A 258,533-nucleotide genomic window follows, 5' to 3' on the forward strand; every position below is an offset into this window, starting at 1 on the left:
AGTGAGAACGAGGGGGATTCTGTCCTTGTTTCGAATTGGGGGAGGGGGAGCAAGAGCGGAGCTGCGGGATATAGAAGAGGCCCTAGTGAGAGCACTGAAAAGTTCAGTGTCAAAGCTCAGTTGCGGAGATTATCTTAAAACGCAGGATATCACTGCAAGAGGTCCTTGGGGAGATTCTACTTCCAGTTATCTTCACTTACTTCAGTGGTCCTCTTCATTTCAGAAATGAAGATCAGGAAGCATATAAGCTTCTGCTGGCCAAACCCAAGGCCCAGTGATGATACCTGGACTCTAGATATCCCTGTACTCCCCTGGTAGTTGATGGGAAGAAGTTGTTCTTGAAGGAGGAGGTAACGGTTCTCAAGGTCCTGAACTTCCTTCCCGATGGTAGCAGCACAATGAAAGTGTGACCAGGGTGCTGTGGGTCAATGATCACATTAACTGCCTTCTTGAGATAGTGCTTTCTTTGGGTATGCTGGGTATGCCAATAATCGTGATGGACAAGACAGTATCTACCATTTTCTGCAGAAACATTCGTTTATGGGTGTTCGAATTCCCAAAATAGGCCATGTTGCATTAATCAGAATATTCTTCATTTTTCATCTGTAGATATTTGATACCGTATTTGGTGAAATGCCAAACCTCTTCAAGCAACTGAGGAAGTTGTGGTATTGGGGGGCTTTCTTTATAAATGCATCAATGTGCTAGGCCCAGGACTGGTTATTATTACTCTTATTCTTCCAAATAGAGCTCTGCCGATTAAATTACATCACCTAGGCAATTCACAAACCACATCAACTTCATCTCCAGAACTATTTACTTCAAACTTTAATTTCTGGAAATCTATATCTGGATTGGAGTGTATAGCTGAGAAAGGCGATTAAAAAACTTGGATTGTTTTCTCTGGAGCATGGAAAGCTGAGGTGTGACATGCTAGAAACATATAAATTGATGAGAGTCATAGATAGGGTAGATAGATCCCCCCCCCCCCCCCCCCCCCCCGAGTTGGACTGTCAAATTCTAGTGGGCGTAGGATTAAATTGAGAGGAGGGACGTTTAATGGAGACTTGCAAGGCATGTTTTGTTTTACACAGAGTGGTAAGGGCTTGGAGCACACTGCTGGGGGAGGGTGCTGGTGCAGCAGATGCTATAACGACACGAGGCTCTTAAACGCACTTGAACTGATAAGGAAAAGAGGGATACGGAACACATGCAGGCAGAAGGGATTCGTTTCATTTGGCATCTTGATCCGTAGAGACATCACGGACCGAATGGGCAGTACCTGTTCTGGAATCAGCATCCACTGACACAATCACCTTCAACATTTGGAGTTTAAAGAATTTAACGAAATGAGATAATTAATCCTTTACAAATTCATGCTAGTGCATGGATCTGGCACCACTTAACCCCTAATCTCTTTTACACTCTTTTTATATGAACTCTCATGTCATCTGATATGCTGTTCTTTTCCGTCTTGCTATTTGTACACTTTTTCGTAATATCTTCAAATTTATAGATCACATCTCCAATACCTAAACTTAAATAACAAAGGAAAAGAGTAACTGGCAATGACTCTAACACCATTTCTGTACACACATTAATAACAGACAGCAATTGGATTTATCTGAGCTGTTGGAAATGCAAGTACATTTTAGTTTAGCAAGTCACATAAATAGCAAGTGCCAATGTTACTTATTTTAGAATTCTGTTCTTCATTAAAAGTCAGCCAAAACACATCTTTAAACACCTGTAAATTATGCAAATGTGGTACCAAATGACACTTCACTCTTCAGCACTGGGCAAAAAATATCTGTCAGATATTTCAACATAAATAAACTCATATAAGCATTTTATTTCAGAAATTTAAATATTTTTATTTTATGAGTAGAACAATTTTACAATGTTATAAACTTGCTGTGTTTCTCACCACATCATAGATTCTCCTCTGACTGGCTTTGCTGTGCGGCAATAAACTATTTTCTCCCGTTCCTAGTTCACATTATCAAGGGTTTCAGATTCGAGTACAAGTGAGCTCTGAAATAAAAACCTCACAAATCAACTTGATACATATTTTCAGTACAGTTTCGCTTAACACCCTAATATTGACTGAATGTAATACTAGTACATCTTATCTCTGCTTCTGGGCGAGAGGAAAGTTATTCTGGTGCTGTGGTCATTATTAATATTGAAGTAATCAGCATTTGGTAAGGAAAGTATTTTTATATTGAACTTCAATGTTACAGGTTCGATGCAAAATTGTAGTTTATTGTTCGTGTCTGAAAACAGCAACAAGAACCAGAAGGGCCAAAGACATTATTCATATCCACCTAGACCTGCAAGAAATACAATCCAAAAAGAAATTAAATGGGAGAAAGATGGTAGCCCTATTTAATTCTAAGCACTGGCTTGATGTGGTTGAATACTCCATTGAAATTGGAGTTGATCACAAATCTAAATGCATGAATACTTTACAAATATTCACAGAACACAATAACATCTGGACAGTTTAAAAAAAAATAATAGTGGGAATTACCTCACATTTTAGTACAACAACTTTTATTTTTTTCATTTTACAAGGATCCAACAATACCTGAGTTAACACTACTATATTTTTTCAAATGTAGCATCATGACAATGTTGCAATCCAAGAAAGTTATTCTGGTGCTGTGGTCATTATTAATATTGAAGTAATCAGCATTTGGCAAGGAAAGTATTTTTATATTGAATTTCAATGTTACAGGTGCGGTGCACAATTATTGTTTATTGTTCGTGTCTGAAAACAGCAACAAGAACCAGAAGGGCCAAAGACATTATTCATATCCACCTAGACCTGCAAGAAATACAATCCAAAAAGAAATTAAATGGGAGAAAGATGGTAGCCCTATTTAATTCTAAGCACTGGCTTGATGTGGTTGAATACTCCATTGAAATTGGAGTTGATCACAAATCTAAATGCATGAATACTTTACAAATATTCACAGAACACAATAACATCTGGACAGCTTTTTTTATAATAGTGGGAATTACCTCACATTTCAGTACAACAACTTTTATTTTTTTCGTTTTACAAGGATCCAACAATACCTGAGTTAACACTACTATTTTTTTTCAAATGTACAGTGCCCTCCATAATGTTTGGGACAAAGACCCATCATTTATTTATTTTCCTCTGTACTCCATAATTTGAGATTTGTAATAGAAAAAAATCACACGTGGTTAAAGTGCATTGTCAGATTTTATTAAAGGCCATTTTTATACATTTTGGTTTCACCATGTAGAAATTACAGCTGTATTTATACATAGTCCCCCCCATTTCAGGGCACCATAATGTTTGGGACACAGGGCTTCATCGGTATTTGTAATTGCTCTGGTGTGTTTAATTGCCTCCTTAATGCAGGTATAAGAGAGCTCTCAGCACCTAGTCTTTCCTCCAGTCTTTCCATCACCTTTGGAAACTTTTATTGCTGTTTATCAGCATGAGGACCAAAGTTGTGCCAATGAAAGTCACAGAAGCCATTATGAGACTGAGAAACAAGAATAAAACTGTTAGAGACATCAGCCAAACCTTAGGCTTACCAAAATCAACTGTTTGGAACATCATTAAGCTTACTAATCGCATAGGGACTGGCAGGCCAAGGAAGGCCTCCACAGCTGATGACAGAAGAATTCTCTCTATTATAAAGAAAAATCCCCAAACACCTGTCCGACAGATCAGAAACACTCTTCAGGAGTGGATTTGTCAATGACCACTGTCCACAGAAGACATCATGAACAGAAATACAGAGGCTACACTGCAAGATGCAAACCACTGGTTAGCCGCAAATATAGGATGGCCAGGTTACAGTTTGCCAAGAAGTACTTAAAAGAGTAACCACAGTTCTGGAAAAAGGTCTTGTGGACAGATGAGACGGAAATTTACTTATATCAGTGATGGCAAGATGGCAAGTATGGAGGAGAGAACGAACTGCCCAAGATCCAAAGCATACCACCTCATCTGTGAAACACGGTGGTGGGGGTGTTATGGCCTGGGCATGTATGGCTGCTGAAGGTACTGGCTCACTTATCTTCAATGATGATACAACTGCTGATTGTAGAAGCATAATGAATTCTGAAGTGTATCGACACATCCTATCTGCTCAGGTTCAAACAAATGCCTCAAAACTCATTGGCCGGCGGTTCATTCTACAGCAAGGCAATGATCCCAAACATACTGCTAAAGCAACAAAGGAGTTTTTCATAGCTAAAAAATGGTCAATTCTTGAGTGGCCAAGTCACTCACCCGATATGAACCCAATTGAGCATGCCTTTTATATGCTGAAGAGAAAACTGAAGGGAACTAGCCCCCAAAACAAGCATAAGCTAAAGATGGCTGCAATATAGGCCTGGCAGAGCATCACCAGAGAAGACACCCAGCAACTGGTGATGTCCATGAATCGCAGACTTCAAGCAGTCTTTGCATGCAAAGGATATGCAACAAAATACTAAACATGACTACTTTCATTTACATGACATTGCTGTGTCCCAAACATTATGGTGCCCTGAAATGGGGGAGGACTATGTATAAACACTGCTGTAATTTCTACATGGTGAAAACAAAATGTATAAAAATGGCCTTTATTAAAATCTGTCAATGTGCACTTTAACCACATGTGATTTTTTTCTATTACAAATCTCAAATTGAGGAGTACAGAGGCAAATAAATAATTGATGGGTCTTTGTCCCAAACATTATGGAGGGCACTTGTAGCATTATGACAATGTTGCAATCCAAGAAATGCTGAGTACAAGACATGCAACAACTGAGCTTCGTCAAAACAGATTGAAAAATAAACTTTATACAAATGTGCAGTGTTGATTTTCTCAGAGTCCCACACCTTTGCCCACCCAGATGACGTCCATACTTGAATGGTACAAGTCACATCTCTGCTTTTGAACATGCACAGAATTGGTAATTTGAGCAACTGTCCCATTGAAAATGGCCTTTATCAATGAATCAATGTGATTTTTCTGATCAAGCCATAAGGTGGCATATTGGGGCCTGGAGATGATTGATGCTATCACTCTGTAGCTTAGATTCGTTCTCACATCTTGCTTGATAGAGCAAGATTTGGATGCATTCAATCACACTAACTACATTTCTGGTGGGAAGTTCTATACATCGTTAAAGAAGAAGGTTTTTTTTAAGCAGCCCCAGCGTTAGATTGCTGAAATCCAGTCAAAAACGTGAATATCAGAACACAAACAAGCCTGGCGTAAAGACATTTTGTAAAAAAAGCTCTCAGGCAGATGCTCTTCTACGCAGAAGATTATCTATCCTATTCTGATGAACTATCCCACCTGACCTGGCTGAAGCAAGGAGTACAAAGGTAGGGTTCACCAAAGGCAAAGCAGAGAGACTCAGAAAGAACATTGTAAAGACTGATCATGTGAATTTTCACCACTCATTTTCTGATCCACTTTGCCTTTATTCGTGGCAGCATACTTAGACCAAAGAATCAGTTATAGAGAATTAAAGTTTAATGAATTAATTAATTAATTATGGATTCCTTAGCCAGGCTTTGACTTGATGCAATGACTTTCTTTCACAGATTAATTATGGAATAACTTGTTGTAAGTTATTAATAACAGCTTTTTTGAACAATTAAATTATCAAAATGTGCAGTACTGTAGAACATATTTTAACAAACAACATCTTTGAATAAATAAAGGTGCAATGGTATTCTAATTTTGTTTCTGGTGAATAAGTGTCACTGCAGTCCTCTGGAATAGATTACCACAATCCCCATTTCTAAAATATTCCACAATGACAACGGTTTATTCAGATTTGCTGAACATGCACGCTGATACCAAAGTGTGGAATTAGACCATCCCGAGAACCTGGGGCAAAATCTGCAGGTAGTTTATTCACTCTCCAAGCTAAAGGTTGAGCTACAATGGGATTGGCATTTCGGACCACCCACTCTCTTGAATGGACTGAAACAAACTCAAATTATTTTTTTTTGGAAGACTGTCTTTCTCCTGATCTTTCAATGGCGGGGAGAGCCAGACAGAGCAGCAGCAGAACCTGAAAAATCTTGGGACTGGTTCACCCAACTTCCTATTTGAATCACCATGTTGCTAAATAGGAACCTAGTAAACTGACTGGTTCTGAAGGTTTCGTAACAGCAAATAATGATCCAAAATAACAGTGCAGAATAAAAATCAACCCACAATATCTTCCTTTTTACTTTGGTACTGCTACCAAATTTAAACTTTGGGTAAATTTGATAACACTCTGTTACTGTAATATTAGAGAGTGTGCCAAAACAGCTTTTGCTCGTAATGCTGATTGTAATCTGAATCCCAAGGAAATATATATTTTTAATTTAATCAGGGGCAGACACCTAACAGAGCAAATGAACCCTTTGAAAGACAGCTATAATGGAGCACAGGGATGATGGGTGTGGAGGATGCAATACTACCAGCAAAGTTTGAAATTCGACATTGTTTACGGAAAATAGGATGAATGGGCATTGAATGCCATGTCTAGAAATGGCAACTGTGTTTGGGAAGATTCAGCAACCGATGGTTAGGGCAGGAAGTCCCAAAGATGGAATCAAAAAGGCTTTAAGTGAGGTAATGGACAAGGGGCTCAGCTCAATTAAATTTGTCTTATTTTGGGGCCTGAAGTAACCTCACAAGGATAGTGTGTCCAGGAAGAGTACAGGTGACTATATGATCTTGAGGTGGCTTTCTCCCCTAACCTGGTCATTGTCTGTTTAAATATCACCAATAATTTTTTTTAAAATTTGCAACTTAGATACAACTTTTTACCCCTAAGCTTAATTGACACTTGCCAGTGTTCTCCATTTTATTTTTGCTATGTCATCTAATCCGAGTGGGGAATCCAGTTAATTACAGTGGTGATGTACAGTCATGAGAGTTTTCAATTTGCAAGACATTGTTTAGGAAGAGGCTTCATTGCTGCAGATAGACACAAAAAGCTGGAGTAAATTCTATCCATTCTTTCTTTGACTCATTAGTCGTTCTGCTGGTGGCAAGAACTAGTTCACATTGTGAACTAATAGAGCTCATCAGAACTTCATGAGAATATGTACGTGCATCAATGTAACGGGTTTTAAATTGCAATTTTAGCGATCTTAGGCCTTCTGCTCCTGCTGATGAGGACTATGCCCAATCCCAAAACACCAGTAATTTGTGGCCTAATATCTATTATTCCATTTTATAATTTTGTTGAGAACTGCAGCACACTTAAGTGCACCGTATTACAGAAATGGAAAACCACTTTGACAGATTTAGCATGACTAGCTTAATACCAAGTCTCAAATCAGTAATGGTCACACTAATATCTTTCAAAAATCGACATCCTTGAAGAAATCTAAAATGGATAAACTTCACCTGGATAGAAAACTCAGAATGTTAAACTCATTCAACTGTCTTTTAGGAAAACAAATTAAATAATTATTAGAACATCCAACGTGACAAATTCAATGCAAAATATAAACACAACTGCAATCTACCATCAACTTGTCAAATAAAATTTATATTATATATATTTTATATTTATATACAAAAGGCTGTTGGGATTACCGGATGCCACAAAATTACAAATCTTTTCACCAAGAACAAAACAACCTGTTGCTTTTGAAGAATACTGTTATTGAGAAGCGGATTCCCATCTACAGCAGGACCGCAGTGCACAAATCGTGCGAGAGTTAGTTAGTTCCAGTCATTTGATATCTTTTGTCTCACAAAAAGAAATGTTTGGAAAATTCTGTCCAGAGGACTCCTGGTGTTCCACAATCCTGAAGTCACTGGAGCAGTTATCCAATTTGTATCAAGTTATTTTCCTTTACAATGAAGCTTGTCATCGCCTGCAGTCAACAGAAACAAAATGGTTAGGTCATCTCCCTGTGTATCATATCATATCATATATATACAGCCGGAAACAGGCCTTTTCGGCCCTCCAAGTCCGTGCCGCCCAGCGATCCCCGCACATTAACACTATCCTACACCCACTAGGGACAATTTTCACATTTGCCCAGCCAATTAACCTACATACCTGTACGTCTTTGGAGTGTGGGAGGAAAGTGGTATAGTTTACTACTTCCTAGTGATGTAGGCAGAACACACATCAAACGGCTGCTCCATTTAAAGATGCTGACCCACCCTTTTATTATAAGCAGAAAATGCAGATAAATGGGTACATAATCTATATAATAGCAGTTTTGGGATGGCAGCATAGTGTGGAGAATAGCCTTGGGAAGTTCAGCAGGTACATTTGCTCACTACCATATCCCATCTTTCCCCAGAAATGACACTACTGGCAAAGAACCTTTGACTACTGCATCAAAATTATGTAAATATGTGCTAATGTAGAAACAAAGAACTAGCAGATGCTGGTTTACAAAAAAAGACAAAGTGCTGGAGTAACTCAGCAGATCAGGCAGCATTCCTGGAGAACACAGATAGGCAACGTTTCGGATCGGACCATTCTTTAATTTGTCGCCTATTCATGTTCTCCAGAGATGCTGCCCAAGAAGGGTCCTAACCCAAAACGTCACTGATCTATGTTCTCCAGGGATGCTGCCTGACCTGCTGAGTTACTCCAGCATGGTGTGTCTAAATCTGTGCTTGTGTTGATGAAGAACATGTTGAACATACAGAGTTGAAATATCTTTGAAATGACTGCAACAGGATGGCAAAGGATCTGGTACAAAGTGGGGATAATAAGAGAAAACAGCTTCCTTTTCCCACCTAAATGCAGGTTAAAGTCTTGTTTCTTATCTCTTCGTTTCAATAACCACACCAAGAGATGGCCAGGAATGCAATGGATCACATACCTATGTCGAGCTGCACTGTAAGTGTCTAGCAGGTGGCAACTGGCTAATTCCAGATTCCAGTCAAACATTTCTAGAATCTTCTGACATTCACTTCTCGTCTTCAACCCGAGACAGAATAGCTGCTCAACCTAACAAGGGAATAATGCGAGATGGAGCAGTTAGACCTTGCGTGGTCAGGATACAGATTACTTTGTATCCTGTGGGCTCAGAGCTACAGGTGAACATGACCGTGCGCAACATGCTTTCTTGTTCTTTCAATGCACACACAAGGCAAAATCCACCCAGATTACGACATGCATTCACAGGTCTGTCACTGTGGCAATGCTATGGCTAGAATCAACTTAACACTAACACTGAGCCAAATGAGAGAGAAAGTAGTTCATGATGTGAACACAAATCCAAGCTGGACAGTTGGAAAGAATTACTCAATCCTTTCAATAGGGGCTGAATACTCCAGTACTTGAATGGCAGCTTTGGTTTCACTGCATCTGCAGTTATCTGTTATCAAAGATATGTCAGGTTTTAACAGCTCTTTGTTAAAATAAGATTACCTGTATAAATAAATGAGATAGACACAAATTGCGGGACAGACAGCATTTATGGATAGAAGGAATGGGTGATGTTTTGGGTCGAGACCCTTCTTCAGACTGAGAGTCAGGGGAGAGGGGGACATAGAGATATGGAAGGGTAAGGCGTGGATATGAGACATCAAAGGGGACGAAGCTCAAGGAAAATGTAGAATAGATCATTGCTACCTAGGGGGTAGAAATGCAGCATAAAGGAGAGACCACAGAAGCGGCTGAGAATCTTGATTTTCACACTGATTTACTCATGCATAACTAAGCATAACTTAGTCTCATACAGCATGAAAACAGGCCCTTCAGCCTAACTTGTCCATGCCAACCAAGATGACCTTTTTGAACTAGTCCCATTTGCCCGCATTTGGCCCATATCCCTCTTGTACATTGTGCCCAGTAGCATCCCATCAGTGGACTCTCAAGAGCACCATTTTCTCATATATTACAACATGGCACGTTGAAAATGATTTATAACTGCAGTGGCCAATACCATTGAAGCATTTGTAATACCAAATTTTAATCCAATGCAGTAAGGTCAAATACATTTTTAAAACCATAGTTAGCACAACTCAGCACATTTTTGGCAGAACAAGTTAAATAAAAGATTTACACTTGAAGTTTCATGAAAACCCTTTGCTGAATAACTTGACAATGGTTTTGAAGCACAGGGATGCTTATAATTTTTAAAGAAGTGCTTGCAAAATATGTTGGATCCTTATCTCTGCTCTTCACATAAGTCACCACAGAAGGCTGTGGAGGCCAAGTCAATGGACATTTTAAGGCAGCGATTAACAGATTCTTGATTGGTACATATGACAGGGGTTATGGGGAGAGGGCAGGAGAATGGGGTTGCGATAGATCAGCCATGATTGAATAGTGGAGTAGACTTGATGGGCCCACTGACCTAATTCTGCTCCTATGACTTATGAATTTGTGAACCACATTTCCATGAACAAGTTACTATTCAAACATAGCGGACTGAAAATATTGCAGCCACTTTAACAACTCTCAAATCATGATCAGCAGATTAAATAAAGCACACACAACACTCAATTCTGTACAAATCGATACGTGGCAACACAATTGCAACTGAATGCACAGATTAAGCTGGATTTAAAGGGAGTTAACATTCTGAAGTAAATTCAGTTCCTATTCTCCAGAGTATCTCTAATGTGGAAGGTCCATTAGTTACAATCCCAAGGTTAACAGCACTGCAAGTGTTGGAAGAAAATCTTTTTATGAGCCCTTAGATCAAATCCAGTAGCAACATCCAGAAAATAAATGCGCGCATAGTCTAGATTATTGAGCAACCAGAAACACAAACTGGTTCTTCAAGGAATATCATTCCTAATGCGGCGTTGGAAGCTAGTAGTTATAGACTTACAATGTTTCTCATTAACTACACTGTGGAATTGTATTTACAATTTTCCAAAAGTATCAAATCTAACTCCCTTGCTAAGAAAGTAATCCGTTAGAAACCTTCATTTCTACATCAACCAAACCATAACTAACTGGATTAAGGAAGTAACAACATTCCACTTGAGGTGCAATGTGTGAACATCTAGTTGGTATCCCAGTAAGTTATTGATTAGATATCAGTACAAGTACAAGACTGATATGCAGGAAGGTGCTCAATAAGGTGCAGGAAGGTGAACCAAAGAGACCGGCACAAGGATGGAAGGATACATGCATTACCCAAGGCTGCCCTTTCTGTCCAAAGCCATCAACTGATGAGATTTCAGTGCAGCACTTTCTAATGGTTGAAGCTAGAACTGTCTTCCCTTGGGGCCTCCACAGCACTGCTATCAGTTATGATTGGTGAGACTGAGGTAAAGGATGATTGTGAGCTCACGGTTACCTTGAGGTACTGTATGGCTTTTTGAACGTTCCAGGTGTGGTTCTGAAGCGCAGTCTGACATTCTTCCATCGTAACGCCATGAACATTCTCCTGAACCTGAACATAGAAACATTTCTAAACGTCTGATTTATTACCACTCCACCTCTCTGGTGTATGGTGTGATGATCTCCCTGAAAAGCATGGCTTCTTGTGAAACATTCCAACAGAAAGTGTTCATTTTACAGCATAAATGGACTGGAAGATATAGTGTAGGCATTTAAAAAATTGGTCATAATATTGAAAACTGTCCCACCTTTCCCAAAATTAATGTTAGCCCTCTCAATTGAGTTGCATTTTAATATACGCTTCCATAAACATTTAATGGTTAATCAATATATACAAACTCCCAATGGTTTATTAAACATCTCTACATATCGGTTGTAGTGTGAATAGCATTAAAAGGGTTAATAATGGAAATCATGCCCCCTCAACAAAACCTAGTGCACAGTAAACTGGGCACAATTACATCATCTATGTTCTGAACACCTGCAAATTGGATATTCAATTTCAGGTGGGTTTATTGTAATGTCAGATGCACATACAACTACGATCGTGCAAATTATGCAAAGAATGAATCAAAATTAACCGGCTGTGTACTACTTTTTAATTTATACAAATGCAACACCTGCTAATATGTGAATAATTAGTTTGAGTTTCCAAATAAGTTTCAACAATCTGAATCAGAAATGCCCTATACTTCTAAAACATGCATTGCAGTTCTAGGTATCCATCATAAAAGCTGGGAATGTAGCTGGGGATAGGCACAAAAAGCCCTTCTTTAGAAGAAAGGGTCTCCACCCAAAACGTTTTCTATTCCTTTTCTCCAGAGATGCTGCCTGCCCCGCTGAGTTACTCCAGCTTTTTGTGTCTATCTTCGGTTTAAACCAGCATCTGCAATTCCTTCCTACACAATATAGCTGGGGAACTAGATACTGTGCTCAAATTTGCAAAATTAATTGGTGAAGGTGCGGGCGGACTGAGGAAATGGTATGATGGACAGTTTCTTCTGTTTAAGTAGCTCACACTTTACATAGTATAATACTGCATGTTAAATTTCAGCCACTAGAGAGCACCAAATAACCACTCCATCTCGTGGCCAAAGACAGGCTGCTTAATGCATAAGTCATTTACCATATGTTTCAACTTCAGATCACCATAAACAAAAATCAGGGCTATAACGAATTTCTCATGTGTGAAGATTTTCATTGAGACACTGACTAAGCCAATTACAAGGTTTTTTTTCCTCCTCCAGCACACAAAAGGCCATGTGGGCAGACAGACCAAGCTGTATTATATTCATTTTACGCATCAATGTTAAGTAATATTAAATATCAATCCAGCCTAAAAGTATGTGGATTAGGTAAAATGCAAAGGAATTGTACAGGAAAGAAAATTCAAATTACACTTACAGTAAAGTCTTAAAATTAATTATCTGAAATTTTTTAAATTGCTTGATCTACATAATTAACAGTAAATGACTTGGGCAGGATAGAATTACAGGACCAGTGAGCATTTATGAATTAGCGGGAATGCAAGTTGGCTTAATTTGATATCATTTGCTGGGTCTGTCAGTGATCCCCTATGACTCTCCTCTGAAATCCGTGGTATGTTGCAGCAGGCCATTCAACACAGCCCGAGCGAGGAAGGCATCAAGCTGTTCGTTTGTAGAATCCTGGAGCATCCTTCATTATGAGGTAAGAACAAAAACCATTATGAGGAAGAACTCAGCTGGTCAATCATCATTCATATTTGGATGGGCAAGGGGTGTTTAGGGATAGTCAGCATGGTTTTGTACGTGGGAGTTCGTGTCTCATGAATCTGATTGAGTTTTTTGAAGAAGTGACCAAAAAGGTTGTGACCAAAAAGAGCTGTAGATATTGTATATATCGATTTAAGCAAAGCATTCAAAAAGGTTCCATATGCTAGGCTGCTCTGGAAGGTTAGATCGCACGGGATCCAAGGAGAGATAGCTGAATGGATAGAAAATTGGCTTTGTGGGAGGAAGCAGAGGGTGATGGTGGAATTTTGCTTCTCGGACTGGAGGCCTGTGACTACTGGTGTGCCTCAAGGTTCGGTGCTGGGTCCCTTACTGTTTGTCATCTATATCAATGATTTGAATGAAAATGTACATGGCAAGTTTGCAAATGATACAAAAGTGGGTGGTATTGCAGTGAAGATGGTTGTCGAAAATTGCAGCAGGATCTTGATCGGTTCGGCAGGTGGGCTGAGGAATGGTTGATGGAATTTAATATAGAGAAATGTGAGGTGTTGCATTTTCGAAAGTCTACCATGGACAGGATCTACACAGTAGGGGTCTGGTGTTGTAGAGCAGAGGAATCAAGGAGTGCAGGTACATAGTTCCTTGAAGGTGGGGGTCATAGGTAGATAGGGGAGTCAAAGAGGCTTTTGGAACATTGGCCTTCATCGGTCAGAGCTCCCATTGAGGCAGCGGAGGGGCAAGTGGGGGTGGGGTAGGGGGATGGAGTGGGTCAGTGGGGGGAGGAGGGGGGGATAAGGGGGATTGAATGGGGGGGGGGGGGGGGGTTGAGGGTGCTACACCAATACAGGAGAGGCTTTGGGTCCAGGGCTCACTCAGTGACACCCTCTCCCCTTCCTTGTCCCCCCTCTATGAGGAATGTGCCCAACGGGTCTACTTGGTCTAGTCTATATACTAAAACTCTCGTTTGTTTGTTTGTTTGTTTGTTCCTGAACTACAGCCAAAACAGTACACGATAGCGCAACAATTTTAGGCCCACTTTACTCACCGTCGTCCCTTTGGTGCTAATGGAAGCGGTTTAATTGAAATCGGTGTTATATTTTTAAAGTTATTCACATTTTAAAGTTTAAATCTATCTCCTGGGGAGGAAGGGGGGAGGGGGTGGAGTTGAGGGAGGAATGGGGAAGGGGGGGAGGGGGAGGGGGGGGTGATGGGGTGAGGGGAGGGGGGAGGAGAGGGTGCTGCGCCAATGCAGGAGAGGTTTGGGCCCAACGGGTCCACTTGGTCTAGTATGACAATAAAACACTCTTGACTCTGTCTCGACATTTATCATTGAAAGCCTGCATCAGGACTGGGAGAGAACAGGCCGGGTTTCCAGTATTGTAGTTGTGTCAAGGGGGTGGGATATACACCAGTGGGTAATGGAGGGAAACCGATTGTGGGCAGATGGAACCACATGTGGGGAGGGGGTGAACAAATGAAGCAGAAAACTAGCACACGGGTGAGTATGTGTGGGAGGAGAGCACTGGGGGGTATAAATTACCTGAAATTTGAACATTCAATATTTATATAAGTTACCCAAGTGGAAGACAAGATGTTGTTCTTCCCATTGGCGTTTGACCTATCCATTGTAATGGAGGATGTCATGGTTCGACAAGTCAGTGTGGGGATGGGAAAGAATGCTGAAATGATACGTAACCAGAAGCTGGAGTTGACGGTAGCAGACGGGGCACAGAGATGGTGTCAGATATACTCTCACTCCAGGAAAGTGATACAACTTGAGTTGATGCCTGCGCATGACCTATTTTAACGTGAAATGGCAGTTGCACACTGGTACCACGCTGATTTGAAAAGCAATGTCTTGGTCGGATAGCAAGGAGGTTCAAGATGAATGGACACAATGCTTCATTGTAAGGACATTAATACCTAGGCAGAAATGGAAATAAGTATGTGCACCACACGGTGGCGCAGCAGTAGAGTCGCTGCCTTACAGCATCAGAGACCCAGGTTTGATCCTGACTACGGGTACTCTCTGTACAGTGTTTGTATGTTCTCCCCATGACCTGCATGGGTTTTCTCCGAGATCTTCGGTTAACTCCCACACTCCAAAGAAGTATTGGCTTGGTATAAATGTAAAAATTGTCCCTAGTGTAGGATGGTGTTAATGTGCGGGGATCGCTGATCGGCTCGGACTTGGTGGGCCAAAGGGCCTGTTCCCGCGCTGTATCTCTAAACTAAACAAACACCACAACCCCCCTTCCCAATCCCCATGAGAACATAAGCATTCACACATTCATAAGGATGTCAACAATACGTGTGTCACAATGAGTAGTGACAATGGTTGGACTGATCATTGTCCAATCTGCTGTAGGTTCCATCAGCCTAATGATGGCCACAGAAACAATTCTACAGCTCTCTCAGAACCTGCAAAAAAAGAGTTTCTCAGACAATGCTTTGCTGACAAGCAGATGCTTCCATCTATTAGGAACCACAGAAAGCCCAGCGTTTCAGGAGTGTACCTTCTGGAGCACAGCTATAAATATCATTCACAAAGTTGACGTTTGTACTGAAAAACACCACCACAGATTTAATAATCTACAGGCTAATTAACTACAAACTCAAGGTGCTCTTAGATTTGAAATTTGAAAAATAAACAGCTTTACAGGAATTCAAAGGCTAAGATCCAATAGAAAATTTGAAACCTGAAGAACAGATCATATGTAGAAAGAGTACAGGAGATCAACCAATGTTAATAAACCTGGCACGTCTAAATTCTTCAGCGTTATTATGATGATTGGATGAGTATTAATAGCTTGTACGAGGGGAACACTTTGAGAAAAGCCTCCTTTGCAGGTTTCGAAATACTCTCAACGTTGATTTTCTTGCAGAATTGTTCCTGTGGCCACCTTTGTTTTGGGGCCATGCTGATGGAAATAACAGCAGATTAGGCAGTGACTTGTGCAACAGTTTTCACCACCTGCTCAGAACCAAGAACAGAGCGTATCAAGTCATCCTCACTGCTACAAGAAGCAATTTGACAAACTCCTCAACCTTGACTTGGTCTTTGACATGACTACCTTTGACTTTAAACCAAAGGAAATTATCTTCTCCAAATGCCATTCCAGTTCAACAAGAAATAAGGGTCTCCACCCGAAACGTCATCCATTCTTTCTCTCCAGAGGTGCTGCCTGTCCCGCTGAATTACTCTATCATTTTGTGTCTACCATCAATTTAAACCAGTATCTGTAGTTCCTTCCGACTCAAAAAGAAATAAAACAGGCTGAATATCAACCAGGCTGAGAACAGAGTATAGTCATTAAATTCACGTGTGGCGGCGCCTAACGGCTGCGGCTCGCTGGCAGTCTGTTCGTCTTTTTTTTCCTTTTTTTTGTTGTGTGTCGGTGTTGGGATGGTTTTTGTTTTTGTTTTTTGGCTGTGTATGGGTTGGGGGGTGGGGGGAAACCTTTCCTTTTTAGGTCTCTTCCTCACGGCGCGGGGCGCGGCTCGGCCGCGGGCCTTCCATCGCCCGCGGGGCCTTCCATCGCCCGCGGGGCCTTCCATCGCCCGGTGCGGCTCGGCCGCTGGACTTTACACCGCTGGTGCGGCTCGGCCACGGGACTTTGCATCGCTGGTGCGGCTCGGCCGCGGGACCTAACATCGCCTGGCGCGGCCGCGGGACGGTTCAGCGGCAGGTGCGGCTCGGCCGCGGGGCCTTCCATCGCCCGGCGCGGCTCAGCCGCGGGACTTTACATCGCTGGTGCGGCTCGGCCGCGGGACCTAACATCGCCCGGTGCGGCTTGGCCGCGGGGCCTTCCATCGCCCGGTGCGGCTCGGCCGCGGGACTTTACATCGCTGGTGCGGCTCGGCCGCGGGACCTAACATCGCCCGGTGCGGCATGGCCGCGGGGCCTTCCATCGCCCGGTGCGGCTCGGCCGCGGGACTTTACATCGCTGGTGCGGCTCGGCCGCGGGACCTAACATCGCCCGGTGCGGCTCGGCCGCGGGACTTAGCAGCGCACGGTACGGCCGCGGGGCCTTCCATCGCCCGGCTCGGTCACGGGACGTTTCAGCATCTCTGTTCTATATGGCCTACCCCTTATTCTTAAACTGTGGCCCCTGGTTCTGGACTCCCCCAACATTGGGAACATGTTTCCTGCCTCTAACGTGTCCAATCCCTTAATAATCTTATATGTTTCAATAAGATCCCCTCTCATTTTTCTAAATTCCAGTGTATACAAGCCTGGTCGCTCCAGTCTTTCAACATACGACAGTCCCGCCATTCCGGGAATTAACCTAGTAAACCTACGCTGCATGCCCTCAATAGCAATAATATCCTTCCTCAAATTTGGAGACCATAACTGCACACAGTACTCTAGGTGCAGTCTCACTAGGGCCCTGTACAACTGCAGAAGGACCTCTGCTCCTATACTCAACTTCTCTTCTTATGAAGGCCAACATTCCATTGGCTTTCTTCACTTCCTGCTGTACCTGCATGCTTCCTTTCAGTGACTGATGCACTAGGACACCCAGATCTTGTTGTACGTCCCCTTTTCCTAACTTGACACCATTCAGATAATAATCTGCCTTCCTATTCTTACCACCAAAGTGGATAATCTCACATTTATCCACATTAAACTGCATCTGCCATGCATCCGCCCACTCACACAACCTGTCCAAGTCCCCCTGCAACCTCATAGCATCTTCCTCACAGTTCACACTGCCACCCAGCTTTGTGTCATCTGCAAATTTGCTAATGTTACTTCATCCAAGTCATTAATGTATATTGTAAATATACAAACTACGTGAAGTAAAACTACGTGACGGTAAAGATTTTAAAAAACAGGGAGCAATGACAAACCCAAGGTGTGGCAATTCCTGAGCTCCAAAAACATTCCAGTGCATCTAAAATGTTGACTATCCATCTCAAATGTGTCTGCCCTCAGAAATCCGTTTTCATCCCATGCTTGTTAAATAATTTCCTACAATCCATGACCTTAACAGATGGGCACACAACAAATCCACTTTTAGTGCAGAGTAGTCAAATAAGGTTGAGTCTTGCCCCTACTGACAGTTTGCTGGTTATATTTTTACATCATCAGCCTGCACCAAACCTACACAAATAAAATAGATGCAAGTCGTCCTTGACCCTTGCCGGCCTCGGACATACTGTGCAACAGGAAAGAAAATTACAAGGGGGTTACAGCGATTGACAAGAAAGGAGAGGAAGAGAGACAATGTCACAGGCAAGTATTCTTTCTACAAGGGCCTTGCGTGGAATTACTATAATTGATTGTATAAAAAAAAACATTAAATGCAAACTTAGGTTCATGGGAGACTGATCACTTCAGCACAACAGTTCGTAGCAGCACCTGGATGGATAGTAAATTTGCCCTGCGCTGCTTTTAATCAGACACAATGAATGATATTTGCTGGCAATGATGTTGCCCCAATCTGTGTAAGGTTGGACTGCAGAATTTGTATTAAACCTGGATGCGAAACCATCAATTTGAAAAACAAATTCTGCTTCAATATTCTCCAACTACTCTAGTCCCACCTGCCTGCATTTGGCCCATATCCCTCTAAATTTATCCTATCCACAGTGCCTCCATAATGTTTGGGGCAAAGAGCCATCATTTATTTATTTGCCTCTGTACTTGATTTGTAATAGAAAAAAAATCACTTGTGGTTAAAGTGCATTGTCAGATTTTATTAAAGGCCATTTTTATACATTTTGGATTCACCATGTAGAAATTACAGCTGTGTTTAAACATAGTCCCCCCATTTCAGGGCACCATAATGTTTGGGACACATGGCTTCACAGGCGTTTGTAATTGCTCAGGTGTGTTTAATTACCTCCTTAATGCAGGTATAAGAGAGCTCTCGGCACCTACTCTTTCCTCCCGTCTTTCCATCACCTTTGGAAAATTTTATTGCTGTTTATCAACATGAGGACCAAAGTTGTGCCAATGAAAGTCAAAGAAGCCATTATGAGACTGAGAAACAAGAATAAAACTGTTAGGGACATCAGCCAAACATTAGGCCTACCAAAATCAACTGTTTGGAACATCATTAAGAAAGAGAGCACTGGTGAGCTTACAAATCGCAAAGGGGTTGGTAGGTCAAGGAAGACCTGATGACAGAAGAGTTCTCTCTATAATAAAGAAAAATCTCCAAACACTTGTCCGACAGATCAGAAACACTCTTCAGAAATCAGGTGTGGATTTGTCAATGATCACTGTCCGCATGAACAGAAATACAGAGGCTACACTGCAAGATGCAAACCACTGGTTAGCCGCAAAAATAGGATGGCCAGGTTACAGTTTGCCAAGAAGTACTTAAAAGAGCAACCACAGTTCTGGAAAATGGTCTTGTGGACAGATGAGACAAAGATTAACTTATATCAGAGTGATGGCAAGAGCAAAGTATGGAGGAGAGAAGGAACTGCCCAAGATCCAAAGCATACCACCTCATCTGTGAAACACGGTGGTGGGGGTGTTATGGCCTGGGCATGTATGGCTGCTGAAGGTACTGGCTCACTTATCATCATTGATGATACAACTGCTGAAGGTAGTAGCATAATGAATTCTGAAGTGTATGGACACATCCTATTTGCTTAAGTTCAAACAAATGCCTCAAAACACATTGGCCGGCGGTTCATTCTACAGCAGGACAATGATCCCAAACATACTGCTAAAGCAACAAAGGAGTTTTTCAAAGCTAAAAAATGGTCAATTCTTGAGTGGCCAAGTCAATCACCCGATGCAAACCCAATTGAGCATGCCTTTTATATGCTGAAGAGAAAACTGAAAGGGACTAGCCCTCAAAGCAAGCATAAGCTAAAGATGGCTGCAATACAGGCCTGGCAGAGCATCACCAGAGAAGACACCCAGCAACTGGTGATGTCCATGAATCGCAGACTTCAAGTGGTCATTGCATTCAAAGAATATGCAACAAAATATTAAACATGACTACTTTAATTTACATGACATTGCTGTGCCCCAAACATTATGGTGCCCTGAAATGGGGGAACTATGTATAAACACTGCTGTAATTTCTACATGGTGAAGCCAAAATGCATAAAAATGGCCTTTATTAAAATCTGACAAAGTGCACTTTGACCACGTGATTCTATTACAAATTTCAAATTGTGGAGTACAGAGGCAAATAAATAAATGATGGGTCTTTGTCCCAAACATTATGGAGGACACTGTACGTACCTGTCCAAATGTTTCCTAAATGTTGGGACAGTACCTGCCTGAACTACCACCTCTGGCAGCTCGTTCCAGACACCTACCACCTATCATGTAAAAAAGTTGCTTTTAATTTCAAATTTCCAGGAGAGTTGGTTATGGATGCCAACAGTTTCAGCTCTCGTAACTTTGGAAATATATTCATTCTGGATCACCTTCTCACAAATAAAAAAGCTGCCATTGAACAGTTCCTATGTTTATCCTTTATCATAAAACAATATAATACGCAATGGAGCTCAACTTATTGTTCAATAATACTGTATGTAATAACAGAAAAAAAGTCCAATTGCAACACTGCCTTGCAAATCCAATCGATCAATTAAACTCTAACAAAACTTAAGGAACACCAATTTGTTTGCTTTAATGCGCTGTTTTTCCAAGATTCTCAGAAATGTGATCTAATGCTGGAAGAATTTCCAATTGCTGAAAGAGCAACCACAGAAATAAGTCTCTACATATGCGTACCATTTGCTCGACATAACGAACACGAAATCTTAGAAAAGTGCAGAACACTCGGTCGTTTACCATGCTGTCTTAAGGTGGCATCTTTTTATCAAAATCACCAAAGCATCACATCCATACTAATTTTAGATTTTCCCACATGAGGAAATGTATTTTCCACATCCACCCCATCAAGTTTCTTCCCAGCTATAGAACCACAACCAGGGAGCAGTGCTGGACTACTATCTACCCCTTTGGTGACGCTCGGACTGCTCTTGATCGGACTTTGCTGGCTTTATCTTGTACTAAATGTTATTCCCTTATCATGTATCTATCCATGCACTGTAAATGGCTCGATTGTAATCATGTATTGTCTTTCTGCTGACTGGTTAGCACGTAACAAAAGCTTTTCACTGTACCTCAGTACACATGACAATAAACTAAACTGAAAGACCACTCAGGATCTTGTTTCAGTCAAGTCCCCAATATACCCAATATCTGCTGAGACAGCAGCCCATTCCAAATATAAGACTGGTAAACCTTCTCTAAATTGCTTCCAATGCAGCAATATCTTTCCTTAAATAAGACGACTTATACAGTACTTCAGATATGGCCTAACGAATCCCCTATATAACTGAAACATAACCTCCCTACTTCCACAGCCAATTCCCCAGACAAAACATAACATTCTGTTAGTTTTACTTGTGGCATTTGCATACTGTACTAGCTTTTGCAAATCCTGTCAGACCATTTGGATAATGTTTCAAAAGTCTAACAAAGTGCATATTATGTGTTTTGAAGTTAACACGATGTTTTAATTGGTCCTGGGAATGGAAATGGTAACTGCACAAAGTGAGTTGATTGTCAACCATCTTTCACAATCTCAGAAATAACTTGTATTTACAGAGCTCTACCATGACTTCTGGATGTCCAAACCTTTAATAACTAACAAAGTCATTTTGGAGGGGTAGCCATTTGTTACAATGCAGAAACAGCAAGGTTCCAAAACCACTATGATGTTGTTGGAGAAATAAATATTGACCAAAGTACCAGCAATAACTCTTTTGCTCCTTTTCATCTACATGGAAGGTGAAATGAGGCCCGGGTTTGAAAGAAGGAAACTTTGAAGGAAATCCACATTAGGCAGGAAATGGTTTTGGGTAGACTGATGGGACTGAAGGCTGATAAATCCTCAGGGCCTGATGGTCTGCATCCCAGGGTACTTAAGGAGGTGGCTCTAGAAATAGTGGAAGCATTGGAGATCATTTTTCAATGTTCTATAGATTCAGGATCAGTTCCTGTGGATTGGAGGATAGCAAATGTTATCCCACTTTTTAAGAAAGGAGGGAGAGAGAAAACGGGTAATTATAGACCAGTTAGTCTGACATCAGTGGTGGGGAAGATGCTGGAGTCAATTATAAAAGACGAAATTGCTGAGCATTTGGATAGCAGTAACAGGATCATTCCGAGTCAGCATGGATTTACGAAGGGGAAATCATGCTTGACAAATCTACTGGAATTTTTTGAGGATGTAACTAGGAAAATTGACAGGGGAGAGTCAGTGGATGTGGTGTACCTCGACTTTCAGAAAGCCTTCGACAAGGTCCCACATAGGAGATTAGTGGGCAAAATTAGAGCACATGGTATTGGGGGTAGGGTACCGACATGGATAGAAAATTGGTTGACAGACAGAAAGCAAAGAGTGAGGATAAATGGGTCCCTTTCGGAATGGCAGGCAGTGACCAGTGGGGTACCGCAAGGTTCGGTGCTGGGACCCCAGCTATTTACGATATACATTAATGACTTACATGAAGGGATTAAAAGTACCATTAGCAAATTTGCAGATGATACTAAGCTGGGGGGTAGTGTGAATTGTGTGGAAGATGCAATAAGGCTGCAGGGTGACTTGGACAGGTTGTGTGAGTGGGCGGATACATGGCAGATGCAGTTTAATGTAGATAAGTGTGAGGTTATTCACTTTGGAAGTAAGAATAGAAAGGCAGATTATTATCTGAATGGTGTCAAGTTAGGAAGAGGGGATGTTCAACGAGATCTGGGTGTCCTAGTGCATCAGTCACTGAAAGGAAGCATGCAGGTACAGCAGGCAGTGAAGAAAGCCAATGGAATGTTGGCCTTCGTAACAAGAGGAGTTGAGTATAGGAGCAAAGAGGTCCTTCTACAGTTGTACCGGGCCCTGGTGAGACCGCACCTGGAGTACTGTGTGCAGTTTTGGTCTCCAAATTTGAGGAAGGATATTCTTGCTATTGAGGGCGTGCAGCGTTGGTTCACTAGGTTAATTCCCGGAATGGCGGGACTGTCGTATGTTGAAAGGCTGGAGCAATTAGGCTTGTATACACTGGAATTTAGAAGGAAGAGGGGGAATCTTATTGAAACATATAAGATAATTAGGGGATTGGACACATTAGAGGCAGGAAACATGTTCCCAATGTTGGGGGAGTCCAGAACAAGGGGCCACAGTTTAAGAATAAGGGGTAGGCCATTTAGAACGGAGATGAGGAAGAACTTTTTCAGTCAGAGAGTGGTGAAGGTGTGGAATTCTCTGCCTCAGAAGGCAGTGGAGGCCAGTTCGTTGGATGCTTTCAAGAGAGAGCTGGATAGAGCTCTTAAGGATAGCGGAGTGAGGGGGTATGGGGAGAAGGCAGGAACGGGGTACTGATTGAGAGTGATCAGCCATGATCGCATTGAATGGCGGTGCTGGCTCGAAGGGCTGAATGGCCTACTCCTGCACCTATTGTCTATTGTCTATTGTCTTTGAGCATAACATTCCTTCAGCAATACATTGTCACATTAATCTAGACTGCACGCTCATGAGCCTCCAACCTTCTGACTCATAATTAAGGGTCCATCACTGGACCATGGCCAATAGTTTGCTACATGAAGAAAACATTTTGGAATTTGAAAATTCTAGTTGTTGGATAGATATTTACATAAACATAGTTTGATAAAGCAATTTGAAAATTTGTTATGGAATTTCAGTCAATGAAAAATGAGTTGAAATGTGAATGGAAGAGGATGTTGTTGGTGCATTGGGTGGGTGAAACCAAGATGTTCAAATCTGCACTGCATTAAAATAAAATCCATCAGTGCTACATTGTGATTGAAATTTAATGCAGGGCATTCCATGCTTTATGAACCTTTGATTTCTGAACTATTGTTCTAATGTCATTGACTCCATGGGTACACTTATTTGATTCATTTTTTAAAATGTTGCGATACCAAAAATGTGTCACACTGTATTTTCACAACCCTTTCAATTACTAGGATTCGTTTAATACCAGGAATGCACCCAATTTATAAATCAAGGAATGGTGGATATAGACAAAAGTGGCATATTAGGCTACATGGATGTACGAAAATAGGAACGAAATTGAAAGATTCACTAGATACGTCAATGTTATGCACAATCACTTTGAAGAAGCGGTCAACAAACCAACTAGATTGCTGCAGGGGAAGGTTGGAGTAGACAAACTCGTCAAATCAGTTGGGGGAGTTACTGGTAACAAACTACTCAAGTAATTATTTTGCTTACTAAAGGAAAGATATCCATTGGAATTGTATCAAAAGCCTCAACACTCAGGTTTCAAGGGATTACATTTCAAGAAAAGGCTAGAGCAACAGTAACTATAGACCTTTAAAAGAAAATGAATGAGAGGGGTTTTTTGCTTGTTTACACACACGCACACGCTAATGTTGCCACGACAACTCGACCTGTTATTTCTCATGTACATCACCTTCAACCACTAGGAAGTGAACTTCCTCCTTCAATCGCCAACTTAAGAGAAGACGGACTTCCACCATCCTGATTCACTCCACTCACTATCAAAAAATAACTGACCACCAAAATTGATTGCAACAAAATTCTGGAATCAGACAAGATCCCAGTTATAATAGGTTTCTCTAACTTCAAGTAACCCTTGTATTCCCCCCTCTCTATACCCCTCCCCCATCCGCCATACTAGCTTCAAAGTCGTCTTGTTGGGTCTCATTGTCTGTAACTTGTTTTCACCTAACACACAGCTAACAATGGCCTGTTCCATTTATCAGTTACTTTTTTGCACATCTTTCATTCATTTGTTCCATATCTCTCTATGTCACCCTCTCTATCTCTTGTTTCCCTTTTCCCTGACTCTCAGTCTGAAGAAGGGTCTCAATCCGAAACGCCACTTATTCCTTTTCTCCAGAGATGCTGCCTGACCCGCTGAGTTACTCCAGCATTTGGTGTCCATCTTCTATTGCTAATGATGTCAGGGGCCAGTATGTTATTGCGAAAGACTGAAGCATTTCATCCATGTTCCGCCAGAAATGGCAGATGATTCATTTCAACTTCCTTCTTCAATTGCCAACATAACAGAAGGTGGACTTCAACCATCTTGATTCAGTCCATTCACTATCAAAAAATAACTGACTACCCGGATTGCAACAAAATTCTGGAATCAGGGAAGAGCCCAGTTATAATAGTGGACTCTTGCACATATGCATCTCGGCATTTACCCCTGAAAATGTGGACAATTGCTGGGATTCCCCAGTCAATCTGATGCCAGCCAGCAGCAAAGTGGTGGGTGGTGCTGCTGATGGTGATGCCAAGCAGCACAAGCTTTACAATAATATAGGCACTGGGTTTTATCACAACCACTTTACTCCAGCACTGAATCAAAGAGCTGCATTTTGGGGTGAAGTGAGTGAGATAGTCCTTGATATCAAAGTATCATTTGATAGCCTGGCATCAAAAAATTGTCGTCAATGGGTATCAAGGGGAAAACATTCCAATCATTGGTCAGAGGCAGCAATGGCTGCCTCGCCAACAGTCTGTCTGTCCCTTTCTTCTTGGTTGTTTCTTTAGTATGTGTTAAATGTATGTTTTTAGTGTTCTTTAGCTTATTTTACGTGGGGGGTGGGGGAGGGAGTTGGGGGAAACTTTTTCTAATCTCTTACCTCGACGGAGATGCGATTTTTTCCCGTATCGTATCTCCGTCTGCACTGCGGCCTAACATCGAGGAATTGGCGGCCTTTGCTGGAGACCAATTTCGAGAGCTCCACCGCAGGAACCTGCGGGACTTACCATCGTGGAACCCGCGATCCCTTTGCCAGGGATCAACCTCTGAGCTCTACCGCAGGAGCCAGCGGACTTTAACATCATGGAGCCCGCGGTCTCTGGTCATAGACCGACTTTGGGAACTCCAAGCCGCAGGAGCTTCGACCGCCCCGACGCAGGGGCTTCGACCGCTGGCTGCGGGAGCTTTGATCACCTCGACGGATGGTTCGACTGCCCGGACCGCGGGAGAAGAATGAGGGAAGAAGATTGGACTTTATTGCCTTCCATCACAGTGAGGAATGGGGAGAGTCCACTGTGGTGGATGTTTATGTTAACCTTTATGTAGTTGTGTGCCTTGTTGTTTTTTTTGGTATGGCTGTATGGTAATTCACATATCACTGTACCTTAATTGGTAATAAAAGACCTTTGAAACCTTTGAAAACCATTAATGGCTGGCTGTTGGACATTAATCATCAGGCCACCAGGTCCCTGATACAGGAATTCCTAAGGGCCCAACATTTGCCTAATACCTCATCGATGGATTTCCTGCTATTACACGGTCAGAGGTGTTGATGCTCCCTGAAGATTGTACAATGTTCAATTCATTTACAAAATAGTCAGCAAATTAAGCCACATATTCCTGCATGCGGCAGGTCAAAACAACATCAGTTAATAATTTGCAAGCTAGAGTAAAGAAAATTGCCAGACAATGGTCATCTCCTACAGGTATCTAATCATTTACCCTTGAGTTCAACATCATTAGCATTGTCAAATTCTGCACTAACATCTTGGGAGCAAGGAAATCACCTGTGACTAGGAACTCAACTGGAAAAGCTGTATACTCTTGCTGCAAAAGCAGATCAGAAGATATGTATCTGGTCTCAAGTGATATCCAAAAGTTTTTCACAGCAGTGCAAAGAAATGCAGTCCACATGCTTGGTTGAGTGTAGCCAATGACTCATCAATTTCTAGAAAGCATCCTACCCGCACATATTGCAGCTTAGGAAAAGGAACTATTCTTTCAAGACCACAAGAAAGTGCAGTGAGTAGTGGACGCAGCCCAGTCCATCACACAAAACTATCAATTCCATCCACACTTCAAGCTGCCTCACGAGAGCTGCCAACATAATCAAGGACCACTGGCAGTCTTTCCAGACGATACAAAAGTTTGAAAGCATGCACCATAAGATTCAGGAACAGCTGCTTCCCTGCTTTTGAGCAGATCTTTCATAATCCAATGATGTAGTCCCAATTTCCCTATCTACCTTGCACTTTTTAAATCTGCACCCTCTCTCAACACTATATTCTGCACTCTATTTTCTTTCTCTTTGCACTACGTGTTGTACTTGTGTATGGTTTGATTGTGCTCATGTACAGTATGACTTGCCTGGATAGCACACGAAACAGTTTTTCACTGTAATTGGGTACACGTGACAACAATAAACCAACACCTTAATATGTGTTATTGCATGTCCATAAGCTTCAAGTAGCAATGACTCTTTTTAGCCTCAAAACCCACTAAATCATGTGTGTCCTGTAACTCGTCAGCTGTGGAATGACCTCACCTCTAGTTATCTCTTTCAATCCTTCCACCAGCAATTCCCCTCGAGCGTTGGCTCAACATCTATCTCTTTGATGTTCACATTCTTGACTCCATACGGTTGCCATGTGTGCAGGACCAAAATAATTCCTGCTCATTAAAATTTTTAGACCAGTCCCACTTTATTGTTTTAAATTAATTAATTATCACTTTGAAATCACTATCGCCATGGCAATGAAATGGATGTAATTAAATATATACATCATCCTTTGACATTGTGAAAAATAAATTCCATCTTTTCTTGTCCTGAAGCTTTATCTAGTCTGTGGCATGTTTGACCATAGCATCCTCTACAAACACTGGGTGGCGCCACCAGCTGTGGCTATCTCGCCAACAGTCTGACTGTCCTTTCTTCTTTTTGCTATTTTTAGTACGTGTTAAAAAGTATGTTTTAGTGTTCCTTGGTTTGTTTTATGTGAGGGGTGGGTGGGGGGGGGGTTTGGGGGAAACTTTTTTCAATCTCTTACCTCGACAGAGATGTGATTTTTTCCCATATCTTAACTCCATTCCCACTGTGGCCTAGCATCGTGGAGTTGGCGGCCTTTTCTGGAGACCGACCCGGCGCTTCAAGCCGCGGGAGTCTGCAGGACTTTAACATCGCAGAGCTTGCGATCCCTTTGCCGGGGATCGAAGCTCCAACCGTGGGGCCTGTGGACTTTAACATCGTGAAGCCTGCGGTCTCTGGTAAGAAGAGGCCGATTCAGGAGCTCCATGCCGCGGAGAGAGTTTCAACCACCCCGACGGGGGCTTCGATCGTCGGCTGCGGGGGCTTTGATCACCCCCACTGCGGATGGTCTGACTGCTCTGACCGCGGGAGAACAAAGAGGAAGAAGCTTGCACTTTGTTGCCTTCCATCAGTGAGGAATGTGGAATCCACTGTAATGGATGTTTATGTTAACTTTTATGTGGTTGTGTGGCTTGTTGCTTTTCACTTGGTATGGCTGTATGGTAACTCAAATTTCACCGTACCTTAATTGGTACATGTGACAATAAACTGACCGTGAAACCTTGAAATGGTTCTCCACTGCAGGAATTATTTTGGTCCTGCACACATGGCAACCGTATGGAGTCAATAATGTGAACATCAAAGAGATAGATGTTGATAGATGATTCTATATTCACCTGGTTGAATTCTCATCTCTCCAGTCTCAGTAGAGGATCACCAACAATAGCTTCTCTTCCCCTCCTCCAAATTACTGCTGGCAGATCCCTGGAGTCCATTTTGGCACAGCGCCACTTTTCCAAAAACAGGTTGTCCTCAGCAACATAATTCCGAAACATAGTTTCAGTGTCTTTGTGTGTTAGCTAGTAACATTTAGTTGTCCTGATACCACTTCCTACCTTAACCCTTAATTTGCTTTTAAATTTGGCAGATCGATAGCACGACATCCTGGACTGTACAAACAGAAATTTTCTCCAACTATATACGTCAGGTAAACTGAAGCAGTTGGATTCAATCCTTTTCACAAATACCAAACCTTACCAAAGATTCAACCCCTTCCCTGGTAGACGACTACTTCCATACAGTTCTGGCAACCCCTCTGTTTTTAATCTGAGTAATCCCGAGGTCATTTGAATCTAAATTCGTGTAGAGGCACAGGCAGCAATCTTTATAATTATCAATATTCAATCATTGTCTTTATAATTTGACTTGTCATTGAGTGATACAGCGTGGAAACAACCCTTTCGGCCCAACTTTCCCACACTGGCCAACATGTCCCAGCTACACTAGTCCCTGTGGGCCTGTGTTTGGCCCATATCCCCCTAAACCTGTCCTATCCATGTACCTGTCTATATATGTTTCATAAACATTGCGATAGTCCCTGCCTCAACTATCTTTTCTGGCAGCTTGTTCCATTCCATGGCTTCTGATTAAGCAATACTTTATTTTAATATTTTGATCCTCGTTTTCCAATCCCCACTTAATTTCCTCTTGCCCTATAACTCTGAGATATATGCTTCATCAATGTGGCCTCTTTTGTACTGCTGAATTCAGAAAGTCCAACAATGTCAAACATTCCTTCATCTGACAAGGTTCTAAGCTTGGGAATTCTCCCTCTAAACATCTCTGCCTCTCTTTCCTGAAAGTCTACTACTTTGGCCAATTCTTTGGCCATCTGCTTATTGGCCTGGCATTGATTTTTGATTTCATAGCATTCCTGGCATGTCCCGGCATAAAATGGTAGAAGACGGTGTTAATTCCCCTGCAACTGCTGCACATATTTAGTATGTGCAGGCTGCAAAATGCGTACGCTATAAACCCCATAGCTCTCACTTAATTGATCAAAAGGTTTTGTCGTGAATAGTTCAACAAGTCACTGTGTTAAATAAATAGGGGTTAGCTAATGATAGATGAGAGGTAAAAGGGACACCATTATTTACAGATTCGGAATGTCAGACATTGGTACGAGTCAAGCAGCTAAAGCAGAAATATTGGGTTATATTTCAGGTCAATGACATTTTGCTAGATCTGACAAACGATTTAGTAACCTGAGACACTATTCTGTTATTGATGATTCAATAAATGCTATCTGATCTGATGCAATGTTTCCTGCTCCAAATTGACGGGATCTTACCCAGGAAGCACGACATATAGTTGTGTTGGATATTTGTCAACTCTGGGTGCAAGCATTAAGGTTATGTCCTTAACTGTAAACAAGACAATAACTTAGCATTGCAGCAATACTGTCAACATTTATGCAGAAGTTGATTAGTACAGGGGTCAGCGGTTATGGGGAGAAGGCAGGAGAATGGGGTTAGGAGGGAGAGATAGATCAGGCATGATTGAATGGTGGAGTAGACTAGATGGGCCAAATGGCCTAATTCTGCTCCTTATGAACTTATGAACATATGCACATAATTTTTAATGGAATTAATGAAATTCGCTGACATGAACACATGCCTGTTGCTTAGGGAAGTTTGGTCTTCAGGACCCGGTCCCATACATTTGAAATTACCAATCTCAATTTGCAAAGGGTTTTTACCCGTGTATGGTACTATCAATCAACAATACGCCTGCCATTCAAGCAGAGAAATTCAGCAGACTAAAGGGCATGGTTTTGCCCAGGTTTATACATTCCAACCATTGTGAACAATCTTGAACCAAAACCAATACTATTATACGGCACATGCTGAATTCAATTAGCAAATCGGTATTATACTACTTACTATTTTAATTTTTTCTGTTGGAGTAAAACAGTCCATTTTTCCAGTGGAACTGTCAAAAGAGATTCTTTGCAGACTCTGAGAAGTTTTAATTGCTGTAATCCCAGAGTTTGCATTGCTATTGTTGGATGAAAAGTTAGTTTTGTGTTCAGGGTGTTGGACCATTGGCCTCACCGTCGCTGTGGTCACAGATCTTTTGGACCAGAGTTCATCCACACACTCGGCCTCCTTGAAAAATTTGTCATATTTGTCCAAGTAAGGAGGTCTCTCTGGAAGCAAATAGTAATGGGTGCTGCTCACCTTCTTGCCATCCTTTACTATTGGCAAGATGCAGGGTCCCTTGGAAACATCCTTTCCTTGTGCCTGAATAACTTTGGGTGAAGCATATTTTGGATCGGAGGCAAAACTCTGAGTGGTGGGCATTAACTTGCTGGGAGATGTTGAGAGGTATGCACCGACAGTCAATGTTGCCATTGAAGCTGCACTTGTCCTTTGTTGTGGAGAACTAACTTGAATTGCCATTGGACTTGGAGTTCTTGAGGATGGCTGGGACAATGGATCCCTGGGAGGAATCTGTGGAGGCTTATCCTCTTCGCCTCCAGATGCAGGTGATAACTCACCATACCAATGGCCCAGCTCATTTCTCCTCAAAGGCCGTGGAGGAATGGGAATCCGTGGTGGGATCTGAGGTTTATCATCAGAAGTGGTTGGAGATGCACTTGCTGACATGGGACTGGGTGAGGAGGCTGGAGTTGAAATAATAGGGACATTAAGTCTTTTCATGCATTCTTGTTGCAGTTCCTCAAATATTTCAGCTGACTGAGAAAAGGTGGTCTGCTTCATCTGCCTTGGTGGAAGGAACAAATTATCCTCCACTTTGGGCTTTCCTTTGCCATCTGTGTCATGTACAAATGCATAATTAGTTTCTCCTGATTCTTGATTTCTTACCAACTGAGGAGTTCCGTACTTTGATTGCTCCTCAATTAATCCAGTATCTAGACTATTAATTGATGAGACTTCAAAATCATCTTCATCTTGAGCAACATCATCATAGGCTGGAGGTGGAGGCAAGGGTTTGGAATCCCAGTCAACGATTGGAACTGGGTGTAGAGGTCTTGGCAAAGTTCTGGTTGGACTCTGCGGTGGTGTCCTGTCCAGCAGAGAGTATGACTCCAACACTAATTTGGCCAGTGTAGGAATCGTGTTCTCCAGTACAGGGGATGGAGTGTGACTTGTTTGATCATCTCCAAAGTCAATCAGAGCCACTTCATTATGACCCGAATACCTGCTCCAGTCCGATGGCTTGTCACCCAACTTTGTGGCAGAAACACGAGCAGCAGGTTTGTTTAGTTTCAAAGACTTTGCTGGGCTGTGTTTCTTCAGGCTGAGTTTCTTTAGTGGTAGAGAGCCTGCAGATTCATCCTCAATCACAGGGTCATAGACAGGCTCTGAAACATATGCACAAAGAAGATTAGTCATCACAAAATGTGAAAAAAATGTTAAAATATTTACTCCATTGCTTACGGCACTAATCGAGCTATTATTTGAATTAGTTACTTCTGTTAAAAATTAATACAGGCAAATTAATCATAATGTGTTATAGACAACAATGGTTCACTGTCACAAGCAAAATAATTGCATGTAAAGATCCACCTAGCCCGAGTCATCTGTGAACCGAGTCTGCTAGTCCTGACAAAACTATTTCATTCCCCTGCTCCCTTTCCACAGCCTTGCATCTTCCTTTAAATATTAATGATTCATTTTTAATCATTGCATTGGTTTCTGCCCTCACATTTTAAAAAGTACTGCATGTCGGAATTTGTCAACTATTTTAAAATCATTTTCATCAAGAATTCACATATAAATGCATTTCCCTATCCTGCACAACCCTTCCTAATTTTATAAAACTATGAAATAATTTGTTTCAAGGAAAGGAGCTTCAATATCTCAACTCAACGATCACTGGAGTTGCCTGTCTTTTGTGATTTTTCTGCATTCGCTAAAGATGCAGTTGCTCTCTCTCCCTTTAGTGCTCTATCCTTTAATATCTTTCCGTTACATTTGTACTTCTATCATTTCTCGGGCCAACTCACAAATTTGTCCATGTCCTCCTAAAATTAAATCATGAAATCCATTCTCTATTAACACCTTTTTTGGTATGCTGCTTTTGTTTGTAGATGAACAGAATTCTGAGACACATTACTGTGCGAAATGACAAATATTATTTCTGGCAAATGAAATAGTCTTTACTTTAAATGCATTTTCTGCACTGGTGGTTTTGGGATGTTCTACAGGTAACCAAAAACTTTTAAAATCTTTTAGTAACATCACTGAATGACAAAATAAAAACAAATACCCTTGAAGCAGTGAAAAATATCTTTGGTTCCAGAATAGATTCTGTTATTCACTTTGCCACATTGGATTTTGATTTGATGGATGTGCAACTTTGAGGTTATGACTGATCTCAGCATAGGTGAACAACTATGCTATCAGTCATGTGATACCTCAGCACAGTTACATTCTGCCTTCCAGCCAGAAGACAATCTACCAGCTAGCAAATTAAAGATCAATATTACTTTACCTCCTGCAGCAGTGAAAGTTATTGTCTGCAGGATTGAATAAACAACAACTATTAAATTTAGCATGCCTGTATGGAAAAATAAAAGAATAATGTACTACTCGAAGGCCTTGTTCCATAAAGTTGAGGAGCTGAAATAGAAAGTAGCAGTATCTCGAAAATAACAAGAATGACAAGAAATGTACCTCTTGGAAGTGAACATTTTACATTTATTTGGTCTAACGGATTCAAAAATAGTTATTATTAAAACAAATGTTAATGTATCCTTTCAAATACATAGTGCATTAATAAAATTGTGGAAATACAGTAAACCCTCGTTATAACGGACCGTGGGGTGCGGGGGGGTTGGTGCTAGTTATTGCCAATTGTCTGCTTTCACCGAGTTGGGGCTTTTTCCCCATTTACATCACTGCCCGGGGTGGCAGGTCAGAATCCTGGAGCCTCGTCACTGAGGGTCATGTGGGACCTCCCTCACCACACGGAGCGCCGCGGCACAAGATGCTCCCCCGGCACCACCTTGTCCAGCGCGGCTGGGAAACGGCAATAACCGCTGCCCCTAAGGCTGACTCCCGCATTCAGAGATTGAGAGCAAAATGGGAGGTCTGAGATCTTAGGTGAGGAAACCCTGTCATGCTCTAAGTGAGATTCCCTTGACCAACTGCCCACCTGGTTCAGGGTGAAAGGACATCCATCTTTAATTTTAATTCCGTTTCTCCTTCCAAAGACATTAACCTGTACAAAGTTATTTTTAACAGCTAAAAATTTATTTTTGCACTGCAAGCTGAAAATACTAAAGGCTGCGTGTTACATTGTTTAATAAGTCCATCTAAGGGAATGCTTGTTCATTTCAATGCCTGGTCTATTTCAATAGCCTCCATAGTGCAACATGCAGCTTCTGTTCTTCAAGGAACATTGCGCTGTAACCAAAATCCATTATAAAGTCTGTAATAGTAAGGGTTTACTGTACATGAAAATCTTGCATTTGCTGTTCCATAAAGTCAAGCCACTGATGAGCAAATGTCTTTATTCCCATTTGTCCTGGTCTGTGTCATAACACAAATGACCAAATACTGCCTGAAAGTTGGTGTACAGTAGAATGCAAAAAGAATAGACTACTCTGGTTATTGTTACAATAAGAAGTGACAGGTGAATGGCATGTTGTCAATTACTAGTGACTGCCAAATAAATCATCAGTTTTATTTTGTTTTTCTTTAATGATCACATTCACACACACACACACACACACACACACACACACACACACACACACACACACACACACACAATACTCAAACCATGCAGGAAATAGCAGAGGAATCGGTGTAAACAAAATCAGTGAGACACATAGGTTCTTGTACTACATGGGATTACAAATCCACAACAGAAACACAGAAATGGATCAAAACTAAAACTTTTTAATGCTGGAGGTGACAGCACAAGCATCATTTATGTAGAAATATTGTTCTTGTTTTTAAGAAATAAAACCCTGAAAATCTGAAATAAAAACCGTAAATGCTGGGAACACATTGCCTTTCTTGGAAGGCGAAACAGTTAACACTCTTTGGCAGAACCTTTCTTCAACCTGAAACATTTACTTTGTTTCTCTTTCACAGATGCTGCCTGACCTGCTGCGTGTTCCCAGCATTTTCTACAGCAGGTGTATTAGTTTGTTCCTCTACTTGAAATAGTTACTGTTTTGCACTGCAACCTACCTACTGCTCAAGAACATGTAAAGACTCTATTCATTTTTGTGAAAACTGCTGTAACTGATTATTGGAAACTCAATTCCAGCAATCATGCATTTTGTCACGGTTCCACCAGAGCGTTATGTCATAATGTTGCAAATGGTTCCATTTTTGGAGCTGTAGCACATTTTATATGAACCTATAAAGATTATGACCTGGATATTTGTGACAGTAACATCTTTAACTATTGAAGATGTGGAAAAAGAAATGCACCCCTCACTTCATCAAATGCAGATGAATTTGTCACTTTAGAGTAGAACTGCCAAATTAAGAGCAATTTTATATTGTTATTGTCCTCACACTCAATTCATATCCCTTGCAGGTAACAAATAAATGAGACTTGGTTCTCAGCAGATCAGGCCAAACATCAGTGTTGAGTGCCAAGATATCTAACCATGACCTACAGAAAAATAAACTTTAGATTTTAGCTGCCTGATCAACGTAGTTCAACTTTACTTCAATGGAATCTGCTTGTCGCATTGGATGCTCTCTTCATCCATCTCTATTAAGGCAATTATAATGAAGAGATTACTTTTCAGATCCTCAAGATTTCATTGTCAATAAATTCTTTATGAAATGTAAACAGGGCAGGGAATTTGTAGATGAGGTCACACAAATAAGAAATGGGATAAATGGCCAGTTAATAATTTGGTATCCATAGTTAAGAATGTTAGAAATAAAAGCCGGAGTGAGAGATACATCTTGTCAAGCCCACTCATTAAATCAAAAGATCAAGGTGATCACCACCTCATATTCACTTTGCTACCCTGTGTATTTTTCCCGTGACATCCAAAAATCTTACTGGTCTCTCAGCTTTACATGTCTTCAACAAATAGCATAGATCTGGACGTCAGAATTGCAATAGTCCTTTTTTAAACAGTGTGCAATTCCACTATAGTTGGGTAGGATTTCTGCCAGGTTCAGCTTTGACAATTTACAATTCCTTGCGGAAGTGTACCATTCTATATTACGTGAATCTTAAAGGGAGGTACAAAGTCATAGCTCCCTGGTGTTCCTGAAGAAAGAGCACCATTATTGGGCAGAGCTGGTTCAAGTAATATTCAATAACAAAACCGCAATGCTACTCTATGGCTATGTTGTATCTGTGATTCAGAACTTCATACTGCTTGCAACACTTCCAGTGGCAGAACTACAACTAATTGTACTACACCCAATTGTTGAACAGTTCGAGGCTTCCCCCTCCAGAAACAAACCAAGTATAGGAAATCAAAATCCCAAATATTTCTGGTTTCTCAGATTTGTGTGACAAACAAAAAACACTTAAAACAAAAAATGTGTCAACCAAGTGACAGTAAACAACCATGAGGGCAAAACAGAAACGAGAACGGAGTTACGAATAAAGTATGCCAGGTCTTCGCAGCATTGTTTAATCTCAACAAGGCCCTAACATGTTCCTCAAAATGATGGGCAAATACTGTTCAAAGCCCTTTGGAAGTTTAAAATGAATTATAGCAGAATGTGCATGAAAGTGACACATTCTATTTTAGTAATCTGTCCAATTAAAATTTATAAGGTAAAGCAATGTTCAGATTGTGTTCAAGTTTGATGTGATGATAAATGGGCACAGCAGTATTTAGACCAGAGTCCTCCGATCTCAGTTCTGTGCCAAACCCCGTCACACAACAAACCCCATGCCTCCAGACTGATGGTACATCAGAAAATACCTTTGAAGAGAGGGGCTAACATGGAACAGAGAGGGCAGGAACATCTTTTAAACTGGAGAAAATGCCGCAACTTACTCTTGCCGAAGATTGTTGGCTGAGGAGGACGTGGAGGAGGCTCCTCTGCAAGTGTTAAGAGAGAGCACGGAAAGAAAAGGCCATGGTCATTAGCACAATCACACCAAATTGCACCAGTAGACAACTTGCAAAACACATATCTCTGAACCTGTACAGAACCACCTGGCAGGCATTTTTAGAGAAGGAATTAACAGTTATCTGCAGTGTATTCCATCTTCCTAGCTTAGAAGCTGAATGTTCAGATTTATGCTCAGTATACTTTCATCTATATAAAATTTGCTTGCTCCAACTGTTTGGAGCTGATACTGTTCCAAGTACTGATTATTCATATGTGGAACATGAAAACATTTCTTAGAAATCACAGATACGTGAATGACTGATTCTGCAGCTTCCAGTCAGAAACTGGAATAAAGGAATGTGGAGCACAAGGACACAAATTACTTTCTAGGAATGCAACAGAATCAAATTGTTTTAACACGGCATAATTAAACTAAAAACTGGTTAAGTGCCACTGAAATGCTGATGAATTCCCAGAATAATCTGCATCCTTGAGTACTAACAGAGGTAGCCATGGATATAATGGGTGCATTGGTGGACAGATTCCAAAATTATATAGATTTTGAAATAGTCCGTGCAGGTGGGAGAATGTGAAATCTAATCCAATTTTTTTTTTAAACGAGGGAGAATGAACAAGAATTGTCAGAGTGTATAGTCTTATGTCATGAGGAGAGAAAACATTGAACTGTATTATAAAGGAAGTAATAACAGGATATGTAGAAAATATCAAAAGGATTAAGACACTGTCAACATTACTTTATGAAAGAGAAATAGATTTTTTTAAGGATGAATAGATAATGGAGAACCAATAGGAAGTTATACATTTGGATTTTCAGCCAGCCTCCCAGTCCCATGGGAGATCAGTGTGAAAGTAAATGGTGATTGAGCCAATTAAAATTGGTTGACTGACAGTAAGCAGAGATTAGAAATAAATGGGATTTCCTCAGTGTGGCAGACAGTGACGATAGGAGCTTAGTTTAGTTTCATTTAGAGATACAGTACGGAAACAGGCCCATCAGCCCACCGAGTCCGCACCGACCAGCGACCCCCGCACACTAACACGATCCTACATGCACTGGGGACAATTTACAATTATACCAAGCCAATTAACCTACAAACCTGTATGTCTTTGGAGTGTGCGAGGAAACCGGAGATCCCGGAGAAAATCCACACAGGTCACGGGGAGAACGTACAAACTCCGTACAGGCAGCACCTGTAGTAGTCAGGATCGAACCCGGGTCCCTGGTGCTGTAAGGCAGCAACTCTACCACTGCACTACTGTGCTGTCCCCTGGAACGACATTGATCAGTGTTTGGATCCCAGGTATTCACCATATAGATGGATGATATGGGCCAGGGAACCAAATGTAATATTTCTGAGGTTGAGAATGAAGGAAATCTTAGGATTATGCGTTATAATTGAAAACAAATAGGTTTTATGCCAATTTAGATACTGTGAGTAGGCAAATTCTTGGCAAATGCTGTGCAACTTGAGTAGATGTGAATTTATTTAGATTTGTAGGGAAAAAAAGCAAAGCCAATATTATTTAAATAGGAAGTGTTGACATACAAAGCGATCTTGATGCCCTTCTACAGTATTTACTAAAAGTAAACAAGCAGGAGACGCAAGCAGTTAAGGTGGCTAAATGGTATGTCAGCTTTGATTCTGACAGGTTTGGAGTAGAGAAGCAAAAATGTTTTGCTACAGGTTTACAGGCATCTGGAGTATTGTATGCAACTTTGGTCCCTCTAATATAAAAATCTGATTTCCTGCTGTAAAGGGGATGTAACGAAGGATCACCAAATGGATTCCGGGAATGACAGGCTTGTGGTACAAGGAGAGATTGGGTGATTAGATCTACATTCGCTCTCATTTAAAGAATAAAAAAGGGAATTAATTTAAACTTACAAACTTCTGACAGGGCGAGACACGCTGGATGAGATCTTGCTCCTGCTGAGAGGGTCTAAAATAAGAGGGGCACAATTTCAGAATCTGGTGAAAGGCACATAGGACTGAGACTTTCTACACTCATGGGATGGTGAACCTATGGAATTCTCTCCCTCAGAAGGCAGTCAATGCCAAGTTGCTGAATAGATTTAAGGAGATAGCTAGATTTCTAGACACAAGGTGTGTGCAGTGATATGGGGCGAGCACAGGAATATGGTATGAAGATAAAACATTACAATAGACAATAGGTGCAGGAGTAGGCCATTTGGCCCTTCGAGCCTGCACCGCCATACAATGTGATAATTGTGGAGCCGGCTATAAGGACTGAATGGTGTCACCTGCTTCTAAAAACCATGCCCATACGCAATACACAAAGAGAGAGGGAAAATAATCGTTTTGAAAAACATCTACTAAACCCCGTGTATAGCACGAGTACGGGATATACGAGTATGGTGGCACAGCAGTAGAATTGCTGCCCTACACAGCCAGAGACCCGGGTTCGATCCTGACTATGGGTACTGTCTGTATGGAGTACTGTCTGCCTCGGTAGGGGTCGAGTTGTCTGTCCGTGGGTGCGGGGGGAGGAGAGGGGAAGTTTTGTTGCCTCCATCACAGTGAGGGGGTGTTTGGTGACACTGTGGTGGATGTTTGTGTTGGGGTCGTGTGTCCTGTGTTCTTTTCTTTTTTTGCTGTGACTGCTGAAATTTCGTTCGGTGTTGTGCCGCGTGACAATAAAGTGTTGTTATGTTATGTTATATTATGTTTCTACGTTCTCCCCGTGACCGTGTGGGTTTTTCTGAGATCTTCCGTTTCCTCCCACATTCCAAAGACGTACAGGTTTGTAGGTTAATTGGCTTGATATAAATGTAAATTGTCCCTAGTGTGTGTAGGATAGTGTTAATGTGCAGGGATCGGTCAGTGCGGACTCGGTGGGCCGAAGGGCCTGGTACCACACTGTATCTCTAACCTAAATTATAAAAGGGAACAAAGTTGTAGCCTCCAATGCTGTCTCACCAAGGGGCAGTAAAACTAGGAAAACATTTATGTTTCTCTAGTTCAGACTTCTCAGAATCAAGGTTAACATAGCATTTTTGCCACCTTAACTGTTTGTTGCATTTGCTTGTTAGCTTTTAATGAATAATGATCAAGATGGCTTTGTACATCAACATTTCCTATTTAAATAATACTAGACCACTTGGACCCGTTGGGCCCAAACCTCTCCTACATTGGTGCAGCACCCTCTCCTTCCCCCCCCCTCCCCTCATCCCCCTCAAGCCCCCTTATCCCTCCTCCCCCCTCCCTCCCTAGGAGATAGATTTAAACTTTAAAATGTGAATAACAAAAAATATAACACCGATTTCAATGAAACTTCTTCCATTAGCATCAAAATGAGTAAGGTGGGCCTAAAATTGTTGCGTTATCGTTACCTGTTTTGGCTGTAGTTCAGGAACAAACAAACAAACAAATGAAAGTTTTAGTATATAGATTTCACCTTTCCTACGAAAATAACCAAATTCACATTTATCCAAGTTACACAGCATTTGCCTAGAATTTGCCTGCTCACGGAATTTGTCAAAATGGCCTGGAAACCTCTTTGTAACAAAGTATTTACTAGTGAATGCCACAACAATTCAAAAAGCTTAATCATCATCTAGGCAGATGAGAGAGAGACATTGTATGTAAACACACTGGCTTCATGGAATGGGAACCTGATTCCATCCTCAACTTACATCAAATTTCCAAGCAACAATGCCGATATTTCTATTTTTCTTCAAAGTACAAGAAAGTAAATACCTCTGAAATATTTTTTTATGTATCAAGAGTCAGCAAAATCCCAAATGTGCAGAATAGCTTCCATTTATGTCATGAAAATGAAATGTGAGGTCAGTGGAAGTTGAAACAATCAAACATTTCAGGCAGAAATAAACAATGATCTGTTGACCTGAAACTTGGCCTAAACCTAGCCACGGTCCAACATGACTTACTATCTCCATTAAGCATGCTCATTACAAACATGATGCGGTTCTGACGCCCATCCAGGGCACAGGGCATATGACCACCTGACAACATGGTGTCTACATTTTAATACAGCAACCCTTGCAAAAATCTAAGGTGTCTGTGTTTCTTTAATCAAACTCATTGCCTCTCCATCCCAGAGATTTCCTAATTTCACCTCATCTCCTCAGGTTTATGTCCTTTTCACACATCTGAGCTGGATTCACCAACTCAAGAGTGCTGCCTGCCCTGAAGAAAGTGCCTGTACAGCACCATGATACTGCAAGGCCTGGATCAGGCCTGGCCTGAGCCTACCCAAGGATTCAATGCTGTTCATTCCTGACCCGAAGCTGATACACAGTCGATCCTGCCAAACTCCAAATGGGTTGTCAGGCTTTGACCGAATTGGCACGAAAAAATAAACTTACAGGTCTAAAAGGACAGAGCAGGAGAATAGACTGATTGGATTGCTCTATTCAGGATTTATATGGAATCAATAGGGCAACTGGCCATTTCTATGACTCTACAGGGGACCTTCGATAACCTTATGTTGTGTCCTTTTCACTTCCTAGGTGTAACCATTTGGATAAATCTTTTAGATCTTTGTAAATTTCTGGAATACAAGCCTGAGGTCTTCATTCCAGAGGTGTCAGCAATAGATAAAACAAACTCTGATCCTGTAGAATATAAAAGCAGAAACATCTTTGGTTCCATTTCAACACAGAGCAAGAACCATCATTTCAAACTACATCCTGAAGAGCTTCTAATATTAAATACTGTATGTTGTAAAACTGTACAGACCTAAAGATCACAGCTATAAATGTTTATTATGCATAATGGCGTAGATGACAATCACATTTGAGTTTTGTGGTATTCTTAATAAGTGTAACAAAGAAATCAAAATTTACAAGAAAGCAAAACATTAACTTATTTTTCCCTTTATTTCTTACTCTTTGATCTTCCTGGCAGCTGTGTTGGCCTGGTCAGTTTCATATCCAGTCCAAGTACATCTGGTGGATCCATGGGATTGCCCAGGTACAATCTATGAGAAGTTAAAAAAGATTCCATACAATATTGAGCTAATCAAAATAACCTATCAATAAGTTACAGTGCAACAAGTTCCCAACCAAGAATTGGGCATCTGCATTGGTCCAGATATTAGGTGAAAACGTGATCCAGTTATAATTGCACAGAGAGGTTATTGACATGAACACCACGTATCCACATAATAGGGGAAGTCAGCAACCTGTGATTGCAGTATTAAAACAATTACCCTAATATGTTTTGCAGTATTTAGAAAGGTCAGAATGGGAATGGGAAGGGGAATTAAAATAATTAGCAACCAGGAGATCCAGGAGGTCCTGGCAGACCGTGCTCAAGTGTTCGGTGGAATGGTGGTCAAGTCTACGCTTGGTCTCGCCGATATATAGGAGGCCACATCGGGTACACCAGATATTGCAGATGAAGTTAGCGGATGCTGCCTGAGCTGCTGAGTTACTGCAGTAATTTATGTCCCTTTGTGTATTAGCCAGCATCTGCAGTTCCTTGTTTCTAAAACACAACATGGAGCTGTTCTGTCGGCACCATCAGTCAGTTTCATTTCATCTGTATTTGCAAGTTTCACCTGCAGGAAACTAAAGTACAGTTTGCCCTCACCCACCCCCTACCTACCTCGAGTAACAGGGTGAGGGGCAAGTGGGGTTGCATTCCCAGAAAGCAGCTCTTAGTCTCATTTTCACAAGGCGTGTCATCTGTGCACGCATCAAGAATGTGAGTTGAAATTAAAAAAAATAGTTATTTACTTATTTTTCCATCTAAGTTTTGCAAGAGAAAATTTTACTCTGTATCTCAAATATTTGGATAGTGGATTAATTTCCAAAACTGCACTTAACAAGAAAAACAAAAAGATCAAAAATGCATAGATGTACTGGTTTGGTTTAGTTTAGAGATACAGCACGGAAGCGAGCCCTTCGGCCCACCGTGTCCTTACCGACCATCGAATATCTGTTCACACTACTTTTATGTTATCCCACTTTCTCATCCCACTCTAAACATTAGGCGCGGCTTTACAATGGCCAATTACCCTACAAACCTGCACGCCTTTGGGATGTGAGAGGAAACTGGAGCACCTGGAGGAAACCATCACGATCACAGAAAAAACATGCAAACTCCACACAGACAGCACCCGAGTCAGGATCGAACTCGGGTCTCTGGCACTGTGAGAGAGCCACTCCAACAGCTGCGCCACTGTGCGTTGACCAACAATGACCAATCTCGAGTATGGAAGTCTAATTTCTGGGCGTAAATTTAATCTTTTGATTATCTAATATGCAATCCAGTCTAACTGGATGGTGGAAATGTTTATGCTGTGCACAATTAGCCTCAGATCAGAAGTGATATTATTGCATTTCTCAGTCCCACAAACAAAATAAAGCACAAGACTGATGTAATATTTTACAATTCAATTTTGAAGTATATTAATGTTTGGTATAATGTTAGTTAATGACTGTGGAAACAGGTTCAAGATATTTTGATGAATTTAGTTTCTGCCTGCATTTCAGCGAGTTTGTGGGTGATGTGAACATGGAGGCGGCAGAGAATTCAAAAAGGATAATTTCTTTAAATTATTAATAGAATCGGAAGTTCACGCATCAGTGATGATAGGATGATTAAAATTCACTGCATGAGCTCACACATGAAAAAACATGGGCAAAGCAGTAGATTACACCAGCATCGTGAATTGGGATTATTCACAGTTATAGAGAGAAAATCCTGTTATAAGGGACAGAATAATGGAAAATGGAAGGCATGCAATAACTTAAGTGCAAGTTGTTGTCATTAAGGCAAGGAGAGGGCAACATAATGTTTCATTATGGATAACATGTGTGCACTGAAAAAACAACATAAATAAATGCCCAAACAGGTATAAATTAAAGAAAAGTAAAACGGGCTTTTGTACACATACACTTGAACTATTCAGTGGGATATGCCATGGTCTGGCTTGTATGCAAAGTCCTACGTACTCATCTATTTTGTCAGGAAATCCCCAGCAACGGTCAAGTTTGGTATCTCCGTGCCCCGTGTGAATAAAGCTGTTCTTGAGCGGGTGGCTGATATCATGGGCTGAAAGGCCTGCGACGGATGTCACTGTATTTCGTGGGAACTGCCCCACCTTCAGTGTGCGCTTATTCTGTCCTCTCCACCAATGGTTTTCAGCCCTGCAAAAAGGGGGGTAAATATACGCTCATTAAAATCCTGGACTCTCAAAAGATGAATGTTTTTGCAGAAAGCCCTTTTCATAAATAGGCTCGTTTCTGAAATGTGTTATCTAATTAGCAGATAAATTGAGATGCCCTTGTTAGTGGAATTAGTAATTATGCTCTGCTTGTGGAAGTGCATATTAGTGCCAAATTAATTAATGTTATCCCATGTAAGGAAATAAATTCTCCAAATGTGGCATATAGTGGTTTTGAGGTCTTGAAAAATGTTTGTATTACAAGTCTGTTCTTCATATACCGACAGAAAGTATGTGAAAATTAAATGTGGATCACAAATTCTTCTAATATAAACAAAAATGCCATTAAAATTCTGCTCTCGTCAGAATAAGCGGTCCCGTGCTTGCATTTCAGTCCATGTAATCATTCAATAGGTAGGAACTGGATGCTGAAATGGATTGAAACTCTTGCTTGTGATGGCTTCCCAAGGTATTTTTAATAGATTCAGATCCATCAGATCAGACGCACTGTGCCAGAGAGTTGTATTTGAGTGCAATAGATGCTTGTAGGAACAGCCTTTACAATACTTAAAGCAAAGATGGAGCAAACAGGGAAAAGCAACTGGAAATGAGACATAAGATTATGCAAAAGTGCAAGGGTAGGGGAGAAAGCGAGCATGCACTACACAAAAGTGATTGTACGACAAAATAATGTTAGGAAGCAAAAGGAATTACAAAATATAACTCTCCATTCTACAAATGATAGAACACGCTAGAAAAGGTCATTTATCGTCACAGGGGAAAATTGGAAATTTCAGAAACACAAAGGCCCTGTCAAACTGAGCAACAGCACCTCAAGAACTGTTTTTAGAAATTAAATTTGGTTTCCCCTCTGGCAGTGGATGAAGTTAAGTGTCCAGCTGCTTGGGAATGCCAGCTGATTCAGAAAGGCAATGACAGACAGTCCTGCAAGATGGCCTCCAACGATCAATGATTATTGAAAGTTGGGGAGAGGAGTTAAAATTGCATTTTATAGATGGGCATCAGAAGAGTGAGACTGGGCTTAATTTAGAGACAGTAAATTTAACTGAACTGCTCCTCCTAAATCACAAGCAATGTTATTAGTCATCGAGCAATGCAGCACGGAAACAGGTCCTACGACCCAACCTGCCCAGGCCGACCAAGATGAACCATCTATGCTCGTCCCACCTGCCCGCAAATGTCTTTTAAATGCTGATATCGTACCTGCCTCAGCTACCTCCACTTTCAGCTCCTTTAGCACCCCGTTACCCTTCAGGTTCCCATTAAATCTGTCCCCTCTTTCCTTAAGGTTCATCCTCTGATTCTTGATTCTCTTATTCTGAGAAAAAGACTGTGCACTCACACAATCTATTCCGCTCATGAACTTCTACACCTCCATCATATCACCCCTCAGCTTCCTACGCTCCAAGAAATAAAGTTGTAGACTGCCCAACCTCTCCTTAGACTTTAGAGTTACAATGTGGAAACAAGCCCTGCTCCGACCAACAATCGCCTCATAACACTAACACTATCCTACACACACTACACTTTTACCAGTCAATTAACCTACAAACTTGGAGTGTGGGAAGAACCCGGAGCACCCGGAGAAAACCCACGCGGGGCCAGGGAGAACGTACAAACTCCATACATAAAACAGCACCCGTAGTCAGGATCGAACATGGGTCTCCGTTGCTGTAAGGAAAGAACTCTACCGCTGCACCACTATAGCTGTCCATGTCTCCTATCCATGCTCACCAGATGCTGCCTGACCTGCTCAGTTAGTCCAGCACTTTGTGTCCACTTGTGTCAAACTGCACAGTTTGTTTGACCTGTGGCTGGTGAGGGGTCTCAGGCCCTCAAGTCCTGGCAAATCTTTCCTTCACTCTTTCCAGCTTAACAACATCTTCCCTATAGAAGGGTAGCCAAAACTGAGCACAATATTCCAAATGTGGCCTGACCAACATCCCAACTTATATACTCAACATGTTATAGAAAGGAACTGCAGATGCTGTTTTATACCAAAGGTAGACACAAAGTGCTGGAGTAACTCATCGGGTTAGGCAGCATCTATGGAGAAAAAGGATGGGTGATGCTTCGGGTCAGGAACCTTCTTCCCCTCCGCCCGCCTCCCCTTACTTTCAGTCTTACGAGCATTTGATTAATGCCTTTATTTACTACATCACAATGTATGCACCTCCATTCAAATGCCAACCTCTAAGAAACCTGACCTGTAGTTCTTGATTTCTAATGACTACCATGTATGATGAAGGGAACCTCCTTAATATACAATCACAGATCACCCTCTCCAAAACAACTGACTCGAACATAGCAATCCTGTATTGATTCAACCGAAAGTAGTTAGCTTTGCACCAAGGTTGATATTGGGACCTGTACTACTTTGGGAGGGGAAAGGAGGTGCAGGGCAGAGAGGCTTAAAATGCCCTCCCCAACCATAGGTCCAGCTAACAGTGCAGTCTGACACACAAGTGCTGGAGTAAATGAGTGGGTCAGGCAGCATCTCTGGCGAGCACGGATAGGTTATGCTTTGGGCCGAGACCCCATTCAAATCATTGTAGACAGATGTCTCTGTACAAAGCATTGTTGACATTGTTAACATTGGTTGACAGCCATACATAAAATATTGATTGAAGAGAACCTTTGTATAGGAAATCCTACATGTTCATACTGTTTTATTTTATAGGATTTATAGTTACTTCTCTGTCAGAATTTGTGTCTGACCTGTACGTTAATTGTTTTCAAATGGTTATTAAGGCAATAGTAATCCCAAACTAAATGCATGCATTACCTGAAGAAAGAAAATCTTCTATCTTACTCTACTTTTTAAATCCATGACTAAATAATGTAGCTTTATCCTCCATCACATGCACTTCCTCTTAAGGAATATTGAATGGACACCACCAGCATGACATGGCTTCTGAAAGGTTTGTCACCTTGTTCACAATCAAAGTGGGAAAGTTAAAATGGCTGGTTTGATCAAATAGCCCATCAGTCCCGGAGAAGACCAGGTTGACCTTTTACACTACCCCTGCCCAGCAATTATACAAAAAAATTGAACTTTGTCCTAGAAGGCAAAGGTAACTGCTTGCTGTTGTAATTTGATTTTTTAAAAATTAATTCAGAGGATAAGAGCCGACAGTTCACGGCACGGTGGCAGTGATGTGGCCAAGATCTCCTAATACTTGGGCGGCATAGTGGTAGAGTTGCTGCCTTACAGCTCTTGCTGCGCCGGAGACCTGCGTTCAATCCCGATTACGAGTGCTGTCTTTACGGAGTTTGCACGTTCTCCCCATGACCGCGTGGGTTTTCTCCGAGATCTTCGGCTTCCTCCCACACTCCAAAGATGTACAGGTTTGTAGGTTAATTGGCTTGGTGTATGTGTAAATATTCCCTATTGTGTGTAGGATAGTGTTAATGTGTGGGGATCGCTGGTCGGTGCGGACTCGGTGGGCAGAAGGCCCAGTTTCCCTGCGGTATCTCTAAACTAAACTAAGTTAACTGCCTACTTGGTGCCTCTACATTATTTCTGGGCAAGCAGTACCAGGATTTAAACCCAGCAACAATAAAGGAAAGGCAATACATTTCCAAGCAAAATGGAAACACAAGAAATTGAAGATGTTGGAATCTTGAGCAAAAAATAAGGAGCTGGAGGAACTCAGTGTGTCTGGCAGCATCTGTGGATGGAATGGAAAGCTGGCGTTTGAGATCCTTCTTCAGCCTGACTTGACAAGAAATCTGCAGGTGTGGTTACCATTGTCCTGGTAGTAATGGAAGTCACACATTTAAGAGTTGCTTTGAAGCCAGTCTTGTCAAGTAACTGTGGTGCATTTTGCAAATGACTGACATTGCGGGTATAATGTGGCGAAGGAAGTAAATACTTAAGCTCACACCGGTCTATCATCAATACTTTGTCTTGGATGGTGGCAAGTCTCAAGAATGCTGCTGGAGCTCCATACATCGAGGCACCTGGTGAGCATTCAATCATATTCTTGGTTTGTACCTTGTAGAAAATGGAAATGCTCTGGAGCCAGATGGCAAGTTCCTTGCCCCAGGAGAGCGAGCCTCCGACCTACTCTCATTATCACAGTACTTGAGGCCAGTTCAGTCGTTTCTTGTTCATGGTGATTTCCAAGAACATTTCAAGGGAGCACAGGAAATGGGGCCGTGCTGAGTTTCTATGAAGCAAAGCAAATATTACCTGGTGAGCCCGATGTCATGCCATAGATATTGCCTAATAGCCACCTGGTTGATTAACAGTATTCTACCATAGTTAGGTTAGACAAAGTCAACATGAACTTATGAAAGAGAAATCATATTTGACAAATTTCTGAATTATCTGAGCTCCCAATTAGCAGAATTAGTAACAGCAACCAGTTGATGTGGTGTATCTGAACTTTTAGAAAACCATCAACAAGTTATCAAACAAAATTAGAGCACGTGGCATGGGGTAATATACCGGCATGGTTAGAGAGTTGGTTAATAGATAGAAACAAGAGTTGGGAATAAATGGGTTACTTTTCAGGCTGGGAACCAATGACCAGCGAGGTGATTAGGTTGGATATTGGCCAATGACACTGCCAATTAGCTCGTATGGAATATGGTCTGGATACTGAGGGGGCTTTAAAGAAACACAGACAAACTAAGCGAATAAGAAAGGACATGCCAGATAAAATACACTGTGGAAATATGTGAGGTCATCCACATTGCTGCAAAAATAGAAAGGGAAAGATTTTTTTTAATGCATGCGTCCCTCTCTTGCCCCTCTCCCTTCCCAGTTCTCCCACTACTCTTCCTGTCTCCTACTACATCCTATCTTTGTCCTGCCCCCTCCCCTGACATCTGTCTGAAGAAGGGTCTCAACCCGAAACGTCACCCATTCATTCCCTCCCGAGATGCTGCCTGACCAGCTGAGTTACTCCAGCATTTTGTGTCTACCTTCGATTTAAACCAGCATCTGCAGTTTTTTTCCTACTGAAGTGTAGATGGAGTCAATTGAAGGGAGGTCGGTTTGCGTGATGGTTTGGGATGCGTCCACAACACTCTGCAATTTCTTGTGGTCTTCAATGGAGCTGTTTCTAAACCATGCTTTCTGCAGCACATCTGGGGAAGGTACTTCAATTTGAGGTTGGTTGCAAATACTTCACTTACATCTTTGAGGCTGACGGTTTGGGCTCCATCCTTATTGAGTGTGGAGTGTCCTCCTCAGAAAGCTGTTCAACTGGTAACATTCGGGATTAGATAAGAAAATAACTGCAGATGCTGGTACAAATCGATTTATTCACAAAATGCTGGAGTAACTCAGCAGGTCAGGCAGCATCTCGGGAGAGAAGGAATGGGCGACGTTTCGGGTCGAGACCCTTCTTCAGTCTCGACCCGAAACGTCGCCCATTCCTTCTCTCCCGAGATGCTGCCTGACCTGCTGAGTTACTCCAGCATTTTGTGAATAAATACCTTCGGGATTAGATGTAGCTGGAGTGCAGACCTGTGATACGATTCATTGGCTGGAGGATTATTTTGGTGCATCTATGCTGTTAAGATAGGTAACTTTGCTGTTCAATAATTATTTACTTAATTCTGTATCGCCGCTTCACCAGTTTTTCTCCTCATTTTGAGGTAATATCCTCCTGGCAAGTTCTGCTACAATGTTCACTGAATGTGGTTTGTTGGCAGAGGCAAGATAAGAGAAACCTTACACCACGATGTCACCAATGGCGGTGAAACACAGCCGTGATAGAGATGGCCCAAGTTCCTAATACATACCCAGTTTTGAGCTCCCAGGTATGTTCTGAATATATCCATGTAGAAAATAACAGTGCCACATAACATCCTAATTTAGATACCAGCTCTCAGATGTCTGCAAGGAGGACTTTGCAGCGTAGATTGGCCTGGCGTGAACTTGCTCTGTCTAAATTTGGTGATATACAGGGATTTACAAACAGAGAGATAAATGCATTTTTCCAGTTCATTCATCTTCTTTACATGGTCTATTGAGAGCCTTCATACAAAAAAAAAACTATCTTTGTCGATTTTAGTTTTTAAGTTAGTTTAGAGAGACAGCGAGGAAACATGCCCTTCGGCCCACCGAGTCCTGTGTGTGGGATTGTTGAAGTGGCCTTTGTCATTGTGCACCAGTGCTAGCATTAACCAGCCTACTTCAAGGTAAGAGTTTTCTATGTCATGAATTAAAGAAAACCTTGAAAAATTAAAAGGTTATGACAGACTTTTAGACTTTCAAGATGAAGGCCAGGTTATGGCTGTCACCAAGAAAGACTGCGTAAACATGGTTCAAACATTAATAATATCACTTGACGAATAATTTCACAAAATTGCAGATAACATTATAACTTCACGATAAATATGGAATATTATTTGAAGGAAATCCTTTAGGTTTAAGGGAAGGGCAGAGCCATGAAGAAATCCAAGTAGGGGTGCACAACACAATATTTCCCAACGCACCATAAATCAAAAATTTCCAATTTTCACATCAATGTACAAGACTAAGACCACACACTTAGGATGCACACTAATGATCTTTATTTCTTGAGGTTGAGGAAACACCTCCAACAGATATCCACTGATAAAATATTGGCACCACTATGTGCAAGCCCAGCATTCAATTTCAATCTTCCAGTTATTCAATTTAATTTTCAGTAACAACTACAAGACTAACAACCCTACACCAAAGGAGGCAGAGGTGAAATTAACAATTTCTTTTCATAGGAGGATTTTTGCTAATTGTTCTGTTAACCATGCTCCTCCATTTAACAATGACTCGAGAAGAAAGAGTTTTCAAACTAACAACAGAACTGAATACAGGTCAATATGCAACAGTCTATAACTCCCCTATAGAAAAAGATTCAACCAAGAACTTATTTCAGGCCACAAAAGCAAAACACAGTAAATCTCTGTTAATCAGTGATGCCATACCGCCCGATTTTTCAGGACTGTTGGATGTTATTCCCAGTTAATACTACAAAACACTTTGTTAAAAAAACTATGTAACATGTAAAAGATGTCACAAAGTATATCAAATTTTCCAGTGAACCCAGCAAAATTCAAAGGAGCACAGGAAGCGGAAACCTCAGTGAGTTAGACAGAGTGTGGAAGCCCAGTGTGTTAGAATCAGTCGAAATGTGTGAGAAGGAACTGCAGATGCTGGTTTAAACCGAAGATAGATCCCAAATGCTAGAGTAACTCAGCGGGACGGGCAGCATCTCTGGAGAGAAGGAATAGGTGACATTTTGGGTTGAGCCCCTTTTTCAAAGTCGGAACAGTTTATAACTCCCGCTGAGTTACGCCAGCTTTTTGTGTCTATCTTTGTGTTAGAATCAGCGCAGGATAGACTGGATGCCACACCATTGGTTTAGCTGAATAATTAGAAAGCAAATTATCGCAGTTGTGAATACTGCAGGCGAGGGAAATGTGATACTGCATTGTATTTTAAAACCAGTTTATTTCTAACAAGAACCAGCTTACAAGAATTGATGAGAAATGCTTAATCTTTGTTTCTCCGTATATGGTGTCCATCCATGGTGTCTTTAAACAACGATTAAGCATTTCTCATCAATATATGGAGAAACAAAGGTGCATTTTCTGACATGTATTTTATTTTTACATTTTCCTCCAGATATATTTCCAATAAGTTGGTTCATAAAACCCCATGCCAATAATGAACATTGATTTGTTTTGTGTGATACAGTTGGCTTTTTTTTTTTTTTTTCCTAATCAGATGTGCAGCACTTTGGTCAACGTGGGTTGTTTTTAAATGTGCTATACAAATAAAATTGACTTGACTTGACTTGACTTGACACTAAATTAATACAGACACAAAGTGCTGGAGGAACTCAACAAGTCAGACAAAATCTCTCGTCAGAAACAGCAGTTGGAATGGAACGGAGATTTAAAATGGTTAGCAACCAGGAGATCCAGCAGGTGATGGTGGACCAAGTACAATTGTTTGGTGAAACAGTTGCTTCGTCTACGCTCGGTCTCGCCGATGTAAAGGAGGCCACATCAGGAGTATGGAATCCAGTACATGCTGGATCTCCGGGTTGCTAACCATTTTAACGTTACTTCCCATTCCCATACGTTTTTGTCCTGTGCCTCCTCCTTTGCCAGAGTGAGGCAATGTGTAAACCGGAGGAACAACATCCCATATTCCACTCGGGTAGTTTACAACTCAATGATATGAACACTGAATTCTCCAATTTTAGATACCTAACATACAAACAACCTCCTCACACCCCCCGCCCTCCCCTTTATAGCCCTCTCTCCTCTGTGCCCCACCCAGATGTACACCCATTCTCCCTTTCCTCTCCCCTGTCATTCCTTCAGGCTTCACATTTCATGCCTTTTCTCTTCTTGTCTCACTATTTTTTGTCTTTTCATCTCTGGCCTATGTCCAATCATCTGCCAATCAAAGCCCCCTTCACCTGTATCCACTCATCACTTGGCAGGCTTTGACCCACTCGCACCTCTCTTCCAGCTTTCTCCTCCCCTACTACAATCAGTCCGAAGAAGTGTCTCCTCCTAAAATGTCATCTACCCATGTTCTCTAGAGGCGATGCCTGACTTGCTGAGTTAGTCTAGCACTGTCTCTTTTTTTTTCGTATACAAGCATCTATAGTTCCTTGTGTCTAGTAAATAAATGTGGCTTTGCTCATTTTTTTTGTATTTGTCTGCATTGCAATGTTACCTGAAAGTACGCTGAACATAGAATCCATTTTGATCTTATTTCAGATGATGACGGATATCATGCATTGCAATAATCAACTACGAAGTAACTGATCACCTTCCATAATACGATTTTCCTATCAGATAACATCTTAATGACTAAAAACCTCCTTAATGACACAGCCCAGTCATGGCTGTCTGCAATTATCAGGGACTGGCTTTCATCTCCTATCTAAATAATATTTACTGCATGTGGGTTTGTGCACCATTCATGTTTGTGGCTTGATCCACTGGCCAAGGTATGCTGCATACACAGCGGACCATGAGTGATAGGCAATGCATTGAATGGTTAATGGAAACTCTCGCAGGGATCAGCTAACAGAAGGAACAGCACACTATTCAGAAACTCTACACCTCAACCTGTTTCCAGAATCACTTTGCAACATGCCAGAGTTACACAAGTGGAAAATTACTCATGGGTGGGTGGACAGAGATCGAGGCCAAGTTTAAATGAACAACCTCAGTGAAAAAACCCAATTCTACTTGCATCTGGAGCTGCATCGAGCGTTCTATATTGTTTTTTGGAGCTCTCAAATTTAATTAGAATAGAAAAAGTTATTTTTTATCCCAGATTCTCACTGATTTCACCCATATCTAACAATGAATACATTTTCAGTCTGCTCTCATCTCAGATTCTTGATGGGCAAAGCTCCTTTCCCTCATCACTACTAATTGACTACTCTCTTTTTTTGAAACTCCTGATTTTTACTGCCCATCATTTTCAGAAGTTTAGCTTAGAGATGCAGCATGGAAACAGGCCCTTCGGGCCACCGAGTCTGCACCGACCAACGATCCCCACACACTAACATTATCCTACACACACTAGGGACCATTTACATTTATACCAAGCCAATCAATCTACAAACCAGCACGTTTTTGGAGTGGGGGAGGAAACCGAAGATATCTGAGAAAACCAACGTGATCACAACGTGGTACATACTCCGTAAAGACAGCACCCGTAGTCGGGATTGAACACGGGTCTCTGGCACTGCAAGAACTGTAAGGCAGCAACTCTACTGCTGCGCCACCGTGCTGCCCAAGTGTTCAGAAATCTTTCACATCACTGCACACCTGTGTGCCTGAGTAATGAATTTTTGCATCAGAGCAGAATCAAATCCTTCCCACATCAGATTTCCAAGCTACTTTACAGGAGTTATGAAGTCCAATCGTGCACAGTAAAGCTGAATGATTAAACATCAATTAGCAAAAATCTAAATTTATCTCAGAACTAAATCAGCTGTTCCAGCAGACCAAGATTCAAATATCTGACTGGCAGGTCAGTGTTGCTCAGTCCCAAATTAATTTTGAATATTAACAAAATAAAAATTGTTGGGAGGTTTGTTTGTCATTGGGCCAAATCAAGCTGCCAGCAATTAGTGGTTCACTAATTGATAAGAACTATCGATGGTTCGGGTCAGGAACCTGTATCAGGACTTTTGACCTGAAATGTCAACAACTTATTTCTGCCAGATGCTGCTCGACCCACTGAGTTCCACCAGCAAATTGTTTCTTGATCTAGATTTGAACATCTGCAGTCTCCTGCCCACTAATATCTGTAGAAACAATCTGTCAATGCAAACATGTACGATACTCAGATCAAAACAATTTCGTTTAGTTTTGAGATACAGCATGGAAACAGGCCCTTTGGCCCACCGAGTCCATGTCGATAATCGATCACCCGTTCACACTAGATCTATGTCATGGAACTGTCGGATCCACTCCCAAAGTACTTGGGGCAATTTTTTATAGAGGCCAATTAACCTCTAAATCTGCACATCTTTGGGGTGTGGGAGGTAACCAGAGTACTCTGAGACCCATGTGATCACAGAGAGAACGTGCAAACTCCACACAGACAGCACCCAAAGTCAGGATTGAACCAGATCTCTGGCGCTGTGAGGCAGCAGTTCAACCAGCTGCGTCACTGCTATTAACATTTCTTTTGACAGACATCTATCGGTCTTCATTTTTGTCAAAGTTCATTTAAATTGCTATATGTAATATATTTTGCACAATGTTCGTAATATTATTTATTTGATTTCTTATTTTGTTGCCAAAGGACAAATCAAAGATCAAACTGGCCGTCAAGCTTTTATTTCTTGTCATCAGGTCAGAAGGAATAAGAACAAAATTAGGCCATTCGGCCCATCAAGTCTACTCCATGACCTAGCCTCCACAGCTTTCTGTAGCAAAGAATTTTTAAGAAAAAAATATTTTCTACTTTCACTAGCTGTGGCAAGTCATGTAAGAAAATAACTGCAGATGCTGGTACAAATCGAAGGTATTTATTCACAAAATGCTGGAGTAACTCAGCAGGTCAGGCAGCATCTCAGGAGAGTAATTGGCAGGATAATTCCTACTCGTATCAAGATGAATGTTCTCTGCTGCTTATTATTGCCATTTGACTTTAGCAGCATCACAGATAAACTCAACGCCTGGACGTGAATTTCTTTCACGAGACCTTGGATGTTGAGCAGAGCAACTTGATTATTTTCCTTTCTCATGCCAAGATTCACAGGTCAGTTGCTGAGCCCTTAATACTGTGCTAGTAAAGATTAAAAGTTTGCCATTGTTTTACTGACAATACAATCACATTGCAGTTGCAATTTACAGAAAAACACAAACCTGCCCTCAATGACTGTGATCACATCATTCATCTGAATTTGCAGTTTGTCAAGATCACTGAAGTCCTGCAGGGCTCGCATGTCTGTCGGCTGGGCCTGTGTAATCAATGCATTGTATTAGGATTGAAGACTCCACGCTCAGTCTTTGAATCAAGTTACTAACTTCAGAACATTAAATTGGAGAAGGACAGACTAATTTTAAATGACAAGACCCATTTCAATCCATACAAAGAGAGTGCACCCAAATACCACCCAGTGGAAACTTAGAAAATGTGCTCTTCGTCCAGAGGAAGGGTGAGAGAAAAGACTCCTCATAGTTTCAACTGTAACCATGTGCATGAGACCACTAGATGAGACCAGTGCCTTTCCAGGTTAAGAATCAGTGAACTGAAAATCAGAGAGCATTCATGATTCTAAGTTTAAAGCAGCATGTAGAAAATTGTATCTAAATTGAAAGCTTTGCAATGGATTCTGAATGGCAGTACTCAATTCCACATATAACTTGACCGCCTGCATTCTCTCAGCAGCTTCACATTGTGACAAAGTGACTCTACTTTCTTTCACCAACAGAATGTTCTGCACTGAGGAAGAAAAACTATTTTTAATTAAACTTTTTTGCCTTATGCTATTCTTTTTGGCTTTCACCTCCCCACACTTTCCTGACTGCGTGGGGGACCGACCGCCGTGAGGGGGGCCGAAAAAGACAATGGAGGACGTGGCGTGGGGGGCTGCAGGGGGGGGTGAACAATGGAGGACCTGGCGTGGGGGGGCTGCAGGGGGGTGAACAATGGAGGACCTGGCGTGGGGGGGCTGCAGGGGGGGTGAACAATGGAGGACCTGGTGTGGGGGGGGGGGCTGCAGGGGGGGGGTGAACAATGGAGGACCTGGCGTGGGGGGGCTGTAGGGGGGGGAGGGAGGTGAACGATGGAGGACCTGGCGTGGGGGCGCTGCAGGGGGTGAACAATGGAGGACCTGGCGTGGGGGGACTGCCATGAGGGGGGCCGAAAAGCACAATGGAGGACCCGGCGTGGGGAACTGCCGGTAGAGAGGGGGAAGAACAATGGAGGACCTGGCGTGGGATACTTTGTAACTTTGTAAGCGCCCTTTATGTGGCGACTATTTGCATACCTTGGGTATGCAAGCAAAGAATTTTACCGTGACTTGTCACATGTGACAATAGAACATTCATTCAACTTGTTGAAAAAGATACAAGATCATTCAGAATGATAAGTGCTAGATTAGAATCAGCTCAGATCCCCATGCATCAGTATGTTGACACACCTCAATCAGAAAATCACGGAGTGCCACAAACGTTGGTCTGTCGTCAGGTTTGTGCGCCCAGCATTGCAGCATCACATTGTAAATGTCCTGTGGACAGTCTTCAGGCCTTTGCAGCCTCTCTCCTTCCTTATCGATCTTATGCAAAATCTGGAAGAAAGGGAAAATAAATTGTAATGTTGTAACCTACAAAACAAGGTGGTCTGGAAAAATGAATAAATCATCATAATCTCACATAGAATCTACAAATAACAGAGCCAAATGCACATGCTCCTGCAGATACAAACCCATAATTACCGAATAATGAAAGGCTTGGCTAGAGTGAATGTGCAGAGGAGTTTCCACTAATGGGAGAGTCATAGTCATAGAGTGATACAGTGCGGAAAAAGGCCCTTTAGCCCAACTTGCCCAAACCGACCAACATGTCCCAGCCACACTAGTCCCACCTGCCTGCATTTGTTCCATATCCTTCCGAACCTGTCCTATCCATAAACCAGATGTCACAGCTTCAGAATAAAAGGACGTTCCTTTAGCAAGGAGATGAAGAGGAATTTCTTCAGTCAGAGGGTGGTGAATCTGTGGAATTCACTGCTACAGAAGGCTGTGGAGGCCGTCAATGGATATTTTTAAGGCAGAGATAGATAGATTTTTGATTAGTACGGGTGTCAGTGGTTATGGGGAGAAGGCAGGAAAATGGGGTTGAGGGGGAGAGATAAGAATGAATGGCGGAGCAGACTTGATGGGCCGAATGGCCTAATTATGCTCTGAACACTTATGAACTTTTGACTTTTAACAAACCTTAATAAGAATGTTGCTCACTAAGTAAACGTGAACTTTAAAAAAAATAATATCATGATGTCTTGCATATATAATGAAAGTCCAACATGAATATTTTGAGGCAGTGATAAAAACATACAGGGTAGAAACATAGAAAATAGGTGCAGGAGTAGGCCATTCAGCCCTTCGAGCCTGCACTGCCTTTCAATATGATCATGGCTGATCATCCAACTCAGTATCCTGTACCTGCCTTCTCTCCATACCCCCTGATCCCTTTAGCCACAAGGGCCACATCTAACTCCCTCTTAAATATAGCCAATGAACTGGCCTCAACTACCCTCTGTGGCAGAGAATTCCACAGATTCACCACTCTCTGTGTGAAAAAAAACTTTCTCATCTCGGTCCTAAAAGACTTCCACCTTATCCTTAAACTGTGATCCCTTGTTCTGGACTTCCCCAACATCGGGAACAATCTTCCTGCATCTAGCCTGTCCAACCCCTTAAGAATTGTGTAAGTTTCTATAAGATCCCCCCTCAATCTTCTAAATTCCAGCGAGTACAAGCCGAGTCTATCCAGTCTTTCTTCATATGAAAGTCCTGACATCCCAGGAATCAATCTGGTGAACCTTCTCTGTACTCCCTCTATGGCAAGAATGTCTTTCCTCAGATTAGGAGACCAAAACTATACGCAATACTCCAGGTGTGGTCTCACCAATGCCCTGTACAACTGCAGCAGAACCTCCCTGCTCCTATACTCAAATCCCCTCGCTATGAATGCCAACATACCATTCGCTTTCTTCACTGCGATAATTTACATCTATTTCTGGAGACACAGATGTGGTAACTATCCTTTCATTTGCTGATACAGACCAAAACAGAGATATAAACTCACTCTAAGGCACATGCAGAGGGCAAACTAGATATATTGCTATAATCTACAACACATGCAAACACCTTTGATCCAGTTACAGGATTGACATTGACAAATATACCATTCAACAGAGCATTATATATAAACACATAGTACAACCAGATAGGTGGGGGGGGAATCAGAGTAGTAGGCGAGAAATTGGAAGCGGTGGGAAGGTTGAGGTTAGGATCAGTAAGTTCCAAATGAAGGACAGGCAGGAAAAGGAGAAGGGATATGGTGACGCTGATGGGCTGACATGTGTTTCTTTCAATGCAATTGCAGAGTAAGCAGATGAACTTAGAGCCTGGATTGATGCTTGGGACTATGATGTTGTGGCCATTGTGGAAACATGGTTGCGGGAGAGACTTGACTGGCAACTCTTCCTTTCAGAGTTTCAATATTTCAGACTTGATCGAGAAGAGGGCACAAGAGATGGAGGAGTTGTGCGACTGATCAGGGAGACTGTCGTGGCATCATTCAGAGGACTTACTGGAGGGTCTAATAACTGAGGCGATATGGTGGAGGTTAGAAATAACGGTGCAATCATTCCAATGGGATTATATTCCAGGCCTCCCACTGGCAAACAAGAGATAGAGGAAAAGATACATAGACAAATTACTAAAAGATGTCACGACATCAGGGTTAATTGTGATTAGTGGGTGACTTTTAACTTTCCTATTATTGACTGGGACTTGTTCAGTGCCAAAGGCTTAGGCAGAATTTGTAAGGTGTATCCAACAGAGAGTTTCTTGAAACAGTATATGGATAGTCCAACCTGAGAAGGGAACATACCTTGTGTGTAGGAAGGAACTGCAGATGGCCTTGTGTTGGGAAATGAGCCTGGCCAGGTGACCAGTGTTTCAGTGGAAGAGCATTTTGGGAATAGTGATCAAAAATCCATAGGTTTTAAGATTGTTTTGAATAGGGAGAAGGCTGGTCCTTGTAGTGAAAAGCCAACTACAAAGTTATTTGGCAGGAGCTCGGGAGGGTACACTGGAAGCAGTTGTTATTGGGCAGGTCCACATCTGACATGTGGGAGTCGATTAAAAGGCCAGTCGAACAATGTTCAGAACTGGCATGTTCCAGTAAAGAGGAAGGGATAGGATGGCAAAGAAAGGGAACCTTGAATGATCAAAGAGGTTATGAATTTGGTCAAAATGAAAAAAGAAACACATGCAAAGTTTAAGAAATTTGAATCAGACAGGGCCTTTGAGGGCTATAAAGAAAGGAGGAAAGAACTCGTGGGCGATTAGAAGGGCCAAAAGGGACCACAAATGAGTTTTGTCAAGTCGGATTAAAGAAAATCACAACGCTTTTGATGCCGATATTTAAAACAAGTGGATAACCAGGGAGAAGGTAGGACTGCTTGGAGTCTGGGGATGTAACTGAGGTACTAAACAAGTACCTCAGATTTCACCAAAGAGTAGGACGTGGAGGACAGTGAGATTAGTGTGGAGAATACTGACATGCTAGGGAAGCTTGAGGTTAAGGAGGAGGAGATGTTGGGGTTACTGAAGAGCATTTAGGTGGATAAAACTCCAGGATCAGATGGAAGTTATCCCATGGTATTCAGAGTGGTAAGAGAGGAGATTGTGGGAGCCTTGACAAAGATCTCCGTGCCTTCTCTAGCCACATGCATGGTCCCAGAGGACAGGAGAGTAGCTAATGCTGACCCTTTACTTGAGAAATTCCCTTTACAGACGACACCAAGATTGCTGGGATTGGGGACAGTGTGCAAGGCTGTAAAAGTATACAGTGGGATATAGATCAGTTACAGAAATGGGTGGAGAAATGGCAGGTGGAGTTTAATCTGAGAAAGTGTGAGGTGCAGTTTGTGAAGTCAAATGTAAGGGGGAAATATAAAATTAATGGCACAACCCTTAACAGCATTGATGTAGAGAGGGATCTTGGGGTAAAAGTCCATTATTCCCTGAAAGTAACAACCATAAAAAGGTGAAATGGTAAAAAAAGACATATGTTTTACTTGCTTTCATAGGTTGAGGCACTGAGTAAGAGAGTCAGGGCATCATGAAACAGCTTTATCGGACTTTGGTTAGACTGCATTTCGGATATATTGTGCATTTCTGGTCACCCATTACAGGAAGGATGTGGAAGCTTTGAAACGGGTACAGAAGTGGTTTAGCAGAATCATGCCTGGATCCGGGAGTATTAGCTACTGGGAGAGGTTGGACAGGCATGGTTTGTTTTCTCTGGAATGGCGGAGGTTGTGGGGAGACTTGAAGTATCTAAAATTATGAGAGCCACAGATAGAGTAGACAGTGAGAATCTTTTTCACAGGATGGAAAAATCAAATCTTAGAGGGCATTGCATTAAGGTGAGAAAGTTTAAAGGAGATGTGCGGGGGCAGGTTTTTTGCAGAGGGTGGTGAACACCTGGAATGCCTGGGGCGGTGGTTGAAGCAGATATGTTCTTTTTTTTTTTCCAATGGGCATATGAATATGCAGGGAATGGAGGGATATGGGTTATGTACGGATGGATAAGTGATGGTCTTGGCACCATGTTTGGAAATACATTGTGGGCCAAAGGGCCGGTTCTTGCGTTGTATTGTTCTGCATTCTATGGTTAAAAAACAAGTCTCTTTCCAGTACCTGGCTCCCATTGAGGCCTACCCAAGGCTCCTGACCATATGTGTACATCTCCCACAGAGTGACACCAAACATCCAGGTATCACTGGCATGTGAGAATGTTCGCGTTTTTAGACTTTCAGGTGCACACCTGCAAAACAAACAGATCAAAGATATATGATAATCTTAAAAAGCAGGCTTCTAAATACACACAAAAAAAAACAAATGCTGAAAATGCTCAGGGCTGCAAATCTGGAGAGAGAAACAGAGTTAATTTTTCAGATGAATGAGCATTCTGCAAAGACTACGAGAGGTTAATCATCAGAAAGACACAAAAGGCGGCAGATGCCTGAATCTGGAGACAAACTGCTGGAGGAACTCGGCAGGATCAGTGCAGGCAAATGAACGGTTGACATTTCTGGTTAAGACCTTTCTCTGGACTGAAGGAAAGCAGATGGGCCATCAAACATGATAAACATTGCAGACAAGCGGGATAGTTGGAGAAATAAAGGGAGTGATTCTGATATGTTAGAGATTAAGGCAGATCACTCCCATTTTTCTTTTAAGCTTCTGACATTATTCCAATGAAGGTCACCGTAAGCTTGAGAGACAGCAGAAACAAGGAACCACAAATGCTTTAAAAAAAAATAAACACAAAGTGCTGGGGTCCATGCTGCACTTTTGATTTGGAGAAAGTGAGAGGAATCAAAGAAGTCACTGAGGATGAGGACACATTCTGCCAGTCGATGGAGAGTGATTGGGTCTCTGTTCAAGGAGGAACTGGAGGGCCTTCAGACCTTCCTGGTGGAGAATGGACGTGTAAAGAGACTGGTAGACACAATGCTGGAGTAACTCAGCAGGGCCAGCAGCATCTCTGGAGAGAAGGAATGGGTGACGTTTCGGGTCGAGACCCTTCTTCATACTGATGTCAGGGGAGGGGCGGGACAAAGATAGAATGTAGTCGGAAACAGTAAAGACTAGTGGGAAAACTGGGAAGGGGAGGGGATGGAGAGAGAAAGCAAGGGCTATCTGAAGTTAGAGAAGTCAATGTTCATACCGCTGGGGTGTAAGCTACCCAAGCGAAATATGAGGTGCTGTTCCTCCAATTTGCGCTGGGCCTCACTCTGACAGAGGAGGAGGCCCCGGACAGAAAGGTCAGATTGGGAATGGGAGGGGGAGTTAAAGTGCTGAGCCACCGGCTATGGCAAAGATAAGGCAACAAGGGCCAAGAAATTGAAAGTTACTGAAGAGTTGAAGGGTGTGCGAGATGTCTCGTAGGTTCGGAAGGGACTGCACAAGGGGGGGGGATAGGATTAATTCAAGTTATTTGGAGATGAGTTCTGTGGAGCAGGAGCAGGCAGTAACAATAGGTCTGCCAGGACAGTCCTGCTTGTGGATTTTGGGAAAGAGGGAGGGCTGTACAGGGCTGGGGAATGATAAGGTGGAAGCTGTGGACGGGAGATGGCCAGGGGTGATAAGATCGGAAAAAGTCTGGGAGATGATAGCCTGGTGTTCGACTGTGGGTTCATTGTCAAGGGGATTTGTGGAGGTTTGAGAGTGGGGCCTAGCCTCAGCACGGTAGAGGTCAGCCTGCCAGACTACAATGGCATCTCCCTTCTCGGCTAGTTTAATAACAATGGTGGGATTGTTGCTGAGGGAGTGGAGGGTTGTGCGTTCAGAGGTGGTGAGATTGGAGTGGGTAAGGGGAGTGGGGAAGTCAAGGCGGTTGATATCATTTCGGTAGATGGAAATAAAAAGGTGCAAAGTGGGTAGAAGGCTGGCAGAGGGAATCCAGGAGGAGGAAGAATGTTGCAGATAGGCGAAGGGGTCATTACTGGGCGGTGGTGACGGCTCCTAGCCAGAGGAAAAGGTCTGGGGGTGCAGGCAACGGAAGGACAGCTACCATCATGGCAGGATCGGAATTCATTGACATGTGGGCGTAGAGGTGCAAAGGAAACTGCTGTGGACTGGCCGTTCAGCATTAGAAAAAGGGAGGACAGGGAAGATAGTGAAAATTCCTGTCGGGCGTCAGAGGTTATGGGGAGAGGGCAAGAGAATGGGGTTAGGAGGGAGAGATAGATCAGCCATGATTGAATGGCGGAGTAGACTTGATGGGCCTCATGGCTTAATTCTACTCCTATCACTTGTGATCTTATGACTCCACAAGGGTAAGGGCTGGGATCAGAGGGGGGGGCAGTACGATGGACAGACATTCGGAGGAGGTACTTTGGGGGGACGATGGGAACTCATGAGGTGAGGGGTAATTTAGGGGTGGGGGGGGTAGGAGAAGTAGCATGGTTAGAATAGGGTGAAGGGTAGCAGGGCTTATTGAGGTGCCCTGTTAAAGGGGGAGCAACAGGATCCAGGAGAGTCCGTCCATGAGATGCAGTTGAAGCTGGCAGCTGGGAGGCACCGCATTTTCTGAATAGGCACAATATAGCCATTTGAACAACTATTCCAGATCACTAGTCTTTCTAATTTGCACCAAAACTGACTAAATAAAATGTGACTCAATTTTTCTCTCCATATTTGCTGCTTGACCTTCTGTATTTCCAATGTTCTCCATTTTAGTTCAGATGTCTTGCTTTTGTAGTGTTTGATATCCCTCAGTTCCAGAATTGTTTTTCCACTCTCTCCTGTTGTTATTCCTGTTGTATTTACATCTCAAAATAGAATAGGGTTGATTAACATGCACTCATCATCTTCTCTTATTTGTTGGAATAGCTCACGCTTCTGTTGAGAACTGTAATCAGGTAAAATAATGTGTAGATAATAAAAAAGAAGGCTGCAGAACAGCTCAAATAAGTGCCATTGCTTCCAACAAGAAACGGAACATCAAAATCTTCATATATTCTACTTAAGCTGTTCTAAAATCGCCTTATAGGTGCAATGGCACCATCTTCAGGAAAGGTTCTAGCACGGTGTGAGATGAACATAATATTAGAGGCAGACCTCCCACTGCTTTAAGGGTGGCACAGTGGTGCAGACGAAGAGTTGCCACCTGAAAGAGCCAGAGACCTGGGTTCAATCCCGACTACGGGTACTGTCTTATGGAGATTGTACGTTCTCCCTGTGACTGCGTGGGTTTTCTCCGGGTGCTCCGGTTTCCTCCCAAACTCCAAAGACGTATAGGTTTGTCGGATAATTGGCTTCAGAAAAGTTGTAAAATTGTCCCTAATGTGTAGGAAAAGAGTTGGTGTAAGGGGTGATCGCTGGTCAGCGTGAACTCGGTGGGCCCTGCTGTCTCTCTAAAGTCTAACGGAATGGAAAACCTGATATCTTTGGGTAGTTATTGAGCACGTGGTTCCTCCTGGAACACAACGCAGGTGTTCAAGAAATTGAAATTTGAAATTGTAAATCTGCCCATTCGAATGAGAATAAGATGCCCACTCCTTTCTTCACAATAACTGGTCGATTTAGCTCCACATGGTGACATGATTCATGTGTCCCCAGGGCTAACTGTTGGGATTGTGGACCACAGATTTTGTCCCCGCGAAAATAAATGTTTACATTAATCAATTAAAGACGGATAAGTACCTTACTCAGCATTAGAGAGAATTAAATGCAACATGGATGTTCTCCATTACTTTACTTCAATAAATGAAAATAAGATTTGCGGGGTTGATGTTGAATGTATTACATCTGTTGGCAACTGAAGTCAAATCATCTATAAAGTAACAATATTCATGAGCAGCGCAAGCTTCAAATCTGTAAGGTAGACACAAAATGCTGGAGTAACTCAGCGGGTCAGGCAGCATCTTGGGAGAGAAGGATTGGGTGACGTTTCAGGTCAAGACCATTCTTCAGACCCAATCTGTAAGGTAATCTATAAGCTAAGGAACCTTAGTTAAACTTAGATTCAATAAAAGAGTGTACATTACAATAGTAAAATTAACAGTATTGTACTGGTGAATCCTATTGAGCCATCTAAATGAGCCATACAATAACAGTTGCATAAATCATTACCCTACATTGACAAAGCAAAGTATATGATGGAAAATACCTACTGCAATATTCTGAAAGAAGAGTTTTGAACATCAAATGAATGTGGTACAAAACCATTGCATTGTCCTAAATAGCCTAAGCGTGCAGATTCATTTTACTGCAGTTAGAAAGAGGTGCACAACATCACCAGTTAGAATAGAAACCACATGTCAGCCAATCACATTACATAGTTAGCATTTATAGCACAGAAATGTCATGTTCTGCCAGCTAGAACAATAAAATGTAACAAGATCTGAATAGCCCCGCAATAAATGCTATTAGTTACTGGTTTAGAGAAATTAGAGGAGTTCTCAATGAATGGCACACAATTCTGACATGATTCAACAGGCTTGATGCGTGATGGATATTTCCTTTGCCTTATGGGGTGGGGAGTTGTTTGGAAACAGTGGTCACAATTTCAGGATATTTTAGTGTAAACAGTTAACAACACGTACCAAGCAAAGGGAACCTTGCGATGTTCCTGCATAACGTAGTGATCATCGTTCTGTGGAAGAGCTCTCATCAGTCCAAAATCTCCAATTTTCACCAACTCATTCGAGGCCAGTAAAATATTTCTAGCTGCCAGGTCTCGATGAATAAAGCGCTTAGACTCAAGGTAAGCCATGCCATTTGCTATCTGTACTGCATATTGGCACAGTGTTGAAATGAGAAAGTAGCCTTGGTTTTTTCTCAAACGATCCAGTAAAGAACCAAGTGGAGCCAGTTCCGTTACCTAAAAAAAACAAAGTGAAAACGGTCAAACAATGTGCTTGGCCTCATAGCATAGAGTGTGGTACAGTGTGGAAGCAGGCCCTTTGGTCCAACTTGCCCACACAGGCAAACACTAGTCCCACCTGCCAGCATTTGGTCTATATTCCTCCAAACCTGTCCTATCCATGTACCTGTCTAAATGTTTCTTAAATGTTGGGATAGTCCCTGCCTCAACTGCCACCTCTGGCAGCTTGTTCCATACACCCACCACCCTTTGTGTGAAAAAGTTACCTCTCGGATTCCTATTAAATCTTTTCCCCTTCACCTTAATCCTATGTCCCCGATCCTTGATTCACTTACTCTGGGTAAGAGACTCTGTACATCTACCCAATCTCTTCCTCTCATGATCTTATACACCTCTATAAGATCACCCCTTCTCCTCCTGCGCTCCAAGTCCCAGACTACTCAACCTTTGCCTACAGCTCACACCCTCTATTCCTGGCAACATCCTCGTAAATCTTCCCTGTACCCTTTCCAGCTTGACAACACCGATAACACGGTGCCCAGAACTGAACACAATACTCTAAATGTGGCCTCACCAAAGTCTTATACAACTGCAACATGACCTCCCAACTTCTATACAAACGTTGCGTGTAACATTTATAAAAATGCAATTCCTCAGGAAATCAGGAGAAAAGCAAGGCAGCGTCACTTCATATGGGAATTTTAAATCATGTCGTTTCCTCATTCCAAAGCGAGAAAAAAAGGTACAGCTGTGTAACCTCTCTGGCATGCCTTTTATTTCAGTCTCAGTGGAGAAAAGTGATGTTCCCACCCTCTGCTGATGAGTTTGGCTGGTTTCATTCATTCATTTCATTCATTCTCAACGGACATAGATCCACAGGATTAAACTGCTTCAACTTAGAAGCAACTGGTATTAATTTGGCAACTTACTCAGCGAGACCATAAATGATGAAAATGGAAACCGTACACTGCTGAACTTGCAATTCACACACATTATCAGGATGTGTGAGTGGGAACAGACTTTGCAGCTGCTCTCGCTGTTACCGGTATAGGCCTAATCCTGTCAACCCGCGCACAGTGGAAAACTACAGGCATTTAGTGGCAGAAACTACACGTGGCCTTTATTCAATGGTGATATTTTTAAAATATCTACCGAAGAGTAAAGGATGCAAAACAGAAATGGGGTTTAAAAAGAATAAAATCAGATCACTTTCTAAATTGCTCCTCACCATTTTCATTGGATGGGTCAGAACGACACCATAAAGGCGGATAAGGTTGAGATGGTCCAGAAAATGCATGGCATTAACTTCTCGTATAAAATCATCCAAAGCATCGGGTTGATTTAACACATCTGTTTTCAAGCACTTCACAGCCACGTTCATCTGGTAAAAAGAACAAGTTAGCTTCAATTACCATTTGCTATTTTAAACTGCATTCCAGGAGTGCCGTCTTCCTATTAGCACAGAGAAATAAAGTAACAACAACTAAAAGCCACAGGGATTCTGTTTCACTTCACAAATCATAATACAACAAAACCCATTCCCAAGGCAAATTGACAAAAGTAAATTAATTCCTAGCATTCTTGGGATTTCTGAACACTTTAAGTCATATCATATAAATGTGTGTGTGTGTGTGTGTGTGTGTGTGTATATATATATATATATAAATATAAATATAAATTATATATAAATAAAGGAGAGTAGCAAGCCATTTAGACCACAAGTAGTACTTGTGCTACACAGAAGCTTGGCTCTTAAGTACAAGTGCTGACATGTGATGGTGAGTTTCAGTCATTCATTGGGTAAAGTTTCTAATTTCTTAATTAATGACAATTTCTAGTTCTGGTTCCAAATCTACCTGCGTGTACAAACATTGTTCTGGTTCCAAATCTACCTGCGTGTACAAACGTTTCCAACTTGGGAGTCTGAAAAATCACTCAGTCCTCAATGTTCAAGGGAAAAACTCCAGTTTGTTCAGTCTACCCTGATATGGATAACCTTTCTTACTGTATCATTCTGGCAAGTTCAGAATTTGTTAAGTATGGGCACAAATCCCGAGTCTGGGCAAAATTGGGAAAGCATAAGCAAGTTGAGAAACTTTAAGGGCAAGGGGCTAGCAACCATGTCAAGATCCCAATTTCAGTGCAATTCATCCACAGGAGGGTAGAAGAATGAAAGATTTTGTGACTGCAATGGACTGAATGGATATCTTAAGAGATCCAAAAATCTTCATGCACCTTCCAGGGAATTAATAATAATAATAATAATAATAATAATAATAATAATAATAATAATAATAATAATAATAATAATAATAATAATAATAATAATAATAATAATAATAATAATAATAATAATAATAATAATAATAATAATAATAATAATAATAATAATAATCTTCATGCACCTTCCAGGGAATCAATAATAATAATAATAATAACAATAATAATAATAATAATAATAATAATAATAATCTTCATGCACCTTCCAGGGAATCAATAATAATAATAATAATAATAATAATAATAATAATAATAATAATAATCCTTTATTCGTCCCACAACGGGGAAATTTGCAGGGTTACAGCAGCAAAGTGGATAGCAAAAATAAATAAGCATTCATTAAAAAATAAAATAATGGTAATTATCTTTATTTACTGGTCTGCTAGGAGCAGTGCTGATTGTGCAGTCTGACGGTAGCAGGAAGGAAAGACCTTCGATATCTCTCCTTTAGACACTTGGGGTGAAGAGGTCTGTCACTGAAGGAGCTGCTCAGTGCAGTGACAGTGTCCTGCATGGGGTGGGAGTCGTTGTCCAGCAGTGATGATAGCATCATCCGCCTCTCTTCCACCTCAACACCACTGAGTCGAGGGTGCATCCCAGGACAGAGCTGGCCTTCTTAATCAGTTTATCAAGTCTCTTCCTGTCAGCAGTTGAGATGCTGCTGCTCCAGCAGACCACTCCATAGAAAATGGCTGATGCCACCACAGTGTCGAAGGTCCTCAGGAGTGCCCCCTGCACTCCAAAGGACCCGAGTGTCTGCAGCAGGTACAGTCTGCTCTGGCCTTTCTTATACAGTGCATTAATATTATCAGTCCGAGTTGCTGAACTCCTGCACATTTCTGCCCCGCCCCTTCCCCCACTTCCCACCCCTCCCCTCTGCCCCTTCCTGTCCCGTCCCATCCCAATTCACCTTACCTGCCCAGAACTAATCTAATTAACCTTAGTTCAACCCCTCTCGCGAGTGGTAGGTGCGAGGGAGGTGGTGGAAGGGGCGGGGCAGGGAGGGGGCAGAAGTGTTCAGCAATATGCTGCAAGACATGTCCTCTGGTGGGAGAAAGTTAATTGCAGAAGCATGTTAAGATCCGGATACACAAACCTGGTTGTACAATAAAAACAGGATTTATCGTAATAGTGGAGAAAACCAAGCGAGTTCCGCTTAGTTTCAGCCACTGGACTTATTTTAAGTTTCAGTCTGGTTTTGAAGCATTATCACCTCACAAGTCTGTACTTACTACTTTGCCAGATGGCGACTGCCAATCACCCCGCCTGACAACTCCAAAGGATCCATCGCCTAATTTCTCATAAAACGTCAGATCTATCTCGCTGATCAAACAGGTGAGTGACTGGTTCCCTTCTGGCGGTGGTGGTGGTGGCGGAGTTGGTAGTTTGCGAAACGTCGTTCCCGGCTGAGGCTGGAACTCGGATTCGAGTCGCTTTCCACTGAACACCTGGAAACATACAAATAGAATTAGAAAAGCCCTGTGTGGCACTAATCTGGAATATATATTTTTTAATCCTGTAAGGCCGCCAGTTGTAAGTGTTCAGATGGCTTGGCCATCCTTGAATATGAACCTCTGAAAGGTAATGAGCAGGTACACCTAGCAATGGTGAAGGCAGATTGGACATTTTCAATCGTCGCAAAAGGTTTCAAGTACAAAAGTAAAATGTCCTTCTGAAATTATATCAGGCCCTCGTGATACTGCTTCTGGAATGGTGTGCACAGGTCTGGTCCGAAAATTGATAGTTTCCAAGAATCTACATCACAGCGTTCTGAAAGGGGTGGTGGATCGATGATAGATCATCATCTTCCAAAATGTGATAGATTTTAGAATAGTTGCTGCAGGTTGGGAAAACATTGGAACTAATACTTACGTATTTGATATCACGATACTTAGAAAATAATACCACGATTGAGTAGTCAAAATTAATTTATGATAGGGAAAATTACGCTTCACAAATCCATTGCCATTCTTGGAAGATGTATCTAGCAAAGTTGATGAGAGGGAATGTAAGTGATATCCATTTGACTTTCAGAATATTTTTAATGGTCCATGTGGATTGATGAGCAAGCTTAGAACACTTGGAATTGGGCCTGGCATCCAAGTGTGAAACAAGAGTGGATCAACAGATAGAAAACAAAGGATTCTTGCAAGTTGCCAGATTGCATTAGTTTGCCACAGGGATGGTGTTTAGGTCTCGACAATTCATAACCTAAATCACCAACTTGGCTGAGGGGACCAAATGGAACATTTCCACATTTGCTCATGACACAAAACTAAGTGGGAGTCTTGTGAAGAGTCTTGAGGATGGAAAATGGCTTCAAGGATCCACAGACAGGTTGAGTGAGTGGGCTACAACACAGCAGATAGAATACAACATAGAAAGGATATCATAAATGCTGAGGATGATGCACAATTGGAGAATAACGTGAATGTTGACAATCAGGTCATAGAACAAGGAAACAGGTCCTTCATGTCCTTCCAAACCTTGCCTATTCACATACCTGTCTAAATGTCTTTTAAATTCTGTAAATGTACCCCTCAACTCCTACCTCAACAAGAACCTTGACCTACTATAGTTCGCCTACCGTCACAACAGGTCAACGGAGGATGCGATCTCACTGGCTCTCCACTCCACACTGGACCACTTGGACAATAAAAACACTTGCGTCAGGCTGTTGTTTATATTGTAGACAACAGCTCGGTCAGCGTTCAATACCATCATCCCCTCCAAGCTGGTTACGCGATGTATAGTATTCTGGTGGTGGGTTCTGTTTTGGTTTTATTGTATTGTATATATTATTTTAATATTTGAATAAATATTTTTGATTTTTAAAAAAAGAAAAAAAAGCTGGTTACGCGAGGAGGCGTGGTGCCCCGGAGCTCTGTTTCAATCACTCCAACAAGTGAGTTCTAAACATTTTTGGAATTCAGAGGAGGCACAGCGGTACTCTAAACATCTTTGGGTATCGCTGCGATGCTACAGAAATCTTTTTTAAAAGGTTCCTGTGTGTTTTGGGGCTGCAAGCGGTGTTATCAACTGACTGCTCAGCTCCCACTACTGAGGCTGGCAACCTGCCAGGAAACTGTAGCGCACAAAAAGGGGGAGAAAAACCTGTCTGGATTGTTACACCTGCGTCCAGAACAAACCCCCCCCACTGCCTCGTCGCTACTGACCGGACCGGTCTGGTTTTCGTGCGGTGTGGGAGTTTTCTGCATCCTCGACCTTCTTCTGCGGCCTTGAAACCTGGAGCTGAAGGGGCTTCCTCTCTCTCGGAGATAGGCTTCCAACAACAACAGACTGCAGGTGAATCCCTTTCGTTGCTGCAGGAGCAGCGAAGACCAGAGGGGATTGCTTGCGAAAGTCTGCAGCTCGCCAGGGAACGCAGGAGAGCCGAGATACCCGGGCGAAGAGGCCGTGACGCAGCAGTTTTTAGTGGGAGCCGCCATTATTGACTTCCGAGGCAACACTACTCGCCTCCCTCCCTCGAACTGTTCTACACTTGCGTGTTTGGACTTGGCCCCGTGCCTTTTAGACTGTCCTTGTCTTTTTTGTATCAGTGTTTTGTTTCACTGTAGTGCCTGACATCATGCAGGGTCAGCGTTCTGGGTGATCGGGGCCTTCGGGGAGTTATGCTAAGGTGGCTGCTTCAGCTGCTTCGGCTGCTCCTCTGGGAGCCCAGTTCCTCATGAGGAACCTACCTTTTGAACATGGGGTCAGGTGCTACATGCCCCCCCAAATGAACCTGGAGGACTGCGCGGCTGCTGTGGCAGTGGCGGCCAAGCCTGCAAGCATTGGGTACGTGGGTAGAATGTTCGGGTAGGGCCTGTTCTTTCTGGAGTCCGTTGAGGGGGTGAACGCGACTGTAAGTAAAGGGGTCACAGTGGGTGGACTTTTCTTACAGGTCGAGCCCCTGGGGTCCACCACGCAGCGGGTGGTCCTATCCAATGTCCCGCCCTGCATCAAGAACGAGGCCCTCCTTCCCCACCTTCACACCCTGGGGAAGATCCTCACCGACATCACCCCAATACCCATGGGATTTCGCCGGAAGGACTTGCAGCACGTTCTTTCCCTCCGGCGCCAACTGACGATGCTGCTGGACCGGGAGGAGGTGGTCGACGGGCGCTTCTGTGTCCAGCAGGATGGGCGAGACTTCACCATCTTCTGGACATCGGAGCGCCCGAGGTGCCACGCCTGCAAGGAAGTGGGGCATATTCGGAGGAATTGCCCCAAATCCCGGGCGGAGGCCTCTGCCTCCGATGCCACTAACCCCCCTCCCCCCCCCCCCCCCCACTCCCACTCCCCCTGTAGTTGAGTCAGGGAACCCTGGGGATGGGGAGGGTCAAAAGAGGGGGGCCAAGGTGGCGAAGAAGATAAAGCACCTGGGGAACAAACCCCCCGGGGATAAGATCTTGCCACCCATTCCGTCACCTCCCGTTAGGGAGTCCGCAAGCCCCATAATCCAGCCGGGGCGGAGGGGATTGGGCGGGAGGAGGGGGAGCCGCAGACTAGGGTTGCTCAGGTGACCCCAGAGTCTGTGAGCTCCTCCCCTTCGAAAAAAAGAAAGAGGAATCTCTCCAGAGAGGAGCAGAAGGGGGACATAGGGGAATCTTCCAGTGGGGCGGGGAGTGCTGTGGTGGAGGATGACTCCTGCCCTCTGGTACTGGCCCCGGTCCCATGCTCTGGAGGGGTTTCTGGGGAGGGTGGTGATGGGGACCACTCGGGTGTAATGGAGCTGGGAGAGATTCCTGTTGGGGAGGGAGTCCCGATTCATGCACCCGAGGAAGCCCAGGAGCAACCCACCCAGGACGAGGTGCAGAGCACGCCTGTGGAGTTAGGGACGGTAGGCGGGGAGGGGGAAGGGGAAACCAGCCCTTCTCTCCCGCAGGACCTGGCTCCAGAGGGACTCCCTGAGTCTGGTGCACCAGAGTCCACTCTGGGCCCAACTGGTGGAGGGATAGACCCCCAGGTACACCTGAGGAAGGCCCCTCTGCCACTGGCCCCATGGTGGGGGCTGAGGTGGAGGTGAGACCAGAGGGGGGGGGAAGAGGCAACCGCTGCACAGGGTGGGGCGGGAGTCTCAAGCACGGAAGATGTGTCCAAGGATGGGTGGTGACTCCATCCACAGTGGGCGGGTGGAAGGGGACTCCTCGGACAATGAGTCAATGGATGTTCTCGCTGCCCCCGACGCCACTCCACTCATTCCAGTGGAGGAGATCCGCGAGTTCGTCGCGGCCACCGAAGGAGCCCAACATCGGCCCAAACTGGCCTCCCTCCGGTGGCCGAACTTACAAGGGGTCACTAGCTCCCTGAACCTCATCCTCTGAAGGAGGGGGAGGGGAAAGGGAGGGACGGGGGTGAAGGGGAACGACCGGCATCAGATCAGGTCCTTCTTGGACGACCTGGAAAAGGACGCCGAGGCCCAGAGCACCATCGTTCCTGCTGAGGGTAGAGGGATCAGTAGAGCGTCCCTTGTTGCCAAGATCCGGAAGGTGAAACGCACTGCCAATCCATCTAGGGTCCGAGGGGGAAGGAGCGGCTCTGCTGTTAGCGACCAGGGGACTGGTGAGGGGATCTAGTGTACTCCTGACATGGCCATCCCATAACATAAATGGCAGCAGGAGGCCTCTCCGCAGGTTTAACCATCTCTCAACCCTGAGGGATGGGAAATATGCGGTGAGCTTCCTGCAGGAAACCCACACCATCCCAGGAGACGAGTCCACCTGGCTCCTGGAGTGGGGTGGTGAGGTGTTCATGAGCCGCCTCAGCTCCATTTCCAGTGGGGTGGCCATTTTGTTGGCCCCGAATTTCCGGCCAGAAATCCTAATGGTCCAGGAATTGGTGCCAGGCCGCTTGCTTCACTTGGTCGTGCATCTGGATGGTGTGCCGTTGCATTTTGTCAACGTGTACGCCCCCAAGCCCGCCTTGTTGCAGACGTGCCTGTTCCGGCAGGTGTCTACCCTGTTGAGCTCCATCGACCCCGGCGACTGTGTGATCCTCGGGGGACATTTCAACCGTACCCTCGAGGAAGGAGACCGTTCCGGTATCCAGTGCGGCCAGGAGTCGGTGAAGAAGTTGAAGGAGCTCGTGGGCTCCTTTGACTTGGTAGACACCTGGAGGAACCTCCACCCCGACTCCAGTGCCTTCTCCAGGAGGTCAGAGGGGGGTGGTTCTCGCATCGACCGCCTGTACATTTCTCGGGCGTACGTCTCCCGCGTCTCGGTGGCCTCCATGCGGCTGGTGCCTTGCTCGGACCACCACCTGGTGTGGGCGGAGTTTACCCCACTGCGCACGCGGGGAGGGTCCGCGTACTGGCACTTTAACAACCGGCTGCTGGAGGATCGCCGCTTCCAGGACTTGTTTGTGAGGTTCTGGACCACTTGGAAGGGGAAGAGGGGAGGATTTCACTCCCTGCGGCTATGGTGGGACGTGGGCAAGGCCCACATCCGGCGTTTCTGCCAGGAGTACACTAGGGGGTCGACCAAGAGGCGCGATTCCAAGGTCAGACAGCTCGGGAGCGAGCTGCTCCATGTGAATTCGCGTCTAAGTCAAACCGGCGGGGACCCGACCCTCTGGAGGGAATACCAGTGCCCCAGCCGGGCGACGACTTTCAACTCCAGCTCCTGCCAGTTCGCCAGCCAGGTCTCCGCGACGGGACTCAGGTAGACTACCAAGTAAAGGAGGCGCGTGGTGCTCCACGTGAAAAACCGTATCTCCTCCGGGAGGGGAGCCACCTGCCAGGGGCCCACCAAGAGTCCAGAACATTTCCCCCAATTGATCCTTGCAAAGGAGGCGGCCGAGAAGACTCGTTGGCACTCGCACATCCTCTGCAGATCGGCGGGGTCGGTGACCATGAGGAGCACGTCATCGGCATAGACCGAGAGGACCGCCTCCATATCCGGCTCACGTAGAACCAACCCCATCAACCTCCTCCGAAGCAGACTAAGGAATGGCTCCACGTAAGATGGCGTACAGTTGGCCTGACAATGGGGCAGCCCTGACGTAACCCTCTGCGGAAGGGAATGGGGGCCATCAAGGATCCGTTGACCTTGACGAAGCACTCCGCAGTGGCGTATAGAAGTCGGATCCGGGCCACAAAGTGCGGTCCGAACCCAAACGCCCGCAGTCCTCAGCAGATACTCGTGATCCACCCTGTCGAAAGCCTTCTCCTGGTCATATGAGTTATACTAAAAAAGTGCTGGAGTAACTCAGCAGGTCAGGCAGCATCCCAGGAGACCATGGATATGTGACGTTTCGGGTCAGACTCTTCTTCAGACATCCTCTCCATGTTCTCCAAAGATGCTGCCTGACCCGTTCAGTTACTCCAGTACTGTGTATCTATATTTATAAACCAGCATCTACAGTTCCTTGTTTCTACAATGAGCTGTACAATTGTAACATGATGTTGCACCACCTGCACTCAAATTCCTGACAGTGAAGGTTAGGGTACAAAATGCCTTCTTCACCACCCTGTTTCCTTTTATTTGCACTTTGCTTCACTGACAATGGAGGAGGCCCAGGACAGAAAGGTCAGTATGGGAATGAGAAAGGGAGATAAAGTGTTTGACAACTGGGAGATCATGTAGGCCAAGGCAGACTGAACGAAGGTGTTCAGCAAAGGAGTACACCTAGAGCAGCGGATACAGTAGATGAGGTTGGAGGAGGTGGAAGTGAACCTCTGCTTCACCTGAAAGGACTGTTGGGGTCCCTGGACAGAGTTAATGGGGAGGTACAGCACCAGGTGTTGCATCTCCTGCGGTTGCAGGGGAATGTCCCTGGGGAGAGGGTGGGTTGGGTGGGAAGGGAGTTGCGGAGGGAACGGTCTCTGCGGAAAGCAGAAAGGGATGGAGATGGGAAGATGTGACTAGTGGTGGGATGCTGTTGGAGGTGGCGAAAATGTTGGAAGATTATGTGTTGTATGCGACGGCTGATGGGGTGAAAGGTGAGGACTGTGGGGATTCTGTCCCTGTTGCGTCTGGGGGGAGGGGGAGCAAGAGCGAAGCTGTGGGGTACTGAGGAAACACGTGTGAGGGCCTCGTCTGTGACGGACGAGAGGAACCACCGTTCAAGCATAGGATGAGGATATCTCGGACGGAACACCGTGTCTGGGTGTTGACGGAGCAACTGGATAGAGTCTTTGCAGGAGGCAGGGTGGGAAGAAGTGTAGACTAGATAGCTGTGGGAGGCAGTGGGTTTATAATGGATGGAACCATTCCTTGCAGGATAGTTGATGGATTGATGTTTCCCTTTGGCTCTTGTGTCTACAATCAGGAATTCACAAACTTGAAGTGGGGGGTTAGCTATTCAGATGAGCAAAAATGTCTTCATCCAGGAGGCCTATAAACTGTTGCAATTCGACATACAAGATGGCAAAATTAGAAAATTAGATTGAAACCAAATTTCAGAAATTATGAAAATGAAAGAAAATGGGATTAGTGCAGAAAAATGCTGCTCGGGTAAAAGAAAAGGCATGATGTTTTTGAATGGCCAAGGAGGCATAAGGAGAAAAACGGCCCACTCCTGTTTCTACATCTTACGTTCTAATTTGAATATGCACAGTAAACTATTGCAAATTACAACAAATTTAATAATTGCAATTACTCTTCCGAATGTGACATTCTGTTCACCACACCAAGCATTCTTGGGGAATGAGGTAGGCAGTTCAGTGCCAATGGGTGCTTGTTGAAACAATAACACATTTAACAAATGTTCAATTACCTCATATTCCCTTTTCAACAAGTGGCTGATGCAAATGAGTGGTACAACAAAGTAACAAAGTAATCCACTGAACGGCAAAAATGGAAGATTTGGAACTGAGACCAAAAGAAGGGTTGGAAGATTACAAAATTAATTTTCAGGATATGTGCTTATGCAGATAATATGGCAATATTTAAGATATCATTGGACAGCCAAATGAAGGCAAAGAGATTGAAAAGAAATGGGAACAAGATGATTGAATGTAAAGAAATATATGTCTGCATTGACAGTGAAGATTAATCTGGAATCTGAGGGGTAACTTTTTCACACAAAGGGTGGTGGGTGTGTGGAACGAGCTGCCAGAGGAGGTAGTTGAGGCTCGGACTATTGCAACTTTTAAGAAACAGTTAGACAGGCCCATGGGTAGGACAGGTTTGGAGGGATATGGACCAAACACAGCCAGGTGGGGCTAGTGCAGCTGGGACATGTTGCAAGTGTGGGCAAGTTGGGCCGCATGGCCTGTTTCCATGCAGACTCTATTAATGTAATTCACAGCACCTAAACAGAATTGCGTTGTCAGCTTGGTCCTTTAGGTTGCTGATTTATAAATTGTAGGCTAAAATATTGCAGATAATCCTGAGCGGAAGAAATGGGTAAAATTCAGCTTTGCCAAGGGCATAAAATAGATGGCAGTGGTTAAGTTGTCATTTTATACACCACCTTATTTCCCAAGCCAATGACATTAATGAAAGGCAACGTCAGGCAGTATGATTAACACGGTAGCTGCCACCTGCCACGTAACCCCTGCCAAGTTTAATTTTATCCTCATTCAGACTCTCTGCTCTTAGTTTCAAACCATACTAACAACCTCCACATGGGAAAGCATTTATCCTGATTATCACTAAATAATTAAAAGCTACTCTTCATCTGCCTTTCGAGAATTAGTTATCTCTCTTTATATTTAAAAAACTGGGAATTTTTTGGAGAAGAAAATAAAACCAAAGAATGATTTTTTTCAAGAAAATATTTCATTGCATATAGAGGATTCCAACTTTCCCATGATCACAATATTATTACTTTCAGAAGTTGAAGAGTTGTTCTGCCATATTTCATCTGCACTGACTAACTGGACGGTTATTTAACTTCTAATGAAAACAATCGTGCCAGCAATTCACTGCAATCAAGTGATATATGGAAGACGGTGAAACGCTATAAAGCTGTCAATCTATTCCAGACATTCAAAGGGTTAAATTTCCATTCCACCGAGGCATGGCGATTCAATCAGTTGACGACAATTTATAAAAAGGAGGATCAAAAGATTTAGTCCCATTACAGGAAAAGACTACTTGTTAAAAATAATGATGCTGTAAAAAGGAGGCAGTTTATTTATATTTGTTCCACACTAAGAATTCCTGAGACTTGCATTCACCCTGAATGATAAAAGGAAGTATAGATTTCATCACAGGAACGCTGTGATTTGTTGATTGATTGGTACCAGGACCTTGAGCTGATGATTACACTATCAGTCATTGCTGCCAAAAATGGCAATATACAGTTGTAATTTTAGAAGATACTTAATCCTGGATTTCCTGTTTGTTTGTAATCCTGTCGCACAGACAGAGAGGGACACATTTTAACCAAAGGTCTATGGAAATTCTGGACCAAACCCCGCCTGGTAAGAAAGTAATCACAGAGTCCACTGCAGCCCCGGAAATAACAACTGATAATAACTACGTACGAAGCACAAAGTCATACAAAAGTAAAGTTTCTCTTTCTTTCTCCAGAATGTTCCAGGTTTCTCCTGAAACAAATCTACTTGCGAGAAAAACTCATGAACAATCAATTCCTGCAACTGCAAGGTAACTGCATTAACAGACAAAGTCTGGTGACGACAAGCAGAGGTTTCTTCAACATCACTGCACCCAAAAACCAAGCAGCGGCATAAAAGGCTTCACACAAAAATGTACTTTCATTCATATCTTACTGCTATTAAGCTAAACCTATTGAAAACAGGCTAGCGCTGGAAGCAACACTGGTCCCAGTCAAGATAGTGATGATGGGGCAAGGGCCTGTGAATATCAAGTGTATCTGGTCACCATAATCTTTACAACCATGTGATTTCATAAGCTACTATCCTTCACTCACTGCAGTTTCCTAGAAAATGTATACATTTGTCATAATTTATGACATGTTCTGCTTTCTCCAGACATAAAATAAACTGTTTTCTAAGTAAACTAACTTTGATCGCTGTATGCCAAGAATAAGCCAGGCCCTGCCTGATCGCCAACTCATTAATTAACACACTGAAGGAACTGCAGATGCTGGTTTAACCCAAAGATAGACTCAAAGCTGGAGTAACTCAGCGGGTCAGACAGCATCTATGGTGAAAAGGAATAGATGACGTTTCGGGTCGAGACACTTCCTGAAATGTCACCTATTCCTTTTCTCCAGAGATGCTGTTTGACCTGCTGAGTTACGTCAGCATTGTGTGTCTAATTGACATACAATGTTGGATAGGAACTTTGCTGAAAGATAAGTCCACCTCTAGTCTATAAAACAGAATCCACCTGGAAAGTTTAGCAAAAAAACAAACTATTGAAGAATTCAGGGGGTTTGGCACCATCTGTGGAGGCAAAGTGATGGTTGAGGTTTTGGGTCGAGACTGTGCATCAGAGAAGGACAGATGATATATTTCCATGTCACTGCTGAGAGTGTAGAGGGGAGATGGCCAGTATAAAGAAGAGGAGAGGGATGAGATAGGACCTGGCAGGCGCTTGGTGTAACCAGTTGAAGAGGGGGATGATGGCAGATAGTCAAGTGGGGGAATAGAGAGAAATGGAGTTGGGATTTAGCAACTGGTGGATGAGAGGTTGAGACAGAATATGAGAGAAAGAAAAAGGAGCAGATGGCATAGACAGGTGAGGTGAAGCAAACCATTTGAGGGGTACCGGCAGCTTTGTTTTTTTTATAGATTCAAGAGTTGAGGGCTTTGCAAGCTGAGCCAGCATTTAATTGCCCAACACTAGTTGACCCTTGAGAAGTGGTGATGAGCTGCTTTCTTTAACCACTGCAGTCCCTGAGGGTACCTGTGGGTATACCGCACAATGCTGTTTGGGAAAGAGTTCCACAATTTTGACCCAGTAACAGTGAAGGAACAGCAAGTTAGAACGGAGACCAACTTCCAGGGCTAGGACAACTGCCGTTGTCCTTCTAACTGGTGGAGGTTATGGGTTTGGAAGGTGCTGCCTATGGAGTTCTTACAGCCAAATGAGCCAAATTCATACAGCACAGAAACAGGCCCTTTGGCCAACTCATCCATGCCCATCAAGAAGCCCCATCTAAGATAGTCCTGTTTGCCTGTGTTTGGCCCATATCCCTCTGAATCTCTCATATGCATGTACCTGTCCAAGTTTCTTTTAAATACAGTTTATACTACCTTCCAAAACTGTCTCCTTTGGCACCTCATTCCACATACCCACGACCCTCAGTGAAAACGTTGCACATCAAGTTCCCAATAAATCTTGGCCCTTTCAGCTTAAACTTATGTACTTTGGTTCTTGATACTATTATTCAGGGTAAATGACTCTGCATATTCACCCAATCTATTCTCCTCGTGATTTAATACATGTTTATAAGGCCACCTTTCAGCCTACTGCACTCCAAGGAATCGAGTCCAAGCCTGCCCAAACTTTCCCAACAGCTTAGACCTTAAAATCCTGGCAACATCCTTATAAATCTTCTCTGCACTCTTTCCAGCTTAAAGGCATCCTTCCTACAGCAAGATGACCAAAATTAAACCAACGTCTTGTACAACTGCAACACAACACAGGGCAACACAGTGGCGCAGCGGTAGAGTTGCTGCCTTACAGCGCTTGCAGCGCCGGAGACCTGGGTTCGATCCCGACTACGGGTGCTGTCTGTACGGAGTTTGTACATTCTCCCTGTGACCCGCGTGGGTTTTCTCCGAGATCTTCGGTTTCCTCCCACACTCCAAAGATGTACAGGTTTGTAGGTAAATTGGGTTGGTAAATGTAAACATTGTCCCTGGTGTGTTAGTGTAGGATAGTGTTAATGTTCAGGGATCACTGTCGGCGCGGACTCGGTGGGCTGAGGGGCCTGTTTCCGCACTGTATCTCTAAATTAAACTAAATAACATGCCAACTGTGATATTCAATAGAGAAATAAGGAACTGCAGATGCTGGTTTACAAAAAAAGACATAATGTGCTGGAATAACTCAGTGGGTTCGGAAGTTTCTCTGGAGAATATGGATAGGTGACCCTTCTTCAGGCTGATTTGAGGTGGGGGGGGGGTGTTGGAGGAGAGAAACCTGGAAGAGCAGCCAAAGGGATGTGGTTACAGGTGAGGTCTTGTTTCTTATAGGCAGATGGTTGAAGAATAGTCAGAGATGAAAAGACAAAACGTGGGAGATGAGGATAGAAGTACGAATTGTGAAGCCAGAGGAAGGAATATCGGTGGAACTATCGGTGGAGGAAAGAAATGGGAGCAAGTCCGAGCATGGGAGGGGAAATGGGGCTGATGTGGTTTGTTGGTGAGTCACCTAATATTTGTGAATTTTATGTTCATGGCATTAGGTTGTTAGCTACCCATTATATTGTTCCTCCAGGTTGCATGTGGCCTCACTCTGGCAATGGAGGAGACCCAGGACAGAAAGGTCAGTATGAGAATGAAAACAGAAGTTAAACTGGTTAGCAACCAGAAGATCCAGCAGGCTTCCACATCCAAGCGCAGGTGTTCAGCAAAACGGTCGGCAAGTCTACGCAAGATAAAATCCTCAATCATTGTCATCTGCATTCCTCAAAAAGCATTTCCAAACATGCACATATACAACTATATCTGCAAATGTTTAGCCTTTTGCCATCGAAAAAGCAATTGTATCAGTTTTCTTCCCAATGGTAGGATGCCATCTACATATTATTATTCTTTCCTACAGATTTCATTTCACGCTCTCCATGGCTCCAAGAATCAGCACATAATTCAAAAATGAAGCAAATGCTAGAAGGGTGGCAATCTTTTGTCTTTGCCCTCAAGCATTGCATTTTTTCCTCATTACATAAAGACTGGCATGTTAATGTATTGTGCATGCTCCATAATTCAATCAGTTACTGGGCAAAAGTCAAGGTGAGGGCATGGAGCGAATATCAGTCATATCAGCAGTCAAGTTTGGATACCCAGGAGTTGGGATTAAAGCTCCCGTCTCTTCCCTCCACCCTCCCCTTCCTCCTCTATTCCTTCTTCTGGCTTCACAATTCGTACTTCTCTTATCCTTATCGCACACGTTTTGTCTTTTCATTCAAAGTTCAGCAAAGTCCTGAATTTTATGGATTTGATGTCAAAGGCAAAGGGTGCTAACCGGGTACATTAAGTGATTTTTGATAATCCAGAACAATGTCAGGCACTACACAATTATACAGAAGACAACATTAAAAGGTAATTGTGTGCTTTCTTTAGAGAATACTTGGAAGTTATTTTACTGCAGAAACAACAATTATACATCTGGCATTGTCACAGACATACCTTGCTCATCCAGGACTTGCGCTTGCAAATGGCCCTCCTTCGTTTCACAGCTTCCCATAGTCGCCTCTGGCCTGCAGAAACACAAACATGTTACCTGCTAATGAACAGTTCAACAAGAGCCACTATATAATTATTGGTGACATAAACACAGATGCATGTTGTTAAACTGCCAATCCATCTGTCTGCATGTAAAAATAGTGAATTTGTGATATAATAATAATGAATTTGTGTTTAACTACTACATATTTCACACATGCAACCAACTGGTTCCTGCAACTGAAATGCACCTTCCAAACCTTCTCTTCCAGTGATTTTTATTTCATTGATGGCATATACAAGGATTTGTATACAAGGATATTACAAGGACTTATATACAAGGACTTATATACAAGGATTTGTAATTTTTTTAAGTGTTCATGTTAAGAATGCAATTAACTGTGATACTGTGCATGTTAAATCTCTAACAGCATTGGTTATCTCATTGGGCTGTAAAATAAAATGCATAGCCCATTCGAATACTCATTTATCTAAGCCATGTTAATAATTCATAAAAGGCGATACCAGGCAGTAAGGCATGGAGTCAAATGGCCTAATTCTGCTCCTATGTCTGATTATGAACTTATGAACAACGTAAATTCTGATTGTGCAGTTGAAACAGCATGGAAAACACCAATTCACAAGCAGGATTAAAATGGGTAACCGCAACTGCTACTCTTGGCAAGCGATAATCAAAATGTATCTCATCTACTTACCATCGCAGATTGTGTATTGAGTATATTGAGTATAGAGGTTGCGAGGTCATGTTGCAGTCGTGTAAGACGTTGATGAGGCCTCATTTAGAGTGTTGTGTTCAGTTCTGGGCACCATGTTATAGGAAAGATGTTGTCAAGCTGGAAAGGGTGCAGAGAAGATTTACGTGGATGTTGCAAGGACTAGAGGGTCTGAGCTAGAGGGAGACGTTGAGTAGACTGGGACTATTCCTTAGAGAGCAGGAGGATGAGGGGTGGTCTTATAGAGGTGTATAAAATCATGAGAGGAATGTCAGGTAGATGCACAAAGTAAGAGAATCGAAGACCAGAGGACAATGGTTTAAGGTGAGGTGGGGGGGGGTGGTTCAATAGGAATCTGAGGGGTAACTGTTTCACTCAAAGGGTGGTGGGTGTATGGAACAAGCTGCCAGAGGAGGTAGTTGAATGTTTAAGAAACAGTTTGACAGGTACATGGATAGGACAGGTTTGGAGGGATTTGGACCAAATGCAGGCAGGTGGGACTTGTGTAGCTGGGATATGTTGGCTGATGTAGGGCAGTTGGGCCAAAAGGCCTGCTTCTACACTGTATGACTCAACAACTCTATCCAAGGGGATCAGAATTTGCCCACCTTTTGGTGGTGCACACCATTTATTTGCTTTGCCTGCTTGAAATAAGCTTGTATTTAAGGAATGTGTACTGTTGCTGCAAGCCTGAGACAGTTAGGAAATTATTTTGAAAGTGTCTCCATCATATTTACTCCAATGATGGGATTTTTTATACAGGTGGCTCTGAAATGTCTTCATCTTCGTGAACCATGGCTTCCCATCTACCTTGTTAACGAAGCTCTTGACCTCATCTTATCTGCGAGAACAAGGGTAGAGCTCGCTGGGACCTCCCATTCCACCCTACTAGCCTTTGCATTCAACAGATCATTCTCTGCAATCTCCATCAGGTTGAGAGATTACACACATCCTTCACCATTCTCCCCTCTCCTCCCATTTCAGCATTTTGCAGTGACCATTCACTTCATGACTCCGTCTACTTTCTCTCCTTTTGAATGGCCTTCAGTGATCCCATTATTGTCCCCTTTCCCATATCACCCGTTTTTGTCCCAAAAGCTCTTCAGGTGTCATCCACCCAGCATCCAGGACTACCACCGTATTTCCTAAATCTGATTCCATCTGCCCTTCACCTCTCTCTTATAGGTTCCCATTATCACCCTTACTTATCAAATTCCAAAAGTTGCAGTCTTTGTGCCCCTACTTATCACCCTCGAGTCTCTGTCCCCACCTTCACCCTCTGCTCTCCCTGACTAGCTTTAGATTTTAGATTTAGATATTTAGATTTAGAGATACAGCGCGGAAACAGGCCCTTCGGCCCACCGAGTCCGCGCCGCCCAGCGATCCCCGCACCACCTCTCTTGGTTCTCTTTGCTTCCACCTATACCCACCTGTCTCAGTCTCCCAACTTCACCACTCCCCCTCCCACACCTGGTTCCTGCAGCCCATTATCATTCACCCTGTCCTGGTCCACCTACTGTCCTCATTTCACCCTTCATATGGGATATCTTTATATGGGATATCATCCCTCTCCATTCTGAATGATGATGCAGGGTCTTGAACTGAAATGTCGACAACTCCCTTCGCTTCAAAGATACTGCTGGAGCTGCTGAGTTCCTTTAGCAGTTTGTTATTTTGCTCTGTATATTTGGCACCTCTTGCGTCTGATCTATAGCTTCCTGTTATCCTGCACGCGACTCTGTGTTGCAACCTCGTTTCTAGGTATGTCTGATGCTGCTGCTGGCATGGTTTACACTCACTGAACCAGACACGCATTTTTTTGTTTAATTATCAAAATAGAGGGAGGCACATACTCTACCATAACATTACAGATGTGTACATCCTACTGCTGCTAATAGTCTATGATGCCTCAAGATGCTCAATTTAGAATCTATTCCATAAAGTATGATTGCAGTACCACACAACACACTGGAGAAAAGTCTTCAGTGCGAGGAAGGGATTTCTTTTTCTAAAAGAATAGTTCAATAGTAATTTCTAGCGCATATCCATTACTAGCGAGTAAGTGGTCAAGTAGACCACCCCTCACCACACCCTTCCCCATGGTGGCTTACTCACTATCCAGACCAGCAGCTACATCTATCAAAACTCAGCCAGTTAGACTATTCTTAGTGATAGACACTGACATTTTGCTCAAGCTAAAGGGGAATGGTGAATTGAATTGAAAACAAGGTTGTCTTGGCCACATCGGACCTGATGACAGGCGACTTCATGGGTTATGGAGCCAATTTTGAGAACTCCCAGGTCTGGGCAGTGGATCAAAGAACTTGTATGATTCGATGAATATAAAAACCCTGCCAGTTTATTACTGTGCTTGGAAGGAACTGCAGATGCTGGTTTAAACTGAAGATAGACACAAAAAGCTGGAGTAATTCAATGGAACAGGCAGCATCTCGGGAGAGAAGGAATGGGTGACGTTTCGGGTCGAGACCCTTCTTGAGACGAGTCTCGACCCGAAGGAGAGAAGAGTCTCAACCCGAAACGTCACCCATTCCTTCTCTCCAGAGATGCTGCCTGTCCCGCTGAGTTAGTCCAGCTTTTTGTGTCTATATCTTCTTATTACCGTGCTACTTCCCTCTGATGGGTTTATCCCGCTGCTCGCACGGTATATATGCAACAATTGCAATGAAGGGGTCTGGTAATTTGTCTACATGGTACAATTCCTTGAGTGTGAATATGTCAGACTGTTGCTCAATTCACCTGTGGGAGAGCTATCATAATTTAAGCACAAGATTTTAGATGTTTGTGAGGAAGACTACAATGGAAGTCAGATTAGGAGGGCATGCAAAGATTTGGCAAATACTGTATTGATGGGAAGAAAACAAAATCATATCTACATATTATTATCCATCAGCCGCATTCCAAAATCATTAGTCAGAGCAAATCCTGACCCACTTTGTGTTCCACTGCTCCCGAAAAAGATGCATCGCATCGTTTTGGTATGAAGATTAATTTCTCTCACTTCAAGTAACCCACTCGCTCCGTCCCTCCTCCACCCAAGTTGTCTTAGATAGACACAAAAAGCTGGAGTAACTCAGCTGGACAGGCAGCATCTCTGGAGAGAAAGAATGGGTGACATTTTGGGTTGAGACGCTTCTTGAGACTGGTTAGGGATAAGGGAAACGAGACTGGTCAGCATCGTCTATATCTCTCATTTCCCTTATCCCTAACCAGTCTGAAGAAGGGTCTCGACCCGAAACGTCACCCATTCCTTCTCTCCAGAGATGCTGCCTGTCCCGTTGAGTTACTCCAGCACGTTCATGATGATTGTCCAGGTAATAGATCTATAACAATTAATAATCCCTTTAACAAATCAATCACAAAAGTCCACAGAAATTTTTGGAACAATTTGTGATATAAAAAATATTCTAAAATGTGCTGACAAGACCTGCTTCCTCGTCATCTGGTTCTAAAGAACCATTAAACTATTGGCCAAATATAATGCAAACAGTACCTGGAACAAACTACATGCTTGGATTTACTTTGAGATCAATCAAATCGACTTCATTCCATCAGACAATGCTTTATGTTATCAACAAATGATAAGTTAATCTATTGCAAAAACACAAAGACCTGTCAAAATTCGTACATCAACTTGAAAAGAATTCTGTGCAGGAAATGCTATTTTTTGCTGAATTATATTTATGCAGCAGCAGAAACTGGCATAAACCCATTTCCATTAAACCAGTTTAATATCAAAACTTTCTAAATAGTGAAAATGAGATTACATTTTAATATGTAAGCTGCCCAAATGCAGTGATCCAGCTTCACCCTTAGTTCAATATATTTGTTATGTACCAACACTAAAAGATTCCAGCAGACAGAGTCCTGGAGTAGCTCAGCGAGTCAGGCAGCATCTCAGAAGAACACAGGTAGATGATGATTCGGGTCAGAACCCTTCTTCAGACTGATTGTAGAGGTGGGGGGAAAATAAAGTGGAAGAGAGGAGGGGCAGGACAGAGCCTGGCATGTAATTGGCCGAAACAGGTGAGGAGTTATTTGATAGACAGATGGTTGAACAAAGGCCAGAGATGAAAAGACAGAAGGTGTGAGACAAAAGGATTGAAGATTTGTGAATTTTGAAGCTAGAGAAAGCAATGTATGTGGAAGGGAAGAGGGAGGGGGGGAGCGGGGAAATTGGTGCGAGTCCAAGAGGGAGGCAGGGAAGAGGGGGATTATGTAAAATTGGAGAATTCAATGTTCATGCCGTCAGGTTCGCATTCCAAGCAGAATGTGAAGTGTTGTTTCTCCAGTTTGCACATTAGGAGGTCATATTGCAGTTGTAAAAGATGTCGGTGAGGCCACATTTAGAGTATTGTGTTCAGTTTTGGACACCATGTTATAGGAAAGATGTTATCAAGCTGGAAGGGGTGCAGAGAAGATTTACACGGGTGTAACCAGGACTTGAGAGCCTGAAGTATAGGGAGAGGTGAGAAACTCTATTCAATAGACAATAGACAATAGGTGCAGGAGTAGGCCATTCAGCCCTTCGAGCCAGCACCGCCATTCAATGCGATCATGGCTGATCACTCTCAATCACTACCCCGTTCCTGCCTTCTCCCCATACCCCCTCACTCCGCTATCCTTAAGAGCTCTATCCAGCTCTCTCTTGAATGCATCCAACGAACTGGCTCCCACTGCCTTCTGAGGCAGAGAATTCCACACCTTCACCACTCTCTGTCTGAAAAAGTTCTTCCTCATCTCCGTTCTAAATGGCCTACCCCTTATTCTTAAACTGTGGCCCCTTGTTCTGGACTCCCCCAACATTGGGAACATGTTTCCTGCCTCTAATGTGTCCAATCCCCTAATTATCTTATATGTTTCAATAAGATCCCCCCTCATCCTTCTAAATTCCAGTGTATACAAGCCTAATTGCTCCAGCCTTTCAACATACGACAGTCCCGCCATTCCGGGAATCAACCTAGTGAACCTACGCTGCACGCCCTCAATAGCAAAAATATCCTTCCTCAAATTTGGAGACCAAAACTGCACACAGTACACAGTATTCCTTGGAGTGCAGGAGGATGAAGGGTAATCTGATAGAGATGTACAAATTTCGTGAGCGGAATAGATCGGATAAAAGCACAGTCACTTGTCCAGAGTAGGGAAATCGAGAAGAGGACTAGTTCAAGGTGAAGGGGAAAAGATTTAAATAGGAATCCGATATGAAACTTTTTACACAATTGGTGATGGTGAAAACACTGCTGTAATCTCTACATGGTGAAACCAAAATGTATAAAAATGGCCTTTATTAAAATCTGACAATGTGCACTTTAACCACATGTGATTTTTTTATGTTACAAATCTCAAATTGTGGAGAACAGAAGCAAATAAATAAATGATGAGTCTTGGTCCCAAACATTATGGAGGGCACTGTAGATATTTGATAAGGGAATAATGTTTAGCGCAAGGTATAGCCAGCAAAGTCCGATCAAGGATAGTCCAAGAGTCACCAAAGAGGTAGATAGCAGTTCAGGACTGCTCTCTGGTTGTGGTAGGATGATTTAGTTTGCCTGATAACAGCTGTGAAGAAACTGTCCATGAATATGAAGGTGTACATTTTCACACTTCTATATATTTTTCCCAATGGGAGAGGGGAGAAGGAGTGGTTGGGGTGCTACTGATCCTTGATTGTGCTGCTGGCCTTGTTGAGGCAGCGTGAAGCCCCTGAATCTGGAGGTGTGAGCATTTTGAGTGTGCGTTGATAGGTTTTCAGACTGTCTTTGTGTAGTGGGTGCAGCCGTGCCGAGGCCTGTGTGAAGGTGCTGCTCGGCTGGGTGGGCGAGAAGCCTGCATGACCCGCTGTCACTACACAAAGCTGTTGTGTGTGTGGGCGGACAGTACAAGCAGCAGCAGGCTGGCAGCTCAGATGCCGCTTCCAGTAACAGTCTAAAAGTTGCCACTCTGGAAGTGATTCTACTGCAACATTCTTTATTAGCACAGTAATTAATAAACCTTTTCAATTTATTAGTTTAATTTAATATTCGTTTTACAGGTTTCCGGCAATCTGTGGTCTTTACAGATTGCCGGATGGGTATAATTAGTGGGTCCGAGGTGTATGGTGAATTATATTTTGTGACCTCTGCCGGTCAGGCAAAACGGATAATGCTGCAGGGCTCTGGAAACCAAAATCGGTGGTGGACCTGCATTAGATGCAAGACTAATGCTAAATGAGCAATAACATGGTGCTCATGAGTTCGGAGAGGAACAACAATGTTTTGGATGAGGCATGCCAGCATGGAGAACATTGTAGCTGTCAAATCTTGACAAATTAAAGGCAAAAATGGGGTTTTAGCAAATGGAGGGGTAAAGGCGGCCAATGCCACCGATCTTCAAGTTAACAGCGTTAGTGGTTGAGTACATTTGTGGCCTAAAATACTTGACAGCATCAAAAGGTATTTCACACTAATTCATTCCGTATTTTTAAACGTTTATGCAAAATCTCTACTGATAATGACCTCAATGGATCCGGGTTCTTTTTAAACCTTTGTATACATTCCTGAGGTTTTTTTTGTTACATGACTGAGAATCTGAAATTATTGCAAACCCCTTACCTGGTCGGCCCATTCCAATTTTCTCAAGGTCTTCATTTTTCACATAGTCAAAGTGGGAGAGCCGGGTGACATTGAGATCATCACGGATGCGAAGGAAGTACTGTTGCAGCTGCACCTCGGTGAGAAGTTCAAGAAGCCACTCTGTGCCTTCATCTGACTGCATGCTCCCACTGAGCTTCTGCAAGAAAAAACACACAGATGCATCAGAATGCTAACTGGAAGTATGGCCAGGAACGCAGGAAGATGCAGGAAAGACACCAAAATAAAATTAATTACTCGGTGAAAAATGCAGTGCAATAAATATTTATGGCTTCTGGATACTTAATTCGCAAACAGCACTTTACGTCGGAACATAAAAGTATGAATGCAGCAAGGCACTCTTGTCATACGATTATACTGTCCCACTGTTATGTTGATGTCACAGGATAGTTTTGAAGTGTCGCTGTGACTGGGAGTGGCACTAGTGCTGCTTCAGATGCCTTTAAACCCCAGGGCCATTCCAACTCCACATCTCTTGTTTCCCTCTCCCCCGACTCCCAGTCTGCAGAAGGCTCCCGACCCAAAACATCACCCATTCCTTCTCTCCAGAGATGCTGCCTGTCCCGTTGAGTTACTCCAGCATTTTGTGTCTATCTTCGGTGTACACCAGCATCTGCAGTTTCTTCCTACCCATTCTATTTAGTTTAGTTTAGCTTAGAGATACAGCGCGGAAACAGGCCCTTCGCCCTGTGTCCATGCCGACCGGCGATCCCCGCACACTAACACGATCCTACATACACTAGGGACAATTTATATCAAGCCAATTAACCTACAAGCCCGTACGTCTATGAAGTGTGGAAGCAAACCAAAGCACCCTGGAGAAAACCTACGCTGCTCAAAATAATGAGGATTTTTTTCAAGCAGTCCATTTTTCTTTTGGGAACAGAATGTAGACCACCCTGAATCACTACACAGAGCATATGGATCTTACCTTGATCCCAGATACTAGGAGGGAAAAAACTCTTCCCCAGAAAACATCAATGAACCAGCATCTGTGTCTTGTGGAATCATTAATTGATTTACTCTTTTGGCTTGATGCTTGCAACAGAGCAGTGTTTACAACAACAGGCAGATATCTTCTATAGAAGAGAAAAGAGATGGCAGATGTCGGAAACTAAAATTTAAAAAATGGAATTCTGGAAGAACTACTCAGGTGGTCATCTGTGGAGGCAAGAGGTGTTTTTAGGCTGAGTCACTGCCTCAGGACTGTGAGGGAAGAGAAATGATTGCCAATATATTGAGCATGGGCTGGGACACTTGGCTGCGCTAATGAGCGTATGTAAGGAGATAATCCAGGTGCAGAAGACCAGCAGAAACTACAGCAGGAGAACAGTAAGACAGGTCTTGGAAGACCCAATGTGGAGAGGAAAGCTTACTCTGCCCCGGCCCACCAAGGCAGCATATGCCTTGAAGAAAATTCATAATAGAGCAGTAGTGGGAAGATGAGAGAGACTGGTGCTGGAATATGTAATAAAAAGCAGAATGCAGGAAGAACCTGTTGGGTCGAGCAACAGCTATGGAGGCAAGAGATGCATTCTGTTTTCTTTATTCTGAGAATGGATGTGCAACTCAGGACTGAATTAGCCTTTGTATTAGAGTAATTGATCAGAACAGGCCACCACATCTAGATATCAACATATTTGCGAATTTTGTTCCTATATTTGCTAATATATTGTTCCTATATTTTTGAACGTTGTTTTGATCTGTCAATGCACAATTGTTTTGGCCAACCTTGTCAAACCCTGCATCTGTTAGCATTATGACAATGGGTGGTAAGCTATCCCCACTCCTGCCATCTATATGATAATAGGATATAACTGAACAGTTATAATCAGGAATCCTACTTCCAATGAAAATCAAAGCAAACCTCTTTTTTTTAAACCAAATTTTTCCCACTTGATTCTATCAAAACTGTTTTAGACTCAATGTAATTTGATGAGACTCAGCCAAGCCAGACATGGATTTTGCATTTATTCACTTGCACTACCATGATCACAATCCAAAATAAATTTGTTTCAAAGCAACTTCTGTGCAAGATTTGATTCAAAGTAATTTAACCAAGTCCAAAAGCATTTCGTATCCAACTGAATATAACCACTTGCCCGCTGGGACATTCCAAGACATGCACGTCATTTTAATTTAACACCAGCTAATGTATAAACCCAATCATGATCTTGAAACCCTCTGTTTACATTCTAAGTTTAATTTCTTTAATACACAGGTTAAGCACAAAAGGCGGCTAAGAGCTTTCACTGAACATATCCCACATCACGACTTGGTTCCAAGCTCTCCATGTGCAGAGAATCATGAGCCTGGGATATTAGATCTATGCTTCTTTTGGCTGGTGCAGTTAGAAATGTTCCACTGTGGACAAGCCAAAGTTATGACTAACACATTTTTTTCATTTATTGGTATTGGCACAAATGATATAAGTTAATTTTTTTCTGCAGTGTTTTTTTTTTCTTTAAATATTTTCTGAAAGTTGTTTTTCCCCTCCCTGTGAAGGCCACGTATTCTCCCGTTGCCAGATGGGAGTCACTGTCTGCGGCAGAGAGAGAAAGTACCAAGAGATGTCACTCCAAAGTTTGATTTATGGAAACAGGTCCTTCGGCCCAACTTGCCCACATGTACCAGCTACATTAGTCCCACCTGTTTGGTCCATATCCCCCCAAACATGTTCTATCCATGTACCTGTCTAACTGTTCCTGAAATGTTGGGATAATCCCTGCCTCAACTACCTCCTCTGGCAGCTTGTTCCATACACCCACCATTCTTGTGTGAAAAAATAACCCCTCCTATTAAATCTTTTCCCCTTCACCTTAAACCCATGTCCTCTGGTCCCCGATTTTCTTCCTTTCCTTAAGCCGGGTACTCTGATTATCTGTGTAGGAAGGAACTGCAGATGCTGGTTTCCAAAGATTGACACAAAAAGCTGGAGAAACTCAGCGGGACAGGCAGCATCTGTGGCGAGAAGGAATGGGTGACGCTTTGAGTCGAGACCCTTCTTGTCTCATTATCTGAACAGTTGATGGCATCCAATAGACCGCACCTGGAGTGCTGTGTGCAGTTTTGGTCTCCAAATTTGAGGAAGGATATTCTTGCTATTGAGGGCGTGCAGTGTAGGTTTACTAGGTTAATTCCCGGAATGGCGGGACTGTCATATGTTGAAAGACTGGAGCGACTAGGCTTGTATACACTGGAATTTAGAAGGATGAGAGGAGATCTTATTGAAACATATAAGATTATTAAGCGGTTGGACACGTTAGAGGCAGGAAACATGTTCCCAATGTTGTTCCCAATGTTGGGGGCCACAGTTTAAGAATAAGGGGTAGGCCATTTAGAACTGAGATGAGGAAAAACTTTTTCAGTCAGAGAGTTGTGAATCTGTGGAATTCTCTGCCTCAGAAGGCAGTGGAGGCCAATTCTCTGAATGCATTCAAGAGAGAGCTAGATAGAGCTCTTAAGGATAGCGGAGTCAGGGGGTCAGGGGAGAAGGCAGGAACGGGGTACTGATTGAGAATGATCAGCCATGATCACATTGAATGGCGGTGCTGGCTCGAAGGGCCGAATGGCCTCCTCCTGCACCTATTGTCTATTGTCAATAACCAGAGGAATTTCTTCTTCAAAGATAACCATGGAGAATAAATTATATTTCTTTGCCAGTTAGCTTTCAAATTCAAAGATGTGATAACTAATCCATCGCAATCATTGAGTGATTTAATATTTGGGAATACAAAGAGTTCAACAACTGGGAATACAAAGAGTTCAACAACTAATAATGAAGACCCTCATATTTAATCAGGAGAAGCGAAGCAGCACTCTGTTAAAGGCATATTCATATCCTCTTCCAATGTGCTCCAAAGTTACCACACCATTCCTTTATAATGTCCCAGTAATTTAATATATATTAATACTGCTGTTGGCAACCTTGTGAATGCCTTTATTCACTCCAAAAAAATCAAAATAATTATAATGAAAGTGAACATAGAAGTAAATAGCCCAGACAAAAAAAATCAGCAGACAGAAAGTGATAAACAAGATCTTGAGATTTGGAAATCCTTATCAGTTGTTCTCCCCCTGATAATAAGCTTAGTTTTTTTTTCATTGGATACCTGCACTTCAATCAAGGAAAACTGCTTCCTTGACTGTTGCATTTGGTGACTGTCTAGCAGCACCAAAGACATGCCTCCCACTTCCCTCAAGATGGAATGCCCATCTCTCTGCTCCAGTTTCTCTGCTCCAAAGGATATAGATGGTTATTCACAAATGTAAAGAAGTCAAGGTTCATACAGCAACCCTTTGGCTCAAATCCAAGGGCTACTTTCTGTCAAAATCAAGCTTTCGCTTGCAGTTGGTTGGACTGAATTTTTGGCAACATGGGTTCCTGGTTTTATTCGAGTTATCTTTTTATCCCGCTGATATTTTTAATCTGCAGCCATACTTACTAACCATTGCAATCTCTGTTGAAAGTGCGAAAGATGACATGGAATATATTCTGAAAGAGCTTACTCCATACAATATCCATGTCATTAATTATTCAGTGCTTTGACGACCAAATATTGAAATTATTCAGAAGATGGACACAAAGCGCTGGAGTGACTCAGCGGGAAGGGCAGCATCTATGGAGAGAAGGAATGGGTGACGTTTCGGGTCGAGGCCCTTTTTTAGACTGAGAGTCAAGGGCGATGGAAACTAGAGATATGGAAGGGTACAAAGTGAATTTAAGGGGTGAAAAGGACAGATCAAAGCAGACGTAATCCAGGAAATGTGGAATGGTTCATTGTTGGCTGAGAGGAAGGTGACAACGAGGCGTACAAACAGTAAAAGTAATCAGGGGGACAGTGAAACTAGTCGGAGAACTAGGGTGGGGGACGGATGGAGAGAGAGGGAAAGCAAGGGCTCCTCGAAGTTAGAGGTCAATATTCATACCGAAGATAGACACAAAAAGCTGGAGTATTTCAGCGGGTAAATCAAGCAAAATATGAGGTGCTGTTCCTACAAATTACATTGGGCCTCACTCTGACAGTGTAGGGTGCCCAGGACAGAAAGGTCAGTATGGGAATGGGAGGGGGAGTTAAAGTGTTTGGCAGTTAGGCAAAGTAAGTTTACCTAGAAATCAGAGTGGATTGGCCAACTGACTCTCTAATACATTTTATTATATCAGTGTCTTTCTTTGAATCTCAAGTAATAAGCAATAGTATTGCAATCCACAACACACAATGACATAAAATGCATTTTGTAACAGCTAGTGCTGAATTCCTGCAAATCAAACTGATTAGTAGAACTGTTAACAAATCTGACAAAGGAAAGAGGACCATAAAATGGAATCAGTGATTATGAACGTTGCAATTTTGATAAGAGTTTTTTTTAAACTGGAATTGAGGTCGAATCTAAGAATGTGGAAAGGGCCATTATGGCAGATAGCGGTAATTGAGAATAGATGGTTTCATCCAAAAGTCAGCACCAGCACAAGCCTAGACTGAACTGCCTCAAGTTTGCTGCAAAGCATGACCTGTGGCCAATGTCTGAACGTTAGCGCTAATAGAGTAATTGAGTCATAAAGTCTTACAGCGTGGAAACAGGCCCTTCAGCACAACTTGCCCACAACAGCCAACATCTACACTGGTTCTATCTACATCTGCCTGCATTTGGCCCATATCTTTCTAAACCTGTCTTATCCATGTACCTATCTATCTTAAATGTTGCAACAGTCCCTGCCTCAACTACTTCCTCCAGCAGCCCGTTCCATACACCTATCACTTTTTATGTCAAAAAGTTACCCCTCAGGTTCCTATTAAATGTTTCTTCTCTCAACTTAAACCTATGTCCTCTGGTTCTCGATTCCCCTACTCTGGGCAAGAGACTCGGTCCATCTACGCAATCTATTCTTCTCATGATTTTGAACACCTCTAGAGGATCACCCCTCATCCTCCTGCCCTCTAGCTCCTAGTCTGCTCAACCTCTCCCTATAGCTCAGTCCTGGCAAAATCCTCGTGCTGCTACAAAAATTGTAATGTCTGTTAATGTAGGCTTTCCTGATTTATTTGGTTCCATCCCAATTTTAACGCCAGTCATATAAATGCATGGAGCACATAAACTAACCGTGAATACTGCAAGCATAATTTGCTTGCTTAAATTCCCACCACATCAACAACACAAGAGTTCCAAATTGTTCTGGCACCAAGTCCCCGAGAGAGCAGGTTCCCTTGTGACAAGAGCTCAGATGGAGTATGGTCCAGTCCAGAGCCAAACCTGACCTCAACACAAAATATGTTGAGGGGTGATGTCATCTGCAATAAATCTGCATCACACCAAAATTTGGTAAAACGTTGGAAAAGAGTAACAGCTACAATATAAAATTAATCATCAAGAATACAAAGTATTGATGATACAAGAGTGGGTGGTTTTGCAGATGGTTGTGAAAGATTGCAGCAGGATCTGGATCGATTGGCCAGGTGGGCTGAGGAATGGTTGATGGAATTTAACACAGAGAAGTGTGATTGCATTTTGGGACGTCTAACAAGGGCAGGACCTACACAGTGAATGGTAGGCCTCTGGGGAGTATTGTAGAGCAAAGACATCTAGGAGTGCAGGTGCATGGTTCCTTGAAGGATGAGTCGCAGGTAGATAAGGTGGTCAAAAAGGCTTTTGGCACATTGGCCTACATCAGTCAGTGTGTTGAGTGTAGAAGTTGGGAGGTTATGTTGCAGTTGTATAAGACGTTGGTGAGACCGCATTTTGAATATATGTTCAGTTCCAGGCACCATGTTATAGGAAATATATTGTCAAGCTTGAAAGGGTTCAGAGAAGATTTACGAGGATGTTGCCAAACCAGAGGATCTGAGCTATAGGGAGAGGTTGAGTAGGCTGGGTCCCTATTCCTTGGAGTGCAGGAGGATGAGGGGTGATCTTATAGAGGTGAATAAAATCATGGGAGGAATAGATCGGGTAGATGCACAGTCTCTTGCCCAGTGTAGGGGAATCGAGGACCAGAGGACATAGATTCAAGTTGAAGGGGAAAAGATTTAATAGGAATCTAAGGGGCAACCTTTGCACACAAAAGGGTGGTGGTGGGTGTATGGAACAAGCTGCCAGAGGAGGTATAAGAAAATAACTGCAAATGCTGGTACAAATCGATTTATTCACAAAATGCTGGAGTAACTCAGCAGGTCAGGCAGCATCTCGGGAGAGAAGGAATGGGTGACGTTTCGGGTCGAGACCCTTCTTCAGACTGATGTCAGGGGGGCGGGACAAAGGAAGGATATAGGTGGAGACAGGAAGATAGAGGGAGATCTGGGAAGGAGGAGGGGAAGGGAGGGACAGAGGAGCTATCTAAAGTTGGAGAAGTCGACGTTCATAACACCGGGCTGCAAACTGCCAGAGGAGGTAGTTGAGGCTGGAACTATCCCAACGTTTAGGAAACAGTTAGACAGGTACATGGATAGGACAGGTGTGAAGGGATATGGACCAAGCACAGGCAGGTGGGAAGAGTGTAGCTGGGACATGTTGGCCGGTGTGGGCAGGTTGGGCCGAAGGGCCTGTTTCCATAATGTATGACTCTATGACAAAGGGCAGCAACACAAGGGTGTTGCAAGCAGCACGTTGACTTGAGCTTATTCCAGCAACAACACATAATATGTGACTTGTTCCAATATATGGAATACTTCTCCCAAACTACCTCCAGTGAACATTTGTAGGACAATCATACTTCCACTTGCTATTATCGTTATGGAATAGTGTTTATTTTTATTGAAGACCAGTGACCTCTACAAGTTTCAAATTTGCAGAAGCAGCAGTAAATGTTCGCAGCAACTCTAAATGTGGCGTCATTGTTCTGGAAAAAAAAGTTCCATTTATCCTCCCCACTCAATTTCTATTAATCAGCCACAATTAATCTGGACAGTTGTAACTACTCATAGAAGGAGCCAAATAGCAGTGCAAATTACTGTTTATAAATTGTAATACATTGTTTTGCAAAAAATTACAACACTGGAATTAAGCTCCTACATTCCTAAAATTATTGCAACATAACAGTAACATAATATTACTATTTATCACACAGAAAAATGTGAAAATATTGTGAACTTGCAATACACAACACGATTAAAAGATACTGAAAAACAGTATGACTGTTAACATCTGAAAATGGGAATGGTTGTAATTATCTAAACTTTTGGATTCTTAGAGACAAAATAGTTGGAAACACGACAAATGGTAATAGTCCTCAACAAACAATCACTTAGTCAAAGAACTAAGACTTACACAGCCTTAACATATTATCGTATAAGATTGGTCTAAACTCTTTATAGCAACAGAACATAATCAAATTTCAGAGTAAAATAAACAAACTTCCCCCAGGTTCCTGACAAATTCTTTTAAAAATCAAGCATTTGTTTTCTTTCATCACTTCTATGTAATTTTTCTGATTTTTCAACGTGAAATTGTAATGTTATTCATACATATTTCTATAAAATATTCTGGAACAATTATCTCTAAATTTGAAGAGATAATTGGAAAAAACAGTTTTGCTGCATATGTAAATTATGCAACATGGAACATAAATTACACAAAAAACTAATTTGGATATCACACATTGGAATAAAGGTTAAAAATGATCATCAGCAAGTACCAAACCCTTCCTACGTGAACCCTGGCCTACATGAAGTGGGAAGCATCCTACCATTTTGAGAAAAGCCTGCAAATATGTTTCGAAAGCTTCCGATCCTTGTCTTCCCAGGTGTCATAAACGAAAAGAATATGAATGCCTCTGATGTTCACAAGCATTAAAAAATGATCAAAATCACTTCAAACAATCAAATGCGTGTAAGTTAACAACAAAAGTTAAACACATTTTAAAAAAAATCTACCCAAATATACCTCTCTCTTGAAGTCATTGCTCCTCATTCAAATTAGGTTCAAATGGGCAGATCAACTGCTTGGAAACACTGCTACTGGGATCAATTGCACCAAAATAGTAGTCCAATTTTGGTGCCAAGTCTTTTGCTACCATTATTGCAACTGCCAGGAAGGTGGGGACATCCAGGTTCACATTGGTGACTTTTGTCCCACAAAATATTGCGCACTACTTCAGACATCAGAACCACCCCTCCTACCAAATGAACCCAGAAGGTGTTGACAGCTGTTCTGCCCCTCCGCACAAGTGTGTTCTCCACTGACAAAATAGGGAGGAGGCTGGGAAAGGAAGAGGAAATGGATTTGTGAGAAAGGAAAGGACCGAGCAGACTGCCTGACACGATGTTACAGCTGGTGTAAATGTCATCTCCCTGTAACCAGACTCTGCAATAAATCACCTGCTTCTATAAATTTAGGGAGCTTGAAATCAAGATAAGCTGACACGCAGCAGGATGTAGAGTGTAGGTTACAGACATCTCATGCAAAGGTACATACAGTGCCCTCCAGAATGCTTGGGACAAAGACCCATCATTTATTTATTTGCCTCTGTACTCCACAATTTGAGATTTGTAAGAGAAAAAAAATCACATGTGGTTAAAGTGCACATTGTCAGATTTTAATAAAGGCCATTTTTATACATTTTGGTTTCACCTTGAAGAAATTATAGCAGTGTTTATACAAAGTCCCCCCATTTCAGGGTACTTTTTGGTGCTTCGCACAGCCAAAACGGTACACCATAGCGCCACAATGTTTGCACCATTATCCTGGGCATAATCTCTAACAACTCTCATTCAAATTGAAGCTACATTTTTAAAGCTACAGACATTTTAAAGTTTAAAAATTCACTTTCTAACCCATTTCCTGAAAGTCCTCAGCGTATGACGTCACAATGGGCCACGTTCGACTTCATTTGTTCCTCACCCGCCAAAACAAGATGGCCACCGACAGCGCCGCCACCTGCCCACGCTCAGTCGTTCCCTCTCCCCTCTCGCCCAGCCCCGGCGGAGACTCGCATGTCGGCAGTCAGCGTTGAACACAGGGGCACTGGTAAGTGCCTTTTGCAGCCAACGGCTCCACGGAGAGGAGTAGGCGTGGCGGCCGAGTGGGTGGAGGGGAGGGTGGGGGTAGAAGGGGAGTGGGAGTGGGGGGAAGAGAGAGTGGGGGTAGGGGTCGGAGGGGGAGAGTTGGGGTGGGGGAGGGGGGCGAGGGGGTCGGGGGAAGGGGGTCGGGGAGAGGGGGCGAGGGGGTCGGAGGGGGTGGGGAAGGGGTTCGGAGGGGGTGGGGCTCGGAGGGGGTGTGGGGTCGGAGGGGGTGGGGGAGAGGAGATGGGGTGGTGGGAGGAGGGGGAGGAGTGGGGGAAGGGGAAGGGGCAGTGGGAAGAGTGGGGGTGGGGGGAAGGGGACAGGAGAGAGTGGGGGTGGGGAGGAGGGGAGAGTGGTGGTGGGGAGGGGAGTGGTGGTGGGGAGGAGAGAGTGGGGTGGGGGGAAGGCGAGTGGGGGTGGGGGGAAGGCGGAAGAGATCATTGTTTGAGACATGGCAATGTCATGTAAATGAAAGTAGTCATGTTTAGTATTTTGTTGCATATCCTTTGCATGCAATGACTGCTTGAAGTCTGTGATTCATGGACAGCACCAGTTGCTGGGTGGCTTCTTTGGTGATGCTCTGTCAGGCCTGTATTGCAGCCATCTTTAGCTTATGCTTTTTGTGGGGGCTAGTCCCCTTCAGTTTCCTCTTCAGCATATAAGCGGCTTGTTCAATTGGGTTTAGATCGGGTGATTGACTTGGCCACTCAAGAATTGACCATTTTTTAGCTATGAAAAACTCCTTTGTTGCTTTAGCAGTATGTTTGGGATCATTGTCTTGCTGTAGAATGAACCACCGGCCAATGAGTTTTGAGGCATTTGTTTGAACTTGAGGAGATAGGATGTGTCTGTACACTTCAGAATTCATTATGCTACTACCATCAGCAGTTGTATCATCAATGAAGATAAGTGAGCCAGTACCTTCAGCAGCCATACATGCCCAGGCCATAACACCCCCACCACCGTGTTTCACAGATGAGGTGGTATGCTTTTGATCTTGGGCAGTTCCTTCTCTCCTCCTTACTTTGCTCTTGTCATCACTCTGATGTAAGTTAATCTTTGTCTCAGCTGTCCACAAGAACATTTTCCAGAACTGTGGTTGCTCTTTTAAGCATTTCTTGGCAAACTGTAACCTGGCCATCCTATTTTGGGGGCTAAATACAGTGTAGCCTCTGTATTTCTGTTCATGAAGTCTTCTGCGGACAGTGGTCATTGACAAATCCACACCCGACTCCTGAAGAGTGTTTCTGATCAGTCGGACAGGTGTTTGGGCATTTTTCTTTTTTATAGAGAGAATTCTTCTGTCATCAGCTGTGGAGGTCTTCCTTGGCCTGCCAGTCCCTTTGCGATGAGTAAGCTCACCAGTGCTCTCTTTCTTCTTAATGATGTTCCAAACAGTTGATTTTGATAAGCCTAAGGTTTGGCTGATGTCTCTAATAGTTTATTCTTGTTTCTCAGTCTCATAATGGCTTCATTGACTTTCATTGGCACAACTTTGGTCCTCATGTTAATAAACAGCAATTATAGTTTCCAAAGGTGATGGAAAGACTGGAGGAAAGACTAGGTGCTGAGAGCTCTCTTATACCTGCATTAAGGAGGCAATTAAACACACCTGAGCAATTACAAACACCCGTGAAGCCATGTGTCCCAAACATTATGGTGCCCTGAAATGGGTGGACCATGTATAAACACAGCTGTAATCAAAATGTATAAAAATGGCCTTTATTAAAATCTGACAATGTGGACCTCAACCACATGCGATTTTTTCTATTACAAATCTCAAATTGTGGGAGTACAGAGGCAAATAAATAAATGATGGGTCTTTGTCCCAAACGTTATGGAGGGCACTGTAAGATCGTGCTATGGCGAGTCCGAGACTTGTAGTTGTAGATTAAGTTTATTGCAACCGCAATACACGAATACAGAATCAAAACAACAAGTCGCAGGACAACCAATATAAACTTACTGTCTTCCTTGAAGACTCAGACGAACTAACTAATTCGGGCGCCAAACGCACCCATGACATCGCTGGCCAATCAGCGATGTCCTTCCCTGGACCAATCCCCATGGTCGCGTTCCCACGTGACCTCGCTGGCCAATCCGAGGGTTCGACGACCTAGACCATTCTCCATGGTCGCTACATGACCCCCCCCAGAAACCGAGGTGCGGAACCTAGCTGGGAGCCTGATTTCGCGACCACAACGAGTACGGAGAGGGACAGCCTGAACCACAGGAGCCGGAGGTTCCGGACTTGGTGGAACAGCCGGAACGAGAGGTTCTGGAGGAACTACCGGCACGGGGGGCTCTGGAGGAACTGCCGAAACGGGAGGTCCTGAAGGAACTGTCAGAACGGGGGTTTCTGGACTGGGCGGAACTAACGGAGGTCGGCCTCTCCGAGGGGTTTGACCGACCAAAACTGGTTGATCCGGGTCCAAATGGGCAGGTTTAAGCCGGGACACCGAGACGAGTTCGCTCTTGCCGCCCATGTCTAAGGTGAAAGTAGCCGTTCCCTTACGTAACACCCGGAACGGCCCTTGATAGACCCTCTGCAACGGGGCGCGATGGGCATCCTTACGCAGAAAAACAAACTCACAGTCTTTCAGGGCAGCCGGTTCGTGTACCATGGAACACCCATGGCGTGAAGTCGGCACTGGAGCCAGGGAGCCCACCCGTTCCCGGAGAGATGCTAACGCTGATGGGACCGAAGGGAGCAGGGCTGAAGGGTCCGAAAAAAGGTCTCCGGGTACTCGAAGTGTCGAGCCATATACTAGCTCTGCAGACGACGCACCGAGATCTGGCTTAGGAGCAGTCCGGATGCCCAAAAGAACCCAAGGGAGTTGGTCCACCCAGTCCGGGCCTTCAAGCCTTGCACTGAGGGACGCCTTAAGTTGGCGGTGGAACCTTTCTACGAGTCCATTTGCCTGGGGGTGATATGCAGTTGTGGGTTGTAACTTGGACCCGTACAGTTCCGCCAGCGCGGCCCAGAGGGACGAAGTGAACTGTGGCCCTCTGTCAGTGGTAATAACTGCCGGGACCCCAAAACGAGCTACCCAATGGAGGGCCAAAGTCCTAGCACAAGACGCTGACGAGATATCAAACAATGGGAAAGCCTCTGGCCACCGGGTGAACCGATCCACCACCGTGAGGAGGTGGGTGTAGCCCCGGGAGGAAGGCAAAGGTCCGACCAAATCCACGTGGATGTGAAAAAAACGAAAGGCCGGGACCTCGAAATCCTGTACGGGGGGCTGGACGTGGCGCTGGACTTTAGCGGTCTGACAGGGCACGCAGGAACGTGCCCACCCCGCTACCTGTTTTCTCAGGCCATGCCAGACAAACCTCGCTGCTACCAAGGCAGAGGTGGAGCGGATGGACGGGTGCGCCAACCCATGAATGGCATCGAAAACTCGGCGCTGAAGGGAAGGCGGCACTACCGGCCTGGGACGAGGAAGAGAAATATCGCACCAGACTTTCGTGCCCTCCGACCCACAAGCCACCTGGGCCAACTTTAATCCCGAAGTGGTGGACCGGTAAGCCGAAACGGTATCCGCCAGAAGCTGCGCCTCCGCGAGCTCCTGGGGATCCACCTCGCAGTCCACCGCCGAAATAGGGGGAAAAGCAGGTCTAGACAGGGCGTCAGCAACGGCATTGAGCTTACCCGCGATATGACGGACATCTGTTGTAAATTCGGAGATAGCAGTCAGGTGCCGCTGCTGGCGGGCCGACCATGGGTCAGACAATTTCAAAAACGCAAATGTTAATGGCTTGTGGTCCGTAAATGCCACAAATGGGCGGCCCTCGAGGAAATACCTAAAATGACGGACAGCTAAATAGAGAGCTAGAAGCTCTCGGTCAAATGCACTATATTTCAGCTCGGCCGAATTTAGTTGCCGGCTGAAAAAGGCTAAAGGCTGCCAATGGCCACCAACCTGCTGCTCCAGAACCCCACCCACCGCCACGTCAGAGGCGTCAACCGTCAGGGCCGTGGGGGCGGAGGGGCTCGGATGGACCAACATGGTGGCGTCTGCCAGGGCTGCCTTAGCTGCCGTAAAAGCCGACTCTGCGGCCGGGGACCACAACAACTCTACCGGGTTCCCTGCAAGGCATTGGAAAAGCGGGCGCAGGACTCGCGCCACTGCCGGAACGAATCTATGGTAGAAATTAACCATACCGACGAACTCCTGCAGCCCTTTTACAGTGGTGGGCCTGGGAAAGGCCCGGATGGCTTCCACCTTCTCGGGTAAAGGTGCGGCACCGGCAGGAGTAATTCTGTGCCCTAGAAAATCAAGGGCAGGCAGGCCGAATTGACATTTGGAGGGTTGGATAATGAGCCCGTGGTCTTGGAGCCGCTGGAACACGGTCCTCAAATGGGCCTGGTGTTCCAGCACGGAGGGGCTGGCTACCAGGATGTCGTCTAGATAGATAAACAAAAAGGGTAAACCCCGGCCCACGCGGTCCATCAGTCGCTGGAAAGCCTGTGCCGCGTTCTTTAAACCGAAAGGCATACGCAACCATTCAAACAACCCGAACGGAGTTATAGTTGCAGTTTTTTGTATGTCCTCCGGTCGCACCGGAATCTGATGATATCCTCGCACCAAATCGATTTTGGAAAACACTACCGCACCTTCCAGCCCAGATGAAAAGTCCTGTAGGTGCGGTATGGGGTAGCGATCAGCCGTGGTGACAGCATTGAGACGCCGATAATCGCCACATGGCCTCCACCCCCCAGATGCCTTGGAGACCATGTGTAACGGCGAGGCCCACGGGCTGTCAGACTGACGGACAATTCCCATTTCCTCCATCTTCCTGAACTCCTCCTTTGCCACCACCAGTTTGTCTGGCGGTAGTCTCCTGGCCCGAGCGAAAACGGGAGGGCCTTCGGTGCGGATGTGATGGACCACACCGTGTTTAGCCGAAGGTGCGTCGAAACGTTGAACGAGCAGCTCTGGGAACTCGGCCAGAATCGCAGCATACGAGTCGGGGGCCGCGACGACGGCCTGGACAGTAGGGCTGAGCGAGGAGGCGATTGTCGGAGCGACGTGCTCGTCTTCGGCGGAAGGTCGGAGGTCGTTACCGCGGACATCAGGAACCAGTGAAAAAGCCCAGAGAAAATCTGCGCCCAGGATCGCTTGTTTGACGTCGGCTATGATGAATGGCCATTCGTACGTGCGGAGGCCTAAACCCAGGGACATTTTCCGTGTACCGAAAGTGCGAATTGGGCTGCCGTTCACCGCGATGAGGGTGGGACCTGTCTTACCCGATCTGGTTTCGAGGTCGGTCGGCGGCACTATGCTGACGATGGCTCCCGTGTCTACCAAAAATTCTGTGTCCGTGAATCGATCATGGACATAGAGGCGCCGGTTCTGGCCAATCGTAACTGCCCCTATGTACGATCGGCCGAGGCATTTCCCGCGAAGGTACAAGGCAAGCGGCAGTTGCGGGATTCGTTACCCCATCGTAGGTGATAATAGCACCAGCCGCGCTTGTGCGGATCTTTTTGGCGGGCTTTCGGAGAATTGGCGGGAGACGTGGCGCCATCTTGCCGTCGCTGTGGCGTGGTCACCGATGTCGAGACTTTGTTGATGGAATCCCCTGCCTTGTTTTTTCCCGCTATGAGCGCGTCCGCTTTCGCTGCATATGCTTCGGGGTCCTTAAAAGAACAATCCGTAAGCAGCAATCGGACATCCTCGGGGAGTTTTTCGCGGAATGCCTGCTCAAACATCGGGCAATCCGTATGCTCACCGGCTAGCACCATCATTTCGGCCATGAGGACGGAAGGCAGTTTGTCTCCAAGCTCCGGTAGGTGCAGAAGTTTTGCCGCACCACCATGCTTTTTTAACCCGAAGGTCCGCAGTAATACCTTCTTCATGGTTTCATACTTGTCTTCCGCAGGTGAATTTATTATGAACCGCATCACGCGCTTGGTTGTGTCCGGCGATAGCGCGCTGACGAGGTAGAAATACTTCGTGGAATCATCCGACACCTTCTTTATATGGAATTGGGCCTCGGCGTGGATAAACCAAGCTTGCGGTGCGTACGTCCAAAATAACGGAAGATGAACGTCCGCCGCGCTTGACTCCGGTGTGCCCTGCTCAGTCATCGTCAATGAGGCGTCGGGTTTTTCTCAGTCGGTGATCGTCCAGATCACGTTCGGGGTCACCAATATGGCGAGTCCGAGACTTGTAGTTGTAGATGAAGTTTATTGCAACCGCAATACACGAATACAGAATCAAAACAACAAGTCGCAGGACAACCAATATAAACTTACTGTCTTCCTTGAAGACTCAGACGAACTAACTAATTCGGGCGCCAAACGCACCCATGACATCGCTGGCCAATCAGCGATGTCCTTCCCTGGACCAATCCCCATGGTCGCGTTCCCACGTGACCTCGCTGGCCAATCCGAGGGTTCGACGACCTAGACCATTCTCCATGGTCGCTACAGTGCCTCATCAGCAATCCAAATACTGAACACACAAGCCCCAGTTAAATATCATCCCCAAAGCCGGTCAGAAGATTTCTAACTTAAGTAGTCACTTGTTTTAAACAGGCATTCTCTTTTAACACAAATTCAGGGCTGGACGTAATGTGTAGGAAGAAACAGCAAGATGCTGGTTTAAACTGAAGATAGACACAAAAAGCTGGAGTAACTCAGCGGGTCAAATCAGGTCAGCATCTTTGGAGAAAAGGAACAGGTGACATTTTGGGTCGAGACCTTTCTTCAGACTTTCTGTCATGGGCCTCCTCCATTGTCAGACTAAATATGCTTCAATCAATTAATATTTTGTGGTCTAGAGATAAAATAAATGGTGCACCAAGCTAAAACAGCAAACATCCTACTTGTTTTAATAACAGGACAGTAACTAGTTCATGTTCAAACCATAATCCAAAGTAAAAAGCAAATTGGGGTCAGTTTCAATGAAAAAATGGTGCAATATAAAAAAGAATACAGCAATCTTTTTCTTTAAATTCTCTTTTCTAATTGACAACTCCTATCTCTATTTGTAGTATCACTGGAAACAATGCATCCCTCCCCAATAAACTCAATGCATTCTGTACTCATTCTGTCACAGATGTCAAATCGGCTTTAATGAGAGTTCCCAGTCGTGTTCTCAAAACGTGCAGAGCTGGCAGGAATATTCACAGGCATCCTAGACCTCTCCCAATAACCAATCTGTGGTTCCCACCTGCTTCAAGATCACCAACATCCCAGTGCCAAAGAAAGACAAAGTAGGCTGGCTGCTTTAATGACAACCATCTGGTGGCTCTGACATCCACTATCACGAGGTGCTTGGAAAGGCTGATCATATCACACATCAACTGCAGCCTCCCAGGCAGCCTTTATCCACTGCAACTCGTATACCATTGCAAGAGATCCACTCCATCTCCTTCAACACCATTATTCCACCACACTCCTGGACCTGGGACTCAGCGCCCTCCACCGTAACTGGAACCTTGACTACCTGACCCGTCTGCAAGGATATGTGACAAAACCGCCTCCACAATAATTCTCAATATCAGTCCCCCACAAGACTACATTCACAGCTCCTTACTACTCCCTTTACACTACGAACATAGCCACGACAAATATTTAAACAGGGTATAGCCAGAAATTCTTGTTAAAGTTAGCATCCAGCAATCTGATGAGTTTACAAAACTAAAGGAAGCTAGCAATCTATGAATTTTAAAAGTATGCAAATATCTATAATTATACAATAATTGATTAGTTAAACACCATCACACATAACAAAGGACTATTACTTGTATTGAGAGTACTAATTAAGGTGCTTTCACCAGGTAAAAAAGCAATTTACTCTTTTTGTTTCATTTTATAACTTTAAAAACAAACTGTGTTAGCTATAAGAAAAGTGGGCCTGGCATAAAGTAGGAAGCCAAACAATAGACAATAGACAATAGACAATAGGTGCAGGAGTAGGCCATTCAGCCCTTCGAGCCAGCACCGCCATTCAATGCGATCATGGCTGATCACTATCAATCAGTACCCCGTTCCTGCCTTCTCCCCATACCCCCTCACTCCGCTATCCTTAAGAGCTCTATCCAGCTCTCTCTTGAAAGCATCCAACGAACTGGCCTCCACTGCCTTCTGAGGCAGAGAATTCCACACCTTCACCACCCTCTGACTGAAAAAGTTCTTCCTCATCTCCGTTCTAAATGGCCTACCCCTTATTCTCAAACTGTGGCCCCTTGTTCTGGACTCCCCCAACATTGGGAACATGTTATCTGCCTCTAATGTGTCCAATCCCCTAATTATCTTATATGTTTCAATAAGATCCCCCCTCATCCTTCTAAATTCCAGTGTATACAAGCCCAATCGCTCCAGCCTTTCAACATACGACAGTCCCGCCATTCCGGGAATTAATCTAGTGAACCTACGCTGCACGCCCTCCATAGCAAGAATATCCTTCCTCAAATTTGGAGACCAAAACTGCACACAGTACTCCAGGTGCGGTCTCACCAGGGCCCGGTACAACTGTAGAAGGACCTCTTTGCTCCTATACTCAACTCCTCTTGTTACGAAGGCCAACATTCCATTGGCTTTCTTCACTGCCTGCTGAACCTGCATGCTTCCTTTCATTGACTGATGCACTAGGACACCCAGATCTCGTTGAACCCCCCCTCCTCCTAACTTGACACCATTCAGATAATAATCTGCCTTTCTATTCTTACTTCCAAAGTGAATAACCTCACACTTATCTACATTAAACTGCATCTGCCATGTATCCGCCCACTCACACAACCTGTCCAGGTCACCCTGCAGCCTTATTGCATCTTCCTCACAATTCACACTACCCCCCAACTTAGTATCATCTGCAAATTTGCTAATGGCACTTTTAATCCCTTCGTCTAAGTCATTAATGTATATCGTAAATAGCTGGGGTCCCAGCACCGAACCTTGCGGTACCCCACTGGTCACTGCCTGCCATTCCGAAAGGGACCCATTTATCCCCACTCTTTGCTTTCTGTCTGTTAACCAATTTTCTATCCATGTCAGTACCCTACCCCCAATACCATGTGCCCTAATTTTGCCCACTAATCTCCTATGTGGGACCTTGTCGAAGGCTTTCTGAAAGTCGAGGTACACCACATCCACTGACTCTCCCTTGTCAATTTTCCTAGTTACATCCTCAAAAAATTCCAGTAGATTTGTCAAGCATGATTTCCCCTTCGTAAATCCATGCTGACTCGGAACGATCCCGTTACTGCTATCCAATGACCGATTATCTGAACATTTTACCTTTCAATGCTTTTACTTTTCAAGTAATATTTCAGTGTTATTTACAACATCTGAACCCAATGAAAATCTGATCAGTCAATTTGAAAATGAAGTGAAGAGGAATCCTCTTGCTATCATAAGCCAGGATCAATGCCAGTATCTACTCCTTCTGGCCGATTATGTATACATTAATGAAAAGCAACCAATTAGACAATCATTGCTTGGTTTTAGCTGCGTAATTTTTAAGGCAGATTGTGTAGATGAACTGCACAAGTCAGAATTGGAAGGATAAATTTGTGTGGCCTCCCTCTTGAATATCTACCACTTAAACTGATAATTTCCTGTGTGTCTTTTCAACTTATATGATGTGGAAAACAATCTTCATATGAAATTAACAGAGGGCCAGTTTTACAAGTTGGCTTTGAAACTGGAGGTTCCAGATTTGGCGGAGAGAGTTAAAAAGAACTAAAAGTCAGTGGGAAGGAACTGCAGATGCTGGTTTACACTGAAGATCGACACAAAATGTTGGAGAAACTCAGCAGAACAGGCAGCATCTCTGGATGGAAGGAATTGTTGCCTTCTATCCAGAGACGCTGCCTGTTCTGCTGAGTTGCTCCAGCATTTTCTATCTATCTTCAGTGTAAACCAGCATCTGCTGTTCCTTCCTACACATTTTGTCTGCTCCACTGCGACATCTCCTCAAGGAATGCCTACTTTGAAGAAGTTCCCCTCCTCTCTCCTACGAGAGTTCTGCAACATCCTCTCTCGCTGCTCTCCCTCTCCCCTGACTCTCAGTCTGACGAAGGGTCTCGACCCAAAACGTCACCCATTCCATTAATCCTTCAATCCAGAGATGCTGCCTGTTCCGCTGAATTCCTCCAGCATTTTGTGTCTATCTGGAACTAAAAGTGAATTCAGAAGATCACAATCAGAATGCTGGAATTTAACTCCAGGTTAGAACACTGGAAAATAGGTCATTTTGGCAACATCTCCACTGACTCAAAATTGCAGTTGCAAGATAGCATGATTTTCTTTAAAGACAGCTTACAATTTTTCAGAAGGCAGCAACTAGTGGAACCAAGCCAATTATGCAATGAAAACACGATGTACAAATGCCCCAAAATAATTTTACCTATAAAACTAAACCACAACTGCACCTTTCATTGTGCAATTATTACTGAAATGAACTCAACTGCATCCCCAAGCTGTTAATAAACAAACACTAGCATTACTTCATGTAAAATGAATGCAAACGACTTTAATTTGTTTTGAGTATGCACTGAATCGCAGCATAAATCTGGCTTGGGATCAATTCAGCAGTTCTTTCTGATGGAAAACCAAGGAAAGCCAAGTCAAATCGAGCCAAGTTTATTGTCATATGCACAGATACGTTGAGGTATACAGTACACACAATGAAAAGCAGGACTTTCCCAGCACAAGAAAAATTCATAGATCATTGCAAGGGAAAAACACCAAAGGATATGGAGCTACGTCAAGTAAGTGGAGTTTATGATCACCCTGCAGGGTCCAGTTGGTTCAAGGTCCTACTACAGACACCACCTGACTTACGCAAGGGTTACGTCCCACGGACTGTTGCACAAGTCAGATGTTAGCGAGTCGGAAACGGAAGGGCAGCTGCGCACGAGTAGATGTATTATTCAACGCGGAGACTACGTGGGAGCCCAGGCTCGGAGACCACGTGGAAACCCCACCGCGGAGACCACGTGGGATCCCCACCGCGGAGATGACGTGGGAGCTCTGACGCAAAGATCACGTGGAAGCCCTACCGCGGAGTTCACGTGGGAGCTCTGACGCGAAGACCATGTGGGAGCCCCACCGCGGAGACCACGGGAGAGCCCTGGCTCAGAGACCACGTGGAAGCTCTGATGTGGAGACCACGTGGCAGCTCTGACGCAAAGGCCACATAGAAGCTCTGATGCAGAGACCACGTGGGAGCCCCACCGCGGAGACCATGTGGGAGCCCTGGCTCGGAGACCACATGGATGCTCCGGCGTGGAGACCACGTGGGAGCTCTGGCGTGGAGACCACGTGGGAGCTCCGGCGTGGAGACCACGTGGGAGTTCCGGCTTGAAGACCACGTGGGAGCTCTGGCGTGGAGACTACGTGGGAGCATCCATAAGAACATCTGACTGGCTTGAAGAAACGGCATCTTGCGACGGCAAATAAGATTAATGTTCACTCAGAAGCATTTAGTCTTCTTTTGTTTCCATAACTACATCCTTATGCTTCTAAACAGATAAAGAAAATGAAAAACACATTCTTTGAATGGTGGTTTGGGACAGCCCAAATCACAAATTTGTAGATCATGGTAAGCATTACTGAAAACAAGCTAGCTTGAACAAAGAAAATTTGCCCTCAACTCCAAACAAAACACTTCCCTCTTCTCACAAACTTGCACAAAAGGTCCCTGTAAGAAGCTGTGACTCGTCTGAAACAGGACAAGTAGCGAGACCTCATTTAGATTTTAGTAACCCTGGTGAAACTCATTCATTCATAATTGGTTCCTGCAGTTTGATTTAAGAGATGATAGCAATCTTTACTTCCTTTCCTCCTCATTCACGTGTTAATTGTTATTGGCAATCAGGGTTCAGAAGGCAGCTCAGTCTACCCACCCAGTTTCAAAATAGGCCTCTTTCTGAAATACTTAAAGTAAAAAGTTGTGTGCATTTGTGCAACTTCACAGCAAATGTATTCCAGACTCCTTACAAAATAAGAACAATACACATTGCAGGGACGGGAAACTGCAAATGATGGAAACTTGACCAAAACATAAAAGGCTGGAGGAACTCAGCGAGTCAAGCAGCATCTGTGGTTGCTACGGACAGATGATGCTTCAGGTCGGGTCCCTTTTTCAGACAATACAAGTCGTCACGCTTAAACCTTTTTGAAACAAATCTTTTTTGAAGTGATACAATCCCAACCTCAAACTTTCACACACCCTGCAAATATCACACACAGAAGAGAGTTTGAACAAATTCAATTCTGAATAGCTGGAAATTGCTGGTAACTGGTTCATGTACATTTCAGATTCTACATCAACAAAATCACAGAAAACGCAGCACATATTCCAGGACGCAAACTACAGATTTATCAGAATTAAGCCACACAATTACAGAGCAAGCAAGCAACAACATCAGTCACATTGAAAAGGACTGAACTCCATTTCCAAAATACCTCTGGCTAAAAAATTGCCTTGATGGTGTGGTCTTTGTGCGACTTTGTAGTCGTAAGATAGCACAATGTGTTTGGTACTGCCCTTGGTCACAGCTTGAACCTTGTGATATTGTTTAAGCAATTTCCTGAATAAACATCTGGTTCCAATAAGATTTTATATTAGATCTCATCTATATCTAATGTGTTAATGCACAACATTTACATCAATGACAAGAAGTCAATGACATAGCCTCGGTGACGTTTCGGGTCGAGGCCCTTCTTCAGACATGGATCAGTTTAGTTTAGTTTAGTTTAGTTTAGAGATACAGTGCGAAAACAGGCCCTTTCGACCCACCGGGTCCGCGTTGACCAGCGATCCCCACACATTAACACTATCCTACACCCACTAGGCCAATTTTTACATTTACCAAGCCTATTAATCTACATACCTGTACGTCTTTGGAGTGTTGGAGAAAACCCATGCAGGTCACGGGGAGAACATACAAACTCCGTACAGACAGCACCCATAGTCGGGATCGAATCCGAGTCTCCGGCGCTGCATTCGCTGTAAGGCAGCAACTCTACTGCTGCACCACCGCGCCGCCCATCTGCTTTTGCCAATTATTTTTAATCGTAGTTATATGATTGCTGAACTTCTGACCTTCTGGCAGGAGATTTCGCTTTATTAGATATGGGAGAACTCAACGATCACTGCTCAACGTAGAACAGTACCGAAACATCACCCATTCCTTCTCTCTAGAGATGCTGCCTGCCCCGCTGTGTTACTCCAGCATTTTGTGTCTAACTTCAATTTAAACCAGCACCTGCAGTTCCTCCCTTCATTACTTCATATACCTTCATCAGATTCCTTCAGAATTGGTATTGGTTTATTATTGCCACATGTACTGAGACAGTGAATTGCTTTGTTTCTGTGAAATTCAGTCAAATCATACCATACATGAGTACAATCAAGCCATACGGAAGCACAACACGTCGTGCAGAGAGAAAAATACCAGAATGCAGAAGACTGTGTGACAGCATAATAGCGCAACAGATACACAGAAATATTGCACGGTCTGCAAGCTTTCAAATCTTCTTTTTTTTTTTTTTTTAATGTTTATTTTTTTAATTTTTTATTTAATTGATTACAGTGCATATAACAACAACAGTAAACCCCATCCCTCCCCTTCCCTACATAATCATGAAAACAAACAAACAAAAACAAACAAATAAATAAATAAAAATAATTTTTTTTAAAACATAACTACAATGTGACAAAAAAGACAAAAGCACAAAAACATGAGGCAAGGTAATTTTCACAAGTCAAATATTTCAGTATTTTCACTGCTGGATTCAAAGAAGGTACAAAAGCATGTGGCATTGAGGGGATAGTTTTACTTGTCCTTAATATGCTGTAGCACTGGGTTCCATATGTTGAAGAACTTTTGAGGGTTGCCAGACAATTCATATCTCAACCTCTCTACGTGTAATATGCCCATTAATTCTCTTAACCAAGTCTCAAACTGAGGAGCAGAGTCTGATTTCCATAGTTTCAAAATACATCTGTTGGCAATTACCATACCATAAACCAAGATTGTGCGAGCATTATGGTCTAGCTTCTCAAGTGTTGTGGAATACCCGAACAGAGCAGTTTCAGGGTCCGGAGTTAAAGTGACGTTTAAAACAGTAAAGTACCATTGAAATAAAAGACACCAAAAGTTGTGAAGTTTTGGACAAGTCCAAAAGTGGTGAGCGAGTGTACCCTCAACGGTCTTGCATCTATTACAGAAAGGTGAGAGATCAGGAAAGATTTTATGCAGCTTAACCTTAGAGTAGTGTAATCTGTGTATAACCTTGAATTGAATCAGTTGTAGCCTAGAATTAATAGAACAGGATTTTATACTTTTCAGTACTACCTTCCAGACATCGTCATCAATTTCAATGTTAAGGTCTTCTTCCCAGGTTTGTTTTATTTTTAAAGTAGATTTATCTAGTTTGTTTGAAAAGATACCTACAAAAGATGAGATTAAGTTCTTTGCTTCCGGGGGACCCAGCAAAATTTTGGACAACGAGTCGTCTTCGGGCAGGGACTCAAAAATCTTCTGCCTGAAGATTGAGGGGAGAACAGGGAATGACCAGAGTGAAATGGTCCTTGATAATATTGGCTGCTTTCCCAAGACAACATGAAATGTAGATAAATCAGAATCGCCTCTATGCCAGGAGAACAATCCTGGCTTCTCAAATCTATCCATATAACTGAAGACCCTCAATAATGGGATCAAGTTGCCTGGTTAGAGGGTATCCCACCACCATCTGTAATTACTGGTTTTGTTCATACACCTTTTCTTTTGAACATGGGTGCAACTTGTACAATCTTCTAGATCGCAGGCACCATCCTTAGATGCATCTCAGCTGGACCAGGTGAAAGACAGCCAAAATGCTGGAGTAACTCAGCAGGACAAGCTGCATCTCTGGAGCGAAGGAATGGGTGACGTTTCGGCTCGAGACCCTTCTTCAGACTGAAAGTCACGAGAAAGGAAAACGAGAGGTATAGACGATGATGTAGACTGATGTAGAACAAATTAATGAAAGATATGCAAAAAGGTAATAATGATAAAGGAAACAGGCCATTGTAAGCGGCTTGCTAGGCGAGAATGGTAGCGCAGCGGTAGAGTTGCTGCTTTACAGCGAATGCAACGCCGGAGACTCAGGTTCGATCCTGACTACGGGTGCTGCACTGTAAGGAGTTTGTACGTTCTCCCCGTGACCTGCGTGGGTTTTCTCCGAGATCTTCGGTTTCCTCCCACACTCCAAAGACGTACAGGTATGTAGGTTAATTGGCTGGGTAAATGTAAAAATTGTCCCTAGTGGGTGTAGGATAGTGTTAATGTACGGGGATCACTGGGCGGCAAGGACTTGGAGGGCCGAAAAGGCCTGTTTCCAGCTGTATATATATGATATGATATGATAATGGGAAACTGCTGTGACTTGGGTGGGGGAGGGATGGAGAGAGAGGGAATGCAGGGGTTACTTGAAGTTGGAGGAATCAATATTCATACCCCTGGGTTGTAAGCTTTACCCACATACCGTAGCTAGACTTTGCAGTTCCACTTTTGAACAATTGTTTTGTCCATCCAGATTTTAAATGCATCTTCTTTTGCTCCAACTTCAGATAGCTCCTCTGTCCCTCCCTTCCCCTCCTCCTTCCCAGATCTCCCTCTATCTTCCTGTCTCCACCTATATCCTTCCTTTGTCCCACCCCCGACATCAGTCTGAAGAAGGGTCTCGACCCGAAACGTCACCCATTCCTTCTCTCCCGAGATGCTGCCTGACCTGCTGAGTTACTCCAGCATTTTGTGAATAAATTCTTTTGCTGAGACTTCAGAAGCAGCCACTGACATTTCTGGCAGGTAAGTACCTCAGTCAAGCTCTCTGCCTGTATACGCAGATCTCTCTGGCCCCTTAGACTGTAGACAATAGGTGCAGGAGTAGGCCATTCGACCCTTCGAGCCAGCACCACCATTCAATGTGATCATGGCTGATCATTCTCAATCAGTACCCCATTCCAGCCTTCTCCCCATACCCCCTGACTCCACTGTCCTTAAGAGCTCTATCTAGCTCTCTCTTGAATGCATTCAGAGAATTGGCCCCCACTGCCTTCTGAGGCAGAGCATTCCACAGATTTATAACTCTCTGACTGAAAAAGTTTTTCATCATCTCCGTTCTAAATGGCCTACCCCTCATTCTTAAACTGTGACCCCTGGTTCTGGACTCCCCCAACATTGGGAACATGTTTCCTGCCTCTAACGTGTCCAACCCCTTAATAATCATATGTTTCGATAAGATTCCCTCTCATCCTTCTAAATTCCAGTGTGTACAAGCCTAGTCGCTCAAGTCTTTCAACATATGACAGTCCCGCCATTCCGGGAATTAACCTAGTAAATCTACGCTGCACGCCCTCAATAGCAAGAATATCCTTCCTCAAATTTGGAGACCAAAACTGCACACAGTACTCCAGGTGCGGTCTAGCTAGGGCCCTGTACAACTGCAGGAGGACCTCTTTGCTCCTACACTCAACTCCTCTTGTTATGAAGGCCAACATTCCATTGGCTTTCTTCACTGCCTGCTGTACCTGCATGCTTCCTTTCAGTGACTGATGCACTAGGACACCCAGATCTCGTTGTACGTCCCCTTTTCCTAACTTGACACCATTCAGATAATAATCTGCCTTCCTATTCTTACCACCAAAGTGGATAACCTCACACTTATCCACAATAAACTGCATCTGCCATGCATCCGCCCACTCACACAACCTGTCCAAATCACCCTGCAACCTCATAGCATCTTCCTCACAGTTCACACTACCACCCAGCTTTGTATCATCTGCAAATTTGCTAATGGTACTTTTAATCCCTTTATCCAAGTCATTAATGTATATTGTAAATAGCTGCGGTCCCAGCACCGAGCCTTGTGGTACCCCACTAGTCACTGCCTGCCATTCTGAAAGGGACCAATTTATCCCCACTCTTTGCTTTCTGTCTGCCAACAAATTTTCTATCCATGTCAGTACCCTACCCCCAATACCATGTGCTCTAATTTTGCCCACTAATCTTCTATGTGGGACCTTGTCAAAGGCTTTCTGAAAGTCGAGGTACACCACTCTCCCCTGTCAATTTTCCTAGTTACATCCTCAAAAAATTCCAGAAGATTAGTCAAGCATGATTTCCCCTTCGTAAATCCATGCTGACTTGAAACGATCCTGTTACTGCTATCCAAATGCTTCACAATTTCGTCTTTTATAATTGACTCCAGCATCTTCCCCACCACTGATGTCAGACTAACTGGTCTATAATTTCCCGTTTTCTCTCTCCCTCCTTTCTTAAAAAGCGGGATAACATTAGCGTCTGCAACTCTTTCGAATTCACATGGTTGTACAATAACTTTTGATTCCCTTTAATATTTCCTACTAATCTTTTTTCCTTGTTTTCCCTTCGTCTTCCTCGTTTACATCCCCTCTGAACTTCTGTAATCAGTCTGTGCTGACCACCATGTTTGTCATGAGCTGTTGTTTCAGTCATGCACGAGTACTGGTTTGAAAGGTTTTTACCTATACTGTAGCTGAAACCTTGCCACTTTTAGTTTCAGCTTTCCCTGCCAAGCTTCCATTCCAATTTACCTAGGCCAACGTTGTTCGCACCCCATTAAAACTGGGTCTTCTCCAGTTTTTTAACCTTTACTACTTTCACTTTGCAATGCACTATATTTTTTCCAATCAATTCTAAACCTTATAAAATTATAGTGATTTTGATGTCTCTCCACCTATATTTGTTCCACCAGGCCTGCATACTTTTCTAGAACCGAGTCCACTCGAGCGGACTTCCTCAGACTGAAGATGGGTCTCGACCGTAACGTCATCTATTCCTTTTCTCCAGAGATGCTGTCTGCCCCGCTGAGTTACTCCAGCTTTTTGTGTCCATCTTCGGTTGAAACCAGCATCTGCAGTTCCTTCCTAGACACAAGGCAGACTTCCTCATTGGATCAGAGCCAAAGTATTCAAGAAAGTTCTATTCACGATGCGTATCGACACAATAGAACTTTATTTATCCCAGGAGGGAAATTGGTCTGCCAACAGCCATAAAACACAAGAAGATACATGAAACATGAAATTAAAGTGACGAGTGGAAAGTCCAGGATTGGGGATGTGCAAAGATTGGGGAGTGGGGTGGAGGGCGAAGGGGAGTTGGTCTATCACACGACAGTGAAGAAGGATCTCCTGTGGCGTTCTGTACTGCATCTTGGTGGAACCAGTCTGTTGCTTCCGTCTGTCACACTTCAGATATTCCTCCCATTTGCCAACCCTTGTGTAACTGCTATCCCAGTCCACATCTGCAGTATTGAAATGCAATATTAGCACAAGGATGGATTTTGTATTTCCCGGTAAATTCTCCATAAACGTGCTCCTCGATATCCTTTCTATTAGCCAGTCCATTACTCTTGAATATCCCAGCAGTAGAATTACTTCTCGTGTCTCAAATGTAAACAAGTTGATGGCACCCTCTTTCACCTCTGGATATCTGCTCTCTCTCTACCACTGCAATGCTCTCCTTGAAGAATGCTGCCTTATCCTCTTCTTTCTTCTTTTCTATACCTTTCCTCAGCACTTTTCATCCAGATATATTTAGAACCCATTCTTAGTGGGTTTTATTTGGTCAAGTTTCTGTTATCATAACATGATATTGCCAAACAGTTAAATGTGCCTGCAACCCAGCAATTTTGTTTAGTGCACTGAAGATGGGTTCCACTCCGAAACGTCACCTGCTCTTTTTCTCCAGTCCTGCTGAGTTGCTCCAGCACTTTGTGCGTTTATCTCCTGTATTTTCCACAAGTACTGTAAACCTACTGTAAAGATTCCGGAAAGATCCCCGTTGGTCTAGTTTGGCCAACAACCTATTTTATGTTTTGTACAATCTAACCCCCTCCTACACCATCTTTGTCTTTTCAGCGGCAGACACAAAATGGTGGAGTAACTCAGTGGGACAGGCAGCATCTCTGGAGAGAAGGAATGGGTGACGCTTCGGGTCTAGACCCTTCTTTTCAGTGTTACCTCTTGGTGCTCTTGTGAACAATCTAACAAGGCACAAGTCCCAGCTCTGTTGAGATGCAGATCCCAGCTCCCTGTGAGCTGGTCCCAGGTTTCCAGAAGCTTACAGTATTCCCTTCTATAGGGGGATTGCACGGCTGGCAAGGTCACGACTCCTGATCCGTACTGTTGCCAGGCCTTCTGGGGGGCACGCCGTGTACTGCAGGCAATCACTTACTATGGCTTTCAGTGCAGCTTTGCTTCATCTTTTTCTTCTATTTTATGTTTGGAACGACTTCTGTTGTGGAACAATTCGTCAGTCCTAATTTGAGAGGGTGTTGCAGTTGAATGTTGCGGCTGCACTTTGCTGCAGCTCGGCTTCACCCGGACCCTCCGGTTGGTCTTCTCCCATCAGCACATCTCCGGCACCCTCCCGGCGCTCCGAGTGTCCCGACACCTCTCCCCGTTCTTGCACTCCTCGCTCCTCCAGGCCCGGCACCCCTGCTCCGCGCCTAGATTCCTGCGGCTCTTCGGCCCCTCGCCTCTGCTGCTGGCCCTTCAGCACTTCTCCCCGCTCGCCATCTCCGTCAGCCGGGCTCCGCTTCTACTTGACCGGCGCTCAACACCTCGTGGCTGGGGCCGCCGAGCAGAGCCGTGGCCTAGTCCGCCTCAGCTCCTAGCGCCCAGCGCCCAGCCCAGCTCCCGCTGCTGCTCGGCCTCCGCTGCCGATCAGCCTCTCCCCGGTCCTCTTCCTCCTCCTCTTCGGGCTCGACACTCCGCTCCTCCTCTTCCACCGCCTCCTCCTCCAAGGGCGTCGAGCACAGCTCCCTAGTCCCTTCGCCCTCAGGCCCCGGCGGGTCGCTGACCTCCAGCTCTCGCTGCTTCTGCCCCTGCAGACCCTCCAGGCCCCTAGCTCGAGCTCTTCCCGCTGCTCCTCTCCCAGCTCGCTCAACCCCGTCCTTTCCTCCTCCTCCTCTTCTCCTCCGCTGGCCAGTCGGCGGCCCTCTGCTTCTCGGCCTTGCTCTCCTGCCTCCCTTCCAGGACCGCGTTTCCCCTTCTCCCGCCGGCTGGCCAGACGTCTTCCCAGCTGTTTCTTGCGTCCGTGGGCTTGGCAGCCCTTCTCCTAGTTCCTCTTCCTCCGTCAGATCCTCCAGCTTCTTCCTCATTTTTTACAGCACAAAAATTGGCCATTTTGGCGGTTTATTCAAGGTAAGAATGTATGTGTTGCATGTTGCATGTATTACGACTGCATGCCAGAAGCTGCGATGTCTTCCAAATGGCTTGAGCGACTCCGTGCATCACGCCCTTTGACCGTACAACCTTACGTGCAATCCCCCTATACCATCACTTCAGCCACACATTTATCTGAGACAGCGGATATGTTAATGGAAATACACTAAGTGCAACAGTGAGATGGTGTCTAAGCTGTTGGTGAAGGAATAAATGTTGGCCAAAACTCCTGAATCCCCATCTATGTAACATTATGAAACCGCTCATACTCATTTGAGGGGGCAGAAGGAGCCTCAGTTTACCATTTCACCTGAAAGATGAAAGGGCTGTGTATCACTTCTGATACACAGTAAGTGTGGTCAGTGGAATCCTTCCAACTATTTGAAAATTATTAATGCCATAAACTCCCGCCAATACAAGCACGACATTCAGCAACAATTTTTAAATTGTGGACTTTCAACACATAAAATAGAACTGCATGCAGGGTAGAGTTAAACTAAAAAGCCATTCTTCCTTTCACTCATGAAAATTTCCCAAACAATGACTTGATACAACCGCACCATTTTTAGTTAATGATGTTTCTGGGAAAGTAAAGTCAAAAGTCATACAAACAGGAAGCGGGAGTATCCAGCTCGCAAACTATTACAATTCAGGCCGAGTGAGAGCGAGGACAATATCATACAGACTTGCTGATGCAGAGTGCTGCACACAATGAATCACAAAACAAAACAAGCTTACAAATCACATCTCACATATTTCATCCAGTTTCTGGGATTTCAGCATGACCACTACTTACGCTTTACCACAGCCAACAGTAAATTTAATTTCCATTGTATATAGAATTGTTTAGAGATTATAAAATGTAGTGAGCACTGCCTGGTCCATCACAGATACCAACCTCCCCACTATCAAAGTGATTTATAAGAGGCGCTGTCTCAATAGGGCAGCCAGCATCATCAAGGACCCACACCACCTTGGCCATGCTCACATTTCACTCCTGGCATCGGGAAGGAGGTCTGAAAACAGTAATGTCCAGGTTCACAGCAGCTTCTTCCAAACAACCCTCATACTATTGAACACTATGATCTGTTTTTGCTGCACGAGGGACTTTAGGCTTTGTTTTTGTTTTTGCACAATATATATGTTTGTATTTATTGCAAGAAAATAACTGCAGATGCTGGTACAAATCGAAGGTATTTATTTCACAAAATGCTGGAGTAACTCAGCAGGTCAGGCAGCATCTCAGGAGAGAATGAATGCGTGACGTTTCGGGTCGAGACTGAAGAAGGGTCTCGACCAGAAACGTCACCCATGCCTTCTCTCCTGAGATGCTGCCTGACCTGCTGAGTTACTCCAGCATTTTGTGAAATAAATACCTTCCGTTTGTATTTATTGAATGTTTTTGTCTGTTTATTATATTATCTATTGAGTGCTGTGAATACAAACCCAGTTGTGCTGCTGCCAGTAAAAATGGCATTGTTGCGTTTCGGGACATATGACAATAAAACATTCTGGACTCTTGATTTGTCAGCACTGAAAAATCCCGCTGCAGGCAGGAAGAGGAGGGGAAATGGAAGCTGAACTCACTAGGAGGAAGAGCCCCTCCATTCACATGTAGGATGGAAAGGAAAGACCAAACAAGTGTGGGGGGTTCAGAGAGTGAGTGTGGAGGAAAGCAGGATGGTGGAAGAAGTTCTGATCACTGAAGAGGGGTCGTGGTAATATTTGCCACTCCTTTTTCTGTGAACGTACCTGCTTCTATCCAACACAACGACATGAGAAAATCTGCAGGACTGAATGAAATCAGCACAGCAGAGCAGGCGCTGCAGAAATCAGCTTGCACAAAAGCTTCCTGTCCTTAAACTAATGTTTCGGAGCCAGGCCAAAACAAATATTGATGGCAGTTTTGTGAGCGCCAAATATTAAACAACCTATGAAACCACAGCCCGCCTCCCCCAACCGCCCACCCATCCCCTCTGCCCCTCATGAAAACGCTAAACCAAACGTGGAATATCCTCGGCCTACATCCCACTCGCAGACTGCTCGGTAAACTCTGGTTCCATAACTTGCATAACTGGGCACCCTCACAACAAATGGACATAAATAGAGTCATTACTCATAATACAGCAATAACTGTGGATCAGTGAAGGAGCTACTTTAAATCCAGATGCACTCAATTGTTAAAACTGCTATTGGAGTGGCAACATGACACCAACTTTGGCGTCAGCATACACTTAACCAAGGCAATGAAAGAAATCAGTGTGAGAATGGAGAAACAGAGATTTCTGCTTTCGCAGTACTAAAGCTTTTAAAAGGAAGCAAATGAATTTGCTAGAAAATAATCCACTTTTGTGTTAGCCATCTTGAAGTATGAATGATGCAGCTGGGAGTAAAGTGTTTTCCCTCCAAAAGCACAGTGCCGTTACTGTTTAGTAAAAAAAAAATATCACTTAAAAAACTGTGCTCTATGTGGCACATTTCGCACTGTGCAAAGGAATTTAATTTTGCAAGGATCAACCAAGTTTGTTATCTGCCAGGCTGGTTCTGCACAAACAGCAGTACAGTCAAAAGTACTACGCCAACTACAGTCCGCCCTGCAGGAAACAGAGTAGTCACAAGCAATCATCTGTTGAAGTAGACTATTCAACGCCTCCTCTGGCTAAATATTGTTGATTATGCAACCAGTTAACAAAACAGACCTACATTGACTACTGCCGCACTCCTCTACCCTGCTAATCCTTCTGAAGTACTCAAGTTAAATGTCAGTAATTGTTCGGGGCATTTGGGTTTGTCATTCTCTTGCTATGAAATGGAAGGCAAATTTAGAGATCACATCATGTACAGTTAAAAACTGTACTAAGCCTGTGAATATTCCTGGGCGAGTTACAATTATTTGAGATGGTGACTTCTCAAGTGTTTTCCCCTTTATGGTCTTGGGTTTCCTCAGGATTTTGCCCATCACGTTTGCGTTGCGTGGACTCTGAGGGGGGAAACAGAGTGGTCTTCTTTTCCATTTTAGACACTCTCAAGGATGACTGGCTTCCATTTCAGTTCTGAGTTGTAAGTGCCCGGAAGATCATGATGCTGACAAGGGATCAGCAGTTAATGCCACAGAGGAGGCCGGAAATACTTGCAGAATGAGTGGATAGTTGTTGGAGAAGTGCTGCATTCCTTCCACTATTTGCAATCAACCTTCACTTGTTTCTAAAGGAATGCGTGGTTCCTTTGCATGAATGCGGTGTCTTTTACCCAGGGTAGGGGAATCAAGAACCAGAGGACATAGCATTAAGGAAAGGTAGCCACAAAATGCTGGGGTAACTCAGCGGATCAGGCAACATCACTGGAGAGAAAGGATGGGTGACGTTTCGGGTCGAGACCCTTCTTCATCTTTAAGGTAAGAGGGGGCAAGATTTAATAGGAACCTGGGAGGAAATCTTTTCACTCAGAGGGTGGTGGATATATGGAACGAGCTGCCAGAGGAGACAATTGCGGCAGTTTCTATAACAGCATTTAAAAGGCACTTGGACAGGTAAGTGGATTGAAAAGGTTTTGAGGGATATGGACCAAATGTGGGCAAATGGGACTTGTACAGATGGGGCATTTAGGTTAGCATGGATGAGCTGGGCCAAAAAGCCTGTTTCCGTGCTGTACCACTGTGACTCTCATTTCCTTTCTCAAAGCTTTTCCCACATTGATAAGCCATGACCTTGCAGTTCCTTTGAACAGGTGAGCATGTTACATTTTTCAGGAAGACCAAAACATTATTCAAGCATTCTCTGGGTTATTTTATAGTTGCTCATGACACAGCTAGATGACGATGTGGGCAATTTGGGGGGGAAGGAGAAAGGCTCTAGGGGAATACAGACAGGACAAGTGAATGGGCAAAAATGTGCAGATGGGTCCAAACATGGAAAAATGGGAGACTATCTTCTTTAATAGAAAAAGTGCAAAAGCAGATTTTTTTACATGAGAAGGGATAGAATTATATAGCACAGAAACCGACCTATTAGTCCACTATGCCCATGCCAATCATCAACCATCTCCAAGTCAGTTTTCCTGCATTTGATCAGCATCTTCTAACTATGGCATTCCAATGTCCACCTAGATTATTCTTAAACGAGAGCATCTGCCTCCACTAACTCCTCGGACAAATCATTTCAGATTCCAGCCGCCTTTTGGGTAAAAAAGGTCTTCTTTTGATTCCCTCTAAACTTTTTGTCCTGTTGACACCACTGCCATGCAGAAACATTTCCTGCTATCCTTCCTATCTAATTTGGTGTACCTCTCCTTAGCTTGTATGTTCCAAGGAGGTCAGCCTATCCAGTCTCACATAACTTAAATACCACCATGACCAATATTGCGGTGAATTTCCTCTACATTCTCTCCAGTTTAGTCACGTCCTCCCTAACAGCAGAGTGACCCAAACCACACAGAGTACTCCAGCTGTGGCCTAACCAATGGTTCATAAAGTTGTACTATAACATGGAACATAGAACCATGCAGCACAGGAATAGGCCATTTGGTCGGTGCAGAACATGGTGCCAAGACCAACCCTGACTGTCCACCATTTCCATGCCTCGCATAATTTACTTCAATCGGGTTTCCCTGCAACCCCTAGCATGCCAGAGAAAACAATCCAAGTCTAGCCAACCTCTCCTTATAGCTAATCCAGGCAGCTTAATTCCATTAATATGGGTCTTTAGCTATGTGGATAGATTTACGAAGTCCACAACTCGAGAAATCTTGGTGTCAGCTGCAAATTTACTAACCAACTCGCCTACATTTATGTCCAATATATAATATCAAATAAGAGAGGTCCCAACACAAATCTTTACAGAGCTCCAATGACATTCAGCCTCAATATTGTCCTTCCAACACAACTTGCTGTCTTCGATCAGTAAGCCAGTTCTGAATCCATTTGACCAAGTGATTGTTAATCCCGGGCATCTTAATCTTTTGGATCGGCCTACCATGAGGGACTTTATCAAGGGCGGCACGGTGGCGCAGCGGTAGAGTTGCTGCCTTACAGCGAATGCAGCGCCGGAGACTCAGGCGCCGTCTGTACGGAGTTTGTACGTTCTCCCCGTGACCTGCGTGGGTTTTCTCCGAGATCTTCGGTTTCCTCCCACACTCCAAAGACGTACAGGTTTGTAGGTTAATTGGCTGGGCAAATGTAAAAATTGTCCCTAGTGGGTGTAGGATAGTGTTAGTGTGCGGGGATCGCTGGGCGGCGCGGGCTCGGTGGGCCGAAGGGCCTGTTTCTGCGCTGTATCTCTAAATCTAAAATCGCCTTCCTAAAATCCATGTAGACAACATCCACCAGCCTACCCTATTCAATCACCATTATCACCTTCTTGCTTTAAAACGTTATGCTGTATCAAATAAAGGTAAACATTTCAAATGATTTTTTTCAGCCCTGAAGGTGCATTGCAAGTAGATAAGATAATCTTTCAATGTATGCCATGGTCACCATGGTTGCTCCATTACTTTATCATTCATTGTGTATGTCCGACCTTCATTAGTGCTGCCAAAGTGCACTTACCAGTCCCACCTATCATTGCCCTGGCCGTCTTATCAAACGATCAATATCATCCTGTAGCCTGCATAGAAACCCCACCATTAACACCACCACAAATGTTTGCGTCATCTGTCATTTTACCAGTTATAGCCCCTACATTCAGATCCAACTGCAGATGCTGGTACAAATCGAAGGTATTTATTCACAAAATGCTGGAGTAACTCAGCAGGTCAGGCAGCATCTCAGGTGAGAAGGAATGACGTTTCTTCTCTGAAGAAGGGTCTCGACCCGAAACGTCACCCATTCCTTCTGTCCAGAGATGCTGTCTGTCCCGCTGAGTCACTCCAGCACTTTGTATCCACCTTCGATTTAAACCAGCATCTGCAGTTCTTTCCCACACATATTTATTTACCATCATAACAAGTCCACAGCAGATACCATCTCCTTGGCCCTAAGCTCATCTTTGAAACACCTCCACAATAAGGATCCTTACGTTAGACTCCTATTTATCGACTATAGCTCCGTCTTCAACACCATAATTCCATCCAAACTCATCTCCAAACTCCTGCACCTCAGAATCAACTCCCCCCTCTGCCATTGGATCCTCAACCTTTTGACCCACAGACCACAATCAGCAAGGATGGGTGACAATCCGCCACCACAATAATCTTCAGCATTGATGCTCCATAAGGATGCGTTCTCAGTCCCCTATTATATTCCCGAGACACTCACGACTAAATTCAACATGTTTGCAGATGACACCTCTGTGGGTGGGCTGAATCACAAACAATGACGAGACGGAGTACGGAACGGATATAGAGAACTTAGTGACATGGTGTCAGGCCAATTACCATCCCCTCAATGTCAACAAGACAAAAGAGCTAATTATCGACTTAGGGAAGCATGGCCCGATCAACATCAATGGTGCCAAAGTGGAAATGGTTGAGAGCTTCAGGTTTCGTGACATTAATACAGTGCATTCAGAAAGTATTCAGACCCCTTCACTTTTTCCACATTTTGTTACGTTACAGTCTTATTTTTAAATGGATTAAATTCTTTTTTTTAAATCATCAATCTACACACAATACCCCATAATAAAAAAGCAAAAACAGGTGTTTAGAAATTTTTGCAAAGTTATTAAAAAGAAATAACTGAAACATCACATTTACATAAGCATTCAGACCCTTTACTCAGTACTTTGTTGAGGCACCTTCGGCAGCGATTACAGCCTCAAGTCTTCTTGGGTATGACGCTACAAGCTTGGCACACCTGTATTTGGGTAATTTCTCCCATTCTTCTCTGCAGATCCTCTCAAGCTTCGTCAGGTTGGATGGGGAGCGTCGATGCACAGCTATTTTCAGGTCCCTCCAGAGATGTTCGATCAGGTTTAAGTCGGGGCTCTGGCTGGGCCACTCAAGGACATTCACAGACTTGCCACAAAGCCACTCCTGCATTGTCTTGGCTGTGTGCTTAGGGTCGTTGTCCTGTTGGAAGGTGAACCTCTGCCCCAGTCTAAGGTCCAGAATGCTCTGGAGCAGGTTTTCATCAAGGATCTCTCTGTACTTTGCTCCATTCATCTTTCCCTCGATCCTGACTAATCTCCCAGTTCCTGCCACTGAAAAACATCCCCACAGCATGATGCTGCCACCACCATGCTTCACCGTAGGTATGGTATTGGCCAGGTGATGAGTGGTGCCGCTTGACATTCAGGCCAAAGAGTTCAATCTTGGTTTCATCAGACCAGAGAATCTTGTTTCTCATGGTCTGAGAGTCCTTTAGGTGCCTTTTGGCAAACTCCAAGCGGGCTATCATGTGCCTTTTAGTGAGGAGTGGCTTCTGCCTGGCCACTCTACCATAAAGGCTTGATTGGTGGAGTGCTGCAGATATAGTTGTCCTTCTGGAAGGTTCTCCCATCTTCACAGAGGAACTCTGGAGCTCTGTCAGAGTGACCATCGGGTCCTTGGTCACCTCCCTGACCAAGGCCCTTCTCCCCGATTGCTCAGTTTGGCCGGCAGCCAACTCTATGAAGAGTCCTGGTGGTTCCAAAGTTTTTCCATTTAAGAATGACGGAGGCCACTGTGCTCTTCGGGACCTGCAATGCTGCAGAAATTGTTTTATACCCTTCCCCAGATCTGTGTCTCGTAACAATCCTGCCTCGGAGGTCTACGGACAATTCCTTCGTCTTCGTGGCTTGATTTGTGCTCTGACATGCACTGTCAACTGTGGGACCTTATATAGACAGATGTGTGTCTTTCCAAATCATGTCCAGTCAATTTAATTTACCACTGGTGGACTCCAATCAAGTTGCAGAAACATCTCAAGGATAATCAATGGAAACAGGATGAACCTAAGCTTAATTTTGAGTGTCATAGCAAAGGGCTGAATACTTATGTAAATGTGATATTTCAGTTATTTATTTTTAATTACTTTGCAAAAATTTCTAAACATCTGTTTTCGCTTTTTTAGATTGTGTGTAGATTGATGATTAAAAATAAATAATTTAATCCATTTTAAAATAAGGCTGTAATGTAAGAAAATGTGGAAAAAGTGAAGGGGTCTGAATACTTTCTGAATGCACTATATATTAAAAAAGATATGTTGTGGATCAACCACTTGGTGCGATAGCCTAGAAACTCCAATGCCTCTCCATACAGGAAATTGAGGAATTTCACATGTCTCCAATGACTCTTATAAACCTCTACAAATGCACCATCAGAAGCACACTGTCGGGTTGCATCACAGCTTGATTTGAGAACAGCTCTGCTCAAGACTGCAAGAAATTGCAGAGCATAGATGTAGCCCAGTCCATCACAGAGACCAGATTTCCTGCCATTGATTCCATCTGCACTTCACGCTGGCTTAGAAAAGTAGCCAACATAATCAAAGACTTGTCCCACCCTGGTTATTCCTTCTTCTCCCTGTCCCCATCCGTCAGAAGGTACAGAAGCTTGAAAGCGTGCACCACCAGACCGAGGAATAGCTTCTTAACAGGCTTCTAAATGGTCCTTCTATAAGCTAAAGAACTGTCTAATTCACCTCTACCCCAGTGTAGGCATTGGACTTTGTCTATGGAACTGATGCACTACAATGCTGAGAACTGTATTCTGTACCCTGTATGTCCCCCTTTGCTCTATCTATTAGACTTGAATTTGACAATTGCATTCATGTATGGTATATCTGATCAGTTTGGATGGCAAGCAAACTAGCTTTTCACTGTACCTCAGTACATGTGACAATAATAAATACTAAACTTGCCTTGGATCCCATTGACTAATATTTTGGCTATTTATCTACATGGGATCTAGTCACTGGTCTAATTCAAGTCACTTTCGGCTACGTGCACCACACTCTCCTCATTAACACATGTTGTTACCTCTTCAAATAATGTAATCAAATTTGTCAATGGCTATCTTACCCCTAACAAACTATGTTGTTACTCCTTCAAATTATCTTTGATTAATCCCTGCTTTGTATGTATAAATTAACCCTGTCTCCCTCTGAAGTTTTTCCAATGAATTCCTTCTCACTGACATTAGACTCAGTGGCCTGCAATTACTTAGCATATTCCTACCTTCAATAAGGGTGCAACATTTGATGTAGATAGACACAAAATGCTGGAGTAACTCAGCATTTACTCTCGACCCAAAATGTCACTCATTTCTTCTATCCAGAGACACTGCCTGTCCTGCTGTTACTCCAGCATTTTGTGTCTATCTTTGGTGTAAACCAGCATCTGCAGTTCCTTCCTGCATGCAACATTTGATGTTCTCTGGTCATCTGGTCATCTGCTAGTGGCCAGCAGAGATTAAATTATCCACAGATTAACTCTAATCCATCCTTGCCTCCCATTGTCCCCTGGGATATCTCTTGTTCGGCCCAGGGTATTTACCCACCTTTAAGTTTGCTACAACATCTAATGCTTCCTTTATGATACCATATTAGTTTAGTTTAGTTTAGTTTAGAGATACAGCATGGAAATAGGTTCTTCGGCCGACTGAGTCCATGCGACCATCCATCACCCATTCACACTAGTTCTATGTAATCCCACTTTCGCAGCCACTCCCTGCGTACAACGGCAATTTACAGAGAACAAGTAACCTACAAAGCTGCACGGTTTTGAGAAGTGGGAGGAAACCGGAGCTCCCAGTGGAAAACCATGCAGTCACAGGAGGAACGTGCGAACTCCACACATATAGCACCCAAGGTCTGGATCGAACCCGGATATCTGGCGCTGTGAGGCGGCAGTTCTACCAGCCGCGGCCACTGTGCTGAGTTGTTCTTACATTTCTCAGCTCTCCTTCCTAAATTCCCCAACTATATTGTCTTTCTTCACTGTGAATAAAGATGTGAAGTATTCTTTAAAATCTCACCACCACCCTCTGGTTCCATGCACTGATTGCCCTTTTTCTGTTTTACTCTTTCCATTATACCAAACCTGTTGCTTCCACTGATCTCCCCTCCACAGCCTCCAACCTTATAGCTCCCTAACCCCTTTTCGATCACCTTCCCAAAATATACAAGCAGAACTATCCTGGCAGTCACTGTTTCTGTCTGCTCCAGCCCATAAATCTTCTCCGCATCGGGAAGGCATCTGGACCCTCCAGTTCTTCCTTGAAGAGAGACCAAATCAGTTCCCCTCAACAATCCCTCTCCTCGGCCTCATGGAGCCTGTCCCCACCCTTATCAGCTTCTCTTTAGTCTCCTCTCACTTTCGTCAAGTCAAAGGTGTAGCCATTGGCACTCACGTTGGCCTCAGAATGCCTATCTTTTTTTTGGGTTATGTATTACTAACTTCCACCGTGCCCTCACATTCACCTGACACCTCTCTCCCCGTTCTTAATCTCTCAGTTTCCATTACAGGGGACAGACTAATCAATGACATCTACCACAAACCCATTGAATCTCACAGCTACCTTGACTTCCTCCCACCCTGCCTCGTGCAAGGATGCTATCCCTCATCTTCAATTTCTCCATCTTAGTTTAGTTTAGAGATACCGCACGGAAACAGGCCCTTTGGCCCATCGAGCCCGCACCGACCAGCGATCCCCGCACATTAACACTACCCTACAGACACGAGGTACAATTTTACATTTATACCAAGCCAATTAACCTACAAACCTGTACGTCTTTGGAATGTGGGAGGAAACTGAATATTTCGGAGAAACCTCATGCAGGGGGAACGTACAAACAGTACAGACAAGCACCCGTAGACAGGATCCAACCTGGGTCTCTGACGCTGTAAGGCAGTAGCTCAACCGCTACGCCACCGTGCGGCCCTACTACATCTGCTCCCAAGATGAGGCTTTCTACTCCAGGGCATCTGAAAAATAATTTTTCCTCAATAAACATGCCACCTCCATCTTGTGGATGGAGTCTTCACTTGTGTCTCCTTTGTTCGCCTCCCCCCCCCCAGGTGGAACAAGGGTAGAGTTCCCCTAGTCTTCACCTTTCATCCACCAGCTTCCACATGCACCGCATCATTCTCCGACATCTCGACCACCTTCAACGTGATTCCATCACTACTCACATCTTTCCAATCCTCTTCCTGCACCCCCCCCCCCCCCCCCCATATCCGCAGAGACTACTTATTCTGCAACTTCTTGGTTCACATCCCTTCCCACTTAACCCGCCTCCTCCCCAGGCACCTCCTCCTGCAAATGCAGAATATTCCGAAGAAGGGTCTCGACCCGAAAGGTCACCCATTCCTTCTCTCCAGAAATGCTGCCTGTCCCGCTGAGTTACTCCAGCTTTTTGTGTCTATCTTTGGTTTAAACCAGCATCTGCAGTTCCTTCTTACACAGGAAATGTAACACCTGTCTCTACACCTCCTCTTGCACTTCCATTCATGGATCCCAGCAGCCCTTCCAGGTGAGACAGAGGTTCACATGCACCTCTTCTAACCTCGTCTATTGCACTCAGTGCTCCTAATGTGGCCTCCTTTACATCGGTGGGACAAGGTGACCATTTCGCCAATTACTTGTAATCAATTGTTACAATTTTAACGCTTGCTGTTAAAGTTCCCATCCTGACCTTTCCGTCCTGAGCCTTCTCCGTTGCCAGAGTGAAACCATGTGCAAACTGGAAGCACAGCACCTCATATTTCACTTGGATTGCTTACAACCCAATGGTATGAATGACATGAACACCAATTTGCCAGTTTCAAGTATCTCACCCATATCCTGTGTCAGTCGGCTACCCCTTCGCATCCACCTTTCACCCACTATCTCCCACCACCTTGTCACCCTGCTCTTTTCCCCTCCTCTGTACATTCATTTCCTTTTCCCCAGTTTCATATTTCCATGGCAAATGGAGTTTAATTCAAATAAGTGTGAGGTTTTGCATTTTGGGAAGTCAAACCAGGGCAGGACCTTCACAGTGAAGGGTAGAGATCTGGGGACTGTTGTAAAACAGAGGGATGTGGGAGTACCAGTGGGAAGGAACTGCAGATGCTGGTTTAAACCGAAAATAGACACAAAATGCTGGAGTAACTCAGCCTGAAAAAGGGTCTCGACCCGAAATGTTACCCTTTCCTTCTATCCAGAGATGCTGCCTGCCCCGCTGAGTTACTCCAGCATTTTGTGCCTATCTAAGGAGTACCAGGACATGATTCCCCAAATGTGGTATCACAGGTAGATTGGGTGGTGAAGAAGGTTTTTGACATGTTGGCCTTCATTTGTCAGGAAACTGAGTGCAGAAGTTGGGACGTTATGCTACAAATGTACAAGATGTTGGTGAGGCCGCACCTGGAGTACTGTGTTCAATTTTAGCACACTACTCAAGGATAGATGCCATTAAACTGGAAAAAGTCCAGGGAAGATTTAAGAGAATGTTGCCAGAACTCGATGGTCTGAACTATAGGAGGATGTTGGGCAGGCTAGAACTATTCCTTGGAGTGGACAAGGCAGAGTGGTGATATTATAGAGCTGTATAAAAGCATGAGGGGAATAGATAGGATCGATGCAGAGTTATTTTCCAGGGTAAGAGAATCAAGAAGTAGAGGGCATAGGTTTATGTGAGAGGAAAAATTTAATAGGAACCTGAGGGGCATATTTTTCCACACAGACGGCGGTGGGTGTATGGAACGAGCTGTCAGAGGAGGTAGTTGAGGCAGATACAATAACAACTTTTAAAAGAAACTTGGACAAATGTATGGATAGGAAAGGTTTAGAGGTTTATGGGCCAAGTGTGGGACATCTTGGTCAGCATGGATGAGTTGTGCCAAAGAACCTGTTTATGTGTTGTATATCTATTTCCACTGTCCTTTCCCTCACCCTGTCCCTTACCACCCACGTCGCTCCCTCCAGCTTTACATCTCCTTATCTCACACCCTTTTGTCTCTGTTTCACCTCTGTCCCTTATTTCACCCTTCGTCCAATCATTCTCCCTCACCTATCCCATCCATCACTTGACAGGCTTTGCCCCTCTCCCACCTCTCTTTTCCAGCATTCCCCCTCTTACTACATCAGTCCGACAAAAAATCCCAACAGCAAAATGTCACCTGTCCAGTCCCTGCACAATTGCTGTCTACCCACCGACCTCAATGAAATTCTTGCCAGCTGCAACTTTATTGGCACATTAAACGCAACAGTAAAACTGATAAATATACAACAAAGTATCAGTTATTAAGGTAAACCAGACAATGAAATTGCAAGCCAAAAGTACATTGTGCAATCCGAGTAATGCAGAGTGTACAGTAGTTCAGTTCTGAGGTCGGGTTGTGGTTAGGGTTAGGCAAGATGGTCCAAGAACCTCTTCACTGATGGCTTTGTTCTGGGTAGCAGTAAGCTGAAAGAGTGGCCAAAGTGGTGTGGGTCTTTGATAATGTTAGCTGCCTCCTTGAGGCAGCATGTCCTGTGATCCCTTTGATGGTGGGGGTCAATATCCGTGATGGACCGGGAAATATTCACAATTTTCTGCACCATTCTTGGTTGTTGAGCGTTTGAGTGACCAAACAGGCCACTGTGCAGCCTCTCGAGCATCTCCTTAATATCCTAACAAGCTCCAAACCAGTTTTCCTTTTTGTAGTCTCCATTCTCCTCTACTTTTGTCCACTCATTCTCTCTTTGACCTCCTATTTCCCAGTCAACATTCAATTGCCTTTTGCCTCTCTTTCTGTCCTCCCTAGATTCAGCAGCCAAACTCATCATTCATTCTCCCTCTCTCCCTCCCTCAGTGAACTCTTACTAGCCGCTAATATTTTAGATACGGCAAGAAGAAGAAAAAATCGAGAGGTGGCATGTACAATTATTCCTTTCCTCACATCCGAAGAACCCACCAGCATTAAAAAACAGCATCTAACCTCCAGAGTCAAACGGATATTAAAGCTTACATTTTTTGTTTTCCTTATCGGAGCATTGGTTGCCTTAAAGGCCGTTCACCCACATATACACCCCCTCCCATCTGCTGCACGCCTAGATAACTGTTCAATTTCCTCCAGATCTCTGCTTTGATTCGATCTATTTGCTTTGCTTGCCATTTCTTTCAGTCATTTACAATCAACACAATCTGCACCCAGATGCTACTGTTGTTGCATTACATGACCATGCATTCATCTGCCAACAGTTTGAAATGAATCTCTGAACCATTCTAAGAATAAGCTACAAATTTAGCCAGTAGAGGAGTCAAATGGTCACAGACCAAATGACAAGATGGTATGAAGCATTGGGTGCAATCCCAATAAATGTGCGTGTGGGGGGGTGGGGAAATCCTCATTTATTCCAAGGTTTATACTGGGTCAAGGAATTCCATTTAAGTTTATTATTTTAATAATTATCTTCTGAATGGGCAACAAGACAAAAGTTAACATTAAATATATTTCTTATTGTCCACCATGTTGTCTTTCTACTGGTTTGAAACCAGAATTCTGAAGCTGCATTTTATTCTAAAGCTTCAGTGAATAGTCTTGCCTGCCACCTATCTGTCTTTGATATTTTTAGGCAATCATAGATTTTTACTATATTTAGTGGAGCAAGCAGGTTTCTTTATTAACATCATAGACAAAGATAATTTAGACTATTGACCCTTGAGCCAGCAAAGAATTGATGATAAAGCAAAAATTAGGGAGGATTCTTGTTCTTGATTTGCATTTTGTTTTAGTTTAGCGATACAGCACGGATACAGGCCCTTCGGCCCACAGAGTCCACACCGACCAGCGATCCCCGCACATTAACACAAGCCTACACACGCTAGGGACAATTTACACTTTTGCCAAATATACAAACCCAAGCCAATTAATCTACAAACCTGTACGTCTTTGGAGTGTGGGAGGAAACCGAAGATCTGGGAGAAAAACCACACAGTCACAGGGAGAACGTACAAACTCCGTACAGACAGCACCCATGGTTGGGATCGAACCTGGGTCTCCGGCGCTGCAGGCACTGTAAGGCAACAACTTTACCGCTGCATCACCGTGCCGCCCTTACACGTTCCTACTGTAAAAAGAGTACATTTGGAGGTTGGGCGATCACACTTTGTCCAAAGTACAAATTATACTGGATGAGTATTTGCTAATGACACGGTCAGTTGTTATTCCGTTGCACATATTTAGAATCATTTCAGATATTCTGTTTTCCCTACTGAATTGGAACCACCTCATCTCTGGGTAAAACTTCAAAATATCAATGCCAAATGACTGTTTGCCAATTATTCAGCATGAAGTCAGCAGCCCGCTTCCATTAGTCTAGCTGTCCGACAGTTACTTCTCTTTTTAAGAAATTTAATTAAGTATTAAAAATCTTGGAAATAATCTGCAAGTCAGGTAACATTCATGGACAGCATGACCAAGATAACATTTAGATTAATGATCATTTGACAGAGTTCTGAAGAAATGCTATCAACCTGAAACATTAACCCTGCTTCATAGATGATGCCTTATTCTGAAGACTTTTCAGTTGTAGTTATAGATTTCCAGAAGCTGGAGGATTGGATTTCAGCTTTGGATCAGCTAGGTTCTCATTACTATCGTTATTACTGATTTTCTATTATTATTATGATTAAAACTTTCTTTGTCCTGATATCTAAATCTATCCTATGGCGTGTCACACACTCGTTGACATAATGTTTATGAAACCAAGAGGTTGACTGTTATTTTTGGGTCTTTACATTGTGAAAAAATGAAGTCAGCACCTGTGCAAAACACAAAGCTGTATCTACAATTAGCAAGTGGCGAAAATCTTCCTAAATGTGTTAAGTACCTCGATTGCCTTTATTCAGACATTTATTCAAACGTTTAGAATCAGAGCATTTTATTAGTCACCCCTGCACAGATTGCATTTCCTCCAGAGACTTCATCCATCAACAGCAACAATCTGTTCCGTAGAATGATTGTTTGCGCTCGGATGATCAACTTTGAGATGAACATAGTCTGATATGGCTCAGGAACTCCATTGTGGCCGACTGTCTCCAGCAACACGCTACAACATGACCAGAGTGTAAAAACCTGGGCAGAATTTACAAAGACACTGGGCTATCTACGCATTAAGACATCCTTCACAACCTCTCTGGTTGGGAACAATGAAATGTAGAGCACTATGTTACAGACTGCCATAATATACACCAATTTATCATATCTGTAAAATTGAGAAGTTCTCATGCTCTGTGCACACTAGCATGTGCAAGGTGCACGTATATCGTTGAATTCTCTGTTGATAGCGGGCAGTCAGGCAAAGCAGTACATTTTAAATCTAGACATGTCAACATGACTGTTCTTTTCACAGAGGTTGCCTTTAAAGAATCAAAGCCACCATGCAACTTACTTTATAAACATGAAAACGTGCCAGAAACGGAATGGATCTCCTCAGCTTGTCAAAGCGACGCATGATGGTGCTGTGTTGATTCCCTTATTTTCTCAGTTGTCAAGTTTAACGTAACTCCAGAATTCCAACTTATCCATTCCCCAGTCCCTGGAGTAAAAATTCCTCAGCTTCCTATGACATGGAATTCTGCCGCATTTTCTCAGGGACACAATTCTACATCCCAACATTTTCCTTTTTCTTTAAACTATAAACACAGAACACGTTTTGCATGCTCACAGTTCGCGACTCAAGTGATTTTTTTTTTTGCCGATGGAATAAACAGCAGCTTTCTTCAATAACATTCGTCTCAAAGCTGTCAAACGCTATCGGAGTTGACTGAGTACTGAATGGTAAAACTGTGCTGTTCTGCTATTCAACTGCAACAAAATTTGGACCGAAGCCAGGAGGTCAATATTAACTGGAGGATGGAGAGTTCATTTCCTGTGGGCCCCTCAGCTGATGGTTTAACAAGGCAATTCTCCACGCCTCCTCACATACCGCCAACCAAACCACCCCCCCTCTCCCTCCACCCCATCACCCTCCAACCAGCATAGCAGCTCACACGATCAAGCAGCACTGTGCTCCAATCTGCATTTAAAGCTGGAAGAGCAACCTGTGTTTTTATCTGACAGCCCACTGAAATCAGTCGGAAATGGAATAAAACTCAGCTGGGAACTATCCAGTGCCCATTCAATTTGAAAAGGGCAATTTTAAAGATGTTAATTGCTCTTTATTCTTTAAAGGGCTTACTGTCAAACTTGTGATTTTAATCAAAATGTTATCATCACATTCACATTCCGTTATTCTAGTGTAATGTACATTAAGCCGTGCATCTGTTGGCAAAGATTTCCTTCATTTTAACAAGACGGGAGAGCTATGAATGATTTGCGACTTTCTGGTGACCACTTTAGACAACAGTGTGAGAAGAGAAAGGAATTGCCGTAAAGCACGAGCTAGAGCAACAGAGAGCAGGCATCAAAAGCTTCAAGCAGCCAGCCCGCCTATCCGCCCACCACTAAGAACACACAAACAAGGAACTCTGCTACTCCACCAGCGGGCACTGAAGGAGGAAAGTCCCAGAACAGAACAAGAATGAGGGTAGCAGAAATAGAAACGATAGGATCAGGAAAATGATCAGCTTGTTAGCAGAATACAACTTTCAAAGGAAGCATAAGATACACACAAAAAACTGGAGTAACTCAGCGGGACAGACAGCATCTCCGGAGAGAAGGAATGGGTGATGTTTCGGGTCGAGACCCTTCTTCAAACATAATTTCTATAACATATTAAAACATCTCTAAAACTCCAACCACTGCTGATCCCAAATCTAATTCTGCAGCCATTTTCTTAAAAATGCAGCTAGCTGAACGCCAGCAGCCTTGACTGCAGGTGGACTTCATGACTGAATGGCATTTTTGGCATATTCTCTAAACACATAACATTTCATCAGACAACTGCTGCTGGAGGGATGAAAGAAATGAATACCTGTGCAAAACACAATTGTACCTTGTCTAGATTTCACGATGCTCCCATTATCATATCTTTATAAAGAAGCTACTGTAGAATTATGGCAATATTTTTTTCCAAAATAAAATGAGGAACTCAGACACTCGCTGAGAGTAAATTATGCTTCATAATAAAGCTTCAAATAAAAGGATCGGACACATGGGAAGTAAAAAATAACTATCCCCTTGCCCACAAATTCCCCACCCCTTCCCCTCGTTTACTGCCGTCTGTTATTCACTTTTCCCATTTTCTCATTAGCTCTCCCCATTTTGCATCTTCCCTTCCTCACATTTTGCATCAGATTCTCCCCAATACCCAAATGTTCCTGCACCCTCTTCTTCGGCTCCAGAATAGTCTGTCCCGATGCACGCAGAATTTGGAACAGGGTAGAGAGAGGGCTTAATGGCACAAGACACAATAAACGGGTGGCATCTGATTGCAATTACAGAGAGGTGGCCAAGGATGGTAACTGAATATTCAGTAGTACTTGATAGGTAGAAAAGAAAATGAAGGAAGGATAAGATTTCTACCAAACAAAGCCATCGCTGTAGTGTTGATGACTGAAGGTGTAAAGTAAATGTAGGTGTGGGTGAAATGTTGTGCGGGCACGACATCACCAGTGCCAGCAGTGAGTAGATTGATTATGGAATCATACAGCACAGTGAGTAGATTGATCATAGAATCATATAGCACAGAAATAGATCCTTTCGGCTTACCTCATCCATGCCAACCAAATCCTATCCAAGCCAAACCCATTGGCCTGCATTAGGCCCATAACCCTCCACACCTTTCCCATCCAGGTACATGTGCAAATGTCTTTCTTATGTTGCACCAAACAATCTACTTCAGGAACTCAGCAGGTTGAGCAGCACCTGTGAGGGGAGGGGGGGGGGGGGGGTGGATGGTCGCCCTTTCAAGTCAAAATCCTGCATCAGGACAGAAATGTAATTGCACGTGCTTCTACCATCTCCTCCGGCAGCTCGTTCCAGATAGCCACCACCGTTGTGTGATAAACTTAAATTCCTGCCCTCTCCTGGCCTAAAAGTGGCAATACTGCAGGTCAGATTAAAGTACTGGCAAGATTCACCCTGGCCACTAACCAAAAGAAATTGAGGTATGAAATAAAATTCCGAATCCATGTAAAAAACAAACGCATTTTCTTCAACTCATATTTCCTGATGCATGCACAGATGACACGGCTTCGCAGTACGGAAAATCGTGTTGCGAACCGTTTTCTTGGATCGCAACCCCACCTCTGTAGCCCGAGGGTCACCTGTATAATGGGAGCCTGCAAGGAAGGTACGGCCAATTTTAATTCTCTTACAGATTTGACAGATCACACGAAAGAAAAAGGCAAAGTAATGAAGGCTGCCAAGTCTGTGGGATCTCTGAGGATGGACATAAAACGCTGGAGTAACTCAGCAGGACAGGCAGCGAAGGAATGGGTGACGTTTCGGGTCGAGACCTTCAGACTGGGAGTCAGGGGCGGCACAGAGATAAGGATGTGCAAGATGTGCGAAAGAGACATCAAAGGAGGTGGAGATCAAGGTAAAGTGGGATCTCGGTCCTGATCCAGACTTTCGAATCAAAATGTCGATCCTTCCGTTCCCTCCACAGATGCTGCTCAACCCGCTGATTCCTCCAGCAGACTCTTTGTTGCTCCTGATTCTGGCATCTGCTGTCTCTCCTGTCTCCTCTGGAGGTGTGCATCGTTGGTCTCACAGGAAGCGACTGCAGGGGCAGTGAATGTGTGATTGTTATCCACTACCTGAATTCTGGAGAGGTGCCCAAGCATCATAAAACCACATGTAACACCACTGTTCAAGAGAGGAGGAGGCTGGAAAGCTGGAAACTAAAGCTCAACTACCCTAACAGCTGTCATTCAGAAAATGCTAGAATCTATTATTGTGGGAGGTGAGAGGACACTTAGAAAATATTAACATAATCATGTAAAGTCAACATGATTTTATGAAAGTAGACGGAAAAAATTGCTATTGATCTTTCTCAATGTAACAAACAGGGTGGAGAAAGAAGAACCAATGGGATATGTGGCATATTTGTATTTCCAGATAAAGCACCACCTAAAAAAGATCAGTCTGAAGAAGGGTCTCGACCTGAAACGTCACCCATTCCTTCTCTCCTGAGATGCTGCCTGACCCGCTGAGTTACTCCAGCATTTTGTGTCTACCTTCGATTTAAACCAGCATCTGCAGTTTTTTTTCCTAAAAAGATTACTGCACAGGATAAGAACATATGGACCTGGCGAGAATATATTGGCATGGAGACAGATGCGACTAACTAGAAGAAAACAGGGCATTGGGAATGTAGGTCATTTTTGGATTTATATCAGAAACTAGTGGGATGCCACCGGGATCAATGCTGGATCCTCACTATCTATATTTTTCATGGATGAAAGGGATAAACGTACTGAGTGTCCTACAGCTAAATGTGCAGATCAGACAAAATTAGATAGGTCAACAAGTTGTGAGGAGGACACAGAAGCCTGAAACAGATTATAGACAGGTCAAATGAGTGGACAAACTGCTGGGAGTTGTAATGTGCAAAAATGTAAGGTTATTTATTTTGGCAGGAAGACAAGGAGAGAAAATGATCACTTAAATAAAGTGAGACTACAAATGGTTGTGGTACAAATGGATATAGGTCATGCAACATAAAAAAATAATTCGCATGTAGATACTAACACCGAGAAATTAAAAAGTACGAGGAAATGGTAGCTTTTATTGAAAGGGGTACGAAGCAAACAGTGGAGAAGTTCAGATCCAACCCTGCAGGGTGCTGGTGAGACCACACCTGGCATACTGCATGCAGTTTTGATGTCCTTATTTAAGGAAGGATGGACCTGCATTGGTGACAGTGCGCCAGTGGAAGTGCACCAAAATCAATTCCTCAGATAAAGAAGATTGAGCCGATTGGAGTGTAAAAAGTGAGAGATGATCTTATTGCAACATCAGATTCCAAGGAGGAGGACTGACAGATTTGTTGCTGAGAAAATTTCTCCTTGTGAATTAGCCTGAACTAGAGAGAGAGTATCGTTTTGGAAAAGGGATAATCTAAAATAACAACAGAAAATGCTGGAGACACTCCGCGTGTCATGCTGGAGATACTTAACATGCTGCCTGACTGCCGAATATTTCCAACATTTTCTGTTTTTATTTTAGATTCCAATATCTGCAGGGTTGTTTTTGATTTTCATTTACGTTTGGAGCAAGGGGTTGTTTTTTTTTTCTTTTCCCGACCTCTTCTTGAGATCTTATCGAAACGTATAAGATTATTAAGGGGTTGGACACGTTAGCGGCAGGAAACATGTTCCCAATGTTGGGGGAGTCCAGAGCAAGGGGCCACAGTTTAAGAATAAGGGGTAGGCCATTTAGAACTGAGATGAGGAAAAACTGTTTCAGTCAGAGTTGTGAGTCTGTGGAATTCTCTGCCTCAGAAGGCAGTGGAGGCCAATTCTCTGAATGCATTCAAGAGAGAGCTAGATAGAGCTCTTAAGGATAGTGGAGTCAGGGGGTATGGGGAGAAGGCAGGAACGGGGTACTGATTGTGAATGATCAGCCATGATCACATTGAATGATGGTGCTGGCTCGAAGGGCCGAATGGCCTCCTCCTGCACCTATTGTCTATTGCCTTCTTGCTTCTAATTTCCATTTTCTCACCACTCCATTCCTCCGGTTCCTCCGAGTTATCGACTTCAAGAAGCGCAGTTAAGTACGTGCCCCAATCAGCATCAATACTGCCAGTGGAAATGGTCGAGAGCTTCAAGTTCCCAGGCGTAAATATGACCAACCTTCTGTTCTGCATCAACCACATTAAAGGGACAGTCAAAAAAGCACACTGAAAAAGTGCAGCATGCCTCTAAAGACTCTTCCCAACATCACACATGCACAATAGAAAGCACACCATGGTTGCATCACTGCTTGGTTTGGGACCAGCTCTGCCAGAGGCTGCAAGGAATTGCAGAGAGTTGTGGATGCAGCCCAGTCTGTCACACGGACCAGACTCCCCACCACTGACCCCATCCACATTTCCCAACATCCACAGGAACGCAGCCCACATAATCAAGGACCTTTCCCACCCCACAGGGAAACTATACTCTGCATGGATATATTTCTTTTTGGTCTACCTATTAGACTTGTGTTTCGCATGATTTTATTCATATACAATATTATCTGATTTGACTGAATAGAATGTAAACCAAATCTTTTCACTGCACCTTCGAACCCATGACAATAACAAGCTTCAGCTTTAACCAAGATAGACACAAAACGCTGGGGTAACTCAGTGGGGCAGGCAGCATCTCTGGGTAGAAGGAATGGGTGACGTTTCGGGTCGAGACCCCTCTTCAGTAGCGAGGAAGAGGAGAGGTAAAGAGTGTAAGGTGTGAAAATGAGACGTCAAAGGCGACGAGGGTCAAGGAAAATGTGGAATCGATCTATAACCATAGACATTTTGTTTTGAAAATACCTCTGTCTTGGCTAATCATCATTTACTTCAACCCCAGAAGATGCCAATCTCCTCCATTGAAAGTGTCCAATGCATTCCACCCTTGCATTTAATTCTAACATCAGCTTCCACCTACAAACTGCACCATATACCCACAGCTCTCTCTCTCTCTTTCTCTTTCTCTTTCTCAACTATTAATGTTGCAAGAGGAAGTGGTCTCGCTATCGTCCAATACACCACAATCTCACTGACTGCCACCTTTATCAACTTATAACAGACTTGATGATAAACAGAGAAATTGAGGGGCTTACTGTTGGGGGGGAGAGACAACATGCAAATAGTGCAAGCAGAAAGGAGAGAAGGAAAGCGAGATAAAAACTTAAAATGTACAGAATTATTGTAATGAAAATAGAATGCGATGGTCATATGGAACATAGAACAGTACAGCACAGGAACAGGCCCCTCAGCCCACAATATCTGTGCAGAACATGATATTAAGATAAACTCATTTCATTTGTCTGAACATGACTCATATTCCTCCATTGCCTGTATCTCCGTCTGCCTAAGTAAAACCCTCTTAAATGCTACTCTTTGCTTTTAGACCACCCCCAGCAGTGCCTTCCAGACACCCATCACCCTCCATGTAAAAACCCGCACATCTCCTTTAAATTTGCCCCACTCACCTGAAAGTGATGCCCTCTCGTCTTTGATATTTACACCCTGGGTTTCTCACTGTCTAGCCTATCTACGCCACGCAAAAATTAATTTCCTTCTATCAGGTCTCCCCTCAATCTCTGGTGTTCCAGAGCAAACAACGCAGGTCTGTCCCAACTCTCCTATTCGCTAATATCCACATCAGTCTGATAAACCTATTCTTTATCTTCTCGGAAGGTCCACATCCTTCCTGTAAAGAATAGAGCAGAACTGTATGCACTACTGAAAATGCGGTCTAATTAAAGTCCTATAAAATTGCATCATGACACCATGATTTATATTTAATGCCCGAAACAATGAAGGCAAGCATGCCATAGCTTTCTTTACCACTCTATTTACTTCTCTTGCTACTTTCAGGGATCTCTGGACTTGGACCCTAAGATTCCACTGTACATCAATCAGGGCCGGATTAAGCTAGTGCAGCATATGTTATAAAGGGGCCTTAAATACGGGACAAGTGGACGTCACAGCCCGCACCCCACGTGACCTCACACAGCCAGCGGCCATGTGCTCCTGCTCCACCAATGCAGGGGGGCGGGTTGCAACTACCGTTCGGCGAACACACTCGGCCCCACTCCCCGAACACACTGGGCCCCGCTCCCCCAACACACTCGGCCCCACTCCCCCAACACACTGGGCCCCGCTCCCCAAACACACTGGGCCCCGAACACATGGGCCCCGCTCCCCGAACACACTGGGCCCCGCTCCCCCAACACACTGGGCCCCAAACACACTGGGCCCCGAACACACTGGGCCCCGAACTCACTCGGCCCCGCTCCCCGAACACACTGGGCCCTGCTCCCCCAACACACTCGGCCCCGCTCCCCGAACACACACTGGGCCCCGCTCCCCGAACACACTGGACCCCGCTCCCCCAACACACCGGGCCCCGCTCCCCAAACACACTGGGCCCCGAACACACTGGGCCCCGCTCCCCCAACACACTCGGCCCCGCTCCCCCAACACACTGGGCCCCGAACACACTCGGCCCCGCTCCCCGAACACACTCGGCCCCGCTCCCCGAACACACTCGGCCCCGCTCCCCCAACACACTGGGCCCCGCTCCCCCAACACACTGGGCCCCCAACACACTCGGCCCCGCTCCCCCAACACACTCGCCCCGCTCCCCCAACACACTGGGCCCCGAACAGACTGGGCCCCGCTCCCCCAACACACTGGGCCCCGAACACACTGGGCCCCGCTCCCCGAACACACTGGGCCCCACTCCCTCAACACACTGGGCCCCGCTCCCCAAACACACTGGGCCCTGAACACACTGGGCCCCGAACACACTCGGCCCCGCTCCCCCAACACACTGGGCCCCGAACACACTGGGCCCCGAACACACTCGGCCCCGCTCCCCGAACTCAGTTAACATTAACGAGCTCTGTTAGCCTACACTGACCGGGGACCGGGCCTAGAGTGTTGGGGCCTACAGTGGCCCATGGGCCTAATATGGGACAAGGCCGGTCCTGTACAGGACAAACAAATTTTGCCCAAAATACGGTGTGAGAAACAGGATAATTAAACCACCAGAAACAGGATACTGGAACAACTACTCTACCAGGGACAGGGCTATTAAACTGAGACGGACAGAGACAGGCTGGATGATTGAACTACCACCGAGTTCGTTGGAGCACTGATAGTGTGGTACGGGGATAGAGGCAGGCTGGACAAAGGGCCGTAAATTTAGGAGAGTGTCTAAGCAGCAGGGATGGGTTGAAATGGGTTGTGAAGGTAACTAAGGGTCATGTGGATAACTACTGCGCTTGCTCAATGAGGTAGATGAATATTGCAAATACGCCCCTGATCGGGGAACTGCCAATTGCCATGTACATACAATGTATGATCTGGGGGGGTACCCGGGGGCGGTACAGAAGATTGTGCACCTCAGCGCTCTGATTGGAAGGAGCCCGAAGGGGAGGGGGATTCAGCAAAAGGGAGGGAGATTCAACTAAGTTGTACTGTATAAAGAGAAGGCACTGTCTTTGTCTCGATGTGTCTCGGTTTGGAGAGGCACCCGGCTCTGGAGACTCGTGAATAAATTTCTTGTTTCCACGACTTTGTCTCTGGCATCGTGATTGTGAGCACTCACATTTACATCTCACAAGCTTGGGGGCTCGTCAGGGATCGCCACTTCGGCCGCTTGGCGGAGGCACGGAAGGAAGGGAAGATGCACCCTGCTGATTTCAGCAGTCCCTGATCTCCTTGCTTGCCATCAGCGGTTTGAGCGAGTGATATCCGGACAAGAGACTCGTGGAAACAAGAGGGAATCCGGAATAACAGATCGGAGGGGCATTCCGATCGGGAGGATAAGGAAGGGATCAATCGAGCAATTTCTGTGCACGGGACCCGGGTAAGAAAATTGTCTATTAAGTATTACTCGGGTGATTGGGTTCTGTCGGACGGGAGAGGTCGGACAGGGATAACAGATCGGAGGGGAATTCCGATCGGGAGGATAACAGATCGGAGGGGAGTTCCGATCGGGAAAGGGCGGTAAGCCCAACCCCCGCATTCCGCCTGATAGTCCGTTGGGGCGAATGCTGAGCCATTGGGGGCAGGGAAAACCCAGGGATTGGAGAAGACAAAAATGATTCAGTTCTGTTATTTTGATTGGCCAAAGGAACCAATAAAAGGGAGTTCAGTCTGGTGGCCACGACTGGGCTCCGATGAGGAGTGGGTACGGCAGGCATTAAATGTGTTTGTTAATTCAAAAGCTTCCCCTAATCTGGAGGAAAGTTGTTATGCAGGCTGTTGGGTTCCCCAGGTACGTTTACTAAAATCCAATTTGTGGAACAAGAGGTGAAGTACCTGGGCCACCTAGTTAGTGGGGGAAAGCGAAGAATAAATCTTGAAAGAATCGCAGGAATCACAGGCTTGCCGATGCCTCGGAATAAATATTAAAGGAATATAGTAGAACTATAAAAGATAGAAATAGCGTAATAGGTAGCATAGTGACTATAGAGATGGAACGGAGTGAGAACAAGGACTGGATTTAAACTGACTGACCAAGTGCATTAACATAAGACGAATACAATGAATAAAATAACTGCAGTTGAACTACTAAGTTGGAAGTTCCCCGTATCCAAAGAGGATATTAAAAAACACTCTGAGACATGGGAAAAAAGGACGAAAAAATTGGTCACGAAATGGCCCACGGAATGATATAAATATGATATAAATTTTGTTATAAATTTTGATATATTTATGTGTGATGAAATGGAAGTGTTAATTAAGAACTATAAGCCTAAGGATAAATCAGAAACCCGAGTAACGAAAAAGGAAAAAGAACTAGACGTACTTAAATTGTTTAGAATAGAAGGAGAAAGGCTGAGGAAAGCATAGCAGGAAAAGAATACCACCCCAAACAAGGGTGAAAGACCCCCAAAACAGCATGAAAGTCAGGAGCTTCAGGAGAAAAAATCAACTCTGTACCCCAGCCTAAGGGACCCTGGGTATTCCCCTCCCTATTCCGACCAGGACGGAACAAAGCAGTGCCCTTTGGTAAAAGGGAATAGTGGAGATAGAGGGAGAAGTCACAACTTGGAACGATGAGCAAGACATAAAGGAATATAGAGAAGGGGGCAGCGAGAAAAGGAAAGGATGAAGCAAGAAGCACGGGAACTAGAAGCAGACATCAAAAGGCTGCAGAACCTCAGGGACCTCAGGGACAGAAAGATTTATGGGACCCGTCAGGCAGCAAATGAGGAGTATGAGGGAGGTAGCAACGCAGAAACACAGGCATGTAATCAGCAGGCAGCAGAGAGAGGGCAAAACTGAGAATGAAGCAGAATTAGAAAGTGATGGGGAAAGAACAAGGGAGTGTAGAAGGGAAATAGAGGCATCCATAAAGCGCTTAGAGATAGAGATAAGGGAGATGGAAAAAGATATGGAAAGAAAAAGAAAGGAAAGCCAGGGGTACGCCCAGAGAAGAATGAGGTGGGAAAGTATACAGATAGAACCACAACAGGAGATGGTGAACGAGAGACAGGAGCTGAGGGGGAGAATGATGCCATTACTTTTGAAAAAGGCAGGACAAACCTAGTATATTCCTTGGGTGACCCGAGACCTAGAGGGGCTGAGAAACGCCTTGCCCAACATGGGATAGCCTTAGGGGTATTGACTCAAAGGAGGGGGGAAAACCGGCAGCCCGTGGCATTTTTATCAAAAATATTGGACCCAGTGTCACGAGGATGGCCTGTCTGTATACAGGCAGTGGCAGCCACAGCGGTCCTAGTAGAGGAGAGCAGGAAATTGACCTTCGGGGGGGTCTCCACCCCACATACGGTGAGAACAATATTGGCACAGAAGTCTCAGAGGTGGTTGACAGACTCAAGGATATTAAAATATGAAGCTATCCTGATGGAAAAGGATGATTTGACCCTGATTACGGACAAAAGCTTAAACCCATCTCAGTTTTTGTACCCGCCTGAAGAAAAAGAAAAAGAGACGGGGAAGCCAGAACATGATTGTAGCAAAATAATAGCATTAGAGACCAAGAGTAGGGAAGACCTGGAGGAACAGCCTCTGGCCGAGGGAGGTCGATGGTTTATAGACAGGTCATCTCGGTGCATAGATGGGAAAAGACACAGTGGATACGCCATAATTGACGGGAATACGTTAAGTGATATAGAGGTTGGGCGATTACCTGGGAGCTGGTCAGCCCAGTCTTGTGAGCTCTATGCCCTGATGCGGGCATTGGAGTTACTTGAAGGCCAAGAAGACACCATATATACTGATTCGAAATATGCCTTTGGGGTGGTGCATACCTTTGGAAAGATTTGGAAGGAAAGGGGAATGATAACAGCGAGAGGAAAGGAGTTAGCACATGAACAGTTGATTGGAAAAACCTTGGAATCATTAGCAAAGCCTGAGCAAATAGCAGTAGTACATGTGGCGGGACATCAGAAGGGAAATTCTCTAGAGGCCCGGGGAAACAGAGCCGCGGACGAAATGGCAAAACGGGCGGCTCTACAGGGGACAGTAAAGATGATGTCTCTGATACCTCTCAGGGAAGGGGTAGAGAAGATACCCGTGTTTTCCGAATTCGAGATAGATAGGATGAATGAGTTGGGAGCGAGAATAGCAAAAGATGGACGGTGGTGGACGCCGGATGGGAAGCAACTGCTAAATAAGGAGGTTATCAGAGAATTATTGGGAAGATTACATTCCCAGTCACACTGGGGGGCTCAGGCATTATGTGATACTCTTTTACATACGTATGCTTGTAGGGGGATATATACTCTGGCTAAACAAGCAGTCTCAAGCTGTATAACCTGTCAGAAGATAAATAAGAAAGTGATGAGGGCAATACCGGGAGGAGGTCAACAGTTAGCCATCAGACCATTCCAGAGAGTACAGGTAGATTTTACTGAACTCCCCAGGATACAGAAATGGAAATACCTCCTAGTGGTAGTGGATCACTTTACCCGTTGGGTGGAAGCATTTCCCACAGTAAATGCCACTTCTCAGGTGGTAGCCAAAATTCTATTGGAACAAATAATTATGGAATCATCGAATCTCTCGATTCAGATCGAGGAACCCATTTCGCATTAAAGGCCCATTTGCTCATTTGTGATGCCCTAGGGATAAAATGGAAGTTGCATACTCCCTGGCACCCGCAAAGTTTGGGAATGGTGGAGAGGATGAATGGCACCCTAAAGACACAAATTACCAAACTAATGGAGGGGACTAGACTACCTTGGACTAAGTGCTTGCCGATAGCCTTGCTTAAATTCGAACCGCCCCACGAAGGGATATAGCAGTATCCCCCTACGAAATGTTGTTTGGGTTACCTTATTTGGGAAAGATAGAAGGAATACCCACCCTAGAGGGTAGTAATGTTTTCTTAAGGAACTATGTACTGGCAGTATCTCGTTCTATTACAGAATTAAAAACCAAGGGGCTGCTGGCATAGAGTCCCCCTCTCAACTTTCCAATCCATTCTGTGAAGGCGGGAGACTGGGTTCTTGTGAAATCGTGGAAGGAGGAAAAGTTGCAACCCCGTTGGACTGGTCCGTATTTGGTATTGTTGACCACGGAGACGGCAGTGCGGACGAAAGAGAAAGGGTGGACACACGCAGCGCGAATAAAGGGACCAGTGGAACCTCCGGCTGAGGAGGACTGGACAGTAAGGCAAGGGAGGAAACCACTGACTCTGATCTTTGAGAAAGAACGATTGAACTAGAAGATTACAATGCAGTGCGTGGCACTGGTGCTCATGATGGTCGTCACTGTAAGTAAGTGCATGGACGGCTGTGATAAATGTTACCGCCCCATCAGGTATGGTGGACAAATCATAAGGGCTTTTACCTATCATTCCTATGCGCATGACTCATGTTATACCCATAGGACCAAAACCAGCTGTAAGGAGGGGGGGGGGGGGGGGGGGGTAGAATACTACTTAGTGCAGAATTTAGGATACTCAGGAGCAAGGATAGGTAGCATCTGCCCCAGAGGAGAGAGATGGTTTTGCTTATGGAAAGCCGGGCAATGGGGGACGGGGTCCCAGTTGGGGAAGGAGCATCTAGACAGGCAAAAAGAAATCCTAATAAACTGGCTACGAACAAAAGGGACAACCCGACCAGCCCCACCAGTCCCACCAGCCCCACCAGCCCCAACTAAGAGACCTCAAGTACATGTATCCTTATACGAAGAGATACAGGAGCAGATAGAAATTCCTGAATTGGGAGGGAATCTCTTTGTGGACCTGGCTACCAGGATTGCTCAGACGCTGAATGTCAAGGACTGCTGGGTTTGTGGAGGACCTCTTATGAGTTCTCAATGGCCTTGGAGGGGATCAACTGTTGAAGTGGGGGACCTATTTGGGTGGAACATCACGAAAGGGAGAGATCGAGGGCCCCAGGAATGGCTATTGACTGACGCTCCAATAGGGACGGAATGTATAGCTCGACCAAAGACTCAGGGGAGAGAAGAAGTAGGCATCAGTCCTTGTCAACGCATCTTAACCTTGTGGGTGAACCAGACACGGACCTGGTGGCCTGAGGAACCTAAATGGTATCTGGCCAAAGAAGACTGGGGGAATTGTACAAACATCGCCCCAGTCAGAGATAGGACAGGCAACGAAAAGCCGAGTCTGGGACTGCACAGGGAACCACCCATGTCAGGGGTTACCAGTTTTACGGGACCTCTGGGAGAGTGACACGGTCAGTGGACCTGCTTCAGAGGGATTACTCTGGATCTGTGGACATAAGGCCTACTCAGTACTTCCGGGAAAATGGAGTGGAACGTGTTTTATTGGGTTAATGCAGCCGGGATTCTTTTTGTTGCCAGCCGGGGGAGGACGAATGCTGGGCACTCCAGTGTTTAATGACCTACAAAGGGAAAGAAGAGAGTTGGAGATAGGAACCTGGGAGGATGATGAGTGGCCTCCGGCCCGAATCATTTCATATTATGGGCCAGCCACCTGGGCTCAGGATGGTTCCTGGGGATATCGTACCCCAGTGTACATGCTAAACCGGTTAATACGCTTACAGGCTGTATTGGAGGTGATCACTAATCGGACGGCTGCCGCACTAGAGATGTTGGCAAAGCAGCAAACGCAGATGAGAACAGCAATATACCAAAATCGATTGGCCCTGGACTACCTCCTAGCCGAAGAAGGAGGGGTATGTGGGAAATTCAACCTCTCTAATTGTTGCCTGAATATTGACAATAACGGACAGGCAGTAATGGACATATCCGAAGGAATCCGGAAATTGGCGCATGTTCCGGTACAAAAGTGGAACTCAATTATGGGCATTGGATGGTGGGATTCCCTCCTGGGAGGATCATGGTGGAGAACGGTGGCACAGGTGATCTTATGTGCACTGGCTGGGCTGATCTTTATCCCCTGTTGTGTACCTTGTTTTAGGGAGCTCATAACTAGGAGCATAAGTCAGATGCAGGCTGTAGCAATGCCAATGGGGACAAGAGGGGAGGTGCAGAGAATCATGATAATGCAGCCAGGGAAGGTTCTGGATTCCCAGAGTAAGGAAATTAGGAGAATGCTACATCAGTTGGAGACAAAGGAGTTTGAAAATGGGGTTTAATCAGGGAATGCGTAGCAAAAGAAAAAGGATGGAATGTGAGAAACAGGATGATTAAACCACCAGAAACAGGATACTGGAACAACCACTCTACCAGGGACAGGGCTATTAAACTGTCAGGGACAGAGACAGGCTGGATGATTGAACTACCACTGAGTTCGTTGGAGCACTGATAGTGTGGTACGGGGATAGAGGCAGGCTGGACAAAGGGCCGTAAATTTAGGAGAGTGTCTAAGCAGCAGGGATGGGTTGAAATGGGTTGTGAAGGTAACTAAGGGTCATGTGGATAACTACTGCGCTTGCTCAATGAGGTAGATGAATATTGCAAATACTCCCCTGATCGGGGAACTGCCAATTGCCATGCACATACAATGTATGATCTGCGGGGGTACCCGGGGGCGGTACAGAAGATTGTGCACCTCAGCGCTCTGATTGGAAGGAGCCCGAAGGGGAGGGGGATTCAGCAAAAGGGAGGGAGATTCAACTAAGTTGTACTGTATAAAGAGAAGGCACTGTCTTTGTCTCGGTGTGTCTCGGTTTGGAGAGGCACCCGGCTCTGCAGACTCGTGAATAAATTTCTTGTTTCCACGACTTTGTCTCTGGCATCGTGATTGTGAGCACTCACATTTACATCTCACATACGGGATGTCCCAGCTAATGCGAGACAGTTGGTAACCCTAGGTGCTCCCTGCACCCCACAGTCTACCCCGGTCTCTCAACTCTGTGCCACTGCGGCTGCCTGTCTCTGTCTTGCTGCCGGTCTCTGCCCCTCTGGGTGTGTGTGGGGGGGGGGGGGGGGGGTAAGGGCCTGTGTCTCGGGGTTGGCAGTTGAGCGTGACCCGCCGGCTGTCCATTGGTCCGCACAACCCCGCCAACACATTCAAACCACGGCGGTTGGGGAACGAGGTAACACAGCGCCCCTCAGTGAGATGCCGATTTGAAGCATTTAGCGCGGGGCCCTCGAAAGTGCTGGGCCCGTAGCAAATGCTACTTTTGCTACTATGTTAATCCCGCTATGACAATTAATGCTGTTAGGAGTCTTGTCATTCATTGTATACTTTCCCGTAAAGTTCAACCTCCCAAAGTGCAACACCTCACACTTGCACAGATTATACGCGATCTGCCATTTCCCTGTGAAACTGCTCTAATCACAAACCTCCAGCCTAAACATTCCTCTTCCACCACAACCCTCTGTCTTCTATCAACAAGCCAGTTCTTTCAAATGAGAGTAAACCTATCCCAAACTCTGCCTGTGTAGGAAGGAACTGCAGATGCTGGTTTAAACCGAAGATAGACACAAAATGCTGGAGTAACTCAGCGGGACAGGCAGCATCTCTGAAGCGAAGGAGTGGGTGACGTTTCGGGTCGAGGCCCTTCTTCAGACTGAAACTCTGCCTACTCCCTTTCCTGGTGGTCAACCATTTACTCTCTGCCTGTACCTTGGTCATGTCCATATCATTATGACTCTCAGCTATGACACTCTCACAGTTCTGGGTGAGTCCCAGGTCGTCCAGCTGCAGCTCCAGTTCCCTAATGCAGTCTACAAGGCGCTGCAGCTGGACACACTTCCTGCAGTTGTACTCCTGAGGGTCACTGCAAAATGTTCAACATCCAACATCTTGCAGGAGGAACATTCCAACATCCCACCTGCCATCTCTACTGCACCAAGGCCAAGGAAAGATTATACCCAGAAACAGACTGTACCTTAACCTGCCATCACCCTCCTCAGTACCCTCGCCAAAGTATCAAGACCCAAAGCCTCGACAATTAACCTCAAACAGCCTTTCCCAACACAGCCACAATACCGTGCGTAAGAAGGAACTGAAGATGCTAGTTTAAACCAAATATAAGACACAAAAGCTGGAGCGACTCAGCGGGTCAGACAGCATCTCTGGAGAAACGGAATAGGTGACGTTTCGGGTCGAGACCCTTCTTCAGACTGAGTCAGGGGAAAGGGAAATATAGACGAAATGTGTAGGAAGGAACTGCAGATGCTAGTTTAAATCAAAGATAGACACAAAATGCTGGAGTAACTCAGTGGGACAGGCAGCATCTCTGAAGAGAAGGAATGGGTGACGTCCCCTTTAAACTTTGCCCCTCTCACCTTAAGCCTATGCCCGCTAGTATTTGATTTTTGTATCCTGGGGAAAAAAATTCTGTCTATCCTAATTATGCCTCTTCTATCAGGTCTCACCACAACCTCCTGCATTCCAGAGAAAACAACCCAAGTGTGTCTAAGCGCTCCATGTAGCTTGTCCCCACTAATCCAGGCATCATTCTGGTAAATCACCTTTGCACCAATTCCAAAGCTTCACGTCGGTCCTGTAAAGTGGCAACTAGAACTGCACACAATACTCCAAATGCGGACTTACCAAAGTCCCATAAAGCTGCATCATGACTTCCTGACGCCTACAATCAATACCCCCACCTATGAAAACAAGTATACCGTATGCCTTATTTACCACTCTATCTACCTCATTGGGGACCCTTGGACTATCCTTGCTCGGACTTTGCTGGCTTTACCTTGCACTAAACATTATTGCTTTTTCATGTATCTATACACTGTAAATGGCTCGATTCTAATCATGTATTGTCTTTCTGCTGACTGGATGGCATGCAACAAAAGCTTTTCACCGAATCTCGATACATGTGACAATAAACTAAACTATCTACTTGTACATCACTGCTGTTAAGGGTCATACCATTAATTGTGTATTTTCCTCTTACGTTTGACCTTCCAAAGTGCAACACCTCACACTTGCTCGGATTAAACCCCACCTGCCACATCTCCGCCTATTTCTGTAGCTGACCTGTATCCCACTGTAGACCTTGCCAGCCTTCCTCACCGTCTGCGACCCCAACAATCTTGGTGCCATCTGCAAACTTACGAACTAACCCGTCTACAATTACGAAACTGAAGCAGCTACTGCTGTATATGACCCATGCATGCTAGCAGATTGATGATGAAACTGGTGAGCCTCCTGGTGTACACGACCTCATTGCGGTCATGAATTTCATTGACTAGGACTTGGTTGTTCCTTTGAACATGAAATGTCCACCTCCATTGCAGACGTAACGCGTACCATAGAGTGCACGGCTTTAAACGTTTCATTTGATTTATGCATTGTGAAATGACAGACGCTTTGCTAAACCATTGAAGCTCCGTTGGGAAATGCAGAGATCTCGTCTTGACACTCATTCATGTGTTTAAACTACATAAGTCTAGTTTCTCTCGGGGCTTTGACAAATTAGCAGTTTTTTTCAGAAATTGATTTGCCACTGAATTTTAGAGTGTCAAAAATAAATATTTGCATGCCAGTCATGTCTATTGAACACTGCACAGAGAGACTGCCGTAAAGAGCCTTATTTCCAGAATTAGAATCAACGAAGCTGCCCTAATTAGATGAGCATTAAGCTTCCAATCAGTCTATTCTTTCAATGATTCATACTCTCACACAACATATTCAAGAGTAACAAAGTAACAGGTTTAAAGAGCACAGATAAATAGGCGAAAACAGCAACAATACTGAAAAACTCCCTAGATAGTCCCCCCTTACCTTTCGTAATCTACAAATGAAGAAATCCTGTCCGGGAAGCCCTCGTTTTAAACGGACCCCTTTATAACAGATTCTGGTTATAGTGGACGGACCCACGATTCACACCATCTCCCAGCTGCTCTGAGCCGCGGCTTCCGACGGACGCCGCCCAACTCCCACGGTACAACAGCGAGCCCTTCTTCACCCACCACATGGTCCGGTGACACAGCCGTTGTTGCGGCTCACACCGTGGCCCTGGGAACAGTGCTTTCTGGGAACAGGACGTACTCCGGCACCACTCTCACCGACTACTGCATCTTCCTTCACTTTGCCCGCTCCCCCGCCACCTCCTCTCCTCCTACCCCTGGCGCTCTGTCCACTCGGCCTCTTCCCTGCCCCCCTCCACCCCCACCTCCTGTTGCTTCTTCTCCGGAGTTGCAAGGTCCTTGAAGGTGGCATCATATGAGAGGTGGGGGGGGGAAGAGTCTGCCCCACGGTGACCTGTCGTTGGCAGCAGCCTGAAGAAACGCTATCCCCAGGGGCTACAACGTGAGCCAAGTGACCCGGTGAAGAAGGGCTTGCTGGTGCAGACCAGCGGCATCGGCACCTAGTTTTAAGGTGAAAAGTGCTGGAGTAACTCAACAGACTGAATCAGTCAGAAGAAGAGTCCCAACGTCACCTATCCACTTTCTCCAGAGATGCTGCCTGACCCGCTGAGTTACTCCAGCACTTTGTGTCTCTTCGGTGTATTAACCATCACCTGCAGTTCTTTGTTTCAACTACATACAATGATAATACCTTAATCGGGTACAGCAAACAATCAGCAATAATGGACACCACTTCCCCCCCAAACGAAGGGGTTTGCTGGATTTATTTTCCCTCTTTGCAAGTCAATGGCCAAGGTCTATGAGGCGATGGACCAGGTGCTAGTATAAGAGATAAGTGAAGAAAGATACTTAATGATCGAATGAACACAGAGTGTTAGGGGGCCTGCATGATTCTCTGAGTAGGATTTGTGCCCAAATTCCACAACTTAACAGCTCAATGTTATGATCATCCAGCAGATGGCAGGATTCTACAAGGCAGGCTTGTCATCAACCTACTCCAGCTGAGATAACAAGGATGGGAACAAGTTCATAAGACCATAAGTGTAGGAAGGAACTGCAGATGCTGGTTTAAACCGAAGATAGACACAAAAAGCTGGAGTAACTCAGCGGGACAGGCAGCATCTCTGGAGAAAACAAATGGGTGACTTTTAGGGTCGAGACCCTTCTTCAGTCTGAGGAAGGGTCTCGACCCAAAATGGCACCCATTCCATCTCTCCAGAGATGCTACCTGTCCCGCTGAGATACTCCAGCTTTTTGTGTCGATCATGAGATCATAAGTGATAGGAGTAGAATGAGGCCATTTGGCCCATCAAGAGTACTCCACCATTCAATCGTGGCGGATCTATCTCTCCCTTCCAACTTCATCCTCCTGCCATCTCCTTATAACCTTTGACACCTCTGAATTCAAATCCAATACACAAATGTATTGGCCGAACTCGGTGGGCAAACAGCATCTGGAATGGGCAGGCAACGTTTTGGGTCGGGACCTTTCTCCAGACTGATTGAGGTGGAGGAGGAGAAAGTAGGAAAAGAGAGGTAGGGCCGGGACAAAGCCTGGCAAGTGATAGGCGAGGAGGAGCTGAATGGCAGGTGGGTGAAGTAAGTGACAAAGAATAGAGGTGAAAAGGAGACAAAACGGGGTCAGATAATGTGAGGAGGAGGAGGAGGAGTGAAATGTAAAGCCAGAGGGAAGGACATGGGAGGCGGGGGGGGTGTGGAAATGAATGGAAAATGGGGGGCTTGGGGATGAGAGATGTGTGTACCAAGGAGGGGAAAGGTGCAGGGTGATGGGGAGGGAATGGGGGATGGTGGGAGGAAAATGGGAACACACAAGAGTGGGGCTGGGGGCTTGAGAAAGAGGGGGTGTTACTTGAAGTTAAAGAAATTAATGTTCATACCATTGGATTGAGCCACCCAAGTGAAATACGAGATGCTGTTCCGCTCTCTGACAACCACCGTCCCTAGTTAGCCTGCTCCTTGCTCCTCCTTCATGCTCACCTCCCACCCCCATGGTCCCCTTTTCCTCCCCTCACTTTCCACTTCACCCTATCCCCTTTTACCCACATCCCTCTCTCCAGCTTTACATTTCACTCTTCCTCTCCTCTTATTAATGGACACCATTTTTTTTCTCCTTTTCACCTCCATCCTTTGTGAACTTACTTCACCCACCTTCAAACCATCCTCGCGTGTGTCCACTTATCACTTGCCAGGCTTTGCCCTGCTCCCCCCCTCTCTTTTCCAGCTCTCTGCTCCCTACTCCGATGAATCTGAAGAAGGAACACAATGCAAAATGTCATCTGTTCACTCCCACCCTAGAGGCTGCCTGGCCTGTTGATTTCCTCCACCACGTTGTGTTTTGCTCAAGATAACTGCAACTGCAGTTTCTTGTGTCTCCAAATTTAGGTTCAAGTTTATTGTCATGATGAAAAATCATGCTTCCAGCAGCATCACAAGCAGATAGACTCAGCAAAACACACACAAAAAAAAATTCTACTTAAATTAAACATAAATTACAGCTAAAATACTTTAAAAACACTATGCAAAAAAAATATGCTCATAATAGAGCAAGATGTGGGATATAGTGTTCTGTTATTGAAGCAGAAATAGGGTTGTATTGGCCCAGAACCTGAAAGTGCAGTAAAGGACATGTTCCTGAACATGGTGGTCTTCAGCACTTCCTGCCTGATGTCAGCAGTGTGCAGAGGCATAGCTGGATGGTGGAGATCCTCGATTATAAGTGCCGCCTTCTTGAGGCAGCACCTTATATCAATGCTTTTGATCTAGTGGTGATAGACGTGCTACATCCACCACACTCTGCAGTCTCTTGTGTTCCTGGGCATTGATACTGCAGTATCAGGCCATGATGCAACCAACCAGGATACTTTGCACATTACATCTGCAAGTTTGCCAGAGTATTTAGAGACATGCCTAATCTCTTTCAACATTTAAGAAAGTACAGACACTCCCCGACTTACATAAGGGTTATGTCCCATATTCCCATGCTAAGTCAGATGTTTCGGAATCATCTTAAAACTAGGTAGCAACAATGAACTGCAGATGCTGGTTAATACACGACACAACGTGCTGGATCAGCCAAGATTGAATGGCGGAGTAGACTTGATGGGCCGAATGGCCTAATTTTGAGGCAGTGGTGGAAGGGGGAGCAGCGAAGGTGTTGGTGACTCTGGGGCAGCTGCAGATACGCCAAACGGACGGAGCGGTAACTGGTGAAGAAAGGTTCGCTGCTTGCCTTCCCAGTGTGGCAGCGACAGTGGTCGAAACTGGGAGAGCAGCAGGCCCAGGCGACGTTTTTATATCTATGAATGGAACGGGAAGCCCTCACCATCCTCCCATTGCAATAACGCATTCACGAAACGGGACTACCTATTGTGAATTGTTTAAGTGCGAGCTTATGCAAGTCTCCTCTTACTCAAGTCGGGGAGTGCCTTCATCATGAGTGGTGCTGGGCCCAGGTCAAGTCATCAAAGGTTTTTAGTACCCAGGAAGTTGAAACCACTAACTCTCTCTCTCTCTCTCTCACTGACCAATAAAAACTGGCTTGTGGTTCTCCCAACTTCCCCTTCTGAGAACAGAAATACAGACCACAGGAGAGACGATGATGAGCAGATTATTTCATGACATACATTGAAGAAAGCTACAAATGGAGAAAGCTATGTGCATGAGACAGGACTGGCTGGGTTTTTCCAGTAGCTTTGTGGTGGCAAGTTTCACCCATCAGCACAGCATGAAAGGTCCTTTTCTGCATCTGCAGTACTATTTCCAACTTCTTAAATGCTACAGGTTTAGTTTTGGCAGCCTGGCTTCCCAATTTGTATTTGTATGGCCTGCTCCAAGTCATACGTTTACTCCAGGCAGCACGACTCCCAGATATCAACATCGGCTGGCGATCAAAAAGAGGGGCAAAAATTTGTAAATTTCCCCGGTGTGGGACAAATAAAGGAATATATATATGTTACTTCGACTTGCTCAGAAAACATGGTGCGTCATACAAACAAACAGCAAAAAAATATTTCTCAGGCAAACAGAAACACAGTGTTTAAGGACGAGCTGCTAGATCAGGTTCAGCTTCACCAGGAGGGACACGAGTCTCTGTCAAACACACACACGCTCACAGGCAGACAGTAATGGAAAGTATTGATGAATGAAGGCAGATCCATTTTTTTTCAATTCACTGTTGCAAGAGAAATATTGTGGGAAATATTATTGGAGTTCAGCTTTAATATTGTTTAGATAGCTAAAGAGAAAAGAGAAGAAAAGAATATATATCTATATACTAAAACTTTCATTTGTTTGTTAGCTTGTTCCTGAACTACAGCCAAAACAGTACATAACAGCGTGACAATTTTAGGCCCACCTTACTCACCGTCGTCCCTTTGGTGCTAATGGAAGAAGTTTCATTGAAATCGGTGTTATATTTTTAAAGTGGGGGAGAGGGGAGGGGGGAGGAGGGGAGGGAGGGGAGGGAGGGGAGGAGAGGGTGCTGCACCAATGCAGGAGAGGTTTGGGCCCAACGGGTCCACTTGATCTAGTATAATATATAATCCTTCCTCGTCCGTCGGTCGGCGCCACCATCGACCGCCACACCGTCCCTCCGTGGCACCGACCCAGGCCCCACCCGCGGGCTTCGCAGACCCAGGCACTGATGGCCGCGGGCTTCATCAACCCGCGAGGCTCCACCTCTGACCCGCGAGGCCTGGACTCCGGCCCGCGTGGCTCCGGCCTCGGCTTCTCACCGCCACCTCCGGAAGGTGTCTGCCACTGCGGCGCCTCCAGAAGGCGTCTAAACAGTGTGTTAACTGTTTAGCTGTCTAAACAATATTAAAGCTGAACTCCAATAATATTTCCCACAAGACAAGCTTCTGCAGCTAGGATTTCCTCGCTGTACACCACACCTTGGATGGAGCATAATGAGAACATGGCAGCAATAGGTCATTCAGGCACGCACCAGATATGCCCTTTGGTGAAATCTTTTATTTCACTGCCACTTTCCTGCACTTATTCCATGTCCTTTGATTCCCTTCATTTCTAAAGTCACTTCCATTGACTGCCCAAAGTTCCTCCGTCCTCCTAACTTTCCCCTCGATAAATACAGAGGAGAAATACGCATTGAAAATATATCAATCTTGGTCTTGAATGTACTCAGTGACCAACCTTACACAGCCTTTTTGGGTGGAGAACTCAAACATTTCACCACTCTGAATGTAGGAATTATTTTCTCATCTCTGTCCTGTATAACCAACCTATACTTGCAAAGTTGTAACACCCTGGTCTAGACATTAGGGCAAATAGATGGGTCAACCCTTTCTCTCCTGGGCCTCCTCCATTGTCAGAGTGAGGCTAAATGCAAATTGGAGGAACAGCATCCCATATTTCGCTTGGGCAGCTTACAGCTGAAATCCCTCTGTCTCCATCCCTTCCCCACCCAAGTCACACCAGCTTTTCACTCTCATCTTGCAAGGCAGCTAATGGCCTGATTCCTTTATCATTGTTACTTGTTTTTGCAGATCTTTCATTCATTTGTTCTACATCTCTTTACATCATCGTCTACATCTCTCGTTTCCCTTTCCTGGGACTTTCGGTCTGAAGAAGGATCTCGACCTGAAACGTCACCCATTCCTTCTCTCCAGAGATGCTGCCTGTCCTGCTGAGTTACTCCAGCCTTTTGTGTCTATCTTCGGTTTAAACCAGCATCTGCAGTTCCTTCCTGCACATAAAACTACCCAAGTTCCTCAAGAGTGTTGCATGTTTCATCACACACTCACACATATCCTACCAGTTTTTTAAATGGATTCTGTGAACTCTTACGGAGATTGCAAAAGTCATAACTTTTCTGTCTTTCTTTCATGTAATTTCTAATTTGTTCATTTAAATTTTTTGCATTTGCCTAAAATTGTATGAATCTATTTTTGATTCACTGATAAATTCAGAGGGAAACAAACCCTCTAAAAACAACATTAAAATGTCAAAGCCCATGAGACACCAGGTTTGTGCTGTTTACATCCACAAATGATTGCCAACACAAGAACTGCACTTTTCCCAATGGAGCCTCAATGGTTTAGCCAAACTTCTGTCACTTCACAATGCATTCATCACATCAAGCCTCTAAAGACATACACCCCATGGTACACAATACATCAACAACAGAGGAAAACGATCCATATTCAAAAGGAGGAATGAGGTCATGTACACCAGGACACTAACCAGCTCCATCATCAGACTGCTAGCATGGATCACACACCCAAGTGCCTGGTTCAATTTTACGATCAGTACGATTCACCTCAAAATGATTGATATTGCTCTCATGACCAAAAAGAAGTGCTGAAATTAAAGATCTCAAGATACTCAATTGCCTCTTCCAACCCCCAACATTTCATAACAATTAAATTCCAGTGGATTCAAAGCAGCTTGCTCAGTCGTTGGTCCAAACAGTTAAAACATAATTGTATTCATCACAAACCCACCATTAATTTGTCATACAACAGAGATCATAATCCATTTACAAAACAGACCCACAGCTGCAAACATATCTGTGACTTATATTACAAAAATACTTTTGGAAAAGATTGTGATTTTATTTATTTCATAAATGCTAGAAATCAAGGAATGTTACTTGATCTTGGGCTTTAATTACACTCTTTCATTATAAACCTATACCTTTAAATGAGGTGGGAGTAGGCTTCCTAGCTCTTTGCATTGTCCTGACATACATCCATGGTCGATACTATACATCCATGGTCGATCCTTTTTCGTACTATATCCCTATTCCTCAATTACTAACCAAAAATCTATCAGTTTCTGAAAATTAAATCAACAGGAAAAGCTGCACCAATGGCAGAGGATGCAAATTAATCATTCAGTTTCACAGTTTAGTTTATTGTCACGTGTACCAAGGTACAGTGAAAAGCTTTTGTTGCGTGTTAACCAGTCAGCAGAAAGACTATACATGATTGCAATCATGTATTCCCCTGCAACCATATTTCCCCTGCAACCGCAGGAGATGCAACACCTGTCCCTTTACCTCACCCCTCGACTCCATCCAAGGACCCAAACAGTCTTTCCAGGTGAGGCAGAGGTTCACCTGCACCTCCTCCAACCTCATCTACTGTATCTGCTGTTCCAGGTGTCAACTTCTCTACATCGGCGAGACCAAGCGCAGGCTCGACGATCGTTTCACTGAACACCTCCGCTCAGTCCGTCTTAACCAATCTGATCTCCCGGTGGCTCAGCACTTCAACTCCCCCTCCCATTCCCAATTTGACCTTTCTGTCCTAGTAACTCCATTGTCAGAGTAAGGCCCAGCACAAATTGGAGGAACACCATCTCATATTTTGCTTGGGTAGTTTACACCCCAGCGGTATGAATATTGACTTCTCTAACTTCAGTCCCTGCTTTCCCTCTCTACCCCCTCCCCAGTTCTCCAACTAGTCTTCCTGTCTCCGACTACATCCTATCTTTGTTCCGCCCCCTGCCCTGAAATCAGTCTGAAGGGTCTCGACCCGAAACGTCACCCATTCCTTCTCTCCCGAGATGTTGCATGACCCGCTGAGTTACTCCAGCATTGTGTGTCTACATGATTACAATCAATCCATTTACAGTGTATAGATAGGAGAAATTGAAGTAAGACAATACGTGATTACAATCGATCCATTTACAGTGTATAGACAGGAGAAATTGGGGAGAAGGCAGGAGAATAGGGTTAGGAGGGAGAGAAAGATCAGCCATGAATGGTGGAGTAGACGATGGCCTAATTCTGTTCCTATCACTTATGATCTTATGAAACTTTAAATAATGTAATTACTCAAATAATTGAGACATGACGTGCAAAACATCGATCAATATTCCTGACCTCAAGTCATTGAATATAAACATCAGTGCTGGTTGAGGACATTATCAAAATGGATGATGATGCCTCATATATAGTTGGAGGATTTTCATTTTATTAAATCTGCACCTTGGATCATTATCCCATTAAGAATGAACGCTCTCTGGGGAGTGGAACATACAAAGGATGACAGTTATTTTATTCTGCAAAAACAAAATATTTCGAATGCTGGAAACTGAAATAGGAACAGAAAATGCTAGAACTATTCAGTAGGTCAGACAGCCAGAGCTGCTCTAAGATCAGCATGATGAAACCGCAGCTGTGTTTCTCTGTCCACAGTGGCTGCCTGATGGGCTCAGCATTTCAGGTTATTAGATTAAAGATAGACACAAAATGCTGGAGTAACTCAGCGGGACAGGCAGCATCTCTGGAGAGAAGGAATGGATGACATTTGGAAACTTCACCTATTCCTTCTCTTCAGATATGCAGCCTGTCCCGCTGAGTTACTCCAGCATTTTGTGTCTATCTTCGGTTTAAACCAGCATCTGCAGTTCCTTCCTACACAGGTTATTAGATTATCCTGATTCCTCCACAACACAGCAAAATGTGTGGGAAATTTTGAATCAAACAAGTCGCCAAGTAATCTTTTTAATATAACGAGCAAGGTATTGACACATAATGACTTCAGTGAATAGAGAGAAAATTTAACACGTCTGTCCTGTTTATCCCTAGAGGGCAACATTACCTTTGTAAACCTTGACTGTCTCTAAGAATTTAGACAGGTCCGTAATCAAGCACACCATTCTGGATCATTCATCATCGCAAGACTAGCAGTACTGGAAGACCAAGATCTGTTGAAGTAAGGAAGATCTTTCAAAACGCCAACCCTGGTCTAACATCTCACTTCCTGGCTCAAGGACATCCTGGCAATTTAAAAAATGTGGCCACAATAAGCATGTGGATCACATTCTGCACTTTAGCAGAAGCCTGTGAAGTTGTGCCTTGACACATTTAACCAAGGCATGCAAGGAATGAACCAGCTCACTATTTCTCATCAAAGTATAAATCCGCAAGTGCAAAGCAAAAGGGCTCACATAAGATTAAATCTAATCTTAAACGTGTATAAAATCCAGTGATTGTGTACAGTTCACAGTGATAACATACAATCTCCTCAAAACCTAACTCTCAAAATTCTCTCAAACTTTTGTCTCAACCATCAAAATATGTACCCCATCTCACTTACCTCTCTCCTTGTTTGTTTTCCGTTGCCCATTCGCAATAACATGTAGAGAAAAAAGGAAAGGAACTACAGAGAATTCCCTCTGGATTACACTATACTTCCAGTCCTGCCATTTATATTTGGCTGTCCCAGTTCTACTTATTGTTGTCTTATTATCTTCTACACTCGTCTTGAAGTAATAAAAACTTCAGAATATCACTAATGGAACAACTTAGTTCTCCACTGCAAGATCCCACAAACCTTTAATGATTACCTATAATGTCATCTGCACTTAGTTGTGCAGACTGGAGAATAAACAATTAGGGATAAGAATAATGACCCTCAGTTGATCGTTTACATCACCTGGAAGAGCAGACAGGGTCATAGTTTAACACATTAATAAATGGAATTAACTGCTTATTGATTGCTTTCAAGACTGAACCCATCACATTCTGTCGAGTGAAAATGACTGCAGTGCATTCCACATGGATTTATCAAATTGTTAAATGCGCACGTTCACTGGCTGCTGAAGAACTGATCAAAAACCTGTCTGAGCTCAAAATCCATGCAATACAGAAATAGAAAAGCACGTCAGACAGTATAAAAGAGCCTCCAGACTAAAAAAAAACCTTGCAAAGCAGCACTGATCATTCATTTTTACTGCTAATCTGCACAGTACTTTTCCACAATTCTATTTAGCAAACCCATGCAAAACAATATACGGCAGTGTGATTAGTGAGCAATACGGGGAGGTGAGTACAAAACAAAAGCTCCAAAAACACATTCCTATACACTGGCATGACATTTCTCATACCAACCATCCTTTGACCTTTGCTATTTGGTTCCATGGGAAAAATATAGATCTCTAGCTACTAAAAACTGGTTGAGGTTGTCTAAATTTACCGAGCTCCATATCTTTAACAGCCAGCAAACACACGGCACAGTGGCACAGCGGTAGAGTTGCTGCATTGCAGCCAGAGACCCGGGTTCAATCCTGACTATAGGCAGTGTCTGTATGGAGTTTGTACGTTCTCCCTGTGACCTCATGGGTTTTCTCCGGCTGCTCTTGTTTCCTCTCACATTCCAAAGACGTGCAGTTTTGTAGGTGAATTGGCTTCTGTAAATTATCCTCAGTGTGCAGGATTAAACTAGTGTACCGGTCATTGCTGGATGGCAGTGGGCAAAAGGGCTTGTTTCCGCACTGTATTTCTAAACCAAACTAAATTTAAAACCCACCGTCACGGACTTGAATTTGATCATGAAAAGAATCAGGAGCTCATCAACTGCACAAGCTCAGTTAACTCGCGTTAAACTAGATCAATACACTCTACCGTGGTATTACAAATGCAAACAATGTACGATGGGGGCAAAAGCTGAGGACACTTGTGAACAGAACAGAGCTTGGGCAAGCTAAACTTCCAAAAGGATTCTTGTTAGTCAAGTCATGAAGATATACTGAGATGCATGATTTCATCAAATGGTGGAACAGTCTAAAGGGCCTAATTGATCTATTACTTTTATGTAAGAAATAGAAGTAGATCAGATGCCCCCTCATGACTTCTCTTCACTATGATCATGTTGATGTGATATTTAGTACTACCTCCAATTCTCTGCCAACCCATATTCCTCAATTCTTCTGTAGTATAAAATTTTCAACCTTAAATGTAATGAGTCAACAGCCACTGTTTTCTGGGATAGAAAATGTCAAAGTTTCACAGCCCACTGGGAAGTAATTCTTCCTCAACAACCAAGTTATCCAGAAACTAAATTGAAGTTCCCGTCTCCAAAGGGGGAAACGGCCTCACTACATGCATGGTGTCTTGGCCCCACTGAACCTTATTTAAGTGAGATGATTCCTCATCCCTTGTGGCTTGAGTATAGGTCCCATTCACTTTAAACCTTTCTTGTCAGACAATCTATTGAATCTCTTCTGAACCAGCTAATTGAAACACAAAATGCTGGAGAAGCTCAGCGAGGAAGGCAGCATCTGTGGAGGGAATCTCTGAGAACCTCCAGCACGGAGGTTTAGGTCAAGATTTTCACCTCATATTTCTACTAACACAAGTATATATTTCCTTAAATAACTGTGAAGCACTCCACATTTGTATTCTACCAATTACTTTTGTACCCTGTCACTTTCACAATAACGATCACCATTTCATTTGCCTTCAAAATTTCTTGCACGTTCATGCTGATTTTGTGCTTCTCAGAGAAGACCTAAATTTCCTGAACTACATTTAATACTCATACCCTATTTGAATAACTTTTTAAAAAAACTTTTCCTATTAAATAAATAACCACCTTTAGAGGAAAGGAATAAGAAAAACATAGACTGATAAAAATCAGGTCCAAGAATTATTAAATCAGTTTTTCTTCACACAGATGTTGACTGAGTTGCTCAGTGTTTTCAACATTTTCTGTTTATACAGTGCCCTCCATAATGTTTGGGACAAAGTCCCATCATTTATTTATTTGCCTCTCTACTCTGCAATTTGAGATTTGTAATAGAAAAAATCACACGTGGTTAAAGTGCACATTGTCGGATTTTAATAAAGGCCATTTTTATACATTTTGGTTTCACCATGTAGAAATTACAGCTGTATTTATACATAGTCCCCCCATTTCAGGGCACCATAATGTTTGGGACACATGGTTTCACGGGTGTTTGTAGTTGCTCAGGTGTGTTTAATTGCCTCCTTAAAGCAGGTATAAGAGAGCTCTCAGCACCTAGTCTTTCCTCCAGTCTTTCCATCACCTTTGGAAACTTTTATTGCTGTTTATCAGCATGAGGACCAAGGTTGTGCCAATGAAAGTCAAAGAAGCCATTATGAGACTGAGAAACAAGAATAAAACTGTTAGAGACATCAGCATCAGCCAAACATTAGGCTTACCAAAATCAACTGTTTGGAACATCGTTAAGAAGGAAGAGAACACTGGTGAGCTTACTAATCGCAAAGGGATTGGCAGGCCAAGGAAGACCTCCACAGCTGACGACAGAAGAATTCTCTATAATAAAGAAAAATCCCCAAACACGTGTCCGACAGATCAGAAACACTCTTCAGGAGTCAGGTGTGGATTTGTCAATGACCACTGTCCGCAGAAGATTTTGTGAACAGAAATACAGAGGCTATACTGCAAGATGCAAACCACTGATTAGTCGCAAAAATAGGATGGCCAGGTTACAGTTTGCCAAGAAGTACTTAAAGGAGCAACCACAGTTCTGGACCAAGGTCTCGTAGACAGATGAGATGAAGATTAACTTATATCAGAGTAATGGCAAGAGCAAAGTATGGAGGAGAGAAGGAACTGCCCAAGATCAAAAGCATAACACCTCATCTGTGAAACACGGTGGTGGGGGTGTTATGGCCTGGGCATGTATGGCTGCTGAAGGTACTGGCTCACTTATCATCATTGATGATACAGCTGCTGATGGTAGTAGCATAATGAATTCTGAAGTGTATAGACACATCCTATCTGCTCAGGTTCAAACAAATGCCTCAAAACTCCTTGGCCGGCGGTTCATTCTACAGCAAGACAATGATCCCAAACATACTGCTAAAGCAACAAAGGAGTTTTTCAAAGCTAAAAAATGGTCAATTCTTGAGTGGCCAAGTCAATCACCCGATCCAAACCCAATTGAGCAAGCCTTTTATATGCTGAGGAGAAAACTGAAAGGGACTAGCCCTCATACAAGCATAAGCTAAAGATGGCTGCAATACAGGCCTGGCAGAGCATCACCAGAGAAGACACCCAGCAACTGGTGATGTCCATGAATCGCAGACTTCAAGCAGTCATTGCATGCAAAGGATATGCAACAAAACACTAAACATGACTACTTTCATTTACATGACATTGCTGTGTCCCAAACATTATGGCACCCTGAGATTAGGGGACTATGTATAAACACTGCTGTAATTTCTACAAGGTGAAACCAAAATGTATAAAAAATGGCCTTTATTAAAATCTGACAAAGTGCACTTTAACCACATGTGATTTTTTTTATTACAAATCTCAAATTGTGGAGTACAGAGGCAAATAAATAAATGATGGGTCTTTGTCCCAAACATTATGAAGGGCACTGCATTTCAAATATCCAGCACCTGCAGGTTTTTTTATTTTCATTTCCTCATTAAAATGTATTTGAAATGTATTCAAACTTTCTTTGAATACATTTAAGTTTATTTTTTTAAAGTTCTGTATTTACAATATCAAATTATTACAAGCTATCCCTATGTTATTTCTACGTCAATTGTATTCTTTCCTCGGTAAGTTAAATAGATGGCCACCAGAGATTTTAAAGAAAACACATACAATTGGATTGTGCAGCAAGGGAAGCAGCTGGTCCAGCATTGTGTGATTTGTCATCAGCAATCAGCCACTGCATCTTTCCTTCGTCCCAACATTGAGCCAAGGCATTCTACTACCCCGGAATAATTTCTTGCCCCAACTGAATCCCACACATCCCAGATGTCAAGGACATTACATCAGATGCCAGACAACTTCACAACAAATAGATTTCTTCCAACTGAGCGAGCTCCTCATCAGTATGGTCGTCGTATTCTCGTGCTATATTGTTGAATAAAAAGCTACTCAAGAAGGCAGATGGATATTATTTTGATTATATACTTGCAATACAAATACTGAACGGAGTAGTGCCTGAATTCATACTAGTTTTGCAGTGACAATTTCTATGGCAACAGGCTTAATGCTGCCCTGGAGGAATCATTACAATTGAAAAGAAAATTGGAAGTGATGGAGGGGGGTAGTGTGTGTGTGTGTGTGTGTGTGTGTGTGTGTGTGTGTGTGTGTGTGTGTGTGTGTGTGTGTGTGTGTGTGTGTGTGTGTGTGTGTGTGTGTCTGTCTGTGTGGTGTGTGTCTGTCTGTGTGTGTGTGTGTGTGTGTGTGTGTGTGTGTGTGTGTGTGTGTGTGTGTGTGTGTGTGTGTGTGTGTGTGGCTGTGTCTGTGTGTTTCTGTGTGTGTGTGGCTGTGTCTGTGTCTGCGTGTTTCTGTGTGTGTGTGGCTGTGTCTGCGTGTTTCTGTGTGTGTATGGCTGTGTCTGTGTCTACGTGTGTCTGTGTCTGTGTGTGTCTGTATGTCGTGTGTGTGTGTGTGTGTGTGTGTGTGTGTGTGTGTGTGTGTGTGTGTGTGTGTGTGTGTGTAAGAATCTTGGTTGGGAAGAGAAGGGAGAATGCAAAAGATTGAGAGGGGGTTGCAGTGGAAATAGGTTAAAAACTGTTGAGAATAATGTAACTGATTTAGTGACTGATCCCTTAGCAGCAGCACAAATAAACAGAAGGCACCTTCCAATTGTTTCCAGCGTACAGGCACCGTTAACATATCTTATCATTTATGATTAAAGCAATATAATAGAAATATTACAAGCCTTTGAACAGGTATATACTTTGCAGAAAATCATAAATTAAACAAAGCTATTCATCAAGAAAATGCTTTGCTGTGAATAGAACTTCATAATTATGAGTTAAAAAATCATATAAAAACATGACACCTTATAAAACATGTTTGTCAAAAAAAATCTGATTTGGAGTGTGTTAGTTTGTTTCCCTTCTGCAGAGAGCTGCAGAATTCAGTAACCTTTTGAAGAGCTGTGATGCCATCCAAAATACAACAAAAATCAAAACACAGGATTTCAATCTATCTAGAAAGGAAGGACAACATTATAATCACGAAGCAGCCACCAAAAACATTTGCTAAATGTAAATTATAAAGACCAAGAAACACCAAATGAATCCGAGTATTATAGTCTTTGAAAGATAAACTGCAATCCGGTTGTTTTCCAGTGCAAATGCTTCAGTGCAGGAAAATTAAATGCAAGACAGATTTTCAAGCATTTCTCAAGCTGGAGGACCACATCCCAATGAGCTTGAACACGTCCTGAAGCATAAAGGGCAATCAGTGTGAGGCACGATTGCCACATTGAAACAAGGCTCTGCATGATATGTATTGTTTGCATGGGCATGAAATACATTTAGAGTACACAGCTATACCTCCTCCTCCTCGCTCGACAGACGCTGGTATTCTGACTGCTCGCTCATTCTGGGTGATTAATTTCAGATCTCCACAATTGTATCTGCAAGATGCACTCTCAGAGAAGGATTTTAAACATTTGAGGACCTTGCATTAAAAATACGTTGCACGCCTTCCTGCTGTCCTCCACTTCTTCCTTCCCCTCTGGTCTCTTCTTCAGTGTTGCAATCTGCAGGTCCCCACAGTGTTGTGCACAGATTACAGGCAGAGCGACACGACATAAAAATGCAAATACACATTGTATGTGTGCAACCCTCTGTCCCACACGTACAACCTCTCAAGCTGCATCAGCTGCTTTTAAACCATTCAGCTTCTGCTTTACTGGTTTAGAGATGCTGCATTAAAAACACATGATCAGTTCCTCCATCTATCCATCTTTTTGTCGCTATCTAATGCAAGGTAGATAGATGCTCACTATTTCTTGGTCTCTTTGCCAAAGCCTAGATTGGTCCATCTCTTTCCTCCCGTAATCCATGTAAAGTAGTTGCTTCCCACCATTCAGTTCCCTACCCCAGTTTATTTTCCCAAGCTCGTGTGCATTTCTATGGCTGACTCCGTCCCTTGCCAAACAACTGTATGACTGTATTTCCATCGACTAGGACACAGATGAACACACACACAGCAGTACCGCTTCGTGCTGAGTACTGCCTCGCTCACAGGGAAATTGGCATGAGAAAGGGAGAGTGCTGTGGAGCAGAGGGCAAGGCATTGTGGTGAGGGCGAGAGCAGGCAAAAGAGCAGGGGATTTCATTGCACACAGTAACAACCCTTGTTTGAATAAGCCCCAGTTGAATCAAGGGGAACGACGACATGCATTGTTTGCAATAGTATGGGCTAAAATAGCCACTTAAAAAAGTGAACACTTTTGAATACTATAGTGATGTTCTGTTCAGCTGCAGTTCCAGGAACCAATGCTTTACTGTTCTAAACCAGCTCCATTAATCTGGCAAAAAAAACATGGACACAAAAATCTGCTATTGCTATCTCATTGGTGCATTTTACTTGGCTAAAATCAATAAAACAGAGATAATGATCTGGTAAGTAATGCCAATGGCACTTTTGTTTTACTCATTTAACAATCCAACTCATTGGCATCACAGGTTTTAATAATAATAATAATAATGCAAGATAGCGACAAAAAGATGGAATAATAATAATGCATTACATTTGTATAGCGCTTTTCTAAAAACTCAAAGACACTTTACAGGGTTTACTAAAACATAGAAAAAAAAAAAAAAATAAGTAGACGAACAGAAAAGGAAGAATAAGGTGAGGTTGAAAAGGTGAGACTTCAGTGATGTTTTGAATGTGGTGAGTGAGGGGGAGTCTCTGATGGTCTGAGGTAGTGAGTTCCAGAGGGTGGGAGCAGCGATGGAGAAAGCCCTGTCCCCCCAGGATCTGAGTTTGGTCCGGATGGGGGGGGACAGGAGGTTAGCAGCAGCAGAGTGGAGGGTACGGGTGGGAGTGTGTCTGTGGAGGAGATCAGTCAGGTAGGATGGGGCCAGGTTATGGAGGGCTTTGTAGGTCATGAGGAGGATTTTGTACTGGATTCTCTGGGGGATGGGGAGCCGGTGGAGCTTGTAAAGGACAGGGGTGATATGGTCACGGGTCGGGGAGTGGGTGAGTAGACGGGCAGCGGAGTTCTGGATGTACTGGAGTTTATTGATGATTTTTGAGGGTGAACCATAGAGGAGGCTGTTACAGTAGTCCAGACGGGAGGTGATGAAGGCGTGGATGAGGGTTTCTGCAGCTGTGGAGGAGAGTGACGGACGGAGACGGGCGATGTTTTTGAGGTGGAAGAAGGCTGTCTTGGTGATGTGTTTGATGTGTTTGTCGAAGGAGAGGTTTTGGGTGAATAAAACATACATATCTTCATTAAGGCAGCCCAGACCATCACACCAACCAACCTCCCTTCCATTAACTCCACTTATACCTCACGCTGCCTCGGCAAGTTCACCAGCATAATCAAGGACGAGTCTCACCCCGATCACTCCCTCTTCTCCCCTCTCCCATCAGGCAGGAGGTACGGAAGTATGAGAACACACACCTCCAGATTCAGTGACAGTTTCTTCCCAGCTCTTCAGGCAACTGAAACATTCTATCACCATCTAGAGAGCAGTCCTGACCTACCATCTACCACATCAGAGACCCTCAGACTATCTTTAATCGTACTTTAACTTGCACTAATCATTATTCCCTTTATCCTGTGGGTGGCTTGATTATAAACACGTATAATCTTTCTGCTGACTGATAGCACGCAATAAAAAAAAGCTTTTTACACAACTTGTGACAATAAACTAAACTAACATCGATTTTACATTAATTTCATTCAACCAATCAAATCAAGTGCAAAAAACATCATTAACAAAAACAATCAAATATAACAAAGTAAAATATAGTAAGAGGTAATAAATCCAGTTCATAAAGAATCCTGCTGCAATCTATATCCAAACCACTACTACAGATATGTGCAATAATCACAATTTTTTTAGTTGAATCTGAAATTGAGTCTGTCTTCCTCATCATACTTCTACTGAAACAGCTGCCTTGTGTAAGGAGCTTTGAGAGGCTGTGACCATTGAGATTTAATTCTGGGTTTTATGCCAACAGAAATACAGAGTCCCTGCAGGCAACCAGCAGCAAAGTACATCTGCAGGAAATTTCTGGAGTTTAACAGGGAAACACAGTCAGATATCAAACACAACAGTAAAAATGGCATAGATAGATGCAAAATGCTGGAGGAACTCAGCGGGACAGGCAGCATCTCTGCAGAGAAGGAATGGTTGATGTTTCAGGTCAAGAAGAAGTGTCTTGACTCGAAACGTCACCCATTCCTTCTCTCCAGAGATGCCGCCTGTCCTGATGATTTGCTCCAGCATTTTGTGTCTGTCTTTGGTGTAAATCAGCATCTGCACTTCCATCCTGGACTTATGATTTATGTAAAAATGTCATAGGCTCAATGAAAAAAATAATCAATGTCCATAGTCCTGATGAAAATATAACTATAGATTAAGCCATACATCCTAATTAATCAGTGTTGTGAATCCAGCAGACATATATGTTAGCAGATCCAGCAGATATATATATAAACTAACGGTGCTGCTAATTATGCTGGTCTGGTGATTAACATACACCGATGGCTTATTTCAGTGCATTTCAAATCTATATTTAGATTGTGCCAACTGCAGGGCATTGTTTACAAAATTAAAAATAGGTTTGGTGTCAAGGGGCTTCTTTAAAAAAACTCAGTCGTCTATAATGTTCAAGTGCAATAAAATCTTAATATCCTTGGAGTCATGGAGACAGTTAGGTGTAAAATAATGGGAAAAATACCAGAGTCCCACATAAAAATCCATTCCATTTTAACTGAACTCATAGAAGCTCCATTTTTAAAATCTTTTTAGTACTACTATTCACAAATCCACTTTTACCGACAAAATACCTCAAGGTTGATTGCAGGGATCGGGACAGAAACTTGCAATAAGCTTGGCTTTATGCAAGCATAGCAAGAATGCTGAGAAGGCAAGGTAAATTTTTTTGAATATTTACTCATCTGACGATCAAAGTGAATAAGAATCAATGCTTTAAACAACTTGCCCTCTAGAGCTTTGAATGCTGAGGTCAACCTGAGGAGTACCTTCAGCAACAGACTGGTTCCACCAAGATGCAGTACAGAACGCCACAGGAGATCCTTCTTCCCTGTGGCTATCAAACTGTACAACTCCTCCCGCTTCTGTTGTGAGGTAGACTGACTCCCCTTCCCCCTCCCCCTCCCCCTCCCCCCTCCCCCTCCCCAAATCTTTGCACATCCCCACTCCTCTCCACTCGTCACTTTAATTTCATGTATTTTGTGTTTTATGGCAGATCAATTTCCCTCCTGGGATAAATAGAGTTCTATCGTATCGTATCACGGTACCTCAATGCTTTATTCTTCAGTTTTTATACATGTTCAGAATGGAATAAATTACACTGCAAAATGAGGAGATCATTACTGATTCCATGAGTTAGCGTCAATAACTGTCATTCCAGAGCCCGTCGATATCAGGATGTTGCAATTCATAAATTGCTCAAAAGGAAAACAATAAAATTATATATAAAATGAGTATTGAGAATGATTGAGAAATCTATTTGCACCTATAGCAATAATTTAATTTAAAATTCAAAGAATCTATAGTTACTCCTTTAAATGGCCTATGATTGATTTTTCAAATTCATAGTTTAACAATATAAGTGTACATATACTGATAGCACATCATCTTGTAGTTACAAAGAGGTCCCTGGGGAAGAGGAAGAGAAGGTCGATGGGGCAGAAGAAGGGAACTGTGCCGGTTGAGAAACATGTGAACAACCTGTTCCACCATTCAATTAAATCATGGTTAATTTGGAAAACATTTATCTGCATTCAGAACAATCCCCTGACACCCTTTCATAAAGTTGTCATTCTTAGCCACTGTAAAATCTTGATCAACTGGACCATTGGGCTGAGGAATGGCAAAATGGAGTTTAATGCAGATAAGTGCGAGGTGTTGCATTTTGGCAAGGCCAACGAAAGCAGCTATTTACACTACCTTGTAAATGGTAGTGCCCAGGCAGTGTGGCAGAACAGAAAGACACAGGGGTATAGTTACATTGTTCTAAAATAGTGGCAACACAAGTAGACAGGATGGTGAAGAATTAATTTGATATGTTTGCTTTCATCAGTCAGATTACTGAATACAAGAGTCAGGACATCATGTTTAGACGGTACACTATGTGATTATAGTCTCAGTTAGCATACTGTGTCCAGTTCTAGTCTCCCCACTCTAGGAAGGAGGTCATCACACTTTAAGGGTGCAAAAAAGATTTACAAAGATGTTACCGGATGGTCATAAGGAAGGTCCAAATAGGCTTGGACTTTTTCCCCCAGAATGCAGGAGGCGCTGTATAGGCTTATAAAACCATGAGGGGCAGGCTAGGGGAGTCTAAAACTAGAGGGCTTAGGTTTAAGGTGAGGGAAAGATTTAAAAGGGGTCTAAAGGGCAACTTTGCCACATAGAGGGTGTTGCTTATATGGAATGTGTTGCTAGAGGAAATAGTTGAGATGGGTACAATAAAAAGATACTTGGACAGGTAAGTGGATGGGAAAGGTTGGAGGTTCAACCTTTTCAAAGATAAGGTCCTTTGACAAGCTTGGTCAGCATGGACAAGTTGGGTCAAAGGGCCTGTTTTCATGCTGTATAGCTCTAGGATTATGACACAGCGACAACAACAAAATAATTGACTATTTATTTTATAATATAAGTGAAAATATACTGGATATGCACAGTGGATCAGACATTATTTTCTATTGCACCGTTTCCAGTCAGTGGATCATCCAAGAGTTAAGAGTGGTTAATTGCCATACGTACCAAAATGTAACAATGAAATCATCCACCAATTTTGGCACCTCCGTTTAGAGATACACTCATTTACGACCCTTTCTCTTCCCATTGAACCTCATGTGAAGTATAGGAAATACAACATCAGCAGTTTTACCTCTTCCCTTCCCGTTAACTAGAATCACCAAGCTTATAAAGTGCTGGAATAACTCAGTGGGTCAGGCATCTCTGGAGAACATGCAGAGGTGATGTTTTGGGTCTTCAGACTGATCGTGGTGGGGGAGAAGCTAGAAGAGAGGTGAAGGCAGGACAAAGCCTAGCATGCAATGTGGATTTAAGTGAGGGTTTTTTTTCCACAGGTAGATAGAACATAGAAACATAGAAAATAGGTGCTGAAGGAGCCATTCGGCCCTTCGAGCCAGCACCGCCATTCATCGTGATCATGGCTGATCGTCCACAATCAATAACCCGTGCCTGCCTTCTCCCCATATCCCTTGATTCCACTAGCTCCCAGAGCTCTATCTAAGTCTCTCTTAAATTCATCCAGTGATTTGACCTCCACTGCCCTCTGTGGCAGAGAATTCCACAAATTCACAACTCTGAGTGAAAAAGTTCCTTCTCACCCAGTTTTAAATGGCCTCTCCTTTATTCTAAGACTGTGGCCCCTGGTTCTGGACTCCCCCCAACATTGGAACCATTTTATCCTGCATCTAGCTTGTCCACTCCTTTATAATTTTATATGTCTCTATAAGATCCCCTCTCATCCTTCTAAACTCCAGTGAATACAAGCCTAGTCTTTTCAACCTTTCCTCATATGACAGTCCCGCCATCCCAGGGATCATTCTCGTGAACCTACGCTGCACTGCCTTAATTACAAGGATGTCCTTCCTCAAATTAGGAGACCAAAACTGTATACAATACTCCAGATGTGGTCTTGTACAACTGCAGAAGAAGCTCTTTACTCCTATACTGAAATCCTCTCGTTATGAAGGCCAACATGCCATTAGCTTTCTTCACTGCCTGCTGTACCTGCACGCCAACTTTCAGGGACTGGTGTACAAGGACACCCAGGTCTCGCTGCACTTCGCCCTTACCTAACCTGACACCATTGAGATAATAATTTGCCTCCTGGTTTTTGCAGCCAAAGTGGATAATCTCACATTTATCTATATTGTACTGCATCTGCCACGCATCTGCCCACTCACTCAACCTGTCCAGGTCACCCTGTAACCTCCTAACATCCTCTTCGCAGTTCAAACTGCCACCCAGCTTTGTGTCATCTGCAAACTTGCTAGTGTTACTTCGAATACCTTCATCCAAATCATTAATATATATGGTAATATATATTAATATATATGATACATGGTAGATGGTTCATCAAAGCCCAGAGGTGAATAGACCAAAGGTGTGAGACAAAAAATATAGAAGAGGCGTGAATTGTGAAACCAGAGAAAGAAATATAAATGGAAGGGGACAAGGGGAGGGGGAAGAGAAAGAGGAGAAATGGGTGCAGATCCAGGTGGGACACAGGCAAGAGAGCAGGGGGGATTTCTGTTAACCAGTTTGTTACCTAAAAGTGGAAAATTACATTCATACATTCAGCTGTATGCTACCCAACCGAGAGCTGTTCTTCACTCTGGAATCCCAAGAAAGAAATGTCAGTACAGCAATGCGAGAAAAGTTAAAATAGTTATCAACCAGATCCAGCATGCCTTGGTGGACCAAGTGCATGTTTTCGGCGAAACGGTTGCCTAGTCTACGCTTGGTCTCGCCGATGTAGAGGAGCCCACATCGGGAACATCAAATTGAATAGATGATGTTAGAGGAGATGCACGTCAACTCTGTCTCACCTCGAAGGACTGCTGGGATCCCTGGATGGATGCGTGGGAGGAGGTGTAGGAACAGGTGTTACTTCTTCTGCAGTTGCAAGGGAAAGTACCTGGGGCGTTGTTTGGTGGGAAAGGATGTGATCCAAGAGATTGCGGAGGGAACAGTCTCTGAGGAAGGCAGTATGGATGGGGAATTTATGACTAATGGTAGGATCACATGGAAGGTGACAGAAAAGTTGGAGAATGAGATGTAGGATGTGGGGGACTGTGGGGTGAAATGCAAGGACCAAGGGATGGACCTCCAAGGAGGAGTGAGAGCAGATCTATGGGACAGAGGAGATGCGGGTGAGGGATCCATCTATGACAGCAGGGAGGAAACCATATTTGCTGAAGAAAGAGGACATCTCGGATGCCCAAGAATGGGAAGCTCCATCTTGGGAGCGGATGCGGCAGAGACGGAGAAATTGAGATTAGAGGATGACGTCTTTGCAAGCAGCAGGGTGGGAGGAGGTGCAGTCTGAATAACAGTCATCTGGACTACACCTCCATCCAGGGACCTCAGAAGTCCTTCCAGGTGAGATGTGCAGCTCCTCTACCCTCGTCTACATTCGGTGTTCCCGATGTGGCCTCTCACATTAGCGAGACCATGCCTAGACTCGGTGACAGTTTCACTGAACATTTGCACTTGAGCGCAAGGCTTGCCGGATCTCCCAATTGCTAGCCATTTTAACTCCCCCTCCCATTTCCATATGACCTTTCAGTTCCGGGCCTCCTCCATTGCCGGTGAAGCCACACAAAAACCTCAGGAACAGCACCTCATATTCCACTTTGAGTAGCTTGCAACCTAACGGTCTGTTCCAGATGTCAACTTCTCTACATCGGCGACACCAAACGCAGGCTCAGCGATCGTTTCGCTCAACACCTTTACTCAGTCTGCCTTAACCAACCTGATCTCCCGGTGGCTGAGCACTTCAACTCTCCCTCCCACTCCCAGTCTGATCTTTCTGTCATGGGCCTCCTCCAGTGTCATAGTGAGGCCCACCGGAAATTGGATGAACAGCACTTCATATTTCGCTTGGGCAGCTTACAGCCCAGCGTAAGAAACATTGACTTCTCTAACTTTAGATAGTTCCTCTGTCCCTCTCTTCCCCTCCCCCTTCCCAGTTCTCCCACTGTCTTCCTGTCTCCACCTATATCCTTTCTTTGTCCCGCCCCCCTGACATCAGTCTGAAGAAGGGTCTCGACCCGAAACGTCACCCATTCCTTCTCTCCGGAGATGCTGCCTGACCTGCTGAGTTACTCCAGCATTTTGTGATACCTTCGGTATGAATGTTGAAGTCTCAATTTTCAGGTAACTCACCTACTAACAACCTGCCCCCTTTTTTCCCTGTCTACCACCTGGATTTGCACCCATTTTTCCCCTGCCACTTCCATCGCCCCCTCCCCATTCCTCTGACTGCACAATTCGCACATATGCTATCCTTATCTTACACTTTTTGTCTCATATCTCTGGCCTCTGTCCACCCATCTACCTATAAAGTCAAACCCTAACCCCCTGTCACCAGCCATCACTTGCCAGGCTTTGTCCTCTCCGCCTCTCTTCCACCTCACCGCCCCCCCCCACGCCACAATCAGTCTGAACAAAGATCCCAATCTGAAACATCACCTATCCATATTCTCCAGAGATGCTGCTTGATTAGCTGAGTTACTCCAGCAATTTGTGTCATTTTTTTCTAAACCAGCATCTGCAGTTGATCAAAGCCTACAATTGAGTAAACTCTATGTCCCATTCCTAACACAATTTCTTTTATCCTGAGGATATTAAGAAACCATACTGCAAAGACGTTGCTACCCCTTACCTGTCATTAATTCTCGGTTCCAATTTCACATTCTATCCTTTTTGCCTTTAAGACATGGAACAGGATGTCACCTGTGGATAAGGCACGTTACAGCCTTTGGTCTCAGCATGGAATTCAACAACCCAGCATCTGCAGTTCCTTACACAACAAATTTAATGATCGTACTGCTCCCACTGGCTCCTACTTTAATATCATCCTTTATTTAATTTCACATTACTTATGCCATTTACCTTGCACTATCATTTATTTTTCCATTTAGATTTCTACACAATTCAACTCCATCTCTCTTTCCCTTTCCATTTTTGTACTGCTTATCACTTTCTCTACATCTCGTTTATTTCTAAAAAAAAATCAGTTCAGATGAAGGTCACTGAGCTGAAACAGCAACTCATGTTCCCAATGTTGGGGGAGTCCAGAACCAGGGCCCACGGTTTAAGAATAAGGGGTAGGCCAATTAGAACGGAGATGAGGAAAAACTTTTTCAGTCAGAGAGTTGTGAATCTGTGGAATTCTCTGCCTCAGAAGGCAGTGGAGGCCAATTCTTTGAATGCATTCAAGAGAGAGCTAGATAGAGCTCTTAAGGATAGCGGAGTCAGGGGGTATGGGGAGAAGGCAGGAACGGAGTACTGATCACATTGAATGGCGGTGCTGGCTCGAAGGGCCGAATGGCCTACTCCTGCACTTATTGTCTATTGTCTCATTTACCTTTCTCACCCGCTCTGCCTTCCCTCCCATTCTCCATTTTCATTTCATATTTTCTCCAACTGTAGTAGTTTTGTTCTCATAGAATCATAGAAAAGATAAAGCACAGAAGTTCCACTGTGCCTACACTTGGCAAAGCTTGACCTCGTCTAATCCCTCCCTAGTTCTAATGTCCTGCAGGTCACATCACATACACATGCAGAAGCTTTATAAATGGGATGACAGTTTCTACCTTGCATTACCCTCACAAGATGATACACTGACTTCCTGAACCACAAAAATCAGGCGCATTTCAGAATTGATCTCTTGTCCATCCCAAATTCCCCAAATCTATCTGGGAAAAGGCATAACAAATTATAAGCTTGAACTAAGCATGACCTTAACAAGGGAATAGCCAGGTCCCCAGACTGATATTCTGACCAGATGAAAAATGGATCAATATCAAATGAGTGCAAAATAAAGCTCATTTGTGACATCCTTTTCTTATATTGTCCATTGTTGATTAGAGACAGGGGTAGAAACAAATTCAGGGCAAAATAAGATTTCAGAAAAGAAAAATCGAGAAACATGATTTTGAAGTGCCATAAATTTAAAACAGTTACTCCCTTCCAAGTAAAACTCTAAAATATATTTTCATCTCCATTACACGATCTTAGTCAACAGCCTTTTTAAACAACTTGTGTTAATACACCACAAGGGATTATGAATTATGGAACGATTAACAATATGTGAAACATGACCAGAAATAAATATTTTAAAAGATGCAGATGCAGAATATCGTTAATAATAACAGAAAATGCTGGAAACAGCGGGCCTCAAACCTGACACTTTAACCTCATTTCTCTTTCCTCAGAAGTTGTATGACCTGTTGAATGCTTACAGCATTTTCTGGTTTTATTGTAAGTATAACAATCAGAAGACTAAATATGGGCTAGACAACTGTAAAAATGAAAACACATATGGAGGTTATGTCATCATACCAGTTATATCCAACAAGGGATCTTTTTGGCTTTAACATGACCACTCAGATATAGTCAATGATGGCCATAATGAATCTGAGACAACCACCAGGATATAATCTAATTCCTGAAATGAACATCAACTCATACAGCGTGGAAGCATGGAAACAGGCCCTTTGGCCCAACTTGTCCACACCGACCAACATGTTCCATCTACACTAGTCCCACCTACCTGCGTTTGGCACATATCCTCTAAACCTGTCCTATCCATTTACCTGTCTCAACTACCTCTTCCGGCAGCTCGTTCCATACATCCATCACCCTTTGTGTGAAAAAGTTACTCCTCGGGTTCCAATGAAATCTTTCTCCGCTCACCTTGAACCCATGTCCTCTGGTTCTCAATTCCCCTGGGCAAGAGACTCTGTACATCTACCCGATCTATTCTTCTCATGATTTTGTGCACCTCTATAAGATCACCCCTCATCCTCCTACGCTCCAAGGAATAAAGTCCTAGCCTGCTCAACCTCTCCCTCTAGCTCAGGCCCTCGAGTCCTGGCAACATCCTCATAAATCTTCTCTGCACCCTTTCCCTCTCGACAACATCTTTCCTATAATATAGTGCCCAGAACTGAACACAATACTCTAAATGCGGCCTCACCAACGTCTTATATAACTGCAATATGACCTCCCAACTTCTATACTCAACACCCTGCTGATGAAGGCCAATGTGCCAAAAGCCTTTTTGACCTTCTTATGAGGTCACTTTCAACAAACTATGTACCTGCACTCTTAGATCCCTCTGCTGTACAACAATCCCCAGAGCCCTACCATTCACTGTTTAGGTCCTGCCCATGTTAGTCTTCCTAAAATACACCTCACATTTCTCTATATTAAATTCCATTAATCATTCCTCAACACCATCTGCCCAACAGATCAAGATCCTGCTGCAATTTCTAACGACCATCTTCACTAACTACAATAGCACCCACTTTTGTATCATCTGCAAACTCGTTAATCATGCCATGTACATTCTCATCCAAATCATTGATATAGATGACAACCAGCAATAGTATGGCACACCTCTACTCATAGGCCTCCAGTCTGAAAAGCAACCTTCCACCATCACCCTCTGCTTCATTTCAGGATGCCAATTTTATATCCATTCAGCTAATTCTCCTTGGATCCCATAGGATCTAAACTTCCAGAGCAGCCTGCTATGCAGAACCTTGTTGAATGCCTTGCTGAAATATATATATACATTAAGTGTCATCCTATGACACAGCAATACAGTGAAACTCCATTGATCTGGCACACTTAAGACTTTGGTGATGGCATTCTGGATGATTTCTGTATTTTTGAATGTTATTCCTATTAATATCTCAACATTTTTTTTTTTTTTAAGATGTTACACAGTACTTTAATACATTTTCTAATGAACCCAAAATGTTTCAAGTCAGCATGGGAACTAGCAGCTAGTTAAGGCACAATGGTAAGAGGAGGGGAAATTATGTTGACAAGAACAAAATCTGAGACTTCAGGATCTTCTTGGTGAATTCCCAACTGAATTTCTACTACCAAGTTTCTTTTCAATTTACATAATTTTGTTATCCTATCTGAACATTGGCAGTTTCGAATCGATCGTTTCACAACAAAACAGAACTAAAAGTCAACCATAAAAAAACCTCCCTGGAAAGCACTAAATAAAGACTGACATTTACAGAACTTCTGGTATTAACAGTTAGCAGCGTGCAGCTGTGGCCATAGGAAACAGACTTTGCAACAGAAATATCTATGTAGATTACAAACTTTCTGAGATGACTAAGGTTACAACCATAGGACCTATTTGGAATTTAGCACCCAGAAAAATGGCAATGAGGTTGGCAGCTTATTTTGCTTTCTTATTTAGCAAGGAATCAATTCAAGTACAAATGTTATTGCAACTTGTGCCAAAAAAAATTCAGAATCTGCAGCTGGAATAGTTTCTAGATATAAAAGGGACATTTATACAGTTTAGAAAATGGTAGAAAGTCACTTCATGACATCACATAAGTGATACCAGTTTAACTTTGAAATCTCAATTTGACAAGTTGTTGTTTTGCACTAACATCGAGAATTCAATGAAATAACATGGCTAGATTTTTATGGAAGAAGAAGGTCACTGAATTTGTCACGGTTCACTAACATCACCCTGAGTAGCTGACAGCAATTCATTAACATGTGAATGTGAGTGGGGGAAACCCAAAGTTGCTCGCCACAAAACAGATGACAACACTCCAATCCTAGATACTTTACTGAGTTCACTTCAAGCAGATTAGTTGTAGTTTAGTTTATAAATATAGCATGGAAACAGGCCCTTCGGTCCAGGGAATCCACAAAGACCAGCAATCCCCGCATACTAACACTATCCCACACACACTAGGGACAACCTATATTCATACCAAGCCAAAGACGTACAGGTTTGTAGGTTAATTGACTGGGTAAATGTAAAAATTGTCCCTAGTGTGTGTAGGATAGTGTTAATGTGCAGGGATCGCTGGGCGGCGCGGACTCGGTGGGCCGAAGGGCCTGTTTCCGCGCTGTATCTCTAAATCTAAAAAATTAACCTACAAACCTGTACATCTTTGGAGTGTGGGAGGAAACCGAAGATCTCAGAGAAAACCCAAGCGGTCACAGGGAGAACGTACAAACTCTGTACAGACAGCGCCTGTAGTCAGGATCGAATCCGGATCTCTGGAGCTGTAAGGCAGCAGCTCCACTGCGACACCATCCGGCAGTACCAGATCATGGGTCAAATGCCCAACGCTTATGTTCTGAACTCAAAAGAATCCGGTATCAAAGATGCAGCAATTAACCTTTACAACATTATTTAATTCTTACAAGCTGGACAGTTTAGGTCCAGTTTAGGCCTTTTTATCTTAATAAATTAAATGTGATGTGTTCGGAAAACAGCATATCATCCACATTTTAAGGAGAAAAAAACTGAATGGGGTCAGAGAACAAAGGGAGTCGAGAATGGAGGTGATAAAGCTCAGCAAAATTTACACTGCAAGTAATCACAGCAATCTAAGAAATGAAAAGGCCTTTAAGAAATAAATCGAATAGTGAAAGGCCTGGATAGAGTGAATGTGCTGAGTATGTTTCTACTAGTGGGAGAGTCTAGGACCAGAGGCCATAGCCTCAGAATAAAAGAACATACCTTTAGAAAGGAGATGAGAAGGAATTTATTTAGTCAGAGGGTGTTTAATCTGTGGAATTCATCGCCGCAGACGGCTGTGAAGGCCGTCAATGGGTATTTTTAAGATGGAAATTCACAGATTCTTGAATGGTACGGGTGTCAGTGGTTATGGGGTGAATGCAGGAGAATGGGTTGTAAGGGAAAGATAGATCAGCCATGATTGAATGGCAGAGTAGACCTGATGGGCTGAGTGGCCTAATTCTGCTCCTAAAAATTATGAACTAATGAAAACCAAGTAATGGAATTTCAATGGATATCTATATACTAAAACTCGTTTGTTTGTTTGTTCCTGAACTACAGCCAAAACAGTACATGATAACGCGACAATTTTAGGCCCACCTTGCTCACCGTCGTCCCTTTGGTGCTAATGGAAGAAGTTTCATTGAAATCGGTGTTATATTTTTAAAGTTATTCACATTTTAAAGTTTGAATTTATCTCCTAGGAAGGGAGGGGGGTGTAGGGAGGAGGGGAGGGAAGGAGGGGGGAGGAGGGAAGATAAGGGGGGGTTGAGGGGGATGAAGTGGGGGGGAGGGGGAGAGGGAGGGAGGGGGAGGTAGTGGAGGGGGCAGGGAGGAGAAGGGGGAGGAGAGGGGAGGGGAGGGGAAGGGGAGAGGGGGAGGGGGATGGGGTAGGAGGGAGGGGAGGGGGATGGGGTTCGGGAGGGGGGTATGGGAGGGGGAGGGGATGGATGGGGAGGGGGAGGGGAGGGAGGGGGGTGGGGAAGGGTGGGAGGGGGGAGATGGGGGAGACGGGAGGGGGGGAGGAGAGGGTGCTGCACCAATGCAGGAGAGGTTTGGGCCCAGCGGGTCCACTTGGTCTAGTGTAATTTAAAAGCAGAGATTCTTTAAAAGTAGTGAAGTTATGTTAAACTTGTTTAGGATGCTGATCAAGTTGAACTCTAATAACCTACATAGTTTTCATATCATATCTTGAAAAGGTCATAAATGTACCAGAAAATACCAAAAGAAAAATGGCTCAATACTAGAAATGAGATATTACAGTTTAAGGAAAGATTGAACAGGTTAGTGCGATTATACTTAGAAAAAGCTTACAAGCATCAGCCAAGACAAACTAGGGTAAATAATCTATTTCAATGCAGTAGATTTTGTGTTAGTGTGTATGAATTGATGAGGTGTTAAATACATGGCATTTCCTATCATTGAGTTACCATTGGCTTGATCAGCAAGCACTTGGTGGGCTGAAGAACCTGTTTCAAATGCAGCATTTCCCTATAACTCTATATCCTCAGCCACTTTAATGTTCACATTATTTGACTGCACTAAATTACAACTACCCTTTTTATGTCTACTTACCAGCAAATTTTTATTTTTGAACTGACTTCTTTAAAAGTGGGCGGCCACAGTGGCACAACAGTAAAGTTGCTGCCTTCCAGCGCTTGCAGCACCGGAGACCCGGGTTCGATCCCGACTACGGGTGCTGTCTGTACAGAGTTTGTACTTTCTCCCTGTGACCGCATGGGTTTTCTCCGAGATCTTTGGTTTCCTCCCACACTCCAAAGACATACAGGCTTGTAGGTTAATTGGCTTGGTGTATGTGTAAATTGTTCTTAATATGTGTAGGATAGTGCTAATGTGCGGGGATCGCTGGTCAGTGTGGACTCAGTGGGCCGAAGGGCCTGCTTCCACACTGTTTCTCTAAACTAAACTGAATCTGTTTAAGTCAGGTAACATTTGAAAATTGGAGCATCATATTTTAAGTGAATTATACAAAATAGGTATAACTATTCCAAAAATAGAAAGTGGGAAATCATATTCAATAATATCCTAGCCTTTGAGTCATAATGGCCACTCGTTAGTTTAGTTTAGAGATACAGCGTGGAAACAGGCCCTTTGACCCACCGAATCCGCATCGACCATTGATCCCCACACATTAGCACTATCCTACACACACTAGCAACAATCTTTTACATTTATACAAAGTCAATTAACCTACAAACCTGTACGTCTTTGGAGTATGGGTGAAAACAGGAGCACCCGGAGAAAACAACGCAGGTCACGGGGAGAACGTACATTATTTTCCACTCTTTATTCCACTTCTTATCCAGTCCCCCAGTTTACCGTGAAACTTTTACGCCAGGTCTAGAAATAGTTTTGAGTGCTGGATTTCATAAGATCCTGTACCACTTCCAATGTTTTCTCAGCACTATTATGAAATTGTTCAGCAGTACATGAATGCGCTCTAGTGTAGAGATCATGACACGATATATCCGCATTTTCCTGCTTTAAAGAATATTTACATACCTGTCCACTCGTGTTCCTCTCTACTTTTCTTCTCCAGTTTAAGGTAAAATCAGCTCTCTGAAGCATTCTCCCACTGAAACATTTTTGGCTTGAAAGCAGCGCTGAAGGTTCTTGTTGTGTTCTTAAGTCCACAAATAACTCACAGTTGCCAAATGTTAATATAGGCCAACACCCTGAACCACATCAGCAAAAGGTCCAATAAACAGGCACAGAAATGATTTCATCAACTCTCCTACACACAGAACAAAACACTGACTTAGCCCTTTGGTCACTTTCCTCATTCCCACTCTTTAAAATCAAATGTGTCAGGATGATGTCAAAATAAAATAGATTTACAATGTGGAAGTGGAAACCGTCTGGAATCTATTCAGCTTGTGGCTGGAGAACAAACCTTTTGACCAAGTTAATTTTCTCTTAATTTTGCTTACGATTTTATGTTACATTTTAAATTAATAGAACTTCTCAGGTTTTGCAACAGAACATTCAGTAGATATATTCAAGAACTACCACTTGCATTAAGTAGATTATTGATAACTTCCTGTATTTTTATAAATAACATTTAACCTCAATTTAACCAACATGATTTCTGTTACACATCGTTGTTGCATATTTTTGTTCAGTTTCATATCTCCTTTCACGTTAACATTCATGATTCCAAAGACGTACAGGTATGTAGGTTAATTGGCTGGGTAAATGTAAAAATTGTCCCTAGTGGGTGTAGGATAATGTTAATGTACGGGGATCGCTGGGCAGCACGGACTTGGTGGGCCGAAAAGGCCTGTTTCCGGCTGTATATATATGATATGATATGATATGATTCGGTTATTATTCACCAATGGTTACAGTAAATGGCTATCAAGAAGGGCTTAATACTGAACCCGTATCGGTAATTTTTTACTGACAGCCACAATAGCAGTGGGTGAGCAGCTGGGAAGAGGAGCAATGCAGGAAATTTTAAAAGCAGCCGTTTTAGTGTCCGAGAGTGACGGCTCCTAATGGTGTATTAAAAGAAGGCGAACATTAGTAGAATGGCCTATTAGAGTGGCTGTTTTGGGAGAGGCTGCGTTGACATGAAGTGCTGTGTTTGAGGGTAAGTGTTAAGGCTTTGGCTCAAGAGGTTAGGGTGAGCAGACTGTGTGGAGAGTGACAGCAAGACATGGTGATGGTGAGGGAACTGGAGCTGCAGCTGGACGAACCTGAGGATCGGCCTGGAGACTGAGGACCATAGACAGCAGTTATAGGGAGGGGCCCACACATGAGGTATGGGCAGAAAATGGAGAGGAGGCCACCATGGAAGGGAGTAAAAGAGTATGCAGGAACAGCAGTCACATCTGTGGCACCAGGCCAGCCTCCGACTGAGGCACAGCACAGCTGGGTGGGGTGAAGTCAGACAGGGCTCTAGTGGTGGGAGCCTTAGTCGTTAGGGGGACAGAGGGGAGATACCGTGACAGCAGATGAGACTCTCGGGTGATGTGATGCCTCCATGGACCCAGACTCCTGGATGTCTCGGAGAGGCTGCAGAGCATTTGCAAGGGCAGAGTGAGTTGCCAGAAGTTGTTGTGCACATCGGCACTAATTACATGGCTACCCAAAGGGATGAGGTCCTGCAGAGTGAGTACAGGGAGCTTGGCTAAACGTTAAAAAGCAAGACCTCAGAGGTAGTAATCTCCAGATTATTCCTGATGCCACATACTGATGAGGGCAAGAACAGAAAGATAGAACAGGTGAATGAATGGCTGAAAAGCTAGTACAGGGGATTCAGATTTGTGAACCACTGGGGCAGAGGTGACATGTTCCAGATTAATGGGTCACACCTGAACAGGAGCGGAACTTGGCGTGCAGTTTGCTGGTGCTACTTGGCAGGGTTTAAACTAGATCGGCATGGTGATGGCATCCAATGCAGTAGTGAGGCAGGAAGTCAGTACAGAAGTCGATGACAGCATGTTCAGTAGACAGGATTGGATGGAACATGGCAGGGAGTGAGGAAGGGCGGTTGGGTTAAATTGCATTTATCTAGATGCGAGAGCCCTGACAGGTAAGTCGGATGAACTCAAGGCATGGGCAGGTCCGTGTGACTGGGATGTAATAGCCCTTATAGAAACCTGGCTGAGGGGGGGGACGGGGAGGGGACGGACACAGGGACATCTTAATGTTCCAGGGTCGGTGCTACAAGCAAGGATGAGGTGAGGATAAGAGAGGTGGGGGGGGGTTGCTTTAATGTTTAAGAATGACATCATGGCAGAAGTCCAAAATGACATTCTGAAGGATCATCCATTGAGGCGAGATGGGTGGAGCTGCAAAATAACAAGGGGGTGATCACCTTGTTGGGATTGGACTGCAGGCCCTCACATAGCTAACAGGAATTAGAAAACAAATATACCAGGAGATAACAGCATTATTTCGGCAGGAGCTGAGGAGAGTAAAATGGGAGCAATTGTTCTTGGGTATGAGCACATCTCTCGTGTGGGAGTCATTTAAAGGCCAGCTGATCATTCAGGATCGGCATGTTGTAGACGGAAGGAAGGAAAGGGATGGCAAGGTAAGGAAGCCTTGGATGATCAGCGCATCAGCTCCCCCCATCACGTCAGCCAGGATGCATTTGATTAAACATCTGTCACAGTTCACTCGCTGGTAATAACTCCTATCTTCTATGCTAACCTTCCCTTGTCTACTCTCTGCAAATGCTGAGGCTAAAGATCTCACATTATCGTTTTGGAAAAACGGCTTATTTTCAACAAAGAAAATTCAGTTTACGAACAGTTCTTGGGAATGGGATCCTTTCATAATGCAGGGACCCCATTTTTAAAATTCATTTTAACATTGCAGCACTAATTTATTGGCAACAAAAAACAATATTTCCATGGTGACTATACTCCTGCAAGTCTAAACAATGCCTTGAAAATCCTTTCCCTCACAGTCCAACATAAATTAATCCAGGATTTGTTGCTGGTTTCAACACCAAACTGATTTTTTTAGGCCTAATTCTTTATTTCTGCAAGGACAATCCCACAATGCAACGAGTCAAGTCAGTTCATGTAGGAGAAGAGGGACAAGCAAGACAGTTGCAGGTCTAAATAAAACGTGTGCAATGAAAATAGAGCAAAGAATCACTTTACCCACCTCATTGGACCCTCTGAAATTACTTGGATAAGAAAGTAGCTTGATAATAAAATTTATTGGACACCTCTGAAATCCTGCATTAAATGAGTGCAGCTCAGCGCTGGGGACCGAGATGCCCGCAGATCGCCGTGCCCAAACTGAGCCGTGCGGTCCAGGGGCCGTTTAATCTCAGTCGGGGCTGTCGTGGGGCTGGGGAGAGGGGGGGGGGGGGGGGAGGGTACGGTTGGCTTGTGCAAAACACTCAGAAATATAGTATTGTAGTTCCAAAAAAAAATCTTCAGTCTGAAGAAGGGTCTCGACCCGAAACATCACCCATTCATTCTGTCCCAAGATGCTGCCTGACCCGCTGAGTTACTCCAGCATTTTCTGTCTACCTTCCATTTTAACCAGCATCTGCAGTTTTTTCCTACATTGTCGGGGCCTTCAGCGACTCCCGGGCCTAATAGAGGACAAGGGCGTTCCCCTACAGGACAAACTAATTTAGCCCAAAATATGGGATGTCCCGGCAAATACGGGACAGTTGGCAACCCTATTCACAAGTGAAGTTGACCAAGAACAATGGAGGACCCAGCGTGGGGGAACTACCGTGAGGGGGGAGAACAATGCACAATGGGGGGGGACGAAGGACAATGGGGACCCAGCGTGGGGGAACTGTTGGGGAGGGGGGGGGGCGACAAAAGGGGGAGCTGGCGTGCTTTGTAACCTTGTCAGCGCCATAGGTGGCTGCTATTTGTATACATTGCGTACGCAAGCAAATAATCTCACTGACTATTCACATGTGACAATAAAGTATTCCTATTCCTCTCCAGAGATGCTGCCTGTCCCGCTGAGTTACTCCAGCATTTTGTGCCTATCTTCGGTTTAAACCAGCATCTGCAGTTCCTTCCTACACTCCCGAGTTCATATCAGGACCCACAGTACAGCAGTAGAAGCATTCATTCCTTGTCTCCAAGGGACAATGGTAGAAGGTGGTTCACTCAAAATGTTTTTTCTTTAGGGATTAGTTTTGCAAAAGGCTAGTCTGATTATTGTTGCCTATTGACACGCTGAAAAAAGCCCTGTGACATCTTGCAATTAAGGTGATAAACGCCCTGATGGAACACATACAACAGTTTGCAATGAACGCTCAGATTAACTCAATAAGTGTTAATTGGGACCCAAGAGACAGAAATGGTGAATGCTGAATGCTGAATGCTTCCTTGCTCCTTGGGTTTTGGAAAGCAGACTAATTGAGCAGTGTGCTTTGACATCAGAGGATTGCACTGGTCCCAAAACGACAACCTCCTCCAGATAGGCCATGTAATGTGCTGGGATTTAAGCTTTTATAACTCTGAAAAAGATAGCTCCCAGTAGGGAATGACTCCTAGAAATGTTACATTTGCTGGGAGCTGCCAAACAAGATTTATAGTTAACTAGACCTTGTGGACCCATAGGGCCCAAACCTCTCCTGCATTGGTGCAGTACCCTCTCCTCCTCCCCCCCCACCCCCAACCTCACCCCCCCCCCTCCTCCCCCCCCCCCTCCCACCCCCTCCCCTCCCCCTTCCCCCTCCCTCCCTCCTCCTCCCCACCTCCCCTCCCCCTCCCCCTCCCTCCCTCCCTCGGAGATAGATTTAAACTTTAAAATGCGAATAACTTAAAAAATATAACACCGATTTCAATTAAACTTCTTCCATTAGCACCAAAGGGACGACGTGAGCAAGGTGGGCCTAAAATTGTCATACTATCGTGTACCGTTTTGGCTGTAGTTCAGGAACAAACAAACAAGAGTTTTAGTATATAAAAGATGAATCAAGAGGCATATGTGCATTTGTTTTATGCAATTACTGTTACCCTTTTCATGTCAAATACATGGAAAAATTAAATTAACAAGTTCAAGCTTTTTTTGTTGCAGGCCATTCCTTAATTTTTCATGAAGCATTAGTACATAAATCAAAAAAGGTCTGAGCAAAATGTTACATAGAATATAGAACAGCGCCACACGAGAACAGGTCCTTCGGCCCACAATGTCTGTGCCAAACATGATGCAAGAAGGGTCTCGACCCGAAACGTCACCCATTCCTTCTCTCCCGAGATGCTGCCTGACCTGCTGAGTTACTCCAGCATTTTGTGAATAAATCGATTTGTACCAGCATCTGCAGTTATTTTCTTATATATGATGCCGAGACCATCTCTTATCTACCTGTGCATAATCCATAGCCCGCCATTCCCTGCATATCCACATGCCTATCCAAATGCCTCCTAAATACCACTATTATATGTGCCTCAACCACCAGCCCTGGCTGCACATTCCAGGCACACGCCACCCTTTGTGTAAAAAGGTTGCCCTGCACGTCTCCCTCTCACCTAAAAGCTACACCATCAAGTATTTGATTTTTCCATCCTGGGAAAAAGGTTCTGACTGTCTACCCTATATATGCATCTCGTAACTGTATATAATACAGTAAACCCTCGCAATAATGGACCTCAATATAGCGGACCGAGGCCCCCCGTTGCGCTATTACACTTCAATACCTCCTCCTCCTTAATCTCACACTGCCCTTGCATATTAGTGTTCTCCACACATTCACGGACCTCCTTTTTCTTCTCCTTGGTGAAAACAGACCCCCACACTCCAAGCACAAATTCCCTTTGTGGGATGTTATCAGGTACTTAGACACAATGTATTGCTATGAGTAGAGACTAGTGTACTATTCATGATCTCACAAAATAAACTCAAATTGAAGACAAGTGCCAGTATAAATCAATGATATTGCAGTAACAATTCATAAATAGAATGCTTGTAATCCAAGGCTGAGTCATAAAAAATCAATCTCAGAAACAGTAAAGGGCCTGTCCCACTTAGACGATTTTTTAGGCGACTGTCAAAGTCGTAGCAGATCGCTGAAATTTTCTTTTACCCTACGACAATGACCAGGACAATGCCGAGTCAGGTCGAGATTACACCGTCTTCGGAAACATCGCGAAATTCCCACGCTGTCAATGCTTCTCCAGCGTCCTACTTTTGGCTGAAATCACTTACACGTCGGTAAGGCTGTTAGCAAAATAAGCCCTTTAAACATTTTCCAATTCAAAAGTGAAGTGAGAAGGTATGTAGGAAGGAACTGCAGATGCTGGTTTAAACCGAAGATAGACACAAAATACTGGAGTAACTCAGCGGGACAGGCAGCATCTCTGGAGGGAAGGAATGGGTGACGCTTCAGGTCAGGACCCTTCAGAAACATCGCCCATTCTTTCTCTCCGGAGATGCTGCCTGTCCCGCTGAGTTACTGCAGCATTTTGTGAAGTGAGAAGGTTTCCTGACACTCCACATGCAATGCAACAAGACAATGTTAAATCAGGGTCCAGAGCACTCTGTGTAACACTGGGCAACAAAATGTATGCGAACTGAAACGGAAAATGGAAAACATGGACGACAGCTCCGTGACAGCATTATCAAGTGGAAATGTGACAACATTTAAAAAAATCAGAAGAAAAATAATTTTACTGTGGTGGCCTTCCTACCAGTACAAATTAATCGACTTAGCAAGAATGTCAAATGTTTCTGAAAAGCCACAAAACATAAATGACCTACAAATAATTTGTTGCTGTTGATTCGAGGGTGCATTGCTGTCCAAAATCAGAGAAATGAAATGAAACACAGAGGATCCTAAAAACATTCAGCAAGTCAGGACAGAGATGAGTGTGTAGTATTTGGGGAATTATCCTGCATTCCACTCCAAGGTTCTACCCAACTTTTTTTTCTTGCACTCAGAGCATTAACTGCCTTTCTTCCATATACCAAAGGAAATCTTAGCAAGTAAACGTATTACTCTGTGGAGACACCAATGTAGTCCATGTGAAAGAAGTAGTTCAATAGATTACTCCATTGTTAATCGAGTTTATTGTCATATGCAAAACTATGGAGAGTACAATCAAAAATCTCTGCAACTATGGAGAGTACAATCAAAAATATCTGCACCCATAATTTAATGATGACTAAGCAATTCAGTGCAAGGGATTGAAATCAGTTAAGTCCAGTGCCTGATGGCTAAGGCAAAAACATTACATGGAAGATAAAACTATCAGCTCCTCATGGCATTCCCTCAGTTGACTTCAAAGACTTTGCAACAAGACTTTAATTCTGCATATTTCTTACTTAATTGCGATCCACCCAACATTGTGGCGGCTGACAACAGCAGTGCATTATTAGAAAAATGTTATTTACTCAACTTTAATGATATTTAGTGTACTTCAGTACTGATAAGGAGCTATTACTATTCATAATTAGCTTACTTTTGCAATTTACTTTGCTTATATTGTTTGTTGTCAAAGTACTGAACCAAGATTTTGAACTGTAGAATGCAATATAATGTGCTAATTTGACCCTTTTGATTTCAAGATCAAACAAGGGTTCCCCGGTTATAAATGACCCGATTTGCAACAATCCTACTTTACCTCAAAATCTCCATGCATTTTTAAAACATTTTCAAGTTAGTAATAATAATGTTTCATTGGTGTCCATTAATGACTGAATACAATATATATTGCATTTTAGTTTAGTTTAGTTTAGATCCCAGTAACAAAAATTAAAAAGGCTACAATATTAACTGTAAATCAGTTTTCATCATAGAAACATAGAAAATAGGTGCAGGAGGAGGCCATTCGGCCCTTCGAGCCAGCACCGTCATTCATTGTGATCATGGCTGATCATCCCCAATCAATAACCCGTGCCTGCTTTCTCCCCATATCCCTTGATTCCACTAGCCCCAAGAGCTCTATCTAACTCTCTCTTAAATCCATCCAGTGATTTGGCCTCCACTGCCCTCTGTGGCAGAGAATTCCACAAATTCACAACTCTCTGGGTGAAAAAGTTTTTTCTCACCTCAGTTTTAAATGGCCTCCCCTTTATACTAAGACTGTGGCGCCTGGTTCTGGACTCGCCCAACATTGCAAACATTTTTCCTGCATCTAGCTTGTCCAGTCCTTTTATAATTTTATATGTTTCTATAAGATCCCCTCTCATCCTTCTAAACTCCAGTGAATACAAGCCTAGTCTTTTCAATCTTTCCTCATATGACAGTCCCGCCATCCCAGGGATCAATCTTGTGAACCTACACTGCACTGCCTCAATTACAAGGATGTCCTTCCTCAAATTAGGAGACCAAAACTGTACACAATATTCCATCACTTGCATGCATGAAAAAATATGCCAAATTATTATAATCACTATGTCTTTGTTATCTACAACAACAAAAAAATCACTCTTTCCAAACCACCTAGGTTTAAGGTGAAGGGGAAAAGATTTAATAGGAATCGGAGGGGTATGATTTTCACACAAATGGTGGTGGGTGTATGGAACGAGCTACTAGAGGAGGTAGTTACGATCAGGATTATCGCAGCGTTTAAGAAACAGTTAGATACGTACATGGATAGGACAGGTTTAGAGGGATATGGGGCAAACGTGGGCAGGTGGGACCAGTGTAGCTGGGATATGTTGGCCAGCACGGGCAAGTTGGGCCTGTTTTCACACTGTATGACACCTCCAAAAATGATCCTCTGAATATCTCTCCAACACATTGCTATCATCAACCTAAGAACTACTTCCTGAAATAGCAGCTTGCCTTCAGTTTATTATTTAAATGCTTTTCACATTAGGATGCAGGAAAATCAGTGAGCCAAAATCTAAACACTTGTTTCAGAATCTTGGGGAATAAATGCTAAACTCTGAACAGGAAGGAACTGCAGATGCTGATTTAAACCGAAGATTGACATAAAGCTGGAGTAACTCAGTGGGACAGGCAGCATCTCCTTCTCTCCAGAGATACTGCCTGACCTGCTGAGTTACTCCAGCTTTGTGAGTCTAAATGCTAAACTTTAAATGCTGAATCAGGTTCCTGCCATAATTGGACATTTTAACTTACTCTGCAATGCTATGTTTACTAACAGTAATGATTGTTTGCCATGGTTGTTTACTAATGGAAAACTGAGGTTAAAATTTAAAGTAGATATCACTTGTTAATGAGCATTGAGTTTAAAATAAGTATGGTTGATGACAGATCAATTTAAATTGGGAGAAAATTTCATCAATTTCAACTGCTGTACTTTGTAATTCTAGATCTCGATATTTTTATGCTAAATGTCCCAATTGTTTTCTGAGACTCAAGGATGTGATCTACATGCAAATCACTTCTCAAAATGTGTATTTTTTGCCTCCTTACTTTTGAAAAATGATTTAAAAATTGGCTGTGATCCCAGTGTATGTCAAATACAAAATAATTGTTAATTTTCATTGCTAGTGTTTAGGGAAGTACGTGAAGAATGTAAATGTTAATCATTTAATTTACTGAATTCACCAAAATCAGAACCCTGGAATTTTGCAGAAGACTTTGCATTTAAATTTCCTGAATGCCTTGCAATAGATTGCAGGATATGCATTTCTTACTGCCTAAGGCAATTGAGATGAGATAAAGCATCAGCATTCAAAATAAAACTCTTGCTAAATAGCAACAGCAAGTTACTACTGACTCCCCATACAATTGTCTCAAGCACATCTGGATAAACAAGTACTCACTAGTTACTAACACGATATTTGATGGATATTATTCTACTCAAGCACAGAATATGGAAGTTGCAAATGTTTTATTAATTTATTATTGTCGCAAGTACGAAGCTATGGAAAAAAAAACTTTGTTTTGTGTGCTGTAATGGCAAATCAGATCCAAAAGAGAAAAATAGTTCAGACTATAGTGTTACGATATGATACAACTTTATTCATCCCCGGAGGGAAATTGGTTACAACTGCAAAGAAAGTGCAGATAAAAAAGTGTAAGAGGCATAACGAGGTGGACTGGGAATTTAACGTTGACGTAAGAGAGATCTGTTCAAGAGTCTGATAATAACAGGGAAGAAGTTTTTTCTTGAGACTGGTGGTATATGCCAACAGGATTGTTGTGTTATCCTAACATTTATCCTGGGTGGAGATGATACATAGAAAATCTGAATCCATGTTGAATACAGATTTATCAGTCATTTAATGTTGATATTTTCAACATTTAGACCTGAGGAAGGGAAATTGGCAAAAACAAATTGCCGATGGTGTTGAACACCCTGGTGCTCATTTCAACAGCTGGAAGCTATAAACAGAACTTCCGCGCTAGTCTGAAAACTTCTGTTAATAACTTGCAAATTAATACCTGAAAACATGTGTTTCTCCTTAGTGAAAGATGTTTCATTCAGAAACTTGTGAAACTCACCAGCGCAAAACTGATTAGCGAAGACAATCATATTCTATTGCATCAAAGATGACTGGAGATCCCCAGCGTAGTACTAGGCTAAAGAAAAATATTCACCATTTTAAAATGTGTAATATTCTTACCATAAAGTCCAAGGTTACCGTCTGAAAGTCAAGTTGATTTGAGTTTACTATCAAATGCACAAGTATTGTAGGAAAGGTCTAAAGAAGGGTCTCGACCCGAAACGTCACCCTTCCCTCTCTCCTAGATGCTGCCTGACCTGCTGAGTTACTCCAGCATTTTGTGATACCTTCGAAATGCACAAGTATGGTGAGATACAGGTGCAATGAAAGTCTTGCTTGCATCACAGTATCATAGGCACTCAGATTCAGACAACACACAAGAATATACAGTAAATGAGTTACTCCAGCAATTTATGACTTTTTTTTATAAACCAGTATCTGCAGTTCCTTGAATCAACAAGGAGGAGGCATGTCCAAACGGTGGAGATCCTTGAAGGTAGACGCTGAATTCTCGAGGCTTCTCTGATGTTGGGGGAAGGTTGTGCCTGCAATGGACCAGGCAGAGTACACCATTATTTTGCATTCCTCTGCATTGAAATTGCAATGTTACATCGTGATACGACCAGTCAGGACACTTTCAACAATGCGTCGTTGTAGTTTGTTAGGATATTCGATGGCATGCCAAAATTCTTTAAACTTCTAAGAATAGCACTAGTGCACGTTCTTCATGATTAAGGGATAAATACCTATCAGCAAAAAGCATCTAACTACAATAAAGCACACACATTATTGTCCTCAAAAGCAGCAAGAAAGGAGCTGTGACAAGATAAAAGGTTGCCCGCTCATATTTAGGAGTCGACACCAGGAACATATTCAACGTGACTGAAGGACCTAAAGCAGCACCAGTCTTTCACATGAAATCAAACTCTACTCTGTTTCTGCTGCAACTTCAAAGAAAAAAAGTTATTTACAAAATGATTGTCATAAGACAGCAGGTCATCGGAGATGTCCTAATTCTTTAGGAAACGGGGGTTTTCCTCTTCCATTATAGATGAGGCTTTCACTAGGGTCCCCTCGATATCCCGCAGCTCTGCGCTAACTCCCCCTCCCCCCATTCGTAACAAGGACAGAGTCCCCCTTGTCCTCACCTTCCACCCAATCAGCCGTCGCATACAGCTGCAACATTTTTGCCACCTCCAACGGGATCCCACCATTGGCCACATCTTCCCATCTCCACCCCTTTCTGCTTTCCGCAGAGACCGTTCCCTCTGCAACTCCCTGGTAAACTTGTCCCTTCCCACCTAAAACCACCCCGTCCTCAGGTACTTTCCCCTGCAACCGCAGGAGATGCAACACCTGTTCCTTTACGTACCCCCCCCCCCCCCCCCCGAGACTCCATCCAAGGACCCCAAGTCTTTTCAGGTGAGGCAGAGGTTCACTTGCACCTTCTCCAACCTCATCTACTGTGCCCACTGTTCTAGGTGTCATCTCCTTTACATCGGCGAGACCAAGCGCAGGCTTGGCGATCGTTTCGTTGAACACCTCCGCTCAGTCTGCCTTAACTTACCTGATCTTCCGATTACTCAGCACTTTAACTCCCCCTCTCATTCCCAATCAGTCCTTTCTGCCCTGGGCCTCCTCCATTGTCAGTGAGGCCCAGCGCAAAATGGAGGAAGAGCACCTCATATTTCACTTGGGTAGCTTACACCCTAGCAGTATGAACATTGTCTAACTTCAAATAGCCCTTGCTTTCCTTCTCTCTCCATCCCTCCAGTTCCCAGTTCTCCCACCAGTCTTGCAGTCCCGGACCACATTCTCTCTGTCCCGCCCACTCCCCTGACATCAGTCTGAAGAAGGATGTCGACCCGAAACGTCACCCATTCCTTCTCTCCAGAGATGCTGCCTGTCCCGCTGAGTTACTCCAGCATTTTGTGTTTACCTTCGATTTAAACCAGATCTACAGTTCTTTCCCACACGTCATGAGACAGCAGCTTGCTTATCCACTAATTTATCAACCCATACAGTTACAGCCAACCCGCACGTTAAAGCTGTTCAGATTATGGAAGTTCACCTTTACAAATTTCATAAATCATCACCCAAAAATTTGAAATAGAGTAAAATTCATTCTCATGGAATTTTTGCGGCAAATGTTAAATAATGAAAAAAATATATTTTAAGACACATTTCTTGATCTGTGCGCAATGACGTTACAGAGAACTGTGATACAGACCAGTTCAAATGAACGCAACCACTCCTCCCCCTAATGCAAGGGATGCCTATATGTATTTAGTTGAAAATGGTTACTGCATTAAGTGCTACTAGAAATGTGAAAATCCTTTTAAGACACAATACAGATGCTCCCCGGCTTAGGATGGTTCGACTTACAATATTTCGACTGCGATAGAGCAAACGGCAGCGACACGTGGCGAGCCGCAGATCGCTTCCAGCACGTGATCAGGTGTATCAAATGCATTCAACGCGATATTTTCGGTTTCCAATGGATTTCTCGGATCATAACCCCATCGTAGTTGAGGACCACCTGTATTACTTAAGGAATTCTCTTGTGATATAAATCAAACTATGCAACTATATTAACCATGTACATTGCATCTTTCAAAATCTGAGAAATGATTCTTCTACATATTCCCACTTCACAACCAACGATTTGTATCTGACTGTGAGACATTGTTTATTGTGAGAATATAAAACAAAGTTGTGTGTTTTCTTTCCAGAAGAAATGACAAAAGTGAAGAATTGTTGAACAATCATTGATAGCGCAGCGGTAGAGTTGCTGCTTTACAGCGAATGCAGCGCCGGAGACTCAGGTTCGATCCTGACTACGGGTGCTGCACTGTAAGGAGTTTGTACGTTCTCCCCGTGACCTGCGTGGGTTTTCTCCGAGATCTTCGGTTTCCTCCCACACTCCAAAGACGTACAGGTATGTAGGTTAATTGGCTGGGTAAATGTTAAAAATTAAAAAAATTGTCCCTAGTAGGTGTAGGATAGTTAGTGTACGGGGATCGCTGGGCGGCACGGACTTGGTGGGCCGAAAAGGCCTGTTTCCGGCTGTATATATATGATATGATATGATATCACTCAGTAAATTAATTCATTAATGCAAATCATGACCAAGACCTATCAAATACAAAACAACAAACACTTTTTCTGGGATCAATGTCTCCAAACCTTATTCAATCAAGGTGAAAATTGAGTAGATGTGGAGAGGATGTTTCCAGTGATGAAAGAGTCTCGGACCAGAAGCAACAGCATCAGAATAAAGGGACATTATGGTCCAATGTCTTATGGTCTCCCCTCTCCATTCTCAGTCCCAATCCCAATCCCTTTCCCCTCAAAATAGATGACACCCAGTTCCTCCTACAGATTGTCTGATGCTCCAAATTCCACCATCTGCAATCTTGTGTCTCTAGTGAAAGATGTTGATCAATTCAATTGTTTCTGCAAGTCTGAATATTTTCTCTGCTACTAAGCACTATCATCTTCCTCTTGAGTCTAGCCTGCTTTCTAGTAGAGCTCAATCACCTAACACATTTTCACAAGTTCAAATTATTGTTTGAGGATGGCTGCCTTAAATAAGGCAAAGTCATTCATTATTAACTTTCATCACTGACAGAGTTATATACTTCTTTTTTCAAAAGACAAAAAATGCTGAGAAAATAACGTTGTTTTTGATTGACTGGAATTAAGCACATTTAAACATAAACATAAATTAGCTTCTAAAGCAATAGCAACGTATTTATAAAGCAACTTTGTTATGATGAAATAACTAACACAGCATTACTTAATAAAAATTGACATCGTACCACTGAAGGAAATTTTAATGTAGATTGGTCAGATGCGAATTTTAAAAGTCGCCTTGAAGGAAGACAGAAAGGCAACTTATGGAGATTAGTATCAAGGAAATGCATTGTGAATAGGCAAAATCCACCTTTAATTTCAAGGGTATGCCCAAGAAGAAACAAGAGGAATAACCAAGGCTTGAAGAAAAATAGGCATGGGGAGGGTTTCAGGTACAGATGAACTGAGATAGGGATGGAATGTTTAAGAGATGGAAATATGTTCTTTGGAGTGGTGTGACTGAGAGTTCTCAGGCTCATTTCAGACTCAAATATGACCACGGTTTTAAATAAAAATGTCTACTTCAGGTCAGATAGCCACCGAATAGAAACTAGGATCAAGGATGATAGCTTTGTGTTCAGTTTTACCAATATTTAATTGGCGGAAATTTCCAAAGAAGTCTGAAGAAGGGTCTCGACCTGAAACGTCACCCATTCCTTCTCTCCAGAGATGCTGCCTGTCCCGCTGAGCTACTCCAGCATTTTATGTCTATTTTCTGCTTTGCTACTATACATCATGCTCAGGCAGGATGTGTTTAAAAGAGTTAGTAATGAATTAGAGTTGGGTGTGGTCATGCAGACATTGCGTTTTCGGATGATGACATTGAGGGACAGCACATAGAATTGTGCCAGCAAAAGATTACTGGATATTCATTCTATGATTATGAATTAACTGATAAGAATGGAACTAAGCACATGCAGTCCAACTCCTCAGACACCAGGAGGGTAGCAGTACCAAGGGCTAGATATAAAACAAGAAAGATCAGAAGAGAAAGGTTTTACAGCAGTAGCTAAAATAGAAACCAAATGGAGAAGGCACAAAGAACTGCAGATTCTAGTTTACAAAAAAAGACAGTGTTGAAATTCACATCTCTTCTATCCTTATGTCTTCCATCTTCATCTTTGGCCTTTTGTCTAACCTTTTACTTATAAAAATAAGTATCCATCCATAAGTATCACCTGTATCCATTTATCACTTGCCAGGCTTTGTCTTGCCCCCAACTCTCTTCCAGCTTCCTCCCCCCTCCCATCACAATCAGTCTGAAGAAAAGTCCCGACCCGAAACCTCACCTCTCCATGTTCTCCAAAGATGCTGCCCGATCCACTGAGTTACTCCAGCTCTTTGTGTCTTTTCTTTTAACCAAAAAGAGAAACTCCATGGGAACAGTTGAGGGAATAGAAGTGGGAATATTAACAAGTCTGAAGAAGGGTCTCGACCCGAAACGTCACCCATTCCTTCTCTCCTGAGATGCTGCCTGACCCACTGAGTTACTCCGCCATTTTGTGATACCTGGGAATATTAACAGGTGAGTGTTGATAAGACATAAGGGGAGATAATAGAGAATCTAATGAAAGACTGGTTTTGTTGTTGGGGCAGTGAGAACCTTAAAAGGAAAGATATCTAAAAAGCTCACGGACGGGAGGGTAGAAGAGACAGGGAAAAGGGAGATCAAGAAGCTGCCTTGCATTAGAGAAAAGAAGCCTGACACGATCTCTGTATCCCAGGAAGATCTGACAGGCAGGAACAGTGGTGTATGTACTTTACATGACCCAGCCAAATCTGGCAGTAAACTGCTAAACTAGTTGTGCACCATATACCAGTTGTGCACTACATACGTTCACGTTTGCATTCCTTGGATCCAAGGATTCGAAGGTGACAGCCATAACCAGTGAACAGCCAAGGTGCCACTAACTGCTGCAATAAGGACCAGGAATTCAAAGCTTGAGGTCAATTTATGTTTGGGCAGAATGAAAAATTGGGCAGAGAGATCAGTGTATGTAATCTAAATCACACAGAGGGCTATTTGACAATTCAAATAAACACAATTTCCATCAGAGAAGTAGCAAACTGATACTTAACGATTAACATTACTCAGCTGGAATGCTGGCATTGCTGAAGTACTAGAAGAAATAGAATTCAAAGAGAAAATATACAAGGGTTTGGAAACCAATATGACCCGAATGCTTTCACAATTTGCATCTAGACAGCACAAACCTGGGAGAATTATTCAGTCACAACGATACAGAATGGAAACAGACCCTTCAGCGTACAGAATCCATGCTGCTCATCAACCATCCATGGACTAATAAACCAACCACTAATCCTACATTAATCAAATTTTTCTTTCTCCCCACATTCTCATCAACTCCCCACCAGATTCTACTACTCACCAATATACTTGGGGTAGTTTACCGTGGCCAAGTAGGCACGTGGATGTTTTTTACATGGACTTTGGTAAAGCTTTCAACAAGATGCCTCGTGGTACACTGGTCTAAACGATTAAGAGACAAGAGATCCGCAGTGACTTGATAGACTGGATTCAAAATTGTCTTGGCTGGAGAAGACAGAAGGTAGTGTTGCAGGGGCATTATTCTGACTGGAGATCTGCAACTGGTGATATTCTGCAGGGATCAGAGCTGGGACCTTTGTTGTTTGAATATGTATATGTATATATATATATGTATATATATATATGTATATATATATATATATATGTATGTATATATATGTATGGATATATGTATATATATAAAATTTACTCAGAGAGTTGTAAATCTGTGGAATTCTCTGCCTCAGATTGCAGTGGAGGCCAATTCTCTGGATACGTTCAAGAGAGAGCTAGATAGAGCTCTTAATGATAGTGGAGTCAGGGGGTATGGGGAGAGGGCAGGAACGGGGTACTGATTGTGAATGATCAGCCGTGATCACATTGAATGGTGGTGCTGGCTCGAAGGGTCGAATGGCCTACTCCTGCACCTATTGTCTATTATATATAATATAAAATATAAATGAAATGAATGAAAATGTAGATGAGCTGATTAGTAAGTTTGCAGACAGCACAAAGTTTGGCAGAGTTGTGGACAGTGAAGTGGTTTGTCAAAGGATTCAGCACAATATAGTCCCATTGCAAATATCGGCAGAGAAATAACAGATGGAATTTAATCAATAAAAGTGTGAGGTGTTGCACTTGGGAAGGTCAAATGCAAAATTAAAGTATTCAGTAAATGGCATGGTCCTGAAGTGCAGTGATGCTGAAGGATCTTGAAGTGCAAATCCATAGTTCCTTGATAATGGCATCACAAGTATATAGGATGGCAAAAAAAGCAAATAGCGTGCTGACTTTACTGATCAGGGTGTCGAGTAGTAAAGTTGTGACGTCAGGTTGCATCTGTATAAAACTTTAATTAGGCCACGTTTGGAATAGTGCGCAGTCCTGATCACTGCATGACGAAGGATGTGAAGCTTTGGAGATAATGCAGAAGAGGTTCACCACGATGTTGCCAGGATTAGAGTGTTAGCTATGAGCAGAGGTTGGACAAACATGGATCATATTCTCTGGAGTGTCAGAGGCCGAAGGGTATATAAAATTGTGAGTGGTATTGACAGTCTTTTTCCCAGGGTGGAAATGAAATTATCTCAACACTCAAAACTCACTGCTTTTTTGGCAATAGTGCAAGCTTTTTCCAAATTAGATATGATGGTGACATTTATGAGGTTTTAGCTCGGCACATGAACATGAAGACAATAGAAGGATATGGGTCATGTGCAGGCAGATGAGATTAGTTTATCTCGGTATCATGTTTGGCAAAGACACAATGAACCAAAATGCCAGTTCGCCTGTGCTTCATGGAGTCTCATGTATACTCCATAAAACTTTCCTCAGCGTACAGCTACCAAGACTTTCTTGGTTTCGGACATCAAAGTTCCCCACCCACTGGAGGCGAGAAAAGTCTAGGACAAATAAGGGCCAGCAACAGATGACGGCAGGCATCTGTTAGACCAACTGCTGGCGAGGAAAGGTGTGATCTCAAGAGGAATACGTGAACTATGGAACTCGATAAATGACTAGGGTGGAGGAAGAGGGAGGGCAGTGTTTGTAAATGTTACTTAAAATTGGAGATCCCTTAGGCCTTGGCAGACCGAGCCCAAACATTCAGCGAAACTTGTCGCCAAGTCTCGTAGAAACCATCGTGCAGTTTATATACTCCAATATTGACACACTCCTAAACTTTTAATTTTTAGAAACAGCTGGTTGAATGTGGTTAATCTTTCCAAATTAGTTCACAGCAAGCAAAACCTGACACAAAGGTCAAAGACATTATAACGAACATAATAGAGGAAGAAGCTTGGTTGCAGAGATTACTTATACTTTGAGCTACTGAAGCCACCACTGTTACTATTGGAGTAACTAAAATTGGGAGTGCAAGAAAAAAATTAGTGAAAAGCAAAATTTCAGAGGATTATAGATAGGGAGGTAATGTTAAGAAAGGTTTTAAAGATGAGGATACACATTTTTCAATGATTCGCATTGTGAGAACTGTATTTTCTATAGACAATCAGCATAAACCATAAGTTGTCAATCAGAACACACACACACGTGCATTTTTTGAAAATTATAAATATAGAACTAACATTTAAACAGGAATACATTTGTTCTCTTTAGCAAGATTGCAATGAAGCTTTGGGGTTTGTTCGTTGATCTAGACACTCAGGTGTAACAAGGTTGTCAGTAAAATGGGAATCAAACAACATTGAAAAAGGGCACAGTGAAAGAAAGATGTTTTGCTCTCCTCCCAAATACATTGTGCTAAAGGTCACTGATTCATCAGATTATTATTGAGCCAACAATTATGTTCACACCCGAGGACAACACACATGTTGATGCAGGTGTTTAGATCCTTTAAGTGCAGTAGTATATTAATAACAAAGAGACATTTTGCAATGGAGCTCATTGATGAATCCAAACATTGTAGTTCACTCAATATCACAATAACATTGACTAAACGATGACTCACCAATCACTTCAAAAATATATATTACTTTTTGCTATTTCGTTGTTGCATTGCATTCAGTCCTGTATTGCATTTATTCAGGGAAGGGGCCCCAAGGCCACTCAGTAGTCATTTAAAATGTGCATATTATGCAGAAGAGAGCCTATATATTGCAATGTGGAAAGACGTTTTTGAAGTATACAGTATATGTGGGTGGAATAAATGATCTGTGACGCTGTAAAGGGATTGTATAATGTAGGCACATGGGAAGAAGTGCTTGAAGCTGATCAAAGGTAAGGTAAATGAGCATATTCAGTTTATCAGTTATTTCCTGTGGCACCACCTGCAATCATCTGTGGTTTCCTAGCTAACAGATTTGTGAACCGATGCCTAATCATATGCCAGCGTATTCTTTTTGTCAACTACCACCCCTTGTGCTAAAGTAGTTCAGGGCATATTTGTTCTTGAATTGCATGGGTGGTATCTCTAATGAACGAGTCTGTTCTGGGAATAATGAGAGTGAACCTGAATCTAGCTTACTCGAAATGGTGACTGCCCAGTGTGCCTTCAGTTGTAAAGTTCATAACACTGTTTTGCACATTAAGGTTATCCAATGAAATACAAATTAATTAAAGCAATGATAATCAGAAGTTGCTCCTGAAATTTGAGCAAATGTTGTTTTGCAAAACATGCTTCTTTAAGGTTAGTTTCGAATGAAGAGAAAAATAAAATCAGTGCTATCTATCTATATCTTTCTTATATACTAAAACTCGTTTGTTTGTTTATTCCTGAACTACAGCCAAAACGGTACACGATAGTGCCCACCTTACTCACCGTCGTCCCTTTGGTGTTAATGGAAGTTTCATTGAAATCGGTGTTATATTTTTTAAGTTATTCACATTTTAGTTTAAATCTATCTCCTAGGGAGGGAGGGGGGAGGGAGGAAGGGAGGGGTTTGAGGGAGGGGGGAAGGAAGGGGGAGGAGGGAGGATAAGGGGGTTGAGGGGGATGGAGTGGGGGGGAGGGGGTGGGGTGGGGGGAAGGGGTGGAGGGGAAGAGGGGAAGGGGAGAGGGTGCTGCACCAATGCAGGAGAGGTATGGACCCAACGGGTCCACTTGGTCTAGTCTAGTATATATATTTATTACTAAAACTCTCATCTTGTACATTTGTTCGTTTGTACGTGTATATATATATATGATTGCATATTTGTACGTACCCGAAATACAGCCAAAACATTACACAACAGCACAACAATTTTAGGCCCACCTTACTCACCATTGGCCTGGGTTTCAAACGGTTGTCATATTTTAAAAGTTATTCACTTTTCAAACTTAAAAAATCACTTTTCAAACTTTAATAAATCCCTTTTCCACTTGCCCTGCCTGTCAGCCGCACCTGCGCAGTAATATCTCGGTGTTCAACATCACAATGGGAATCTAACGGGTCCGCGCCTGCACAGTTGGAGCCCGTTGATCTAATTTAGATGCTCCCCGCCTTACAATATTTCAACTTTGCGATAGTGCAAACGGCAGCGACCTGGGGGTGGGGGGGGAGAGGGGAGGATACGGGGGGGATGGAGTGGGTGAGGGGGGAGGGGAGATGGGGGGGATAGAGTGGGTGAGGGGAAGGAGCTGGACTAATGCAGGAAAGGTTTGGGCCCAACATGTCCACCCATTTCCAGTGCATTACTAAAACTCTTATCTTGTATATGTACATATTTGTACCCGAAATACTGCTAAAACGGTACACGATAGCACAACAATTTTAGGCCCACCTTACTCACCATTGGCCTGTGGTTGAAATGGTTGTTATATTTTAAAAGTTGTTAACTTTTTTAACTTAAAAAAAAATCACTTTTTAAACTTTAATAAATTTGAGTGTCTCTACCACCTTTTCCCACGTGGGGTCCGGCATGTCCTGATTGGCTCCTGCTGCTCTCCTGCTGCTCTCCCCCCCCCCCCCCCCCCCCCCACGTGGGGTCGACTGATTGGCTCCGACCTCCCGCTCGATGCCCGATTGGTCACTGTTCCGGGTCCCATGTGGGGGGGGAGGGCTGTTGAGTTGCCATTGCAGGAGAGGTTCCCACCCAACACGGGTCGCTCCCGCTCCCCTTTCCTCTCCCCGCTCGCCCGCCCCCGGCCCTGGGGGAGACTCCCCGGCCGGCAACAGGTCCACGGGTCGTCAGTTGGGGGAGGGTTGCCGGGCCCACAGGAGGTGTTTGGGCCCAACGGGTCCACGCCCGACTAGTAATTAAAGCTTCCCCCCTCCCATATACTTCAAATAAATGTGTGTCAATTAAGTTAAACTGAAGTAAATGAATACGTTCTTCATGACTTTTCATCAATGTGATCTTTGTCTGCATTTTCTGCACAAATTTCTGACTACACAATGTGTTGTGCCTCTGAATCAGAAATTAGAAATATCATTTGCATTCCTCCTGACTGCAACAGTTCTTGGGAGTTTGTGCAGTGCTACTGTGGCTGGATGAACTTATTTTAAAGAGAGAGGTTTAACTTGCTGGCTCTGTACCAGCAAAGCACTGCAGTGGGTCCATTACATATTATTCTCTTTCACTCCTACTGCAGCTCTGGTATGACATTTCTGCTGGTAACTTGACCAAGAACTAATTAAACATGCCTCAAAACTCTGGGAAAAGCATTCAGGCAAAGCTGTCTGAGATTTGAATGTACAGTGACCATCTGGTGTGTCAGCCAGTCTTTGTCTGCTGTGTACTTCCCCTGACTGCGTTTAGAATCCAGATGAATAGCTGTGTGGCAAAAAGCGAAATTCTCCAAGTAAACATTTTGTTGCCTACCACAGTGGACAACCTATAACGACACAAGGGCAGTTTGAAGAAGGGTCTCGACCCGAAACGTCACCCATTATTTCTCTCCAGAGATGCTGCCTGTCCCGCTGAGTTACTCCAGCATTTTGTGTCTATCTTTGGTGTAAACCAGCATCTGTAGTTCCTTCCTACATTTAATCAAATCTGTAGATCCAATTCTGAGCCGAAATTCTGACACTCGGACCTGCTATTTATTGACAAGATGTGCAATCTAACACATGCCAACGGATTGTATTCTCTTCAAATGGTTCTCTCTATAAATTCTGATGACACATGTTAATGCTGTAAGCAAATGCTGACGAAGGTTGTACTGTGCGTGATTGCAAGAGAAGCCGGAGAGAAGTTTAGTGAAAGAACATGCGCTGTGGATTTTTTAAAAACTGGAATCATTTAAATACTGATTGATAATGAAACTTGAATTGCTTAATTATACAGGTTGTTCCAACAAAACACATTATCCTGCAAAATGTTTCATTTCTTTGATATAACAAATATGTGCAAATTAGAAGCGTGTCATCCATTTTATTCTTATGCTCTCTCTGCTTGTACTTTTAGAACATTCTCAGTAATAAAGGTATCCATTTGGTTCCACTTTCATTACCTATGGATATTTGCAAGTGATTTGTAGGCAATAAAGTTCATTACTCTTGTTATTTAGAAACATGGGGGTTTTAGCACAAGACCCAAAGAACAGTATTGAGATAAATGTCACGATAATTATGTTTCAAATCCAAAATTATTTAATTAAGCATGTAAAATCAAGTATTTGTAAGTGGAATATTTTACTGATTCCGCTGAGTTACGCACCATGAATGCACATTTAAAATGCTGTGTAAAATGTAGTTGCCATATTAAGGCAACTAGTGTTTTAGTGGCTTATGACAACGTTGAGGATTCTATTATACAATTCAAGCTTGGAGGAATCTGCAGAATCTTTGCTGCCATTGATCCAGCTGATCAATGTTTCTTTTAAAAGGAAAACACTGCTGTGATACTTTAAATTGAATATATGTAATTTAAATGGTATCGTATGTATCATCTGCCTAAACAAATAGGTACAATTTTATTTTTGTAAAATAAATAAAGGATGCTGTCCTCCTCCTCTTGCAGCCTGCTGTCTGACCTGCCGTCCATCCCACCGTCCCCTGCTGTTAGAATGGAAATGGGTTTCTGCAATTGTCAAAGTCATTGCTGGATGACAAAAGTTGTAGAGTTTCTGAATGAAAGATTACGTTATTTCTTATACTACAGCTTTTTGCTTTCTAATCTCTGGTAATTCTGTTGCAACTCTGTTTCTCTCTCTCCAAAGATACTGTCTGGCCTTCCCAGCACTCGCCAATAATTAAAATCTCCTTCAACTGTTCTTCTCTATTTTATGGTTTCAGCATTGCTTGTGTTTCTATCTCCTCTCTATTTCCACTCTGCATTCAGACTATCAAATCGTTACCCCTTCTGAGCTACACGATAGGCTCAACTACCATTTGCTCTCCCCGCCTCTCCCCTTTCTCTAGGACTTATAGCATGCTTGTTTTCAACATTATCCCAATTATGGCAAAAAGTCATCAACCTAAAACGAACTTTTGTTTTCCCCACACATTGCCTGTCCAGCCCTTTCCAGCATTTTCTGTCTTTAGTTAAGATTCACTGTACCTGGAGTTTATGTTTTAAGCATCATTTGTTGGTTGAAGAATGCAATCGGAACCTCAAAGACACAAACCACTAAATATTAACAATTCACAAAATGTGACAATATGAACAAACCGTGACAAAGCAATATTATACCAAATTTGGAGACTCGTTGAGCCCATTGTCTGTGGCATGTTCTATTTTATCAAGAGATCAAATAGCATCAGACAGGTTAAAGCACAACACTGGGCTCACCAGCTGCTGATAACGGTCAGAATAGCTATACCTGTTATCTCTGCTAAAAATGTGGCTGCCCATCCCAAGTTGCAGCAGAGTTATCAGGCCACGTGCCAAACAATATGATACCCTTGGCAACAGATTCATGCTGCACTGCTAACAAATAGGAGCTTGGAATTGGTGTTAACTTTATCCAGCCTGCATTAGGTATTACTGTAGAATTCTTCAACCAGGTGTGATAGAATCCTCTTCCCCAGTACTTAGTGGTTTCCCGATGATTCAGTGGCAAAATGACCAGATTACTAACTAGCAAATTGCTGCAAACTACAAAGCAGTGGCCTATAATCTTTAAAGTTCTGTATGACCAGTTCCCTGGTTCCTTGATCATAATTGACCTGTCCCACCAGCAGGACAGACCAACCGTGGAGATCAGGAGCGTAGCTTACAACCCAGCAGTCCTGCAAACCTTCAATACTTGGCTTCAGATCCTGTGATGTGTCATGGCATCAGGGTATACACTGGCAAGGAGAATTCTCCTAAATGACCATCTTCAGTCAACTAATGAATGAGTGGTCTCCCATATAATAAAAAGGAACTGCAGATGCTGGTTTATACCAAAGATAGACATAATGTGCTGGAGTAATTCAGCGGCTCAGGCAGCATCACTGGAGAATATGGATAGGTGACATTTCGCGTTGGGACTTCTTCAGACCGAGTGGGTGGTGTGGGAAAGAACTGGAGGCAAGAAAAGACCAGGACAAATCAAGGCCGGCAAAAGATGACCTGAGGTTATCTGTTCCCAGATAAGTCAATTGTTGACTAGCAAAGGTGTGATCTCAAGAGAGATAATTTTTTTGCAAACCATGGAACTGGTTAAGGGTAGAGGAAGGGGGGGGGGGGGGGGGGGGGGGGGAGGGGGATGGGGGAGGGAGGGGAGTGTTTGTAGAAGTTAGTTGAAAGGAAAGAATTCAACATTCATACCACTGGGTTGTAAGCTATCCACGCAAAATGAGGTGCTGTTCCTCCAATTTGGGTGGGCCTCACTCTGGCAATGGAGGAGGCCCAGGACAGAAAGGTCAGTATGGGAATGGAAAGGGGGTTAGAATGGTTGTCACCTGGGAGATCCTGTAGGCCTTGGCAGACCAGTCAGAGAAACGTTTGCCGGGTCTCATAGAATGAAGATTACAAAAAGCGGTGAACACTGCCCAGTCCATTACGAGTACGGACCGCCCAACAATCAAAGGGATCTACAGGAGTTGCTGTCTCAAATAGGCAACCAGTATCTTCAGAGACACATACCACCCTGGCCACACTCTCATTTCACTCGTGCATCAGTAAGAGGAAGATAGGGGAGCCTAAAAATTATCCGGATTCAGGAGCAGCTTCTTCACTACAACCAGCAGGCTGTAGGTTGTAGTGTATAATAATACACTACAACCTCCAAAAAGGCTCTGAACTTCAGGCTGTAGGTTGTAGTGTATAATAATACACTACAACCTCCAAAAAGGCTCTGAACTTCGTGGACCTGGGGGTATTGGTTTAGTATTTGCATAATTTGCGTGTGAGTGTGTATAAAAAAAACACCTTTTTTTTTGTTGATAGAACTTTTAAAATATAAATACTAATTTTTTGTTGTTGTTTATTATGATGTTTACAGAACACTACATTTACATATCTGTTGTGCTGCTGCAAGTAAGAATTTTGTTGTTCCATTTCGGGACATACAGTGCTCCATAATGTTTGGGACAAAGACCCATCATTTGATTATTTGCCTCTGTACTCCACAATTTGAGATTTGTATTAGAAAAAAAATCACATGTGGTTAAAGTACACATTGTCAGATTTTATTAATGGCCAATTTTATACATTTTGGTTTCACCATGTAGAAATTACTGCTGTGTTTATACATAGTCCCCCCCCATTTCAGGACACCATAATGTTTGGGACACATGGCGTCACAGGTGTTTGTAATTGCTCAGGTGTGTTTAAATGTCTCCTTAATGCAGGTATAAGAGAGCTCTAAGCACCTAGTCTTTCCTCCAATCTTTCCATCACCTTTAGAAACTTTTATTGCTGTTTATCAACATGAGGACCAAAGTTGTGCCAATGAAAGTCAAAGAAGCCATTATGAAACTGAGAAACAAGAATAAAACTGTTAGAGACATCAGCCAAACATTAGGCTTACCAAAATCAACTGTTTGGAACATCGTTAAGAAGAAAGAGAGCACTGGTGAGTTTACAAATCGCAAAGGGACTGGCAGGCCAAGGAAGACCTCCACAGCTGATGACAGAATAATTCTCTCTATAATAAAGAAAAATTCCCAAACACCTATCCAACAGATCAGAAACGCTCTTCAGGAGTCAGGTGTGGATTTGTCAATGATCACAGTCTGCAGAAGACTTCATGAACAGAAATACAGAGGCTACACTGCAAAATGCAAACCACTGGTTAGCCGCAAAAATAAGATGGCCAGGTTGGTTTGCCAAGAAGTACTTAAAAGAGCAACCACAGTTCTGGAAATAGGTCTTGTGGACAGATGAGACAAAGATTAACTTATATCAGAGTGATGGTAAGAGCAAAGTATGGAGGAGAGAAGGAACTGCCCAAGATCCGAAACATACCACCTCATCTGTGAAACACGGTGGTGGGGGTGTTATGGCCTCGGCATGTATGGTTGCTGAAGGTACTGGCTCACTTATCTTCATTGACGATACAACTGCTAATGGTAGTAGCAATAATGAATTCTGAAGTGTACAGACACATCCTATCTGCTCAAGTTCAAACAAATACCTCAAAACACATCGGCCAGCGGTTCATTCTACAGCAAGACAATGATCCCAAACAAACTGCTAAAGCAACAAAGGAGTTTTTCAAAGCTAAAAAATGATCAATTCTTGAGTGGCCAAGTCAATCACCTGATCCGAACCCAATTGAGCACGCCTTTTATATGCTGAAGGGGAAACTGAAGGGGACTAGCCCCCAAACAAGCATAAGCTAAAGATGGCTGCAATACAGGCCTGGCAGAGCATCACCAGAGAAGACACCCAGCAACTGGTGATGTCCATGAATCGCAGACTTCAAGCAGTCATTGCATGCAAAGGATATGCAACAAAATACTAAACATGACTACTTTCATTTACATGACATTGCTGTGTCCCAAACATTATGGTGCCCTGAAATGGGGGGGACTATGTTTTAACACTGCTGTAATTTCTACATGGTGAAACCAAAATGTATAAAAATGGCCTTTATTAAAATCTGACAATGTGCACTTTCACCACGTGATTTTTTTCTATTACAAATCTCAAATTGTGGAGTACAGATGCAAATATATAAATGATGGGTCTTTGTCCCAAACATTATGGAGGGCACTGTATGACAATAAAACACTCTTGACAAGCAAAGCTTCAGTATGGCCTTAAAATGATACTTCAAACCCTATCTTGCGTGCATTCAAGAAATATTGTTATTAGTACATTGTTGGTTATTGACTATACATCAAAATCAGAACCGAGTGTTCAGATTCAGTATCTGAGGATATCCACAAAATCATTTAAAATAGTTTTAATGAAGATGGTTCAAATTTGCTCACTCGACTTGAAAGAAATGCATGTTTGCCGAGACTCCACGTGATTCCTGTGTAACAAGTCACAATGTCAAATTCTAGAATGCTGATCAGCAACATTTCAATTTATTTGGTCCACACTAAACGGTGATATTCACAAATAAACACAGCATTTAGCATTAAAGCAAGGTGCTGGAGGAAATCAGCAGGGCAGGCAGCATATGTGCAAGTGACGTTTTCGAGTGGGAGCCTTGTTCAGACAGATGGATTAGAGGGTAGGTAGCTGATAAAAAGAAGCAAGAGTAAGGGGTGGAGCAAGAGTTGGCAAGAGAGAGGTGGATTTAGGTAAGGAAGGGTTGAATGGCAGATGAGTCAGGTGAGGAAGAGAAGCGTAGAAACAGTAACCAAGGCTCGGGGTAAGTGTCTACTCCACTTATCACCTTCAACCTTGGTTACTATCTCCAGCCTTCTCATCCCCATCTAGCTTATCTGACAATCAAACCCTCGTCATATCCATCCACTATCACTCTTTAGCTCTTACCTCACTCCTATTCCCCACCTCTTTAAATTGCCTAGTTCCCCTCTACTCTTTCATAGATGGTCTCTAACCAAAAGGTTTTCCATCCAGTTCCCTACACAGCTGCTGCCTGGCCTGCTGAGTTTCTCTAGATCTGTTTTTTCATTCAAGATTCCAGCATCTGCAGTCTCTTGTGACATAATTTAGCATCGTCTCTGTAGTCCTTAAATTGAATATTGAATATTGCTTATTTCTAGTACATGTTCCTCATGCATTTAAGTTACCCTAATGTAAAATTATAATGAAAATTATTAACAATCTGTGCTCAAAGTAGGTCTCTTATTTCATCTATTGTACATGAAAACAAGTGGCCAACTCACTATAATTAGCTGGAGAGAGAAAAACTATTCATGCAGAATTATTGTACTTAGGCCAGTGACCTTTGAGGTTTTCAAAATAATAATGCAATTCAACAAAAATACAAAAGAAAAATATTGGTGATGCTGGTAATATGAAATTAAAAATTGAAAATACTTGAAATGATCAGGGCAGACAGGTAGAGAGAAAATGAATTAATGTTTCAGGTTAAAGACATGCATCAGAACTGGCAAATTATTCTGGTAGGATGGAGGTTTGTGGGAAGGAAACAAAAAACAGGCTGACACATGATACTGGCAGGCATGTAAATGTTTTAGAAGAGCCTGACAGCTAGTTTTATCATGATAATGTCACCAAACCTTTGGAAATATGGATCGGAAATATTTTCCCAGCTCAAATAATTCTGCAATATTTCCAAATGTCCAAACACTACCAAGCGTGGAATTTCCACCGATATTGACTTTGCGTTAATTTTACCATTATGACGAAGCTCCCATCTAATCCCATGCCTTCAAGTATATATAAATTGGAGAAGGTCAAACCAAACTGTCACCTATCCATGATCTCCTGGGATGCTGCCTGACGCGCTGAGTTATTCCAGTACTTTGTGTCCTTTTGTATATAAATTGGAAGCTTGCTGTGTGTGACAACTGACCAGTAGAATGCATGAAATGGTGAGACATATTTGAAAGCGTCAAACAAAAGGGCTGAGTGGGTAGAGGGAGATAACAGAAGCACAGTTAACCCTCCATGTGGCTTTAGCAGCTGCCTCGCTGAAACACAATGGATTTCACAGACAAGAAATCATCTGACTTTTGAACAATTCAATAAAAACCCACTACTTTAATTCCTAGTTGATGAATCATTTTAATTGAACATTTCTGGTAAACGCACTTAAAATACAAAAGCATTTTACAGCATTAGTAACTTGTTCAATGAAGCCACTTTCCCAAGTTTCCTTTCCAACTTTATCAAAATGAATATTCTCGTACATTGTCAAAAATTATTCAAAAAGTATTTAAACGAGTCACTTCTTCTACTCTCAGTGTATTATTTAATTAATCCGGACTGAAACACCATGCTTATAAACTACAGGCAAACAACTTATCAGTTAGCAATGTCAGAGGGTGGTTGGAAGAGCTGCATGATGGAGAACAGGGTATAGATCCAGACAGAAAGTGGCAAGCTTGGGTTGGACAGAAAAAAAGGGGAAGGGAGGGGGCAGAAGGATACGGTCCACTTAAATCCCCTAAGTGTCTATTATTGGCATAAATTAGATTTATCTCAATATTTTCTATTTAAATTTTTTAAAACTATTTAACAATAATTTCTAAACCACGTGAGCAGCAGCTAAAAAAATTGACTTGTTTTAATTCATGAAACAACTTGTGGTAGCAGAGTAATTTACCTTTTAATTCTCCTCACACTGGAAGTGCGTGATTAAAAAGGAGCAGCTGATCAGGATTCCAGGCTCCACCCCCCTGACTGGAACAGATGCCTCCTTGTTAATAACGTGAATCATCAAAGTACTGAAATCAAATAGTTTCCAGACTACACCCACGTAGATTACATAACTGAATGAGTGTCAAGAGTTGTTTATGATGATTATAATCCAGGATGTTCCCAGTGCAACTGGAAGTGGGCTCCTATCCCATCCCTATGCTACCTGTCCTCACATTTTGCCACACACCACCCGACCACGCACTCCCCCTCTGAAATAAACCCCACACACATGCCATGAAAACTATGCAACCGTGGGCGATTTCCACATGCTATACTGCTCATGAAGCTAAATTAAATCAAACTACTGAGTGGGATGGTTTCAGGGCATTACTGAGCACCATTAATTAACTGCTCATTTATGTTTATTCAAATAAGGGTGTAGTAATGAGAAACAAATGTTGCAAAACATTCAGTAGATCCGATAGCAGCTGTGAAGAGAGAAAATCACCATTATACTTTTTCATCAGAATAGCATAGACTGGTTTTATTCCAAGCTTTGAGCATCTGCCAAGGTGGTAGTTGACTAGTTAACTACCAGTATTACTAGTAACTACCAGTATACCGGTATTTGACTAATTAATCAGAATCCTTGTTCAGGAGTTTAAATCCCACCAAGGCCTCATGTGAAATTGAAGCCAATAATTCTGGTAAATTGTAGCTAATATTAAGGTGATGGAGGCTTTGGCAAAATGAAGTTCTAATGTTATGTCGTCTAATATTTCCCATATACTCAAAGACACTTCCGAAAAGCCAAACAGTCACAGCAGGAAGCAATCATACAGAATGTATAGAAGCAAGGAACTGCAGATGCTGGCTTACAAAAAAGGCACAGATTGCTGGAGTAACTCAGGCAGCATACCTGCAGAATTTTGCGAGGTGATGTTTTGGGTCGGAACCTTTCTTCAGACTGATTGGAGAGGGCTTCTGATAGGCAGATGGTTGGATACAAGTCAGAGCTTAACAAAAAGTGTCAAAAGGATTGAAGAACTGAAAATTCTGATGCCAGAGGAGAGAATGTAGCAGGTAGGAAGAAACAGGTGAGGGTCCAGGTGGGGGAGAAAGAAGAGGGAGGAGTTGTTTGAGGTTATCTAACATTGGAGAAGCTAAATGTTCATACCATTGGGTTGTAAACTACCCAAGTGGAATAGGAGGTGCTGTTCCTCCAGTTTGTGTCTGCCTCACTGCGGCAATGGAGGTGGCCCAGGACAGAAAGGTCAGGATAGGAATAGGAAGGAGTGTTAAAATGGTTGGCAACCAGGAGATCTGGTAGGTTTTGGTGTTCAGTGAAACAGCCACCGAGTCTATGCTTGGTCTCGACGATATACAGGAGGCCACATCGGGAATACCGGATGCAGTAGATGAGGTTTGAGGAGGTGCACAAGAACATTTATCTCACCTGGAAGGACTGGTCAAGCTGTTGGAGGAACACAAGGGGTCAGCAGCATCTGTGAGAGTAATGGAATTATCAACATTTTGAGTCAAAACCCTGCAAATTCCAGCATTTGTGGTCCCTTACATTTCAATTTTCCCCTTCTTATGGACAATAGGTGCAGGAGTAGGCCATTTGGCCCCTCGAGTCAGTACCACCATTCAATGTGATCATGGCTGATCATTCACATTTTCCTTGACCTCCATCCTCTTTGTCTAATTTTCACACCATACACTTCCTTATTTCTGTGTCTCCCTCTCCCTTGACAGTCTGAAGAAGGGTCTCGACCCGAAATGTCACCCATTCCTTCTATCCAGAGATGCCACTGAGTTACTCCAGCATTTTGTGTTTATCTTCGGTTTAAACCAGCATCTGCAGTTCCTTCCTACAACTGATCATCCACCATGTTAACTCAGATGTAACTAACTGGTGCAAGATAGAAAAATTAATTAGTACCTCTCATAAAAGTCTGGCTTTTGTCTCAGCGTGTAATTCAGTAGAAAAAAAACATTAAAATTCCTTGATCCTTTCTCACAATGACATCGGGCCATTCAGAATAAAAGATGACTGCTCACTAACAAGTGAACAGGCACTTGTGTGCACAAAGCATTCAAGCAAACTGAACTAACTGGCACTCTGCTCCAAGTAGACTTGGTCATGCTCCAAATCTCAAAAATTAAAAAAAACCAGTCTATTGGCTCTCATATTTTTTTCCGGTGTTTGTGTTACAGTCGAGACAAAAACAACAGATAGACAGGATGTTGGTAATTAAGTTTCCTTCCTGTTATTGTAGTGGGGATCAGACAAGGCATAGTCCTCAAAATAATGCACTCACATGTTACTTTTCAATGGTCTTTGTCTCAGGCAGGATGTGCTGGATTACTGATGTTACATGATTGTTTAAAAAAAAGGAATGAAACAATTTCAGCCCAGACTGACTGACCGACATTGATGGTGGGTAAATTACTAAGAAAAAAATCTGAGGGACATCATAAATCAGCACTGAGGTAATCTCAGGTTAATAAAGTATAGTATCATGGATTTGTCACAGGAAGGATGGGGCAGGGCCGTCTTAACGCATGGGCCTGATGGGCACTTGCCCGGGGGCCCCATGCTGATCTGTATATGTTAAGTGACTTGCAATAAATAAATACTACTTTAAAAATGTAGGTTCAATAAGTACTTTTTTCGCAACATTTTCAGTGCTTCTAACAGCGATCTGTAAGTGCTTTTCGCAACAATGTAGCACCCTAAGTCCATCGCTAAGTGCTTTTACGGTAAGTGCTTTTCGCCGGCACGACAGGGGGGGCTGGTAGAGAAAGGGGGGGTGGGGGAGAGTAACGGTGGGGGCCCCAGTACACTGCTTTGCCCGGGGGCCCATAATGCTGTAAAAACGGCCCTGGGATGGGGGCAGTGCATTTGATGCAATTGACACCCCGGTGTTTTGCAATAGTATAAGAAAATAACTGCAGATGCTGGTACAAATCGATTTATTCACAAAATGCTGGAGTAACTCAGCAGGTCAGGCAGCATCTCGGGAGAGAAGGAATGGGTGACGTTTCGGGTCGAGACCCTTCTTCAGACTGATCAATAGTATATTGATCAAGAAAGTGAAAGCTCACAACATCGAAGAAAATGAAAATGAAAATGAAAACAAACAAAAATGTAGGTACTGGAATCTGAAGCAAAAAAAACTAATCCTATGATACTCAGCCAGTCTGTGGGAAAGAAACAAATTAATATTTTGTGTTATTAACGTCCCCATTAGCTATTACAGCGAATACCCTCTAATCTTGGCAGCATCCTGATAAACCTCTTTTGCACCCTCTACAAAGGAACCATATCCTACTTGTAATGGTTCGGTTCAGTTCAGTTAAGTTTATTGTCACCTGTTCCGAGGTATGGCAAACAGAAATGCTCAAAATACTTGAAATGTTGCTGAAGCCAAGTTTTATAAAGCTGCAACATAACTTTCTGACTCTTATACTCAATGCCGCGACCAATGAAGGTCTTCTTTACAGTCTATCCATTTGTAATGTGTAGGAAAGAACTGCAGATGCTGGTTTAAATCGACCGTGGACACAAAATGCTGGAGTAACTCAGCAGAACAGGCAGCATCTCTGGAGAGAAGGAATGGGTGACATTTTGGGTCGAGACCCTTCTTCAGACTGATGTCAAGCGAATGGGCGGGACAGATAGAATGTCGTCGGAGACAGTAAGACTGGTGGGAGAACTGGGAAGGCAGAGGGGATGGAGAGAGAGGGAAAGCAAGGGCTATTTGAAGTTAGAGAAGTCAATGTTCATACCACTGGGGTGTAAGCTACCCAAGCGTAATATGAGGTGCTGTTCCTCCAATTTGCACTGGGCCTCACTCTGACAATGGAGGAGGCCCAGGACAGAAAGGTCAGATTGGGAATGGGAGGGGGAGTTAAAGTGCTGAGATGCCTCTTTCAGGGAGCAAAGACATGGACCGCAAGATCCCTCTGCACAATGTTTTTAAGGGTTGTGTCATCAACTGTATACATTCCCCTAATATTTGACCTCCCAAAGTGCAATAGACAATAGGTGCAGGAGTAGGCCATTTGGCCCTTCGAGCCAGCACTGCCATTCAATGTGATCATGGCTGATCATTCACAATCAGTACCTCATTCCTGCCTTCTCTCCATTCCCCCTGACACCACTATCTTTAAGAGCTCTGTCTAGCTCTCTCTTGAAAGCATCCAGAGAAATGGCCTCCACTGCCTTCTGAGGCAGAGAATTACACAGATTTATAACTCTCTGACTGAAAAAGATTTTCCTCATCTCCGTTCTAAATGGCCTACCCCTTATTCTTAAACTGTGGCCCCTGGTTCTGGACTCCCCCAACATTGGGAACATGTTTCCAGCTTCTAATGTGTCCAATCCCTTAATAATCTTATATGTTTCAATAAAATGCCCTCTCATCCTTCTAAATTCCAGCATATACAAGCCTAGTCGCTCCAGTCTTTCAACATAAGACAATCCTGCCATTCCGGGAATTAACCTTGTGAACCTACGCTGCACCTATGCAACACCTCACATATGCCCAGATTAAACTCTGCTTGCCATTTCTCAGCCCATATCTGTTACCGGGGGGGTGGGCTGCTATGTGAGGCAGCAAGCAGAAGATGGGACTGTTCAGTGAGCTTTTGTAACTTAACATGGCAACACTTGTGCACAGCCTAGGTGAGGTCCGCTATATGATTTACCTAACCCTAACCACAACTCTACCTTTGCTTCAAAGCACCAAAGGCTTTGCACCATTATGGTTGCTCAACGTACTTGTTTATTTTTACTATCACGGGCTAGTTTACTCAGAACAACTGAAAATTTATTGCATATTTATTTTTTGTTGTTGTTGCATCAAATCTGCCAATAAGTTCTGGTTCACATCCGGTACATATGACAAATTAACACTCTTCTCTCTTAACGGTTTGCAATGCTTAGCGAGAATAAAACATAAGGAGTCACATTAAGCTTTTGTAATCCCAAATGTCTATATTCTTAAAATGGCACTGGGAATATCACCTGGGATATCCAGAAATGTAAACCTTTTTTCTTGTCAACATGAATTAACATTGAAGATCATGGACAGTGGCCAAATGGAAAGCTCCCATGTTCCATTCAATACAACACCATTACGGAAGTCAGAAGTATCAGAGTTTACATTATTTTAAAAATAAACATAGCTTGTAGCGACCATAGAGAATGGTCTGGGTCGTCGAACCCTCAGATTGGCCAGCAAGGTCACGTATGAGCGCGACCGTGGGGATTGGTCCAGAGAGCGACATCGCTGATTGGCCAGCGTTGTCATGTGCGCTTTTGGCGCCCGAAATGTTAGTTCGGCGAAGTCTTCGAAGAAGACAGTAAGTTTTTGATGGTTGTCCTTTACCTTGTTGTTTGACTTTGTATTCGAATATTGCGGCTGCAATAAACTTCTTCTACAACCAACAAGTTTTCGGACTCGCCATATTGGTGACCCCGACGTGATCTGGACGATCACCGACTATGCAGGAACACGACGCCTCGTTGTTGAATGCCGCGCCTGGCACACCGGAGTTAAGCGCGGTAAGCGTTCACCTTCCGTTGTTTTGGACACATTCACCGCAATCTTGGTTTGTCCACACCGAAGCCCAATTTCATATAAAGAACATATCGGCCGACTCGACGAAGTATTACTATCTCGTCAGCGCTCTATCATCAGAGACGACCACACGCGTGATGCGGTTCATCGTTAATCCGCCTGCGGAAAGCAAGTAGGAGGCAATGAAGAAATTGTTACTGCGAACCTTCGGGTTTAATAGGCATGATTGCGCTGAAAGACTTCTGCACCTACCAGACCTCGGAGATCGACGGTCGTCCGTTCTCATGGCCAAGATGATGATGCTAGCCGGTGAGCATACGGATTGCCTCATGTTCGAACAGGCATTCCGAGAGAAGCTTCCTGAGGATGTCCGACTGCTGCTCACGGATTGTTCTTTTAAGGACCCCGAAGCATATGCAGCGAAAGCGGACGCGCTCATAGCGGCTAAAAACAAGGCAAGCGGTTCGATCAACAAGGTCTCGACATCAGTGACCACGCCACAGCGACATCAAGATGGCGCCGCGTCTCCCGCCAGTTCTCCGAAAGCCCGCCAAAAAGATCCGCACAAGCGCGGCTGGTGCTATTATCACCTACGATGGGGTAGAGAATCCCGCAACTGCCGCTCACCTTGTACCTTCGCGGGAAATGCCTCGGCCGATCGTACATAGGGGCAGTTGCGATTGGCCAGAACCGACGCCTCTACGTCCACGATCGATTCACGGACACAGAATTTTTGGTAGACACGGGAGCCATCGTCAGTATAGTGCCGCCGACCGACCTCGAAACCAGAACGGGTAAGACAGGTCCCACCCTCATCGCGGTTAATGGCAGCCCCATTCGCACTTTCGGTATACGGAAGATGTCCCTTGTGTTAGGCCTCCGCACGTACGAATGGCCATTCATCATAGCAGACGTCAGACAAGCGATCCTAGGCGCAGATTTTCTCTGGGCTTTTTCACTGGTCCCTGATGTCCGCGGTAACGACCTCCGACCCTCCGCCAGCGAGGAGCCCGTCGCTCCGACAATCGCCTCCCCGCCCAGCCCTACTGTCCAGGCCGTCGTCGCGGCCCCTGACTCGTATGCTGAGATCCTGGCGGAGTTTCCAGAGCTGCTCATCCAACGTTTTGACACGCCTTCGGCCAAGCACGGCGTGGTCCATCACATCCGCACCGAGGGCCCTCCCGTTTTCGCTCGGGCCAGGAGACTACCGCCAGACAAACTGGTGGTGGCACGGGCGGAATTTAGGAAGATGGAGGAAATGGGCATTGTCCGTCAGTCCGACAGCCCGTGGGCCTCGCCATTGCATATGGTCTCCAAGGCATCTGGGGGGTGGAGACCATGTGGCGATTATCGGCGTCTCAATGCTGTCACCACGGCTGATCGCTACCCCATACCGCACCTACAGGACTTTTCGTCTGGGCTGGAAGGAGCGGTGGTGTTCTCCAAAATCGATTTGGTGCGAGGATACCACCAGATTCCGGTGCGGCCGGAGGACATACAGAAAACTGCCACGATTACTCCGTTCGGGTTGTTTGAATGGTTGCGTATGCCTTTCGGTTTAAAGAACGCGGCACAGGCTTTCCAACGACTGATGGACCGTGTGGGTCGGGGTTTACCCTTTTTGTTTATTTATTTAGACGACATCCTGGTCGCCAGCCCCTCAGTGCAGGAACACCAGGTCCACTTGCGGACTGTGTTCCAGCGGCTCCAAGACCATGGGCTCATTATCCAACCCTCCAAGTGTCAATTCGGCCTCCCTTCTCTTGATTTTTTAGGGCACAGAATTACCCCTGCCGGCGCCTCCCCTTTGCCCGAGAAGGTGGAGGCTATCCGGGCATTTCCCAGGCCCACCACAGTAAAAGGACTACAGGAGTTCGTAGGTATGGTTAACTTCTACCATAGGTTCGTTCCGGCAGCTGCGCGGGTCATGCGCCCGCTCTTCCAGTGCCTTGCGGGAAAACCGGTAGAGTTGATATGGTCCCCGGCCGCAGAGTCGGCTTTTACAGCAGCTAAGGCAGCATTAGCAGACGCCACCATGTTGGTCCACCCGAGCCCCTCCGCCCCCACGGCCCTGACGGTTGACGCCTCTGACGTGGCGGTGGGCGGGGTCTTGGAGCAGCAGGTCGGTGGCCGTTGGCAGCCCTTGGCGTTTTTCAGCCGGCAACTAAATTCGGCTGAGCTGAAGTATAGCGCATTTGACCGAGAGCTTCTGGCCCTCTATTTAGCTGTTCGTCATTTCAGGTATTTCCTTGAGGGCCGCCCATTTGTAGCCTTTACGGACCACAAACCATTAACATTTGCATTTTTCAAATTGTCTGACCCATGGTCGGCCCGCCAGCAGCGGCACCTGACTGCTATCTCCGAATTTACCACCGATGTCCGTCATGTCGCGGGTAAGCTTAATGCCGTTGCTGACGCCCTGTCTAGACCTGCTTTTTCCCCTATTTCGGCGGTGGACTGCGAGGTGGATCCCCAGGAGCTTGCGGAGGCACAGCTTCTAGCGGATACCGCCTCGGCATACCAGTCCACCACTTCGGGATTGAAGTTGGCTGAGGTAGCCTGCGGGTCGGAAGGCACAAAAGTCTGGTGTGATGTTTCCCTTCCCCGTCCCAGGCCGGTAGTACCGCCCTCCCTTCAGCGCCGGGTTTTTGATGCCATTCATGGGCTGGCGCACCCGTCCATCCGCTCCACCTCTGCTTTAGTAGCAGCTCGGTTTGTCTGGCATGGCCTACGGAAACAGGTAGCGGGTTGGGCGCGTTCCTGCGTTCCCTGTCAGACCGCTAAAGTCCAGCGCCATGTCCAGCCTCCCGTACAGTGGTTCGAGGTCCCAGCAGTTCGTTTTTTCCACATCCACGTGGATTTGGTCGGGCCTTTGCCTTCCTCCCGGGACTACACCCACCTCCTCACGGTGGTGGATCGGTTCACCCGGTGGCCAGAGGCTTTCCCATTGTCTGATATCTCGGCAGCCTCTTGTGCCAGGACTTTGGCCCTCCATTGGGTAGCTCGTTTCGGGGTCCCGACAGTTATTACCACTGACAGGGGGCCGCAGTTCACTTCGTCCCTCTGGGCCGCGCTCGCAGAACTGTACGGTTCCAAGTTACAACCCACTACTGCATACCACCCCCAGGCAAATGGACTTGTAGAAAGGTTCCACCGTCAACTTAAGGCGTCCCTCAGTGCAAGGCTTGAAGGCCCGGACTGGGTAGACCAACTCCCCTGGGTTCTTCTGGGCATCCGGACTGCTCCTAAGCAAGATCTCGGTGCGTCGTCCGCGGAGCTAGTATATGGCTCGACACTTCGAGTACCCGGAGATTTGTTTCCGGAACCCTCAGACCAGCTGCCTCCAGTCCCATCAGTCTTAGCATCTCTCCGGGCACGGGTGGGTTCCCTGGCTCCAGTTCCGACTTCACGTCATGGGTGTCCCATGGTACATGAACCGCCTTCCCTGAAGGACTGTGAGTTTGTGTTTCTGCGAAAAGATTCCCATCGTGCCCCGTTGCAGAGGGTCTATCAAGGGCCGTTCCGGGTTTTACGTAAGGGAACGGCTACCTTCACCTTAGACATGTGCGGCAGGAGTGAGCTCGTCTCGGTGTCCCGGCTCAAACCTGCACACTTGGATCCGGATCAACCAGTCCTGGTCGGCCAAACCCCCAGGAGAGGCCGACCTCCGTCAGTTCCGCTCAGTCCAGGACCCCCCGTTCCGGCAGTTCCTCCAGGACCCCCCGTTCCGGCAGTTCCTCCAAGTCCGGAATCCCCTGCTCCTGTGGTTCAGGCTGCCCCTCTCCTTACTCGTTATGGTCGCGAAATCCGGCTCCCTGCTAGGTTCCGTACATCGGGTTCTGGGGGGGGGTCATGTAGCGACCATAGAGAATGGTCCGGGTCGTCGAACCCTCAGATTGGCCAGCAAGGTCACGTGTGAGCGCGACCGTGGGGATTGGTCCAGAGAGCGACATCGCTGATTGGCCAGCGTTGTCACGTGCGCTTTTGGCGCCCGAAATGTTAGTTCGGCGAAGTCTTCGAAGAAGACAGTAAGTTTTTGATGGTTGTCCTTTACCTTGTTGTTTGACTTTGTATTCGAATATTGCGGCTGCAATAAACTTCTTCTACAACCAACAAGTTTTCGGACTCGCCATAAGTTCGTACTTCAATAGTAATTTTAGTAATTTTCCTTCAGTACACATCAGACCCAACATAGATGCAAGCAAGCAGGAAAATAAATACCTCCAAATAGAAGCAAGTGTGTGGACATAAGAAAGAACACGAGCCATTGAATGACGGTTCACCGCAAACTAAGTTTCAAGTTAATATTAGGTCAACAATTTTGGGTTCAATAAAGTTTTAAATAGCTGGGTTAAATAATTTTATGACATAATCTGAATGTTACAGTTAGATTACTTCCTTGCAAAAACTCCAATATATGATTGTGAGAAAAATGCTAACCATATATGTTTACTGTCTTCTGTACAATTGTGATTTTTTTTTAAACTGCTTAGTCTTCTTCAGGTTATTACGCTTCTTAGACAACTGATAAGTAACCTCTACCATAATAAAAAGGATTTTAAGGTAATTAGAAATCAGCAGTCTCCTGCTGCTGGCAAACAACTCTCCCACTTGTAACCTGATTTTCCTTGGTTTCATTTAACAGGAAGGGGAAACGTGGTACGCCACACAGAATGGGAAACTGTAATTCTGACACTAGCCGGCAGAATTTGAGCCATGTTTGTTGCGTGATCTTTCTTAAGCTGTGGATAAGTGTTGCGGGCAAAACTTTGACCAATGCTGATGTGCAGCAAACTGAAGCTCCTTATCCTCAGAACCACAAGATCTTCCTTTCACCCGATTGACCGGTGACCCAAATAGGACGGAGTGAGCTGCCTCCTAAAGTTATTAAAGGGGCCTTCTCATAAGAAGACAAATGGCATCTGAATGGCACCTACTGGCAGAGCGATTTTTTTTTAAACACTAAAATTGTTGTACAAATGTAATCTGCTGTCAGCCATCCACTTAACTCATGTTGCAATATTTTGCATTTATTACATTGTAAACATCATAAAATTACACCAAGTTACACATGATTTACAAAGTGTATAAAGTGTGTCATTATTTCTGTACTCAACAGATTTTGCAAATCTAATACAAATTAAAACCACACCATAAGTCATTCATTAAGTTATTCACAAAGCAAAGGTGAAAAAAAACCTAAAACAGAAAATGCTGGAAATATTCAACTGGGTAGCATCTCTAGAAAGTTTTATATTGTATGTCTTGAGTGTTTCCAATACATATATAAACATAGCACAAAAAGTAAGGAAATTTGTGTTTGGTAGATTATTTCTTTGTTGTAACAATGCTTCTTGGCAATAAATCTTATACCGTTGGAAAGCCTGTTTATTTCCCTTTTAAATGGTGCCACATTTGTAAGGAACATGCATTTGTGGGATGAGCAGCAGAGCTGAGTATGTGGGTTGCGCCCATGAAAAATCTGCCAAATCTTCTCTGCCAATGCCAAACAGCTTATTCTGCCATTGAGTCTTGTTCGGTGTTGTTTGGTGGATTGGATGATTGAAGTCTGAAGAAACAAGACATATTGGCAATTTAACAATTTATTCATTTAATAAACAGGAGCCTCAGTAGCGTGTGGAAGAACCATACACAGCCACAACAGCCTGGCACCTCCTCCTCATGCTGGTCACCAGCCTGGTCACACACTGTTGTGGGATGGCATCCCATTCTTCAACCAGCATTTGTCGCAAGTCAGCCAACGTGGTTGTGTTGGTCACTCTGGCACGAACAGCACGCCCAAGCTGATCCCACAAGTGTTCAATGGGGTTGAGGTCAGGACTGCTGGCAGGCCATTCCATCCTCTCCACTCCCAAATTCTGGAGGTAGTCTCTGAGAAACCCTGCTCTGTGGGGGCGAGCATTGTCATCTTGGAGGATCGAGTTCGGTCCCAGACTGTGGAGATATGGGATTGCCACTGGTTGCAGAATCTCATCTCGATATCTCTCTGCATTGAGATTGCCTCCAATGATGACAAGCCTCGTTTTTCCAGTGAGGGAGATGCCGCCCCACAACATCACACTGCCTCCACCAAAAGATGTTACTCTATCAGTGCAGCAATCAGCATAGCGTTCTCCGCGTCTTCTCCACACTTTGACCCTATGATCCAACTGCCGTAGGCGGAATCTGGACTCATCGCTGAACATAACGTTCCTCCACATGTTCAGGTTCCAGTGCACGTGTTGCCGACACCAGCGCAAACGGGCCTGACGGTGAAGGGCAGTCATGGCAGGCCTCCTGGCAGCCCTATGAGACCGGAGACCGGAGATCGGTTCCAAGGCTCTGGAATCAAAGGTGCCAGAGAGTCAAAGGTGGACCTGTACTTCCTGTTCTCATTTCAGATTTCCAACATCTGAAGTTTTTATTTATTTTCATTTACAACAGAAAAACTGTTTGGCCAAATCAGTGATTGAGAATAATTCACAGAGTCCAACATTCTTATTTTTCAGACTGAAGAAGGGTCTCGACCCGAAACGTCGCCCATTCCTTCTCTCCTGAGATGCTGCCTGACCTGCTGAGTTACTCCAGCATTTTGTAAATAAATACCTTCGATTTGTACCAGCATCTGCAGTTATTTTCTTACACTTCTTATTTTTCAGTCAGACTTTTCTTTTTTTTTCTTTTGCATGTGTATGCATACACCAGATAAGCAATATTATCTCCCACACACGAAAGTAAAAGCTGAATCAGAAAACTAATGGGTGGATAATTACAACATGTATTGAAAGCTCTGCATTGTTTTAGTGCACTGACATGGCCAGCTCAGATGTTATTTCAGGAATACCTATTGAAAATTAGTGTGAAAATAATAACATGGATATTCCTTGCAACCTTTCACTTGCTTTGATAATACAATCAAGTAGCAAATTTTGTGTTCTGCTCTTGCAAAATCTGTAGTTCCTGTTCATGTGGCAGCATTATAACTGCGGTTAAGCCTTTGTTGTTAAAATTGACACTACCCCTTACTAAACACAAGGCACCTTGCATAGAAAACCTCTGGTAGACCTAACTTCATCACAGTGTAGAAATCTTACAAAATACTTTTAAGAAGACAATATTTGCCAATTGTGACACTTTTCAAAGTCCAAGAGCAATGTATATGCCTCAAGCTCAGCTTCCAATGATCAGAACTGAAGCTTTGCATTATCCATTGTCCAGCGCTGGAGACTCTGTGAGCGGCACGGTGGCGCAGCGGTAGAGATGCTGCCTTATGGCGCCAGACACCCGAGTCCGATCCTGACTACGGTCGCTGCCTACATGGCGTTTGTACGTTGTCCCTGACCGCTTGGGTTTCCTCCGGGTGCTCCAGTTTCCTCCCACATTCCATATGTGCAGGTTTGTAGGTCAATTGGCTTCTTTAAATTCTCCCTAGTGTGTAGGATAGAGTTAGTGTACAGGATGATTGCTGGTCGCCATGGACTTGGATAGCCGAACGGCCCTGTTTTCACACTGTATCACTAAAACTCAAACAAAAATAAACTAAACTAAGTAAGCATGCAGGTACAGCAGACAATGAAGAAAGCTAATGGCATGTTGGCCTTCATTGAGAGAGGATTTGAATTTAGGAGCAAGGAGGTCATCATCATCATCATATCATATCAATACAGCCAGAAACAGGCCTTTTTCGGCCCACCAAGTCCGTGCCGCCCAGCGATCCCCGTACATTAACACTATCCTACACCCACTAGGGACAATTTTTACATTTACCCCGCCAATTAACCTACATACCTGTACGTCTTTGGAGTGTGGGAGGAAACCGAAGATCTCGGAGAAAACCCACGCAGGTCACGGGGAGAATGTACAAACTCCTTACAGTGCAGCACCCGTAGTCAGGATCGAACCTGAGTCTCCGGCGCTGCATTCGCTGTAAAGCAGCAACTCTACCACTGCGCTACCGTGCCGCCTACTGCAGTTGTACAGTGAGACTGCACCTGGAGTATTGTGTGCAATTTAGGTCTCCTAATTTGAAGAAGGTCATTATTGCTATTGAGGGAGTGCAGCGTAGGTTCACCAGGTTAATTCCCGGGATGGCGGGACTGACATGTGCTGAAAGAATTGGTCGACTGGGCTTGGATTCACTAGAATTTAGAAGGATAAAATTCGTAAAGGATTGGACAGACTAGATGCAAGAAAAATGTTCCCAATGTTGGGGGAGTCCAGAACCAGGGGTCACAGTTTAAGAATAAGGGGTAGGCCATTTAGGACTGAGACTCTTTTTCACCTAGAGAGTTGTGAATCTGTGGAATTCTCTACCACAGAAGGCAGTGGAGGCTAATATACTGGATGTTTTCAAGAGAGAGTTAGATTTAGCTCTTCGGGCTAAAGGGATCAAGGGATATGGGGAAAAAGCAAGAATTATTTTTCTAATCTTAGATGATCAGCCATGATCATATTGAATGGCGGTGCTGGTTCAAAGGGCCGAATGGCCTACTCCTGCACCTATTTTTCTACGTTTCTGTTTCTAAACTATATAAAATGAAACATATCCTCTCTCCAGAACTTAACTAGATGGAGCTTATCCTGGAACATTTGAATCTACAATTGTTGTAAGCAATGTAAACAAGTTATTGTTTTTCATAAATAAAGGAACACTGTGATTCCACATGCCAATGATAATTGTAGATAAGGACAGTAAATGCAGTTGCCAAGTAGATTCCAACAGTTAACAGGAACTCAGGAGACCTTGCAAATAGCTTACTAAAAGGTAACATGCAGATGCCACAGGCAAGTGAGGACTTGAGTACAACGGTTGGGATATGATACTGCAATTATGTGAGACCTTGGTGAGACCACACCTAGAGTATTGTCTACAGTTCAGCCTTGAAGGATGTTATTGCAATTGCTGCGAGTGCAACAAAGGTTCACCTGACGTTTCCATGGATGAAGGGCCTCTCATCTGAAAAGGGTTCAAATAAGCCAGGCTTCTACGCTCCAGAATTTAGAATAAGGAAAGATAACTTCATTGGAACATACAATATTCTCAGGCGACTTAGCATGGTAAATCTGGGAAAGTTCTTTATTTGTCTAGGGAGCTTAGAACTGGGAACCAGAGCAGACCACTTAAGTCTGAACTGAGGTGACATTGCCGCTCAGGAGGTGACGAATCTTTGGAATTCTCTATCCAAGAGAGCTGGTCATTAATTGCTTTAAATTTTTATTTTTTTAAAAATAGATTTCTAAATATTTGAGGAATCAAGTAATTTAGGGATAAGGGAGGAAAATAGCATTGCGGTAGATCACCTATGATCTACTTTGATAACAGAGTAGGCTCAAGGAACTTAATAACTGAGAGCCACTCATGCTCCCATCTCTTACACATCAATGACCAAATCATCTGCTTCAAGAGATGTAGACCAACATGCAGAACTCCAGTGCTACTAGATCAATTACAGAGGAGCAGATGGAGACAGGAGCACATGGAGCCTCAATTTAACACCCCATATTGAAGTAAGCAACACAAACAATGAAACCTCAGTAGATAGTAGCTAATGTTATCCCACTTTTCAAGAAAGGAGCGAGAGAGAAAACGGGGAATTATAGACCAGTTAGCCTGACATCGGTGGTGGGGAATATGCTGGAGTCAATTATTAAAGAGGTAATAACGGCGCATTTGGATAGCGGTAAAAGGATTGGTACATGTCAGCATGGATTTATGAAGGGGAAATCCTGCTTGACTGATCTTCTGGAATTTTTTGAGGATGTAACAAGTAAAATGGATGAAGGAGAGCCTGTGGATGTAGTAGATCTAGACTTTCAGAAAGCCTTTGATAAGGTACCACACGGGAGGTTGGTGAGCAAAATTAGAGCACATGGTATTGGGGGTAGGCTATTGACATGGATAGAGAATTGGTTGGCAGACAGGAAGCAAAGAGTAGGAATAAACGGGTCCTTTTCAGAGCAGCAGGCAGTGGAGAGTGGAGTGCTGCAAGGCTCGGTGCTGGGGCCACAACTATTTACAATATATATTAATGATTTGGATGATGGAATTAGAAGTAACACTGGCAAGTTTGCGGATGATTCAAAGCTGGGTGGCAGTGTGAACTGCGAAGAGGATGTTAGGAGGTTGCAGGGTGATTTGGACAGGTTGAGTGAGTGGGCAGATGCATGGCAGATGCAGTATAATGCAGATAAATGTGAGGTTATCCACTTTGGTGGCAAAAATAAGGAGGCAGATTATTATCTCAATGGTGTCAGATTAGGTAAAGGGGAAGTGCAACGGACCTTGTAGTCCTTGTACACCAGTCACTGAAAGTAAGCGTGCAAGTACAGCAGGCAGTGAAAAAAGCAAATGGCATATTGGCCTTCATAACGAGAGGATTTGAGTACAGGAACAAAGAAGTCCTTCTGCAGTTGTATAGAGCCTTGGTGAGACCACATCTGGAATATTGTGTGCAGTTTTGGTCTCCTAATTTGAGGAAGGACGTCCTTGCTATTGAGGCAGTGCAGTGTAGGCTCAAGAACTTAATCCCTGGGATGGAGGGACTGTCATATGAGGAAAGATTGGAAAGACTAAGCTTGTATTCACACAGAGTTTAGAAAGATGAGAGGGGATCTTATAGAGACATATAAAATCATAAAAGGACTAGACAAGCAGGTAAAATGTTCCCAATGTTGGGGGAGTCCTGAACCAGGGGATACAGTCTAAGAATAAAGGGAAGGCCATTTAAAACTGAGGTGAGAAGAAACCTTTTCACCCAGAGAGTTGTGAATTTGTGGAATTCTCTGCCACAGAAGGCAGTGGAGACCAATTCACTGGATGAATTAAAAAGATAGCTCTAGGGGCTAGTGGAATCAAGGGATTTGGGGAGAAGGCAGGCACAGGTGGATGATTGTGGATGATCAGTCATGATCACAATGAATGGTGGTGCTGGCTCGCAGGGCCAAATGGCACCTATTTTCTATGTTTCTATGTTTCTATAGACACAAAATGCTGGAGTGATTCAGCAGGACAGGCAGCATCTCTGGAGAGAAGGAATGGGTGACGTTTCTGGTCGAGACCCTTCTTCAGACTGAGAGTCAGGGGAGAGGGAGTCTAGAGATATAGAAGGGTGAAAGTGAACAGATCAAAGCATATGATAACAAGGAAATGAGGATGGTTCATTGTTAGCTGAGGGGAAGGTGACAATGCGTCATACAATCAGTAATATTTAATCAGCGCAGTAGAACTAATTGGCGAACTAGGATGGGGAGGGGCGGAGAGAGAGGGAAAGCAAGGGTTACTTGAAGTTAGAAAAATCAATATTCATACCTCAGTACTACATGGCCTGGATTTTGCACTTGTGCTTCTGCATTGGAACTCAACCCCCCATTTTCTCACTTTACTACAACTCAATCACACTAATTATAAGATGGCACCAGAATGTGGCCACTCTTTACATGCTGGTCCCAGAAGAGGATTTACTGTCATTTGATACAATCGTTCCATTCTTTCAAATCTGTTTTCCACTCATAACGTGTGTGTTTCACTTGATTGTATTCATGTATAGTATTATCTGATTTGATTGAATAGCTTGCAAACAAAAGCTTTTCACGGTATCTTGGTACATGTGACAATAATAAACCTAAACTAAAGACCTTCAACTAAAGGCCAGCAATCCTTACGCGGGACACCATTCTGCTTTAGTTAAACATTTTGTTCAAGATGGCCGCGCCGTTGTGTTTGGCTGCCTGCCACTGTATGTTTCTTTCTTTTTTTCCTAATCAGATGTGCAGCACTTTGGTCAACGTGGGTTGTTTTTAAATTTGCTATACAAATAAAATTGACTTGACTTGACTTGATTAATCATGAGCAAAGTTATTGGAAAAAATTATATGGGACAAAATGTATGTTCACTTGCAGAGGCAGAGACTGATATGGGAATGTCAGCATGGTTAAATCATGTCTCAGAAATCTGTTTGCATTGTTTTGAAGAGGTAACTAAGAAGGTTGATGAAACCAGGGCAATAGATGTCATATACATGGACACAAAAAGGTGGAGTAATTCAGCGGGACAGACAGCATCTCTGGAGAGAAGGAATGGGTGATGTTTCGGATCGAGACCCTTCTTCAGACTGGTTAGGGATAATAGAAACAAGAGATATAGACAATGATGTAGAGAGATAAAGAACAATGAATGAAAGATATGGAAAAAAATAAAGATGATAAAGGAAACAGGCCATTGTTAGCTGTTGGGTGAAAACGAGAACCTGGTGTGACTTGGGTGGGGGAGAGGGAATGCCAGGATTACTTGAAGTTAGAGAAATCAATATTCATATCGCTGTAACCATTCCCTGTCTGCTGAGTTACTCCAGCTTTTTGAGTCTATCTTCGTTTTAAACCAGCATCTGCAGTTCCATCCTACTCATATACGTGGACTTTCACAAGGCTTTTGACAAGGTCCTGCAAGGTAGGCAAGTCCAGAAGGTTAAAGCACACGGGATCCAAGGAATGTTGCCAAACTGGATCCAAAATTAGCTTAGTGAAAGCAGGTTGAAGGTAGTGATGGAGCCTTGTTTTTCCAAATTGGATGTTGATAACTTGTGTGGACTGCAAGGATAGGCTCTTGGACCTTTATTGTCTCTATATAAATCTCTTGGATAAGAAAGTAGACACAAAATGCTGGAGTGACTCAGCAGGACAGGCAGCATCTCTGGAGATAAGGAACGGGTTCCTGGATAAGAACTTGGGTGGACGAATTAGTAAGTTTACTGGCGACACAAGAATTGGAGTCATAGATGGCAAAAAATGTTGTCTAAGAATACAGAAGGACATAGATCAGCTGGAAAATTGGGCAGAGAAATAGCAGATGGAATTTAGTCCAGACAAGTGTAAAGTAATGCATTTCAGAACATTAACTACTAGCAAGACATAAAAAGTACAAGTGTTGAGGTACACAGAGACCTTCAAGTCAAGTTCATAGTTCAATGGAAATAGTGACATAGGTCAATAGGATAGTGAAGAAGGTATTTGGCATGTCTGTCTTCAACGGTCAAGGCATTTGGTGTAAGAATTGAGATGTCATGTGGCAGCTCAATATACAAGACATTGTTAAGCCACTCAAGGAAGTGTATATTTTGATCGCTCACATGACAGAAAGGATGTGGTAGCATTACAAAGAGTACAGAGGAGATTCACCAGAAGTTGTCAGTAATTAAGATTTTTTGTTACAGGAAGGGATTGAATAGGCTGGATGTTTTCTCACTGGAGCGTAGGTGACCTTAAGCGATTTATAAGATTACGAATGGCCTAGTTAGGGTACCCAGGGCAAGGGAGTCTAAAATTAGAAGGCATAGGGTTTAAGGCGTGTGAGGAGGGGGGAGAAATTTAAAAGGTCTGAGGGGCAAGCTTTTCACAGAGGGTTATACGGAAGAGCTGTCAGAGGTGGTGGTAGGGACCTTTCTCCAGGAACCTTAAATGGGAGGCCACCATCGACTCCACAGTCAAACAGGCCCAACAGCGGCAGCTGAGAAAACACAATCTGTCACAGGCAATGATGGTCCAATTATATACTGCCATCATAGAGTCTGTCCTCACCTTCTCCATCATGGTCTGGTTTGGCTCAGCCACCAAGCACGACATCCGGAGGCTGCAGCGCATCGTTCGATCAGCCGAAAAGGTTATTGGCTGCAACCTTCCCCTGTACACTGCAAGGGCCAGGAAGCGAGTTGGTAAGATCATCTCTGACCCCTCTCATCCTGGCCACGAACTCTTTGAAGCATTTCCCTCTGGAAGGCAACTACGGACTGTCAAAACCGTCACAGCCAGACATAAAAGCAGCTTTTTTTTCCCCACGAGCAGTAGCTCTACTCAACAGCCAAAACTCTGTAGCCTCCTTTGGTCCTGGTATTTTATTTCATTTTTCACATGTTTAAACTATAATGTTTTATTCTTAATGTTTTAATGTTTTATGTTTTATTCTTAATTGTTTACTGTATGTCGCGTTGATCCTTGCGAGCAAAGCACCAAGGCACATTCCTTGTTTGTATACATACTTGGCTAATAAAATGTATTCAATTCAATTCAAATTTATTCCATTCAATTCAATTCTTTAATTCAATTCAATCTACCACAAGCACAAATGAGAAGAATGATTTCAAAAAACTGCCTTGGTTCATTTCAGTTAGCCAACTTAAAATAGGATTTCAAATGAAAAATACATTAGCAAGAGACTGTAACACAAATTAAATGGAAATTGCAAATGGACAAATTGCTGTTTGGTTAAACCAGTTTGTGTTGATGTTTATCACATACTTGACCTTTGTTGTTCGGTTCCCATTATGCCTTTACACCCTTTCCTCAGTTGCCTTTCCACCATCCTTGAATATTGATCTATTCTTCACTACGACCACTTACTTGTCTAAAATTACTAAAAAAGTACTTTAACAGAAGGAAGTGCAGATGCTAGTTTACAAAAAAAGACACAATGTGCGAGAGTAACTCAGCATGTCAGACTGCATCTCTGGAGAACATGGATAGGTGATGTTTCGGGTTGTGACCCTTCTTCAGACTGCCATTTACCTCAATAGTGTATTCAACACATGTGTGTTACAAGTGCCCGTCTGCATGTTGTGCCATCATGATATGCACAAGTGGACCACTCCATCGCATAAGCAATTCTTTATTGCCCATTTACCGTCATTTTATTGTCACTTAACCTTCCTTAATTTACCTACAAACAAGCCCTAATCTGATGAAAAATGATGAAGTTTCATCATTTTTGATGAATAGCCAATTTTTAAAAATGCAAGAAAGACAACTATTTCTTCATTTAGTACCAATACCAATGTAAGTTTATCCATTTTCAAAGATGTATCCCATTCCCCTGAGTAAATTACAAAATTTGTGGCAAACAGAGCTTTCGACATGATGATAACTCTTTACCTTAAAATAATTTTGATCATTCTCTCAACCTTGTATGTCAATTGTTATGTTTACTCATGAGGTTGAATTTTAGTTAAATAAGCACTAGGAACATTGAAAAAAAGTGATCCTGATAAACATATTCAATGATCCCTGAAAGCAGCATAGTTTGATATGGTGGTTAAGAAGGCTAAGGGGATACCTGCCTTCATTAGTTACAGAATCAAGGAGTCCAAGAATCTTCAGCCCAACTCATTTGGACAATAATAACACATACATCCCACAAGGTTCCACATGGTAGGCCGCTCTGGAATGAATGAATGAATGAATGAATGAATGAATACGTTTATTGGCCAAGTATGCAGATACAAGGAATGTGCTTTGGTGCTCTGCTCACAAATGACAACACAAACATACAGTTAACAATTAAGAATAAAGCATAAACACATCAAAACAATAAGGATACACCATTACGGTCTAAACATGTGGGTGAAAATAAACCAGAGCATAAAGGAGACTACAGACTTTGGTTATTGAGTAGAACTATCACTCGTGGAAAAAAAGCTGTTTTTATGTCTGGCTGTGGCTGCTTTGACAGTCCGGAGTCGCCTTCCAGAAGGAAGTGTTTCAAAGAGTTTGTGGCCAGGGAAGGTTAGATCGCATGGGATCCAAAGAGAGATAGCTGAATGGATAGAATATTGGCTTCATGGAAGGAAGGATAGTAGAAGATTGCTTCTCGGACTGGAGGCCTGTGACTAGTGGTGTGCCTTAGGCTTTGGTGCTGGGCCCATTACTGTTTATTATCTACATCAATGATTTGGATGAGAAAATACATGGCAAGATTAGCAAGTTTGCAGATGATACAAAAGTGGGTGGTATTGCAGATAGTGAAGATGGTTGTGAAAAATTGCAGCAGAATCGTGATCGATTGGCCAAGTGGGCGAAGGAATGGTTGATGGAATTTAATACGGAGAAATGTGAGGTGTTGTATTTTGGGAAGTCTAACATGGGCAGGGCCTACACGGTGAATGTTAGAGCTCTGGGGTGTATTGCAGAGCAGAGGGATCTAGGAGTGCAAGTACATAGTTCCTTGCAGATGGAGTCACAGGTAAATAGGGTGGTCAAAAAGGCTTTAGGCACATTGGCCTTCATCAGTCAGAGTATTGAGTATTGAAGTGGGGAGGTCATATTGCAGTTATATAAGATGTTGGTGAGGCCATGAGTATTGTGTTCAGTTCTGGGCACTATGCCATGTTATAGGAAAGTGTTGTCAAGCTGGAACGGGTACAGAGAAGTATTACGATGATGTTGCTAGGACGAGGGTCTGAGGTATAGGGAGAGGTTGGGTAGGCTGGGACTCTATTCCTTGGAGCGCAGAAGAATGAGGGGTGATCTTATAGAGGTGTATAAAACCTTGAGAGGATTAGATTGGGTAGATGCACAGAGTCTCTTGCCCAGAGTAGGGGAATACAGGACCAGAGGACATAGGGTTATGGTGAAGGGGAAAAGATTTAATAGAAATCTGAGGGGGTAACTTTTTCACATAAGGCGTGGTGGGTGTATAGAACAAGCTGCCAGAGGAGGTAGTTGAGGCAGGGACTATCACAACATTTAAGAAACAGACAGCTACATGGATAGAACAGGTTTGGAGGTATATGGGCCAAACACAGGCAGATGGAACTAGTGTAGCTGGGACATGTTGGCCAGGATAGGTAAGTTGGGCCAAAGGGCCTGTTTCCACACTGCAAGACTCTCCGACTCTATGACAAACATCAGGCTGTTGTTCATAGACTACAGCTTGGCGTTCAACACAATTATACCCTCTAAACTGGTTATTAAGCTCACGGAATGGGATCTCTGCACATCCCTCTGCACCGGGATCCTTGACTTCCTCATGAACAGACACCAAACTGTACAGATTGGCAGCAACACTTCCTCCTCGTTAAACATCAGCACAAAAGCCCCCCAAGAGCTGTGTGCACAGCCTCCTGCTCTACTCACTATGTATTCATATTCATGACTGTGCAGCCAGACACAGTTCCCTCCATCTTCAAGTTCGCCGACACCACTGTTGTTGGAGGAATTACAGATGACGATGAGTCACAGTGTAGGAGGGAGATCAATCAACTGACCAAATGGTGTCAGAACAACTACCTTGCTCTTAATGTCAGTAAAACCAAAGATCTGATTGTTGACTTTGGAAGAGGAAGGCCGAGGATCCACAAACTTGTCTTCATCGACAGGATGGTGGTTGAGAGTCAAAAACTTCAAATTCAAGTCTCTGAAGATCTGTCCTGGACCCAGTACATTGAATGCAATCATAAAGAAAGCCCATCAACATCTTTACATACTTGAAATATTGAGAGGATTCAGTATGTCAACGAATGCGGTATAGTGGAGAGCATATTGACTGGTTGCATCATGGCCAGGGTCTGCATCTCGAATGCCCAGGAATGAACATAATTTAAAAATATATAATCAACACCAGCCAGTCCATCATGGGTACTGGCCTCCCCACCATTGAAGGGATCTACAGGATTCTTATCCATATATCTCTCCAAATGTCTTTTAAAAGTTACTATTGTACCAACTTCAACCACTGCCTCTGACAGCATACTCTATATACATACCATCCTTTCTGTGGAAAAAGTTGTCCCTTAGGTCCCTATTATATATTTCACCTCTCACCTTAAACCCATGTCCTCTAGGTCTTGATTCCTCAACCATGGGGACTGTGACACCTCTTTCAGATCACCCCTCAATCTCCAATGTCCCGAGGTTTAAAGTCAGAGTCTGCCCAACCTCTCCCTATAGCCCAGGCCCTTATGCCCTGACAACATCCTCATATATCATCTCTGCACTCTTTCCAGCATTATGGCATTTTTTCTATAGCAGGGTGCCCAAATGTGAACCCAACACTCCAAATGCAGCCTCACCAACATTTATACAACAGCAACATAATGTCCCAAATTCTATACTCAATGCCCCTGCTAATGAAGGCCAGGATGCCAAAGACTTTTTCACCATCCTGTCTGCCTGCAACATTGGTTGCAGCATAGAACAGAAAATGGAGAACAACTATAGAAATAAGTCTGAAGAAGGGTCTCGACCTGAGACGTCACCCATTCCTTCTCTCCAGAGATGCTGCCTGTCCCGCTGAGTTACTCCAGCATTTTGTGTCTACCACTGAAAAGGCAAAGATGGTGTAGGAGGGGTTAGATTGCACAAAACACAAAATAAGTTGTTGGCCAGCTTTTTGTGTCTATCTTCTCTATCAATAAATAGTTAGGCCACAGCTGGAGACGTGTATGCACTTCTGGTGGGGTGTACAAAATTAAAAGGTGCATGGACTGCATTGAAAAATGCAGAGATGTCAATGGCTTGGAGTTTCAATTTTAAATAAGCAAAGAAGATTTGGAGGGGATTTAATGAAGATTTTTTTTTTCGAACTTACTGCTTGAGAGGATGGCAGAGAAAGGTACCCTCGCAACATGTAAGGAAACATTTCGACAAGCACTTGAAATATCCCGGCATATCCTCAGCTGCATGCTGAGTATTAGAAAGTAGCATTAGTTTAGCTAAGCATTTGATAGTGAGCATGGATATGATGGCCTGTTTCTATACTGTAGACTACGACCTTATTCATGGTCCACAGTATATTCTTCACAGTTCTTGATTATAATCTGATACTGTATCAGGAGATATGCAAGGAACAATTTGAATAAGAGTAGTCAACATTTAACCAAGATAACAGATTGATAAAGATTACAACTACGAAAATATCTCTAGTGTTAGTTCTAGATATACATGCCCTTCATATATATATACATGTACCAAGTCCACACAGACCATCGATCACCCATTCACACGAGTTCTATGTTTAAACCACTTTCTTATCCACTCCCGGCACATTTGACACAGTTAATTAATCAACAAACCCACACTTCTTTGGAATGTGGGAGGAAACCCACATAGACACTGGGAGAATGTGTAAACTCCACAGACAGCATCCGAGATGAGAGGGACCAGTTGTGCCACTGTGCTGCCCTACTCTCCAACATCAAGCTTGGCTGATATTACTATAGAAATCGTATTCATCAACCATCCAGGGGTGAAATGAAAACATAATAAAACAAATAGCAAAGATGGCAAAGATGGTTTAAACCTTTACTTGTTTGCTTGAATTTACGAACTAGCAAATTATCAAAACACTAATTATCAAAACTCTGCAGGCAAAAACATTGAGTTATATTTGGTGTACTGACAAATCATCCAGCATCAAGAATTTATCAATGAAAGTACTACGTGTACAAAACCTACTTCTTCCATAAATTCCTCAAAGAAGTCTGCTGCCACGGAATGAGACTTGTCTGCAACTCCAACCCTTCCCTGCTAAACACAGTAGAGCCAGTGACCCATTCACACCCGCACTGCAGTGGGTGACCCAGATGGCAGCAAAATCAATCCGAACCCATCACAGCCTGCGAATCATCCACGACAACCTCCGCCCTGCAACGCTGGGGATTCACACGCACCCAAAGCCCTCACTCACCCTCCCAGGCAGGGTGACCATGACGATCATCGACATCGCACGGTCAGACACCGACCACTCAACCACTTCACTCACAGACAGTGTCAGTGAGTGGTCCCAACAACATTTACTTCACACACAGTAAATGGTCCCAACAAACACAGACAGTGAGTGGTCCCAACAACATTTACTTCACTCACAGACAGTGAGTGGTCCCAACACACAGACAGTAAATGGTCCCAACAAACACCTGCCCCCTCCCCTGCCTTTTGCCCACCCACCTCACGCCCCCAGCACTTCACGGGAAGGGCCTGCAGCTCCTGCAGTAACTTTACGCGCTTGACAATCTGACCCAGGGAGGCAGCCAGAGAGCCCCGGCCGGGCCGCTCACAACACAACACAACAGTGAGGCTGGCTGCAAGATCCGGACCTCACTGGCACCGACCGGCCGGCCGGCCACCCTCCGCTCCCCCTCACCTGGAGCCCACAACCGAAGAGCCGCGATCGTGTGCAGCCTGCCGGCGCTCACCTGCCCCTCAGGATCATCCTCCCCTCAGGCCGCTCCGCTCCGCTCCGCTCTCGCTGCCGGCAGCCCGCTCGCCCGTCCGTCCGGTGCCCCGCACTGACACTGCGTCTGCGCTCCCGGTGCCCCGCACTGACACTGCGCCTGCGCTCCCGGTGCCCCGCACTGCCAGCGCGCCTGCGCTCCCGGTGCCCCGCATTGACACCGCGCCTGCGCTCCCGGTGCCCCGCACTGACACCGCGCCTGCGCTCCCGGTGCCCCGCACTGACACTGCGCCTGCGCTCCCGGTGCCCCGCACTGACACCGCGCCTGCGCTCCCGGTGCCCCACACTGCCAGCAGCCTGGAGCACAGCACCTGCAGCCTGAAGGCTGCTGCATCGCACCTGGCGCCAGGGCCCGGAGGGACAGGTACTTTCCCAGGTATCGCACCCCCTCTCCAAATGTCGGTCTTTTATATGTAATCTTTCACCTAAAATCCATGTCCTCTAATTTTAGACTTCCCCATCCTGGAGAAGACCTTGACCTTACCCATGCCCCTCATGATTTTTTCAATTTCTATAAGCTTAAAGCAAAATAACAATTGTTTCGGTCCTGCAACTCTATTACACGAAAACAGGCCCTTCTAAGATGACCAAAGATATACACAAAAAGCTGGAGTAACTCAGTGGGTCAGACAGTATCTCTGGAAAAAAGGAATAGGTGACGTTTTGGGTTGAGACCCTTCTTCAGGCTCTATATCTATGCTGATCAAGTTGCTCATCCCACTCGTTTATGTTTGGCCCACATTCTCCATACCTTTCTTATTCATTTATCTGTCCAAGTGTATTTTAAATGTTAAATTGTTCTTGTATCTGACACTTTCTCTGGCAGGTTTCCATTAATGCACTATCTTTAGTGTGGAAAAAGTTCCCACTGAAACGCCCCTGTAATCTTTCACCTAAAAGCCATGTCCTCTAGTTTTGGACTTCCCTAACCTGGAGAAGATACTGACCATTGGCCCCTCATGATTTTTTCAATTTATGTTATGTAACCTCCTCAACCTCCTACCCTCCAGAGTAAAACATCCTGGCCTACCCAGCCTCTCCATATCATTAACAACCTTAGCTTTTTAGCTTAGGCCCCCTCAGTCATGGCTGACCATGGGTGATGCATCCTAGTTGGCTGCTTGCTCCACACCTCGGCTAGAGCAACATCGCTTCCGGCTGAAGAGACCAATGTGGGCGTGACAGTCTCTGTCGCAAAGGTCACATTTGTGTGTGGTCCCTGGTCTGTTGAAGTTGCTGCGCTCCTTTCTGCATGCCCGCTTTTCTGCTGCTGCGTTTATCAGTTTCTCTTCCCCTGTTTTGAGATGTTGGTTCAGGGTACCTCTACACCTTATACGGTCAGCTGCAAGGCTCTCCCAGGACTCCACATCGATGTCGAGCGCCTTGAAATCTCTCTTGTAGACATCCTTGTAATGTAGCTGGGGGCGGCCGATGGGTCTCCTCCCAGATGTCAGCCCTCCATAGAGGAGAGCAACCTACAGATCTCAAATTAACAACCTACAGATCAGATAGCACTTCTTTATTGTATCCGTTCCAGTGTAATGATTTATTTCCCATAGTAGGATGACTAATACTGCAAACAATATTCCAAAATGTGACCTTACCAACACTTTGTAGAGCTGTAACATTGTGTTCCATCTCTGTACTCACTACCCCGACCAATGAAGGCAAGCATGCCGAACACCGTCACCCATCCTGTCTACCCGTGTCGCCACTATCAAGGAACTATGTACCTGCACCCTTAGATCTCTTTGTTCCATAATATTTCCCAGGGCCCTACCATTTACTGTGTGAGACCTACCGTGATTTCTCTTACCAAAATGCAGCACCTCGTTTTTATCTGAATTAAACTTAATCTTCCAGTACGCCGTGCATTGGCCAAGTTGATGAAGACGTAATCTTATGTAACCTCACCACCCACTATGCCGCCAATTCTAGTGTCGTCCGCAAACTTAATAACCATATTACTACCTTCTCATCCAAATTTTTGATATTAATAGGTACAACAGTGGATTTAGGTCAATCCCTGTGGCACACCACTTGTTACAGGCTTTCGCCTGAAAGACAACCAATCTTGTTTCTTCATCCTCTTTTCTTCCACCTACAAGCCAATGTTGTATCTACATAGCAAGCACATCCCGGATCTCCCAAATCTTCCACATCAGCTACCATGTGGTTCTTTGGCAAATGGCTGGCTAAAGTCTATGTAGATGTACACGTATCAGACAGCCCTCATAAATCATGATGGTGCACCTTCAAAAAATCTCAAATTTGTAAGTCACAGTTTCCCATGCACAAAGCCATGCTTACTGTTCCTAATCAGTCTTGACTTTATAAATGCAGGTCACGGAATAGGTATGAAACCATCAAGAGTATAATCACTGGACCCTAATGGTGTACCCTTTATATTGGCCAAGTTTCAATAAACAGCTTTGCATTTATATGGCACACATGTTTTATCATTCTGAAGATAAATGTGCATGCCTGGGATGTGGGTAATGAGGGGACGCTAGTGAGATATTGAACATCATCTCTTAATGTGAAACCAAAATGACAACTAAACAAAGTTACATCATTAATTCAAGTCAGTTAACACCATGGTGGAATTTCAAATTAAGATAGATACAAAATGCTGGAGAAGCTCAGCGGGACAGGCAGCATCTCTGGAGAGAAGGAATGGGTGACGTTTCAGGTCCAGTCTTCAGACTGGAATTTCTATCTGTTCTCTTGTTGTTGGTCCAGTCTCACAACATTTAGGGCAATGTAGCTATTAGATACTTTCAGAAAGAGTAGGAATCGATATTGTTTCATATTTGTATGTATTATACCACATGACCAGCAAGTGTGTTATATTCTGTGTAAAAATCACATGTTGCATCTTTCAGAGGCACACCAAGACAACACCACACCACACCACACCAACAGACAAGAAGTATGAGATAGAGTTGAGAAGAAACCGTAATTTAGAAACTGGATATAATAGTAGCGGCATTCTACTGACTAAAATGCCTCACCACTTAAATGGTACGAGTTTGATTCTTTCAAAATCAACACTAATTGAAGGTGATTGCATGCTTGGAGTGATGTTAAAGATAGTTGCAATAACTGTACAGTTCTAGCCCACAATTAACAGTGTTGGGACATTCAGAAATATAAGCGAAAGGGTAAACTGACATTCAGAGGTTTTGTGAAAAGCATGTATAACAAAAAAAAGGTTACCATGATATTTTGTGTAAGGGAGAAAAACGATTGGATCTTTCAAACAGCTTGAAAATAAGTGAGTCAGAGAAAAAAAAGCCCTGATAAGATCTTTGACAAATTTAGTAGACTCCTCAAGCGAAAATAAAGTTATCAGACGCACAGAAATGAGATGCAAAGCTAAGACAGGAACTGAGCTGTTAATGGTTTCCTTATAAGGCTTAAACATACATTCAATAAATCACAATTCAAGTTAATCAATGTAATATTAGTGGATTAACTCATCTTAAACTCAGCAAAACCCAGGCATGCAAATTACCTTCATTCAGCTATTAGGGGGCATTGGAATTGTCAAATACAGGAGGGCGTAGCACTGAGATGAGAGGGGGGATGTTTAAATCAGATATACAATGCAATACTTTTAATGCAGAGAGTGGTAGGTTTCTGGACCCTGCTGCCAAGGAGGTGGTGGAAGCAGATGGATAACAACATTTAAGAGGCATTTAGACAGGCACACGGACAAGCAGGAAATAAATGGATATGGACCATGTGCACAGATGGGATCAGTTTAAACTGGATCGTGGTTGGCACAGACATTAAAAAGCCTGTTCTACCTTCAGAAGAGTGAGCTCGTGAAGACCCAGGCAATGGATACTGCCAGTTACGGGAAACCACAAGTAATCAGATGAAGCTGTTGCCAATGAATCAAACAGTCAACCTCCAAATGGCAGTTGGGCATGAGAGCAAGATTAATGCAGTTAAACCACAGTAACAAATGGATTAAATTCAGGCTGAGAGAAAACTATAGAAGCATTGTGGACAAGCATGAGTTCACGGGGAAAAAAATATCCAAGAATCAAACTGAATATTCCACAGCAAGCTCAACCACTTGGTGAAGATGTGCAAATCGAAAGGAAGAACCAAAATCAGAACAACCCTACTGTAGAACAAGGGTTCCCAACCTGGGGTAGATTTACCCCCAAGGGCGGCACAGTGGCGCAGCGGTAGAGTTGCTGCCTTACAGTGAATGCAGCGCCGGAGACTCGGGTTCGATCCTGACTACGGGCGCCGTCTGTACGGAGTTTGTACGTTCTCCCCATGACCTGCGTGGGTTTTCTCCGAGATCTTCGGTTTCCTCCCACACTCCAAAGACCTACAGGTTTGTACGTTAATTGGCTGGGCAAATGTAAAAATTGTCCCTAGTAGGATAGTGTCAATGTGCGGGGATCGCTGGGCGGCGCGGACCCGGTGGGCCGAAGGGCCTGTTTCTGCGCTGTATCTCTAAATCTAAAATCTCTAAATCTAAAAAATCTAAGGGGTAAATTTCGCCTACCATTATTATTTTAAGTTCAAATAATAATAATGTTAAAAACAGTATTAAAAAAATTCCCCTTTGTCGGTTGCTTTGTTATGGTGGAAGTGTAAACTCAAATTACTGAACAAAACAGGGGTACATTTACTTTCGAAAAGTTGCCGGGGTAAACGGGACGAGAAAAGTTGGGGACCCCAGCATGTAGTAGATGATGAATTGTTTAAGGACACACTAGTCAACGGAACCATATATCTGTGTAGAGTCATTGAAAATGATGGTTCCCAAAAAGCTAAACTCCATATGACCGTCCTGAGAAGTAAAAAGGGTGAGAAATAAACTTACAATTGTCGACTTCAATTTGAAACAAGAATTGGGAAGGTAAAATATCAGCCTACTCAGGTTATTCCAAAAGATCTTCCCTGAAAACCAGATAGAATGAATGAATGAATCAATCAATAAATGAATGAATGAATGAATGAATGAATGAATGAATGAATGAATGAATGAATGAATGAATGAATGAATGAATGAATAAGTTTATTGGCCGCTCACAAATGACAACACAAACATACAGTTAACAATTAAGAATAAAGCATAAACACATCAAAACAATAAGGATACAACATTACGGTCTAAACATGTAGGTGACAATAAACCAGAGCAAAAAGGACTACAGAGGTCAGTGCGACAGTCATTAAGACCAGTGATCCTTGTCTTTTTGGGTACAGGGACAATAGTGGAGACCTTGGGGCAGGCAGGGACAGTGCAGGTTTGCAGGGACTGGTTGAAAATATCTGTGTAGATCATTGCCAGTTGTTCGGCACAGAGCGTGAGGGTAGAGGGAGAAACATTGTCCGGTCCTGGAGATTTCCGGCATTTCTGTTTCCTGAATAGCCTCTCCACCTCCGCAATTTCTATTGATGGAGAAGTGGCCAGACTGATGTGAAGCTGTGAGTATGTGTAAATTGGTGATTGCAGAGGGATGGGGAGGGGGAGGGGGAGGGGGGGTGGGGAGGAGGAAGGAGCCAGTCTTTGCAAACTGGAGTCAGTCTGTTAGTACGTGTGAATTACTGCTTGGGGGGTTGGGGGGGGGCAGAGGATTCAGGATTATGTTTCTGTTTCTCAAACCTGCAGTAAAACACGTTCAGGTCGTTGGTCAGCTGACGATTGTCCAAGGAGCGGGGTGTTTTCCACGTAGCTGGTGATTTCTTACAAGCCCTTCCACACTGAAGAAGCATCATTAGCTGAGAACTTGCTCCTTAGAGTACCTTTCCTTGGCAGCTTTGATTCCTCTTCTCAGCTTGTACTTGGCCTGCCTGTAGAGGTCTGTATCCCCGCTCCTGTAGGCCTCATCTTTTGACTGGCGAAGCTGTCTGAGTTGTGCTGTGAACCAGGGCTTGTTGTTGAACCAGATCCGGGTCTTCGTGGGAATGCAACTGTCCTCGCAAAAGCTGATAGGATGTCACAGGTAGTGTAGGAAAATAACTGCAGATGCTGGTACAAATCAAAGGTATTTATTTCACAAAATGCTGGAGTAGCTCAGTGTAGCAGTGATCAAGTGTCCTCTCCCCTCTGGTGGGGCAGGTAACACGAAGTCTGTACTTTGGGAGCTCACGACTGAGGTTGGCCTTGATAAAGTCCCCCAAGACAATGACCATGGAGTCTGGGAAGTCACTCTCTACCCTCAATACCTGGTCAGCGAGTTGCGTTTGCGCCTCGTGTACGCAGGCTTGGGGGGGGATGTAAACTCCAGCGAGAATAAAAGAGGTAAATTCCCTCGGAGAATAAAAGAGTTTGCAGTTGATAAAGAACGATTCTAGATTGGGGGAACAGAAGTTAGACAGTACCGTGATGTGGCTGCACCAGTCCCGGTTAGTGTGGAAGCATATTCCACCTCCTCTTGATTTTCCCGCTGCCTCTGCGTCGTGGTCGGTCCGCTCTGTGTAGTTGAAAGCCAGCCACTTGCAGCGCATTGTCCGGGGTCGACTCACACAGCCAGGTCTCAGTGAAGCACAGGGCAACGGCTCGAGAGAAGTCCTCGTTAGAGTGGCACAGGAGTTGTAGTTTGTCCACTTTGCTGTTGAGAGAAGGTAGATTTGCGAGGAATATACTCGGGTCCGATGTGCGTAATCCTCGTCGGGTGAGTGCTCCAGAGGGCTTCCCACGGGTCCTCCTCCGTCTCAAGACCTTAAACGCAACCACAGCCCCGCCGACGAGTATGTCCAAATAACCCAGCGAGTGAGAGAAATCCCGAACGATGTTTGAAGGTACCGAATGTCTGATGTGAAGGAGCACCTCTCTCATGAAAGTGATCTTTGTGGGATTTCCGCAGACAACACAAGGAACAAACACATACAAAACAGCAAGGAGCAGTGCATCGTGGCAGCCATCGTCAGCGTCACTAGACAAAAAAAGATGGGCATTCAAAGGAAAATTTCTTGAAACAAACCAATGTCAAACTAAAGGTAGACAAACAATGCTGGAGTAACTCAGCGGGTCAGGCAGCATCTCTGGAGAGAATGAATGGGTGACATTTTGGGGTAGAGATCCTTCTTCAGACTGGTTGAACAACCATGTCAGACTAATGCATATAGAGAGAGGAAAATGCTACAACTCGGAGTGACACAAATCTGAGGGGTGCACAAGGAAAATAAGTTAAACACGTGTTCTATATCACAAAGCCACTGGAGCTGAACAACTATAAAGAGTTGCAGTTTATCTCAGAAAACCACGAGATGGAGAAGACAACAATGAGAATTAAATTCAACTTATCAAATGTCAATCCAAAAAGGACCAATTATCCAAATTTCTGTTTTCTTCCAGTTATCCATTGCTAATATAGTTTCCACAATTCATTGCATTCTTATTTTGTGCAATGACCTTTTATGTAGTACTTCATCCTTTATCACCTACTGGTCCCTGTTTGTCTTATCCTCAAAGAACTGTAGCCAATTTATCAAACACAATTTCTCTTCCACAAATTTGGATAGATTCAGAGGACTAAGAGACTGCTTGAGTAAATTTTGGGGTCTGGTTTTGGGTGAAGCTTTCTACATTTCCTTTATTGGAAATGGTTCACTTTGAGAGGTCAACCTGTATGATCAAATAGGGTCAGCAACAAGTCCATGGCCATGATTATGGGCGGCACGGTGGCACAGCAGTAGAGTTGCTGCCTTACAGTGCCAGAGTCCAGGTTCGATCCTTGCTAGTGGTGCTTGTCTGTACGTTCTCCCTGTGACCGCGTGGGTTTCCTCCGAGAACTTTGGTTTCCTCCCACACTCCAAAGACGGGCAGGTTTGTAGGTTAATTGGCATGGCATTAAAGTAAAAAATGTCCCTCGTGTAGGATAGTGTTAATATGTGGGGATCACTGGTCGGTGTGGACTCGGTGAGGCGAAGGGCCTGTTTCTGCACTGTATCTCTAAACTAATCGAAAATTAAGGCCTGTGAAGGTCTGTAAATATACTACAAGGCCTTGCAAATATGTTGATACCAATTTGAATGTTAATAAGCCAGGTGTGTTCAGACATCCCAGGTCTACATGCCCAGCCAACTGAGATCCAACCACAATGATTTTTGAATACAGTCCCGGGAACTGCAATGGTGATTAATAATCTCAGACTGGGTTTGTTGCCAAACCTGCTTCAAGCCCCTGCTGCCCATGGCAGTCATTCATTAAAATCAAATGAGGCCTGTGGGCCAACAAGTCAAGGCTGTCAAGTGTCACAGAACTCTGTGGGCGCTTGTATTAGTACCCAGGCCTTCATCCGTTTGAAGGTTAATGTGGAAAGCACAACCGTTGTCATTTCCAAATGGTTCTTGTTAAACTGTGCAGCTGAAAGGAAAAAAGCTAGGGGAAAAAATTCCAAAACACCTGACAGCCAATCAAGTATCTTTGTAAGATAGGAAAAATAGTGGACTAATTATACTCCGAGAAGTCCAACAGCGAAAAATCAACATGATAAAGACCAGATGATCTACTAATGTTGGTTGAGGTTAAATGCTGGGTTGGATATTATCGAGAACTCTTCTGTTCTTAGAAACTACCACAGCTGAAAAAGACAGTGGTGCAGTTTAATGTCCTCTACGAAAGATGGAAGCCTCAAAGTGCACAAGTATTTCTACACTGCACCGACCTAGATTTAGGGAGCCCTCCCAGTCAGATCCTACCTGCACCGTCGGAACCTCACTACCACTGCACACTGCCCTTGGCATGGCTGCTATGGAGAGGAGACGGTTGCCCACCACTTCGCAGAGTGTGGATTTGCAAAAAGAGTCTGGAGAGGTTTTGCAAGGGTCCCTGTCATGATTTATTTTGAACAGCTCCATAACAGAGTACTCTGTGATTTACGGACTGTTCCCAGGGACGTATTCAGGGATGGACATCGAGTGCTGCTACAAGGTCATCAACTCGGTGAAAGACACTCTTTGGTCTGCCCGAGCTTTGTTGACCTCCCGGCAGAGCGCGATGTCCGTCGGGGAATGTTGCCAACTGGCCCACTGCAGACTGCAGGAGTACATGCTGAGGGACGCACTGATGCTCGGAGCAGTCAACGCCAAGGCTCTGTGGGGGAGGGTGATGTCCAGGATCCTTCCACTGCTGGACATGGGGGGCAGGGAGTGGTGGAGACCCCCCTCAAAATAAGGGAAGAGATTTGAGTGGCAAGAATGTGGCGTAAAATTGTGTGATTTATGTAAACAGTATTCAATGTATGTATAACCTCCAAGAATATAGGATTAATTTTTTGCATGGTTCCGATATTGTACATATTTTTTACTTGAATAAAGTTTATTTTGAATTTTAAAAAATTTAAAAGACTGTGCTCAAATTTGTTACAACTGTCTGACCACTAGGAGAGTGTTGATACAATAAACAATCAATTAACAATATACCTTTCGTCTTTTCTCATACTTAAATTATACCCAGTTCAGCAAAGTGGATTTCTATTTGGCAGGAATATGATGTTGAATCATGTTAATCATGAGAATTGACAGTACCTATTATACAAGTGTGATAATCAAGAAAACCTGCTCATGCTTGAAATTCTGAAACAAAAATAGAAAAAGCAGGTCAGGTGGCATCTGTGGAGAGACTGTCAGTGTTTTAGTCTGAAGATTTTGGTGGCAAACAGGGCTCTTCAAAGCAGATACTGGAAGCATTTTGTGTTTTTTATGAATACGTGACCTGCTAGACCTGTCAGTGCCCAGGTTAATACACCGGCAACCATGATGTTACAGAAGGGAGAAATCTGAAGAAGGGTCCTGATCCAAAGCATCACCAATTCACGTTCTCCAGAGATGTTGCCTGACCCGCTGAATTACCTCCAGAGCTTTGTGCCTTTTTATGATGTATGCATTTATTTCCATGCAATCGGTTTAATAACACGCCTTGTAAATGAAATAAAATTTAACTCAATTATATAATTATCCCATGAATGTTTCCAAATACACAGGACAAGATGTTAGAAATCCAAAGTGCCAAATGTCAACTTGCTCCCGGTGGTGATGGGAGGCTTATGCATTCACCTATGCTCCTCCGATGTTGAGAAAGGCTAGGCAGACACGTCATTGGGGTTATCAAGTGGGCACCTACTTTCATCGACGTTTCGCTGATTGGACCCACGACGTCTCCAGTAGGCTCAGCAGTGCATTCTGGCGTCCCAGAACCACCCCCCTCGGCATCTGCCTAGCCGGCTTATTTGGGAGACCAGATTGGGTCTTTCCTCTTCAGCCAGAGCCACTGGCTACTCCGCTCTGCCACCTGTGATGTTTCCTTGATAGCCTGGCGTAGGGCTTGTCCGCTGATCCCCAGGTCCTTCATCAGTCTTACGGTAGATGTTGCCACAAATCCTCGATATAATTATCCCATGAATAATATAATTAGGTGTTAAAATTATGTAATTTAACTAAAGTTACTAATAAAAACATACACTGAAAGTAAATATGTATACAAAAAGTTACATTTAATATAATTTATTTTAAGTAGTTATGAACCTATGCTCAATGTGTAACTTTACTTGATTCCAATGAATTGATGGTAGAATGCTTCAGAAGCTACATTTCTTTCTTTTGAATCTGGAGTAAAACTGTATAGATTATTTTTATCTTCAAATGTGGAGCAGCCTATATATACAGCTATATATAGCTGACGATGGAATTTTAAAATTTAAAGCCAACAACTTTTGCCGATTGTCCTTGCACCTTGTCAATGCTCATAGTTGAACAGGTAAAACTAAGTTAAGGATGGAAATGAAATCACTTGAATTGATAAGATCGATCAGATTGGATAAACGGTATCCGAGGGGTGAAGACATTTTATCCAGTCGGTATTGTAGCCTCAATTACAAGTGGTAATAATTTTTGGACTGATAATGTTTTAACAGTGCATAGTTGCTAAAACAGCTTGCATCAGATCACAAAAGAATGTAACAATCTGGCCCACAATTTTAATTAAAACATCCCTGGTGAGTCTTTGGGTTTAATTTCCTAGGTCGTGATAACTGAAAGCAAACACTGTCACGTGTCAATTGCTCTCACATATGGCTTTAAAAGTGTAATCGTTTAACATTTTACCAAATCTATAATGTTTTAACAGATGCTTTCCATTCAACTGCTTTTGGGATTGATGGTAGCATTTGTTAAAAATCTCCAGCTATCCCTCCCCTTCAATCTATTGTTCCAGTGGGTGTAATGTGAGCCACATTCATCACAGACTATAAGTTTAGAATCTTTTAGATTTTTTTCATTTGCAATTGTGTGACCAATGTTGGATGTTGGAGTGCCCACTTTTGTCAAAATATAAGGTAGTTTAAAAGACATATGTGCAATTTTCCTCTGTCAGAAATGTTGAAGCAATTTTCCTCTGTCAGAACCTGATGATGCCACAGCCAGACCAATGATATTTTGACAAGGAACTTTAGACAAAGGAAGATGAATAAGGAAAGTTTTACCTGTTTCTCCAGAAGCATCTAAAACAGAATGATTCCTTGGTCATAATCATCAGCCTCTCAAAGGCATTTCTTTGGTATCTCACTAAATTTGGTTCTTTCTATTGGATCCATTTCTACAATTGATTTAAATCATAACTGGTCTTCCGCTGAAATTCAGTGCACAAATTTTCAGTTTCTCTTCATGGTGCAGGTAGACCAAAAGTACTTAGGTCAGGTCCATCCAAATATTTAGTACTTCAAAAATATTTAGTTCTGTTCGAAAAAAATCTCAATTTTTCAATATGAAAAATTAAAGTCTTCCATTGAGATGTGCAAGATCTTCTAAAGGGATTTTAGAAACACCTAGTATTGTGCACATCATTAAGCTAAAACTAATTTACGTCAGAATTTCAGATTTGTAAGTAGTTTTAACCTGTCTGGAACCCACAGATGTTTTATTTTATTATATATCTTTGGATGAGGAACCAATTATGCTGAACACGTTAAGAGGGAAGTTATGTCAATCTTTTCCATTAAGAGTCAATACCACCGGGTGGCTCCAGCAATGGGCACCTCACCAACAGTCTGTCTCGTCCCTTCCTTCTTTGTTGTTTTTCAGTATGTGTTAAATGTAATTTTTTAGTGTTCTTTCGCTTATTTTATATGGGGGGAGGGGTTGGGGGAAACTTTTTTAAATCTCTTACCTCGAAGAGGATGCGATCTTTTTCCATATCGTATCTCTGTCCGCACTGCGGCCTAACATCGTGGAGTTGGAGGCCTCTGCTGGGGACTGACTTCGGGGAGCTCCAGCCGCGGGGAGGCTGCAGGACTTAACATTGTGGTGCTGGCGATTCCTGTCAGGGATCGACATCGAAGCTCCAACTGCGGGAGCCTGTGGACTTTAACATCGTGGAGCTCATGGTCCCTGTTTAGAGACCGACTTCGGGAGCTCCAACCGCAGGAGCTTCGATCGCCCCGACCTCGGGAGCTTCGTTCGCCGGCAGCGGGATCTTCGATCGCCCCGACCGCGGGTGAATAAAGAGGAAGTGGATAAGATTTTATTACCTTCCATTACAGTGAGGAACATGGGGAATCCGCTGTGGTGGATGTTTATGTTAACCTTTTTATAGATGTGTGTCTTGTTGCTTTTTTTTAGTATGGCTGTATGGTAATTCGAGTTTCACTGTAACTTAATTGGTACACGTGACAATAAACAGACCTTTAAACCCTTTGAACCTTTAGAAAGTCAAAAAAATTGTAGATGTTGGAAATCTAAAAAACAGAAAATGATGGAAATAATCCGCAGATCAGGCCTCTTTCTGTAAGAAGAGAAACACAGTCGAAGTTTCAGATCAACAAGAGTCAATAGAACTTAATTTCTGCATAATACTGTTCACATAAAGCTAATACAATGGTACGTATGTAGGAAGGAACTGTAGATGCTGGTTTAAACCGAAGATAGACTCCTGAAATGTCACCTATTCCTTTTCTCCAGAGATGCTGTCTGACCCGCTGAGTTACTCTAGCTTTTTATGTCTATCTAATCCAATTATAACTTACAGAAATCTCAGTTTGCCCCTATTTAGAACTACGTCAAGAATACATAGAAACATAGAAAATAGGTGCAGGAGGAGGCCATTCGGACCTTCGAGCCAGCACCGCCATTCATCGTTATCATAGCTGATCGTCCACAATCAATAACCCGTGCCTGCCTTCTCCCCATATCCCTTGATTCCACTAGTCCCTAGAGCTCTATCGAACTCTCTCTTAAATCCATCCAGTGATTTGGCCTCTACTGCCCTCTGTGGCAGAGAATTCCGCAAATTCACAACTCTCTGGGTGAAAAAGTTCCTTCTCAAGTCAAATGGCCTCCCCTTTATTCTGTGGCCCCTGGTTCTGGACTCGCCCAACATTGCAAACATTTTTCCTGCATCTAGCTTGTCTAGTCCTTTTATAATTTTATGTCTCTATAAGATCCTCTCTCATCCTTCTAATCTCCAGTGAATACAAGCCTAGTCTTTTCAATCTTTCCTCATATGTCAGTCCCGCCATCCCAGGGATCAATCTTGTGAACCTACGCTGCACTGCCTCAATTACAAGGATGTCCTTCCTCAAATTAGGAGACCAAAACTGTACACAATACTCCAGATGTGGTTTTACCAGGGCCCTATACAACTGCAGAAGAACCTCTTTACTCCTATACTGAAATCCTCTCATTATGAAGGCCAATATGCCATTAGCTTTCTTCACTGCCTGCTGTACCTGCACACCTACTTTCAGTGACTGATGTACAAGGACACCCAGGTCTCGCTGCACTTCCCCCTTACCTAACCTGACACCATTGAGATAATAGTCTGCCTCCTTGTTTTTGCAGCCAAAGTGGATAACCTCACATTTATCTATATTATACTGCATCTGCCACGCATCAGCCCACTCACTCAACCTGTCCAGGTCACCCTGCAACCTCCTAACATCCTCTTCACAGTTCACACTGCCACCCAGCTTGGTGTCATCTGCAAACTTGTTAGTGTTGCTTCTAATTCCCTCTTCCAAATCATTTATATGGTAAACAGTTGCGGCCCCAACACCGAGCCTTGCGGCACTCCACTCGCCACTGCCTGCCATTCTGAAAAGGATCCGTTTACTCCTACTCTTTGCTTCCTGTCTGCCAACCAATTTTCTATCCATGTCAACACCCTACCCCCAATACCATGTGCTCTAATTTTGCTCACCAATCTTCCGTGTGGGACCTTATCAAAGGCTTTCTGAGAGTCTAGATACACAACATCCACTGGCTCCCCTTCATCCATTTTACTTGTCACATCCTGAAAAAATTCCAGAAGATTAGTCAAGCACGATTTTCCTTTCATAAATCCATGCTGACTTGGACTTATCCTTTTACTGCTATCCAAATGCAGTTATTACCTCTTTAATAATACCTTTGATAATTGAGATTAAATTTTGAATAAAAGAATGCTAGAATCTCTTGATTTATTTATAAATAATTAATTTCTGTATGATCTTAACATTTATCCTGCTGTGAGAAATAAACCTAATGTATAGCTGTGATAGCAAAACTCAGTGTAAGAAAAAAAACAAGATTGAGAATAACACACCAGCAAGTTCGTACCTTACCTCGTTGTACAACTTTCTTTCACCATCTAGTGGTCAAATCCGTACATAGCAATGCACATTTTCCACACACTGTAACTTTGACCAGTTCTCCGCGCTTTGATGTGGCAAACCGTCAGCATTTGCCCCACGAATGCCAGGAAATTCAGGTATACAACCTACAAATGTAGAAGTCCCAAATCTGCCGGCAACAATTCAAAAGCTGAAAATGCTCATGCTCAGGCTTACATAGAGAAATCTCTGACGTACCTTCCGTTTTGACCCGACACAAAGCTATTGGCACATCCATTTCAATTGACACACGAGAAACTGCAGATGCTGGAAACTCAACACTTTGTTTTTCTGCTCATTTATTTAAAGATTTTTGCAACTGGCAAAATAAAATGTAATTTTAAAAGTTACTATTTCTATTGTTAGGTTTAAATCAACGGTTCCACCCATGTACTTTAAAGCAATATATATTTTTTTAAAATTATGTTCAATAACTTGCGGCGTTCAGAGGCTACTTTGAAAGATGCCAAAGGGAGAGACAGAAAACTGGAAGAACTTAGAAGGTCAAGCAGCATCTCAAGGCAAAAGGTGTAAGTCAATGTATAGGGATTGATGGGAAAGAGAAAAAATATGCTTTTTGCCTCCACAAATGTTACTTAACCTGCTGAGTTCTTCCATCGTCCTGTTTTTTGTTATAGATTCCAGCATCTTTATGGCTCCAAAAATAAGGATGTGGCTTGTTTAAGAAAAGGTAACGCAGGCCGGTCTTGTACTAGTCCACCGTGTGATCCATTTATCACTGATTATGCTGCCTTGGCAAATAAGTTTAATGGTAAGGATTGGAATGATCTGGATACCATGCAAAGGCTTTCACTGTCTCACATGACAATAATATCAATACCAATCAAAGAGTCAAATGCAGGCCCACTGGGAGTTGCAACAGCAAGTATAGGCAGTGGAGCCGACTGAGCAAACCAGGCCACACATTTGGTCTTTACCCGAGGAGCAAAAATTACATGTGAGTTGGCACTTCATTGCAATACTTAAATGCCACCGCATTTATATTGATCCATTTTATGTGTCGGCTAAAAAAAATCCTAGACCTTTGATAAGGTTCCTGAAGGTAGGATACTATGGAACAGGGATCTCCAAACTATGGCCCACGGGCCACATCCAGCCCGCCATGAGATTTTATCCGGCCCGCGGCAAGCTCTTAGACAGCGGGGACTGAAGACAGATGCTGCCGGCGAAGGTTCACCGGAGAGTGGATCGCCACCGACCCAGAGCCGGGACAAGGCGAGAGATCGCAGCGCCCCCTCGAAACTTCCCTCCTCGCCGCAGCCGCTCAACCTGAGGGGGGGGAGAAGAGTCGGGGGAGAGGGAGTGCGGGTGAGAGCGGGAGCATAGGGAGGAGGAGGGTGTCAGCGGGTGCTGCTCCCTCCTTCCCTCCCTCTCTCCCAGAGCCAGCGAGATCTGCGCCGCTGCTCCACTCTCGTCTCCCTCGAACGCAGCGAAACACAAGTGAAACTTCCCTCCTCGCCGCCGCCGCTAACCCCGGGGATGAGGGGCTTCTGAACAACAACTACACTTGTGTTTGTTCTTATTTTGTTGTGTTAGAGGGACACGGGGCCGGGGAAGAGAGTGAAGGGGCAGCACAGATCTCGCTGGCTCTGGGATAGGGGAAAGAGAGGGAGAGAGAGGGAGGGAGGGAGGGAGGGAGAGGGGATGGGGATGGGGAGAGGGAGGGGGGTGGTGGAGGGGGAGAGGGAGGGAGAGAAAAGCACCCTGCAAGTGGCGGCGCTCCTGCACCGGACCCTCTGACACCCTACCCCTCCCTGAGCTCCCGCTCTCACCCGCTGTTCCCTCTACCCTGACTCTCTCCCCCCCTCTCTCCCCCCCTCTCTCTCCCCACCCCCCCTCTCCCCAACCCCCCTCTCTCTCCCCACCCCCCTCTCTCTCCCCACCCCCCCTCTCTCTCCCCCAGTGGTGGTCACTGTATTTTTTCTGTTTTACAAATAATTGTATACTTACGGTATATATATATTCCAAAATTTCAAGCTCTTTTTAAAAATTGAATATTATTTATTTGTTGTCATATAAACCTAATGTAAACTAACCTAATCTAACCAAACCTAGTTTAACCTTTCCTAATCTAATCGAACGTAAACTAGTCTAAACTTCTTTTGAGTTCATTAAATTTATAAAACTCACACCTCTTTATTTTTTCCTACGGCCCACAAAAATGTGCCAAATATATAATGTGGCCCTCATGCTGAAAAGTTTGGAGCCCCCTGCTATGGAAGATTAGATTGCATGGGGGACAGAGAGTGTTACCTAACTCAATACAGAACTGGTTTCATGGTAGGAAGCAGAAGATGGTGATGGAAGGTTATTTTATGGATTGGGGGCCTGTGACTAGCGGCGCCTAGGTGATCGGTACTGGGCCCATTGCTGTTTGTGGTTTATATCAACAATTTGAATGAGAATGATTAGTAAGTTTGCAAATAGCATGACGATAGGTGGTATCATAGATAGTGAAGATGATTACCAAGAATTACAGTGAGATCTTGATCAGCTGGACAAGTGGTCGAAAGAATGATTAATGGTGTTTAATTTAGATAAGTGCGAGATCTTGCATTTTGGGAAGTCAAACCAGAGCAGAACCTTCACAGTGAATGGTAGAGACCTGGTGAATGTTGCCAAGAAGAGGGATCTCAGATTACAAACACACGGTGGTGTCATAAGTGAATAAGGTGGCGAAGAAGGCTATTGTGAATTGAGTGCAGAAGTTGAGATGTTATGTTACAATTGCACCACTTGCTGGCGAGGCCGCCATTGAAGTATTGTGTTCAGTTTTGGTCACTCTGCTCTACGAAAGGTGCCATTACATTGGAAAGAGTGCAGCAAAGACTTAATGAAGATGGTTCCAGGATTCAAGGGCCTGAACCGCAAGGGGAGTTTGGGCAGGCTAGGACTTGATTCATTGGAGCGCAGGAGGGTGAGGGGTGATATTACAGAGGTGTACAAAATCATGAGGGAAATGGTTAAGGTTGATGCACAGAATCTTTTCCTTAGGGTAGGGGAATCAAGAACTCGAGGGCATAGGTTTAAGTTGAGAGAGAAAAGTTTTAATAGGAACCCTATGGA

The 258,533-nt window shown here is 43.7% G+C and overlaps 1 protein-coding gene across 7 annotated transcripts; it reads right to left on the bottom strand.

Annotated features, from left to right (window-relative positions):
* Positions 1-1,909: 1,909 nt before the first annotated feature.
* On the bottom strand, positions 1,910-240,891 carry tnk2b (tyrosine kinase, non-receptor, 2b). Of its 7 annotated transcripts, none has more exons than XM_078410264.1 (16): positions 240,788-240,891; positions 89,396-89,573; positions 82,015-82,085; positions 69,014-69,229; positions 66,730-66,882; positions 65,221-65,498; positions 60,806-60,932; positions 56,513-56,659; positions 55,233-55,327; positions 43,648-43,842; positions 41,575-41,666; positions 36,626-36,670; positions 30,546-31,990; positions 11,279-11,374; positions 8,843-8,970; positions 1,910-7,873 (listed from the first exon to the last, which is right to left on the bottom strand). In XM_078410264.1, exons 2-16 carry the CDS (start codon positions 89,556-89,558, stop codon positions 7,867-7,869), a joined length of 3,258 nt encoding a protein of 1,085 aa, XP_078266390.1. In that variant the 5' UTR covers positions 89,559-89,573; positions 240,788-240,891; the 3' UTR covers positions 1,910-7,866. The 7 variants fall into 7 exon arrangements, with proteins under 7 accessions (XP_078266390.1, XP_078266391.1, XP_078266388.1 ...); XM_078410265.1 differs by lacking the exon at positions 240,788-240,891 and adding an exon at positions 169,399-169,687 and having other exon boundaries at positions 89,396-89,565; XM_078410262.1 differs by lacking the exon at positions 240,788-240,891 and adding an exon at positions 169,399-169,687.
* Between the last annotated feature and the right edge of the window lie 17,642 nt (positions 240,892-258,533).

This window comes from Rhinoraja longicauda, chromosome 13, assembly GCF_053455715.1.
Source record: "Rhinoraja longicauda isolate Sanriku21f chromosome 13, sRhiLon1.1, whole genome shotgun sequence".
Taxonomy (NCBI): domain Eukaryota; kingdom Metazoa; phylum Chordata; class Chondrichthyes; order Rajiformes; family Arhynchobatidae; genus Rhinoraja; species Rhinoraja longicauda.

Excerpts from the sequence above, each read along its gene's own strand:
- tnk2b (XM_078410262.1), bottom strand. The coding sequence starts at position 169,446 with ATGAGCGAGCAGTCAGAATACCAGCGTCTGTCGAGCGAGGAGGAGGAG. Across the intron at positions 65,499-66,729 it reads TGACCCATCCAATGAAAATG|GTAACGGAACTGGCTCCACT; the intron begins GTGAGGAGCAAT and ends TGTTTTTTTTAG. Across the intron at positions 56,660-60,805 it reads TAGGCCTCAATGGGAGCCAG|ATTTTGCATAAGATCGATAA; the intron begins GTACTGGAAAGA and ends CCTTTCTTCCAG.